The sequence below is a fragment of the Trachinotus anak genome, unplaced genomic scaffold (genome assembly GCF_046630095.1).
Source record: "Trachinotus anak isolate AG129_WGS33_773 ecotype Australia unplaced genomic scaffold, CSIRO_AGI_Tana_v1 ptg000014l, whole genome shotgun sequence".
Classification (NCBI taxonomy): Eukaryota; Metazoa; Chordata; class Actinopteri; order Carangiformes; family Carangidae; genus Trachinotus; species Trachinotus anak.
Genome location: NW_027273865.1, coordinates 21,796,826 through 22,050,244, shown reverse-complemented (window position 1 = coordinate 22,050,244; position 253,419 = coordinate 21,796,826). Strand labels below are relative to the sequence as shown.

General features: G+C 41.7%; 8 protein-coding genes across 22 annotated transcripts; 2 read left to right on the top strand and 6 right to left on the bottom strand.

Annotated features, from left to right (window-relative positions):
• Nucleotides 1-14,050: 14,050 nt before the first annotated feature.
• Nucleotides 14,051-106,358, bottom strand: LOC139632229 (immunoglobulin superfamily member 11-like). 3 transcript variants are annotated; one of them, XM_071497050.1, is made up of 9 exons: nucleotides 106,120-106,358; nucleotides 105,140-105,748; nucleotides 77,768-77,797; nucleotides 30,226-30,389; nucleotides 22,292-22,499; nucleotides 21,886-22,041; nucleotides 20,203-20,325; nucleotides 19,275-19,422; nucleotides 14,051-17,621 (listed from the first exon to the last, which is right to left on the bottom strand). In XM_071497050.1, the coding sequence occupies exons 2-9, from the start codon at nucleotides 105,198-105,200 to the stop codon at nucleotides 17,066-17,068; spliced, it is 1,446 nt and encodes a 481-aa protein (XP_071353151.1). In that variant the 5' UTR covers nucleotides 105,201-105,748; nucleotides 106,120-106,358; the 3' UTR covers nucleotides 14,051-17,065. The 3 variants fall into 3 exon arrangements, with proteins under 3 accessions (XP_071353151.1, XP_071353153.1, XP_071353152.1); XM_071497052.1 differs by having other exon boundaries at nucleotides 105,140-105,727; XM_071497051.1 differs by lacking the exon at nucleotides 106,120-106,358 and having other exon boundaries at nucleotides 105,140-106,093.
• A 2,370-nt stretch (nucleotides 106,359-108,728) lies between these two features.
• Nucleotides 108,729-110,761, bottom strand: LOC139631868 (protein FAM133-like). 2 transcript variants are annotated; one of them, XM_071496492.1, is made up of 4 exons: nucleotides 110,603-110,761; nucleotides 110,282-110,382; nucleotides 109,791-109,967; nucleotides 108,729-109,001 (listed from the first exon to the last, which is right to left on the bottom strand). In XM_071496492.1, exons 1-4 carry the CDS (start codon nucleotides 110,622-110,624, stop codon nucleotides 108,996-108,998), a joined length of 306 nt encoding a protein of 101 aa, XP_071352593.1. In that variant the 5' UTR covers nucleotides 110,625-110,761; the 3' UTR covers nucleotides 108,729-108,995. The 2 variants fall into 2 exon arrangements, with proteins under 2 accessions (XP_071352593.1, XP_071352594.1); XM_071496493.1 differs by having other exon boundaries at nucleotides 110,288-110,382; nucleotides 110,603-110,760.
• Nucleotides 110,762-111,375: 614 nt separating this feature from the next.
• LOC139631863 (cylicin-2-like) lies at nucleotides 111,376-121,694 on the bottom strand. Of its 6 annotated transcripts, none has more exons than XM_071496480.1 (24): nucleotides 121,554-121,694; nucleotides 120,791-120,936; nucleotides 120,372-120,485; nucleotides 119,568-119,663; nucleotides 118,090-118,183; nucleotides 117,522-117,574; nucleotides 117,349-117,438; nucleotides 117,095-117,199; nucleotides 116,849-116,974; nucleotides 116,471-116,581; nucleotides 115,910-115,958; nucleotides 115,729-115,790; nucleotides 115,605-115,644; nucleotides 115,397-115,509; nucleotides 114,291-114,365; nucleotides 113,928-114,047; nucleotides 113,746-113,838; nucleotides 113,497-113,574; nucleotides 113,314-113,385; nucleotides 112,797-112,910; nucleotides 112,583-112,672; nucleotides 112,405-112,497; nucleotides 112,274-112,318; nucleotides 111,376-112,069 (listed from the first exon to the last, which is right to left on the bottom strand). In XM_071496480.1, exons 1-24 carry the CDS (start codon nucleotides 121,573-121,575, stop codon nucleotides 111,701-111,703), a joined length of 2,370 nt encoding a protein of 789 aa, XP_071352581.1. In that variant the 5' UTR covers nucleotides 121,576-121,694; the 3' UTR covers nucleotides 111,376-111,700. The 6 variants fall into 6 exon arrangements, with proteins under 6 accessions (XP_071352581.1, XP_071352584.1, XP_071352582.1 ...); XM_071496483.1 differs by having other exon boundaries at nucleotides 113,746-113,840; nucleotides 113,954-114,047; XM_071496481.1 differs by having other exon boundaries at nucleotides 115,397-115,506.
• Nucleotides 121,695-122,421: 727 nt separating this feature from the next.
• tp53i13 (tumor protein p53 inducible protein 13) lies at nucleotides 122,422-128,464 on the top strand. 2 transcript variants are annotated; one of them, XM_071496490.1, is made up of 9 exons: nucleotides 122,423-123,012; nucleotides 123,119-123,196; nucleotides 123,427-123,462; nucleotides 123,732-123,790; nucleotides 124,050-124,128; nucleotides 125,005-125,133; nucleotides 125,800-126,009; nucleotides 126,148-127,255; nucleotides 127,449-128,464. In XM_071496490.1, exons 1-9 carry the CDS (start codon nucleotides 122,896-122,898, stop codon nucleotides 127,550-127,552), a joined length of 1,920 nt encoding a protein of 639 aa, XP_071352591.1. In that variant the 5' UTR covers nucleotides 122,423-122,895; the 3' UTR covers nucleotides 127,553-128,464. The 2 variants fall into 2 exon arrangements, with proteins under 2 accessions (XP_071352592.1, XP_071352591.1); XM_071496491.1 differs by lacking the exon at nucleotides 123,427-123,462 and having other exon boundaries at nucleotides 122,422-123,012.
• Nucleotides 128,465-129,292: 828 nt separating this feature from the next.
• git1 (G protein-coupled receptor kinase interacting ArfGAP 1) lies at nucleotides 129,293-152,696 on the bottom strand. The gene is made up of 21 exons (XM_071496487.1): nucleotides 152,274-152,696; nucleotides 146,698-146,831; nucleotides 146,232-146,344; nucleotides 145,031-145,136; nucleotides 144,531-144,617; nucleotides 144,283-144,413; nucleotides 144,031-144,125; nucleotides 143,875-143,917; nucleotides 143,086-143,112; nucleotides 142,210-142,258; nucleotides 141,623-141,695; nucleotides 140,861-140,958; nucleotides 139,787-139,898; nucleotides 139,125-139,249; nucleotides 137,929-138,081; nucleotides 136,440-136,796; nucleotides 135,136-135,216; nucleotides 134,501-134,577; nucleotides 134,211-134,387; nucleotides 133,502-133,565; nucleotides 129,293-133,363 (listed from the first exon to the last, which is right to left on the bottom strand). Exons 1-21 carry the CDS (start codon nucleotides 152,323-152,325, stop codon nucleotides 133,148-133,150), a joined length of 2,370 nt encoding a protein of 789 aa, XP_071352588.1. The 5' UTR covers nucleotides 152,326-152,696; the 3' UTR covers nucleotides 129,293-133,147.
• On the top strand, nucleotides 148,192-194,369 carry ankrd13b (ankyrin repeat domain 13B). Of its 3 annotated transcripts, none has more exons than XM_071496489.1 (16): nucleotides 148,192-151,271; nucleotides 153,944-154,086; nucleotides 169,599-169,734; nucleotides 171,889-172,013; nucleotides 173,070-173,115; nucleotides 173,823-173,966; nucleotides 175,059-175,299; nucleotides 178,192-178,258; nucleotides 179,596-179,677; nucleotides 181,524-181,588; nucleotides 182,808-182,944; nucleotides 184,760-184,917; nucleotides 185,184-185,372; nucleotides 186,004-186,167; nucleotides 189,949-190,025; nucleotides 192,373-194,369. In XM_071496489.1, exons 2-16 carry the CDS (start codon nucleotides 153,979-153,981, stop codon nucleotides 192,572-192,574), a joined length of 1,941 nt encoding a protein of 646 aa, XP_071352590.1. In that variant the 5' UTR covers nucleotides 148,192-151,271; nucleotides 153,944-153,978; the 3' UTR covers nucleotides 192,575-194,369. The 3 variants fall into 3 exon arrangements, 2 of the variants coding, with proteins under 2 accessions (XP_071352590.1, XP_071352589.1); XM_071496488.1 differs by having other exon boundaries at nucleotides 148,192-151,353; XR_011693456.1 differs by lacking the exon at nucleotides 148,192-151,271 and adding an exon at nucleotides 189,297-189,331 and having other exon boundaries at nucleotides 153,412-154,086; nucleotides 192,373-192,434.
• A 1,499-nt stretch (nucleotides 194,370-195,868) lies between these two features.
• On the bottom strand, nucleotides 195,869-225,687 carry ssh2a (slingshot protein phosphatase 2a). 3 transcript variants are annotated; one of them, XM_071496479.1, is made up of 15 exons: nucleotides 225,473-225,687; nucleotides 222,609-222,652; nucleotides 206,888-207,000; nucleotides 206,300-206,364; nucleotides 205,573-205,694; nucleotides 205,055-205,120; nucleotides 204,811-204,876; nucleotides 203,993-204,187; nucleotides 201,334-201,427; nucleotides 200,958-201,086; nucleotides 200,697-200,743; nucleotides 200,161-200,307; nucleotides 199,861-200,061; nucleotides 198,829-199,765; nucleotides 195,869-198,136 (listed from the first exon to the last, which is right to left on the bottom strand). In XM_071496479.1, exons 1-15 carry the CDS (start codon nucleotides 225,533-225,535, stop codon nucleotides 196,448-196,450), a joined length of 3,978 nt encoding a protein of 1,325 aa, XP_071352580.1. In that variant the 5' UTR covers nucleotides 225,536-225,687; the 3' UTR covers nucleotides 195,869-196,447. The 3 variants fall into 3 exon arrangements, with proteins under 3 accessions (XP_071352580.1, XP_071352578.1, XP_071352579.1); XM_071496477.1 differs by lacking the exon at nucleotides 225,473-225,687 and adding an exon at nucleotides 224,966-225,094; XM_071496478.1 differs by lacking the exons at nucleotides 222,609-222,652; nucleotides 225,473-225,687 and adding an exon at nucleotides 213,853-215,123.
• Nucleotides 225,688-232,823: 7,136 nt separating this feature from the next.
• On the bottom strand, nucleotides 232,824-247,876 carry slc6a4a (solute carrier family 6 member 4a). Of its 2 annotated transcripts, XM_071496730.1 has the most exons (15): nucleotides 247,718-247,876; nucleotides 244,814-245,327; nucleotides 244,391-244,708; nucleotides 242,851-242,985; nucleotides 242,141-242,363; nucleotides 240,053-240,191; nucleotides 239,314-239,448; nucleotides 239,059-239,162; nucleotides 238,812-238,939; nucleotides 238,503-238,615; nucleotides 237,598-237,729; nucleotides 236,959-237,058; nucleotides 236,580-236,680; nucleotides 236,245-236,412; nucleotides 232,824-234,690 (listed from the first exon to the last, which is right to left on the bottom strand). In XM_071496730.1, exons 2-15 carry the CDS (start codon nucleotides 244,854-244,856, stop codon nucleotides 234,616-234,618), a joined length of 1,914 nt encoding a protein of 637 aa, XP_071352831.1. In that variant the 5' UTR covers nucleotides 244,857-245,327; nucleotides 247,718-247,876; the 3' UTR covers nucleotides 232,824-234,615. The 2 variants fall into 2 exon arrangements, with proteins under 2 accessions (XP_071352831.1, XP_071352830.1); XM_071496729.1 differs by having other exon boundaries at nucleotides 244,391-245,327.
• Between the last annotated feature and the right edge of the window lie 5,543 nt (nucleotides 247,877-253,419).

Here is a 253,419-nt window from a genome sequence, read left to right as displayed (position 1 = left end):
AGCGTTCGCCATGGTTTATTCTGAACATCTTGTTATGATTTTGCATAGTCGAGTGAATATTGTAACAGCCTGCATAATCAAATATGACTGCCAAATGATTTGTAACCCATAAATGATTAAAGATGGGCCCTGTTAAGCACTGTTTACTATTGTGTGAGAGATTTTGAGGGGCGGTGGCCACTAAACCAGCTTCGTCTTCTTCTAGATGATGATGTCTCTGATGAATGTCAAGTGTCATACTGAAAATCAATCTATCTATCTATCTATCTATCTATCTATCTATCTATCTATCTATCTAGAAATGTTCAGAATTAAATATGGGCATAGTTTAAACATTGTTGACACATCTTTGTATTTGAATCTCTGCTTCTATCTCATGAGAATATACTGCTTCTAGGCTCACCTCTGTATAATCGTCAAGTATCATCAAAATACCGACATTAGTCTGGTCATAAGGCATGGTTTCCACACTTGATTTCACATTTGGGCTGTTGGAGAGCTAATACAGCTGCTCTGCATCGAGCCTCCAGAATATCTGCAAATCTTTATTTAAGCCGACTCATCTGAGAGGATTTTCAGTGATCTTCAGTTGCCATTATCCATGCTGCTGAGCAGCCCTAAGGCAAAACACTGACACTCTACCAGCTACAAGGGAGCTTTTGTGTAATTACGAGCTCTGACATTTCCAACATGTTACTATTCTTCTGAGAACCATAGAATGCTTCAGCAGGGGCTTTTGTATGAGTTTTTCAACAGGCATCTGGATCAGAGTCGTCCTTGAAGAGACAGTCATGGACACTCGGGCTGTCTCGTGGTGTAGATCATGGAAGACTGTGCATGGGAATGAGTGGTTAACTGAGAGACTACACTACCCTCTTGGACAGAGTTGGGTTGCATTTTCACTCTGTCTGAATGTGATGCAAGATTTCCCGGCAGTATACTGGGGTCGTCCTCACTTCAAAAGGTTGGGATGGATGAACTGATGGATGGATGGATTTGTTGCCTCACAGGTTTACAGGACAGCATGTGAATGTTTGCTGCACTATAGTTTTCTACATTTACATTTGAAATTCAGTCCACACTTTAAAGAAGCACAACATGCATTTACATACAGAATAACAACCATCCTCCTCAGCAGGAAGTAATGCATATAATACCTTTTCTTGAGGCTTGCTGGACCACTTTAAGAGAACACATTGTGGTTCAGAGATGGCAGAACACAGCAGGGAAATATATTTAAGTGACAAACACTTAATAATTCAGATAGCATCAGAGAAGGGTACCATGTACCTCCAAGAACACAATGTACAGTAGTGCTGCAAATTGGCCATCAGTCAGTTTGCAAATGTTGGAAAATTGCAGGGCGAGTCATGAATTATTCAGAACAGAGAAAGGCTGCGTCACTCTGCTGAGAGAAAGCACATCTACAGTAAACAGCTTTAATAACAGCGCAGGGGGTGAGAGATCTGAAGCAATTGTTGTACTGTGCACATTAATTAGTGAATGTTTATGCATGTATGCTTAGTGTCCGTCTTTATTAAACTTATTTTGCGGGAACTGCATAAAGGATCTTTTCGTCTCACCTCTCTTTACCCAGAGTTAGGATGGAAACTGCGTTGACCATCATATTTGACAACTACTAAAAGTCCATAACAAAAAAAGTTTTTCTTTATTTAAAATACAACAGTTCCCAGTGCTAAAAAAGATGGTTCAAGAACTATGGGGGCAGAGTTTTTACGGCTGACTGTAAATAAAGATGCTGTTACAGTAGCCATGCCAGTGACATAATAAAGCAGGTCAGTGTACAGCGTGGCAGTAAAGAGTGACAGTGGAGCATTTGAGGGGGAAAGACACAAAGAAAAGGTTTCAATGGATGCTAAAGTCAGTTATTGGCTTGACTGATAATTCCTGATGACATATTGATTCATGTAGTCAAAACTGCAACAACCACAGATCATATGGCGTCTAAAGATCATCTTTAGCATACAAACGTCATGTAAAACCGTAAGGTATTAACCAAAAGTTTTCATGCATTATTCATGACACTACCACCATTCTGTTGTGTGTGTGTGTGTGTGTGTGTGTGTGTGTGTGTGTGTGTGTGTGTGTGTGTGTGCATGCCTGCCAAAAACCTCAGCGATAAAAGAAAAGTACCTGTCTTGTCTCGGAGTGGGGGTTGTGTAACAAATACCATTTCACCCAGAGTGGATCCCAACTTTTGCTTTCAACATGCTTCCTTTTTCCACTGTTGACCATAAATATAAATTTTTTGTGACCGTGAAGTAACCTCAAGAAATTGCAGAATAGAATTCACCATTTCACAGTGTGAAATTATTCTGACAAACCCATTAACAATGAAGGAAAGTGGTTATCTTGCTATTTACACGGTGAATTTACCAGTCCATTCAATTTCACACCTTCATTGAAATCAAAGCATTCTGAGATATTTAGTTAGTGCAGGTGAAATTACTTCATTTAATTCTGTCAAGTCCAGTGTTTTCATAAGTGTGTTGTGTCAACCCAAATAAATCATAATAATTGGTATGTTCAGCCAAGTTGAACTTTGAATTGAGATGTGTTTTTGAGGGTGATGAAGCGGGTTTGTGAAGTCAGAGCTAAGAGGACATTGATAGTGAGTAGAGTTCAAATTATTTGTATACCTCTGTGTTTACTTTGTGCACAGTACTGTAATATATTTGCTGAAGTACCACACGGAGTGACCTGATCCAGCCTCTGGTTCAGCACCATTGACAGAGACAGTGTAGCAGCAGGGCACAGAGCTCAGCTAACAGCTGTGAAGACATGGTGGGTGTAATAACAGCAGAGTATTAGCAATCAGTATTCACAATTTCTCTTTGTACTCTTTTCACCATCATGGTGCAATACAGTATATTTTATGTAGGCTCCTAAGACATGTCCTCTTATTTAAAAGGATATGTTCTGCTATCTCCTTTCTCTTTGCATCAGCCTTTGTCATACTCTTTAAATACCCCCCCTGATTTCCAGGTGGAATAAGATTATGTGTTGAGAGTTTGAAGTGGAACCAAGCCACAGAATTCTAAGTCAAAATCTTGCATAGATCCTAAAGTTATCAAAGATACTGTATGTCAGGGTAAGCTTTTGGATAATTATATAATGTGCAAATATATAAGATATACAATAGTACACAAACTGTCTCAGATAATTACATTTTTATGTAAAGGTGCAGCCCTAAATGGTAAATAGTACTTTTCTAGTCAACCACTCAAAGCGCTTTATGATACTTGTCACATTTATCCATTCACTCACACACTCATACACTGATGGAACAGCCATTAGGGGAAATTTAGGGTTCAGTATCTAAGGACACATCAACATGCGGACTGGAGGAGCCAGAGAACCAACCACCAACCTTCTGAGTAGAGGACGACCCACTACACCTCCTTAGCCACTGCCCGAAAATCATAGGATTTGATCAAGGACATGGGCATATCGTGTGAATGCAATGATTTCTGATGAAAAAGCTGCTTAAGCAATAATGAAAGGGAAAATTTAGCAGTCAAGAAATTAATGATGAATAACTCAAGTTTAGTACATCAAGTCTGAAGTGGTGGAAAATTTCATTATTGTAGAAATTTGGTCCCTACTTTTTTCCTTTTCATTACAAGTAATGAGATGACAGTATTCTCCTGGTTGCAGTCCAATAATACACAGGTGAACAATTCACCAGCATCATATGAAATTCTAGCCAAGTTCTGATGGTTAATAACCGTAACCATTTTTGCATATTTATTGCAGCCTGGCTTTCCACCACTTCCTCCCCTTTCCAAGGACATCCGCCAGTGTATTGTCCAGTCTGCTGAGCAGGTGATTGGCTGTCAACTATCCCCATCCCTTCAAAAATATCCTCCAAACATGAAGAGGAAGAGGAGTCCAGGTAGACCTGCTACTGACCCAGCCAAGTCAAACACTAAAAATTTAAAAAGTTACTAAATATTATATCAATGCATTTCCAGCAACTATTGAAATAATAAGGGGTCTCAATGAAATATGTGCAATGTCAAATGTTTAGTGTAAATTGTCACATGACCAGAGCTGCTTACTTCCTGGCTGCACCATGAGAGGAGCATGGCTGTAAAGGTTACTAAAGTATGTTAACATAAAGATAGGACAAAGATTTTTATTACACATCATTTTCAAGGAGTGTATTATTGAGATGTATACTTGCAATGACTCAACTTTGTTCAGTGTGGTCACAGAATCAGGAAACACATATTTCTTGTTTTGTTTTACTTTCTACTCTGTTCTTTCTTTTAGTTTCAGTTTGAGTCACATTCTGGATATCTTAGATCTAGGTGACCACCCAGACAAGGCATGCAACATTACCGTTTTCCCCCAAAATGAGACAGATGCTCTCTTCAGTGATTGTGATTGTGATCAGATGTGGAGTAAGAGGGGGAAACAAACAGTGTGTTGGGTGGCTGACTGACGCAAACTGCAAATATGACACGAACAACTTTGTGTGTGTGTGTGTGTGTGTGTGTGTGTGTATTTGTGTGTGATTTTGTTTTCCTTAACATAGGTCTTTAGTCGAATGCATATTCCCTATATTCTATTTTTTTGGTCTTTGCTCTCAGTATTTATGTTGATGTTATATAGCGTTTTTTTGATATGTAAAATAGTCACATGTGGCATTGTAATGCTGGAGACTGCCAGCGACAAAGTACAACATATCCCCTGGTCACAATTGTGACTGATCGTACAACGCTCATTCTCATCCGTTTTTTCATAAAAATTTGAAAAGATAATGATTAAATAATGATTATTTCAGAGGGTTACTAATCACGTAATTTTGATATTTTCATATCTGGGAAAAATTTGGGATTAAGTGAGTTTTAATGTCACAGTGATGCCTCCAACGTCTGCCTTCCCCCTTCACTTCTGCCTCTGTCTCTCTGTTGTTATTGTGTCTCTGTGTTCGCTGTTTATTCAACAGGTTCACTGGTTCCTGAAAACTGAAAACGCCTCTGCTCATTACCTGATCGACTGTGTCAGCTGCCACCTGCCAACACAGCTGTTCTCCCAGTGTTTATTAATGTTCTCAGTACAGGGAGAGGATTTAGTGACACTTGCACTGTCTGGGACGCAGGAGTTGTCTGTGTTGTCAAGTCTGCTGTTACCTGCCCAGTTGGTTTTTGCTCTTGTGGTTGTCTTCACTGCCTGGGATCATTTACCTTCCCAGAAATTATGCTGAAAGTTTGAGTGGGACTGACAATGGGAGTTATTATCAAGCTTTCAACATGCACAAAGAAGTAGAACTTCTTATAAAATAACTTTAGCATCATGTCAGACAGTACTTATTGTACTAAAACTATGTCATGCAATTGCATCAAGACTATTTTTATATGAAGTGAATATAAATTGTGAATACGAATTGTTAGAAGTTCATCTATATGTTGGGAAGTGGATTGACAATGATCATAAGAAGAATGTAAAGAAGATTAATGTGATAAAAAAAGAAAGAAATGCCCCTCTACAGAGTTTCTGTATTCAGAAGGAGACAGAGGGGGTTTGAGCTTTTTCCGGAGGGGCTAAAACGACAAGCTTGAGCTGCCTGGAAGGAGGTTAACAAAAGAATCAAAGCTGCCTTCCTGCAAGTTGAGAACAGCTGGAGGGAAATCAAGGCAGACTGGGACAGCTGATGGAGCTTTAGAGGGGAGAGAATAGCTACTGAGCGGAAGGAACTGCAAGAAATGGGTCGGGAGCAGGTGAGGAGGCTGAAAATGGCAATCAGGACATAGGACAAGCTGATCACCAGTTTCAGGAACTAAATAATGGCCCCACAAAAGAACATTTTCAGACTTTGGTCCAAGAAAATGACAGAAAAAGGCAAAGAAGGAAACACGAGTGAGAGGTAGAGAGAATTGAAAAGAAAATTTGAAGACTGCAAAACAGCACAAATCTTAAAGCCTCAGGTTGTCAAAATCAAAGTTGCGTGCTAATGAGGAGGCCAGAGAAAATACTAAGCACGGCTGGGAAAACAAAAGCAGATAGGACACTCCTCATTGTTCAAAATGTCCAGCTTCAGTTCATTGTCTTGGCAGGAACAGGAATGTTACTTCAGGCAAATCTCCTCAGTGATCCTCTATATACCATTATATGTACCTTCAGGAGCAAACAGCTGTTTTGCATACCCACTGATGTAAATCTACTACAATGTACATCTACTTGTGAAAGGTGAGGAATTGTTTGTTATCCAACACATCTCTTTTACCTGTCTCTCTGTCACCCTATCATTTCACTACCACTGCCAGTAAAATAAAGAGGTGACAAAGGGAAGAGAAAGAGAAGACAAGCACAGACAGAAAAAGGAAGAAATAGACTGAGAATGGACACAAATGGGGGAGCTGAACAGTCCTCGCCAGCAGCTAGGAAACTGATTATGTGACAGGTGGCAAGGCCTTGACACAAGGCTTAAATATGATTCCATCATGCCAGTGCAATATCCTCTCTTCCCTGCAATGCAATCATACTTTTCTCTTTGTCAGTGTAACTGAAAAGCCTTTGCAGGGAGGTAACACGCAGCAAGAGAGAAGACTGAGGCTCCATCAGTTTAACACTAAGAGATAAAGGTGACAAGATGGAAGCGGTAATGATCCTCCACTTCACTCAGTTTTCTCCACAGATGCATTTCATTTAAAGGGCATTACTGATCTGAGAGAATTCTCTGTCTCACACTGCACAGACATTTAAAAAGTTTCTTACAAGGAAAAAATATCACCCTCCAAACTTTTAAAGTGTATTGGGCCCAGTTCAAGGTTTGATAGTTTGTTTTTTTAACCCCTTGTGTGCCCAACCAAACACTGGTGCCTACAAGGTCATATTGAGATAGTCTTTATTATTAATTAGTCTTCGTGCTGAGCACTGGAGATGCATGATTCTGGTCATCTCACATGTACTGTGTACTGTAGCAGTTCTATATGAGAGCAACACAAAGGATCAGACATCCAGAGAAGACCAAGTTTAATCTATAAACTGTAAATAAAGTTGAATGTAGCCTCCATGATGGCACCCATAGGTTTCTGAAGAGCAGTACTGAAGCTCAGTAAGTGGGAGCTGGCCACCTGTCCCACTATGTTAAGTGGGAACAGAGTGGGCTATTCTGCCATCGCCATCTTGGCAGCGCTTGACTCCACCTAACTCCTGGCTAATTGAAAAAATGCATCTGTGAATGCTGGTTTGTGGCCGGCATTCGCCCACTCACTGTCACACAAAGCAGCGCATCCTCAATTAGGCATAACTTTAAGCCTTATTGAAAATGGAATGGGTGAGTTTTATAAAATTTCACCCCTAGTGCAATTGTCATGAAGGAGGAAAATAGCTATAGACAATAAAATCATTTCTTTACACCAGGCTGTAAACATATTAATTTGTAATGTAAAGTGGTGCATTTTAACGCCGGAGTCTTTGATGACTGACTTGGTTTTAGAGCCAGCCTCAAGCAGCCATTCGAGGAACAGCGGTTTGTGGCACTTCCAAGTTGGCCGTGGAGGTTGCTGCTTGATTTAACTCGAGCACAACTCGAACCTATCTGGAAGCTAAACTGAAGACACCTGAAATGCTACTGAAATCAATGCATGCACGCACATCTTTGGTAAAAAGGTCAAAGCTGAACCACAAAGTAGCACTGCAAGAATATGTAATCTAGGATCATTATTAAAAGGCACTCACACTGTATTTCATCTTCTTGGCTCAGCAGCAGCAAAGTCACAGCAAACCACTGAGGGAAATCACTTGGCACAGCATTTAGCATAAATTAAACAGGATAATAATAGTCTGTGAGATCTAATACCATATTTCTATTCCAACGACAGAATAATTTTTTTGAGAGTGTCATATCTTTTTATGTCACTCATTTTATCTAATCTCTCTCCTTGAACTTGTTGCATATTTTTTTGGCTTCAACAGGTTCATGAAGAGTTCATTTTCTAAACTTTGAGTTCTATCTTTTCTCCATCTCAAAATTACACAGATACAAAACTCTCCTGAGTGCTGGTACTTTGAGTCTTGCAGGATCTCTCACACACACGTACATACACCGTTGTCTTACTTTATTCATGGGGACCTGATATTGATATGCCTAGCTGCTTACAGTAACCTTATCCATCACCACTGAGTGCCTAACCCCAAACCATGTGTTACTCCTCAAACAGCCTTGCAGATTTCAGGGGTTCAGCATTTCAGGTCCAATGAAGCTGTCGGACCCCACAAATATAGCAGGCCCCTTCTTTTCAGACCCTGCAAATACAGTAAAACAAGCCCACACACACACAGTCATACTCTGTACTCATCGTGATCTTTTCATACGGTGCCTCAAGCTAAATAAGGTAGAAGCAGAGTGCAGAGCATCCTAGGAATTCGTGCATTTGAATTTCTGTGTGAGTGAGAGAGAGAGAGAGAGAGAGAGAGAGAGAGAGAGAGAGAGAGAGAGAGAGAGAGAGAGAGAGAGAGGAGAGAGAGAATATACAAAACTGTGTGTGTGCCTATTTAGAGTCACTTCCCACTCAACATTTATTTCCTTTTTCCCCACACACAGAACACTACAGTGTTAAAAAGAATTAAATGTCTCTCTGTATGATCCTACAGGTTGGCTCCCACTCTTGCTCACTAGATGAACATCAGGGAAACTGTGGGTCAGTCTGATGAGACTTTCTCTCCATGCCTCCATCTTTTTCTCCGACTTCCATTGCATAACAAGGCCGTGCAATGCAGGCAATGCTTCAACAAATGCAGCAATGTGCCAGAAAAGGACATTGCAAGCTAAAGTTAACACAGATGCAGGTGGCAAATGAAGGCAAATGTTTTAATCATTCAGTACTTTTGTTAAACCTCAAGGGTGCACACAGGGCATGTGGGGTATCATCTAATAGTCTGGTTACATCATTGTTAACCTGGAAGAACAGTCAGCACAAACATTTGTTGTTTGTTCAAAATAGTATATGTGTCATACTGTCAGACTGTGTGGAATAAAGGTACATTAAGTGTGGATATTAAAACACAGACATGTTGGTGTGTTTTAATATTTAAAGCAAATTTTATGCTGCACCACTCTTCTTGTCCTCTCCATTAGGTGCTCTTGAGAAGTAACACCTGCAGAGAATTGAATGTCAGAGCTGATCAATTTAATCCCTTAGAGTCTCTCCTATCCTGTTACTGTTGCTTTTCAGACTCTTTTTACAGAGTACCTGCTGTGTGCTTTATCCTGAGACGCTAAAGAAACAATAAAGTCCTTTTTATTTGAGTAACTTCATCTTGATCAAAGTTTGAATGGTTTTTCTGTGCCATTCTCTTCCTCTAAACTCAGCCTGTCCGTCACAGTGCCGAATCTGTTTTCGTCACATAATTTTCTCTTTTCTCTTTCACCCTGTTGTCCTGATTCTCTCCCAGATGGACTGCTCTGACCTCTTACCCAGGGGGTTAACAACATCTATAGAATTTCTGCAACTCTATCAGACCAGAGTACAACACTGCTTCTGCTTCTTTTCTCCCTTATGTCCCTCTCTATTGTTGTCTATGGCATTGTGTGCTTAATTACATTCATCATGATTCTTTCTTTTGTTTGTTTGTTCCCTCCTTCCTTATTGGTTGAAACTTGAATATAAAGGGCTATGGAAAATCACCTTTTACATTTAGTGCACGAGAATCCAGGCTTTCAATATGCATTAGTATGTGTAGCATAATTTATATAAAGAGGAATGTTCACAGTAACAGATTGTCTATTCTAAGATTTTTTTTTCCTTTCAAGTCTATGCAGGGTTAGATATTTTGAGGAAGGCATAAAAAATCTCAGAACTGTGGGACACATTGAAAACTGCCTGTGAACTCACAGGTTGTGTGGTTAACAGCCTAGAAGTGCTAAGATGCCCACTGTGGTTCATTTGACAACTGTTTTAATCACTTAAGGTGTTTTGATTCTGAGTGAGGTGTCTGATTTTTGCCCACATTTATTCTGCTGCATAAAAACAAGCCAAAACATACAGCCAAGAACCATCTTCAGAGTCAAGAACAAGGAGTCCTGCAACAGAGGGTCTGGCTCCCACAGAGCCCTGATCTCAACATCATGGAGTCAGACTGGGATCACATGAAGAGACAGGACACAGACAGAAGAACTGTCTCCAAGATGCTTGGAACAGTCTATCTGCCAACTACTTCAAAAAGCGCGTGTACCGAGGAGAACAGGTGCTGTTTTAACGACAAAGGATGGTAACAGAAAATACTGATTTCATTAGGTTTTCGTCTGTTTACTGTGCTTTGCATGAAGTTAATCGATTCATTTATTCATTACATTATTTTTGAGAGCATCCTCATTAGCATTCAAATTGTTAATCACTGACTGGAAACACCTGCAGGGCAACAGTTCCACTGGTGTGGACGTGAGGTAGCAGCACCTATAGCTCCCTTGCAGAGACCAACCACAGGATCAGCACCTTGGAGAGCGCCATGACAAGGTGCCTTGACTTTAACTGTACCAGATGCCTACAGGGGAGTTTTGGGGGCATATATGAATGATAACAAACTGCCTGTGGCCAAACAGTGGTCAAAAAGGGTTACTCACGTACTCACTCAGCAACATGGCTACTGTATATTTTAAGGTTAAATGTGCTGAATTGACTCTCAACTGATTTCAGTCATTTTAAACATTTATAAGCTATTACTTTGCTTAGCCACTCTTTCTTACCACATACCTGGGCATTGTTATTATTGCTGGGGATTATAATGAAAAGATCAAATAAACCATGAATAAAAACAAGGCCTGACAGCGAGACAAAGAAAGAAGGAGATGGAGGTAGTCAGCCAGTTCCATACATCAGGGCTATTATAGGATGACTGCTCTATAGCCAGCACTACAGAGGAGAGGACATTTTGGACAGAGCAATGTAATAGATGTCCAAAGTGATTTCTCACAAACAGAATTGTGCGTTCAGCTTTGAGACCACAGGAGTGTGATTCAGCTCTATAGCTGGCCACCTGTCCGCCCTGCGTTTCCCTCCCTCATTCATTTGATCCCTATCTCATTGGGCTGTGTATTCGCTTTGGCAGTAAGTGCATGACGTAAGCCTCCAGATAGTCCCCACCCTTCGGCCAATCAAATGCTAGCATGCCTAAAATCTGTCATCTTGGAGAGTAAATCCTAGGAGGGCAGTGGATACATTGAATTATCTAATAATTTGACTCCAAATATAGTCCAAATGAGTCCGACCGACCTGCGCTTATGATGAGTTTACAACCGGCAGGCAGACGCAAACGCACACGCAGGTAAGTGTGGTGAAGACACCGTTAGGTTAAGTAATTAACCCCGATTCTCTGAAACATGGGTGAGGTATCTCAATATGGACCATTCCCGCACTGATGAGAGTAGTGACCAGCTCTACTGGGCGAAAGGCTACAGGAGCCATCGGAGCGCTCTGATCGGTCAGGGAGTGAAACAGGACACTGAGCGTTCCCCTCTGACACAGAGATCTAAGCCTGTCCATACTTTTACCATATCTTCGCCAGTTTCTACTTGTAGCGAGGGTCGCCTCTGGGCACCAGATCCGCACCTCAGCTCAATACATGCTCTGAAAGCGACAGAATTTAGAGACAGAGCTATGTCTTGAGTGGGGGATCAAAACACTCTTTCCCCAGTGTTCCCACGAATGGCTCCTTTGTTTTGCAGAGTAATAATTTCTTCCTCCAAATGTGAGCAAATGTGCGCCTGAAAACGTTTTTATTGAACACTGTGGTGCAGGAAAGGGGCACTGGTGTGTGCTTGTGTAACTCAGCTGGGGCTCTGCAGAGCTCTCCGCAGGTCGGATCATCCTCCACTTCGCACAGCCGTGAAGTGTGATCGCCGACCCGGCCTCTGCACACCTTTTGCAGGGTCTTCCTCCATGCACCCTCCAGCTCTGGTGGCTTGGTGCTCTGGGGCCGGCTGCTGACCTGAGGTTGTGGCCGGCGTTTGGGCATGCGGTAAGCTGACGGAGCTACCCTGTGCAAACGACTGCCGAGCTGCGGCGAGGGGAGTCAAACCACCCAGCTCTCTCTCTTGAGCGACCATGGCTTTTCCGGAGGCTTGGACGGCGGACCTGTGCAGACGCAGGCAGAGTTCCGTGACCACCCACAGCTCGCCCCCCCCCCCCCCCCCCAGGGCTGGGGTGGGCGAGGATGACATGTCCTGTAATTCAGCCTTGTAGGCCAGCAGTAGCGACGACGCGTTCAAAGCCTGCACGGACATGGCCAGGCAGGAAGAAACACTGGCAACACGAATTGGAACCTGGCAAGAAAAGCAACTGTATGTCCAGGTTTCACAAAAGTGCAACACTGGGGAACCAACGCAGGGAAAAAACAAACAAACTGACAAAACGTCAAGGACACACAGATGTTAAATACACAGGGAAGGCCTCGGTAATATGGAGCAGGTGAAACTAATTGGGGGCAATCAAAGGGGCGGAACACAGGGCAGGAAGTAAAGAACAAACAGACACAGGAGGTAACCAATTTCAAAATAAAACAGGAAAGAAATAACAGTTTTGGTAAAGAGGGGCAGCTCATGATAAAATAGCAAAAACGAATAAAACTAGAGTAAACTGTAATTTGCAGTGTAGCACAATTCACAATGAGAAATGATGAATGAAACACAGCTGTGGTTCAAGGAAAGATGAAAGGGGGGAATAACTGATTAATCAGAATTCAGATCTCAGAAGAAGATAATTAATCCCTATGCTCTACTTGGGAGTGTGAGCACACACATATAGTATCCATGCTTCAACAGCCACACACACATACACCAGGCTGGTGGTCTCAATAATGAGCACAATCCTCAGGAGCTCAGGTCCACTGGCCTTTTCACAGTTTTCTTTCCAAAGGTCACTCCTGTTGATTCTTAATGCTGGAATGGGTTAGAGAGGAAGAATAGAGGAATAGGCCCTACTGATGGCAATTCACATTAGAGGTGAAACCGTCGGAGTTTATGTCATTAAAATGCATCAATTGAGATTGCATTAAGACAAGTGTTCTGTCAGCAGTTGCTTCCCTTCTATTTCACTAACTTTAAATAAGTCCATTTGCCTTTTACAATGAGTGGTCCAGAATTTACTGTCTGGAACGCTTATGATGGGACGTGAGCCTGAATTGAAGAACATCTTTCTACAGTTTCAGGCTGCATGACTGTATAAACACTGCCCCCCAGTGATGCGTTTAGGGGCTGCAGTTTCTGAGTATCCCTTTCCCTATACCTCAACTGAATTTCTCTGCAGTACAGGAAATGCTGAGCTGGATGAAATGATAATGGCTATGTATAAATCATCCAAATACAAAATGCACCAGCCAAGTGAGCAGACACACATACACACACAATCCTATGGACCTCATTGTAACCTGTTTTATCCAGTGGTGCTCCTGGTTGGTCCAAACTCATAAATTACATGTGTATCAGGTGCAGTGCACTTGGTCAATGGGAAAGTAAAGAGGTGGACAATGTGAAAGTCGGTATCAAAACAGACATTAAAAACCGTATAATGTTTGTACAAAGACTGACTTGTATCTTAAACTGAGAAAAACGCATCTGTTCCTGCATCATTTCCACCACTGGATTCTGTATCCTCATTCCAGGGCATTTCATTTGTGCAGTAATACACAATTTGTCTTGGGAATAGAAACCATAAGTGCATGAAGAAACTAGCACACTTGCATATTGTTATTCTGCACAGCTTCTCTTCTGTATGGCAGCCTGCAGCAACACCAAAGGCTCAATGAGTGAGTTTCATAGAAAGCTTGCTGAGCGAAGCCTGAAATGTTATTCATATTACACAGTATTCTGCCACAGCAGGAACCAGCTGCTCCTTCTGAACACAATACCTGCATGAAACAGAGTCTGTACATTCTAAATAAAGCAGCAATACAGTCAAATGTTTCTTAATGATGATTCTGCTTGAAGACTTATTTCTGTTTGTTGTTGTTTTTACTTTAAAAACAATGTACACACACACACACACACACACACACACAAGCACAAAAGAGCAGGAATGCCGACTAGAATGTATTAACAATATTTATTCACTACAAGTTCCAGTGTTATTTTTCCTATTTCATTTCAACCCAACAGTAAGAACAAGATTTATTTTTGTACATATTTACAGATTGTTTTTTTTTTATTATTGGCAATACACCACACGTCATTATTTATCTATATATGTACACAACCCATAAACCACCTTGTGTACCATATGCCAACCTATGGCCAGGGTAGAAGATGAGATGTTTATTTAATCTGGGTTAAAAGCTCAGTAGATTTCTACGGATTGTGCTCTCTTTCCTCCATTGTAAATGGAGGGTAGAGTTAGTGTAAAATAATCTCAGTTTAGCTTTTCCAGATTGCCGTCCTCTCTGGAAAGCATAAAGCCAGAAATCTTAGAAGAAAAGTTGTTCTTTAGTGTCGTCAGCCAGTGTTTGAGGCAGGGACACCGGGAGAAATGGTGAGAAAACTCTACACAGACAGAAGACTTTCTGAAAACTGTCAGCCAAAAAAGACAGGGAGACAATGACTGATATTTTAACTTTCACCTCTTTCAGCCTCTCTGTATTTATAAATCACTGTGTGTGTGTGTGTGTGTGTGTGTGTATTTCTTGCAGACGGTCTTAGCCAAAGCTCTGTAGCTCTGCTGCACAGTAGCCAGTAGCCTTGAGGAAAAACAGAGAAAGAAAAGGGATGAAAATGTCTTTAAAAGCAATGAGGGGGTGTGGAGCTGACCTGGGTCAAATGTACGCTGAAGAGGACGCATGTTTGTGGTTAATCTAAACAAGCACATACTGCAGTAACTAATACAACAGTGAATAAATAAAAATGAAGATGTAAAACCAAAACCAAACCCATTTCTATGATGACTTCCAGGGAGAATTCAGGAGAAGTGACGTTCAGTGAAATTCAGGATTACTGTATTATCCAGCTCTGTGTAAACTGCTGCTCTACACATATGCCAACAAACCAATTCTTACTAGTACTCATCAGGTCTATATTTGGGACTCACTCCATACATGTGTAGATTAAAGGATGACAACAATACAAAAGTACATTACCTTGGCTGGTATTTATTACTCCTATGAATCAAATATTTATTGAATGTTTCTTCCATCTAGAATTACAAGTTAATACTACTCTAAATCAACTGCTAAATCCTTCCTTTTTTAATTTTCAAATTTAAACTTTAACAGCACTCTGTGTTTGAGTACATCTAACAGCTACTAGGAAATTAGGAAATGGAATTAGGATATAAATGTCTTTCCCATATAAAGTCAAATATGAAGTCATCTGGATAAAATAATAATAATGAAAAATTGTATTTGTTAAAGTTGGAGCAATTTTTTGTAAAGTTAGCACAAAATTGTCTCATTTAGACCCAAACCCAATGAAAAAACATAAATTCATTAAACATATAGAGAAATTTCTTTCATGAAAAAAAACACTCTTTCCAATACTGCATGTAAAATAAAAATAACACTTTCACAGTTCTGACTGTTTCTCCACTGGTGAAATTTGGTTAAAATATAAAAACAGCGGGTCAGAAACACAGTGATACTTTCTACCATGTACAGCTTAGGAGTGTGTTAAACATATGGTCATTGGTGTTAAACTATACTGTGTTTTCCTCAGGCCTGGTAATGAAATGGCAATACTCATTAAAAAATGAAATCATTTAAAAAAAATTCATTGAAACCAATAATACTGTCTCTCATATCCAGCTTCTTGTCTAATGTAACAAAAAGAACTGTTTTAAAATTAAGACACGTGAGTTGTAAAATATGTATCAGTCAGACATGTAATGTGTCTTCTTTGATTCACAATCTAGCCTACTGTTATAGTCACAGTATGTACAGTAGAAAACAGCAGGTGTAAGCCTTTGTGAAAGGAAAAAAAAATCACCTTTAAATATATATTTTTTCTCTTTATAAAGCATTTATGAAATAAGACATCCTCTTATCCACATCCTCTCAAAGCAGCACTGATGTGACATGAACCAGATTAGGACTATGTCGAGGATGAACACAGCAAAGACTACGACAATATCCATCTGCAGGTTTGGGGGTGGGTGGGGGTGGGGGGGTAGCTTTCTGTTGTGCAGCTAAAAATCCCAGCACTTGTACTGCCTTCAAATATCACCAGTATTTTGCATGTGCAGAGAAGTTTTGATCTCTGTTGTATGGGTAAGCATTTCATTAGTAAGACTGAGTTATTATTCATAAGACAGCAGTTTTGATATAAAATTGCTCTGAAAAGTGCAAAAAAAAAAAGAAAATATTTGCATTCAGTGAAGTAAAGTATAGTAAGTGACATATTGCACCCAATAAAACCCCTTTCTCTAAGCTTCTAAGGCCATTTCAACCACCACCATTTCATTCTTATATTTCATCCTTTAAGTTTCTCCCAACAGAACATTCACTTTTTCAATGCACGAGCCTCATCATCATCACTATATTTACTTTCAATCAAACTTACGCCTGCGAGACGTAATGATCAGAAAGAATACGGACTTCAGTTCTCATCCTAAAACAAGGGACACATGCATTTATACAGGAATTTGAGCTCACTTCTCTCTGACCATGCAGTATGGACACACTGAGATGAGAATGCCTTGTGTTGCTTTGAGTCCAAATAAAAGACAGTCGTCACAACCATCCAGCCCTGAATAAGATCTGGGAATCCAGGTGGTGCTGGAAAATTCACTCCAGCTTTGTGAAATCATCCCACTGGTTGAAAAGTAGTTTCCACCGCAGGACAATCCATCCAATAAGGGGACGAATAAGTTCCGTGTAGCGCTTGTCTACAAAACGGAGGATGGTGTCCAACAAGGTATTGGCATTAAACGAACTCTGCACTGTAAAATCCCAGTTTGTTTTGAGATAAAAAGGTCGAGACATACAGAAAGAAAGACACAGTAGTAAAGGGCAGTGGGCGGCTTCAGCCCATATTCTGTTTTTCATCAGTGGATTTCAAACTTCACAACCAAAACACTCATGTAGTCCTGTTTTCCAAGAGTTTACCTCATCAGATTCAGACCAGCGAGCCCGCTCTGCTCTGGGCGGGAACCATGACGGGCACTGCCCCCATCCGCTCCAGCGTGGCCTGGCTCACGGCGTAGGAGTGTGTGTGTTGCCCGTGTGTGGATGTCACCACCGGTTTGAGGCTCACAGTGCCGTTGCTGCGCACCATGGCAGGGGGGGACGGGGCAGAGTTCGTCGTGACCACTAGAGTTTTGGGGGGCGGGAGTGTGTGGCTACCATTGGCAAACGATGTTGTTGTTGCCGTCGTGGGCGGCGCATGGCGGGCCAGTGGTGCTGAGCCGGGCGCTGTGACCACTGTGCTATGGCTGTGTCCTGCATTCTGGGCCTGTCCGTGTCCTTGTGCGCCATGGGCAGCAGTGGAGAAGGTCTGGCGCGTGTCTCCATTGTAGCGAGTGTAGGAGTTGGTGTCATAGTTGGGTTTGGGGTTGTGCCAGTAGCGGCTGTTGTACGTGTTGGTAGACGTCAGCGTGTCGTTCTCTGAGGATGAGGCGTCTGCGTGGAAAGCCTTCACTGACGACGACCTCTTAGGAGGAAGGTCATCTTCTCTGTTGAGGAGAGATTTGAAAGAGAGGTCAGTCACTATGGTTGGACTAACATCAATGTCCTGTTTATCTGCTTACTTATAATAAATCTTAAAGCTGCTCTTACCAATATTTTTATATTAACAACGGATCACTGATATATATTGTTAAAGAAGTTACTCATGTTGATGAACACACACAGATTTATCACCTAACTCTGCAGCCACCATCAGCTCTATGGAGCATTTAGCATCTTTCAGCTTATTGTTGTGCTTTTACAGCACAATGCACAACTTCAGTGCTTTGATTCAGATATTTCCCTCCTAGAGCTAAAAGAGTGAATATTGGACCTCATCAGAAACAGAACTCAAAATTAACACAAATGTTGCTCGTGCTGTGCTAAATGTGTAAAATAGAGTAAAACACCATCACAATAACAACTTCATAAGGTGATTAAATGCAAGTTGTGTTTATAAGTGATGAAATATCAACCATTACTGCTTTAAAACTGAACCAGTTACAGATAGGTGCTCAGTGTGAGCAGTAAGTATCACCACTTTATATACACTTATATATTTATGACATGCAATAAACAAGACTAATAATTAAGCTACTGATATAACAAAGTCTACTCTCAGTGTTTTATTAAATTCACAGATTCATTCAAAGCTTGTATAATTATAGTAATGCTTAGTAATTGTTCACATTTCAAACAAAGCCCAAAAAAATACCGGTTGGAAATACATTCCTGATGCTTCTTCACTGAGTGGAGGTGGCATCAGTAATAAAAGAAATGATAGCAGTAAGATTGGAAATTAGTTCATCATCAAATATTTAGCACCAATCCTCTGTGAATCATAAAAAATGAAAAGAGCTTCTCTATGTACTCAAGTTTCAACAGATACACACAATTTATAAGCTACTTATTTATTCATTTTGATCTTGATGGATTTCGCCAACTACAGCAGGTGATCACAACAACTGAAATACCTGTGCAAAGGACAGCACGTTACATACAGTAAATGTTGTGAACTTTTGTTTTAAGGGTTTGAAGTTGTACTTTCATCATTCCTCCGTTTGATGAGGGGTAATCTTGGGTAGAAGAGTTTTGCTCCTGAAGTATTTGGCTGTGATAAAATATATCCATTGTGATTTTCTGTTAGTGAGGAAAAGTACAGCCATGTGGGTGGAAACAGTGAATGCAGGGTTGTGGTCAAGAACAAAATGAAGCAGCTGTTGTCCCAAATCAACCAAAGCCCTGGATATCTAAACAACGAGTTATCTTCCCAATGAGTCATGGAGTGATTTAGGAGAGAGATTTCAGCCCATTGAAACAACTGAAAAATCTTCACAGACTGTTTACATTGAACAGACAAATTATTGATGATGGGAAAATAAATGCTGCCAGGAGATAAGATAAAATAAGATGAATGCTGAGATTACAAAACCGACAGATTTATTATTCTACAATAGGAAACACAAAGCTGCTGCTACATCTTATCAACTTTTACAATTGAGTAGATAGAACAGAAATGAAGCCTCCACTCTGACGCAGCCTGAACTACACATTGGAATAACAATCCCTGTTGTGACTTGAGCAGAGGCTTTGTGCTAATATATCCATGATTATTATCCTTTTCTCCAGCAGCTTTTAGTTGCAAATGGCCTATTACCAACCTGATCTCATTGGGGATCTCCTCCTCATCATATTTGTTCTTGTTCTTCCAGTAGAAGAGTGACACCACGACTAAGAGGGAGCAGATGACGACAGCCAGGACTCCTGTGGCGATGGTCCCCGCTATCAGACCTACACTCTGAGGCTGGGCTGCAGGTCAGAGAGACAGGTTGAGAAACAGAGAAAGGGAAACAGAGAAATCCAGTACTGCTTTAAATATGTGAGGGATTTCATGCTGCCTAAAATATTGAAGCCCTGATGCACGAAACTGTTTGCTTGATGAGTACATGACTAGTACTCGCCACAAAATACACTCACATCTACTTCGTCCTTGTCCAATAATACTCATGTAAAAGTGAAACAAAGTTTGAGTAAAAACTCGACTTAAGCATTTATACCTGCACCATGTTGGCATTTCCTACTTATAAATGCTTCTTCCGTTTCTTCTCGTTATAATTTTTGGGGGAGTTTTTCATGATTTGAGGGTCTAAGGACAGAGGGTGTCGTGATTCTGTTCAGATCTTTACTTTACTTGACTTGACTTGACTTGAGTCAGCACATAGCCGCTTCTGACACTGAGCATAGGCCTGTCACATATTGTCAGATGGGAAAAAAAAGAAAATCATGTTACAGTCCCTCCTGTCAAGCTATCCAAACTGTCTGACCCTTTGTGACACCAGCCGACTCTCTGTCGTTCTCTCTGACTGGTGGCAGCCGTGGGAAGTGCTACTATCTGCAAAATGTTCTGGTCTTGTCCTTTGTTCGTTTGCTTGTTTCTCTGTGTATCTGTCTGTTTGACAGATGTTTGAGTAAGACAAGAAGGCTTATAAACATGCACAAACCCATCCATGAGCCAGCCTGCCTGTATATGACAGGAACAGACTGACATGGATCCAGCAGTAAAGGAGTGGTGTGTTTGAGCGTACTTACGTGCGACAACCTGCAGGTTGAGCAGACAGGTGCTCTTGCCGATAGCGTTGCTGGAGGTACACTGGTAGAGTCCTGATGTGCTGGTGCTGATGTTTCTCAGTGTGACAGTGCCCTGCATCTGGTCTGGAAGAGACACACACAGAGCCACAATTAAAGTGACATAAACATAAATACATGGAAACACACAGCGCAGTCAAAAGCACACATACATATTGAATGAACCCATGCATTTCAGAAACCACTGCAAAAACAGTGCAACGTATAACATGAGAGTTCATTTGAAATATGTTAAACTGAAAATGTTATTCACCATTTTTGTACAAAAAACACTATTTTTTTATATGTTTTAAATATTGCAATACATTTAATGGAACTACTGTCTACCAATAGAGGGTGCTGTGTATCTTTGATACAAGGGATACAAGTGAGGTAACTGTGCAATAAAAAAAAAAGTAAAAGTAAAGCAGCAGATCCCTTTCTTTCATAAATGATGAAGGGGTTGAGTTGTGAGCTTAGAGTCACTGGGATGTACACTACTGGACGTGGAAAGGCTTTAGCATTTCCTGGATATTTGAATTATAAGAAATGATTTTCCCCTTTTCCCTTGACAGTGACATGACAGATGTCACAGCAGTGTGTGTTAAAGTAGACACACAAACAGACAAGAGTGACATCAACAAATCCAGGAACTTGTTTCAATTTGAATCAAATGCAAACAGCAGAGAGCAAACTCACAAGCACACATGAGTTTCACTTGGTTCTTTGATGGATGACATTCCTAATATTTTGTAAAAATTCCCTCATACAAATTAAGTTAAACTAAAATACCTCAGTAGACTATAAATGATAAATACATGGTTCATTTTTATTATTTCTTTTTTTCAATTTCAACTGCAATTGTGAGCTTCTGTTAGATGTTAACATGTTGAAGAGCTGAAAGCCAGCCATGCTAACCAGCATCTCACAAATCCTGGTAAACACATGCATTCAACAACCTCTGTAACTGAATTCACTATGATTCAGTTTCTTTAAATGGACAATCCTTTCCCATTGTCAATAATATTTGTCCCTATAGCTGTAACAATATTAACTTTATTGTTGTGGGATGTTGTGTAATTGATGTGACCTCTTTGAATATTAGCCTGTGATTGACCAGTAGTGTACAAACAAAAAGTGACGGTGATGAAGATTATTTCACGGCCCAATGAAAACAGCTGGAAAATAAAAAAAGGAGAGTTCACTACACTAGATCTCCGATGCTGAAAACCAACCGCAACTCCAGGTCACCTGGAGGAATGTGAGGTCACCACTTAGCTAAAGTAGAAGCAGTGTGGTCAGAGTGATTGCACCAGTCTAGATAACACTGTGTCAGAGTCGGTATTCAGCATGAGAGACAGCACAAAACCATCACTTTGCTCAAACACATCTCTGACACACACACACACACACACACTCACTCATTCACAAATTCACATGGTTTCAATCACTCCATCCATCCATCATCACCCCTAACCCAGGATCAGAGCAGGGGAACCTGCGGACGGACAGTTGTTCGGGCCTGGCACATGACAGGTGGCGGTGATGGTGGGATTGTTGCTGAGTCTGAGCTACACTTTTATGTGTGAGATTTACCAGCGAAGGTTGGGCAAAAGGGAACTCCGATGGCCAGCTTGTTTGTAATACCTTGCATGGCGTTATGCGGCAGCTTGGGCAGTGCGTCCAGTTTCTCCCAGGAGTAGGACGGCGTGGGAATACCTTCCTCTGAGCTGCAGAACAGCATGATGTCGCTGCCGACATCCAGAGTGCCCTGGATTCGACACGCTGGCACAGAGGGGGGTACTGTCGGATGAAGAGAGTGGGCGGTGTCGTGTTAAATGTAACATTTTCCTAATTGCAGGGGAAATGATATATATTCAAAAAAGCTGAAGAGCCTCATATTTCCAACAGTGATTGCGTGCTGCTTAAATTTGTGTCTTAAAGGATTCTCCTGGTTACTCACAAGCTGAAAGATAAACTCTCTGCCTCCTGCAATTTGTCACATTAATGATGTTTCAAATTAATTATCCATGCGAGATGTGCAGTTAGTTACCCAACACAGTGAGCCCAATGACGCCGATGTTGCGCCCCCCTCTGTCTGGGAGGTTGTTGACCAGGCACTGGTAGGTCCCAGTGTCGGACAGCTGGGTGTTGTTGATGAAGATGGAGGCACTTGTACTTGGCATAGTGGCCACGAAGCCCACACGACCATTGAGGTGGTTGGCGAGGCTGAACACCTGGCCGCCCTGGTAAATTATCACCTGGATTGGGATGTTACAGGGAGGGGAGGGGGAAGGAAGGAAAAAGAGAGAAACAGAAAGTGGGAGATGGAGAGAAAGGAGACCGTTGAAGGAAATGTATTGGTGAAACAAGGGAGGATGGCAGAAAGAGACATTGGTGAAAAGGGAAAAGAATGTAGGGGGGGGGGGGGGTAAACATTTTTAATCAATCTTATGGTTATTAATATAGTTGTAAGAACTCAGTGCTTTTTGTTATTGGTTCTGTACATGAACATGATTCCTGAACATTTCCTTTAGTGTCCTATTACAAATATCTCTCACTAGAGGGAGATCTAGTTCTACTAAGAGGCTCTAAAATAGCTTGACAGTGGAAAGAGTAATAGGAGTGAAAAGACTTTTATGTCCTGAGAAAAAAAATCAAACAAACAAACAGACAGACAAACCAAAAAACCTTTTATTTGAAAGTGCTCCTTCTAGCTCAGTGGGTAAATTCTAGGGTAAGGAGTACATACTAAAAGTATGCTTTCATGGTACCATAAGGCTCTTCAGATAAAAGCTTCCACTAAATGGCATGCATAATTGAAAACATTTTATCTTGGAAATATATAAACTGCAATCTGATGAATCCAGGAGGAGCATCGCGGGCAGTGTTCTGCACATGGGATCCAATCCAGCTAGATATTCAACCAAATGATCACAGTGAGAAGACACTTGTACAGATAAATTCATGCCTCCAGGTTGAGGTGAGCTTGTCTCTGATCCAAATTAAGGAGCAATGAGGGATCAGTTTTGTTGAAAAGCTTCCCTCAGGCTTCAACCTTGGGCTGAGCAGCTCGTTTGTGAGGCCGAGCCACATGCAAAACAGCTCTCACCCCTCAGCTGGGCCCACACAAAAGATGAAGAGGACACACATAAACGCATGGTATGCACACACACAAGTCTGGCACTCACACACACACACACACGTGCACTGACTCACACGCATGCACGCACGCACACACACACACAAAGCACAGAGGCGAATCAGAGGGGCTATTCACTTTGGTGAAAAGAGCCCTCATTGAACTGTTCAAAGACCCAGGCAGGGAAACAACTAGCACCAGTGTGTGTGTGCACGTTTATGTGTGTGTGTGTGTGTGTGTGTCTGTGTGATAGTTCTGATTAAAGTGCAGGAGTGTGTATGTGACTGTGTCCTCCACCACTGCTTAACTGTTGTAAATTGCTCGGCTGCAATTTCCTGAACGCGGTCCGCTCGCTTTGTCCTCTTATGTGCAGATGAATAGGCAGCTCCTCAGCTGTGATGAGAGTCTGCAACTGCATCTCCTGTGTGTGTGTGTGTGTGTGTGTGTGTGTGTATTAGTGTCTCAGTGTAGACTGACTCCAAGGAGTGCATGAGCATTCAGTAGTGTGCGTGTGATTGTGTGTGATTGTTCTGCCATAGTAAATGTTTCTCGGGCTAATAAGTGTGTGGCTTCACTTAAATTTTGTGTGTCCACTTTTGTGCGTGGACCATCAAATCTTCTTCCAGTTTTCTGTCTGCCTACCACTCTGTTCCCCTCCCTTACAGACAGCGCTGCTTTGACCTGACTCTACACTCCTGATGACCTGACAGTATAATCTGCATGCTCTGTGAAAGTGATCCAATCAATCGGCCTCAACATTGTGGTGTGTGGTTGCGTGTGTGCATGAATGAGCAGAGGATTAAAGGAGGCCCTAACCTGTGCCGTATCTTACACCTGTCCCTGCTTTTTGTTTGTTTTTTTTTGTTTGTTTTTTTTTTCTGTGAATATTTCTGGGTTCCTGTGGGTTTTAAATGTCGGCAATAAAAAAAAAAATAAAGGAAGAAACCTAGAACATATGGTGACTGTATTGGACTGGACTGTATTGCTTACTTTGTGTGTAATTCCTAGCTTATTTGTGCCACATTCCACCTATTTTTCCACACACTGTGTGTCCACTGCGCTGAACCACATCTATGTGTGTGTGTGTGTGTGTGCGTGAGAAAATCACCTCATCCTCTCGTGTGACCTGGTTGGCTTTGTAGTTGTATGCAGGGAGAAAAGAGGTCATGGCTGGCACTCAGATGGCGGATGGCCTGAAGAACTCTAGCTGGACTAGCTGGATGCCCCACTGCTCACCCAGCGGTAAAACACTGCTGTATCCTCTCCATCCTAAAATCCTACACACACACTACAGCACAAGCATCCTCTCTCACTGAGCTATGTCCCGGGTCTTCTCTTGCTCTGCGCTCCACCCTGTAAGTGTGAGCCATGATTGGATGCACACAGTAAACCTTAAGATATTTTCTGTCACTCTACCAGTCTCATGACTGTAGCCTACTTCTGACTGACCCCAAGGGCCCCATTGGCCCCAGACACGAGGGACATTGCCATCGCCTCAATAAAGCCTGAATAAATCTCTAAACCCATCCAGCCTCCCAACAATTTACTGACTGTAAGCTGCCACTGTTATCTCTATCTATCCTCTGAGACATGTTGAGCATAACGGAAATAATGTTTACTGTACCTGATGTTACTATTCTGCTTCTTTCCAAAGCATACAAAAAATGTTTAGACTGACCAGCCAGGTGCTATGTTTCTGTTTTCCTCGAGATGCATTCAAGGATGCAGGGGTAATAAATAAAAATACCCTTTGTTTCAATACATAAGGAAAAAAAAATGGAAGAGCCCACAGGAGATTAATTCAAAGAGAAATTCCATTTCCTCAGGCAGCCAGAGGTGAAATAGGAGCCACGGGTGGGAAAAAGGAATAAGGATAAAGTTTATAGAAACACAAAATATAACAATAGGTACTGCAAGGTATCCAATACCAACGAAACATGTCCATGGATGAGTCTGATAACAGGTCTTCATGTAGTTCTAAGTCCAGTGTGCAAGGCAGGGGTAGGTGTTAGGGGGAAGGGTAGAAAGGAGAGCCAGCAACTAAAAATTTTAAGTCAGCTGCTGAAACACACTGCATCCTTTTGTTAGGCTGTCATATGATCACATCCAAGAGACCATGAAAGACACTGAAAATGTGTCTTAAAAGCATAATTACATTGAATTAACTGAAAAACCCCACTGGTGAAAATGACAATGCTCATCCACTGACTTCTGATGTCCCTGGAGGTAGGCAAGCAAATAAGAGTATAATTCTTCAGTGCTGTATCACACAGTTTAACCTCTTCTCAGTCTTCTCAGCCACAGACAACAAACATGTCATTTTGAGTTTGTCTGAAATTAGTCCTTGTTCATTTTCTTTCGATGCATCCAGCAGAAATTGTTTAGACGGGGTCGAACGGGGTAAAAGAGTTGAATGTTGAGGGTATATGAATGCAATGTCTATTTTATCCATCTGCTGGCAGATTGCTTGGTTCAGATAAGGATCAGAATCTGATCATCTAAAATACTATGACAGATGTTCTCAATTACAGATTAACATCATTTCTGCACCACAGATTCTCTATGACCTCAATTTTACTAGAGCTTCATTTCACTCAAACTGTGCACTTTTTACTATTTGAGTTTTTAAAAAAAAAAAAAACTTTCCTCTCCAGGAACTGATGTAAACATATTTATTTTATTTTTCAGGCTGAAAATAATTCAGAAATGACATTGCAAAAAGTTTTCGTCAGTCCTGAAGTGATATAACTTTTTTCAACAACTTTCTCTCATCAACTAGTACATGGTAAAATTGGATTTTAAAGGCTTGCAGGCACTGACAATATTAAACTACCAGGCGTACAAGTGAAGAGCACTCTCCAAAGAGCTGCATATACATTTTTGATACATCAAGTATTTTAATAATTGCAACTACAAAATCAGTTTTTGGAATTAGTTTCACAGGTGGTGAGAGAGAAGAGTGAACCTGGAGTTTTTATTAGAGTATAAATAACACCAATATCCAGCAAACAGTTTAAAGAGGATAAACAACAGCCCGGATACATAAAACCATTGTCTAGTTTGTGTGTGTGTGTGTGTGTGTGTGTGTTTATCTGGATTATCTCACACCTAGCAGCCCAGAGGAAAGAGGTCAGGACATTTGATCACAGATTACATACACAAAAAACAGCACGTGAATTTGGACACACACACAAACACACACATACACTCCTGTGAGCTTTTTTTTTTTTTTTTTTACAATTTGGTTACAACAGCAGAAGAAGCTGTAACAGGGATTCTGATGTGTTTATGTCATATTGGAATTATTGTTTATTGTAAGTTTCTGAGTTGGTAATACGATTCATGCTAACATCTAAGTCAGTCATCTAAGTTTGACATCCTGCATAGAGGATTATTTTCATTACCAGACCATTATTATATATAAGGTGGTGTACTGAATATGTTCGGAAACATTTGCTTACTTATACATCCAGCAGATACAAAGCAACATCAGCATTCAACTGGAGTTGTGTGTTTGGCCAGCTGGTTAATGCAAGTTCAATTTTCATTCTCCTCTGAGTCTGGTGTTGTTTCCACAAACTCCTGAGGCTGTTTAGCTGCTAAACGATCCATTGGGTTAACCAGCTAGTTGCTCACTTTGTCTGTCTGCTGTAGTGTAGAGTTGGTTTGTGGAGCTTTTTCACTGAGAACATCTGCCTAACGCAGCCAATAAAAGACGCCATGAGAGCAGTGACATTGGACCAGAACAGCAAAGTTGAGCCTATCAGCACTTATAGTTACATGTCATGGTTTGCAGCTGTAGAAAGAGCAACGGAGGAAGTCAGGTGACCAAGTATAAAGAGCCATAAAGAAGGAGTTTGTGGATGATGGACCGTCACATGGGAGAGCGCTGTATGTGCCCCGTCTGTGTTGTTTCTTTTATCAATGACCATTGCACAAGTTTAACCTTGTGTTTATCATTGTAACCATGGTGACGAACGTCCTCTAACCTTAACAATGCACTTATTTTTACCCAAAACCAGGAAGATTTTGAGCCTAAACCTTACCAAACCATGGTTTCTTAGGTTGGAGGACTTGTTGTAATTCTCTGCGGGTTCAACACCAGAAGTCAGTCCTTCCACTTCACATGTAGCCATTTGATCCACTAAATTAATAAATTATAATAAAAATAAATAAAATAAAAATAAATAAAAATAAATAAACAAAAATAAGAATAATTAACTTTAACTGTTTTCTTAAAAAAATTACTGTATCATTTGTCTTTTGTAATTTTTTCTTAAACAGACTCCAGATGCACCAGGGTGGCACGCTGCCTCCACTCATAAACAAAAATATATGAAGCTTATACTTGACTCATTGAGTTCTATAGTCTATACTGTGTGGAACCAGCCATATAGGCTTCAGGCCTTAAAGCACAGGATGAGGTCTTAAACAACATGGCAAGTCAAGCATCAAGCATAAATATACAACAGGATTCATCTTCTGACAGCGTTAAATAAGCTGCATCGTTTATCACAGTCCCATCAAAACATGGAATTCAAATGTGAGCAGAAAGAGCTCCGACTGGTCCGAGGCACAAAAACTAAAGTGCTAACACAGGTTGTGAGAGTGTGGAAGTGTACAGAGCTCTGTTCAGTAATTCTTAATGGCTTTTAGCATCAGCTGTAATCATTTATGACATTCTCTTCCTCTAAAATGACCTTGTACTTGTACTGTCGCCCCACGCAGCACTCTATTTCTTCACTCACTTTTTAGACAGCTCACCAATTTCACGCACACAACCTGATGGCAGAGCTGTAGTTCACACAATATTAGTTTCTGTGTGAGTATTCACACCGTGTGTGCATTATTGCATGGTATGTGTGTGTGTGTGTGTGTGTATGTGTGTGTGAATTTCAATTTCCACACTTGAAAACTTGTGTTTGTGCATCTCTGCAAAAGTACCTAGTGTTCCCAGGTATATGTGTGTATAGACCTTACCATGTGTATGGCATATGTGATGCCATACACGAGGTAGAGCATGACAACACAACAAATGTGATGCAGCCTTTTACATATATCACTTCCCATCATTGCCTGGCGACTAAAAGTCACATACACTCATCCATGAGTAAGTGCCTACACTGCACACGACTGTGTTCATTGTATGTAGTTTCTTTATGTGTGAAGACAACAGTGTTAGCCTTTATCCACAGGTGTGAACATGAGAGCACTATATTGTGACATGTGCATTTCTGAATGTGTAGAAATATGCATCTGTGTTGTCAAACTTATTGTGCACTTTGCATGCCTGTATGTGTGAAGCCAGTAAATATATACTGTATATACAAGCCCTGCATGTATGCATGGGGAGCTGCACTGCATTTGGACCAGCAGTCTGTCTAATGCCAGTTTGTCTGTGTGTATGTGTGTTTGTGTCCTGGTGTGTGCGTTCGTGTGTGTGTGTGTATGTGTGTGTGGTGAGAACAGCTGCGATCTAGAGCCTGTCGTGGGCGTGAGATAATTAGTGCAGAAGATGATTGTATTATTTGGACGGCCGACCAGCACCGGAGTTCAAAGTGAAGGGAGGCAGGTGAGCTTGTACGGCCTGCAGCTGCATGTTAAACAACTCAAATGGAATCACAGAAGTCCGCAAGGGGGGTGGAAGAGTGTGGGAGAGAGGGAGAGCGAGAGAGAGAGAGAGAGAGAGAGAGGGAAGAAGGGAAGGTGAGAGGAAAACAGCAAATAAATAAGAGTAGCAGGCCAGGAAGGGACAACGGTGAGAAGCCAGTGAGACAAAATTAGTGCCAATAAGACATAACTACAGTCATAATCATGCTGTGTTTTTGTGTGCAAATTAAACTGCCACCAGTTTTCCCAAATAATATTAAGAACAGTAAAATGAGCTTTGTTTTAAAGCTAGATAAGTGCCACGTGACATTTGAAGGCCTGCAGGCTGAAACAGAGCTTGGAAAGTGATAGAGTTATCTAGACTATGGAAACACCTTAAGCTTACTACAATGTCTATATTACTATGGTTATGTTATCTAATATCTATAACTTATACCTTAAAGGTGCGTTCAGATGCACCAGAAAGAGAAATTTTATGTCTTTGCGTTTGCACAAAATTGATTTGCAGTCTGTAATTCTACACAAACAGCCACTGCACGCTTGGCAGGCATGTGCTAATATATATATAGCATTCTAGCATGGGTTTTCTTCAGTGATTATCACCATGAGCAAGAGCCATCACTGTCATGTAACTGTCCTGGAGGTCCCTCAAGCCCCAAAGATCCTCTCTGTGGATGCATTGTGCTAATTTCTCAATTGCCAAGTTTTTAAACTAGAACAAATGTGTTTTCATCTTAATTTGGGTCACTTACCTCAATCTGTGTCTATTCGCCTGTAGCTGGATTGTTCCAAAGACTCTCTATGCATTTGTGCAACCTCTGACATTCTCTTTGCACTGCATCTGAGCACACCTTAGTACAGATCAAGAGTAAAGTATGTGTACCTGCTTCGACTGAAAGGTTGGTGTTGGGAAGCAGTGAGGCCATCCACATGATGCATATACAGTAATGGTGCATTAGAACAGAAGTTAGATTCAGACATCTGGTAGCACAGTAGCAGTAGACCTCTCAGTGTGTCTCAAAACAGTGCAGAGCAGCTCTGCCTGTTTACTGACTCACATTCCGAACTTCTGCATAATTACAACCATCACATCAATACTCTTATCAAAGTGTTGTGCAGCACTATATCTGCCGGGTCCACCTCTTTAACCCAGCACCGACTCTGTCTGCTGTCTTGCTGGGAAAAACCAATGGACTGCTCTGTCACTGTGAGTGCATATGTGATGTGAACTGTACCTGTTCCGGCTGGTTGGCATTGGACAGCGGTATCACCATCCAGATGATGTTGAGGTTGTTGAGGGCAGCACTGGTGGTGAAGGAGCAGGGCAGGACGGCGGCTTGGCCGCGGGCCACCTGGATGCTGCTCTGGGACACCGTCACATCCAGTGCCCGCACACACACTGCAGGAGGAAGGAGGCAGTGATTAGGGTCTTGTAGATAAGCAACTACAGCAGGAGGTGTGAACAAATGAAAAAAGAGAACAGAGAGAGCAGAGCAGGCATCTAAATGTAGCCTTCACAGGGCCTAACAGATGCATTTTGTACAGTCTCTGCTACAAATCTTTGCCATTTGTAAGAGAAGCTAGATCGTAGAAAAGAAGCGGGTCTATAAATACAAGTAATAATCAGCGAAACCTCTGCCATGTAATGCCTAAATATATTTTTAAAAGCAAAAAGTCATGTTTAATCTCTCACAGCGTCCTGCGCTGCCTTTTCATCTTCATATGGCAAAACAAACACAATATCTGAACCGAGCTCCTCTTTTGAAATGCTCTCAGCAGCTAAACAAACATCTAGACCACACTGTGAAGGATCACATGAAATATGTAATACTTATATGGAGAAACAAGATCGGCTGTCTCTTGAGTTATTCATTTCCTAAAACAACTTGCCTCTTGCTGCTTTCATGGGAACACAGCCTGTATCAATACATACAAAATGAACATGACAAGTGGGGATAGTAATGGTTATTCTGAATACTACTTCCTGCTTCCTGTGCTCATGCAGTGTGCTAAACAACCATGCATGTTCTCTAGTGCGACAAATGTTTACCATCTCAAACTAAGGGACCAAGGAGCTGCTTTCCTCATCTGGACCGAGCTGTCAGCCATAACAGACCCACAGAGACAAATATGTACATGCTCCATCCTATTTCTAGACCAGCTAAAGACATTACAGCCTAAATTAAGTTAGATCTCCCCCGCAAGCATGTATCCATGTCCAAAAACCCCAGTGGGAAGTAATCTTATCTAAACATGGTGTGGAGGATGATGGCAGTGATACGATTACAGATAATTGATCATGTCCTGTGAATCGTCCTTGTTAGTGATAATGTAAGATGATGAGCTTGCCATAAGCCAATCACAGAAACGACTAGCATGTCATGAGTGTGGTATGTAGAGTCAACCCACATGTCAAGTGCAAGCAATGCCCACCTTGCACAACAAAATATGCGTATGTATTACCAAGTTATCTGTATCATTTCTACTTTATTTTCCATCTGCTACAAATTCCAGAATTAATTTCTGCCGAATGTGGGTTTTTGCATATCACCATCACATTGTAGCTGACAGACTGCCTGTTGCTCCCTCTCTGTCTGTCTGAAACCTGCTGGACTTCCTACGCTTCCCCTTCTGCTGGCAGACACCACACGCCCTGCAGACTCACTGCCGGCACAAAGGGAGATAGGCAGCGATTGAACTGCTCTGCTCAGTTATGGTTTATGAGAGATATATTCATGAAGACTTTTAAATTATGCAAGCAATTTCTCTTAAAGGTGTTATATTCCACTGGAATGTCAATATATATCATTTAAAGTAGCAGATCCTCACTGTAACTTGATTTTTTAATAATAAGACTTCCTGTTAAGCAGCACATACGTCACACTGCAGCTAATGAGCTTCCATTGCCCCTTTATGACATGTACAATCTCAGACCATCAGTATAAACGCAATAAATAAGAAACTCTTAGGTCACTACTCTAATCTGATTGTCTTCTATCCTTTGTGTACACAATGTTCACTTCCTGCACAGAATCAATCTTCTGTATGTTCTTATTGGAGGATTAACAGCAAAGAGGAGGAGGAAGTTCATATAAAAGGTTAGAATGTGTGATTGTACTGACAGCATGAGATCAGCCTAAGTGTTTATGCTATGGCCACACAGATATTAAATGTGGTGATTTAGAAAGAAAGAAAGAAAGAAAGAAAGAAAGAAAGAAAGAAAGAAAGAAAGAGGCCTGGAGGAATGAAGATAGAAGGAGCATCTTATCATCTGTAAGCCTGCTCCAAGGCAGCAGTCTCTCAACCCCACAACAGCTGGAGGGCTCATTTCAAAACACTGGATTAGGAAACCTCAGCGCACAGAGCCTGTAAGCTCCCAAGACCAAAGACGAACACCAACACACACACACACACACAAAAACACACACACACACAAACACACACACACACACAAGCAAACATATGCACACATACAGCATGCACATATGCACACATGCCCTCTTGACTCACAAACACATACCACCCACTACCATGCACACATAATGAAACCCATCAGTGTATGTCATTGGTGACATGTATGGTAGCCCTTTAGGGACACATGTAAAAGCCCCCAACTACACTGAGGCATTGCCTGGCATTGCCTCATTATTGCACACACTTCTGCTAAAGCTTTGCACCAGCTCTTCAACTCTGCTCCTGAAGCATGTCCAGTAAGACAACTGCTCTTCCACAACACAAACTGTAGAGGGTTTTATATGTGAGGGATGAATGGTGAGCCACTCACTGTCAAATATGGCCACCCAGATAAATGTATGATAAAATATGATGTAGTGACGTTACAAAGAAAAAGGAGCCACTGCTTTTGGGAAATAGTATCAAAGTCAGGCCAGGTTTTGTTACAGCAGTTGCTACTTTATTTTCCCGTGTTGCTCCTTCCTAACATGTTTCTTTATTATTCTTGCCCAAGGCTGAGTGTAGCCCAGGGTTGTGCAGTCTTCTTCATATCCCCCAGCTTAAGCGCAAAGGTGTAATGCGAATGAGCTGTCCATCTCACCGGGTTTACCATCCAAGTCTCTCCATTTTTCTGTCAACAAACTCACTTTTAGCCCTGAGCTACCCCGAGGCACAGCTCAGCAGAACCCAGACCAGTCTGACTGACAGAAAAGAGCAAAAACTCACAATGCTCGCTCTCCCTGATGCCGACCATCGACTGCCCAAAGTTATGTAAACCTGTAGTAGATAAAGCCTGCACTGTCCCCTTTATTACAATAATGTGGGATATTTTGATAAATACTTACAGATAATTTAGTCAAGTCCTACTGAATAAAACTTCAAGTCAACAGGCCCACTGACCAGACTGACATATGAAATAAATCAACAACATTTTGACTGTTTGACAGCTATCTAAGTATAGCAAAATAGCACATTTAACACTTCACTGTTGATGCAATTTGCAAAATTTAGATAACTGGTTGGTTTCACTGAGCTTCACATATTCACAAACAGAAGGTGGTTTTGGAAACATTGCCAAGGTAAGATTGGCACTGCCTGTCTATGAATGGATAGTCTGAAGAGGTAGATGGGAAACAGTTTTTTTCTTATTGGCAGCCACCTATCATCTCTGCTGATAATGAAGTGACAAAAGTAGAGAGAATTTTTGTGCAAAATAAAAACATCATTACATTTACTCATTAAACAGATGCTTTTATCCAAAGCGACTTACAAGTGAGCGACATCACTAAAGCTTCAGTGCAACACGAGACCTTGGTGTAAGTACTACGTTCTATATATTTGTTTAATCATTTCAAATGATGAGCGATGAACACTATCTGACATGGATTAACTATGTAAATCTCATTAAAATCAACTATGTTACAGTTAAAAAGGGAAGTTTTCACATTCTACTTTGATACACTACTCTGCTAGCTTATGATGCCATTTTCATTAAAAGGACTTCACTGACAATTAATCATAGACGAGAGACAAATGATAGGCTGCTCAACATGGAAGGTGAGTTTTGAGGAGTAGAAAGGACAAAGTGATGACAAAAAAATTAGGGAGGAAGTAAAAGGACATAGTAGAGATGAGTGAAAGACAAGAGAGTAGTAAAGCGGTGGAAGAAAGTTTGAGGAGTCATAGACGAGCAGGAAAAGAGAAGATGCACCATGAGAAGGGGGGGGGGGGGGGGGGGGGGGGCAGAGAGGAAGAAACAAATCAGAAAAAAAGACAAAAGGGGGAGGATAAAAGAAAGAGGGAGCAATGCTGTTGTTTCCAGAGAGGCCTAATTGACAAAGTGACCCCAGGCAGTGCTAGCAGTTCTGGTGGAGTGCAGGAGAGAACCAACAGCGTGGCTCCGATAAAACTGCCCTGCCTCCTCATTCGAGTGTCAAAAGTGTCAAAACTACTGTTGATTAATGTATGAGAAAACCATACACCTCAGAGAGTATGGAAGTCTGTGTGTGTGTGTGTGTGTGTGTGTGTGTGTGTGTGTGTGTTCACTCACTCAGTGCAACCATGATGAGATGGAGAACAGGAGAACAAATGCCGGGTGAATACAACACTTCCACTCTCTCACTCACTCTCACACTCATGCCCTCTCTCACTCACACACACACGCCCGCACACACACACACACGCACGCACACACACACACACACACACACACACAGTCCCTGCTTGGCAAGTCATTTGCATCCTGTGTTTTTTATTCATGGGGCTCTTTTATTCATAGGCTTTACTTTTATTTCTGTTTCAAACAGATGCCCCTGATGCTGTGATGTGATGAGCCTCTGGCACAGCTTCATTGGGTGGGCTGGGACACACACACACACACACACATATAAGTGGGATGATTGATGATGGTGGTAAAAGTCTGACTTAGGAAGGACATCAGGACACACATTAATACATAGGTAGAAGTAAAATAAATCATCTTTTTCTGACACTAAGTTTCCTCTTCTAAGAATGTCTGAACTCTTCAACTCTGAGCTCAAATTGACACCCAATTACCATAGCTCTCATTATTCAAGACCTCCAGTATCAATGCTATATTCAAGCCAGAAAGCAATGTTAAAAATATCACCGTCGGTCATTTTCATGTGTGACATGCACCTTTTGTCAGCTGCATTTTCTCTCAGCGTGAGAAGTGAGTGGAGAAGAGTGAGAGGGAGCGAAATCATGTATCTCCTGCTTCAGGCGTGACAGTTGGCAGCTCTGATCACATTTCATGTTTAATCTGCATCCTTTTAGAATTTCTTTGCTGACTCTAATGCCAATTGTGATTGCTTTAGTTCTTCAAGTCAACACTGGGAGAGAATCGGCTGCAGGGAGAAAAAAAAAAAAAGGAAAAATAATACCATGAAATTAAAGACAAACACACCTACGCATGGATTCATGTGCACCCACACCTGTGCCCACACACAAATGGAGCTCCGTGTTCCATTCTCTTGCTAAGGACCCGGGGGCTTCATGATGAGCTGTGTTCGTGTATATAGCTGACCCACTGCCTGTGAGGCACCAAGGTGAACCAACAAGCGAGCAAAGACATCCGTGTGAAACTCAGGTGGCATAGTTGTGTACCCAGCTGCTCAATAGCAACTCATCAAGCACCATGCTCAAAGCGCTGCTGAGGCAAAAATAAAGTCACAGACCAACTCAATTTTCATCCTGAAAGGGTGTTTAGTGTCTGTATGTGCTTTGTTAGCTGTAATGGTGTTTGACTAAGATCCTTTCTAATGTTTTCTGAGTAGTATGGCACACTTCGATTTTAAAGGGTTTTAACGGAACAGACACTGTGGGAGGGTTCAATGAGAAGACTGTTATCACTCTCACATCTATCCGTTAAGCATGGAGCTATAGCCAAGAGACAGTTAGCTCAGGTTAGCATAAAAACTGGCAGCGGGTAAAAAGCTTGCCCACCTCTCTCCAAAGGTGAAAAAAATCCACCTACATTCCATATCGCCTTTGTTTAATCAAAACAAAAAAAGAAGTGTAAAGACAACAAGTCGTTTTACGGGGGCTGATACGCTAGAAAGTCTCTTGGCTGGGCACAACCACTCAGTAGAGTCTCCACAGGAAGTCACTGCGCCTGAACAAGGCCACAATTTGTCACTTTCACATTTCAGTTTTTGTACAAATTGAACAAGAAACAATGTGTGAGTTAATGAGTTTTCTGAGGTGCTGGTGAGTAGATTTTATTAATTTTGGGCAGAGCCTTGCTAGCTGTTTCCTGCTCTTTCCGTTATTTATGCAAAGCTAACTGGCTGCGAGCTGCATGTTGCTGTATTCTGCTGCATGTTTACAGGCCAGATTTGAGAGTTGTATCAATCTTGTCAACTAACTTTTGACAAGAAAAGGAATGAGCGCGTTTTACAAAATGTAAATCTATTCCTTTAAGCGTGTGAAACAAACTATGCTGCCTATCTTCCTGTTTGTGCTACATATAACATATAATGTTACAAATAATCTTTTGGTTGAGCACTCAAGCTACATCTTATGGTAATAAACTTACACTCACTTTCTCTATATAAGTCTGCAAGAGGATGTTACACGTCAGAGTAAACAAACTTAACCTTTAGGACAGGCCTGTTTATGACCATAGTCCATAGAGGGTCACATTATAAAAGGTCCTCATTCATATTTCACATTGAAGCAAATGTTGATCCTGTCTACTGTGTACAGACAAGCACAAACACTGTTGACTACAGAACCGGGTGAACTAAAGCTGAAAAAAGCCTCTGCCTGCATGAACCGTCCTACTTCAAAGGTTGTGCATATCTTTTTATAATTGCATTATCAAAAATACTGATGAGAATAATGCAAAATTATGGTGTACTTGCAACAAGTTGGTAAATAAAGTGATATCAAGTGATATAAAAGACGTGGTACTTTCCCAGGCTAAACTAATTTGTTTCCTCTTATTTGTATTAAGTCACACACACTGAGATATTGTGGTGAGTCAAAGGAAACTTAGATGATGATGTCAGTTGCCTTTCCTTTTCTTTCCTTTCCTCCACTTTTCCCTCTTCAGCCCATCCAGCAAACCCTCATCCAGTGAAAGAGCCTCAAAAATCTCTTGCTCATCCTCCCCCTCATCCCCTGCCCTGCCCATCCTAGTTGACCTATTAGCCACAGCCAACTCCCAAACACGGCCCACTGACTAGCCTACATAGCTTAATACTGTACTGACTCCGACTAGTCCAGCTTATTGCACTCCTAATGCACTACTCCCATAAATGCAAGGCGTCATAGCCCAGCACTGGTCACTCTATTTGCTTACAACCTCACTTACAGTCTCATAACCACGAATGGAGAGTCTGTCAAATTGTGTTTGAGTTCATTTTCATTTTAGCTAAACCTTAACTAGATTACTCTGCACTGCACTGCAACTATATCAGATAACCAGGATAAAAGCATGGTGGCAAACCAGATGTTGATCTTATTTACGTTACATAAATCATATACTGTACACGTCTTAGTCTGGTCATATGCTGTACACATGAGCAGCAGCACATCCCCACTGGCTCCTCATGAGGCAGCCTGTTTGAGATGATGCAGCTGGCTGCTTGTTTATGTGTGATTAGCCTACCATCCAGAACTCAAACTTGCAATATTGTCCAAACACAGTTGCTATGTTAATACATTTTATAACAAAAAAACATGTATGCAAGGATGCAACTGAAACTGTGCAGCAAATATTATGTGATGCACAATGCAACATAGAAACGTTATTGGAAGTGTCGCAAATTACTGCTAGAAAGTAGAAAATTTATATCATTTTGGAATGTGTAACTTTGTGAGGAGGAATATCTTCTTTTATGAGTCACAAGCCCAACATTAATTGCTAATGCAAATGAACAGAGGGAGAGTTATTGTGGACAAGCTGACGGGTGATCAAACTAGTGTGCTCGGCTGTGTGCACTGAACATGCAGAAGGTTGAAGTAGGCCACTGCCCTCGTGCACAGATAAGCCTGAGCACTGGAAGACTACTGCTAAAGCAGCAAACAGATGGCTCTGCACATGCAGCCCTGGACGCAACTACACACACACACACACACACACACACACACACAATGTCCAAAAAACATCAAGTACCAACTTCAGTGGAGTACACTAATCACAAATATACAGCTCTAATCTAAAACACTACTGCCATCCGTGGTCATGCTGCATACTAAAAAAAAAAAAATATCATGCTGTTTTGGAAGTTGCCAGCACATGCTGCCCTGTATGTTGTTTTAAATGACAGCTGAGGAACGAGACCTGGATTTCCCCAAAGAAACACACTCTGTTCTTGTCAGCCACCAGCCACCTCGCAGCGTTCATACCGTCTCTGTGTGTAGTCACTCCACTCCCTGGCAGACTTGCATGTTTGGCAAACCTGTCACAGTGTCTGTACGTAAATCCAACATCCTGGCAAGCATACTGATCTGCCAGTAAGATGACATGATTGGCAAGGGGCTCGGTTTTGCTATTTGGAAGCTGCCACTCTCAAGTCCCTTTTCACAGGGTGACAATGGCCTGGTTCTGCCAAAGACATCCAAATGAAGCAGCAAAGGGCATCACACACATCTGGCATGTAGGTGTAGAGGTGAGAGTTAGCAAGATCAAGGGCGTAAAAATTGCAGCACCCCCACAATGAAGTGCCTTAAGTTAACACAGACGTTATTACTGCATAAATTGCATTAGGTCTTTTACCCTTAAATACATCCAAGAAACTCCATTGTGGACAGGTTTGGAAATGTATATTTCCCCTAAAAACTTATCTTAAAGTGTTCTGCAGATGTTGCTGGGCCCTGACACTGTTGTGTTGTGGATGGCCTCACTGTCCCGCAGGTCTGCAGGTAAGGCCAGACTCCTGGCACTCTCTCCACTGTCTGCACGGCACAGGTTAACACAAATACAGTCTAAGCTTCTCAGTCAGCCAGCCAGAGCCTCACAGCACCAGCTAGCAGATAATACTAGAAGACTATTCCTGGAACTAGCATTTAGCCTAAGGTAACCTTGTATGATGGCCCTTAGTTACTAATTGGCTTGTAGGTAGAGATTGCTCTCTCTCTCTCTCAGCAGCAACTTACCCGTCTTTGTTCTTTTCTTTGTTTCCTTTCCCACTCATTCTGTCTGGTTTGATCTCTCCCTCTCTCTCGCTTGGTCTTCCTCTCTCTCTTTACAGTAGCTCTCCAAATGAAGACAGTGATTTTAAGCCCACCAACCCTGGCTGGCCCACCTGGGAGCAGCAGCGCGTCCGCGGGTGGTTTGGTCAGTAAAGTTCTCCCGCGATAAGGGCCTGTAAAGATTTATCGTCTGTTTGAGTCCCTGTGGGGCTCACCTTCAGGATGAACCCTCGCTAAACTCAGTGCCACTTCATGTTTACTATAAGAGAGAGGAGACACAGTGAGACTGAGGCTGTGGTGGGGGCAAAGTCCTGTACTACAGCTGATTTCAGATATTTTTAATTGGTTTAAGAAAACAGACACAAAGTTGAGAGAAGTACTGGTAAAAATGGGTTTAATGGAACATTAAAGCTGGACATATACTATTATAACTGTTTTTATAAACCTTTCTTCTTTTCCTGATAGTGATGTTCTCTGTTCTATGTTATATATGTATCTCTGCTCCACACTCACGTTGTTGTTGTTTGTCTGACCTCAAATGTGACTAAGCTGATCCTGGATCAGTGGGGGTGTGTAAATATTATCTGTGTTTTTAATACAATACATACAGTTCCAGCTATATAGCATAGAACAGTGTACAATGTAAGATTTGAATAGTAGGGGCCTAGTGTCTGGGGAAAAACAGATAAATATACGATAAATGAATATATGATGTTTTTATTACTTAGAGCAGTTATATAGATTTATTTGGCTATTTGTGTAATGCCATTATTAAATATTTTATATAATATTATATTTAATATATTAATATATAGTATATATTTAGTATATTTTCTCCATTGAATATAACCTGTAGTTTGCTACAAAAAAGGCTCACACTAATATGTAAGCTCAGGCTTGTAAAACTTGTGCTATATTTGTAAGGACCAAGAACCCAATGGCTGCATTTCACCAGCTGTCTCACACACACACACACACACACACACGCACGCACGCACGCACACACACACACACACACACACACACACACACACTTGCCCTGAACTTTTTTGCCCCCCAGTGTCACAAAGGTTTGTGATCTTCCCGTGGACAGCTGCTCTCAGCTGACTCTGCCAGGACACACGACCGACTAAAGTGATGCATGTTGTTATTTAGAGAAGAAATAACAACAATCATTGATTCCCTTCGAAAAGCCATTTGAATCCCATTTAAAAATCTTTTTGTTTACTCTCCTGTCTCATTTTGTGATGCTATTTATAGATCAGCAGTCATCTTTTGATTCATTTTTTTCCCAATTGATCTAGAAACAGGGGAGGGAGTGGGCCTACATGGATATTTTTATATTGACACTTCCCATCTCTGATATTGTGTAAATAAGGATTCATTATAAATAGTGCACTGACATATGACATAATATGCACATAAGGTAAGTCATATGAGAACTCAGATCATATTATACTAGTTAACTGCCTGACTGACAATACTTAAGGATTTCCAATAACAGCAAAGGCCAGCTTCATCTATTTCTATTTGTTAATGGAAATATTAGTGTATGACATTATGTCAGAGCTGACACCTCCAAATGGAAATGCCCTTATATGTCATACACCAATCATTACTGCGCTCCTTCAACCTGCTTTGATTTCTGTCTCAAGCAGCTCTTATCCACTTCTACTAATCAGATGTAAATAATAAACTGAAGTACATTTGAAATGGTAATTTAGAGAAAACTCAAAAAAAGTGCTTCTGTGTGGAGAGTTGTGCTCTTTTTTTTTTCGCACAATCCCTTTGATGTGAGCTTGTGTCTAGGTGTTGACCAGCATGGTGATGCTTTCTAAGTTATTCTGCTTTTGGAGGTTCGATGTAGGTCAAATGCTGGCTCAGCAAACACTGGGAACCAGCCTACATTCTCATTCTGCACACTGGTCAGATTTACATGCCATTTCATTCAAAGGAAACTTTACTTCACTGTAACACACACACACAGACACAAACACACACACACCTCCAACGTTTCTCTACTATTCAGCAAAAAACAGCAAAAATCAACACAAACACGCTGAGTCGGTTCTCTTCGGGCAACAAGGGCTCTTTCCCAGACAGCAAGGAAACGAAGAAGTCAAAATCACCAAACTCTGATCGCTGAGGAGAAGTTTTCTTACACTGATCAGTCAAGAATAACTCTTTGAACAACTAACTCATATTTAAAAAGACTGAGCGAATCTGATATTGAATTTTCATTACACTTAACTTATGCTCCCTAACTGATATCTACATTATAACAGGACTCACAGCTTCAAGTCAGAAACACAGCAGTACAACATACCAACTATAAATTACTAATATATTAATATGACGTCCCGTTGAGAACTCAGAGGTTCCTCACTGGAGCTCTTGTCGCTCCTGCAGCCAGCAGGGCTGCACTTTGGGAGTTAGATAATGCTGTTGTCAGTCAGTGACCTCTTCCTCGGTAACAGGCACTGTGTAAGCCTGTGTGTGTGCGTTCTTGTGTGTGTGTGTGTGTGCATGCATGTGTGTTTATGCATGTGCTTGATGGAGCAGAGCCCCAATGCCGAGCACATCTGCTCCGGACGCCCCTGGCACTGCCATATGGCTGGCAAACACGTCTCCTACTCCTCCTCCACAAAAAGCGAGTTTGCAATGAAAAGAGAAAATCAGTGAAAATGAGTGTGCGGGCATGACAGGGGAAAAAAGCGTGTGAGAGACAGCGCGAGGGAAGGAAGGCAGAAGAGAGTAACAGCTGATGAATGAGGAGGCGCACGTGCTGCCCATTAGGCATCGCGGACAGATCCACTCCACTTCCAAACACACTAATGTTTTAAACACTGCAACACGACTTCATTCTTCTACCCACGCCAGGCCGGAGTCAAATACTGATTACGTAACAGCTTACCTCTTAGCCACAGTCTCTACCTGGCTGGAGCAGTAAATGAGTGGGTGCCATGTTATCAAATCAAACAGTGTTGCAGCATTATCTTGGAGGTACAATAAGTGAAGAGAATTTTATGTGGCCTCTCCAAAACCCAGAGGAAAAAACTGCGGCCAAAAACAAGCAAAGTCACCTTTTTACAGTCATATTCCTCCAAAATGGCAGCTAATCTTTTGAATATGACCCTCAAACACCTGTAGGCTTTAAAGGCAGGCTGGTAGGTTTGTAGTTGGCCTTGATCCCCAAGGAGTCATTTCAGTCATTATGGATTCCAATGGTGGTTTCAAAACAGTCCTGAAATCACTCCTGCAGCATAACACACTGCTCTGCTGTCTATCCATACATTCAGACCTTACAAATACACTCATAAAGAGGTGGTATCACTGGTATTTCCACATTCGAGGACACAAAATAAACATCTGGTGACTCTATACATGTCCAGCATCATCAGCATCTACTACACTCTCCCTCATTTTCTGCGCTAAATGCTAACCATTACCATAATGTCCACACTGTAAGCTTTGTTACCCCTGGAAACTGCCCCCCCCCACTTCCTCAAAAGACCATGTGAACCAGGCATGTCACACCACATCACATTCAACCTCAGCAGTTGTATGAGATATGGTGTTCAAGTTCAAGAGCTTCATTTCGCTGTTTAACATTTCAAAGGCCAGAGCATGTACTGAAGTTTAGGCCTTGCTTATATCTGACATGGGAATCTTTCTGAGCGTGATGTACAGTATCAGAGGCACCAGGCGTTGCTTTAAACTCCTTCCTCCTGCCCTCCTCCTCCTCCTCCCTATCTCCTCTTATCTTCCCCAGCTCCCTTCTTTTCTTCCCTTCCTCCTCCTCTCTCCTCTCCCCTGCTGCCTGGGGCTTTTCATGTGGGTTGCGTTAATATGAGGAAATCAATACCTTCGCTACGTCGGCTGTCTAGGCACAGGTCAGAGACTTGGTGGTGCGGTGGGGTGGGGAGGAGGCTTGTGTTAGTGTGTGGGAGGGAGGGAGGGAGCATGTTGCTCAATAAACGCAGGCCCATTGATCTTTTCTGCACGTCTCTGTGTGTGCGAAAGTCCGTCGAGACTCCTCAGGACCTGACTGACAAGCAGTGAACTGGTTCTGGCCCTCAGAGGCCGATCGAGTGTGTGTGCGTATGTGTCCTTGTTTGTGTGTAAGTGTGGTCATGTGAGTCTTGTAAACAAACTGTATGAGAGCCTTGTTCAATTCGAAAAATTTACACACTTGAGTTCTAAGTATGGGACCAACATAATAATGTAAAATATTCCATTACAAATCAAAGTCCTGCCTCCAGCATATCACTGTATGTAAAAATGTAGAATTAACAGCAAAATGTTTTGAAAGTCAAAGTACTCATTATGTAGTAGAATGGCTCCTGCCTCTGATATAGTCTCATACATTAGATTAATTCAGACACATGAATGTTTCAGCAGCATTTTAGCTGTCTGTTCACTGTGGTATTTACTTTGCCATTCAATAAATTGCATATTTGTTGGGTAACATGCACCACTGAAGCCCAGCGTCACTGTCCAGTGCAAACCATCATCATCTAAACGGACAGGACAAACAGCTGTTTTCAGCTGTCTGACATTTGTAGCATTTTTATTTTACTTTAGAGGAGGGACATTTTTCTCAACTCATAAAGAAAGACTTAATCCTCCAATTTATCTCCAAAATCACCAAGACTGGAAATATGTGGTTTTAGACAGCAACAGTCTACATTCAGATGATATGGGCCTTATAGTGACTATTATTCCCCGATCCTGGGGCTCTGTCTTTAAGAGGAGTCCTGTATAACACATTAACTTAATAATATCATCATATGTTTGTATTGTATGTATAATTTTAATAAGCAAAGTAATTAATAACTACAGCTGTCAGATAAATGCAGTGAATTAAAAAGTACAATATAATCCAAAACAATGTAGTGGAATAGGACTAAAGGGTAAATGGACATTTATATTGTGCACACACATGGATGCCAGCAAGCTACCATGCAAGGTGCTGGCCCGACTATCAGTATGGGACATGGATAAAGTAACATAAAATGTACTATAATGAGGAAATGAAAATACTTAACTGCATGTATTTCAAAATTACATTAAAGTAAATGTACTTAGTTACATTCCACAACTGTATATCAGAGGAGTAAAGATCTTCTGGCTCGCAGAGCTGGACCTGGGACCAAAACTCATGTCAGGTCTTCCAAATACAACACAGATAATGTATGTTTGCCACAGTCCAGCCCTTGGAGGCTTACAGTAATGTAGGTCTGTTCAGGGGCTAGCTATAGGAGCTGTTGTCCATTATCCTTCAATGATCCATCTCTTCAGCTGTGTTTCTCTACCTCTGTCACCCTCTGCCTCTCGCACTATATCCCCTCTGTGAAGGAAAATCCATATGAGCTGGACAGCGAGGCCGTGGTATTATTAAGGGAGCTTAACATCCATCTAAGGGGGTTTAAAATGTTGAAGGCTTGATGTGTTAGCCTTAACGTTTCACTCAAAGCACAGAGAAATGCTGCTGTCATAATAAAATAGCAAACTGGCAGTTGGCTCCAGTTTCTTTTGGGGGCGGGGCATGGCACTAAATGGACTACATTTTGGCCGACAACTTCATGAGGAGTTTCTCACAGGTTGTTTTGTACATGGGGAAGCTGCCATGATTCATTCACGGAGACGTCAGCTTTGGGTGTAAGTTCAGCGGAGTTGAGGGGCGTTAATAGCACACACGCTGTCCCTTTTCTTTTTGAGATTCTTTGTTTCAGTCTATCTATTCTCACGTCTTCCTAACAGCGCGCGCACACACGCACAGAAAAAGAACACACCCCTCAATAATCAGTTGCGCTATTCGCTGCTCGGGGCTACACACAGAATGAACACATTCATCACATAATTACTGTGGAGGCAGTCACACACTTCATCAGTCTATTCCTGTCTCAAAGAGCCCCAGAGAGAACAGTGAATGCATAAGTTTTCCAAAAGATATTATGAAACTCTTATACCTCCATCTAAGGAAAGTCAAAAGAAAGGAGCAGGATTTACAAAGCATCAAAGTGACATATTGACTGATTCACACATCTACGCCCAGGCCGTACAGTTGAAAGAGGAGGATTCAAGGAAGGCGGATGCTTGCATGATCGAAAAGGCTGATAAATCTTTCAAAACCTCTCCCATACTGAGAAATGTCTTCAAAAAATATAACTGTCTTTCTCATAGCAGAAGATAAGTGGCAATTCAGAGAGGCATCAGTGTGAAATCAGAGGGGCTGGGAGAGCCGTAAAGGCAGAGGTGTCTGTGAGGGGGTAGGATGATATAAGGGGAGAGATATAAAAGGTGAAGCCTTAATGTTGGGTGATGTACGATGCCAGGGGTGAGCAGGCCGAAGGCTTGCGTTGGGAGGAGACTGGAAATCAATGAGGGTGTAAAAGACGCAGAATGGTGAACGTCATGTGAGACCTCTGAACGTGAAGAAAGCCGGAGCTACGCAATAAAACAGAGTGATTAGTGGGAGAGGGGTCGAGTGCAGATGTTGGCAAATATAAATTGTGGATCTTAAATGGCTCAAACATAGACTCAGAACGATATAAATGCATGACTCTATTTACTGTGTGGCCTTTTCTCTTAACCTTCATCTATCGGATAAAGATACATCTGGTTCTTCGTGTAACCTGCACTCAAACATCTGAATGTCTGAATGACACAAACAAGGGATGGAAACAAAAATCTGACAATAGCTGTATTAACTTTTCCTTTATTTATTTATTTTTTTTTGTGAGTCCATACAAAGATCAGTCTCATGCTTCTGGGATTGAGGAGACACCTCCATACTGTGCGCAGGTATCTCCACCTGTAACTGTGTGTATTCAGAGACCACTGCAGACCAGAGCACTGATTTGCTGCTGATTTTTTTTCCTCTTATTGAGCTTGTGTACAGAGAAGAAGTCAACCTCCACTTGTAAGACGGAATTAATTTTGCAATTCAGCATTATTTTCCTATTTAACTAGTTTTGTTATGACAATTTTCATTTTGCCTCCTTTCATGGACTTTGTCTTTCAGTCTTATTATTTGTCTTGTTGCCTTCTTGTCTCATTTGTGTTTAAGTTTACATTTGTACGTACATTGTACACTGGCAGTCCAGCGACACAGAATAGGCTCCATTGTTTGATCCAGCCGCGTCCCTTAAGAGCCTTTAGTCAGGACACAAATGACCCCAGTGGCATAGAGTAAAAACTACAAATAGAGAATTAAGACGTCTATTGATCAAATCATTGACTAGCTCCACTGAGTGACAATGTAATTTCATTATGTTCCGCGGGTGTTAATGGCTTCAGAGAAAGTAATAGCTCCATACTGTTGTATTGTTTTGTTTGTTCCTCTCTCCCTCTGTGTGGACCGGCTCAGACATCAGGGGGTAGTGCTGGTGGTATCGCTGTGTGAAATTTCTGCGCTGGGGCCAATGAAAGCTTTTCCATCACAGCGTCATTTACATTCAAATTAAAGCCATCAAAAGCCGAGCTGAATGTTCAATGAGCAGAGAGTGGGACTTTGCTGTCATCCCCCTCCTCTCTGGAGAGAGAGAACAGAGAGGGAAAGACGGGGAGAGAGAGAAGCGGGGGATACAGTGAAAGTGAAGTGAGGTGAGGTGAGAGATACGGAGTGGAAGCAGCATCTGATTTTAACATCTGAACGGAACAACTGGAACATAGAAACCTGCAAACTAATGATGACTGATTCCTTTTGGAGAGGCTTGCTGCTAAAAATGAAACAAAGTGAGTGATTTGCACAGAGTTGAAAGCGTGCATATCATTTATCCATCAATCACTGATCCCTGTCATTATGCCTGCACCAGAACAATCATCACTATTGATCCATTGAAATCAATAACAGAGGTATAAAGTTAGCTGTCGCCATCTCGCACACACTCACAAACACATATACATGCACACAGCTTTAGGGCAGGGCAGAGAGCAGGCCAACAGCTTGCCTGCAGTGGCATAATTGCATAGCATGTCAAAAACAGTGATAAATAAATCAGTGATTACTTCCCTTTGTGAAGTGCTGCAGCCCCATTATTGAATATTCATGTAGGTAAATACATTCGTGCAAGCTTCTCTCCTGGGTTTTACAGTTTGCTTTTTTTTTTTCATGTGGTTTTAAACCAACTCTTCTCTCACTGTGTGGGGAGGAACACAACAGAATTGGTTTGAAAAGACATGAGTGCTCTTTATGTGTTTATGCATCATACATGTGCATATTTTAAATGTTCTTCTGCATTCTCTCTGAATGCATGGAAATCAGTTGATATTGTTTCGCTTTGTTGGGCCTCAGCGATCAATTTCATACAGAAATTCAAAGTTGATTGCTATTGACGGAGAGCTATTGATTTCTGATCCCCTGAGGCAGATATCCATGTAACGTGACATACACAGTGTCATCTCTCATCCCATTGTTTCTGCAATATCTCATTGGCGTGGGGACCAAATAATACCACCCCTCTGACCTGCTCGTCTCCATTATCTCTTCCTACACTGCGAACGCACTCTCTGCACTTGCAGCTTGTCCCTCCCACTCTCTCCCTGTCTCCTCTAATATCTTGATTGCATGAGAATGTTTTCGCTCCATCTCTTATTCGCTCTCCTTCTCGCATCGTCTGATGTCAGCGTTTGTGCACGAGCACACGTCTGTGCGCCGCCGGTCTAACGTATAAGGTACCATACGCATGCACACACACACGTCTACACAAAACACACACAAACATTACACATACACCATTGATGACAACTTAGCCTGCGTGATTACTGTGACTCTAAGCTGCTTAGGGGTTCTGTCCCATCTGGCTCTGGTGTTTGCAGCATCATTCAACTGCCCCCCGCCCCACCACCACCTCCCTCCATCCCTTCCATCCCCCCACCTCCTCCACCCCACCCCACCCACATCGGCCCTTACCCCCCCAACCTCCTCCCCCTGTTTCATCCCCCTGTCTTCCACTCTCCCCATACACCAGCACCCACACACAGACACACACATGCAGAGCAGGAGAACAGAGGCGGAGCAAAAGGGATGATAATCCTGCGTAATCTGGGTTTACCAACTATTAGGGCTCTGCAATGTTTTCTTACGTAATCTAATCATCCGAAGGAACGTGCGGTCATCCGCCGGAGTGAGCTTCTCTGTATGTGCGTCCAAAGTGGAAGCCGGAAGGGATGCCTCCTCGTGCCACCTGGACCATGTGGGAGGAAACACGCTCGCACATACACACATGCACGGGCCAAAGTTTCACACACACAGATATAGATTGTGCTCACATATGCAGGTTAGTGCTTAATCTGCATGCCTATTGTGTAGACCCTCAACGAAAAAACACACACACGCACACACACACACACACACACACACACAGGGAAGTGCAGGGGGAAGTCTGTAATTTAAAGTTTAGTGCCACATCAGAGGGCGTTCAGACTCCAGCTGCTCGAACAAACCTCCTGCCTCCTGGTAATGGAGGAAACACACACACACAAATAAACACAATTAAACACAACAAAATGCATCAAACAAACAAATGTTTTGACTGTGATTGTAACAGTATCTGTTGTCATGTCAACGCGCATGGATGTGGAAAAGATTCTCCATTGCAACGGAAGGTGTGTTTTTGAGCGCTGAACTTTTCGTGACCTTTTGTGACATCATTCACATTAATAGATTGAAAGAAGAGGAGAATTTGAAGGTACAGCCCGAGAGAGCTAGTTAATGTTTTTGTGTTGGATTATTAATGAGACATTAATTCATCTGTTAAAGATAACTCCACTAACGCGTAAATCATCCAGGTTAACTATCACGCAAGTGTTGTATCCTTGAGCTAAATACCTTCAGAGGAAATGAGCTGCGCAGCACCCTGGTGCGCGAGCATAAGATTTGAGAGACGTAGTAAATGCATGTGTAATCTCATTTAAATCAGTTTAAGTCAATGTTATTTTGCACTGTGCTCTGCATTCTACACCATGAAGACACAGGGTGAAACAGATTGTGAGGACAATATATAGTTTCATGCTGTAGCCTTATAACATACGGGTAAAAGGGATTAAGTCTATCCATAAACTGAATCATGCAACACCGATCTGGCACGGTGCACATGGTCTCTCGGAAGATCTAGGGATGAGAGCAAGAGACAAATCCTCAGAATATTTTTTTTTTTTGTCCGTTGCAGAAAACATGCTGCCTCATTGCACTTAACACAGATGATCCCCAAGGATTTTTTTCTACATCATGACTTCTTAAGGGAATGAAAAGAATTCAAGGGCCACCATTAGTTCTTCTCACTCTCGAAGAGTTACGTGCATTTGCAGCAACATTTCTCCGGAGTTGGTGCTGTAGTAAAACTAGAACATAGCATTGTCCATCTTGAGTTAGAGCTTTCTGCGCTCTTACTCCAAAAACCTCCAGAGGATTTCCCTGCATGACTATTTCACATTCTATTTCAGTGAGGGATGTCATTGGGTTTTCTCATTTTTGTCCCTTTCTGTCTGCCTAACTAGCTGTGCGGTCTTTTTTTTTTTTTTTTTTTTTTTTAAACAAATCTCCCTGCACCACTCTTTCTCTCTCTCTCCCTCTCACACACACTGTAACAAAACAAGAATCAGCTAACACACACATACACACAGACACTGCTTCTGTGCTCCTTTTGGAAAGACCTGCTGACCTGAAAAGGGGGGCTGACCTGAAAAGGGGGGCCTCAGCAGGGGGGCTGATCAGTAATGTCTGTTCCACACATGACCTCAAATGTAAAGTCAGACAGCAAAAGGCAAGCGCATTCAGGTTTAGATGTTTTATTTTGTTATCTTTAATAACGGTTGTTTTAATCTGGTTGATGAACATTTCCTGTGAACAATCAAAACTGTAATCTAAGTATGTATTTTCATGTCTCTTACTCAGATAGTCAGAACATTTTATATTCCTCTGTACCTTCATAGTATTTAAAAAAAATTGTTTCTCTGCATTCCCTGCTTACACTCCAACTAACTGGTTGGAGGACTGTATTTATAAAGACCTTACTGAGCCCAGCTTTATGCCTCAGCCTCCTGGGACCATTTTAAATTAAAATGCGAGGACAATCTATATTGTGGGATGTATATCTCCTGCACTCCAAGGCTCACACACACAGAGATGTACAGTTTGGTATTAACTTGAAGCTGTTCTTCTATTTATCAGCCTTATGGACAACATTAAACCACAGAGACCGCACAATGTGGATTAAACACCAACTTCAAAGGCCAAGGAGAGTAAACTTTTTCTTTTTCTCTTTACCTGGGACGGCCCTGTCTCAAAGACATTCAGCGACAGTCAGAGCTACATTTTAACATAGAGGAAAAGGCTAGTTGGCCTGACTGTTGTTACAGAGAGAGAGAGTGCAGCTATTTACCTAGCATTTACTTTCCCCATCTGTCGTACCAGCATAGATAACAGCCCCTCTAGCTGCTGAACAGCTGAATGACTTCCAGACTTTCTTAGCAATAAATAAATCAGAAAATAAACTGAAAGTAAAGCAGAGGGGGGGATGGCCTTCTACTAATGTGTGTGTGTGTGTGTGTGTGTGAGCAGACTTCAGAAAAGGAGGCAGGGAAAATGTGGGGGCAAAAAGGAGTGAATTAGTGACAGGGAGCGGGAGGGAGAGATGAGGCACCCATCATGCTCAGAGAGGCTCACATTATGAATGATTCATGCGTTCATCTTTAACGATATTTGAAGAACTTTCGATTTCTCAAATGGATCACTTCACATCCCCCCACTTCCTCGGCAGTATGAATGTCTCTGGTTGATATTTCTTCTGAGGGGAGAAAGCAATGCAGATCTATCTTGTCACATCCGTATTTTATGTTTAATTCACAAATTTTTTTTCCTGACATATATTGCAAAGGGCATTGGCAGACCTATAAGCTAATTTGATCGCTATTCTTGGAATGGATTCAGTGAAGAAAATGTCATATGGGGAAATATTTGCATAGACTAATCTGAATATGATCAAGATTATTAGGGGGTGAGGAAGAACGATAGGTGAGGGATTGCTATATGAGTTTCAATAGCAGAGAATAATATACTGTCATTACACAAGGCTGACTGGGATTCATTGTTGAGGGATTCATTGTTGAGGGAAGACACAGGCTGGTAAAGGCACACTCTGTGCTGGCTATTGTGCTGTCTATTCATTATAAGTGAGACAGCGGGAATAAAACCAGGACAGTATGTGTTTTGAGGGCCAACATTACCACTATTCACCACTCTCCACAGGGGAAGAATAAAGAAATCTTGGCTGAGATGCTCAACTCTGCATGAATCAGTCCGATGGGAGCCTACAGTACAACATGAAGATAGTCGAAGAAAATACAGTGTTTTTGCGCTTTAGCAAGTGATGTAAATGCCTCGCTGCTCTCTCATTCCCATTCACACTGGTCCCATGTGGGGACCACAGCTGATGAAGTCATGATTGCTTAGCTGTCTGCCTGCTTAACGATTAACAAATAACGAGAAAAGCAATCAGCGTAGGTACTATAGGCATCCCTCACCTGTAAAATACAGACTCGTGAGGGGTGACAATGACACAGAGGAAATCTACTCGTGTGGAGCAGGCTGTTGCTCCCCTCGCTGCCACGGCGATCAATTTAATGGGCCTCCATATGGTGCTGTAGAATCAATGAAAGATCACTGCAGATTCTGCTCAGCACTTAATGTTGGTGGGGCGCTGGAGAGTCTAAATTCATACAGGAAATCCACTGAGACGTCTCAGGAGAAATGGTGACTATATATGTACAATATATATGTACAACTTTAGCCACCCCCCCCACCCCCCATACCCCCCACAATCCTCATCCTCCCCCTCCTAAAGCCCTTTGGCGCAGGGTCAGGGAGAAAAAAGGGGTAGTACAGGTACGCTATGAGAGCTTTGACCCATATCTGTACCACAGAACTGTCACAGGCAAGAAAATGAATGGGTGACCTTGGTTGAGACTCATACCCACATCTTGTCTTGGGGATAGTCCTAGAAAGACGGTGTTAGCTCTGGGCCTGGGCAAGGAGATGAAGGGGGGATGGAGGTACTGAGGAGGAGGAAGGAAAGGGAAGTAATTTTATTCTTCACAGCGTGTTATGTGTTTATCTGATGGCAATCAGAGATCCTGAGGCTGGCTCCTTCTGGGGAGGAGCACAGCTTAATCATACACTCAGGTAATCAGCATGCTCAGTGGAATAGGAGCTATTTTAATGCAAGTTTAAAGGAAGGGGACTGGCTTAAAGAACAGTACAAGCTTTGCAGATGTGACAGATGTGCCTCTCTGTTGTTGCACCACTATGTCAGCAGCTATCACTTGTGCCATAATGCATTCCATATGACGAGGATCATGGGAAATTATGTTTAATATAATGAGAAAGAAAAGTCACTACAATGCTTTTCGAAAAGTCACTGTCATGCACAGTGTCTAGTAAAATAAAGTCACAATATTACAACAGTAGTGAATATCATCCATTAATATCCTGCCTTAAATGTAAAATAAAACAAAAAAAACCTAAAAAAAATCAATTGTTTTTTCCCCAGGAGGTCGTCCTCTAGGAACTCCTCATTGTTCATGGTGGTGCACTCAAATATTTTTGCTTAGATCGACAAGAAAGGAAGTTTTGTTGGTTATCCTGTATCGTTTAATAGAGATGGGGTTGCCTCAGGGGTAGACAGGCAAGTTTAGAATATCAATTAGCATCAACCAATTCTCTGAAATTCTGCTTGGGGTGATGCAGATTTTTTTTTTTTTTTTCATTCAAAGAATAAGCTGCATTGAAGATAAAAAGCAGCAATAGGGGTTGGGAAGCACAAGGAGATATTGTGTAGTTGTCTTTTTTGTTGTGGTTTTCATATATAAGTCCAGGAATAACAAGTCAGAGGAATAATAATAAGTCAAATGTGTATTTGAAATTTTTGGCCTTTTCCTTAATGCAACCTCTAAAGGTGCAATTTTTTCCTGCATATAATCAAGTAAAGCAACACAGAGATACAGTGCATCTCTAGACTATACGTTTGTTCCAATGCCAGTCCATGTGTCTGGGGAAGCAGCTGGCTGACAAAAATGTACAAGCAGTGAATTCTGAAGCCAAATGATAAGGCTCTCATGAGAAGTTTCATGAAAAAAAAGAAATGTCTCACGTGTAACCTGCTCATCACAGCAAATCACCTGCGTGATGCTTTACGTTACAGCAGCTGTAGCATAATTGAGAAGTGAATTCCAACGCTCCACTTACAAAGTTACATCCAAAGACAAATCCCCTAACCCAATTAATAGTGAAGACAGAGAGGCCTTACAAAGTGCTGGAGAGAGAGATGTTTGTCCTGGGGACAGACAGGGGGGATGATCAGCACATGATGCAGCCCTATTTGACAAGGTTACGCCTTGTAAACCAAGAGATCACAAAGACACACACTCATACAAGCACTGGGACACACAAATGCAGAGGCAGTGCACGCAAACATGGAGACACACACATTTCTGGGTCAACAGGCGCAGCTGGGCGATATTTCATGTCTAGACTCTGCATCAAAGGAAAATGTACAGCTTCCAGATGAGTGGGATTATTTAAGCCACTCTGTTTTGTGTCACATATACCACAATTAAAAAGCAGAAAAATGTGACAGGTACATTTCCACCTTGTTATAAAAAGACAAAGCATATTTCTAATTCAAGCTGCTTGGAAATTTCTCAGTTCTTGTCGAGAGTCATTGTGACAAAAGAGGTTCTAAAAAAAATGAAAAAGCAGGGCCTATCATTTGGGACAAAAATACAAGCTGCAGGTCCATTCATCTATCTGCCATCTCTCGTCTCTGGTGGAATATTAAGAGTGTAAAACAGAGTAAGGGGAGAGTGAGAGACATGGACAGGAGATTGTTAACAAACTTGCCATCTAAAAATACAAACTGATGGTCAGTCCCACTTTGCAGTTATCTCTCCATCACACACTCACTTTCACACATGAATCCCAGAGAGGCTGCGATTCAGCCATATGCCCTTCCACGGATCGTTTTCAACCCAGCGGAGCTTACACAGCTTCAAACACATCCCACGATAGCTCCCAGGAAGAATCATAAACACCTTGCTATGATAACACAGGGTCAGATTCAAGGCCAAGTATGGAGACATGAGAGGTCTGTCCAGGGACAAGCACTTAGAAACTGTACACCGTGAGGATGTGCGGGAAGTGAGGGCTATAGTGTCCAAGCTTTTACAGTATATACTAAAGATGAGGAAAAACACAGACCAGTGTTCTCATTCTTAATTATTTTTGTTAATTTAATAAGGATGATGACTGCACTCATCCAAAATGGGTTGTGTATATTTATATAATAATTATATAATTTGAAACCAAACCTTTTGTTCCAATCTCAAAATATCTGATCATTAATTGACAGAAAAGCAGACGGTTGTTTCCGGTTTCCTTCCACATGAATGTAACTGTTCAAACACAGATTGCCAAAATTGAAGTACATTCACTGGGTGGGTAACCTGGAGAAGCTGGTTTAGATGAGAGGATTTAGGAGGCTGGTTCAGTCTCTGAATATAGAGTTGGTGTAATTTCCATCCAGTCCATGAGATTTCACACTCACTCCTGTGAAAAATCACACTTAAAGGGGCTCCAGTAAGCAGGGGCTTAATTGGCTGTGACGTGACGTGCATATGATATTAGCTAACCCTCTATTTAAAACACACAGCAACGGAGCACACAAGCACACACATACAATGCGCTCACAAACACATACACATAACCACTTGCTGATTACACAAAATTACTGTATACACACACAAGCGCATGTAGGGAGACCACATCTGATCCACGCATCTATATTCAGTGAGAAAAGCAGTTAAGAGGCATCAGCAAATCATGCAAATAAGTTAACTCACACCTATCATAGCCTGGGAGGAAGAGAGAAACAGAGAGATAGAGAGAGAGAGAGAGAGTGTGTGTGTGTGTGTGTGTGTGTGTGTGTGTGTGTGTGTGTGTGTGTGTGTGTGTGAACTCGGTTAGAACCGAGCAGTAATGAGCAAGTCAACTTCTGTCATAAATCACACTGAATGTGTAGCACAAGCAAAACATGTTTAGCCCACAACAAGAATAAATTATAAAGGCTATTATCCTCTCACCGCTGCAGCAGCGTTGAACCTGTACTGTATGTGGAGTTGTTTACATATTACATAGACGCTTAACCTATAAGACATTCATACACTGTACAGCTCAGCTGTCACCACTCAGCAGTTACCCTGGCTGCTCGTTTAACTGTCTGAAGCTTGATCACCGCTGATTTATTGCTTTCCCCTTTGATGAATTGTATTCAAGTGCACTCACGCTTTGGCTTAGGCTCTAAATGACTGCAATGGAAATAGATTTAGAATCACAGTGTGGTTAGTAATGACTAAAGACTTGTATATTCTGTGTAATCCGGCTGGTAATTACATACTTGTAATATTCTGTGGATTTAGGACTAGTCTGAAAGCTATTTATGCTTTCACGGTTAACTCTAAGCTGATTAACGAGCGCGGTGATCGCTGGCGACGACTAATTATTTTGGCCCGTTAGTTCCTTCAGCTCGTTAGGCATGCTCAAGAGGAATGTGTCCTCTGGTGTTGGTGTTTTGCATATTAAAGGACATTTAGAAAACACATTTACTTTATTACTGAAAAAAATGGGAGGTCTGTAAATTGTGTTTGATTTTATTAGATTATCTACAGTATGTCTTGTGAAAACTGCTTTTACAGAAAATATGGTTCATGAAACATGCCCTCAGGGTGCAATTAGCAAATCATGCAGGATGCCTGAAAGCAATGCTACGTCACTGGAAATGTTATTCAAGGCAGAGATAAGCCCAGAATGATAAGAGACACATTCTTTGGCCCTGTGGTGCAGTAAATCTTTTCAGATATCAGGTAATGGACGTGGTTTATGCTATTAGCGGCTAATTACAGCTGGACCACCGGAGCAGCTAGATATAATATACAGCTGCAGCGATCATAATACGCACCAAAATTAGGAGCAGCGATCACCTTGACACATAATGGCTGACACAAGTGCAGTTTCCTGGTAGGGGATATCTGTGTATCACTCAATCTCTTACAACAAACACCCAGTCGCACTGTCCCTCCACCTCTGCTAAGATGCAGGATTAGACCTGTCGACACATGAATCCAGCGGTATGTCGAGGCGTCTGGGAGACGGTTCTGAATTAGCTCAGCATCTTTGAAAGACAGACAGACGGACCAGGCCCGAGCTCGGTATTTCAACATGACAAAGATGAAACCGTAAACCGTTTCTTGGAATAGCCACCTCACTTAGCGGCACCAGCAACATGATCCCCTCCTCACTTTCTCTGGGGTCAAAGAAGCCTCTCTCACCTTCTCTTTTTTCTGTCTCACAAATCTCTCTCTCCCACACACACACACACACACACTCGGTACATAGATAAGTTGGTTTATATGGCATGGCCTGGTGCGTAAAACTCTCAAAATAACTGTTGAAACAACTTCCTCCTCCATTCAAATGCCACAGCTGCTGTTGTGTAAAAATAGTTCCGTCGTCTTGAGGTGTCTTGCGAGAAATCATTAAGTCAGATGCGAGGTGCTGACAGGTGATAAGACTGTGCCATTGGAAAATGTTTGGTGAATTACACACCGCTGACTAGCACAGACATGCAAAGTAGGGATAAAGCTCGTGTGATGTGTAGGACCCTTTAGTTAAATGTCAAGAAGGGCTTATTTATGACCCGTGTCCATCTTTAATATTCCTCAATATGTGCAGTTTCACATTGCAACACATTTTTTTCATTTTTTTTGAGTCACATGTTCTTCTGGACCAATCAGATCCTCTACATTCCTGTCATGTATCTGTGGCCATAAAGGGCTCCTCTCAGTCGCTTAGATACAACTACAACACAAAGAAGCTACTGTAGTGTGAACGGTGACTTTCATGTGACCATGTGTTGTGAAAGTGAAGATAAGTCACATCTCCACAAGTGGACCAAAATCAGTCAGTTAATAACCTCGTCCAAACAACAGAGCGCTGCCTGCTTTCTCTACAGTGCAGTCAGTTAATCCAGAGTATAGAGTATAGTTAGCAACAGAATTCTTGTCCGACCCAACACAAGGCTGAATATTGCAGGAAATAAAATGTGTTGAGAAGGGAATGTAATTTGCACATCTATCTTTCATCAGATAGTCCCAGAGTTAAACAGGAGGTGGCTGCAGGGGGGTGGCCAGGTGTGATGGTTGGGCTGATGGGCAGGAGGTGGAGAGGGAGGCTGCTCAGCCAGGTCTACACACACACACACACACACACACACTCACACAAAGCACAGCACAGCACAGCAGAGCCAGTGAGCAGCTGGGTTAGGTCACAACCTGTAAAGCCACACTGCCCACAGAACACCAACAGAACAGGATAAAACACTGTGGAGCAATGTGCCACAGTGACACCACAGGACAGTCAGGCCACAGGGTGGCCAGGAGGAGGAGGCCTGGCCTCTCAGCAGAACAGACACGGGAGTCACTTGTACTCCTCATCAATATCATGACATATTATTGTATAATGTCATGTGAGGTAGATGCAAAGCAAAAGGTGGGTAAACCCTGACCTGTATTTGCCTCATCATGAGGAAACAGACACAAAAATAAAGTGTTTTATGGGCTTTTTTGCCAAAAATATAATATAATGTTAGTAATTTTTGCATCACAAGTCAGTGTAAAATATGTAGTAAAATATTCTACGTATGGTACATTGTGTTTAGTTGGGTTGAACCTCCCCTTTTACTGAATGTCTCTTTGAACACAAATGGTGAATGTTTCCATTCCCATAACGGTGGGATCTCAAAAACTGACAAAAAAATTACTGATAATAATAAAACTATAAATTGATTTTCAAACTGACAGCATTTGGTCCAAACTGTTCACTCAACAGACATCAACAGATTTAAGCCCCTTTTTGCTCCCAGTTTTATTGTCAAAGTATAATTATGCAAAACAGACCAAAAATATTCTGAAAACGACCTCTTCCACATTTAAAATTCTATTATGGGCATGCCTGATTAGTTAAGCAATTACTCAAGACAAGCAGCTCAGAGTCAACTCTGCTTCCACCAACATTATATTGTATATATTGCGCGCCATTAGTTTGAGCCCCGTGTCTTCCCTTAGGCCTCAGTCAGAAAACCAAAACCCAAATAACAGCAGCAACATCCGTGAACAAGCTGAAATATAATTCTCTCAACATGTTTCACTTCACTCTTTATCTAACATGTGAGGCCTACCCTTTGAAGTTGGTGCTTTATAATAATTTACACTACACCTTGGTTCTCTGTTAGGGTAATGCATGGTGTTCCACCACCCCACCCCCCACTACACTTTCCACTGAAGACTACTTGAAAGCAGAATTCACACATCATCTCTGCTGTGTTGGGAGACCAGCAAGGGACAGGCTACAAATAGATGAGCATCTGCTAGCTGTGGGACTAAAACTAAGCACATACAAAGCGATGACAACTAGCAGCTTAAAGTGCAAACTTGTAATTCTACCACTGGGTATTACAGAGACTGCACTCAGAATATATGGATTCAATATAAACCCAGGAATATTTAATATAAGCCCAAGATGCAGACTCTCCAGCTATTATTATCCAGCTATAAAGCTTTATATTGTGTGTGTGTGTGTGTGTGTGTGTGTGTGCGCGTGCACACGAGTTTGAGCTTGAATACACTGAAACTATTGTGCAGTACATGTGATCAAGTGGGGTATAAGTGTGACAATGGCATTTGTCAAACTGAAAACTGTGTACGTGCTCAAGTACCTGTAGGAGTGAAGGTGCTACATCCCTGTATCTGCTAAGTAAGCAGCTTCAGGAACTGGCTCTAATACTATTGTTTGTCTTGGTCCAAACTGAAGTGGTCTACAGTTCCAGTCTAACTGGAGGGACCGTTAAGTGTTGCTATCACAGCACGAACCAGAGAGGTTACCCAGAGCCATTTATTCAACCAAAGGACAAGCACTGCAAGCCAAGCAGAAGAACTGCCTAGAGCAAGAGACATGAATGTGAGTGTGTTTATGTCCCTGTGTGTGTGTGTGTGTGTGTGTGTGTGTGTGTGTGTGTGTGTGTGTGTGTGTGATGTGTGTGATGTGTGTGTTGTATAGCCCACTGACACCACAGCGTAGCCCTCTTTCTGTATCTAACTGCAGTTCTGCAAGCGAGCAAACGTGCCATGAAAAGCCTGCGATGTGACAGACATTAAGCTCAGACAGTGCTGTACCAGGATTGTATATTATCAATGCAACTGATTTACTTATTGTGGGGGGCAGATGAGGACCCCGTGCTAATTTCTCTCCCCTTGTGTGAGCGATGTGTGAGGAGAAACTTGTGCGTGAGCGGATGCTGAGCTGGCACTAACAAACACAAAAGGTTTCTACGCTCATCTCCTCTTCCTCCCAACCATCGGCCCATCCATCCATCCATCTGGCTCTCCGTCCTCAGCTGTTTCTCTCACGTCATCTTCAGACCCTTTCATCACAACACAGAGAGCCAACTGGAAAAGCAATTCTGCAGACATGCATGCACGTCAGGACATAAATAAACCTGAACCTATGTTCAATTATTATCACCTTTATAGTTATGATTGCAATTACAAGTAGCTTAAAACCCGAACAGCACAGCGTAAACTTGAACAATTTGTGTCAGACTCCACATGGATTTTTTTTTTTTCCCCTCTCAATATTGCCATTAATCTGGCATGGCACAGGCCATCTGTAGCTGACATCAGGAAATCACTGCTCACATGCTGCCTGTGTGTCTGCGTTAGTCTGTGTCACAGAAATGCTGCAGGGGGGGAGGAAGGAGCAGTGGCTCTTTCTTTTCTCCCTTGATGGAAAAAAAAAAAAAAAAAAACCTAGCAGCATACAGCCATTTGCATTTCATCCAAAGAAACGCCGTGGTCAAACTCTCTCAGTGGAGGTACTTTAATTCCCTCCTCAGGGAGCCAATCATTGCACCAGCTTCAGCCATGAGTATGTCCAGATGTAAGCGGCCAGCTAATGTTATAGGAGCCACCGCATGGTTAAAATTAAAAAAATGAATATTCTTCTTACTCGTGAACTCAGTCAGAGTGCTGGTTATCATTTCCCAATGAAAGTCACATCTATCTACTTCATGAGAATAAGAAATAACAGCGGTAGCATCAGTAATTCAGGGTGTTTATATCATGTAAAAATAAAACTATTGCTGTTAATAATATTTACCTTGTGGCTTTATTATCTCTGAGATATACACTATATGACACTCTACTTTCCTTCAGTAAGTATATTAAGTAGTTACACCATAGTTGCGACTCCTCCACCATGCAGCATCCACATGTCGTTACTGCTGTATATGAAGGAAGTGGTAGCAGCGGAGGAATAGTGTGCATTGCCTTTCTTTCCTCCCCCCTGCTGTGTCTCTCTTATAACACTGCACAAGGGTAGCATCGTTACCATTGAGGGTTGATAAATCATTGGCTTCATTCTCTGCGGTTTCTCTTTCATAAACTAGGAAATAAAACGATGGCGGTATTGAACCTTCCCCGCTGAGCCTGCTGGGTCAATCTCATGCCATTACATCCAGTCTCCCTGCTTCATTTCAGTTGAGAGAGAGAGATAAATATGAGATAGTAAATAGCTTCATCTGTGTTTGAATGAGACAGTGTGACACAAGCAGTAATGTGCAATGCGACTGTGCCAAGAAAGTAACATTGCTTTCTCTACCCCAATACACAAGGGTCATTAAATTTGAGCTGGTGATTAATTAAATGAAATTTGATTTTCTGTCTATACCACCTCGCATGAAATAAGACCCAGTACAGTCCAGGTTAAGTGAGCCAACACCCTTTTAAGCTGCTATCATAACCTTCTGCTCCCACTTGGATGAGCTCATTACATTTGAGGGCTGATTAATGAATGCAGTATAAATCATCCGTATTGTTACAGGCAAATAAAAAAAAGCTGTTCCTCATGAGTGAATTTTACAGTTCAAAACAAGATGTTGCTTTGCAAACCGACTCTACAAACCAACATGGGTTTTATTCATCTAATAGAAGACAGGATATAGTAAAAGGACAGACCTGCTTTACAGCACAGCACATACAGTACATTCTTCACGCTCTGGGGGCTCACAGTTAAACACCATGCTCATCATACTGGCACAGTTGGTTATGCACAGACTCACCACCTACACCAGTTCTTTTCTCTCTGCCACACTTTTTTGTTCTACTTAAATTAGAAAAATATACATAGTAGAGGAGTTCCTGACAAATTCCAAGACAAAAACTTCTGAGGTTGCATCATAGCAAGAGGATAAAAAAAGTTGTGTCCTCTCAAGATAGATAAATGAACCTGAAATGTTAAAAAAGAAAAAAAAAAAGTCGTGAAAAGAAATTAATTTTAAGTTTTTGTGGAATTTTGCTGAATGCTGAATAAGAGAGAGAAGAATTACCTGACAAGACTGATACCGTTCTCATGTCTGCAAGCTTTAACTTACTGGAACCAGACGTAATCAGCAAACCTACCTTGTTTCCCCCCGCTTCCAGTGTGTACAATACGCTAAGCTAACCACCTGCTGGTTCAAGTTTCATATTTAGTATAGACTACATACGTGAGAGAGCTATCAATCCTCTCATCTTACTCTGGGATAGAAAGTGAATAAGCCTGTTTCCTAAAATGTCAGACTGTTACTTCAAATAGGGAGAAGGCTGAGGGTCACTCCAACTCCATTAACAACAAGTATTCAAAATCCCCGGTGTGATATAGCCTAATGTAAGCAACTTTATTAATAAGGCTACTTTATAAAAATCCACATACAATTTGTAGTTATTTAAACCATGCGTATGTCCCTGGAGATGCTTCACAGACTACAGTGAAATGGGCTGCTCATTAATATCATAGGCATCCATGAAGTGAGCTCAGATAGGCTTTTTGCTGTTTAACATGAGGTCAAACTGCACACAGACATATAAAAAATGTATTTTTTAATTACTTTGGGTCAGTGGAAAAAAATCCTACAAGCCAAACTATTTCTTCAAGGACTAGACAGACCATAGAAATTATATCACCAGCAGGTTAAGGACACATATTTTATACTGTTAGACCAGTTCTCCCTCATACCCTCATGTAAGGATACAGTCTCTATGTGCCTGAATTTCCAGACAGGAGTCTTTCTGTGGTGTCATGAACCACCCTGGGTTTCACTCAAGTTTGAGCTGTGTCTCTACACGCCAAACAGTAATAGAGTTTACATCAAAGATTTCCCTCCCACTGTGGCAGCTGAGCAGATAGATCACACTCTCTCTCCATCTCACTCTTTCCTCCTGGTTCTCAACCTATTGCCCTTTCCTCCCCCTTTCTCTCCATCCTTCCTTCCCCTCTCTCTCTCTGTCTCTGCTTCCCACCTCCAGTGGTGTTGGTAGCAGAGTGGAGTGTCACCTTGCTGTGCGCCCAGTGGCCTGTGGCTAGATGATGATTTATGGCTGAGGAAAGCGGGGGTTTGGGAGATGAACTTGGTGGATGGCTAGGTTTAAAATCACTTGTGGCGGCGTATGAAAGCGTAGCAACGATGAATGAATGCACACATCCCACGCCAATCAAGATGGTCTTCCTCCTGCATGCATTAGGAGACTATGGGCTGCTTTCTCTTCTTCTAATGATCTTTTTTCTACACTCCTGTGTATAAAAATGAAGATGCATGGAGGAGCGTAGGCATCTCACTCTCCATAAGACAGAAAAAGCCAGAGGATGTCCTCGTGAGTGTTTAACGCACACACAAATTCGCATGGTAGTATTTTTGTAAGGTTAAAAATGTGCTGTTCATACATGTTTTGAAAAAAAAAAAATATTCACAACCCAGACTTCGAACAGACCAGACCAGTCTGTGGACAAGCTTAAATGCATCTTTGTTGTAATGCCTTGTGCAGCCCACCGTGTAGAAGAAAGCATCAGTGACAAAAAAAAAAAAAAGTCTCTCGGATGCTGACGGTGAAAAATGGGTTGGTTGTTCTTTCTCGTTCTCCTCAAGGCATTTGTCGGTAAGGATCAGTGTATGCATGTAAAAATCATGATTACTGATGTTCCATTACATCTATGGAGAGGGAGTAGCACTGCACTCTTGTCTTTACCTGCTCTGGTTTACAAATGATAACATAATTACTCATTTAAATGCATGTTTTGTGCCGATATCATAAGAAGAGCCAGGATCTGGTTCTTTTTTAGTATGGTAATATAATTCACAATTAATTCATCTTTGAGGGATAAAATCATACATATCAACAGTGGTGGGAGCCCCTGTGGTGGGTGACTCTCAGTAAGGAGCCTCTCCCTACACCTCACTGAATAACTAGGGTGCTACACAGCACACAAAACAGCACGTGTCTCCTGGACATTTACAGTGACAGTGGGAAGAGCTTCAATTTTATGTTAAAATATTCACTTACTCAACACAGTATAATCTAATAATACATTTATGAGTGTTTCTTAAATTTAGCAAACTTTAACAATTAATATGACTTCAAATGATTTCAGATGATTATTGTTTTGTGTAGTGTAACTCATTTATCACTCATTACATATTTGAAATACAACAGTATGAGTGAACAACTTAGTGGCCAAAACACTCCCAGCAACCAGCTGCCTGTACTGTATGCATACTGTATGAGTCATAACAGCAAGTCAAACAGACAGATTGTGCTTTGCTCTCCATTTGAGTCTGCTCATATGTCAGTGATATCACAGGCACATATTGTTGCATTACTCTGTCATCTACCAGTAAACATACTGTCTGTGCTGCAAACCTGGAAATCTCTTGATTAAAATTCCCAAAGGACATTTAGACTGTTTTTTGTTTTTCAGCTTATCCATGCAAAATCTACAGTACAAGATTCCAGGTAAAGATACATGTGGTTATAGGCTATTGTATATTTTCTGTTGTTAGCAAATCCTATGTAAAGACCAACTACAACAATGAATTGATCTTGTCAACAAGTATTGTCTGTGAAGCCAAAGCCTGAAATGTCTTACCATAGTTTTTTTTTTTTTTTTTTTGTCCAAAAACTATTAAAAACACATTAATGAGCCACACTGTTGCACCAGATGACATGTGCCTTCATTACAATGAACACACACTGTAGTTTATTTCGTTTCAATCCCACATCCTCTGTCCTGCTGCCACCTTTAAACACTCACTAATGCATCAACTGTGCATTAATCAGCCACTAAAAATAGTTCCCAGCATAAAGACTATTTACTCCTGTTTGTAGCATTTGCTAAAAACTACAGTGCCCAGCTGTTTTAGGAAATAATTTAGCTAATGGGTTTGGGGCTAAGTGCATCAGGTTAGGAAAGTTAAAAAGTATTGATTGGCAGACTAACATTTTGTTGGGTTTTAGTCATTTCATGGGATTTATTGGTAATATAGACATATTTAAAAAAGACAAGCCTCAACCTTATGAAATTTGACCGTAGAATTTCTCTATACTTTTTTCATCAACACCACTGACCAATGATTTGCTACGCAGCATCAGTCCATTGGCTGAGTTCAACTTCTATGAGCCCCATGGACTTTGATCGGTTGGACTGAATTTCCACAAACAATTTGTTTCCCCAATTTGCTCTCACAACTGCTTCACAAATATCGTGAGAAGTTCTGGTAAAGGCAATTTTCACTTCAGGCTGGGGCCAGGAAAAAGCCACACCAGTTGGTCTTGATTCATATTTTATCATAGTGTGTTGGTTGTTCCGTCCTCCATCAGGATATTTCAAAGCTGTACAACTGGCCCAGTTCCCTGCATGTGGCGACAATACCGTCACCACGCAGTAATGAATCAAATTAAGTGGAATGTCAGCTAGGCTAACAGAGCTCTCCTTCTCCTCTCAGCATGAAAAGGAATAGTTTCGTGGCTCCAATTTGTCTCTCCCTGCCCTCGTTGGCACATATTTTTGCGTTTCATCTAAAAAAAAAAGTGATAAAAAATTATGCTACTGGCAAAGACATGGGGAGCAGGAGAGGGAAAATCCAATTAGAAGTGTAGAATCTTTATTCATGTCTCGAGTCACAGGTAGATGGGATGACTGGCGTAAAGCAGGGCCTTACCTTTTGGTTCGATGTAAATATATGCGATAACAAATTATATCCCTGGGAGGGGGGGGGGGTCTGGACCTGTACCTCTCCCTTTCTTTCCCTCTCTCACTTTTCTCCCTCCCTCTCTCCTGTGAAGATTAAAGGACCATAAGGGTGGTGTGAAGGGAGAGTGATACTTTACAGTGACAGAAGAAAGAGAACGACACAGCAATATGCTGATGATATGGTGATGAGCAAGACAGGAGATTAAAGTGTAAGAGATGAAGACACAGCGCAAGAAAGAGAGAGCGATATTTTGAATGAATAAATATGCACCGAGGCTTTTGTACAACTGTGTAAGTGACAGCCCTTGTATGCCTTGGGTGTTCTGAAGAAACAAAGGTTTTACATTTAAAAGCAGCCTACTACGGCCTCCGGGTGCAAGAGGTAAAAAACCGATTTGGGATTTTTTTTTGTCTGTGTTCAACCTGTAGCCAACTTCTTTTCTTACATTTCTTGCACCAAATAGTACTTAATGTAATTATACCATTAATCGAAGAAGTTGTAACGTCATAGGAGTCAAAGCTTGGTCGTTTCACACACTGTTGTCATGTATGACAGAAAGTCAACCAAACAAAAAAAAAAAAAAAAAAAAAAAAAAAACTTCTTTAAATGTAAAAAAAATCCTGCCATGTGTTGGTGGTAATGTTTTAGGAGCTCTTCTGAGCCGTAACAACCTCTGGTGGTGATGCGCTGTGAGAACATACTGAGTAGGAAATTTTGTTCCCTTTGAAGCACAGTGGTTTGTCGCTTTGTGACATTGTTAGATTTCACTGTAATTTAAGTTTTTAAGTCAAATGTCTGTTGGTGAGTGTTTATCTGTTATCTACTGTTCCTCTTTGCTAATGCAGTTTTCCAGTCATGTCTGCTTATATGTCATTTGCAAACACAGCAAAGTGATGTGCTGTGATAAGTGTGGAAAAGTCTGCAGGTACTGTAGCCTCACACCAACACGACAGTAACTGCCTCAAAACTAAACAGCTGGTTTCAAGCAACGTCTCTGATTGACTCCACAGAAAACAAACATTATGAATTTACTGAATTTGTATTTACTGCAGGTCAATTTTATTGTACTATAAGGTGTTTTTTCTTGTGTTATGCATTTACTTAAACTCATTTGTGGAACTATGTCTTTGCATTGTTGAAGCCAGAAATAACTGAACCTTCCTCCAGATGCATAAAAATGCTCTGCTTTGAATAATTGTTGGTGTCTGATGTATTTTCCCAAAATAAAAGGGTTCAGTTATGTGTTTAAGAACTTAACTTTGCCGTCTAGGTGCCCTTGGAGGCATGTTTCCACAAATTGCTTTCTGGACCCCGATTAACTTCCATAGTAGTTGTGATGTCACAAAATCGCACTTGTAAATACAGGAGGAATTTGAAAACAGTCTCCTGGTGTCAAACCCTGCACTGACATTGTTCAGTGAAGGTCAAACATTAATGTGAGGTAGCAATAAGCAAAACACATTTCTGAGTGGAAGGGGGCTTTAAAGAAAATACAATAAACACCAATAAAAAGTTGTGTTTTCTGAAAATCTCCACCAAGAAACCCAAGACACTGTGTTTAAATTAGTCAGACAAGTAATAAGTTGTGTCAAGCTTCTAGGTATATTATTGTAAAGGAGCTCAGAACAAAGAGGCCAGCTGTATTGGTTTTGTAACACAAATGATCAGTCTTCTAAGCACGAGCTAAATCCTGAAAATCTTGTGATTTACAGCGAGAGAAGGAAGCAGAGGGAGGTGGCAGAGAGACAGCACAAAAGAGTGAGAATGACAGAAAAAAGCACGAGACTGAGATTATCCGAGGCCTTTCACTGTGGTGCTAATCCATACTTTATAATATTGTCACCCAGAGCGAGGAGATCATAAATCTGCGATACAAGAACACTTAGCAGACAAACGGACAGGAGGGAACAGAGGATATTACTGCTGTGGACCATGGTCATCTATCTCTCTCTAGGTAGTTACTACGACTCTGTGGCCACTAAGTATAACAAACATGCATGAGCACACTTACCTATTTTATCATTGGTGAAATGTGACTTATTTAATTGTGTCACACTGTCCCCCCCAGCTAAAAGTAATGCTAATACTCTGGCTGAGCTACTGAGATCGTGTCAAATCTTTAAACTGAAGACAAACGACTGGGGTTTACCACTGCAACAACACCCACACCGCCCTCACCGTGATTCTCTCGTGCTACCACATCCTCACCACGAGGCCCGGTACCGTCTACAAAAAACTGAATTTCAACAGCACTGTGATGAGGGAGAGGGTCCATTTGCATTGCCAGTCGCAAACCAAAAGGTGTATCTAATGTCTTGGGGGTGCACAGAGAAGATGAATAAGGGAGGCAGCATAAGACTGGCTCTATATATAGCAGGTAATCTGTCATCTCATTTTTGTCATCTCCCGTCCCCTCGCTTTTGCTTTGAGGAATGAGGGATTGATGTTCAGAAGATCAGAGGAAGTAAGGAGGGAATCTTAGAGGCTTGGAGGAAAGAGAATAAGGAGATGGAGTGTGTGTGTGTGTGTGTGTGTGTGTGTGTGTTAGGGAGGAACGAGGGAGCCTGCACTGAGCAACTGATGACTGCTGTTTTTAGAGACCCAGTTGCAGCTGGCCGAAGTCCAAGCTGAATAGCTCACTTCTCTCAACTGCAAGAAAAAAGTGAGCGTCAAACTATCCATCTAACACTTTAGTTTCAGAAGATTTCCGCTGAATCCCATCCTACAGTGCAAAAATTTCATTTCCTCCCAACCTGCAACACCATGACTGCCTGGAGTCAGATATTTCTAAAGTGGATATTGTTTGAACATTGTGTCAGCTCTGACAGGTTGGATTCCCCAGCAGAGAGATCAGTTTGAGACAAACATGTCTTGCTCACAAGCGCGCGGCTGCACGCACACACACACACACACACACACACACACACACACACACACACACAACACTCTTGGGAAAATGCTGAGGGGCCTTATGAAGCCCTTTTTGATAAGGTACGCCTTGTGGTCACTTCAAAGCAGAGATGAAGGAGTGGATAAAGAAGGAGCAAAGGGATGGGGGGAGAAAAGAGGCAGGGTGAGGATGGAGTGAGGACTGAGACATGAGGCAGGATAAAAAGATGGAGTTAAAGGCAAGAGAATGAAACTGGGTGAACTGTGGGTAAGATGAAGGAAAAAAGGGAGGGACTGCCCTGCAAAAAGAAAGAGGGAGACACATTTGCATGGAAAAGATAGCAGGACATGCAGGACATAAAGATACAAATGCAACTTGTACAAATTTAGATGTGCATGCTCACACACACATCACACTCGCACACCTGGGGAGTTGAATCTAGAACGTTAGCAAGAGGTTCAGGAGGCCGAGGCTCGTCCCTCTGTGCAAGTACCAGCTAAGTGAGCGACTTTTTGCTGAGAGAGAATCTTCCTGCTCTCGATCCAGAAACCCTCTGATGAGCAGCTATGGTAAAGCCTGAAGCACTGATACATACGGGGGAGAGAGGCATCATTAGAATAACTCAACCATTCATAGACGTCAGACAGTAAGCGAGCTACCTCCATCTAGAACCAGTTCCCCTGAATTATTCACAGAGGTGTAAATAAAATATATCCAGTGGCCTTCACCTAAAAAAAAAAAAAAATTGAAACCACATAGCTGCCATGCTGACTAATGAGTTCTTCTGTGGGAGATGATTTCCGATACTGTATGACATGCAAGCAGATGTTTAAAAAAAGACCTTACCTCTAAATTCAGTTATTCACAGTGATATTCAAGGAGAGGGGCTGTGTAGCTTGATTTAAAACAGAATATTTCATCGATATGGTAATGACACAAAATATGCCACCTCTCCAAAACTGCAGGAAAACCATAGAAGCAGGGAAGGCAATGATGTCCAAAAGTGCTACTATCAAAAAAAACAATTGCTGAGAAACATTGGTATCCATTGGTCAGCTCTCAAAAAGCACATTACTGTCCTTTAATTTTCCCAGAATAACAGATGATAGCAGAGCATTTATTGCTTTTCTCCTGCAGCTAAGAGTGCAATATTTCGTGCATAATGCATGAGCGCTGTGACATGGCTCAAATCATCCCCACAACAAATAGCTTCATAATCAATGGGGCGGTGAGCTGCATGTACGTGTTAGATATCAGTCCTCCTCACACGTATGACAGAGAGATAGGAGGCAAACTGTCACACAGGCAGCCAGAAGGTGGCAAGGACAAGAAATCAAAGCACGAGCATCCAGTCAGGGGAAGATGAATAGGCCACAGGTCGTTTCCATGTGTCTCACTGGTGCACCAGCGTTAACACGCCACAGTGATGCAGCCGTCAACCTGTGTGCCAGAGCTACAATACAGTGAGCAGAAATCAATACACGCTCCAGCCAATTCTTCATCCCAGCTCCTGTGATTATGACAATCACTCCAGGTGGTTGGAGTATGGATCACGTTGCTCTGCTGGATCCTAGGCGCTGCTTCTGGCTCACAAAACCATTTTTATTTCCCAAAGGTCAATCAGTGGGAAAACTGGCTCATTTCCTCTGGTCAACCTTGTATTTCTTAAATTATGCAATAATCAGTTAAAGGGTCTCAAGTTTAAGAAGCAAAGAGAAGAAGGTTACAACTCCCACAGAACTGTAAATTACAATCAGTCCATCTTATATATTAAACTCCTGATCCAAAAATAACTCATTTATTTCATTCAACATAAATCTACCATCTGAAGATATTTTTTCAGAATAAGAAGGTTGTCAGAAAATATTTTTCCAACCCCACTGTCCATACAATTTCATTTCAAGACACTGTTTTCATATCTTTACACTCATGCCAAGGTTGAAAAACTTAAAAGATGTCTCCTGGTTGAGCCCTCGGAGACAGACATCTAAGGACAGCTGCCCCCACCCCCACCCTTTTCACTTCTTGTCTTCTTCTGTCAATCACACACAAACTTTTAACTGCCCTCTGCCAGACCCACCTCTCCAAACTCAACACATTTCCTCCCCATCTGTTGTCTGTCTTTATAAAGGCCTCTTACTCTCCTCTCTTTCCACACACATCACTTCTTTTTCATTTACGTACAATGAATAATTGTTCCATTCCAGCAAATGGGTCAAGTTCGCAGTGTCAGTAGTTAGTCAGTGAAAAAGGCAGGCAGTTTCTCTCTCTCTGTGTGTGTGTGTGTGAGTGTGTGTGTGTGTGTGTGTGTGTGTCTGTGATATGTATCAGGCGTTTCCTCTCAGCTCCTATTACTCTGACACAACACTTTCTAAATTAGCCGCCTCACACTAACCACTGCCTGAGCTTCAGGGCCCGACCTCATGCTTACCCACAATGCCTCCCTCGCTTTACACACACCTCAGGTTGGAACACAAAAAGATATCGACATGACAGCAGCACACCCTAAAAAAGACATCCTCCAAATCTCATCATCTCATCCTTTTGTGATGAAAGTCGACTGTTTATAGCTTCTGTGCTGTGCAGAGGAGCGGCGAAAAAGTAAATGCAGCTTACACAGAACAGTGCTGTGTTCAACTACAACAATATGGGCTCACAGATTTTAAGTTTCAACCTACAAAACAATGTCTGACCTAGTTAAAGACAAACGCATGGCTCTGGTCACGTTGTCTTGGTCTATATAGGCTAATGGTGAGTTCATACCAAACTGCAGCCGCCCTTTGAACCCAGCTCACAGTTAATTCGTACTGTATATCCTGCAGGTCTCAGATGCTTCAAGGTGTGATGATTAATGATGGTGTTGTTGACGATAATGAGTAGCAGGACTTTAGTTGTGCCCTTTTTCTTCCGCTCCTGTGGCTGGCATCTGCCCACCTTACACATGTGGAGAAAAAGTAGTCCTGTCTCTGGCTGGAGGGCAGAGCAGACACAGCTAACATATAATATACTAATAGCACATCATGGACTAGAGCACTTCCTGTTACGTTTAACCCATGTGAACAATTTGGAGGAATATCATTCTGAAACCTGCATCTAAAGATTCTGTGGTGTGTTCAAAACGACAGATATTTAATCACTTTTTTACCAATCGTTAGATGATTCGATCAGTACCACTCTCATGTCGATACAGTCAAGGGTGTAATTTCCACTGAGGATGAGGAGGACATGCCCCCTTTACTTTTAATACTACAGGTTGAACACTGTTGTCTTATTGTCCAGCTACCAGTATCCTAAAGATCTGAGCCACTTTTTGCTTCAGAGCCATCATTCTACTACCCTTCATTAACTGGTGGCAGTTGTTTGCACTGAAAAAAAACCACCTGCTGACACCAAAGAAGCTACCGCCCATGTCTTCTCTTTTGGACATATTTCTATTTACAGTTAATAATTCTCTTCTCAAAAGATGACGACCTGAACACCACTCAAAGACAAGACAGTAAAACAGACAGTAAAGCACAGTGCTCTTTGCAGTAAAGATGCAAACACAACCTACAGCCAGCAATAAGTGAGCTTAGTTTAGCACAGAGACTGGAATCAGGGGGTGACAGCTGGCCTGGCTCAGTCCAAAGTTAAAAGCACCCTACCTGAATCTCTCAATCTCACAAATTAACACATTAGAAGAAAGAAATAGTGTAAATTAACAGGTTGCAAGTTTAGGAGGGATTATGTGTCAGTCTTTTCTTGGGTGGGGACAGTGACATCTATGTTTGGACTGAGCCATGCCAGCTTTCTCCACCCTGCTTCCCATCTTGGCTATATTGGCTTTACTGATGGACGGATGTAAGAGTGGTATCGATCTTCTCTTCTAACTCTCAGCAAGAAAGCAAATAAGCATGTTTCGTACAATGTTTAACTATTAAACTCACTACCTGTGGTTGTATTCAGATTAATGCCTCCATTTTTATATGTCCATTATGTAGAAATAATTATTGTATCACATTTAAAACTATGAGATATGACATATCTGGTCCCCAAGTGTAAATAATCTTAGTTGCTCCTTAGTTGTTACTATATAGGACAGAGGACAGAGAGAGCAAGGACAGGTTAAAACTGGACATCTGATCATACTGAGGCCCTTCAATACGTAGATGGCATGCACTGTTAATACCAGGTGGTGTTTGTTTCAACTTTCAACTTTAATAGGATTACGAAACACATTTTACAGAACCTCCAAATGTGCTTTACAACGAGATAAGTCGAGCGAGGGTTACTGCATGCTCTAAGATAAGGTTTTATGTCACACTGCCCTCTCTTATCCAGAGAGGAGCTGCTTGGAAATGTGCTTGTGTGCCCCTGTGTCATTCCACTCATACTGCACAGCCCTGACCTCTGTCTGACTCATAAACACAGGCTTTAGAAACTCTGCGTGTGTGTGCACAGCATGTGCACGTCAGAAGGTGAGGTTGGAGGGTCAGTGTATGAGTGAAAGTGAGAGAGAGATGAGTGACAGACGGTTGGGAGAGAGTCGCCTTGTGGCATTTCATCACTGCACCCCAGCCCATCAGTGAACCGTGATTCACTGTGATGTTAACTTTGTTCACTGCAACACTGATTTCCCAGGATACATCATGTCGGAAACAAGGTGCATTATCCTTTTGCACGAAGCAGCCTGTCTGAGGCGCTGGAAACAGACTCGTCAGCACTTAATAACTGTTACTTTTACAGGTGCTTGTTCCTCTGAGGTTGTCTGTCAAAAGAATGCGGCAATACGAAAAGATCCACGTCACGATAATCCAAAAACATTCTTCCAATGCCAGTACACACGACATATGTCAATATATTTGTCTGCATATGGGAAGCCACCTGTTACATTAGTCATACTGGACTGCAGATGGCAATGGGGGCTTTGGGTTGTCATCTTCTGCTGTATTCTCAAGCTTGTCAAAAATCACAACTTTTTGGTGCAATTCAGAGACAAAAAAAACATGTTTAATATAATACAAACATTCAGTCTTAACCTTATCTTTGAGTCTTGTTTCTGTCCACTGTTAAAAAGTTAAAAAATCATTTTCAAGATCATTTTCATCCGTCTCTGATTTAGAGAAAGTCATCATGTTTTTATCTTTTCTCGGGTCAGTTACACTACTTTTTGTTTGCCTTGAGTGGTAAAGCTGTTCACATGTTCATGTCAGCTGCTAGACTCCAGACCAGCTCAGATGTCCTGACCAGATTCCTCCAATGAAGAAAATAACTTTTTTTTTTTTTTTAACTTTTCTTCCTGACAAGAGATCGGTGTTAGTTGTGCAAATGACTATACTTTCTTGGGATGGGCTGTGTTTGAATTTGTTCAATTTGTTTAAAAGTGTTTATAACTAATCCAAACAGCTACACTCATAGAGAGAAAGGCGATGCAATATTGTTTAAACATTGCTATGACGGAGCACACATCCAGACATTCACATTCATCATGTTGCACTTGGGTTAATGCTTTTGAAACAATTTGTCCGCCTGATGAGCAGTTCTGCCGTCTTTAGTGCCAAAAACAAAAGTGGTGTTACTGTTATCCTAACACATAATCTTACAGGGAGGACCAACACCATGTTTGAATTCTCTTGTCCTACAGTAAGCATTTTTCTTTTTAGTACTGAAGTATTTTTAGCCACCTCATCTTTAAACCATACCTTAACTGCAGAGCTGGGAGATCAGAAAACACTCATGTCATGATACTTTATTAAGCAATGATAAACAACCTGTTGAGTCTGGAATAAAATAGGTTGTCATTGTTGTAGCTCCCACTTTCTAGTTTATTTATTTTAAGGTTTAACATTTCTTACAACGACAGCACTATTCAGCATCCGTTATTACACATTTGTGTCCCTATGGCCACGCTCAATCTTAAATCCTGCATCAACCTTCCATTCGCATCTCATCTCATTACCTCAGTCGCTACCTTTAAAACAAATTCTTACAAACTGACATTTATGCAGCAGGTGTTCAGCCCCTTTGATGTGATGCTTCTTTTTTTTTTTAACCCTCTTTTTGAACAATGGGAACCATCTCTTCTTTCCCTTCTCCCAGCCTGCCGCTCCCTCTCTCCTAACTTCTCCATCCCTCCATTGTCCTCAGATCATATTATGTGAACTCTCATTACAGGGGTGGTAATAGACTCTTCAGCACTAAGATCCTCTTTATTATCCGTCAACTGTGGACTACATCTCTAAGCTGATTAGCCAGAGCTGTCTTTTTAAGCATTTCAATTAGGAGCGTTCTGAATAGTCAAGCAGATTGCATGCCTCATATTCATTATTGACATTCTTAGAGCTTTACGCGATGTTCAAATACAGTAATCCAAGAAACACATTGCAGCAGCTCCTGGCTGCAGAAGAATGACATCATGGCAGATTTTAATATTGAACTCTGAAGAGAAATGGCAAAAGTATCTATCACCAGCAATCCAAAGCAATTTACGGCAGAGAGGAAAGCAATTTTAGCATAAATGGCCCAGCTGGCAATCACACTATCACACACACACACACACACACACACACACACACACACACACACATAAATATATAGTTTTGTTTTCTTTAAAGGAATAGACAAGACAAATGATGTATTTCAGGGAGCATGATCATTACCATCAGGTAATCTTTGTTTTTATCAAAAAATCCTTAGAGGACAACCATAGCCTGAAGCCTCAAAATGCAGATGCTTTAAATGAATGATGTGTGTGTTGTGGCCGAAATTATCTTTGTCTGCTTTTACATGACCGTGTGCTCTCAGAGGACTGTAAAATGGTAAGTTCTGATAAATATGTCATTTCGAGTGGCACGATGAGAGGCTGGCTCGTTAGCTGCCACTTAGAAAACTGTACCCCAGAAGTGCCCTCGAGGCTGTGAACACCTACGTGCTTAATCTCGCTGTTCGTCTGTCTCTCTTCACGTCATTTTTCAGACAAGCTCTGAAAAACAGACAGAGAGAAAATGTCCCACACAGGGGACATGATGTCTGGTAAAGAATGAGAGAAGAGGAAGTGGAAGTGGGGGGGAAATTGGTGGAGAATGAGGTTGTGACTCCTATTGCTAATGGATTTAGCGATAGGAGTGACGAGATGATGAGGCTGTGATCTGCTCATTGTGTGTGTGTGTGTGTGTGTGTGTGTGTGTGTGTGTGTGTGTGTGTGTGTGTGTGTGTGAGCTCACACGTACATGTGTCGTGCATGGTTTTGTGATGTCATTAGCAGTTGAGCCAAAATATGATGATCTCAGGGTATTATCAGTATCTGTTGAAGGTATCCGGCTTTATCAAATACCTACTTGACACAGGAGTCACCACTGTGTTTTATCATTCTGTTTCTATCTGACTCTCTCACTTTCACACACACACACACACACACAAACACACACAGTTACACACTCAATAATCCATTCAGTCATGTTAATCCAGCTGTGTGCTGGGGAGATGTGCTGTACATGGCCGACAACCATGTCACCGAGGTGCTGATGTCATACCTGTCTATATTTCTTTTATCATAGCTGTTGTTGTTGTGAGCCCCTCGGAGACACACACAGTACATGTGAATCTAGCAGGAAGAATAAACTCTGCCCTTGTCATTGTAGCCCATTGAATTTCTTACTAAGGAGATTGTTAATGTCACAAATGCATGTGTTTCTGTGCTAAGTGACGTGTGGTTGTCATGTTCTCAGTTGTATCAATTTGACAAAAAGCTCATCCTCACTTAGAGCATCTGTTCGGGAGAGGAGAGCAGACAAGAGAAGGGATACAGTTGTACACACTTGAGGGTTTCTGCAGTCGTCATGTACCAGTTGCCACAGAACAACTGCAGCTTCCCAGGGCACCTTTGTGTTGCTTGTAGAGGAAGATGAGAGCCTTCCACATTTCAAATGAGATTTTCTGAGCCAGCATATAATTTTTACAGTTGTGATTTCAGTCCTGAGCCCATTCCTCTCTGAACTATCTGCTGTTCAAGTTAAATATATTCAATTGCATTTCATGATGCTGCATTGACTGATAGCCTCTGATTGGACAATGCTACAGATGTTTCCTAGTATCAGATTCTCGCATCACTAGTTAAGAAGATATTCCTAAATTTCAACGGTACGACCCAATCCCTTTGTAGCAGTTACTAAGACATAGGAAGCCTTTACACACAACCTCAGGGACGGATTTACAAATAGTGGTTACTGGTGTAGTTTTTCTGGAATAATGCACATATTAAATGTATCTCCATGCATTCCTCGTGGAGTGGGTTTTTAATACCTTTGAATAGGAAACCGGGAGGTATAGTGGTCATGAAGCCCAGATTAGGATTTGACAGTCTGCTGAGAGTGGTTGGCGTGGGCGTGTATGTGTGGATGGAGAGGGGGATAAAGAGGGAAACACTGAGGAGCAGAGTGTGTAGAGACATCCAGAGATTTAAGACAAGACAGACGAAAAGCAGATCTTAAAAGGACACATGAGGAAGTCATGATGAAGAGATCATCGAAAAGAGGATGGGGGGGGGGGGGGGGGGGGGGGGGAATTAAGATCCACAAGGAAGAAAAAAGCTATGAGATTGAGATTTAGTGGAGTAAAGAGATGGAGCGTGATGGAGATTGAGAGACTGAATGGGAAGAGGAAGAGAGGCATCACAATAAAAGTTCCAGCTGGGAGGGATCGCAGCAAAACAGAAATCAGAAAGAGGAAATGCCATAGGAAATAAACTGGAGTGACAGCTAGAGGGAAAGATACTGAGCACTAAAACGTAGTAGAGGAGACAGCAGATGGTGGGGATTATTCTGGACTAAAATACTCTGGGATCTACAGAGGGAAGGCCACAGTCATAAACCGTTACAGACTCCATCTGCCAGAAATAGACCAAAAAGAGCTGTAGGTCCACCATCAACGTGATGATAAAATGCTATAGGCAGCATTTTGTGGCAATACCACAGAAAGAAAACCAGCTATGAATGTGACTGTGAAGAACACCTAAATAGACAAAGTGCTGATGTACTTTTGTGTTTGTGTGTTTATTAAAATCAGTTGGGGGAGACATCCCATTGAGTCATAACCTTACACATACAGAACATGCATAGCTAAACACACAGCATGGGAGCTTCTAAGACACTTCAAGTGATAATTTTGGGAAACAACCATTAGCATCTCACAGATGGCATTCATGTGGAGACATAATGTGGGATATAAACACAAAGTAGTTTTTTGCAGTAGCAGCAGGTGCATGTGTGCTGCACTATCTTAGTCAGGCTGTATGTTCTGTGTGTTTGTGTGTGATTATGATGACTGATACCATAAGACACCCTGAATCCACATTATATGCTCACTGTGATTAGGACAACAGCCTCCTGCAGTAACTGTGGGTGTGAGTCTGCAGTAAAAACAACAACAAACTGGTTCACAAATCCCCCCAATAATGCCTCTCTATCCATTCACACACAACCTGAACACACACAACTGCAGATACAGTCTAATGCCAGCTAATCATCCTGTCTCCCCCGTGCATGCAGAAAAAAAGGAAAGTAGAGAAAGAGCTAAGAGACTAAGAGATTTGAAAGTAAGTTAAAGACTTCTTTTTATTTTTACCTTTCCCTGTGTGTAGATCAAACCTTGAACCTGCAGCAGAGAGAAAAAGAAGAAGTAGAAAACATAATTACTGTTGTGTTCCAAATAGACATAAGCCAGGCTGTGCAGATCATACGGTGTGCTACCACACTGATGAAGCAATTTAAAACAAAAATCAACATTAGCTCTCTGTAGGTGGACAGAACCCATAACACGCTCAGGTCCTGTCTGCAGCTTTTCTCAATACTCCTCTGTAATTGCCTATTGAGCCGTGTCACTCGAGGCTTGTACTTTTTAACAGCAAGTAATTGTTAGAACATTCTAGTCTGAACATTGGTGTTGGGATGGCAAACATATTGACATATTCTGTGTGTGTATAAGAGAGAGAAAAAGTGTGTGTGTGTGTGTGTGCGCGCTTGCATTATTGACTAATTATCTACCCTGACAGGAGACAGTTAATTAAATCCTTCCCTGGCAGTGGGAATGAAGTAATTATTGTGCATGGATGCATATCCACTAAAAAAAAAAAGAAGCCATCATTCACATGTGGTAAATACATGCCATGAGTACACGTCTGCACCACACATGGAAAATAACTTCCCTGACAAACCTCATATCCAAAAGTACTCAGATTGCAAGCCATTACCAGATCTTTGCATCATCACCTTGTCTTGTGAGCGTCTCTATGGACGTCTTTCCATCATCGTCATCTGCTGCTTCCCAGTAGCACTTAAACTAAGCTTTCTTTTCTCTTCCTCTGCCAGGAAAACATAATCAGATATGATGCCATTGACTTGCCAATATCATGTTCACTGCTGTTGTCGTTACAATTAACATCAATCAGCCTATTTTACTTCTGCTCCTAGATGAAGGCACCAGTGTGATAGCAGCATATAGTGCCTCTTACATGTTACAGTATTACAGAATAAAAAGTATTACAGATTTTTCTGAGGGCACATTAAAACATCGCTACAGTGCAAAATATGATTAATTTCATAAGAGGTGTGGTAATGCTCACTGGCCACATAGGACATTAAAGAAAACACTTTGTTAAAACCTTTACATCTTTGTTTTATACATAATAAATTATGGATTCACTGGGAATTTAAATGAATGTTTTAAATGCCTCCCAGTGCCAAACGGTGCCGACCAACACTGCCAGAAGTAAATCCCCCAAAAAGTACATTTTCTCCTCAATTCCCCAAACCACTCTGCCCTCAATTACAGGTTTCCAGTCTGAAGCCGATGCACTGGAACAAACCAGCTCATGTCTGCTGGATGAAAAACCCTGTCATCTAGTTGAATTGTACATGTGTTAACAGATGCCTGCTACATCTGCTGTCTGATAACAGGATCTGCTCGTCGGGATGGTCCAGCGCTGGCTGCAGATTGATCAGTGACAATTTGCTAACCTGCAGTGAGAGTCTGAGACTCTTTACCTTCACTGAAAGTGCTTTGAATGCAACCATCAGTGATAAAAGCTTTTTGTTTGCATGCAACCACTTGAAATGGTCTCTCCAGGGGAGAAAAAAAACACACTTAGTTGTGAATTTATGAATTTCTATCTCTTTACTTTCCTAGATTAGACTGCTGTCTCAAGACTTTGATATACTTTTCAATTTCAGTCAGTCTTTCTTCTTTTTGTGCAAAACACTGCTTCTTTGTCCTGCACTGTAGTTCCATTCATGGTATCGTGAAAAGAGGAGACACTGGCAGTTACGATCTGTCCTTTGCTGAAAACATCTGATTCTCTCAGGCTGACCACCCAGGACACAGGAGCCCTGGAAACAACAGAGGCTGCTGTGGCATACAAATAAGCTTCACAATCTGCTCCTGACACACACACACACACATGAACTACGTCTGTGCTGAGGTTGTTCATGTGGAAGTGCATGACCACATACATTCATATCACAGGACCACACCTCATCACAAACACTGTTTTTCATACATAAACTTCCAGCATATTTGTCTTTATGGTGCCTATTTTGCAGGAGTAATGCCTCAGTATTGCTGTTTCGTGTTACCAATCCAAATAACATTTTGTAGAGAGGTGAGTGCTTTTAATATTGGAAACATACTGTCATGCACTTGCTCAATGGAGAATCCTATTACACCCACTTCATGTGTGACAAGGTCTAATTCAACAGCAGGAGGCCAAACTCACAGAGAAAAAAATGCCTTGTCCTTATTCATGTAAACCCACATTTACAAATTCGATTCCAAGTTGACTACAGGTTCTCAATGATGCATTCAGTGTTAAAAACAAGCACTCAGTAATATTCTGTCATATTTTCTGCATCAGCGGTGGGGGCAGAGGTGTGAGGCTGACGCTTCGCCTGACTGATCCTTTTCAGCTGCTGATGTTCACAGGGCCATCAGCAGCAGGCTTCCAGACGACCTGCCACATATGGCTAAAGTCTTCTGCACTTGGAGATGCAGAGAAGCAATCATTTCATCAGTTGTTATGTTAGGCAGTGGTGCCTGACCACTTTCATTCAGATTGGTCTGCCAGAAGGAGCAAAGGCTCATGGGAAAGGAGGGGGTGGGGGTGGTGCAGAACTAACAGAGAAAAACAGGTGCTTCACATGCTGTTATTTTAACAGTTAATATATCTGATATAAAGAAAATCCTGCTGCCTGTGAATAGAAACTACACAAATGAATAACTGCTAGGAACATTACACTAACAAATTAAAGTGCCTCTTAACGAATGAAAAGTGACTTTTCTTTAAAGTCACCTGCAGCCAAGTATAAAATGCTAAACTATACATTGAGATGTAACATATTTCCCCGCCTGCTCTGACCTTCCCTCTGTGTAAAGCGGTGTGATTAGTCACTGTGTCAGTCTACCCCGAGCAGGTTGAATTTAATCTCAACCTCTGAGGCACTTCACAGAAAATTTCGAACCATTACCCAGGCTCAACAATTGGCACTGGCTGCCAAGTACCTTCAAGGGAATGTCAGTTTCCATGGAGACCAAGCCACCCCCTGCTGTAAACCCCCAACTCTCACCACAAGTAAAAAATGGCAAAAAAAAAAAAAAAAACCTATTAAGGAGCACGGATCACAAATCTCTCTGTAATCTCTCTCGTGCACTGTCTTGGCCTTTTTCTCTCCGTCTGACATAACTGATTGTGTTAATCTATGTGTCTGTGTTCTTGGTTCAAACATCTGCCTCTGTGTTTACCCATGTTAATAATTGCTCATCTGCAGCTCCTTGGCAGCTTCCCTCGGACTCCGAGAGGCGTCAGTGGGAATACGTGGGAAGATGTATAAATTTTAAAGAAGTAAGAAACTAAGTCAGGACGATAACTGCTCAAAGAGAGCTCAGAGCAGATGGAGCCTGACTCAAGAAATTACAAAAAGGAGTTTCAACAGTGGCTGTTTTTATAGTTTAAAGCCACTATAATCAATATTTTCATATGTATATGACAGAGGTGGCACACCTGATACCTATAACAATATTATTATAATTATATCACTGTTATCAGCGTAGCAGGTAGCCATTTTTAGCGAAAACGCTCCCAAAACCCACTGTATGCTACAAAGAGCTACAAGAGAGTGAATATTGGACTTAGCATGGCTCCAAGTAAATGCTAACGTTGCTCCATATTTGCTGCTTTATGTGTTAATAGGCAACTCTTTGCTAGTAGGCTCCTCATATATCAACTTAAAATGGATGCACTCATGTTCGCATATCACTCCTGAAGTCTGCAGTGACTATACCGCTCAATAAATACTATAAGAATAAAATAAAACTTAAGAGAAACTTTTGATGGGATCACATCAGCTGCGACACCCATCAACACGTCAACGTTCACGCCTGTAAATGGCGTGGCGGCACTGCTATCACAGTGACACAATCTGTGCACAGACATATTTAAACACCTAAGTATGCAAAAACGCCTCTGTAGCAGAAGTGTGTCCACATTTTACCATGATAATGCACAGACACTGACAGACTCACAGGGTGAAAACAATACCAAACCCACTGTCACGGCTGGTAATAACGAGTTCTCACATGCGTCATATGTCTGGGCGAGGCTGAGAAGACATTCATTTATATGCATAAAGATCTCCTGCCTTGTGCCTGATCTTATTTGCTAATTCTCCTCCTTATTTTGCAGAGTGACTCCCAGCTCTTGCTTTTTTCCTGTAATATAAAGACGTGTCCCTTCATTCCTCTTCTAAGAGCACACTGAAACCAGTAAATCAAGTGACTGTGGGGCGCCTTTAATTTTGCCTGCATTGCTGAGGACATGCTTTTTGAGTAGTGAAAACAAGAGTTTGAGGATTTCATTGCGAAATATGTACATGCTGTGAAAATCAAAGTATCTTTCAATTGCCACAGTGAATCAAAGTGTGTGCCCTGCACTGGTTATATCCAATTATTATTAAAATCAGAAAAATGTCTTTTGTTTTTCTGGTGCGCCTCACTCACATCCTGGTAAAGATAACCATAACTACAGGAAGAGAAGTGCTGAGTGGACACTGAAGAAATGCAGCTTCAAGAAAAAGAAGGAACGTGACTCCCAGAGGCAAACCTACGCTCAGCTCTCCCGCTGGTGTGCTCTGTCGGAAGACGATCACCAGGTAGCGAGCAGCAGTGTTGGCGATAACATGCCCAAACACACTCCCAGAGGAGGTGGAGCGCTTCCTACAACCATGCAAACTGCATCTTTAAAAACACATCCATGGCATCCGTTCACACATGATTTCATGACCCACAGTGTTCACACCTGATTCTCTCCCCTCCTGAGTCTTAATCAAGTTGTTTGTTTCTGGAAGGCTTCATTAGTTTGATTCTTTGATTGTGTAGGCGCGAATGCCTCTCAGTGAGAGGCGTATCCAGGATCAAAAAACACACACTGTCCTTGAGAGGGCCTCAGACAAATCTACACACACATAACAAAGCCCCCTCTGCGTGACTTCATCACACTGATCGCTTTCCATCGTCAGTTCTCTTTGTTATTGGGAATGCAGGTCATTACAACGCACGCTGCAGTGAGGTGGGTGTTAAAAGATGTTTTTCTTTATGGAGAATGATTTGTTTGTTTTACGTTCCAGCTCGCTAGCCTCCTGGGCCCTAACCTACATTACAGCACAAAGACTATTAATCATTGATGATCAGACCTTTTAATATTGCTCATGAAAAATGTATTTGCATGTGAATAAAACAAATGAAGACTTCTGTTTCAAAATGCCGGGTATCCAAATGATTACCTGAAGATTATCAAGTACGTGGTCTGTCCAAGTCTATTGATGTCAACATTAATTTGATTGAATTTGATACGATTTTGGATATGATGTGTCATTGATGCCATGCAATTAATTCTTTGAATATTCTTTCAACATTCTGTTGCAATACCCACCTTAAAATTATGTGTAAAATTCAAAAAGTAAACCTTGCAATCATCTCTAGTTACTAGCATCGTCTAGTTCATCTAAATTCCAGCTGGTGTTTCACATGTTTTTGACACAGCCATCAAAGAAACAATTTAAAGTATGAGAAATACTTTGTTCAAATACCTAATTTAAAAATTAATGAGTCACCTCAGAACTCAGAGCCTTTACAAATCCCACATCTAAAGCACATGCAGAATAATCATATAATCCAGACATTCATTATCGCTGAGGAGAGAAACGTCTCCAGAGGTCAATTAACCCGGTGTGTGAACTCAGGACTCTTGGCGCAGATGTCGAATACACCAGGATGATAAAGACGCACACACATGCACACACATGCACACGCAGACGCACAGTAAAGCAAAGATAATAGGCTGAGATAACAAAGTAATGCCACAGAAACACTTGCCAACGTTGCTCAACTCACACATGTGCGCGCACACACACATTGTCTGCTTCCCTCTTTCCCTGTTTAGCACACACACACACAAACTCACACAGGCTGTACGTATTACAGAGCCGACTGCTGTCCTTTAATCACAAGTCATGTTTTAATTGCTATAAGTGTGAAGGAAATAGGAGCTGTTAGAGTGGCTCAGTCTGGCACAGACATGTTAGAGAATGAGACTACTCGAGCCAAATCAGTGGATGCAAATATGCTTTTACCATAAGGTCATTTGACAGTCCATTTGGAAGTGAAGGTAGCCAGATTACTTTCCATTCTCTCTCAGTCAAGCCTCTATCGCATGTCAGAAACCAAAGGAGGTGTTCAGACTGTCTTACTTGATTTATTTGTTGTTCCATCTGCAAGGATTGAAACAGAACTAGAAAAAGTGTACGTGGAACAAAACACTGGATAAGATAAAATGAACATTAAAAAATGGATCCAAAGACCTGGCTCCAAGTTCATTTAGTGTTTTATTTCTTATGATTTGTGCTTGCAATTCCTAGAGGGTATTAGCATTTAAAAGCCCACTTCACACGCTCAGTTCACCTCCACCTGAGCTCAAACCACAGAAAATCAGTGGTAGTCTTCATAATACATGAGGCCTTACCCCACGGTGGAGCCATTTTCTGGGTAACTGCATCTGTCTAGAATAAGCTCATTCGCACAGGCGTCATAGGTGTTATTCATATATCCATTTATACAGTGAGTTTGAGCAGCATGCAATCTCTCACATATGCAAGTCAAAGCATCTAAGTGTTGCTTGCACAAGCACTTTGAAGCACAGTACACACATGCATGAACACATGCATTCAAAACCCCCTCCTACACACACACACACACACAAACACATATACATATATATGTATATATATATATATATATATATATATATATATATATATATACAAGCACTTTGAAGCACAGTACACACATGCATGAACACATGCATTCAAAACCCCCTCCTACACACACACACACACACAAACACATATACATATATATGTATATATATATATACATACATATATATATATATATATATATACATACATACATACATACATATATATATATATATATATATATATATATATATATATATATATATATATATATATATATATATACATACATACATACATGTATATATATATATTTACACACATTTATACCTGCACTAACAGACACTGAAATCCAGCACATACAGCTTTACAACACCTCAGGTTTGCATGAGCACAGGGGCTACTCAGACCTTCAAATTGGTCCCAGTGAGATGTGAGAGCTCAGACCACAGGGCTGACCTCTACCTCGACACCTGTGTATCAAAGAATTAGTCTCTGTCAGCCCAATCAATACTCCAGCAGCAACTAGAGACCCAGCACCGATGTAGGGAGACTGCTGTAGTGTATTAGTGGGCTGATGATGATTATGGCAAAGGCCATTTGCTTGGTGGTTCACCTCAGAGCAGAGGTTTGATTATAAGGAGAGTCCTCCTATTGGTCGTTTGAATCATCTTGGGATTTGAATAAGGAAACTACAGAATCAATTCAGCTGGTTTATTAGTGAGTAGCATGACCAACACCTCACAAAAGGTGGCTGTCCCTTTCTGGGGACAGTTAAGTCCTGACTTGTTTTAAGCTCTCTCTATATATATACAATTTTTGATATTCAAACTCAGATGCCAGTTCATTAGGTTCACCAAGCTAAAAGTAATGCAGTCTAATACAACAGTCCTCTGTAGTCTGTCGTGCTGGTGAACAGTATTGTTTCTAACATTTAGTCGATTCTCCTTGACATAAATGACTCTAGCTAAAATCAGAGGCCTTCTATCTGGTTTCTGACCGAGGACCCCACTCACACTGATGGTGGGCTCCTCACTGGCTCTTGGCCGCCGCACAGACACGATGGGCATCTTGTTTGGCCCGTCTGCCTGCCACAGACGGTGCACTCAGTCACCTGCCAACCTTGCTGACAACTGCAGGGAAGCTTTATGGCACATTGTCTGCTCATTGCTCCAACTTCTCTGCGTATTCACTGAAAACTGGTCGTTAATAACTCATCATTCATTGATTATATCCAGAAGGAAAAAGTCTTTGTTTTCCAAACACAGTTGCCTTTGTGTGTCTGTTTTAATGACATTTTCACAAATGTCTTAAGAAGCTGCAGGAGGTCCTATTTAAAGACTATTGCTGATTAAGTTGAGTACATCAGAAAAGGACGTGTTGGACAGACACATAAGCTTTCATTCAACATTCACATTAGAATACATTGCCCTTCATCAGCCATTAAATGTTTCTGAATCGTCTCATTCCCGCAGACTGATTCCTCATCGGCTGCTGAGATGCCAGTACAGATGGACTGAATCGGGATGAGGCCAGCAGCAGTGTCTGTGGAGCTAAACTCCTGGTGAATTGTGCCAGCTCAGAACCGCACCACGTTGGGGCCTGGCCGCTGTGGTGCTCAAGCCCTGGCAGAAAGAACAGGGACCCCCTTGTTTAACAGAGGCTTGTTGACAGGAAACATAATGCATTCACACGATAATGAGCCAGTGAATACGTGTCCCTCGTACTGCCCTGCTTTCTCTCCCTTAAATACAGTACACATCTTTACACAGATATACAGTCAAAACACACACACAAACACACACAAATCTACCGCACACAGACAGAAACACACACACACACAACACCATACACACTCAATCACAAACCCCTCAGTGTCTGGTGCAGAACGGCCTGATCATTGGTCTCATCACCAGGGAGACCGGCGCTAAGCGGGCGCCTGGCAGAGACAGACTGGCATTTAGCATTTAGGACCTCACAAAGATTTCAGGCGGAGTATACAGGCCTTTTTCAACGCACAGAGAGAGGGGCAGAGAGAGAGAGAGAGAGAGAGCAAGGGAGAAAGAGAGATTAGTCACACGGACACATGCAGAGACACAGAGAAAAGAGGAGAAATGAAATACTGTTTGACAACCACATTGTGATGTGGAGACAAGACAGAGTGACAAGGAGAAACAGAGGCAGGCAGAGAGCAGGTTAGCAACAGATAGAAAAGGTACAACTATAGAGGGATAAAAACAAGATCGAAGAAAAAGAATGAAAATGAACACGTCATTGTGGCTGAGAGGCAGGAGAGAAAAATGAGATTTTCTTTTCTGTTTTTTTTTTTTTACTGACAAGAGCTTTACAGCGCTGACTAAATTACCGCTGAGAGTGATGTGTCTAACTGACATAAAACACCATCTGAGTGTTAAGAGGCACATGTGTGATTTCAGCTGACGTCACGAACGAGGGAAGCTATTAATACTCATGCCCACCTGAGTCTACACCAGGCTAGGGAGAGAGAAAACGCAGTGCAAATGAACTGTAAAAATTCAGACTTTTTTTTTTTTTCTTAACTTCTTTTTTTTTTTTTCATTCACAACTCCCCAAGCTGGGAAGACAGAAAGTAAATGAAAAGAGGGGAAATCAAGCATTTGGGTTGGTGAGAGCCCTCTGCCCTCTGAACAGAGGGCAGAAGATCGAGGGATGGCACGAAGCAAACAAGTGTTAGGAGAGGGGGGTTTAGGCTATGGCAAGCTCCAGATGTTTGTGAGCTGGAGGGAAAAGAGGAGAGGAGAGGAGAGGAGAGGAGAGGAGAGGAGAGGAGAGGAGAGGAGAGGAGAGGAGAGGAGAAGTAGAAGAGTAGCAAAAAATTATTTAGGCACAAATTAAACAGACAATCAAAGGTGTACCAGGTCATCATATCAGCCTTATTTCAACTCAGTTAACCCCCCCCCCCCAACCTATTCTAGGTTTTCCATCTGTACCTGAACTCACCTCACTCCGGTTTGGTCCCAGGTTTTTTTTCTACCACCCTGTCCCCTGGAAATGATGCTTATGTACTACTTATGTGCACGAGCGAATTCATTCAGGAGAAAACATTGTGCCACCCACAAGACATTTTTGTATCAACACCATCAGGACAAGTCCATCAAATCAAACAACAAAATACTTCATTTATCCTCACTATCGTTTGTCTAAGCTGTGGAAAACTAAATCTGTTTTATGATGCGACAACACTATGATTATGGATTGGTTCGTTGGGGCACTTGCTGAAAAAGTTATCTACTCATAGCAACGTAAGCATGACTGCACTTTTTTATGGTTATGTTTAGCTGCTCACAGCACTTGGTTAAGGTTTGGGAAAGGTCATGGTCTTGGTTAAATATCTGATTATTCGACATATAGTTCTCAGTCAACATTCAGCCAAACCAGGATCTTTCCCTCACCTTAACCAATGTGCCTTTGTTGCCACAAAGAAACCACAGATGGGACTCAGGATGCAAAACTCCAGTGCCTAAGTCCTACATTTTGCACACCCACCATCCACACAGACCACCTGCCTTTGAGTTGCACGCAGAACATCTCACTTCCTGACATACCTAACATAATAATGAGAGCAATTACACTTCCCTCAAAACATAACTGGCAAAACAAATAGATTGTATATAAATGTAATTTCAAGGAGACAGGGTCTCAGTCTGAGGACCAGAGACCAGTCCACTCCTTCTGCACTGTCCGGCCCTCTTCACCTGCATCTCATCCTTCACTCTCAGGTCCAGCCTGAGCCTCGGACTAACAGTGAATCCAGGTGTGAAATCTGCCTGCGCATCTGATTCGCTCTCTCTGCTGCACTTTCACCTCTCTTTCTACAGTCAGCTGGTCTCCAGTTATTCTCCCACTCATGTTCTATGACAGTTTAGCTCTTAAAGCCAGCCACCCCCACCTTCTCGGTGTCTGCGATGCTTTGATAACTCTCTGTGGGAACACTGTATCATATACGCCTCATCTCATCTGCACAGCCAATTCAAAGTATTAATTTTTCATCCTAATTTAAACAAGGATTAATTAAAATTTGAGTCTTTTTTTTTTTTTTCTCCCCACTGTGTGTGGCAGCGGTGTAATCCGTCACAGACTGGCTGCTTCAGCTCGGCCGTGGAACCTGTATTCATGAGCTTTTATCTCAGCAGTATTTTATTATAACAATGGTGAGCAGAGTCTCATGTGGCTGCGCAGGCACGCTGATGGCAGTCTCAACTGGCCTTCCTATTCTACACTATCTTCACTTTTACAAAGAGCATTTTCTCTATTGTGCTCAAATACACATCTCCACGTCTCTCTCATCACACGGTGGTACAGTAATAAAGACGAGATACATCTCTCTCTGTCTCCATCTCTCTCCGTCTCACTCCCACTCCCGAGTCATTAGGCAGCCTTTTCTGCTTAATTACGATGCACAAAAGAGAAAGAGCCACACATTCAACTCAGGCCACCATAGACCCAAATTCCAATGGGGAAATCATCCTCTAAACATGGAGAAATCGTTCTGGAGCGGGACAATGCCCCGTGTTAATAAAGCACCCTCCAGCAGAGTACAATGGACTCATTGATCATCACATGTCATCGTTAAAACCCTGCGTTTCATCTCACAGCTTTAATAAAGGGAAAATGTCAAGCGTTTACAGGCCAGAGAAGATGGATCACTTGATATTCTGCCATTGATTATGAGATATGTTTATGAAGAGTAAGACACAGGTCCCTTTGAGTCCTGCTCTCTCTCCTTTTCTCTCCATCCTGTGGATCCTGTCCGTAACAATATGATATAGCACATTTCTCTATCCTCTCTGCGACCATTTACTGAAATTGCATCACCACAGCACACTGACAATGAACTGTAATTGCACATCATTGTTGCTTTACCATAATTACAGTTGTGATAGTGCACAGGGAGAAAATGACTTAATAGTCTCTGGTTAATTACCCCAATTGACTAGATGGTAGCTAATTGGATTGTTTGACATTGTTTGGATGTGTACATCTATGTGTGCATGTGTGTATGTGTATGCTTGTGTGTGTGTGTACATGTGTATTTATGTACATGGTAGCCGTTACCAATAAACAATTGAACCACAGGAGGCTCTATTTCTGGTGACAGCAGGACAAAAGTATACCACCAGCCTTCTCAACAACCCTCGTCTCTATAAATATTCACTGGCACATCGCACACGCCTCATTTTACTTTGGAAACCCATTTGAAATCATAGCTAACGATTTTCTGTTTGTTCTTTGAGCTTTTATACTCGTCGGACAACTGCCAATTTCCTTTTTCATTCCGACCTCTTGGATGGAAAAGTAGCTAAAATAAGGCTTAGTTAAAATTCCAAGATTTCTCTCGACAAGTTTTATTCAAATTTCTTCCTTTAGAACTGTTCATCTAAACATACCTCACTAAGGTTTAATCGTCCTAACAATAAGATAACTTGGGTGTACCTCAAGGTTCTTTACTGGGCTCATTTCTATTTTCTATTTACACATTATAAGTAATAAAAACGTAAGCATAACACAACCGCTGCACACAATAGCTTTGTCACCATGAAGATACTCACCACGATCCTCCCATCCTGCAAAAACTAGCCTTTGATCAGCACATGGGGCAACAACCTTAGTGTCAGATTTATCACCTCCACTCTGACAGCCTGTCCTGGACTCAAACCACCACAGCAACCATCTAACACCTGTAATAGCATTCATCAACACAGAGATAGCTTACACAGTGTGTCAGTGAGAACAGAACAAACAGCCATTAAGAAAAACACTACAACTCATAGGTCCCCACAGTATGAATCACCATCATTCCTCATCAATGGCACAGCGGCCACATGTTATCACACACACAGATTATGAAGCTGTGCGTTTCCAACATATGGGAGGTAACAATTATGTTGCTAAAGATTTAAATCCCTGAACCCAGTCCATAAAGACAAACCTGTACTCACCCATTAGAGGTTCATCCACTCAGCAAAGTCATTCACAACACATCTAATGTCGTCAATTCAGCCGTAAACTCGCCATTTTCTCTTCTATCCTTCTTCCTCTGAGCGCCGCTTTTTTTTTTTTTTTTAATTTGGGCTTGTTAAACATTACGCTGCTAATTAAATCGTCGGTTTGCTTAAGAACTAAAAGCAACTCACGCAAATTATCAGAAATGACAGGGAGCAAGTTCATTGGTCAGATTAGGATTTCCCAGCAGGCCTTACTTCAAAATTTTAGTGAAGGGAATACCCAAATTAAATATGTGGTGGGTGGAAATAATATTTATTTTTCATTAAAAAATGCAGTTTTGGAAAAATTTCAATAAGAGCAACAAAAACATAAACGACTATCACACAGAACCGTAATTGTGATGTTTTGATCACGTCGTAACCATTAAAGAAAATTACACGTTGGTATCTTTGCAACATCATGAAGAGATATTCTGGATTTGAAAAACGTCCCACCGCCGATATTCGTGTTAAACCGTGTAATAGTTTTCAGGCTATCAATCAAACTGCAACTCATATAAAATGCTGCTTCATGAATATTAAATCCAGTTGGAAGATTTGATCACACAGCATACACTCTGACCTGCCTTCGCCGCCTCCCAGTTTGCATCAAATCTGATTTCAAACAGCTACTGCTACCATGTGAACATGCTCAAACAATCACATGTATCTGATCTCACCATCCCCTATGGACCTTGTCAGGCCTTCCTGATCGCAGGGTGCTGGTTGGCAGACTGCAACCAACCATCAACAAGAAATTATTAGGTAGCGGAGCATTTCCCACCGAGCTACATATCTTTAGAACTGCTGTCCCCTTGGGGAGATAAACCTCTAGAAATCATGAAATCCAACCCATTATCACAGGGAAGACATGCTCGCTTCTTTTACTTTCATTCAAAGAGTATTAACACAGTAACCAGCTTACCAGAGCTGCCTGTATGTTTCTGCATCCTTACGCTCATTTCTGGTCTTTTATCTGTATGAGCTGAACATCTCTGCTTCCAGTGTGTGTTTGTCTCTGCTTGTCTGGACACTGCCACTTGTATTTAATGCCTTGAATGGTCAGACTCCTGCCTATAGCTGTGATTTGCTTACTCTCTCTGAGCCTGATCACTGCCTGAGATCCTCTGGCAGGGGTACAGTTTGAAAATCTCATCACAAAAGTTAACCGGGCCTTTTCTGTTTTAGGCAGGCAAATTATTATTATGTAAAGTCCTTTCAGACATGCTGGGTAAATGGTTAAACGTCACTTGACTTGACTTTAACTCAAATGAACGGGGCTGGACCATTCTCTGCTCTGCAACAAACCTAATAAGGGTAACACTAGTGTGCACTCAAGAGTTTTTAAAGTGAGACAGCAGTCATCTCCTTCTGGGCACACATGACTTACCTACAGTATGTCTAGATCCAACCTCTGTACGGTTATACATGTGTGTCCACACGCGAGGTCTTGCTTATGTGTCACTGAACTGATCAAATACAGCCAAAGCTATCTATAATCTATAAGCCAGGGTCACAGACCAAATGATAGACATAATCTGTGGCAAAGCCCATCTTAGTAGATGATTTGGGCCTTGGCTCAATAGTGTACACATTGTTCCATATTCACAAATCACCTCTTAGCAAGCGAGCTGGGTACGGATCAGCAGCCACTGCTCATCAGAGGAGGAGGAATAATCAAGTCACGGCCGTATCACTGACAAGAGAGCAACAAGGGAAGTTTAATTTTCTAATGACAAAATGCAGCACAGCCGAGAAAAGCATTCAAAAATAGGAAAGGGAAGTTGCAACAAATCAAAAAAGTTTATTTGGATACTAGTTTGTAGTTTGTTGTGAACAAAGTTTGATAAAATTGATAAACGAAAACTTTTATTTTTCATTTTAATTCACCTTCTGAGGGGCATTTTATTATGTTAATGCTAAGTAGAGTCATTACATTACATTACATTTACATTTACACATTTGGCAGACGCTTTTATCCATAGTGACTTACAAGTGAAGGACAATAGTAAAGCTACATTGGGAAACCGCCGTGCAAGTTTTAGGTACAACATCTATTTAATAAGTGCTGCGAGATTGTATAAGGAAGTGCATCAAAAAGTGCTAGTTAGACATGTTCAGGTTTTTAGGAGAGAAGGTGCTCTGGGAAGAGATGAGTTTTCAAGAGATTTTTGAAAATAGAGAGGGACGCCCCTGCTCTGATAGAACTTGGTAGCTCATTCCACCGCCAGGGAACCACAAATGAGAATAATCTGGAATGAGATTGCCTTGTGTGCAGGATGGCAATGCCACACGACAGTCCCTGGAGGAACGCAATAGCCGAGACGGAGCATAAGGCTGAACGATTGAGTTCAAGTAGCTGGTGCAGACCAAGAAGTCACTCTGAAGGCAAGCGTTAGTGATTTGAATTTGATTCTGGCAGCCATGGGTAGCCAGTGTAGGTCGATGATCACTAAAATGTGTGTTGATAACAAAAGTGCACTATGTTTTATTCCAGCCGAGAAAGCAAGATTGTGTGCAGTCAAACACTCTGCGGTAAAGTTCCTTGAAATAGACAATCCATGTTGGTATGTTGGTCCATGTTGGTCCATTAGTAATGACACAGTAAAGTATTTTTACGGTTTCGTCCCTGTGCTCTCCTTTAACCTTGTCTTCTTTTGCACTAGCTTTAGAAAGCCAGCTCTTTACGTTTTAACAAGAGGATTCTTTCCAGTCTCATTTTCCATTATAGCCATTGCACAAATTTATTTCTTGATGTTGATCTTGCAGGGTGGTGTGCAAGGCCACATGCAGTCATTTCTGCATGTGGGAAATACAGGAATTTGACAGTGGACACACAACATTTAATGAGACACTCCATTTGCCTTGATTTGAAAAAGAGATGACAACTCAGTGTTGCAAAGTGGTCATAAGTGACTTCAGGACAGCTGTATTAGTAGCATTAGACATGCACCAGTCCAGCCAGTCAATTCTGGAGCTGGGTTTAGCTTAAAGTAGGTACTATACAGACCCATTCATCTTATCTATCAGTGTGTTACAACAAAGTTAGTGGCAGTATGTTTCACTGTGGCTGTCATGTTTCCCTGAACACAATGTTTCTACCCACAACCGTTCCTGCACCCATGATGTGGGCCAAACGTGCATGAACAAACATTCCATTATTGTGTTATGCTTATTTAAAGCTCCTCCAATAGCAGGGATCAACTTAAAAGGCTTTGTGTAGGATAGTGGACAAATAGGGCACTCACACACACACATAGTGTGTCACTGGGGCCTGTGACAATACTACTATCTGGCATTATCAGTTAAGTCTGTGCAATATCCCTCTGATATTAATGCGTGTGGGAGGTTGGGGTGATCTTTGTGCGTGCATGTCAGTTTGTGTGGGTGGGTAGGCACACCCATGCCGTCACATGTGTGTTTGTATGTGTGACGGTGAATTTAGTCTCTCATATTCTGGCAAACTATCTGGGACTGAGTGGATTTGCATATTGAGCACATTAGAAACACAAAGCACTGTGCAACGTACTGGGCAGCGTTTCCCTGCCCCCCACCACCAGTCTCCAGGCTGTCAGGGAGTGCAACCAGATAAGACAGTGGAGGCATGGATTAAGGGTTGAAGGGGCACCGCAGCATATGGTGCCCCCTGATATCCATGCCCCTTTATATTGTTAGACTAGGACCGCCTACGAGAGGCAGGTCTCACAGAAAAACAGTGCCTTCTCTTTTTTACTCAACCGTTACAGTTTAGAGTATGATGGCAGGCAACAAGTGTTAGTGACAAAAGGGCCATCAAGCTAAAACATGTGAATTATCATTAAAAGTTTCAATGTGGAAAAAAAGGAGATCAACGGAGAAGATTAGTTTGGCTTTAGGTCTCCACACGTCTAATAGCTGCTATGTACCTTGCTGCAAGAGGTCACAGTAAGTTTGGTCCTAACAAATTTGCAACTGAAATCACATCTACACCTTTTTGCATTAAAAAATAATAATGTTGACATCTTTTTTTTAATTTATTTAGTTAGTTTTGGTTTTTAGTTTTAAAGCAAAAAAAATCCTTGGGAAAATATTCTAGTCACGTGGTTTATTGTGATGACACCAAGAAAATAAAACCAGATTCTTCTAGGCTCTGGGAAAGATTTACAAATGAAAAACCTCCATGGATCACAATAGATATAGTGATAACCACGTTGTTTTCAGTGTGAGATCTCTTGTCAACAGTTTTACATACGTCTCCTTTATAACGATGGCCTAAGGGGAGGAGGTTTTTTCAGGGGATCTTTTGTTGCAATACCACAAGTGTCCACTGGGACAAATTGGCAACAAGGCTTTGATGTGATAAAGCATCAAGCTCTTCTAAGACATCCATGGCTGTTAGTCAGTGTAACCATCTGCCTTTGACACAGCAGTGACATAACTGATGTATGTATAATTCATGTAAAACTCAGGGGCACTCTCAAGAAACAAAAAAAATATGAAGTGGTTTGCAGATACATAAGCTGAAGCCGAAAAATCCAGAATTACATATTTTTTGTCTTACAACCAAAGGATCACAGGTTCACTCCCCTTGACAACCACGCATCCTGTTCAAGAGTCCCTGGCAACCTATAGTGCCTGTATGAGAGCATTAGCTGAAATGCTTAGGCTAGAATGTGGTATGAAATTATAGAAGGGCTACAATGTGACCTTTCCCATCAACCACTCAATATTCCCTAAGGAGGCAAAGACCAGGGTGTAAAGACCAAGCAACCCAAAAAGAAATAAAGCAGACTAACACTTTGAAATATGGAAACTGTGAGAAATTTAGTATGAATTTATGTTAAGCCTCAGGTGTCTTTGTGTGTGCATGAACGTGTCTACATTTTTATCCACACAAATGGATGCTTGTGTGGGCATTTGTATGTATTGCAAAGATATTATATGTATTATATGTATTATAAGTGCATCTAAATGTGTGTACATATCCGCGTATAAACTGTGTCCCACAAAGACCCACCTGTGCCCCCTCCTGTTCTGCTGGATACAACAGCAACAACGTTAAGGTGAAGTCTGCTGTAACAATGCACAGATGGGATCTCTCTCTCTCTCTCTCTCTCTCTCTCTCTCTCTTTCTCTCTACCTCTCCCTCTCTCTCTCTCTCACTGTGTCTCTTAACGCACCATTCTTCCTGGCTGTTCACATGCATCAGATTTGACATGCTCATTCGTTGTCTGCAAGGACAGAACAAGCGGGGACCACTTTTCAGCCTCATCCTCATCCCTGGAAAGTCATTTGTGTGTTCGACAGTGTGTGTGTGTGGGAGGACGGAGAAATAGAGGCAGAGAGGGAAAAATGAGTGTGTAAAAGAGAGGTGTAGAGAGAAATACAGGGTGGAAAAGGAAGATACTGAATGAGAGTGAAACTGGACAACCAAGTGATGTAAAGGTATGATAAGGGGAAACATAGAGAGACATGGGTCATGACAAAGTAAGGAAGTGAAGTTGCACCTGTATTTCGAAAGAAAGACACCTGAGCAAAACAAAGCAGAAGAATAACACTAGTGGCAGAGTTAAGCTCTGGGGCACAGTACAAAAGAGGGACTAATAATGAAACTATGGAGAGCTGCCGGACAACCTTTCCTACAGGGAGTGATTCAGGCAGTTAACACACATTTACTGAGAGCCTAAGTGTGTCACACCCAGAGCTCGCCTCCCACTCCTGCAGGGACATCTCATTTTGGTGTTCTTACTAAGCAGACAATGACACTATAGTGGTTTATACAAGTGTTGTTAACTGCCAAAGGCTTTGTGGGCTTAGCTGCACATCACCAATTACAGTTAGTGGTGCAAAATGCATTCATTCACAGCAGCAACACTGTAATTGGTAATGACTTCTTCTTTCGCCTGTATTTTCTCTTCCCTTTGTGTAACCTCTAGGTTTGTATAAAACCTGCACAGTGTGAATCATACAATGACAATCAGGGGGGCCCACTTCTTCTTCGGGGCGGGAGGGAACCCAGTACAGCGCAGACACATGCTTCAGTGAACTGTGTTACAGTCTACACTCTAAACTGTAAGTTAGAAACTAGCTAACATTAGTGTCTATCTGTAGATATTTGACACAGTCTGTTTCAGAAGGTAAGAAAGTGTATTAAAGAAGTTTGATAGTTAGCCAGCAAACGACAACGTTAAGAAATGCTACGGTCCACTTAAGGGGTGTCTGAAATTGTAGCACACGATTCTTCCAGGCTTGTAGATGGGGAATATATTGTAATATTTCCAATTACAGGTAAGTAGGATAATGTTTCAACCTCCTGAACTGCTGTTTTTTCCTCTATTGGGAGGGGGCAAGTCTTAATCGGGGGGGTCAGACCCCTGCAATTCACCCATAATTCAAACCCTGTGTCTGACCGTGACTTCTTTTTAGAGATGTCACTGCACTCCCATATCTCAGCATCTAACTTTGTGATCCAATGTTACTTTTACTGATATGATGATGGTGGACAAAACTAAATCAAAATTAAAGGTTTCAGTGTTGTGCTTCAGTTACAAAGTCAATATGGTTTTGAGAGCAGAGACTTTGAACTCGAGAAAAAGAGCAACAGCACAAATAAAACAGCAGTGTTTTACCCCAACAGCCAGTTTATGAATTACCTATGGCTGTGAAAAGCCCTGGGCATATTTAATGCAGGAGAAACTGTCCCCTTTTTCACTTTGTTCTCCTCTTTTCTCTGCCATATTCTGCATTTTCACTCCATTAGCAGCATAAGATGCGTGAGAGTGTGAGGAAAGTTCAGTTCATCCGCTCACCCCGACCACATTCTTTCAAAAGAGGCAGAATTAATTCATCTTGAAAGAAAGAGTGGCAAAGGACTAAACTAAAATGTAGCTGTCAGAGGGATAAAAGCATGATTAAGTACATGTCCAAAAACACAAAGGAGGGACGGTACGTACAGTTCTCCATCCTTTTTGAAACCAAAACGCTCAGAGGAGAGAAGTCATTTGTGTAGGTGCTGTTAGGTGAGCCAAGCACCTAACAGCAGAGGTAGCCATTACAGAAGAGCACACAACCCATCATGTGCAACAGTGAGCAATTTGCAAAATTGCATTCCTCTAGAATATGAAATTATCCACAGGGTATTTTTAGAGCCCAAGCAATTATCTGGTCAAGACGACTCAATGGAGCATCATGCACTCAAAACAGGTCACAGGATCTGCATTATCTTTCAGCGTGACACCAGCAAGCTCACCCGCTGGGTTCATCAAGTACTGTAAGGTCATTTAGTCATTGTGTGGATCAATTAACAATCAATTTCAAATTAGTGATGCAAGGCCACAGTACTCCGGGGAGGACAGCTGAAAATACCTATATATAGTCTTTGCTTCAGGACTCGCTCGTGTCAGGAAAGACTGGCCTAAAACCGCCCACAGCTGAATCTGCATCCGTCCTCTAGACCTGCTGTAAATGCAGCTCCCAGTAGACTGGGAATGGATTGCTTTCTTCCCCTGAAGGAGCCGTGTGGTTTTGTTTGCATACTTTTCTAAACACTATACTGCACTGAAATCATTTCATCTGAGTAATGCAACTCTGGCAACTCTGCAATTCTGACCTGAGTCTGGTGGGTGTCACAAGATTAAATTTTGATAAACATTTCAGTCAGAAAAGTAATTTTACAGTAACACCAAAGAAGTGACCATTTATAGCAAATGGTTCTACAAAAAAAAAAGTTTTCTAAAAAAAACTCCAAGAGCAAATCCCCCTGACACTGGAGGACACAGCATCAGATAGAGGTAAATGCACATTAATAAGCTTAACAAGATGAGAATACCAGAGGTTCCGCGACATGAGGAGGAGGCTGAGGTTGTGGAGGGAGTCACAGCAGGATTAAGTGTTGGAATCAGAGAACAAGCAAAGTGATAGTGAGAGCTGACAGTTTGTAACCCACCCTTGTATGAATGTGACTGGATGTTTCTAGTCAGCTGGTAGCTGAACAGATGATGCATCAATAAGGCAGTGACGTTCTGTTGCTGACATGAGCGTGACTTCATTTCTAACACTTCATTCCCTTAATTTAGCAATTTGCACACGGGATTTACTTAATTTACTCCCTCTCATTTCTGAATTTGCTTCCTAAAATTGCTATTTTGTGACCATATATTACTTTATCTATCTATCCAATTAATTTGATTTACCTCTACCTCTGGAGTTTAGGCAGGATGCCTTAAAAAAGGTATAAATAACCATTACACTTTCTAATCCTACCATGAATGATAAAAGAATTTCACAAAGTGTAATTAAATGTCTTGTCGTCTGTAATTTAAAATGCATGTGCACAGCCCCGCCCTGGTCAGTGTGGCCGACTTCATCTGCTGTCAGTAAGGCCAGGAGCATGACTGATCAGGACATGTGCACGGTATGTTTTTATGTATAATGGCTCATGAGCTGCTTTCATGTGTTTTTATAAGCGCTTATGCGTAATTAGTTGGACATGGATCAGTAATTCTCAACGACCGCCTACTGGAGCGCTAGACGGCTTATTCAGTCCTCTCTCATCTCATTTGTACCCTCCCATAGTGACTTTTCCATGCAAGGACAAATTAATTATGAAACAAATTGGTTATGAAATTGTAAAATGGCCTAAATTTTTATTTTTGGGAGGCAGCAACATCTTAATAAAGTCTGTCTCTTTCTCTCTACGCTCCTGAAGTGGTCCAGGGTTCTGACAGATGTTCCAAAACTGGAGGTCTGATCATGGAATACACTTCAATGAAATGCTGTATCTCAGCTACATGGGCCTATGTCATCTTTGTTATTCATTGTTAACCCCCTGTTTTTTTAATATGCCCATTTTTCAATGTATTTCCTGAAGACTTCAATGACTGAGTCAAAAGACTGTTAACAAATTCAGCCTGCACTGAAGAATGAACAGCTGAACAGACGGGAAGGGAGTTTTCTTTCATCTGAACAGTGAGCTCACCGGAGAGCTTGAATCTGCTTAATGAACCTGAGAGACAATCGGACTGTCTGGAAACCTGGAGATTTACGATTGTTGGATGAAACTGATGAGGTCATTACAATCCAAGGGAAACCTTGATCCTCTGGGATCCACTGTAATTTATTTTCCAGGGGAATACAAGGGCCCAAGCGCACACACACTCAAACACACACACATACACACACACACACACACCCTGCCTGTTATCATACACCTGTGGGAATAATGTGTGCACAAGAGCATTTCCTTCGTCATTGATCCGAGCTCATAAAGGCTTACAATGGTAAACACAGCAACTATTCTTGGTAATACCAGAGATCAACTTAATGACCCTTTGGCAGACAGTGATTGAGAGCCACAATATATTACACACACACACACACACACACACACACACAAACAAACACACAAGGAAGTGAATGGTGTGGGCGGGCTTTGGTAAAATATAAGTCAATTATTATGGATTGTTATGAACATGAAAGTTTGAGCTGGTGCCCTGAGGATTGTACGAGTTTGTGAGGATAAATGAATTCAGTAATTCAGCAATTGTAAGAATATGATGCTATTTGTTTGAATATAATTTCTGTTCAAAAACTGTTCTGTAAATTTAAAGACTTCAGACTTCAGTTACTATTTAAAAACAAAAATGTGATTCTGTTAGAGTGCAGTCTGTGGAGAACCCCAGTTTGTGACTAGAGTGCTGACTCACTCATGACTCTGCTCGGATTCGTTGGACTGAAGAGACTTGCTTCCCTCTCTTTGTTCATGCTTAGCTTTGGGAACATTCACTGACACTGAGGGAGCGCTTTCTCACATTTGCCATGTGGTTAAACAGCAAACTGAAACTTGATAGATTGATAGTAAGAAAGAAAAAGCAGAGTAAAAGCTTTTTTTTTTTACCATATGAAACTTTTCAAAACTCTATTAAACTGCCACCTTCGTGATGTATCTGCATGTACCAAATATCTCCGGAGTTATTGATGTGAAGTGCGAGTCCTGTCAGCAAAGGTCCTGTCAAACCTCAGGAGCCAGCAAAGCAAAACTGCTCATTTCGAGGAGAGGATCTTCAGGGTGCCACGACATGAGGAAGACATCCTCTTTAAATATATATAAGCCCAGGGCTCTTCACACACACATGCACACACACACACGCACACACACTTGAAATGAAAGCCAAGCTGAAAAGATAGTCTCATCTGAATGTTACAACCTGTCACAGTAGTTATGGACCAAATCTTATGTACACATAAGGCAGGCCACGCAGGTTCACTTCTGCTCTGTCATCCTGAGATGGATTTTTTGAGGCTTTTAAAGTTATATCTTCCCCTCTGCACCTGTTACCAAGCATACAGAGCACTATTGCATGACTGCAGTGATTCATTCTCCATCCTTAAGTAATAAAGTGGAGATTCTTCCTTTTGCAGGTTCTTTACTTACATGGATTCTGACAATAGTGCAATTTCACACTTGACCCAAAGAGAAGTTATCTTGTGAATGATCTTATGGCTCAGATAAAACTGTATGTACTCTGGTACTGTTACTTTGATTCACTGATGTAACGTCTTACGCCTCACAAAATAAAATGTGCGCAAAGTCGCACGTACTCCAAGTGAGCTTCTGTGTTGATGATTGTCACCCGTCTTCCCTGACGCCCCCTTTTAATCATCTAACCCAAATGCAGTTAAAAACACAACACGGTTTCTGCATCAGCAGCCTCACCCTGTTCCCTACACCCTCATGATTCACTCATTTGCCACTCTGATTAAAGGTACAACCAACCCCAAAATCTCAAAGCCCCAAACCTCCAAACCCCCGAACCTCTGTGAACTGACCACATCAGATGTTTGCCCCAGATGCTTGGCCAAGTGCCGTGCAGCAGAGCAGCCTGTGGACTCTTTGGGGGCTAGTTTAATGTGTGCTTAAGAGACCGTGGGACCAGGCGGATGCTGCTCTCTTTCTCTCTCTCTCTCTCTCTCTCTCTCTCTCTCTCTCTCTCCTCCAAATATCAGCCCATCATTTATTCATTCACACTCCCAGGATGGCTGCTGCCGCCATCATCTGAGGGCCCTGTCGTCTGAAGTTCTCCGCCGCCTCTGTCGCTCAAACACACACACGCGTACGCACGCACATGCACTTTGCAAGCGGTCCCAGGGGTCTTTTAATTTTTTGAGAGGTTATTTTTAGTGAGAAAAATAATCGAGGTGGAAAGTTCCATCTGTCCAACACTCTTGTTCCAGCTGCTCCTTTTTAGCAGCAGGCGGAAGGAGAGGAGAAAAAAATATTACTTATCAGATAAAACTGACACGGACGGTATTTTTTTTTTTTTATTATCATATTCTGCATTAGCAGGAACACAAGTGATCTAGATGCATGACATCAAAAAACTCTGCAAAATCACCTGTGGTTACAAAAACAATACAGATACCTCTTCACCTCTTTAACATGTTTTTCTCTTTTCAAAGCTCTCGGCAGTCTGTTTCCTCTCATCCCTCATTATCTTTAACTACCTGCAAAACAAAACTAACTGAATAAAACAAAGCAGCTTTGAAGAGGCTACAGAAACATCCTAGTACTTATTGAAAATAGAAGAAATAATGGTTATATGTGTCCGCTCCAAAAGTTCACTTCACCACTTCATTCAGCCCAGTGTTTACTGTGGCAGCTGCAACTATCCTTACTGCTGCTGTGAACCCAGTGCAAGTGTGTGACACGAACCATATCTGAGTGATCAATTGATTTAAATGAAGGCAGCAAACTTTGCAAAGGAGACCCATGTAAACAACAAACAGAATAGGCTCGCCCTGTAAATTCAGCAGAGCTTCAAAGGTTAACAAGCTCACAGAGGAAAGTGCAGAAGGGAACTGGTCTAAGTTCAGCTTTGATGCAGACGTGAATGCCCTGAATGTCAATGAGCTTGAGAAACACTCCATGTTGTCTTTCTTTTGTTATGCTCCGGCGCTCCTTGTCCCTCACCGGACTCTTCATTTCAGAGATACAGACAGTGGGATGGATGCCGGCGGGCTCAATCTGAACACTTCACAGTATGCAAATTTGAAATGTTCTATAGGATCTATTATGCAAACAATCAAAACAAACAACTGTGGTTGAAAAGTTCAGAGCCACCACCTCCGCTTGGACTTAATTTGCTGAATTGATTAGACCTCCGGATCGGTCCCTTCCACACCCTTGAGGGCTGTTCAGGGTGGATCGTTAAATCGGGGCCATCGTGGACAGAGCAGCTCTGTGTCGGTATCACCAGGGGGCTTCGTTTGTGACATCATCTGAACCAATCAGATTACAGTATTACCCTAGAGCTTCTACTGTTTATGCTTCTAATGTTTAGAAACTTTCCTTAAACACATCATGCAGTGCAGATCTGACAAACCCGACTTTTCTCTGCCGTGACTTCGCTGTAAGATGCCCATTTCCAACTGCGAAGGAAGGATACAATATTAATGTGTAGCCGGGGAGGGTTGATGGCTGAAGAAGGACATGAAATGTCCTCTGACTAATGCTGAAAGTACGAAGGGCCCTGAAATGAACTTGGCCATGATCGACGTCTGCCCAAGTCACTCATGAACTTTACTTCCTCCTGTCATAGCTGCTCACAGTTTTCTGCTTTTCAAAACTTTCTTCATTTCACTTTTTTTTCCCTTCATGTTCTGGATGCCATGCACATCTCATTCAAGCCAAAAACGCTTTTATTATGAACAAATAAGGGAATTTGTTAGGAACGTACATGTGAAGTCATGGTGAAATGATTCAGGCCTGTTGTGTAACAAACGATCCAGTGTCTTCTAACATAATGAACAGATCACATCAATCTGGTGACAACGTCTAACATGCAAAAAGTGGAGGTCAGTACGCACAGCCAAAACAAGCAACCACAATCAATACTGACTTTGCTGCATCAGAATGTATTTATAGAAACACTGGCAGCTCCCCGCCAAGACGCAAGAGGAGAGAAGAAAAAAAATGTCCAGAAAATGAAGCTTCTGTCTGAGCAAGTTGGCGTTTTAATAGAGCTGCTGAGCTTTGTTCTCACTGTAACATCATTTGTAGACTTGAACCTTCACTCACTGCAATAACTGAGGCAGTAACTGCAGAGACATGTGCTCGCTTTGGGGGGAAAAGAGGGAATGACCACAATCTACTGTTTTCATTTCGAACCATTTTATCAGACAGAGTGGCAGAGCGATAGAAAATCAAATCGGCTTGTGTACGTATGTGCATGTGTGTGTAGCTCTGAGTGAAGCTGACAAGACGCCGTACATCCACCCGCTGCAGAGGTATACAGCTAAACAAGTGAGCATCAGAGTGGAACACCTGGGCAATCAGGTCTAAATTCAATCTCACACAATTGTTCTGTCCAAATTGACATGTCAGGCTGGAGTGTGTGTGTGTGTGTGTGTGTGTGTGTGTGTGTGTGTGTGTGTGTGTCTGCATTGTTCAGTGGAAATGCTTTTTGTGACCAGACTCTAAAGGAACTGGGTTGGTGTTGTCTCCTATTTTTCTCCTCCGCTCTGCTATTTTTCTGACAAAGATTTGTAACGTATACGTCTCTTGATGCATTTTTAACCACCTCCATTCATTAGCCTACATCACATTTGCATGAACACATTCACTAATGATGCTCGTTTGTTAATGGGCGCCATTAATCTCTTGTGTAATGTTATTCATCATCTTTTAAGTTTCTGAAACTACAGGAAGCATCTTATTTAACGAACATAACAGACACACTTAATTGTCACACATAATTGTCATTTTCAGTATTTCATGAATATTACAATCGCCTATACAACACAAAGAAGTAGGCTATAACTAACTCACTAAACTTACATGCACTCTCAATGGGGAAATATCTGGTTTGCTAGAATAAAACCAGTGGACTACGAAGGAAGATGAGGTCAACAAACTGGTTATCTGTGCCACAGACGTATACACAGTATAATTCCCCACAGAAGAATTATAGGCACATACAGTGATTTTCCTTTGGGGTTGCCTGCCCTGCTGTGCTGCCTGGTCACCATGCTTCTCGTTAATCGGGCGGATTACCAGCGCAACCCTCCACCGTCTGCTCCGTTTCTATTTCAAAACACAGACGCTCCCACTCCTGTGCCACGTTTTGAAGTGTATCAGTGGCGGTTGCACGGTTTCAGAAAAAAAAAAAAAAAAAAAAAAAACAGCAGTAATTTTAGACCTTGTGTTGTGTAAGACGCGCAAAAGCGATATCAGACACAGCAGAGCGCATTATGGAGGAGACTTGCACAATCAAAAGTGCTTTTGGGGAGAGATGACATGGCGACTAGTGCTGGGGTAGAAAGTCATCCTAAATCTGTGCTTTAGTTTTTGTGGAAATGCCGGGGATTTATCAGCCTGATCCAAACATACAGTATTAGGAGGGGGGGATCAAATGGCTGTGGGACGCGCTCTTTGAGAGGAAAGGTTTAGCCAGTGGCACAATTTAATTCCAGATACATCTGTTTTTGCAATACTGATGCAGATGTATTGTAATCATGATTCGTCCATGTGATTCAAAATCTGTAATCCTTTTGAAATATCTTCCCTATTACTATTATTATTATTATTATTATTATTATCCTTTAGGATTGTGTACATTGTGTGTGAGTGCACAAGGCGCATTGTGCTTGCAGATTAGGATAAGTATGCTACACAAGTTGGGGTGCAGATAACTTACCCTCCATGCAGAAAATGACCATCCAGGCTATCCATAGGTCCGAGTTATGAAACTTCACCATGGTTCTTAACTGGTCAGTGACTCCTTCTCAGTTTTAGCCCAGTGCCTCCGTCTGTTTGAAATCACAGCTCCGCTCACAGTTAACTTGAAGAAAAGTAACTGCCCCTTCTTCTGGCGTGAGACATGAAAGCAGTCGGCGGTTTTTACGCAGCGCACACCCGCGACATTCTCCAGAAACAACGTGAAACGCTCAAACGCGTGGGAAGAAGTATCGCAGAGAGCATTTCGATCCACCAGGCACTCGTCTCTCCTTCGGGCTCCTCTCGGTCCTCCTCTCCTCCCGTTCTTTGGTAGCCGCCGGTCACTCCAAGACTATTTTTCTTTCCTTACACCCCTCCTGCTGATTTACGCATGCTGGGAAAAAACTCACTGTCCACCTGCTCCAGAGGGGAAGTCTGCCCACTGCCGCAGAAAGTGACTTACAAACAGACCAGAAGCTGACACTTTCCCCGTCCGCTTGGTGAGTCTCTCCAACGCGTCTTGTTGCGCTCCATGGTTTCTCGTCCGTTCTGCTGCAGCTGAGCGGACCTGGGAGAAAGTCACACAGCCCTGGAAATAATGCGGCTTCCGATTAAGATTTTTCAAAATAAAATTAAAAATCGCAAAGCGGCGCAGAGGAGCTAACATGTAATTTAAGGTGGAAAGTTGCAGTTTACACCATTGTCATGAGGTGACAAAAGGTCAAAGGGTCAGTCCGTCAATCAGGATTAGATCACATCTCTCTTATAGGCTACCTGTGTGCTCCTAATACTTTATCCTTTATGAAAGCTATTCAAGAAGTCAGTTTTCAACAGTAGGCTACCTTAAATAAAAATAATTTTGTTGAATAGCAAAGCTTTATCAAAGTTAGTAAAAGCAAGAACTTTTCCGAGCAAGCATTTCATCGTAAAGTGTGATTCTCCTCAAACAGGTTTATTTACCTGTATAATCCCAAAGCAGCAAATTGGCTATAGCCCACCGACGGTCTCCAGTTCAGCCCGCCAGGATAAGCCTGCAGGTAAAGAGGCTTAAAGTGAATGGGACCACTAGAGAAAACTCCCCTAAACTCAGGGTGCTTTTATTTTCTGGGCAAAAATCCGGTTGGCTTCCTGTCTCAGTCTGAGTGTGTCTGTGCGGCTTGACGGCGGCTCAGCAGTGGATGATTGAGGTGAGCTGGAGCCCGGCTGTTGCTGGGAGACCGCTGACGCCAGTCGAGACAGAGAGAGAGAGAGAGAGGGAGAGAGAGAGAGAGAGAGAGAGAGAGAGAGAGAAAGACGTTCGTGCCCTCCTGCGGTGCGTACACAGAACGACCAATAGAATAGAATAGAATAGAAAAGAATAGAATAGAATAGAGGTAGTATTTGGTGGCTTTCATATAGCTCTATAAATTCATGGCAGTGTTAATATTTGTATTTTGTGACAAAGAATAATAACATATAGTAGCCCAGTTCACAAAAACCTAGATTTGTGGTGGGTGAAAAACATTTTCCTGTTCTGCCATGATGACAGGATTCATCAGATTCATCAACTCTGAGTTATTTTCATAATCTGTCATGCAGCCTAAACATCAGTTCAGTGTCACTGCAGCAGGCAAGAGTCTCAATCATGAGTTCCTCACCCAGTCTAAGTCTACACACACACACACACACACACACACACAAAAATACACACACACACACACAGTGACACCTCTTTGTGTGTGATAGACGCTGAAAGGAAACATTTCATCTTCTAAATAGTTCAATCATAATGAATCAAGGATATTATACTGTTGTAGGAGATAATCCACCGGTTCAAAGACAAGAACTTTTAGTAAAGCACAGCAGGAAAAAAACACACAGGAGTGACTGTGAGCTAAAGGAATCAGTCAGTGATTAAAAGAAGCAGCAGAGGAGACTGCATCAAACAGCAGTGTTCAGGCCTCTGATCACTCTGATCCAATGATCACACTCAGCTCACCTCAGCACTAAACGACTCCTTACAGGAATCCACACAGTTACCTAAACACATCAAAACATTAAGAGCGAAACTGTGTTGGGTTGTTTTTGAAATCTCGTACATAATTTGATTTTTAGACATCAGGGAAAGGGAAAATCAAAGGGAAAGGCATGAAGGGGGCAATGCCCTCGATATCCATCAATCCATCCATCCCTCCATCCTTTCTTTGGCCCCAAAGCTATCGGCAGGAATCCATTGACATTTAGCTGTCGCTGCAGACAGTAAGGAACAAGTTAGAGGAGCTCGAGTATGACCTGAGGCCTTCAAATCACACTCTTGCTTCATCTCTCACTCTCTGTCTCTTTCTACCTGAACCTTTCTCACATGCACCCTCAGCTCACGGGTCATACGTTTGTGACACTGTATGCTGTTCTGAATAGAGGTGCACATTCGTGGCACAAATGGAACCTCATGTTACGGTCTGCTTTGATCAGATCAATTCGTCAAGAGAATGTTCTTGTAAATCACTCGTTGATTTTCTCCCTTCAATATTCCCTCGCAGGTTAAATAAAATAAGAGTTTGAACATGATGGATGGGTTAAATTGGGTTTCTCCAGCAGCCGCCCTAAGATGCATGCTTGATTTATTATTGATTCCCTTCTGAAACCGCTCCATTTTTCTTTTTTCTGCACCCCCATAAAAGATTCAAAAGACCTGAAGGAGATCCTCAATGCTAAATGTTGTAATTCTCTTCTCCTGACAGTCCTGGCTGGATTTCACGATAACTTGAATATTGATGTCAGGTAAATGGGTGAACTTTGTTTTAGTGCTGCATCATGTATTCTTCGAGCTGTTGGACGCTTTGTTGCTTCTGAATTTTCACTTTTCCTTTCACTTTTCCTCTTTTACTTGAGTTCTTCCATTCGATGCTACTTAATACTTCTATTCCTCCACATTTCAGAGAGATATATTGTACTAGTTTTTTGTTTGTTTGTTTGTTTTTTTTTTTTTTACATTTTCTCACTGTTATAGTTACTAGTTACTTTGCAGAGTAAGATTTTACATAGTCCACAAAATATGTAATGATCTCATTAAACATCACTGATTATACATTAATACATCAGTGATAATAATCCAGTATATAACAATATAACACTGATAAGGGTCCTTCTGTATAATAAGTATTTTTACTTTATACTCAAGTACATTTTGCTGAGAATACTTCAGTGTTTTTACTTAGATAAAAATCCAAAAATCGAAACTTTGCCTTGAAGTGGAGTACTTTTTACACTGTTGTTGTTGTTGTAACTTTTACTGAAGTGAGGCATCCAGGATCTACTGTCACCTGTTGATGGTGTCACTTCAGGTCATGAGTTATCAAACTTTTTGACTCTTATCCACACAAAGATAAAACAAAAAAAATCCCCTTTTGTTTATCAATTTTCTAAATAGAGCAGATTTTTATTTTTTGTCATTTCAACAAGTTTGATGCTTTTCCGCTTGTCAAAAATTCTTGTAACTGTGCCTTCTCCTACCACTTACAATGACAAGCATCATGATTGACTTTGACTTCAAACTTTGACTGACCTTAAAAATGAGAAACGCTGCCATCTAGTGGTGAACAAAAGACACTGTACTTGACAGGAGAATTTTGTGGAACAAAAAACCTGCCGCTGTTTGGTTTGTTGTCAGAACATTTACTTCTAGGAATAAGCAGATTTGTTTACACAAGACCATTATGTCTCTGTGGCACCAGTGGCGGCACAAGAAGAAAAGTGGGTCCAACTGCACAATCAAACATACACACACATACATTCACTTTGTCAATGGACAAGATCATAAGAGACCAACAGAGCAGTCCTCATCCCCCCAGGAAGCATCAGTCCTGAAATGACAAAAAGGACAATGCTGTTACTGCGGAAAGGAAACATGATTTATTAAAGGACATCTTAAGTGCCACAGCTCCTTCTCTATCTTTAATGTACGAATCATTCCGGCAGTGGTATGAGCTGTAACAAGCACCATTTTTGGAGGGGGGATGTTCTGAAGTCTAGTCAGGCCATGACAGGTCTGAGATCAGCCTGTTCACCGCCGTGCAAGCGATCAGACAAGAGCAGTTCTTTTATGACTCTCCTATCTAACCAGTATCTCCTCTCTCCCGCACGGGGCTGGGCTCTTCCTTCTTTGGCTTTAGTCATTTGCACGTAAAAACCTATCGTTCATACAAATGTGACCTGTGACATATCTTTTCTCAGAATAAAGCTGCAAACAAAGTCAAAGGAATTCAGCCTAAAGGTGATAAGATCATAGACCCTGCTCTGAGATTGTAGACAGTCACTTGACAACAGTATGAGCTATAAATAACAACAGTATAGACACGCAGGAGGGTGTGGTTTGCCAGGTCCACTGGCACTGCTGGTAGGACCTGTTTGTGGATGCTCCGCACACACACACACACACACACACACGCAGGCTGATGATTCATTTGTCAGCCTTTGTAATGAGGCGTGACAGCTATGTTACCTGTTGAGCTGCATTTTATTTCATTTTGCTTTTTAAAAGTATTGAGAACCACAAACGCGGCAACTCTTTCGCTTCCTGTTGGTATTCCCGGTGCAAAAAATCCGACTACAACCATTATGTGAGATCCCTAAAACTGATGCACTGGGCTTACCTCGTCACTGCTGGAGGAAGATGAGGAAGATGAGGATGAGCTTGATGACCTTCCCTCCTTGTTCTTTTTCTTCTTGTCCTTCTTGTCACCATCTTTGCTCTTGGACTTATCCTTGCTGTGAGACTTATCCTTCTTGTCAGACTTGTCCTTACAACCAGACTTGTCCTTACAGCCGCTCTAAAAAAAAAAAAAAAATAGCAACAGTTGACTTTGAATAGATCATTTTAGTCTTAATGACTGTGCTTGAGTCCAGAGGTCATAATGCAGAGTGAGAATTGTTCTCCTCAGTCTATTGTTCCTAAGGGTTGACAGCCGAAAGGCACACAGCAAGCAGATTTACCAGAGAAGCAACTTTTTGTTATCAAAAAAAACAAAAAACACCTTTAGTCACTAGTTTCATCATCCAAAGAAAGACTGGTGCTTGATTCTACTTCTCAGTACCTGGAAAAGCTCTGCTTATGAACTACATGAGCATCTGTGTGAGAATGTACTCCCACCTTATCCTTATCCTTATCCTTGTCCTTGCTCCAGGGCCAACTAAACTCATCCTTGCTGGCCTCCTCCTTCTTCACCGCCTCTTCTTTACCTAAAGCTGCAAAAGAGACGGATGTGAGGAAAGTTACACCTGGCTGGGGCTGTCTTTTTGGTTTTGTTTATCAAGCACAGTTACTGTACATTGGACATTTAATCGAGCTGCCAGGTTCAAATCCTGCCCCACAACTACCTTCAAAATGCTGTTGAAGTCAACCGGACCACATCGAGCATTAACAGAGATCATCGAAGTATTATGATGGATTCATTAGTGAGCCTACCTGACGACAGATCGAAATCCATTCCGGCTGCTGTTCATGCGCTCCTCCAAACAAGTGACAACACACACTGACAGGCTGCTTTTCTCACACACAGGAAATGTGGACAGACCGCACCTGAACCATGTGACCGAACCGAACCCCGCCCCTCATCCACCTCTCCAGCTCCCGGGTGAAACGTTCACGGTTAAGGTTCATTTACAGCGAGGGGGCAACGTTCAAGTGCAGGCGGTAAGTCTGTCAGTGAAACACTCACTGAGGATGTCTCTGTAAGTACAGGGCAGAAGACCAGGGATTGGGAATATAGTGCGGTAAAACGTCTGTGTTCGTTGCGCTTAGTCATAAATGACAATGTAATTTTCTTAACTTTGTGAGTAATAATTACAGCGAACTACACACAAAGTAATGCGGTTAAAAAGGGAAAACTGTGTAGCTGGTGTTAGTACTTGAATTAAAAGTTGTAGCCTAATTAAATAAAGCGTGGGCTCTGATCTAAATCATTACCAGTTATTTAAAAACGATTCAAATGAACAGTAAAATAATTTGTCGATTCTCTTTCTTTTGAGTCTTATTTCCCTTTACCATAGGCAACATAAACGTGTTCCTGCTCTGTACCTGAAGAACCTGAGATGTAGGAGTACTTGAATGCACCATATGTAAGTGGAAAGCTTGTGAGGTATTAGTAAGGAAATATGTTAATGTAATGACTAGAGTATAGTATGTAATGAGTGTAGTAATAATAATAATAATAATGATAACAGGCATAAGAAACAAAATAAATAAAATCAGTTTTATTCCCTTAAGCGAGCATTTGAAATAATTTCATGTGATTGACATTTCCTCCATGTTGTAATGATCTTAAACATTGTCATCATGTCAGAATGCATATTTACCCAATAACCTCTGTATTCAAACAGAAAACTATGAGCGATAAACACGTGTAATCTTTTTTTTTTTTTTTTTTCGGATAAAATCAGAGCACTGACATCATTAGAGCATCATTCGATCATAGCTCATCATCACATTCAACTTCCTCCAATGTCATGTGAAACACACTTTTTTAAAATCAGCAATATAACTTTTTTGATCCATGACATGTCATTATTGGTAAGGCCTGGGGCCTCTCAGTAGATCACTTGAGGTGAGGTGGCTAGTGGAACGGGTCCCTGTGTCTCCAAGCCTCCTCGGACTCCCCATCAGGGACTCCATGGGGCTGACAGGTCTGCGAACCAGGGACCTGTCTCCCATACTCTGTGAGGAGCCTGAGACAGAGGGCTTGGAGACAGCTGAGGGAGGAGGAGGATCCAGCTTTAAGACGGGTTTGGAGGGGAGTGACACGTAGGAAACAGGAGCACCGCTTGGACCAGGACCAGGCTTGGAGCTGCTGCCACTCGTAGCAGAAAGTCCACCGCCACCTGAACCTGAAACTTCCATTTTTGGCTCGCCACCTTGCCCACCATCGGGGCATTCCTGAAATGAAATCAACACCACCACACATGAAGGATACTGTAAACGGAAAACCAGGTTAACTTTAGAGAAGGTGAACAGACTCTGTGAGGAAAGATTATGGCAGTTTTCTTAGCTTGAGGAAATATCAGCTTGACCCAACAAAGAATTAAAGCTTGAAACCACCCATAATCGTTCTCACATAATTTATGTTACGAGCAAACTTACAGTCTTTTTCTTCTCCTCAGTTTCACTTCCTGATGAACCCGAACTCTGGGGGGCAAACAGGGAACCAATAAGACTCATTTCACCTTCACAGGGAAAAAATCTGATATTTCCACTGAGCATGAGTAATGTACCTTTTTCTTCTTTTTATCCTTCTTCTCCTTTTTGTTTTCCTTGTCGCTGTCACTGGAACTATCAGAGGAACTCGATGAACTGGAGCTTGAGTCCTGCTCAGAATTAGAGGAAGTCAATCATATATTTCAAGAAAAATGTGCACAACAATGTATTTTTATTTAACACATACTAAATTACCTTCTTTTTGTCCTTCTTCTTTTTCTTCTTCTTGTCTTTCTTCTTCTTTTTCTTCTTCTTGTCATCATCACTGCTAGAGGAATCTGAGTCCTTGGATGTAAATGTGGCAATTGTGTTATTACATTGCAGGAGAGACATTCCATTTTAATATGCACAGGAAATAACACTCAGCACTTTTAATAGCACCAAATCAAACATATGCATATTGTTTTACCTTTTTCTTGTCTTTCTTTTTCTTCTTCTTTTTATCCTTTTTCTTCTTCTTCTTTTTCTTCTTATCGTCATCACTGGAAGAATCACTGGAGGAATCAGAAGAAGAAGAAGAATCCTAGAAAGAGAAGTAAAATTGTTATCACATTAGTAGTGGCAGTAGTAGTAACTAGGATAAGTTACCACTCTGTTATTTAAGCTCATTTTACTCATTTTGCCTAAATAACCAGGAAGAGTTTGTGTTTTAGTCACAATATCATTGTACAACCTCATGAATGCTGACATTAAGACTCAGTTGTTTCACTCCACTCATTAATACTGTGCTTTTTGCAGGAAACATGTAAGGTGTCAATGGCAACCTACCTCATTTTTTCTTTTCTGGATGTTCTTCAAAACTTTTTAAAGGTTTTTGGACATTTTTGCTAATTTTCAGGAGTTAATACTCTCAAATGTTGTTCAAAACTTTGTAACCCTGTCACTCAACCAAAATCCTGGAATGATGAAAGATGAGACGTTCTCACCTTCTTTTTCTTCTTCTTCTTCTTATCCTTCTTCTTCTTCTTCTTTTTCTTATCTTTCTTTTTCTTCTTTTTCTAAAGTAAAAAAAACCCACTTCTGATGAATTGTGCTATCTGTGTAAACTCAGGTGCAGACGTATCAGTTACTGAGTAGAGTATATTGCATTTGTGCATGTGTCACCTCACCTTATCATCTTCACTATCAGAGGAAGAGGAGGATGAGGATGAGGAAGAAGAGGAGCTATCATCAGAAGAGCTGGACTTCTGTGAGTATATGTCACAGTCAGTCACAGAAGGTCACCCTTGAATATTCTCTAATTTTCATTGGTTAACAACCAGTGCAAATAATTCATTATTAAAACAGTAAAAGAACAACAGTGGGAAGGAAACTATTTTTACAACAAAACATATTAAAAGTGTCCACATATTTTTTACCTTCTTCTTCTTCTTTTTCTTCTTCTTCTTCTTCTTCTTTTTATCATCTTCACTGTCAGAGGAGGAGGAGGATGAGGAGGAAGAGCTGGAATCCTGTGAAGCGAGGTTTAATTTCAGTACAATACACAAAACAGCAGAAACACATAAAAATGTATACCCAGAAGTGTTGTGAAGACACAAACCTTATCCTTCTTCTTCTTTACCTTCTTCTTCTTCTTCTTCTTTTTCTTCTTCTTCTTCTTCTTCTTGTCATCTTCACTGTCTGAAGAGGAGCTATCAGATGAAGAGGAGCTGGAGGAGTCCTGTGGATCAAATGAAACAAGAAAAAAAAAAAATCTACTTTTATATCTACAAACATTTGAATCATATTAGACACAAACTCATATTCCCACTTCTAAATTTAGATTGTTCTGCACACAGGAAAACTTGACACTGAACCATGACACTAAATACAAAAAAGGTCAGACAGTGATTTGGAAACAACAACACCATCAGCACCATCAGCAGATACAAACACAGTTTTCACAGCTCTCTGCATACTGTACCTTTTCCTTCTTCTTCTTCTTTTTCTTCTTCTTGTCTTTCTTGTCGTCATCACTGTCTGAAGATGAGCCAGAGTCCTGTAAAACACAGATAGAGAGTTTGAAGAAAAAAATCACTGAATCGTACCTTGGAGAGCTTATAGTTCCCTATTTTCCCAATAGGACACTTCGCTCTCTAAATGCAGGTCAACTTGTGGTTCCCAGAGTTAGTAAGAGCAGAATGGGGGGCAGAGCCTTCAGCTATCAGGCTCCTCTCCTGTGGAACCAGCTCCCAGTGTGGGTTCGGGAGGCAGACACCCTCTCTACCTTTAAGATCAGGCTTAAAACTGTCTTGTTTAGTAAAGCTTATAGTTAGGGCTGGCTCGGGTATGTCCTGACCCATCCCTTAGCTATGCTGCTATAGAGCTAAACTGCTGGGGGATTCCCATGATTCACTGGGCGCTCTCTCCCTATTTCTGTCTCTCTCCCCCTCTCTCTCTCAATGACTTCATGCCATTAACTTTGTTTTTTTTTTTTCTCTCCCGTAGTTTTGTGCTTCTCCTCTCTCTCCCTCTCTCTGTCCTCATTCTGCAGGTATCTCTGCCTCGGGAGCAGCAGGATCCAGATCCACCACTACTCATCTTTACTATTACTATTACCTGTCTTTATTATTAATAACGCCATTACCGACACAGCTGTTCCTGGTCTCTCTCTCTTCTCTCCCCTCTCCTCCCCCTCCCCCTCTTTCTATCTTCCCCTAAACCCAACCGGTCGAGGCAGACGGCCGCCCACCCTGAGCCCGGTTCTGTTGGAGGTTTCTTCCTGTTAAAAGGGAGTTTTTCCTCCCCCCTGTCGCCAAGCGCTTGCTCGTTGTGGGAACTGTTGGGTTTTTCTCTGTAACAAAGTAAGGTCTTGACCTTACCCTGTAAAGTGCCTTGAGATAATGTATATTATGATTTGGCGCTATACAAATAAAATTGAATTGAATTGAATTGAATCTCGGTCTTGATTTTCCTGTAACATAAACTGTATCATGAGGTAAATATTGCAGTACTCGGTGATAATGCACTATAAAAAACTGTAATACCCATTAAAAAAGCTACTAATGTGATTTTAAGCAGCATGATTACCTTTTTCTTCTTCTTCAACTTCTTCTTCTTATCCACCTCCTTGCCTCCCTCTCCCTCATCATCACTCAGATTGCCTTCCTCATTAGCATCAGGGAATGCCTCTGCTCCCACTGCTGGACAGGAAATGTCATTACAACCAAACCAACAACACTTTTAAGAACCTCCACTTGCCGTTTGATTTGTGTAAGAGCCATAGTGACACACATACCAGCCAATGCTCCTGCTGCTTTAAGCTCTTTGGCTTTGGCCTGTGATGACAAAAGAAAGCAATGACTTCCTGTGTGTTTGTGCATATATGTGCAGCACGCATACAGCATGTGTGAGTATTTCACCTTGTCAGCATCTTCATCTTTCTTTTTATCTCCAGCAGTGCTTGGCCCTGCGGTCTCACCACCTGCAGAAATGGAGACAGTCCAACGTTGCTGCATCAACACCATGAACAGTAGCAACTGTTATTGTGATTTCCATGTGTTATTCTGTCTTTTTGAGTCACCACAAAGTGGGAACACTCACCAGCTGCTGAAAGAGCAGTAACACTGCTGAGCTCACTCTGCTCTTCATCCTGTGAAAACACACAGATACGACACACATATACAGTCAGACTTCTGGTGTATACTGTGCCTTATTTCCCCCAACAAGAGATGCATATAGTACATGCAAACACATAACAGCACAGCCTTGTTGACAAATCATAACCAGACCCGAGTGCACAGACCCATTCATTGTCTGTGGTGCTGCAGAATTTGAATAAAGATCAACAATTTGAGCTGAGGTGTGTGGAAACTATGTACCTTTACATACCATTCTCTTGCAGGCCCTGACAGGGACAGAGGCTAATGCTCATTTTCTCAGAGGGTGTGCGCACTGTTGGAAAATGGGTTTGTTCTGTGCTCCAAAGTGAATACACACCTTTCTACAGTCATGCACTGAGAAATGAGTCTAACCCAGAAACTGATACTATAAAATAATAAAACCTAAGCCTCCTGTATGCAGAAAACAAAAATGGAAAATGTGACCTGACCTGCATAGTTTACAGGATTTAGGCTTTTTAAAATGTGACAAGAGGAATTTGACCTTTTTCTCATCCTTCTTCTTCTTCTTCTTTTTATCTTTCTTCTTCTTTTTCTTCTTATCGTCATCACTGTCAGAAGATGAGGATGAAGATGAAGATGAAGAGCTGGAATCCTGTGTCAGTATAACAAAACAAAAAAAAAAACATTTCAGTTTGTCATTCTGCATCACAAATTGTGCATTACAAATTAGTTGTTTTACTCTTTGTGACATACAGTATAATAACAAAATGTACCTTCCATGATTAACACACGATGAATTGCATTTGTAAAGGTATTACTGTATATTTTCTGTAGAGTCCTCCCAGTCTTCATTTACACAAGTAAATGAAAGTAGCACTGAAGGCTGACTGGGACAAATGAAACATCTACGTTGCTTTACCTTTTTCTTGTCTTTCTTTTTCTTCTTCTTCTTGTCCTTTTTCTTCTTTTTCTTCTTCTTCTTGTCATCTTCGCTGTCAGAAGAGGAAGATGAAGAGGAGCTGTCTGAGGAAGAGGAGCTGGAGTCCTGTATAAATAACATATTCATACTGTTTATTTGTTTTTGCACAGAGGCAGAACAGACGGATCAGACAGTTGATATAGTAACTGTAAAGTATTCAACTCTTTTTTTTAAAAAAAATCTGACCTTCTTCTTCTTCTTCTTCTTCTTCTTCTTCTTCTTTTTCTTCTTCTTCTTCTTTTCATCCTCACTGTCAGATGATGAACTGTCAGATGAAGAAGAGGACGATTCCTGGGACAGAGGAAGTGCAATCAAGAAGTAATATATCATTGTTTTCATTGCAATATATGATTCATGATGTGATTCAGTGATGTTTGCGAGCCCAATAAAAAAAATGGATTATTGTAAAATCTGCTGTATTACAGTTTCATTTCACAAACCTTCTTCTTCTTTTTCTTCTTCTTCTTCTTTTTCTTCTTCTTCTTCTTTTCTTTCTTCTTGTCATCCTCATCATCTGATGAGTTCAAATCCTGAAACAAACACACAAAAATTCTATAATGACAAGTTTAACAGCAACAGCATGTTTAAAATGGAAGCTTGTTTTCTCTCTCACCAGGTTCTTCACCAGACCCTCTCCAGACACCTGTTCCACTTTGCCATCAGGACCTGAAAACATTTAATACAGTAAAATGTGAAGCATTTGTTAAATAAACACAAATCACTGACAGTCATGCAGCTCTGAATACTGTTCGACGTAACTCTGTTCATCTGTTTACATGATCAGCCATTGACGTTTTAAAGTGAGAGAAAATCTGAATGAATATGTTTCCATGAGCTGCTGTAAACACAGAACTTTGTAGACATTTGTTGACCATGTGGATGTTAATAAATATCAGAATCTGCATGTCAGAGTTTAGGTGACAACCCAACTGGTGGCCCACTCTCCTCTCTGCCACCACACACTTAAACTGGTTTGGGAGACAATTCAATAACTGGAAGGTCTGGACAAACTGGAAGATGCCCTTTGGCAAGTCGTCACCTACATGCTCAAGCAGCTCTGAAGAAGAATACATGCAAACAGTATGACTACATACATTTATAACTATAAGCCTAAAAATGCATTAACTATTAAAAACAGAGCAATTTCACACTGCAAATGAGAAATGCTGTGTTTCTCTTACCAACGTCAGCTATGACGACCTTGTCCCAGACATACTCTTTCCCCTCATCCTTTTCCTTCTTCTTCTCCTTCTTCTTCTTCTTCTTCTTTTCATCCTGCAAAGGAATGCATGATCAATTCGGTGTGACCGGTGTTTGCAAAGTGATTGTTTCATGTGCACAAAAAAGTATAAATAAAGATAAAGTCACCGGGGTTAGGGTTGGGTGTCGCCTGCTAGATTAAGAATTTTCTGCCTTCACTACAGTCAGATAATAAACCTCCGCACCTGCTACGACCATGCAGCCAAAACCAACACATGACAAACGATATGACACGTACAGATGCACGAATAAACAGTAATACTACTATGTACCTATACATGTAAGCACACACACACCCACCTATTTGTGATGTCTGGGGAGTTCCCGGTCAATATAACGTCGCATAGATCACACATGATTTTATTGTCATGACTTGCTGTGGTAGATACAGAGGGTTTCAAACATTGTCACTGGGTGTGTTCCTCTCCTGTCAGATACCACCTGCTATCAGATCCAGGACAATTGAGCCTCCGCCTAGTGCCCAGGGTGAAATGCATTCCAGTGTTATGTACACTTGCTGCTCTGCTCTTGTAATATTTTTACCTCTGTGTTCCTTTCAGAGGTGAACCAATAAGTGGTAACATATTTGTGGGATGCAAAAACTCAACCTCAAAGTTTTTCTCAAACCTTTGTTTCAGTCTTTCGTCTGAAAAGATTATGAGAGGAGCTCGCTTTTCCTGAGTCTCCTGATTTTCCTCCCACACCCTCAGATAATGAGCAAGACAACATGCCAGCATGTGACTGCAGTCACCTGAAGCAAAATGTTACCAAACTAGACAAAAAGGGGAAATGCTTTAGGCACTTGTGCGCTCTTTTATATGCAGTTATTTCAAAGCTGAAAGCGTTGACAAAGCAGGTCTGGGGAGGGTTGAGGCTCTTATCCCCCAACTTGCCAAAATACACGATAAACACTCAGTTTTGAAATTTGTAAATACAGTCAAATTCACAGCTCTTCCACCCTAAATACTCTCTTGACAGCTTGTTATTGTCAGCTCTGACAAACTCATATATCCTCACCTTAGGCAGTGACACAGTTAGAAGGGACCATCAATCCCCAATGAGCTGATGTGTGAAAAGTGTTTGTGCTTGTGGCCAACGACTTAATTTAGCAATGCTGCAGGAAAGAGTTCTAAATCTAAAGGATTAACATAAACAAAACTGCACTGTCAAACCATCAGATCTAGAGTTTGTTTGAACAAATGTGTTGGCTTCCACTGAAAGAGATGAGCATCAAGACCTCTCAAAACTATCAACGCAAACAACTCAGTCAGGAGGAAGTCTCAGGCAAGGCTCTGTGGTATCAAATGGCAGCATGATGTAGCAAGACGGGAGGTGTGAGGAAGCAATATACCTCTGCACAGCTCTGGGGTTCCTTGATCAGCACCGAACCACGACTTACCTCACTGTCACTGTCTGAAGAGCTGCTGGAGGAAGAGGAAGAAGAAGAGGAGGAAGACGAAGAGGATGAGGATGAAGATGAGGATGAGCTGGAATCCTGTTGAGAAAGAGGAAGGGAATGTCACTGCTCAACTTCGTGTGCACATTGAACAGGTTTATTTATACAACTCCTTTGTTGGCGAAAGTGCTAAATGAGAATCTAAACGAATGAGTCACTACAAACACACTAGAGCGAGGCTTTGTCAGAGCTGCTTAGAGGAGGTGCTGTAGCTGGCAGCAGAAGGGAAGGGCTCTTCAAACACTCGGCAACACACAAAGATAACTACACAAGCAGCCATTTTACAAAATTAAAGATGCACACACACACACACATACACACGCACACACCCATTCCAGCTATTTCGTAGGCCAATCAAACCTTTTGCAACAGTGACAGTTGCTCTACATTATAAACAAATGAATCCCATTCCTAGTGCTCTGCTGTTTCAGTGGCTGTTGCTAGGTGCAGCCCGCACCGCACTTCCCTCCTCTGTCAGATGTCAGGAGTGTGCAAACTCATGATTTCTGCAAAGCAGCCATAGTAGCTGTGTGTAGCTTCCAATCAATGACACACCCTCAAGAAGCTACAAGCTCAACTGACTGTTGGGAAGTGATTTCATCTTGTGTGACACATTAGACTGAGAGTGTTGAAGAAAACACCCAGTGATAATGAAAACATGCCACTGACCATGACAAGCAATGTTCATGACAACATGTCATGAACATTGCTTGTCAGTGGAGAAGATTTGCTTTTTGAGATACATACTTTCTTCTTCTTCTTCTTCTTTAGTTTCTTCTTCTTCTTCTTCTTCTTCTCTTTCTTGCCAATACCCTCATCCTCGCTGTCTGAAGAGAGAGAGCTGTCAAATGAGTACAGCTCCTGGTGTCAGACGAAAAGAGAAAGAGCAGAGATTATTTTAAGTGTCCATCACAATCTTTACAATTCAGTATCTGGGTGAAACAAACACACACAAACTGAGCAGATAAGCATAACAGTAGCATTTAACATTTTATACTATGATGGAATTCATTACTTTAGGTGCTTACTACCATAGGTGTATTTTATATGTACCATCATGAAATTAAAACTGATGTATAAGCTCCTCGAATATTTGGTGTTAAAATAAAATGGATCAATGCATGCAAATGATTGTTTTGTGTCCTTTGAGTATCTCTCCTGCTCACCTGTCCATCTCCTACTCCTGAAGGCCGTCCGGGTTGACTCTTATCTTCCAGGCCTGCAGGTTCTGCCACCTCAGCGAGGGGCGGCAAACCACCAGGCGGGGCTGCTGCTGGCTGCTGGGCACCTGCAGCGCCTGCTCCACCTGGAGCTAAACAGCAGAGTATGACAGGTTCAGACATGTTTGGCGGACAAACACCAATTACTCTGATCTCTCTTTTTTTTTCATTTAGAATCCTTAAAGCCTTGCTAGTGAGCCACCAGTATCTACAAACTTTATGGAGAATCAGCTGTTGTAGCAACTGATTTTTACTATGCTGGTTGCATCGAAACAACTATGGGAAGAGTGTGAGTGCACTTCCTTGTTGCCCAACACCCTTAAATAGACAGATTAAAACAGGAGTATAAGTCAAACATAAGGTGTTTAATAAATAAAACATTGCCTGCAGATTGATGCCTTTTTGGTGCACTTTGCCATGAATCCAGTGAATGAGACAATTATTACAACAGTTCATGTAAGTGCCACACCCCTAACACTACTTAAGGAAAGAAGACAAAGTCTTTGTTTTGTGTAAACAGGTTAAATTAGCCTAGTCTTAGAAACACCTCTACAAAACAGCAATAAATGGACAATTTGCCTTCTTCCAGATTTTTTTGTTATCTGCTTAGTGTATTAAAAGACACGCCAAAAATGTCATCAGGCACACACTCGTCAAATTAAAAACTAAGCAGACTTCTCAGCAAATTATAGTCTAAAATATAGCAAACCTTTGAGGAGTGTAGACTCCATGCAGGTCCAGACGTCTCTGTCCAGGGACCCTGGTCTCCTCTGGACGGGTTTACAACAAGCCGTGGGGGGGGGGGTGTGTGTGCGTGTGTGACAGGAGTTTTTATGGGTGGGGAAACAGGGAAAGTGTGGAGGAGGCCAGAATCGCTTCCCTTTACAAGTTTCAAAATAAATCCCTCTTTGAAAGAAAAGATTTACATTAACGACAAACTCCCCTCCTATAACTTTAATGTACCAAGGCTGCTGTTTTCACGAGTTATTTTCTGTTCTGTGATAGAGAGCGCCAAACAGACTGTACGGTTTTATTTCAGACTATTTTACACTGTCTGTTTTATTTTGAAAGCAACAACGTCTCGTCTGACTGCACCTGACTTGTGATTTACCTGTGCCAACAGGTAATGCCTGTTTCAGGTATCGCGGGTAAAGCTTCACTGTTTAATAGGACGCATCAGGACCAGGATTATCACGTCATTTCTATAACCTACCTACTGCACAGCTCCAATTGATTTGAATCGTTATTTCGAGCAGCCCAGAAGCAATACTGTTTCTCCTCTGGTCTGTTATAATAATGAACCACGAACAAACTACAAGAAGCAAAATAAACGCTGATTTATTTAAGGCATGTTATGCTCTTGTGTCGCCTCCCAGAGGTTATTCAGAGGTATGATCACAGGGTCAGCTTTAGCACGGTATTCAAACTTCTATCTTATGTTCCTTTCCAGCTTCCGTAGTTTCACAGCTGTGTGAAGTTAGAAACAGCAGCTTATTCCGGAAATGGGATTTTATCCCTAAAATAAAAATAAAGTTATTCTAAACAAAAAAAAAAAAGAAAGAAAAGAACAAACCCTGAATTGTATATATCCACAGAATATCATACTTAAATACTTAACTGACTTATTTGATGTCGAAAAAGAGAAACGTAATATTTTAACGTAGCTAATGAAGTTGATACAAAAGCTTCATTTTTTTTAATTTCTAAGGAAGACGTTATCTCTCACCAATGTCGACAACTTGACAGCTGCATCTCATGAAGTAGTGCAGTTGTTATGGGTGTCCGCAACATTATCTATCGCCCTCTTCTGCGTCTCCCTCATCATTTTTCACTTTATATTGTACAGCAACTAGCCGACGTTAGCTTAACTTAAAGAGGACGGCGGCGGACACAGGGCTCCGTGTGGAGGTTACCTTTCTCCTCTGTTATGGGACTCAGATTTTGACCTGAGATTATGAAAGGTCGGCTCTTTGTCTGTCGGACTCTAGTTGGAGGACCAGAGGGAAGCTATGACAAGTAGCAACGCGTTTGATGATTGACTGGTGGTCACCATGCCGAGCCAAACCGCCTCCGCGCCGCTGACGGTGACTGTCGTGGCCGCGCTGTGGGTCAGCTTGGGTCGGTGCGGTGTCTCCGAGTCTCCGGGGCCAGGATGTGACAATGGGAAGGTACAGTTTAATACCTGCTGACTCTGTTGGTGTGTGTGTGTCACACTTTGTTATAAGGTATTCAATGCACTCAGTTTCCGTGTGTGTGTGTGTGTGTGTGTGATAGCTCTCTTTAGACAGGGACCTGCCTGCGGATGCTGTTTATTGGGACTGTCCAGTGTCTACCTGGCCTGAGTCTACAAAGGTAACCATGGATACAGCAGCCCTCATCCGTGTTGCACAGTATAGCCTCACTGACTCAGCTGGGTGGGGTGGGCCACAATAAACTGGGTACCGGAAAGTTTAAAACAATCATGGGGAAGTAACTATTGTGGTAAGGCCTGTGCATGTGGCACAGGGTAGTTCTCAGAAGTACCTCACAGGCAGGCTGAATACACTGCAATGACCAGTGTGCACTCTCCCTCATATCTGCAGAGACATCCCAGTATTGACACAGTGTATGAGCCTGAGGTGAGTAAACACTTTCCCAGCAACTACCATCTTTATCAAATCTTCCCTCAGCCTTTGACCCTCCGAACACTAACGTCACATGGCTGTTTCCTAAAATCACAGCTCACCCGGACAACAGTCAGCGGCACATCCATATTAAAGCTTACAAATTTGAGGCTAATGCATGAAATGAACCAAAACCCGGCAAGAGTGATTGATGAATGGCTGTTAGAGGAAACGCAGGAATAAGGAAATAAAATCTAACTGGATCTCATTTCTTTTCACTGCAGCCGGCCAGGCAGATCTGTATGGATGAACCCATCTCCTATAATCGCACCATTCCTAACAGGTCAGGCTATGTGCACAGACACATGATCCAGTAGGCTCAGCATATGTGGAAAGTCATTTTCTGGATGACCACACTTAAGTTGTTCTGTCTAGTTCTGCTGACACACACATTTGTAACGACACCTTTAGTCACACCAACAGCACCTTTATGGTCCTTATCTACAGCTTTGTAATACTGCAATAAACGTAGATGTCATTTTGTCATATAAAAGAGCTGTTTGGGATGTTAAGTTGTGTGTCCGTGTTTGTGTGTGTTGCAGTGGCATGTACAGACCAGTGAGTGCAGAGAGTGGAGAGTACTTGTACTGCCCTCCTCAACGATGGCTCAATAACTTGCACGTAAGTTGCAGCATCAGATGTCACTCGGTCCTGCTTCTGCCTCTGGCTCCTCTCTCACAGCAATTTAATCACTTCATGTGCTTGGTACAGTTAAAGAAAAAGTACCTTGCTACTTTGCCTTTATTGAAATACACCTACAACTGTTTCACATTTAAATCTGTTGATCATCATCTCTTGTTTTCACAATGCCCTCGACACCCCTCTGTATTCCCATCATATAAAAGCTACAACTTTACAACTATTTCACAGCATAGTTTAGAGATAACATCGTATTATATGACAAAAGCCATATATTTTTTTTTGTTTTACATTAGATGCCATAGTTGTTTCTTTATTGCAGTAGAGTAGAGTCCAGTGGTTGTATACAGAAGAATAAAGTCCCTTCTGTATCATTTGCCATCTTACTATCTGTTTAAACCAGAAATACATCAAACTGTGGAGTTAAGACACAATCAATTGTTTCCTTGCAACTTAAATGAACAGTAATACAGGGAAGTCAACCAATACTCACATTGTACCTATTAGGATCTTTGGTAACAGAGCTGCCACTGCTCATGGACCTTATTGATTATTAAGGATTTAAGAAACAGTAATGGGATGTCTGGGATCTTTATCCCATTCTACACCATTGCGCCAGAGTGTTCTGTAGATCGCAGCTGATTTAACACGCTTGTCGGTGGTTTGCAGATGTTTTTGCTGCTGAAAAACATTATTTCCAGAGAAGGAGGAAATGCAATATTTATACAATTTCAAGCACTAAGTTACTTTGTGTGATATATTTTGATGAAAACTGAATTAGGGGAAACCCTGAAGTAATGGTAGAGGATGGGGACAGCTATAATCACACTTGTGTTTGTGTTGTTGTGTAATTTCTAGCATGGAGCTACTGTTTTGCTCTACCACCCCTGTGCTCCTCTCCATGAGCGTCTCCTTCTGTCTGTCCTGGCCCGCTCCTGTTTGTCAGACTACATCATTACCCCACACCCACAGCTCAATACACACATGGTAAGAAACACTTTGTTTCTGCTTTTAATCTGTCAGAGTGAGATTAAACTTCAAGTTTTTTCCATTCACTTGTTGAAATATTTTGAACTCTGTAAACCTTGCTGACATGTCTTTGGCACCTTAAATACTTGAGCACGGTAAAATAACTGAGCGTGTAATGTAAGCCCACTCCAGCACTTTTGGACCTCCTAGGTATTGACCAAGCAAAACCAGGCCTATCAGGTATCTGTTAATCCTCCTTTAAGGGTTTAACAACCTTTGTGTGGGTGTGATAGACACTCTGTCCTTGTTACCATTAATTAGGACAAACTACAGACACAAAAACAAAAGATTAGTTTTCATTAAGTATTATGAGGCAGTCTACAGTCTGTGAAGTGAACCCTTATAAATAGAATAGAATAGAATCTTTATTATGTCATTGTACATGTACAACAAAATTTAATGCAACTCTTCTCATTGCAGGGCACACATCGGCATTAGTAGCTCCAGAGGCCTTGTTAAAGATGTTAATTTGTTCCAGTGTTACATGTTGTTAGTTGAGGAAAGAGTTATGAATTACCTTTGACAGCTGCTACAGACGATTAGTGTGCCGTGACTTCTTAAATCAGAAGGTGAGCCTCTATGGAAGAGCGGGGGTGAGTGTTCACTGCTGGCTCTTCTGTTCAGCCAATAGCCTTGGTGTCCTGGGGTCGCACTTTGGAGCTGTCCACTGTGGCCTCTACAGACGTCTGTGATGGGCTGGAGACCGCAACAACCACAAGCAGCACGGTCAGTGGCGTGAACAACATCAGAAAGTACAACCTGCTGTTGACCTGGCCAGCGAAGATGCACAGGCAGCAACACACACATCCAGAGGAAGGCTCAACAAACATGAAGGTTTGGAGACTGTACTGATGCTTGTGCTTGTGTTTTTTTGAATCACATATTAATCATCAGCAATTTTACATGCACTGCAATGAAAGCAGTATGGAAGAGTCGTTTCAGTGTGTGTAAGTAGCTTTTACTAATCCCCAGGAGTCTCTGAGGCAGTGCTGTGAGCGCACCATCTCTTCTCTGCTGAATGGAGCAGTGGAGGCTGAGCTGGAGTCCAGCATGAAGAGGGACAGCTTGAAAACAATGGAAAAGGCAGGGAAAAGCAGACAGATCAGAGCGGCCATCAGAGCGAAACGGGAGAATATTGAGAATGAGAGTGAGAGAGACACTACAACACATGCCTCCACTTTTTTGAGCAGCCAGACCAGCAGCACCACGCTGAGAGGGACACAGGATGTCCAGGATTACAACAACACACTTGGGCCATCAGCAGATTCTCCTCTAGAGAACGGGACTCTCTCAGATCCTCCTGGTCCAAGGGAAGCTCCTTCTCAATCCAAGATCCAAAATCTGAATCAGATCCTTGCACCCGGGCCCACAGCTCCTTCGGGATACAGACAGACAGCGATACAGACAGCAGCACTGCAGCTCAGCTCTAAAAATACTGACCACAAAAACACTAACCCCTCAGCTGACATGGATGCTCTTGCAGATGGTGTGAACAGTGACCATGACCACATGACAGCGCCTGAGGCACTGGCTCTCAGTTCCAAAGATGAAAGTACAGACTCTCCACACAGCATGACAGAGACTGACTCTAAAGAGAAGAACTATGATAAAACTGTCGCAGCAGATGGCAAGATGAAGGGTAATGAAGTGGTAGATGTAAAAGAAAGAGAGTTGGAGCATAAGCAAACCCTCGGTGCCACACACTCTCACCACAAAAGTGAAAACAATGGCTTTGACTTTGTTTCCAAATCCCAATCAGAATCTCTGCCCCGGCCGCAGCAACACCCAAACAGGCAGCCAGCCATTTCCCTGCCCAGCAGCCATGACTGTGACAGCTGCAAGGCAGGCGAACAGTGTGAGTGCGCCGAGGCCTCAGGGGCCGAGGCCCGAGCTACCATTGTGAACAAGGGGTTGCCAAGGACCCCCAGGACAGACGAGGCGGTGTGGGCGGCAGCGGCACTGGGCTTCCTGCTGGTTCTCCTGACGCTGTCTGTGCTTCACACTCGCCTGTACCGCCACTGGAGGACCACGCCTAGTCTTTACTGGCACGACCCACGGCAGGACTACGACAGTGTGGCAGGTAAGTGGGCCACACAGGGATCAATCACCAGAGACCCGCTGAACTAGTTTGATCGTTTCAGTGAGGTCTTTTACATAGTTTTTAAGAGATGCTGCTAATTAGCACACACACAACCTTTAGCATGAGCTCTTAGGTGGAGGAACGGTGCCTTTGTCTGAATACGTAAGCAACATAATCTGCGTGTGTCTTCCAGATGTGATCCGTAGGAGGCTGCGAATCGCAAAGAGGAGGAGGAAAAGAGGTAGAAGACAGGAGTGTGTTCTCCTGCCGAGCTCCTCCAGCTCAGATGAAGACTGAGCTCGGGTCTGCGCCCAGACCAGAAGAAAGATATGCTGAATATAACAGAGCTGTCTTGTACCTATAGTACAGTGTTTATCTGACAGGGCTGGACTGCACCAGCTTTATCAAAAGGGCAGAGGTGCTGCTGGATCCTCTAATAGCTGAAGCTGAAATACTGCAGCAGCTGAAGCACGAGTTAGATCCTGTGTCCAAACTGAGTGGACGCAAAGTAATTTGACAGAGGACCCATGTCATTGGTTACATTTGGATTGTTATGATTGGAAGCATCATTATTTGTATTGCTCCTTGTGAAGGAAGCCATGACAAAGAGAAAGAAAAACAGTTTTTGGCCATCCAGACAGGATCGAGAGCACGGAGGTGAATGGTTTCTTATCAAACTGTGTTTACACAAAGACTATCATAGATTAGCTTCAGCTCAGTCCCCGAGTAACAACCATCAAATAACATTTAAGGAAGGATCGAACCCTGCAAACGTTACATCAAAGAGTCCGAGAGAAGCCCTCAGGTTTTATTTAGTGCACCGCAAATTTTATATATTTGAATGACTTCTCACAATTCATTTGTCTGATCAGTCTCCTACTCAGCGCTCAGTGTGTAGGAGACCCATTTTGCACACTCTGTGCATCACAATCAATATTGAGTCTCCTGCTCCGCCCGAGTCAATTTTTCTACACGAGGATGGTTTTTATTGTCACATTCGGTCTTTCCGTTGTTTTTATAAGTACTAGTATGGTAACATCATGTTGCTTTTACCTGTGAAGATTTAATGTGTGAAAATGTAAGTTGCTGTTGTAAGCAACGCTGTGCAGTTTGCGCTGAATCACTGAATGGTACGCACACATGAATAGCTGTATTTAAAAGATGTTTTTAGAGGTTTAGATTTACATAGACAATAAATCCCTTGAGGCAGGAATTGAGTGTGTGAACTGTTTTTTGATGTTTTCTTGTATCTTGTAACACCATAAACCAATGTTGATATTTGAGTATAACACCATCTTAAAACATGACATTGATATTTTTTTTCTTTCATTCCTTAAATCTGTTGTTTTCTTTATCTCTGGCATTTCTGTCCTGCAATTCTTTTGTTACTCATTTGTTGACACACCCACTGACAGAAATATACCGCCTTACTTATTTAGCAGTTGTTAATATGTCTTTATGTCTTTATCAGGAGGCTGAAGGCTCGGAGTAGGACCAGCTAAACAAAGCTAAATAAATACTTAACTTTGAGGGAAATAGGTTGACAATATTCCCACATGGATACGAGTCAAATATGGCGTAAACACAATTTTAATTATATAAATATTATTTTATAACATTTTTTCAGAAAACCATCAGAAACGTGTCTGCAGGGGGCTTAATATCACCATCATGGAATGAAAAACCTTTTCACTAGATGTTGGGATGATGAGACATCATCACAGCAAGAACATTTACAACATAAGTTATTGGCATTCAATAATTAAATACTAATTCATAAAATTACGCAATTTTCAGTGATTTTGAAATTATTGCCTGTGTAAAGAATTTATTTTAGACGCAATTAAACAGAATGTAGCAAAAATCTGTCAAGTTGTTATTCCACTTATATCAAGAGGTACCAAGGATTTAATTACAGTAGCATGATGCACTTCTTTTTGCTAAGAAGCCTCTGATCATGTACTTGTGCTGAAGGTTAGGGCTCAAACACACTGGTCCCTATTAGACAAAGAAGAAAGTAAATGCACACAGACGCAGGACAATTAACTTGTTTTATTATTTTATTACAAATGTACAGCTTATGAGTTTCCATTACGATTGACCTTTTTAAGTCACTGTTTTCTCTACTTTATACAGTTTTTAACGTCTTCTGTTAAAAGATAACTCTCCCGTCACCCATCTCCCAAAGTGTAGAGCTGTGAAGAAACACAGGGACAGCAACAGTACAGGCCACGGTGCACTGCCGATGGCTGAGTATCAGAAGTGTGTGTGTGTGTGTGTGTGTAATTCACTGGCTGTAAATTGAATGTTTGTACTTGTGGAAGGCTTGGTCCAGCTGATAAGTGTTGAGGGTGTGTGTTTGATGTTGGAAAGTATGTGCTGAGTTCTGGACATGGTGAAGCTGTATAAAGTGTGTTGAACATGAAGTGACGGAAGCATTTAACATTCACACTAGAGGCACCCTACGTAGTGTCTGCGAACTTGGGGGAGGACGAGGCCGTGTGCGTTTCAGACCCTCCTCCCGCCGTTTTGAGATGACTGTAGTGCTAAGCCGAAGTGCGCTTCAGACCATTCTAATTTCCCCATCTCACATCAGACCCCTGCATCCTGCACCTCATGTACCTGAACTAAGACCTTTGGTGCAGTACATACTGTAGATCCTACTTCATCCAGCTGGTGTTTGAAAATAGTGCAACTTAGACCACACCTGGATCAAACTGTTGTTCTCACCCTTCACCTCCCGTGGATTCTAACAGGATCATTAATATGTACAATATGACGTCATAAGGGCTAAGACCACAGCATAACCACTCACAAGACTTAAAACATCTACAAGTACATCAGGTGTCAAGACTTAAGAGGTGAAGGAAGATTTGGCCTGAAGCTCACTTGGGCCAACAAATAGACATAAATATCTTGCAAACATAACCCTAACATATAGTCTAATATAAAATATAGCATGAAAATATATGTTCATATATATGGCTCTAGTCTAAAACCTGGGCGATCATGATTGAAGGGACAAGCTTTTACTGGCCCCTGTGTGTTTGTGTGTATGTGTGTGTATGTGTAAATATTTCTGTTGTTTCAGCAGTCAGTACAACATCACTGTAACTCAACCAGAGAGATGATGATGATAATAATGTGCAAAGGCAATCAATATCAAATAATGATACATTTCAAGAGTCTTCTGGACATGATTTGTTTTGACAGGGAACAGAGAAAACACTCCAACCTCATCCTACACATGTGTGCAACTGTACGAGAGACTGAGGAACACTGACAGTCAGACACCCCAAGTGATGATCAGGAAGGGAGGGGGGGTGAAAAACAAAACATGAATAAAGTGGACAGAGAAGTGCTGAGGGTGGTGTGGCATCAATCTCTCAAAGCGTTTGGGGCTAATTAAGGTCTAATTGCTTCTTGCTAAAAGGCAGCAATACAGGAGAAGAATTGAGATGTACTGTAACTGCTGTTTGAAGGATGAGGTCATTGTTTCAGGCAGGTAAATTTAATGTGCAGAAGCCTTCTGAGCAATGAGCAGGATTATAGAACAGACCAGTGCAAGAACAACCAACTATTAGAGCCACAAACACTTCGAGAAAAGAGCTGCAGAAGAGGAAGGTTAGAGGTGAATCTAAACTAGAAGAGGACGGTCCTCCTGGCAGCTAGCAAAGACTTTTTAGATCCCATCTGAATCCTTAGTTACAGATATGACCATATTTGTACGGCACAGTACGACAAGATTTAAACCGACAGTAGGCTAAGTGCGCTATCTTAAAAAAACAAACAAAACAAAAGATATTTGTTCCCAATGCTGTCTCCCATTAGCAGAATTCAGAGACAATGAGCTAGAAGTGACAACTTCTGTGGCCCAGATCAGCAGGCCGTGACAGAGAATCAATCAGAAAACAACGTGGGCTTGATTGTGCTTGCCACACAGTCTATTAAAAAATAAAAATAAAAATAACGGAAAATAATACATGGCAAAGTGAATCAAGCACACTTGAGGTGGATGAATCTATTTCACATAAACACATTTTCATTTTCAAATGAATGATGCAACGAGTGTCTCTCAATATATGTCTGCTCCAGGTTATTAGACCTGGTGCTTTCCACAGGTCTACTTAAAGCTTAACTGCAACATACCAGTATGTCCTATCAACTTAATTTGACTCCATTTTTTTAACATGCATGTTAAAAAAAAAAAAAAAAAAAAAAAAAAAAAAGGATGCTATGTAATACAAGCACCCAGGAGCACACCGGCCATGTCAATAACATACTGCTTTAAAGCAAGACTGGGGCAGGGGTTAATCCTCATACACGAGCTGGACCAAGTGGTGCGCTTGATTTTATTATCCTGCTTGGCACAACAAAAAGTGGATATGGGATTGATTCTGAGATGATTCCACTGGTTCAATGAAATGAGGCTGTAAGATAAATCAAGCGTGAAAAGACAGCTGAGGATACGCGAAAAGAGCATTTTGATCCAGGTCCTGTCATAATGCACCAAGGAGTTTCAGTCTGACAGAAAATCTCCCCAAACACCCACTCCCCTTTGGCAACTGTTCAACCCCTTGGCCACAGAACATCCTACAACATGATTCAACTGTCACCTTGAAACTTGAGCTCTTGAGAAATGTTGAGGATCATTTCACAGGTTTTTTTAATATGTGTATGTGTGTGCATGTTTACCCCAGTAAGAGGTTGAGCACGTACTATCCCCCTATTCCACTAAATGAGAATCATATTTGAGACAATGAAATAAAACATACATAAACAGTTAAATCAAGATGACAATCAGTAAAAATATCAATACAAAAAAAAAAAACAACAGGCATGATAAACAATAACAATAAATCACAATTATTCCAGTGTAAGTGTTTTGTTTTTGTAAGTCAGTAATGTTTGTACTCAGAGGTGCAGACCAAACTAATCTGCATATTCAAAAGAAAGAAAAAACAAAGAAAAAGAAGAGAGAGGAAAGAAATTAAAACATGCCAGATCATGCTGTGTACCACCAACAACAGGGGGGATGACAGGTCGGAGAAAAGCTGGAGCCCCCTGCAAAAGCTAACCCAGGAGGAAGTGTCCGAGAGCCCAGGTGGGGTGTGGAGAGGGGTGGGGTTAGATGGATCCCGAGGGGGGGGGTCCTTCGCTGCACCGGAGCTCATCCTGTACGGGACGAGACAGAAGCCAGAGGGGCCTTGTGTCTGGTTGGAGAGAAAGAGGGGGCAAAGGAGCGGACCAGAGAGGAAAGAAGAGGAAGAACGTCCTGACTCCTCACAGGACGGAGGGACGGAGATGGTGTGGAGGTGGTCATGGTTGGTTGATCTACTTCCCTCTCTCGCAGCACACACTTCCTCCCTCCCCGAATAGAGTAAACAGGGAGAGGGAGGGATGACGAGTGACAGGTGAGAATAAATAAAGCGGTAACATCTCAGGATCCAGTTCACTGTACATCGCCACCATCGTGTTTCAAATAAGCTTATCACAGTTTAACGGTTTATTATACACATCTGATTCCAACTGTTTTTGTAGGTTGCTCCAGGCTGTAGTTCCCATGTTGGATCCTCCCACTCGTCCTACCCTACTTTCACTTCCACGCTTGTGGAATTCCTCCTTTTTCAGTCCTCTGTAGTGTTTCTACTAAACAATCTTTTATCTGATTTCTTTTCATGCATTTCCCAAACTTCTCTCTAGTTTTCCTTTCCTCATAGTGCCCATCATTCTCTCGGTCACTCCCCCTCCCTAGTCCTCCCATCTTTAGTGTGATCATATCATCCTTCTTCCTCTCCTAGAAGCCCCTCGCATCCCTCGTAGCCCACCCATGCAATGATCTGTTCTCTCTCCCTCCTCCCTCTCCATCCATCCATCCATGCATTTGTTGGGTCACTGTTTCTTCTCCCGAGTGGTGATGGTGACCAGTTGCTTGGCAGCCTTGGCGATGTCATAGGCGCACTGGATGACCTGCTGAGTGAGGAGTTGGTAGTCCACTGCTGGGGCCCCAGGCTCCGAAGGCGCTGCCTTACGGCACTCCACCTGCAACCGTGAGGCACTGGAAGCCAACAGGCGGAGGGAGCTGTGGACTGCATCCAGTGCTGGGCGCTACGGAGAAATGAAGGGAATCAAAACCCAACTCAGATGGATGGTGCAGAACATAAAGAGATGGAGGAAAATTAAGAGAGCAACACTCAGACAGAGACGGAGAAAGAGAGATGCACAAAATAGAGACATCAATCTTACTTTAGGGAAGAGTGAGGCCATCTCAGTCACAGCAGAGTGGATCTTCTCAGAACATGGAACAAAGCTATGTGAGAGAAATATAATATAGACAGAAAATTAATTGGCAGTGATTTTGGTCAAAAGCATAATTATGCTTTTAATAATTCTTTGTAGACCAACCACAGTATTCCGTCATAGCAGATATGTGATTTTATCATGAATTCAAAGGCTAAGCTACTATTAAATCCATCTAAAGACTGGTAACTGTTAAGGAAGAGATCTTATAATAGGAGATCTACATAAACCATATCTATATTTCTGCAAATCATTTGATAACTATGGTAACTCATCTGTGTATCAGCAGCACATGAGCGCAGGGGTTTTCAATGAGCAATCAGACAGTCAAAAGCAGGTAATACTGCAGTGTGTTGTTTTTTTGTATCCTTATAAAGTTTGTGACAGTAATCCCCCCCATAATATTGCTGAAAGAGACGCCGAGTTCCTGTCTTTGATTTGCTGTCAGTTAAGAGAGGTTTAATTTCTCCTCAAGGTTCCTGATGATGCAGAATGACAATTGCCAGAATTTCAGATTCAAAAAAGGTGCTACATATTACTGTTATTCAATGTTTTATTCAGTTAGGAGGATTCGTTTGCTCAGCTCAGCAAGCATATAATGAGTGGTATTTATTCTACAGCCATTCCGTCCCTTGAGTGTGTGTCTATCACCCACCTGTCGTGTTTGAACTCCTGAGCAGCCCTGAGCAGCTCCTGGATGTTCTTGGTCACCTGCTCAGTCTTCAGTATGACGTCCTCTGTGCAGGGCAGGGTGGGGTCCGGCTCCCCCGGCTCCCCGCCCCCTCCCTCCTCGGACTCCCCACGACCTTCCTCCTCACTGCTGCGGCCCATACTGAAAAGAAGAAAATACACTTTTACTAATTACCACATTGGACTAAAGGAAGGGAGCCGACAGTGAAAAAAACGCTCATCCTTTTGTGCACAGTGACTTGCCGTGAGCCTGACCTTAGTGAGAGGTCATACGTTTGTGTGTTGTCATAGTCACTGTCTGTGCCACTGCCGTGCTTCTCTGGCTTAGAGCCCTGGGGAGGGAAACACAGCAACAATATGTTCCATCATTGCAGTTATCACACACTTCACCAAACCTGTGTTATTCACTCCTGCAGAGCTACGTCCTCCAACAAAGTTCAAGCATTTGTTCCCACTTAGATGTGATGGTTTCCAGTAAAGTTGACTCGATAGTTAGAAGTTTAAAGTTGACAGATTTTAAAAAGCTGTTTCTTTTTAACGCCTTTTTGAGTTGTGATGTTATAAAGAACAATATGAAGATATGTAACAAAGTATGCTGTACATGCACTGCTTTCACCAATCAAAAATAGTTGGAAAGAAAAGAAAAAGTATTTTTTATTGCGTTTTAAATTTTGTTTGTTTTTTGAACATCAGTACTCTGGATTTTTGTAACAGGACATGAGATACTTTCTGTGATAGAACTGCAGAATTAGGGTCCACATTCCAAGGCCTTGCAGTATTTGTATTTTCTACAAGACAATGTAAGCCTACAACTTCCTGAATGGACTGAGGGCGGGATCATGAGAGTAGGAAAATCCATCTAAAAAAAAAACTAAACTTTAAGAACTCACCATATATCTGCCCATCTCTGTAGATCCAGACAGATGCTGGCCTCCATATGGTGATGGACCTCCTGTGCTACCCTTCCTTACCTGTGAAGAGATGAACAGACAAGATTGGAAAGAGGAAGACAGAGATGGAGGGACAGAGATGAGATGAGAAAGAGATGGAGAAGGAAAAGGAAAGATTTGCAGAAAGAAACAGATGATGGAATAGAAAGGTGTGGGATAGAGAGAGAAGATGTTTCTTATTAACGGTAGAAACATAAAATGAAGGAGCCAGTGAGAGCAGCGCCAGATCCAGTCAGCAGCTCACCCATCATCCTATCAAGACTAAATGCCTCTATACTTTTCAAAAACTAAAATTCAAAGAGCACGCAGCTACACTAACCAGCTATAAACAGCTACACATCCCACAGCGCTTCTAAAGGTGACTAGACATACTACAAACTAATTTCTCCAGTGCTAGAATGCATAATAAACAGAGGTGGTGCACACTGCGAGAATCCTACATTTGAGGACAAAATGACAAACAATGCAATGACAGACAGAATGCTTACATCCGGAAGATGCACGGCTGCACTGCATTGAGCAAGGGACAGACAGGTGAGGAGACAGACAGAAAGAAAATAGACAAACAGATAAATCTTTGTGGAAGAGATGGTGAACTGGACACTGACTTATCGTCCATGGAGGTTTTGTGTAGCAGTGAGTGATTGTGTGTTTGCATATTGTAGCTTCATAGAGGTTGCTGTCAGTTAAATACAACTAAATGACAGGTCACCTAGTCTGTCTGTTATATTAGACATTTTTGCCAGGATATAAACCATTGCTTGGAGATACTTTTCCATCTGTATCTCTTTGTGTGTGTTTGTGTGTGTGACCCTGGCATCTTCAGATTAAGCAACTGTCTGGCAGCACGAGAGCGAACTGTGAGGTCAAAAATGGTTGAAAATGTAAAGGTCAAAGGTTGCAGAGCAGGCTAGAGAGCAGAGCATCAGAGGCGTTTCTGCGCAACAGACAAGACAATCCCTTTTTCTTCCATCTTTCTCTTTCAGGTCACAGTTGTGCATCCCCCCCTTAAAGGTGCTAAAAAGCATATTTTGAGGCCTGATTGTCCTGAGACATTTAAATGGGGATCATGCACAACAGGGCCTTTCAAAGAGAAGGACCAGGAACTGAGGTGCAGGGAGAGAAAAGGTCGAAGGGAAAATAGAGTGTGGACTGTCACCCATCAGTCAGGCCAAAGAAAGCCAATCACAGTCACCAGAAGTAGGTGGGAAATAGAGGGCAGCCGCGGGGGGGTTCTAACTTACGCTGGGTGTGTTGAGGGGCTGCAGGCGGGCTGCCAAGGAGTCCAGGGCTGGGGGACCATGGGCCGTGGGGCCGGGGGCCGCCCCTGGCTCGTACATTGAGAAGGCCTGGCGGTCCCTCCGGTGGGGATGGGAGTGAGGGGTGACCGAGGAGGGCACCGAGAGCCCCGGGGGGTCCACTCCTGGCCCAAACCCACCCAGACCCCCTCCACCTATTCCTCCTCGCATCACACCCCCTTGCCAGTGGCCTCCTCCGCCTCCTCCTTCTCCTCCACCAGGCCCCCCTACCCCATGGCCGGCTGCTCCCCCAGCCTGCTGGCCCCCCCGCAGGGCACTGTTCTCTGTCTGCATCCGTGTGATCTACAGGAGAGGAGGAAGGGAGCAGGGAAGGATGAGAGGATGGAGGGAGGGAGGGACATGGGGAGGTTGAAGGGAAGGGAGGGGGGTGTCAACTGAATCATCAAAAACAAACATCCAAAATCGCATGAACAGTAAAAGGCTCATACAGGGCTTCATGTATTAATTCCCATCAGTACTGGGGAGGGAGGGAATGACACTTCAGTAAGGTACATGTCAAAGCAGGGATTAAGTCTTGGGGAAGGGGAGGCAGGAAGGCTACATACCTGTATACATACATAGTTTGCTTTAGTGGGGTCAGTGGGGGGGGGGGGGGGGGGTCTCACCTGCACTGATGTGCCACTGATTACCAACTCATGTGACAGCATTATTGTTATTTGCAGTGTGTGCTCAAGTGTTTGCTTGTACATGTTTGCCTCAACTAAATCTAAAGGGACGATGAGAAGACATGAATGAATCATGAATCATGGGTCACATAAGCTGACACTGGCAGCCACTCATGAATACATTAAGCTAATGATGATGACTCACAAGAATCCAAAATGAAGCAACAATTAACAATAGATGAGCATTATTTAACTAAATTAAAAATGACAGCTAAAATGAGAATGGGTATTTGTAGCATCTTTGCTCCACATGAGAATGACAGCTGCTTTCGTTTCTAGATAACACTGAAAAACTGTCACTAAATTCATCTTCCAGAGACAACAGTGTAGTAAATTGACACCTTGTCAGGAAAAATACATCATCTTGCAAATATATTAAAATATTGACTTGTCTGTCCATCATCCTGCCCTCGTTCTGTCTGAATCAGTTGCTCATTCTAGCTTTGCCAACCTATCTTTGTCTTGTTTGTCTTCAGCACACCCCCATCATCTCCTCTCTGATTTTACATTCCAATCTCTAAAAGAAAGACTATATGCCAACACATCCGATTCCTCCTCTTTATCCCCTGTTGCTCTCCACTATTATTGTATAAGATATGAAATGGAAATAAAATGTTCAATGTTTCTCCTGCTCCTCATTTCTCAACACTCTCAACATTGGTTGAGGTTCAGCATATGTTAACCTTGTAACCTTTTTTTTCCTGATTTATTCCCTGCCCATCCCTTCAGCCCTGCTTTGTGCTCCCTACCTCCTTCTGGAGCCGCCGTAGTTCCTCGCTCAGGTTGTTGTTGACCTTCATCAGCTGCTGCACCTTAGCTTCTGAGGAGGCCAGGGCCTTCTTCACCTCCAGGTATTCCTGCAGGGTGATGGGACCATCTGACAAGTCTGACGAGTCCATACTCTTGATTGATGGGACAAACAAAAGACAGACGGAAACACAGACAGGTGGAAAGTGAGCTACAGAAGTGAGGAAACTGATCTTCATGACATTTGTGAAGCTACTGCAGGATAAAAATCCAATTTCTTTCACGTTCATTTCACTGATACTGTATATTTAATATTTGCAGTCTTTAAATCGCGGTAAAATGGGGATGTACAGTTTGAATCAGTGCCCTTTTAGCTGGGTAAAAACAGAGCTTACTACTGTTTGAGAGGCAGAGGGCTGGCCTGCAGCCTGCAGGGTAGTACTACAGCTGATCACACATATAAAAACAGTAGAGTCTCAGTTCTACTCTCAATACACTATCCACCCCCACTTCCTGTGACCCTGGAGCATGCTCAAACTCAGTCCTATACCACTCCCTAAAATTCAACCACTAAAAACCATCTTTTATTCACTATTCTTCAAAGCTCTTTGTTCACAGTTTATCCACCTCCTACCTAAACCACGTCTATTTTACTCTTATGCCCCCACTTAACACATGTACACAAGGATATCTGACACCATACATTCTTCAGTCTTAGAAGCACAAAATAATGAATGTAGATATTTCAAGTGTGGAGATGGGATCCCTGTACTTGTGGTTCGTGCACAGGAAAAGGAGATAGTTACTGGTTTTGCTGTTGTTTACTTTGTCATTTCTACCACTCCCTCTCCTGCACCATGTCTCCCCTCTTTCTCTGTCTCCTCTTCCTCCCTCTACACACACACAGTCTCTCTCTATGAACAATGCCTCTCTGACAGGGACCCAGAATAGCTGGTGATGTCACTCAGGAGCTATGTGGCAGCTCTGACTGTGGCCACTCCCCGCAAAGCATGCTGGGACAAGCAGTCTTGCAGAAGAAACGAGGGAAAAGCTTTGCTAGCTAATATTTTCAGACTCTAAGTGTGAGGAACAGGACTAGTGCCGTGCTAGTGTGACAGCATGTGCACATTTGTGTGTTACCTGGAAAAAGGTTGCTGCATATTATTAAAGCCACAGTTGTAGTACTCAAGTACCAGACCTTTGCACGGTTGCTGCGTTGTGTGTTGTTGTTGTTCTGGGTGGTCAGCTCGCTGTCTGTGTCTTCATCAGATGCTACACTGTCGTAGTCATGCTGGTCATCATCAATGCCCAGGTCCAGTGGGTCTGGCAAAGGGAGGAATATGCTCATTTATTAAGGTTCTTTCAGTACGGAGTGCATCAGCACCTCTCTTTCCCTTCATCTCACTCTTGGGACTCCTCAAACTGATAAGACTGCTGACTGATTCTCGCCAGCTTTTTTCCCTACTTATTTTAATGGGGGTCTCCAGTTGTTGATGCAGAGGATGTTAGTCAAATGTCTGTACAGACAAAAATATTCCACCTAGTCTGGCACAGATTTAACTCTGACAATAAATCCTAAAAATCCTCTTTCCCTTCCCTTTACTGAATTGCTGGACTGGTTCTTTTCATTATGTTGCAGCTATAATCACAGTTGTTTCTAAAATGTTTTCATGTGCTTTACATCTCTACATGGTTGAACTGAAAGGTACTGGGAAAAGTCAATAAACTGATCTTTATCTATCCATATTTATAACTAGGTTTAACTTATATGTCCCTGCTTTTTGCTATTCTTGAAAAAGCTTTATAATCTCCTTCAGCCCTCAGTCCTAATCTGTCTGTCCTTTCCCCACAGTGTCTCACCAGTAGGGCTGCTGAGACCTTTTCCCTGCTGTCTCCTTTTGGCGTCACTCAAGATGTCGATGATGAGTGTGGCAAACTCCCGAGCGTTGAAACGGGCCAGCTTCTGACGGCCCTGAATGAAGAATGGGTCAGGACACAGGACTTGGATTATTATCTAAACACATGCACACACTGTCTGAACTTCAGTAATAATTCTTAGACTTCTATCCAGAGTTATGCAGTATGCAAAAAAATATGAAAAAAAAAAAAAAAAAGGATCCAGCCCACAGTCAGTGCTTCACTGCCTCTATGACGACTCTGGTCAACTACCATGTGCTGTGGAAAAACACAGTCATACTGAGCACTCACAACACACAGTCACAAATGTGCTCATGAATTCAAAAACATTAGCAGTGAAACATAAACCGTGCAATTACACAAGCATGCTGGCATCCGTGTATGAACAAAAAGGTCAGTTTCCACTAAAGTGCTAGACTGGAATTATTACACAAAGTGATGTGCTATTCATAACACACCACTTTTGAAAACAAAAGAAGGCAAAAGGTTCAACTCTAAATGTTTTGCCACCATAAATAGACAGTAGTTCCTAACCAAAGTGAACTGCCCAATCAGGGGAGAGCAGACGTGGCGGTGCGGGTGTTTTTTCTGTGTGTGTATGCTTGTGTTAAAAGTCAGCGTTTACACTAATGAGCCACACAGATGAGGAGAAACTGTGTGAGAGGACATGTGGGAATTCTCTCTCTCACACTGAGAGTGAAGGAAAGAGGGAGAGAAACACAGATGGATTACATCTCTCCTCCTTTCTCACAGCTGATGAACATCCCTTGTCAACTTCACACTAATTCTCAGCTTTCCCCCCAAAACACACACACACACTGTCTAACTGTCTAAATATCACAAGGCTCTATTTTCTTCTTTGTTTTTGCAAGTTATTTCACCTTTGTCCATGTCTTCAGCTTAAAAAATCATTTCCTAAGTATGTGTGTGCTTATTTGTATCAGCAAATGCAAATGTGTAAGAGTATGTGCGTGCCACCTGTCATTATTTGCATTGTGTGAGTGTGTATATGTTTACCTGGTTGCGTGTGGCAGAGTATTCAGGGTTGACTGGTAGGAAGGGCACTGCGCTGCGTTCTGTTACCAGAGTGCTGTGGTTCTGGGTCGTCAGCCACACTGCAGACAAAAACATGAAGCGAAAAATAAGCCTGTGTGTGCGAGTGTCTTTAAGCCACAAGGCCATGTTGGCTGGAACACGGGCTGCCAAAAACCCAGTCCATCCACCCACACATGCATAGAGATATAAACAAAGTACAGTACACTAAAACTGGACTCCAGCCTGGATGTGCACAGTTGTGCTCTGAGCCCTCCCACTGAGTGCATTTGAGTGTGTGTATCCTTGCCACTTACCTGCGGTGCTTCTGTTAGAAAGCACAATTTGACTGCTACTGCCACTGAAGAAACAGGAAAGATGAAAAGGAAAAAAGAGAAAAAGAGAGCGAGAACAAGCAGAGGAGGAGGAGAGAGAGAGAGACTCAAGAATTTCTGAGGCACTTCCTCACTCTAGCTCTCCTCCTCCTCCCTCACACACTTACTCTCTCTCTCCATTTGGCCTTCCTCTTCAATAGTCATTTTCCTTTTCTCCTAACTGTGTCCTTCAAATTGACTTCTCTCACCCCCTTTTCCTCTCAAAGTTCATGTGAACAATGTCTTGTGGAGGTGTCATATATTTTTTTTCAACATTTAGTTTCCATATAATGAAAAAGTCAAAACACAGGCAGATATTTCTACCTCATAGAGAACCAAACAGGGAAGTGAGGACAGAGGAGATGAGGCTTACCTGCATCATTTTCTCTGCGATCCACCTCGTCGTAGACATCCATCGCTAGCTCCTCAAACAGCCGATTATTGAGCTGTCACACACACACACACACACACACACACACACACACACACACACACACACACACACACACAAGAAAATTGACCCCAGATATATCAACATGTGTTTTTATACATACAGTGTAACTGTAAGAGCAGAAGGTAATGGACATGAAAACAGTCTGATTTAGTAAAATTTTACTTGGCATGTTCTCTCATTTTTAGTGAACATTACATTTTTCCAATAACTTTTGTGTCGTCCTTCAAATGTTGATAACTGACCATCAGGTCTCATTAGCACTCTGTGAGGCTAAACAGATGGCCCTGGACCAGACAAACATTGCCATGGCATGGAACAGAACATCAAGCTGTTACACCAACTAGCCATTTGGCCGAGCCCTTTTATTTTCACTTTACCTTCAAGGACACAAGAAAACTGTCTCAGTCTATTTTCTAAAAACTGTAACTCTGACTTCACACATGTAGAATTGCAATGTAAATGTACAATAAGATATGATTTTAATCTCACACTTTAACCCAACTCACCGCTTGGAGCTTCTTCTTCGCAGCCTTGGCCAGTTCTGAGAGGTCCAGACTGAAAAACACAGATGATGACGGTCAGAGAGGCATCAGAGAGATACGGGGGAATAAAGAGACGGAGGGGGAGGCAGGGAGGAAGATGTCAAGATGGAAAGAGGAGTGAGAGGTGAGGACTGGGAAGGGTGTTTCACTAGAAAGGGGGGGCGCAGGGAGAGGGAGGGTACATTTGAGGGGGGATGTGTTGAGTATCAGATCGAAAGGGCGTGATACAATGGTGACTGCTACATTAACCTGAAAATATCCATCTGCACAGTCCCAAGGACGGGATGAATATGTGGTTTTGCAAGCTACAGCTAGACAACTAAAAACTATAAAATATCATCTTTATGCAGGTCAAAATTTAACCGTCTTACTATACGAGGCTATAGACTAAGCAAGTTAGTGAAGTTTGATTACACACATAAAATAGTTACATGTCAAAAGCTTTACTGCTTTATCTGAAATTTCATTTGAGAGAGACTTAACTTATTTCAGGAGAAAACCTTGTTTTTGTGGCCAGAAATGCTCATTACGGATATATGCTAATGTACAATTTGAATATATGGAAATGTCTAGTGTGATTCTCCTGAGCACAGCAAAACCTTGCTTAATACTGAGGCTCTCTGAACCCCTATTCCCTAACAGCCTCTAGTCATCTAGACTTTTTCCCCTCAGAACTGACTGTACAACTGTTTTCTCGTGATAACACTTCAACAGCAGAAGAAGAAGTTGGCTTGTTCTAGTAGGCAACAGGGAAATCTAAGATGAGGTAGCAGAGAGAGAGATGACCGAAATGAAAGAAGGAATGCTGGGAAACAAGAGGAACAAGGAAAGTAAAGATACCTCTGTGTCGGGCACTTAGGACGAGCTCTGGCTCCACCAAGCGCAGCGAAATGGAGAGAACAGAAAATGAGTGAGAAAAAGGAAGAAACAGACAGAAAGAGGGGCTGAGAAGCCACATCAAAAACAGCTTTAGTTATTATCAAGAGGAACCATTCACCAGAACAGAACAGGTGCAAGTGGAGTTAGACGGCAGCTCGGGAGCAAGACCCTCTTCATTAAGAAATACAATGAGGTGTACCTGGTTTAGCTGCCTTACATGTTTATTTTTGAGCAGAACATATTTTTCAAAGTTCTTTGCCTCGGCTAAAGAAACCCAGCACCCATCAAATATTTGAAAGAAGCTGAGCCAAGTAATACTAAACTTGATTTATGATGGCCTGACTGGGCACTTCTGCACGTCCCAAATCAAACCTGCAGTTTGGGATTTATAAACCAAGCACACCTCAAGTATCTAAATCATCGGATTTACCTGGAATAGCTTAGATCGGCATTTACAATAAACATCCAGTTTTGATGGAGATGCAAAAGTCCTCCTTTATCTAATTCTTTTTTTTTTGGGTGGGGTTATATATACTATGGTGCCACCCTCTGGTGAGAACACTAAACTGCATCAGTATCAATTAATCAATGCCAGAGAGATGCAGTGAAAAGAAGCAGTCATAGGAGTTTAACAAGTCAGGTCCCTGTAAAGTTTAAGGATAAAGAAGATGCTTCATGCAACCGAACAACGCCATGCAACAGGGTCTTCATAACCATCTTAACACAGAATAATAATTTCATGGTGCATACCTGTCTGCCATTTGAGGAATGATGTAATGGCCATTCTTGTGATCTAGAGGAGAGGAGAGGAGAGGAGAGGAGAGGAGAGGAGAGGAGAGGAGAGGAGAGATTAATTGCTGTGCTTAAGGGATTGTGAGCTGCATGTGAACTGGTGCAGTGAGTTACCTGGACGCCGTCCACAGAGGTAGAAGGCTAGCCTGTCCGTCAGCTCATACTGACACTCCACAAGCCGCTCTGCTAACTCTATATGGCCCGCCTGCCTGGAGCACACAAACACAGATCGTTCTGTTTTCTTATTGTTTCTACCTTACTGGACTCTCTTTGCTTTTTCCCCCACATCACATACTCGATGTGATGTGAAATTCCAATTAAATGCAAACTGTGTTATTCATAAATTGTGTTTCCACTGTCTTATACCTTGCGTAGTCCATAGGCGTACGTCCGTTAATGTCAGGTGCTCCGGGGTCTGCACCATACACCACTAGCAGCTCAGCCTGCAAGATCTGACCTGCCTTGGCTGCCACATGGAGCGGGGTAGTGCCTTTTTCCTGGAGGGTCAGGTACACACACAGAGTCAGGACAAGAGGCCTGCCATAAAGAGAGTAACTGAACAGCATGGCAAACTGCTAGATGGAGTGAGTCAGCGAGTAGATTTTTTTCCTGACCGGGTGGAAGAAGTTGGCCTGAGCGCCAAGGGACAGAAGCCGAAGACACGTCTCTAAACTCCCCGTCCGTACACTGGAGTGAAGTTGCTAATAAAAAAAAAAAACAAAGAGGAGGGGGATAGAGGAGAGAGCAATAGAGAGATGGGGGTGGAAAAATTAAACATCATGGAGAGACAGAAACAGGCAGAATCCCCTTATTAGCCCAGTGGAGCTCCACAGCATTAGAGATCATTATTACATCCTGCTGCGTCATTCAGATCACTTCCTGCCAGGGGGTGTTATCAGTGAGTGTGCTTGTGTGTGTGTGTGTTTGTGCGAATAATTGCGTGAGTTCACACACATGTACACAGGTTTATGTATAAGGTCTCCCACTGACATCTATAAAAGAAACATCCTTTGTGCTTACACATGCAGTTCTACTGTTTGGCTACGCCTGCATAGGCTAATTAACCTGAACTCATTAAGTCTCGCCCCTCAGCTGTGAAATACTCAGCCCTCACCTTACTGAGGTCCTTGGTTGTGACGCCATCATCATCACGGCAGGGCAGCTTGTGCACAAAGGCCAGCATCTGGTATTTGGCTCTAATGAACTCTGACTTAGTGGGACTGCGCAGGAGGAGAAGTTATGGTTAGCACAGATCAACAAAGGAAAAGAGGTTAATCTAACCATAAAATATACTACTACAGTTCCATAGTGTGTGCATAACATCAAGTTATACAGTGCATTAAATTTTCTTCTGATAGCCTCTCTGCATTCTTCTTTTTACAAATGCCCCTTTACACAAAACATTTGATAGCACAGGTCCCTGTGAGAGTTGAAACCTGACACAAGGTAAGGTTTCAGAAACTAAAGACAAAGACATTCCATTTTCCATCTGATTACACAAGTATGATGACCATCTTCCATGTTCCAAGTAAAACAACATGTAAAAAAAATGATGTGAAAATGTATGAATTGTGCATGAATTACAAACAGTTTTCAACCATTTGTATTTTGACTGAGAAATTGTTCATTCTCGGATTAAAAAATTTTCTCCTTCTCCTTTTGATTCTTTGTACTAGGTGAAAAAGAGAAAAAAAGCCCACCCACTCCCTTAACAAATAAATTGAGTCTTGAGCAAAGGACTGGATGCCAGCAAGGCTGCTCTTTCTCAGCAAATCATGAGCATGCTTCCATCACATTTTACTTGATAATTATAGACATGGTTGAAAAATACAGGAACTCCCTCCTCATGCTGGAGATAGTTGATCTCCAGAATGAGCCAGAAAGCCAGGTTACTACTGGATTCCTGCTTGTTTTACTAAGACATAAACACAGTAGATTTTAAGACATTCTGTAACTTCAGTGAAATGAGCTGATTTTGTTCCTGCATGTCCGATTCTTGATCTCTCGACCTTCCCATACCCATATTTCAACCAATAAAGTACTACAAGACTATGCTGGCAAAAACTTAATTACACAGAAACACCCAATGAGACCAGATCAAGATCAATTAGGAAGGTGATCCATGACTGTTTGGAGGTCATTAAGGAAAAACTGAGTGCAATTGCTCCTAGTGAAAACACCAATTATGTTCAGAAAGGTTACATAACATTCCTGTGCAGCAGAGACAGTAATTTTCTCCAACAAAGGTGACAGGGGAGGGGGGAGGTGTGATAGTGTTGTTCTGTGTATCTTGAGCCTGCAGGGAGTACACTTACTGGACTTTGTCCTGGGGGTTAGGTTTCCTACGACCGCTCTGCACCTGAGCAGGGTCCAGGAGACTGTGTTCCCATATGGAGTTCGCTCCATTACTGGCCAAGGTCTGAACCATCTGACACACACAGACACACACACACGCACAGAGTCGTGACTCTGACCTTGCAGCCCAAATGCAATACACCAGGTTCTAAACTTATTGCCATTAGAAGAATCAAAAAGCTACAAAGATGTATGTACAAGAAGGGACTGAATTTAACATTGATAGAAAAACAGACAAACTTATGAAGAATAAATAAACACAGATAGAGATACTGGATTATATAATGGATTAGCATCCTCAATGCTGAGTCAGATTTCTCTAGCATTCCTCCACTTCGGGGCCACAGGTGCTGCATTTGCTTTACTTTTTCCAGCCATTCCCTGCTCCTGTTTCCTTTTCCCTCACTCTTCATTTCTCAGCCTTACCTGCAGGAGTGCGGGAGGCCATCCGCTGTGCCTCAGGTGCTTGACTATGGAGATATGACGCCCTAAACTGCGGTGGACCGAACAGCATTCGTCACAGATCAGGACCCCTCGGTTGATACTGGTCCATCCCGGGTCTGACAGACAAACAGATGGATGTAATCACACACTTTGTTAACAGGCTGTTTGTGATGGTTAAGACTCCTCAGCTTTGCAAAGAATCTTAAGTGCTTCAACACAACATTCACTTTCACTTGCCATTTTTTCCAGAAAGACATGTGCTCTATCTCCAGTTCTATCCTGCCTGGATTTCATTCAGGGTTAAGTCAAACATATGCTCACTGCATTAAGAAATTTTAAATGAAATATATTGATATCTATGCACACAGAGTGACAAATATAAATATGACAAACAGCATAATGTGATGTTTATCTATATAATGAGACAAATGGCTGTGTTAACACAACAGTTTTGTAATTAACAGAATTTCTGATAACAAATAAAAAATAAAAAATACTGAGTGACTGTTGGGCATGTATGGGCAACTAGGACAAATTACATCTTGTAATAATGATCGTGAATTTTTCCTACAATCATATGCATTATTCAGACATTAAAATTCTCAACAGTAATATTTCTAATGTTTGTATTCTGTCACAATTATACAAAGAACAGATACACAGATAATCAGCCAGCCTTTGGGAGTTGTTTCAGCTACAGTTGGAGTAGATGATATATACCAGATATCTGGCTAAAGCTGGAGCATACACACATTGTGTTTTATATATGCTGAGTTGTTCCTTTATTCCCCGTAGCTCAGCTCACTCTGTGAGTTGTTACTCCCTAATGAACTAATGCACGCACAGAGCCCAGATTTGATAAAGTGTCTTCCAATGGTGGGCTTGGTTGATACTATAAGATTTATTGAAATCCAGTCATCTCAGAGTTGTACAGAAACACAGAAACAATGTGCAGTAAGCAGGGCTGAAGGTCAGAGTCAAGGCAACATGAGTCCCTGTTTTACTAAATATTACAGGAATAAAAATAAAATCATTTCTGATAGAAGACAAAACCCTAGTATGTGTACACTGCATTCAAAAGTTTCATACTCCATTTTTTTATATTTTGTGATGTTGCAGCCTTAGGCGAAAATCATTCCAATTAATTTTTTACACATCATTCAAAACTTAAAAATCTGATGATGACAAAGCAAAAACTGAATTTTATCGTAAGAATCGTAAGTAAGTAATATCATAAGTATTCAGACCCTTCACTCAGAACTTAGTTGAAGCATCGTTGGCAGTGATTACAGCCTCAGGTCTTCTTAGGTCTGACAAGACGAGCTTTGCATCAGGATTATGGGATTTTATGCCATTCTTCTCTGCAGATTCTCTCAGGCTCCGTCAGGTTGGTTGGTTGGGGACCATCATTTTCAGGACTCTCTAGAGATGTTTGATTGGATTCAGTCAAGGCCCCGGCTGTGCCACTCACAGTACATTCACAGTGTTGTCCCAAAGCCACTCCTGCATTGTCTTGGCTCTGTGTTTATGATTATTGTCCTGTTGGAAGGTGAACCATCAGTCCAGTCTGAGGTACTGAGTGCTCTGGAACCAGTTTTCATTTGTCCATTCAGCTTTACCTCAACCCTGAGTCTACCTGTCCCCCACAACATGATACTGCCACCACCATGCTTGGGATGGTATTGGGCAGTTGACTGAGGGTTCCTCAAAACCTGACGTTTAGAATTGAGGCTAAACAGTTCAATCTTGTTCTCACAATCTGAGAGTCGTTTAGGTGCTTTTTTGCAGCTTTAACAAGTCCTCCCCTGAGGAAAGGCGTCTGTCTGGCCACTCTGCCATAAAGCAAAGATCGGTTGAGTGCTGCAGTAATGATTGTCTTTCTGGAAGCTTCTCCCATCTCCACCCAGGATCTCTGGAGCTCAGCCAGAGTGACCATTGGGTTCTTGTCACCTCTCTTACCAAAGCCCTTCTCCCCAGATTGCTCAGTTTGATCAGCTCTAGGAAGAGTCCAGGTTGCTCTAAACTTCTTACATTTAAGAATGATGGAGGCCACTGTGGGAACTTGGGAACCTTCAGTGCAAGAGAAATGTTTCTGTAGTCTTCCCCAGATCTGTGCTTTGACACGGTCCTTTCTCTGAACCATGCAGGCAGTTCTTTCACCTCATGGCTTGATTTTTACCTTTCAAAATCATGTCCAGTTAACTGAGTTTACCATAGGTGGACTCCAGTCAACGGTAGAAACATCTCAAACATTATCAAGACAAATGGGAGTAACCTCAACTACATTTCAACTCTCATAGCAAAGGATCTAAATACTTGTTTCAATGTGACATTTGCAGTGGTTTGCAGTTTCTACTTTTCAATAAATTAGCATATATTTCTGTAATTCTGTTTTCTCATTGTCATCACGGGGTATTGAGTTCAGATTGATGAGAGAAAAAAATAAATTAAAACAATTCTAGCATAAGGCTACATAACATAATATGAAAAAAGTGAAGGGGGCTGAATACTTTCTGAATGCACTGTATACTCTTACGCATACAGACCAAGAACTATATCTTTAAATAGGAACAGATGTGTGTGAATGAGACGAGGATGGGAGGGGAAGCAACTAAGGCCAATGTCAGTCTACCGACACTGGCAGTCTAGTCATAGAGTCTGGGTCATGTTTATGCCCTCAGGACCCTGATGTGATGAGCAGCTTACAACTAACACAGTCTGCAATATCAAAACAAATACACTTACATGCACTTGATGCATGCACGAACACACCCACATCCACTATCTGCATTAGTCACTCTCAGGCCAGGATAAAACTGTCTGGGCTTAGGGTATTAATGGAGCTAAAATTGTCTATCATCAGATGAACTGACATGCTGTAAGTCATTTCGCCTGCAGAAAAAAGGAGCAGCAGATCCAAAATGGTTCTGATAAGAGCTATAGCCTAGTTTAGAACAGTAGCCTGTAGGCTTTAAAGGCTGGACTGCAGCAATTTAATTCCTTAATCTGAGTAATAAATATAAAAACTCCCACAGGCTATGCTATCTGCTTGACTCATTGGATCAATATGAGGCTACACCATTAAGCTATTAGACCTGGATACACTATTGGCAGCAGTGTATTGGCCAAATCTGCAGCATGACATAATTTAGCCTAAAGTTGGTCTAATTTGTAAATACAGCATTGACATTTGTTTTTATAACTGTCACTTAAGCCTACATAAAAACATGTTCTAATAATGACTATCAATGGTGGTGATACTATTTAAAGTCTGGGAAACTCTTGCTGAAATTAACACTTTAAAAGCTGCATGCATTTACATAATTTGGCTGTGAAGTTTCTACACCAACATTTTTAAAAGGTTGAGTCATAAATAACCATTTTTATACCCAGGAGCGACATGTAGGTCTACTTGCAGGTCCACATCACTACAAGGTTTATATCAATTTATACTTTCATACATTATTCCCTCTAAGGTTTGAGACTTGACAACAAGACATGATATAGAGATTTGACACCACTGTCAAACTTCTCTAAATGCTTGCACAAGAATCTTGGTCTCTAAAACAATTACATCTGCGTTCAATAAAGAGTTTACAATCATGACAACATGATTCATTGTTGCTATAAATCCTGCAGATTGCCATGGCATGACATTAAACCCTTCAGAGGCTTGGCTAGGACTGGGGGTATCAGTTGTCCTTTGTAGCTATGCCATCAAGTTATCCCCTAGTATGACACAAAGCTGGGTAGTAGGGAGGGGGCCTGTCACCAGTGGCTAGGTCAGCATTTTGCAGAATGCACTGCGTGTGTGTGTGTGTGTGTGCATGTTATCGTAAGGAGGAGCTACATGCAGAGAACTCATGGTAGAAGAAATATACAGCCAGTATCAGGTATGCTGACACCAACAAGCTGATCACCATAATGAAAAATAAGTCATTTCATCTAAGGAAACCCATGCAAATAGACCTTGCAATTAACAATGCCTTACAATGAACACGCATCTTTTCTTTTTTCTAAGTGGGATTAATTTGTCTGGGACATAACACATTAAACCATAGTTTAAATTGCTAAGGCAATCAAGGAAAGTGGTTCAGCTGGGGTTAGTTAGTGCTGGTCAGATTATGAAACCAACTGAGAGGGCAGGAAGACAGACACGCAGATGGTGAAGTAGGAAGAAAGCAGCAGTGATTAGGTTCAGCTCATAAAATCAGTGGCAAGGTGTAGCCAGCAAGATTTTGAACACTTCTGAACATAAGGGCCCTAAAGCTCATGGGCAGTTTTGCACAACTCTTTCACACACATGCACACACAAACACACACACTGCTATCAGGGGGAGCAGCTGTGAAGAGAGCAGCTGTTGTAATGCATGCACACATGAATGAATGCAAAGACCACACACACACATACACACACAAGCATCAATAAACAAGTGCTTCAAACTAAATATGAGGGCATGTGAAGCTACAAATGTAAGGCAGGGGCAAGGGGGGTGTACCAAGGTTGTTTGGGCAGCACCCCCTTACCTCATTCCCCGACAAAAACAGGCAACAAGGTAAACCTAACCTACAAAAATGAATATTCATTGCAGTGGTCATACACAACAGTATGGATAGCATGCTACTCTTGTCTGACAGGTGAACTTTCAACATATTTCTTCTTTCTATTTTCATGTTAAATATTCCAGTTTAGGATGCCTTTAAAATGAATTTGCTCATGTAAATAACCCCAGCGTTTGTGGCTATATAATTTGACAAGTGTGAAGGAGAAACGTGAACATAGAAGTGTGGTAAAACGTAGAAACAGTCACCCAAGGAAAAGTGTTTTTCAAGTTTCAAATCAATAAATCTACGCGAAATATGAAAACTAATGTCAGGTACACTTAAAACGACTGGCTGGTAGCTGACGCGTTAGCTGAATCAGCTTAGCAACAACTTGCCGTTTAGCAAAAGTTAGCTACGCTAGCTAACGTCGTAGCTAAGCTAGCAACGCTATCAAGCTAGACAAACTAAAAACGCCGCGACCATATGGCTACAGTAACACAAGGTTCTTCAAATATTAGAATGAAACTGTATGTTAGTTCATTAAGTGAACGCTACACGTTTCATAATAGCCAGCTACACAGTGAGTCAAAATCACCAGCTCGTTAGCCAGGCTAAGCTAACGTGTTGAGAACTCTGTCCCGGTCACGAAAATCAAAACAAACGTCTCTCCAAGTGGTGTGGGGCGACATAAATCTGACATACATCTTTCACTGCAGCAAACAAGCTGGTGGCCCTCACATATGGTCTTGGTCAAATAAATATACATATCTTTCAGCTTCATGGGGTATATTAACGTTAGCAACTATTAGCTAAGGATATTTCCCGTATAGATAACGCCTATTTTTCACTGTTTATTTTGGGCCTAAGCGACGCTTAGAAACCCTGGCCGTTTTCCTGCTCTGCGGACCCGCTGACAGTGACAGCAGCCTCGGCCCTGTTGTCCCACCACATCGCCCTCTCGACGTATTGTTCCAGTACGGTGGTCTATTTTGATTTATTTCCCTCCTCCCTACCTGGCGCACTGCAGTCAGCGCAGACTTCTGTCCTTTGTAGCTTTCTTGACATCTCGAGAACTGGCTGAAATCGAGAGGTGGATGTCGGCGATGATGTGGTTGCTCGCCCTTTTCCCCCGAGCTACCGACCGACGTCTGCCGTCAACCGATGCGGCCCCTGAATCCCCGGAAGCCGGGTGGTGTGATCGGCTTTCCCGGCCAGCTGACAGTTGAATTTCCCGTTTGTTCCTGCGGTGTCTTCGCCCACGTTTACCACTGAACTCCAAGTCTAGTGCCAAGTTTTATGAACATGGTGAATCTGACTGTCTCTATGAACCCTCATATCGGAATATTTACTAAATCTGTTCGCCGCATTGCCTGCAACTCACCGGGAGACGGCAGCTTTCTACCTGTCAGTTTCCGCACACACGCCCAACACCCCTGCAGCCTACCTATGATGGGGCAGGGAGGGGTGAGGGGGCAAAAAAATAATCCTGTCATTCATGAAAAGGTGAGATGGATTTCACAGACACATCAAAACAAAAACCATAAAGAATCCTACAGAAAAGTAAATTCACCACTATGTTTGATATCCACTGACCAAAATGCTGACTTTTATAAGCATAATTTAAATGTTAGACTTCTTATGAACCAATGCTTACCTTTATTATCTTGAAACAGAATTGGTTTAATTAATTAATATTTGCTGCAGATTTTTTTTGCATGGAATTATCCCTTGACATTAACCTGGCAAACTCGCCACAGATGAGAGTATCACATGGTCCATTTTTGACCTCGTTACGTTCATAAAGCATATTCAATTAACAAAAAACAGATTTATTTACTTTATTTATTTATTTAAGGGTTAGGCTCATTTGGAGCTTTGGCATCAGATATCAGATACAGATATTATACACATCAATATATATATATATGTACGATTTTTGTGTGGCTATTATTGTTGTTGTTGTTGTTGTTGTTATTATTATTATTATTATTGTTATTATTATTATTATATTTAAACAAAATAAATAAACCTAATTATTATTAATAGCATAAACAATGTATTATAAATAAAACTGAAACAGGACATAGACCCAAAAAAAGAAAACGTTTTAAACTTTAACTTATTGAAGCATTTGATGCAATTGTTTTTTATGGTGTTTTTTTTTTGTTTGTTTGTTTTTTGTTTCCTCCACAGTATATCACTACTATAAGAGTCCTGCAGAGGGTTATGCTATGTAGTTTCCTTTTAAACATCTGTGTATGATTTCTGCGGTGCACTTTCATGAGGCAGCATGACAGCGGATTGGCTGAGTGTGCGCACATTTCATTGCAGCTTGTCAACGCATCTTTTCTCAGTCACCACCGGATGGGAGGAGAGGAGGAGGATAGATGTGTTAGAGTGGGCAGAGGAGAAAGAGAGGGGGAGGCAAGAGGTGGAGGAGCGGTTGGTTAAGAAATAAAGGTGTAGCCTCATCCACCGAGACAATCAGACGAGGGGGTTCTTTCTATAAATGATTTTCACGGGGCTCTCTCATTTATTCTAAGCAGAGCGAGCGGGGAGTCATTTACTGCTCCTGACGCGTAAGGCTGCCCCTGTACGCCTTTGGTCATCACCGCCGATAAAGGATGATAGGCTTGATAATATAGCGTAAATTAAAAAACAAAAGTATCCTTGCAATCCACAGTGAAGAAAGAGGAGGCGGCAAACTATGATCCGAGGATGATTTCGGCTAAGAAAACTCCGGAGAAGAGTCGTTATCCTATCCACTATTTGGTGTGGCACAACAAGCACCGACAGCTGGAGAAAGAGCTGGCAACGAACGAGCAGGTGAGACAGAGGAGCGACCAACACATATCCCCTCACAGATGTAGGCCTGCGTGTCTATTATAAGCGATTATATGGGTGTGTGGGTCCATAGATTGAGAAGGTGGTGGTGCAGATGCTATCAATGGACCACCTCATGCAGGAGCCTGGTTAATAAACTGGGATAGCGCAGTTAATTGTTAGATGTAGGGTGTGGGGAGACACTTGTAGACCACGTCTTGAGACTTGAATTTAGACTATTTTCATATTGCCATTCATTTTCTGGTCACAGATTGACATCACAGACTTTACATGCCAAGGATCTGTGTTGTTTGCTGCACCGAGGTTAAAAATAGTCATCCTCCCAGTAATTTCAATATGCATGGGAAGTTGTATCAGGAGTTTATTCCTGGAAAAATTCCATGTGCAAATGACTGTATGCTGAGTCCATGTTGCAGTGTGTGTGTGTGTATATATATATATATATATGTGTGTGTGTGTGTGTGTGTGTGTGTGTGTGTGTGTGTTTCAGAGTCAGTGGTGCTTTATGCCTGTGTGTAAGCAGTATTATAGCGTGATCTACTCAAAACTGTAGGCTGTCTACCTTCCCACCTGCACCTAAACCATTTATGAGTGGGTGAGACAATGCAGATGCATGTGTGCGAACAGTTGCCAACACCACAGTAAATACAGTAATGGAATCATTAAGGTATTGTATTAGGCTTCCAGAGGAGGTGTCTGTCATAATCAAAGGCATACAGAATTATTTTCATCTACTGGTAAAATTAGAGCACTTCAGCTCAGGCAGAGGGACTTACTGATGATATTATAAGAATTACACTGTTGTGCGTGCGTGCGTGTGTGTTGTTTTAAATAGTGACTGCAAGAGAATGTATGAGTGTGAATTCAGTCATTTTTCTTTTTCTCTTTTTTCTTTTTTTTTTGCAAATGTACTGAAGCACTTTGCTATTACATAAGAGATGCTCTGCAGGTTAGCAACCACATAGATTTTTGAATGCTTGCATCATGCAGCGGTCTCAACACATCACACTTCCACACACATCTACGCACACTTGCCCACACACATTTAAGTACACTTGCTCGCACATGCAAACCCTTACCTTCTTTTGGTTATAAATCATAACCCAGGAAGCCTCCTCTTTACACCAAAATGGTCACCAAGTGTCCCAAAGGCAGCCATCAATAGGTTTACCACAATCCCTAGACCTACAGTAAAAGAGTGCGGTAGCGACATTTACTATTTAACCCTTAACCATAATTATAACTGTTGGGAAATGAATGGCAACATTAGTCACACCTCACAGAGAAGAGCCTCTAAGAACCAAGTAAGACATCTGGTATTCAAGTCACTGTCAGAGGTAACATATTCTATTTCATAGACAGAGGAGCTGGAAACGAACCATGTATGCTGTGGAGGCAGAGGAGACAGCAAAACCTTTTCAAACCCTTGTAGCTTTGCCAGTGTTGAATGTTCATTTTCATACTCCTCCCTCTCATTTCTAAAATAAAAAGAACAAATGACCTCTCATTGGTTCTTTGGTTTAGAATTCATTATGAAATGTGAAGGTTCAGTGTAGACCCCCCACAAAGATCCATCTATAGCCAGTAGGTGTATGGCCAGTTTCAGTAGTCAGTCGGTCTGTCATTTCAACACTTTAGTCAAGTTTGAAATGTCTTGACAAGTATTGGATGAATTATCATGAGCTCTGGTACAAAGCAGACAGTCATGAGCCCCAGAAGGTGAATCCAATGACTTGTCTCTGTGACATCTTATCCGGTACAGTCTACCGCACAAAATCCAAAACTGGCCCAACACTTTTTAAAGATTCATGCTTCAAGATAATTTTGTGGACAGTGGAAAAGAACTGTGTTAAATAGGTGAGGGTTCAGGATGGCTTAAATACTGGTGTCCAGGTTTTAAATACTAGTGACCAGGTTCCCAGGTGCATCAGCTGTTTTTTAAGATTCATGCTGATGCAGTGAAGACATCTTCATTGGTCACTGTCACCTCAGTCACCTCAGACCTGCAAACAGATTTATTTGCTGCAGTGTGCGAAGATGCATGTGGCATAACAATGGGTGTTTCCGTTTACTACATCTGGATGCTGAGTTGAAAGATGGTGCCAATTTATGAAAGTAGTTAACAACATATATGCCAAAAAAAATCCTCTTCTTGGATGGATTTTGCTTTATACAGCCCTTGAGATATGTATATTAGTGTCTCTTTTCCTGGCAGCACCAATTTGTCTCAGAATGAATTGCAATCATTAAAAAAAAGTGAAAAATAATAGTTGGACATGTGTCCCAGTTGAGGTGTGCAGTTGAGTTTCTCAGGCAATTTTCCATCTTAGTGCAGAATTGTTGACTTCCATCAGTAGGTCATTATACTGTATTTTATTGGTACCTCAAATGTACAACAAAATTCATTGATAATTTGCAGGCTGCAATCTGTATTAATACAATATTGATACAATGACATGGACATGCTTTAGGTTAACCTTTACATGAAGTGAAGCTTTTGGCTGTGTTTGTTTTCACAGATAGGCTAAATAAATTAGCCCTCTTGACCATTCATTTTTTAGGAACCCTTGTATCCGTAAATATTTTATGATGCAAATTTTATCGCTCCTCTGGGTGTGCATTTGAACCGAGGACCTTTTCTAACAAATCTTTAATATTTTCATTTAAACTAAGCCAAACAGACTTCCTTGTATTTCCCTTTCCTATATTGTATCAGAAATATTACAAATCTGTTGAACATCTCAAGTACCAAAGTGTTCATAATCAAAAAAGATTCGATGCTGATCCATGTAGAAATGGATTATTCACTCAACACAGATCTACAGGATAGTCTTGACCAACTATTGTGGCAAACAAGGGTCCGGTTGTTATATTATGTAATGTTATTCACCATAGTCGAAACTAAATCCCCAGACTTTGTGATGAAATTGGATTTTATATGTGCCACACTTTTTACTGGGATATGGCTTTAAAACTGTTTAACTCTACTGAAAGAAGCAAGAACAAAATAGTTAGAGAAAAAAAGGGAGAAATGCACAAAATAAGACCTGTTCTATATTTTGCAACAACCATTCTCCTAGACATAAGCTTCAGTTATCAGCCTGCTGCGTTTGATGGCAGATCAGAGTGAGCTGTGAGGAGACAGGTAGTAAAATACAGCAGAAAACAAAAGCTTCGGTTCTGTCTTTTCTTGTTCTGCTCTTGTTGATGAACCTCTGCTCAACCTCATCTATAACTGTAACTACTAACTACCTTTGTATCTCTTACTATCTTGCTTATTGTGTGTGTGTGTGTGTGTGTGTGTGTGTTTGTGTGTGGGTATATGCACACTTAAGTATGCATCAGGGTTTAGCATGTGTTCAACAACCCAATGTTATTTTTTAAATCTTTTTTGCATAGTCAAACATTTTACACCCACATGAATATATATTAGCTAAAGTAATTAAATTAGCATCCCATTAGCATCAGATCCCAGAACTCATTTGACATCTAGTTTATGACATACTTTAAATTTTATATGTGCAGTGCTGCTTAAAGTAGGTCAGCACACACACAACATGCTCCAGCTTCTGTCAGTCACACATGAAAAACACATGCATACACATGTGTGGTGCTGGTGATAGGTATCCAGAAGCATTCTGGGTAAGTGTGGCACTCCCATGACTCTGTTCAGTTCAAATTTTTTTGCGGCTCAGGGATATTTTTAATATCTTCAGGCTAGTGATGCAAGGTGAAAGCTGCAGGAATAATGTAGAAAGTTAACTGTGATTTAAATGCAAAATGTAAATCTTTCCACAGCTTCTAAAGTGCCCACTCTATTAAATCAGGACACCAATATTACCTTGCCAGGATCGGCCAAGCCTTCGCAGGCCTGGCTGATCACATGCATTGGCCTAGACTCAGATTTGGATGCTCAAAATCAGAATAGTGCCAACATGAAAACCAAAGCCGCCAACCTACATTTATCACTGACCTACTGTGGCAATATTCTGATAGGATAACCAAATGAGAGAAAACATGGATGAGCAGGGACAGTAAATGTAATGATGGTAATTATGTAAATATCATTTCCAGTGAAAATAGATAAAGGGTGAGGTAAATCCTGTTTTTTGGTTTCATATCCCTCACGTGTCACTTTAGCCATAAGTTCCTCCTGGGCAAAAAAACCCCAAACAAAACAGCATTGTAACCTGTTCGTTGTCCATATATGGTGGACAACGGTTTGTTGTAACTGTTTAAACATGACTTTGTTGAGACACTGACCATTACTTTCTTATTTTATGATTATAGTACAAACAGATGGATTAAGTCGAAGTCTTGTACCAGCAGATGAAGGCAGTAAATCACCATGAAGGAATGAAGCCAAAATGAGGAGGCAGGTCTGGCAGATTAATCCAGTTCATGCAGACCTTGAGTGTCTAATACTGTTTATTACAAGTTTTTTTTTTTTTTTTTTTTTGATGGATTAGACAGCTGACAGAAAGATTCTATCCTTATTTGACATGCACATATACACTTGTTGAACTGAAGTGAGTTTATCGTCCACCTTTAGAGAGAGCAAAGACAGCGGCAGACTAACCACACCAGCAAAAAAAAAAGGGGCAGCATAACAGAGGAAGAAGAATATTACAGAGACATGTGCATAATCCTTTATGCAGCAATGTATTACAATATAGTGCATTGTGATAATTTCCATGATATCACATGATAGGCATTTGGATATTACATTATAGCCATACTTTTACAGACCAAATGACAAAGGCAGTGTTGGGCAAATATTGTATGATAATGTTTTGTCTCATTCAGTCTCAATTCAGTTCCCGCTCAGCTGTGCACGAACAGAGTATAATATCACTGACCTCTGCATTATGCGGCAGTGAAATAAAGGTAATCTACAGCCATCTCCATATCAGAGCTCTTTAAAGCCTGCCTGCCCTTTGGTGAAAAGATGAGACTCATTTCATTTCACTATGTGCACGCATCAAATATCCGGCACTGTTTCTGATTGCACTCGTATTTCCTCCCAGCACAACAATGCAGTGGATGGTTGTTGTGAGATAGTGCTGAAAGTATTTAGAAATGCCTGTTTTGTCAAGGTATGAGAGTGTGAGACTTTCTGTAGGCTTCAGTGTTTGCCCAATGTTCCATGAGCAGCTTTTAACAGATTGCCTGTTTGATTGAGTGATTTGACCAGAAATGCTGCCACGACGGGCCACAGTGGAATCATTTGTACATTGGATATTAATGTTACGACACAGAGCCAGAGAGAGGAAACTGAACATAGTAACAGGAGGAGTGACTGAATAAATGCCAACGAAAGATAGAGATAGGATGACCAGTAAAATAAGATGAATAACAAACAGTGGATAATAAAAGATGGGATGAGATTTCATTATTTTATTATTTTTTTTGCCGAGCCTTAAAACAAGGTGGATTTTAAGAAGAAAACTGACAGCCAGGTACGAAAAGAGAGGCGAAATGGGAAAAGCAAGGACGCCACATTTGCTGGCAGATTGAACCATGGAGTCATGGCACAAACAAGGTGATGATGGGAGTGAACACAGAGAGTAGAGAAGGTGCAGAGAGGAGGTGGGGAGTAAACAATGACAGACTTTGACCATGAACAGATTCTGTCTGGGCTACACACAGACGTAAAAGCACAGTGTGATTGAAAAAGAACAGGGCCATGTAAGGAGTAATGGTCTATCTCAAGACAAAGGCAGGAAATGACACAAAGATCTCCGCTCTCTCTCTCTCTGTTGCTGCTCTTTGTCTCTGCGTGTCTCTGTTACTGACCCCAGCTCTCTCTTTTTCCTTCAGTGCGTGGTTAGATTATGATGCCCTTGGCAAGGTGGTAATGTTCAATCAGCATGATACAATCTTATGCTAGGTTGCTGGCTTGAGGAATTGGAGCTGTAGATTAATGCTCTCCTGTTCACTGCCTTCACTCTAGGCTTGAATCTTTACACCAACCACCTGCTATCTGCCTGCACCTGTCTACTGTAAGCCTTTCCTCTTGCCTACTCCCCTGCTCCTCTCTGCGTTCTTCTCCCTGTCGCTTCAAATCACACCCACCCATGGTATAAAGTTTATCTGCTTTCCCTGGTGCCTTCCATCCCTGTTTACCTCCAACCATCCATCTATCACTCCTCGGTGTAATGAAACCCAAGTCCTAATTGCAGCACAGCAAAGCCGCAAGGAGATGCCACAAAGGCTGGGTTGGGGTCAGATATGGTTAAGTTGGTGAAAGCTTTAACAGAGAGAGAGAGACAAAGAGATACACATTGGCAGTAATAAGTAAAAGGAAAGGGCGATTGTTGATAAAAATGTAGAAGAAAAATGGTGAAAAGGAATTAAGGTGGTAAGGACTGGAAACAGATAAATAGGGAATTGGAAAAAATAGATAAGAAACCAGAAATAAGGACCCAGACAGAATGACATTAATGACATTAACATAGTGGCAAATGGAGTAGTCATCTAAAAGTAAGAGTCATCATTCAAGTCATCACTCTTTTCTCTTCCTTTGGCATCATATATTTGATCCCTGTGTTACTGATCATGTGAAGGTCTCCACCTCCAGATTAGGCAATACATCCCTACATCTGAATGTTTCAACCGCCATGTTTGAGTGTAGGTTTTACTTACCTTTGTGTTACCTTTGGGTTACCCTTCCATGCAACTTTGTGGGTCAGCCAGCATCTCATAAGAAGTCCTCTTCACCCAGGGTGTGCTCAGCATGGGTGCAAATATCCTGACATAAATCTGGGACATTGTCAAAGTCTTGAACTTCTCCTGAGCAATCAAGCGTTCTAATTGTAGGAGTGTTGCGGTTGACCGACTGTGGCATTGTGTGGGAACATTATCTGATGGGAGTGGTGGTCGAGAATTTAAAAAAAAAAAAAAAGAGTTTCTTGGTGAATCATATTTAATTATCAGGAATTCATATTTCCAACTTTGGGAAAGGTTTATGCTGGAAAAAAAAACTGGCTAGTTGGTGAACATCATCAACCTCCTTCTGTTTGCAACCTTCACTCTGCATCAGTCAGATCGGACCATGGTGGGAAAAAGAGATGCAAGCCTTAAGGTGAGGCTCGTGATTTTCCAGTCAGTACTTGTCCCAGTCCACACCTTTGGTTATTGGCCACATAATCTCTAAGACCCCTTAGGATCCAGCAGATAGATGAATGGATGGTTATTTGCCTCATTCTTAAGGTATAAGTGCACATATATGAAGTAATGTAAACAAATACATTTTATAGCATCATGATATGTGCTTGATGTGACCTGCACATCTGGCAGTGAATTGCTAAACGTGAGGAAATTACCTTATAATTTCATTACCAGGCCCAGGCTGAGCGCAACCATTTCTTGCCAGACCACTGGGTTTACCTGAGATTGCTACGTAATTCACATGCACACACACACACACACACACACAGACACACACACACAAAAGCAAAATAAAGTGACAGCTGTGATGTTTCACTCCAGTAGGCTACAGCCGTTACATTATGTGATTATGCTCTTTTATAGCGTATGTGCTGTCTGCTTCATTCGAACAAAAGATTTGCTCTCTCCATCTGTGAGTATGCTTGCATCTCTGTGAGTGTCAGGAGTGAGAATAAGATATCTCTCTCTCTCTCTCTCTCTCTCCCCCTCTCTCTCTCTCTCTCTGTCGACCAGCATGCATGTCTTTCCTGGTGTTTTGGCAAATTCTGTGAGCTCACTGCAACAAACAGGTGTCAGCACCCTTAGATAAACGTCAGAGAAACTCTCTCTTTGCTCCCGTTGCCATTCTGACAGGTCCATCATCATCCCGTCCATTTGTGCTTTTATTATCTCCGGCTGTCTCTTTCTGTCTGTCTGTCTCACTATCTATCTGTAGAGACTAGAGCTGACAGTAAATAGACAAAGTGCAGTGAAACAGAGAATTATTAAATATGCTGGAATGTAGGTCAGCGTTTTCACTTTGTGATTTGGTATGTATTTCCACTGCTCAAATTCACAGTCCTTTAATGCACCTGCGGAAGTGGAAATGAATGCTGGCTGTGTTAAGATGGGCGGTTTTGTTATTCTTCTGCAGGGTTATCAGCACCATTTGCCCTGCTCTGCTCATTCTATCATCTGTGATGCAGGTTTTGTACCGTCTTTTTATTTCTGAAGCAGTGTCACATTGAAAATGGATCAGGGTTTCATGGCGGCCTTGCGTTTGTCAAAGTCTCCTCTGGTTGGAGAATCACAGCAGTGAGAAGGGAGGCAGGAGGGAGGAAAAGTTATTTTTATACTCCTCCCTCCCATCGCCACCCTCTGCTCCTGTGAGCCCCATGCACAAACATTTTGGGAAAGCTGCTGTATGTGTGTATGCACAATTTTGTGTGTGTGTGGCTGTGTGTGTGTGTGTGTGTGTGTGTGTGTTTGTATGAAAGATTGATGTTGGCCTAAGTACCTGCCAAGCTGCATCAGACCAAGCACATACAGCGCAAGGGGGGAGTGAGAGAGGGTGGGAGGGGGGAGAGAGAGAGAGAAGGAGCAGATGCCACAGATAGAGATGCCTATCAATAATGCAACCTCCACTGAGCTCACTATTGAGGGAGGGAAGGAGAGAATAAATGGGGAAGAGTTTGATTATGAGACATAGATATGGGTTAAGGAGGGAAAAAGACAGAGAGACAGAGATGACATAAGATACAGACCTGTAAGAAAAAGGAAAAAAAAAAGTGGTGGAGGTGTTAAAGAAGTTTTAGAGAAACAGAGGAAGAAGACACACAAAGATGGCAAGAAGATAAATGGAGGCTAGAATTGGAAAAAGTGAATACTGTGCTTTCATTAAGTCAAAATTGTATGCAAACACATGCAGAGCTGCCTCAGCGAGGAAAAAAAGAAATGCTTACATCTCATTATAAATGCTAAGTTTCCTTCTCATAACAAGGAGCTGTACTGTATGTCATGATAACAAGAGCATTTTCTTCTTACAATGAAACAGTGTGACACGATGCTGACACCGAGCCTATCCATTTGTATAAGGAGAACAGACTCTCACTGCCACATTATAACATCACTTCCTTCTGTGGGTGAACAGCGGAATGAGACAAACTGCTTTGTAGTTTCTGCATACTCATGACAATGCCATCCATATTCCTTAGCAAAAGCAATGGGTTAGATACTAGCTCTAAAAGGGAGTTGATTAGTTCATTCACTCATCTCTGCAGTAGCAGCAGCACAACTTTACTTATATAATTATGCCGTCTGATATGGATTATGATAATATAGAATAACACTGGGGAAATAGGCTTAGTCACAAAAACGAGATGCAGCATGTTAATAAATGAGCTTTAGAGGTGCTGGTAGGTGAATTTTGAGGCATAACCAGGTCAACCATTTCCCTATGTTTCAAGTCTTTGTGCTAAGCTAAGCTAACAGGATACTGGATTATTATTTCATATTCAGCTGAGTATTTAGCTGCTTCAGCGTAAAGGTCCTGGTGTTGTGATTGCAAAGTTACTGCCACAATGTCATGTATTATTTGGAAACTTGAAAAGAACAGAGCCATCATTAATGTCATTTAACACCTGTGATTTTCTTGTTATGGCAAGTTCAAATGTCTGCTGTGTAAAAGGCCCATTAGATACATTGCCGTTAATGCAGTAGGCTACATCTCTCCTTATAAATTGATCTAAGCTGTTGAAAGGAGGTTTTCATTTAGCATGGGCTTGATTTACCACAGACCAGGTGCTTGATGAGACACACGCCTACATCTGTTGTCAATTCTTTTAATGCATTAAACCCATTGTTTGGCCAGTTAGTCACTTTTCATATGTACAATAATTGGTTAAAATTGTAGTCTGAGCTATTTTTTTTTTATCTTCACCTAGCTAGAAATTTTGTACTGCACATAATGTGTCAGCATCCATGTGGCACACCCTTCACCACAGACTTTATGTGACCACAGTATGCCCTCCATTGTTATTTCATCGTCAAGTGAAGAGCAAGAGCCAAGAGATGAGCAGGGATGACATAATGTCCCCACTCTAAATACTGAACAACACAAGTCAAACATGGTCAATGAGACTGCCTGTATGTGTGTGTGTGTCTGTGTGTGTGTGCGCGTGTGTGTGCAAGAGAGAGAAAGAGAGAGAGAGAGAGAGAGAGAGAGAGAGCGAGAGAGTGCAAGGCTCATTAGTTGAAAACAAATATCTCTTCCAGAGTTCCTCTTTTGTTAGTGGGGAAGGGGAACTCAAAGTGTTCTTCATCATGATTTAGTTGTCAGTTGTCAGTGTGAGCCACTGTGTGTGTGTGTGTGTGTGTGAGTGTGTGTGTGTGGTTTTGTTTTTCAACTGTACATTGTTCACATGTGAATGAGTAAGTATGTCAGCATGTCTGCAGGTCACTGTGTAGCGGTGGGAGGACGTTAGCTCTGAGTGGACTTTAAGTGGTGCTGCTGTGTCTGTGTGTGTGTGTGTGGGGGGGTGTGGGCACCGTTGATGTTGCTGTTTTGCACATCAAAATGCTTGATGAACCACTGCCTGCCCACACCTCCCCTCCCTTTTCCATCAATAAAGTTTGCACTGTTTTGAACTTTATCTAGAGTTCACTGTAAATTATAAGTCTCTCCATGTTCGGTTAACTCTGACCACCGTCTGTCACTCTCTTCAATCTCTGTCTGCCCTCGCTACTTCTGATGCAAATTGGACCAAATGAGAACTAGAGAATCACTGAGAATGAGGTTTTGAGACTGACACTGTTTTCTTTTAGCGCTGCGAGGTGTTACCACAGCAAATATCTCACATACTGACTCTTGTTGAAAGGGTCTCTGTATGTGTCGTACTGCTGTGGCGGTTGCCAATCATATCGAAAGAGAACTGGAGATGACGATGTTGCTGGATCAAAATATCAATCCACATTGGAGATGTCCGGCCCTTTGAAACATCTGTTTCCCTTTGAGGAACATGTTAAAAAGTCCAGTACTGACAGTGAAGGTGCTGAGAAACTCCTCGGTGAGAATATATGTGTGGAAGCAGGTCTCAGTTAACAAATTAAGACTAAAGATAAGGTAAAAATATAGGAATATGGATAATTGTCAAACACCAAGAAGCTGATGTGCACTCAGTATCATTTCAGGGTTTAGTTTGTCATGCTCACTTACACTGCATGACCAAGGTAATGGATACAGCAAATAACACTGTGTGCCTAGTAGTATAATGCATCACAGATAAATGCATTAGGAAAAAATGTAAGTCAAGAAGAGAGATAATCTATTCTCTATTTCTTGCTTTTTTGATCATTCTTTTACCAAGATAGGAGCTACATCAGTCGAGGAGAAAGGGAGCAGCATGTTTCTGCAGTTTCACAACTTTCAAGACTGCTTTTCTAGGACCCTAGTTTTTCGTGACACTGCCACCACACTGGAAATCCAATTTGTTCTAAACCTGTGCGTAATGCAATGCTAATGCTACCCCTAAACCTAACCAATATGCTTCCATCCTTAAAGTCTTGAAACCGCAGCCTCAGGCACTGCAGAAACATATTATTGGAGAAGGGGAGACAGCTACTAAAGCTACACTTCATTGGATTGTTCTGGTTCCTCCTTGTCATCCTGTGTTATATATTGTACATACTTTTTTCTGGCAACATCCTTTGCTCTCCCCAGTCTGTCTGCTTCTGTATCCCCCTTTCTTCTTTAATAACCCCACAGCCACCCCTCTCTTTCTGTCTCCCTCCACCTCAACACATATTTCTGTTTCTCCTCGCCCTTGTTAGCATCCCTCTTTCAGTCCTCTCCCACCTCTCCTCTCCGGCTCCCCTCATGTCTCTATGCTGCATTTCAGCTCCCCAGCTCTTGTATTTAGAGTAATTGAAATGGAGTGCAGCTGTAAAATAAGCTTTAACTGATAATCACTGACATTACATGCAGACTGTTAAGGGGGGAGAGATGGATGAAATGACAGCTGTGAGACAGTCCAAGACAAAAAATGTAAGGAGAGCCAAATAACATTTTTTTTTCTCTTCTGTCCCCCTGTCTCTTCATCCTTTTTTTTTTTTTTTTTTTTTTTTTTTTTTACCATCAGCTTGTTTTAATCCTGTGATTTTCATAGTTAATCACATTTGCTGCCTAAACACGTTTTCCGCAGTGTCCTCTGACACACTGTTTGTGTCCAACATGCACACACAGCACTGACGGTGCGATTTGCATGTTATACCTGGACTCCATTTGCTATGCGTTACACACAAACAAAACTGACTGCCTGCTATCTTCGCCTGTGTTGCTATGACGCTCCATCCCCCTATTCCCCAGCCGCCGCGGCTCCTGAGGGACATCCCCATGTTGTTCTCTCCTTCAGCTCTCCTCTTCTCCCTTCTGTCTCTCTCTTTCCTCGCCCCTCTCCATAGCTTTGTTTCCCATAACGCTCTGTCGTCCTTTGCTTTTTCTCTCCTTCTCTCTGTCTTCACATGTCTTACATGTTACAGTTGTTCCTGACAGGCAGTTCCTTACCATAGAAATTTCTCCACCCACATTATTTGTGTCTGTTTCTGTCTCTTACTCTTTCTCTTCAGTGTTGCTTTTCAAAGGGCTGTGCAGAGCAGAGAGCTGGTAACCAAAGAGTTAGAGATTGTAAAGAGATAAAACCTCCATTAACACTGAAACCATAGTATCATGTTCTTATTATTGAGTTTTGTGTGACTAAACTGAGCATATTTAAACATTTTAAGAGCGAGTGATTGAGGTGTATGTGAGGGTTTTCATGAGTATCTTTGTGTCTGTATTTGCATCCATACCCTCCACTATGTTTGTGTGTATCCCTTGTGGTTTCCCTCATTTCCCTGCACATAGCAGCAACAGCAGTAACTGACTGATAATATAACTGCTGAACATATTGCCTAACCTGCTGAGTCCTCTGAGCAGAACAGTTAACCTGTGTTGGACAGTAGCAGCCAGTCATTTTCATTAGGATATTATACTCTCACAGTAAACATTTCGGGCGGCTTCCTCATATTGAGCTGCACTTTTTTGTTTGGTCTTTTCTCAGTTGCTTAAAAGTTATTCTGTAAGTTATTATTCAATAAATTTCCTTCCTCTCCACCGCTTTTGATTTAAGGATTTATATGGATCAATAAGTGTGTGACCTTCCCCCTGTGTTTCATCACACAATATTTCTGATATATTGTTCACACTGATATTATATACACACTATTAAAAATCCCAACTCAAGCACTCAGCGCTCTACAAATGGTCTCATTTCTTTTCCTAGAGAGCATTTCCCACAGCTTCCTTAAGGTCTTCATTAAAGTGCTGATTTTAAGTCCTGCCACTTATCTCCGAGAGTAATCCTTAATTAGAATTCAAGCCCACAACAGACTGACAGAACTGACCTTGGATCAGCCTACACCCTGGATAATGGTGGCTGTCAGCAGCCTGTTTAATTGGATGGCAGATCTGAGATCAGTGTTGTAAAAGTGGCGGATTTTGAAGGAGCACACTGCAGAGAGAGGCAACAGAACAGTGGTGCGTAGAACAGCCTGGGGAATAGACTGAGAGAGGGATGGGCAGTTTCATGCAGAGCAATACAGCATGTAGTTGATTAAGTCAAATGATTTGTGTAGAGACATGACATCTCATTAGATGCACCAGCACCATATTTCATGTAGTAGTAAACAGATTGTAAGTAACATGGGCACAGTTGCTGTTTGACACGATAACACTTAGGTGTCTTTCTGATCATTTATGACATGTTACTGTCTCTAATGATACTGCAGAAAACTGCCAATAACCAGTGACTCATCCAGTCATTTTTTTTCAACGCGCTTGGACTGGCGCGCCTATAAATACATGTGAAGACCCGCAACAGACCAGAATTTTCCAACCTCGGTTCGGCAATTGGCTCACATGTCTGAAATGGAAAATCCCCTTCACATATTGCCTACAAGCTAGTAATACAGTCTAATTTCAAAGAACTACCTTATACTCCTTTGTGATTCAATACGTTGCATTCACACATTGTTTTTGTGCCAAGAATTACAGATGAGAAGATTGATACCATTTTCATCTCTGCGCGCTAAATATGAAGCTACAACCAAAAATTCACTTAGCTTAGCTTTTAGGACTGGTAGCAGGAAGAAACACTTATCCTGCCTGGCATGTCTAAAGATAAGGGAAAAAATCACCCAATAACGTCCTCTAAAGCTCAGTAATTAACTAATTATGTATTGTTCATTAAATCCATACAATAAAGGATGTCTAAAAATTAATAGCTGTAGTTTTACAGGCAGTTACATACTAGAATTATTGTGCAAAGTCACAGCAGCTGGCCAACACGTGAAGCTTTGGAGATGCTGGTATGTGGATTTCCGAAATTTTTCACAGAGCCAGGCTTTAGCTGTCATCTTGATTCCAGTCTTTATTAAGCCAGTGACCTGCTAACTATTGCTACATGGTTAGCTTACAGAAACTGCATTAGCTCACTGAACATCTGTCGAGAAAGCCAATAAGTGTTTTTTTCAATAAACAATTTCTTGACTTGAAAAAAATATGTTGCTCGGCTCAAAATTTCACTCACATGCATTTTGCAAAAACGTCGTCTGGCCTAATTACACACTTTTTTCCAATTATTTGTTTGTGCCAAAAATGCACCAAAAGCCAGAGTCGTCAATTAGTTAGTACTCCGAGCATCTAAAAATATCTTAAGCTGTCTACCGAATATCTTTTGGTATGTCTGAGAGTGTTTTAAAAGCCGACCGCAATAATTCCTTTTAATTTGGTGCATCAGAGCAATGGTATGACTGATGTGAAAGATTAACACTAATGTAATATGGCTGACAAATGAGATCTTGTTGACATGCTGAATACGGAGTAGAGCTGAAAGCTGAAGTGAAGTCTCAAGCATTAATTATGCTTTCTGTTGAGCAATGTTGTTCACAGTTACACGTGTACAGAGGAGGAAAAAAGATGTATGTCACAAAAGAGGCTGCAGGTTAGATCCTTTACTGGCACGACAGGTATTATTTACTTTGCCTGGCCATGTTTTCCTGCCAGGATTCAGAGTGACCTTCTCTGAACCTCAGGCTAACTGTGAGTGTTTGAAGTTTTTTAAAGACTAGCAGATACAAGGCTACATAACAATCCCTGAGGCCAGGTTAAAAGAGCAGATAGTGCTGCCTGTGTTTTGCTAAACCCATTTCACCCAGCCCAGACAATAAGTGGGATGCAGTGGGAGTGCAGCACCCAGCCATGTTGGAGTGGTGACAGATCAATTAGCACCTGCCACTGTCTCGCTTTCCGTCTCTCTGCCGTCATCGTTGCACTTGTGTCCTTATTATATTTTTCGCCTTCTCCCTGCCCCTCTGAGCAAGAAGAGCACTACAATGATACACAATTAACCCCTCTCCTCCCACTTCACTTCTCTCTTTACGCTCCTCTGTCCTGTTTGGTTATTCCCCTTCCTCATACTCTTCCCTCTCTACGACTTTTCTATCCCTCTGTCTTCTCTGCTTCTGCCCAGACTGATCTAGAGTCTCTGGACCCTCGCGGTCGGACTCCTCTACACCTGGCCGTCACACTGGGCCACCTGGATTGCACCAGGGTCCTGCTGCAGCATGGAGCTGACGTTAGCAAGGAGAACCGCAATGGATGGACTGGTGAGTGTGTGTGTGTGTGTGTGTGTGTGTGTGTGTGTGTGTGTGTGTATGTGGCAGCATGCATAATGTACAGTATGCACAACACATTATTTGGTTGTGTGTTGCAGGTTTGGAATGCGTTTCAGGAGCAAAGGAGAGTCATGTGGCATTTTATACAATAAATATATTGTCGTCAAAATAATTATGATATTGTGATATAATTAGAGTAAACAATAAGACCTTGGTGGAGAGGAAGGGTAGTTTCTGTCTCACACTAGTGGTTAAATATTATAACCACATTTCCCATGAGCTCCTTCTCCTTTGGAGGATAAAAACTAAAAAAAAAACGTGTTTAATTTGTCGGCAACACATATTTATTTATATTTCACAAATTATGAAATCAAAATAAAAAAATTAAAAAATCTTAATCCATTATCAAGAAACAAATCAGGAGCTAATAAATAGTAATTAACTTCTGATTAACGAGTTTCTCATTTGTCATTCCTTTGTTACTACTGGTCTTTCAGAATTAGCGCACATTTGTTGTACAGTGTTACTATTTATTGATATTGTGTTATTGATGCTGCCTGTGCCTGTAGCGGGCTCTGTGGGTCTTCACACTCAATCAGTGGATAAGAAACCACAACCACAGAAACCTTATATCAAAATTTGACGAAGGACTCCCAAGCAGTAATCGTGCTCCTACTGCTCTGTGATGTGTTTTAATTTATAACTCGAAGTAAAAAGAAATTATGTTCCAGGTCTTACATGTTTGCAGAGCAGAATGTTTAAAATGCCAAGCGTGGCCTGTCATTTGCAGTGAGATTTGGTAGTGCCCCCCGTGGTCACAATAAGAGGACTATAATAATATGTAATGTAAGACACATCATGTCATGTTTTGTGGAGTTCAGGGTCCAAATGCAGACAATCCAGGCACAAGGTGGAAAAAAGGTGATTTATTCAATCAAAAAGTAAACTCACAAAACTGGTGAAAACGCAGAGAACTCAAAAGCCAGACGGAAGAAACAAAACTGAAGGACTGGAAACAACCGGGGAGCACTAAAGAAAAACAGGAGCAAGAGACACTGGAGCATGCCACAAGGAAACAGAACAGACGAACTGACAAAGACCAGGGCAGAGACAGAGACTCAGATACACAAGGAAGGCATGGGCAATTGAACACAGGTGTAACACATTAGGGCGGGGCAGACGATCAAGAAGGAGGGAAACAGGACAAAAACAGGAAGTAAATAAACTTGTGACACACAAGGAAGTTACTTCAGAATAAAACAGAAAATAAACCAAAAAGTCCGAACAGAGAATCAAAACTAATTAAGTTCCAGGTCCCAACATAAAATGTCCATCAGGGCAAACCATGACACATCATACATTATATCTGCAAAATAGTCCACAGTAACGTTTGCCACTGGCTCTATTTAGTGTTTAGGGTTGACAATGAGAAACTGATCATGAATTTTGTTAATTTTTTAACCTTGAAATTATATTGGATGGTATAACACCTGGAGTTTACTGGAGTCCAATATCTCACCCTCATTCATAGGTTTTTGTGGTCACTCACTGTTTAATTGTGTAACGTTGCAAGTAAAGCTTTTTTAATTTTTTTTTATTTTTAATCATTAATGATGTGTGTGTATGTGTGCATCTCTTTCTGTGGTTTTGTGGACAGATTTTGGCTTGAAAACATCATTGTGATCTGTGTCCTCATAACTTCAAAAGCCTGTTTGATGGTTAAGACTTGTTATTAGGTTTAGGGTTAGAATTGGGTCTAGGTTAGGGTTCAGGTAAGGGGCTTGGGAATGGATTATATTAACAAGTGTCCTCACAGCTAAAGACAAAGAAATTTGTGTGTGTGTGTGTGTGTGTGTGTGTGTGTGTGTGTGTGTGTGTGTGTGTATTAGCCCTTACTCACATGTTTGCTAATAAAGAAAAGGAAAGGAAATTACAACAGCCTGTAAGATTAAGAGCAAAGTGGCGGTCTGATGAATGACGGGCAAGCTGCGGTAAATGGTCGTACCAGCTTTTCCGCTGGCCTACTTCAGTTTCTCCTCAATTCTCACGGCCCCCTTAAATTGCACAAGTGCATAAATTTTAGATGAGGCCTGAGTGATTGGCTCTGTTGTACTCTTCTTTTTTCTCTCTCTCTCTCTCTGTCAGTTCTTCAGGAGGCGGTGAGCACCAGAGATCCGGAGTTGGTGCGTCTCGTGCTTCGTTACCGTGACTACCAAAGGACTGCCAAGAGACTGGCGGGCATCCCCGTCCTGCTGGAGCGGCTGCGCCAAGTGGGATTTCACACAAACACACGCACAGCACTTTGATGCATACATGGAAAAAGATACTCTCCTGTGACCACACACACACACACATACACACAAGCATATATGCAGATTACATACATGAAACAAAACACAAACATAGGCAAACTACGAAGGCATATCAAAGGGATCTCTGAGCAGAGATGTAATCATTTGAAATGTAGATGATTTTGTTTTAGAATAAAATATTCTTAGCTTTTTTTGAAGGTATGAATAACTTTGTTTACTATTTGGCAAAGGGAATACACTCAAATGTCTCCATGTTACAAAACTGGGTAATCTGAGTCATCGCTATCCCCTAAAGGGGTAAGGAGTGCCGTCCTTAAAGCCACATTAGCAGTAATGGAGAACCTCAGACTGGAGATACTGAAAGCTGGTTATATTCCTGAAAAGAAAATGTGGAGGTGCAGCAGATCATATGGAAGTTGCTGCAGCAGTAGAGCTGCAGAGAACAGTGGGCAAGATGCAGGGAACTGCCTTCACAGACACTTTCTGTGCATGTGCTCCAGCTGGCTCCACGCCACACACACACATATAATCAAACACACACACACACACACACACATACACACACACACACACACCCTAGCATACTCACACAGTAGACACAACACCCTCACACTTTGAAAACAACAATGAATACTGTCGAACACACATGCACTCGCAAACATCAGGCACATCACAGTGTTCCTCATCTGCTGCTGCTCTCACCCACATCACTCTCCTCTCCATCCCTCCACCCATCACTTCTATTATTAACCCTCTCCCACACTCACACACACAGACAGCCACTTCTCTGTGCCAGTCCCTTTATCTTCGGCACGGACAACAAAGCAGCATCCCTGCATTTGTTCACTCTTTTCTCCTTACTCTCACGCGTTTCCTTTTCCTCTCTGTCTATCCATATATGAATTCATCACTCTCTGTCTCCCCAACTCTCCTCCTCTGCCTTTCTCTTTATCAATACCTGTTCCCTTCTAATTTATCTTCCTCTCTCTGTCTCCTTGTCTGCTCTCTTTCCAGGCCCAGGACTTCTATGTGGAGATGAAATGGGAGTTTACCAGCTGGGGTGAGTCTCGTCCTTGTGCCATTACTGTCAGTAAAACAGTCCAGTGCCCACCAGACAGAACTAATCATGTTATTATCTCCCTTTGCGGCTGAGGAGCCTGTTTCTTCCTGTTGTACTGGACACTGGTGCTCACACAGTGGATACGGATGTGCTGTATTTTCAGTATGAGCGCAGTGTACAGTACATTTATGTACATACTATTGATGTTGCATATAGCTACTGAAATTTGCCTGTTAGAATGGATTAAATGTGAGGACAGGGAAACAGGGAAGGTTTCTAAGAGGGAAGTATCAAGGTAGGAACTGTTTTTCTAGGCTACCTTATTTGAGTTGTGTTTCTACTTGTAGATTCACACTACTCTTTACTCCATTACTTATTTAGAACATTTTTTTTTTGTCAATTTTCACTTAATGTATTTAATAATCTCTTCACTTATTTATTTATTGTGTTTTTTCCCCTTTTTTCTTTTAATTGTTCTCCTTGGATAATTGTCAAATTCCAAGGATAATCCTTATTCTGCCATATCTGTTTTATGATTGAATGTATATTATTATGTATATCATTTTATAATTCTTTCTTTATGTATACTGTATGTACAACTTTATTTGGCTCAATAAAACATATTTGAATAAAATAATTAATTAAAGGGTCTAATGAGCCCAACAACTGCCATTTAGCAATGAAAACACATTTGTGTTTGTCCTTAGTGCCCCTGGTGTCTCGTATCTGCCCCAGTGACACCTACAGAGTTTGGAAGAGTGGCCAGTGTCTCCGTGTTGACACCACCCTGATGGGCTTTGAACAGATGACCTGGCAGAGAGGAAACCGGAGCTTTATTTTCAGAGGACAAGGTCAGAGGTCAAACTCTAGCCTCAGTCTGTGTGAATGTCTGTGTGAGAGAGAGAGTGCTGACAGGATACATTTAAGCACATCAGTTGCACATTATTTTAGAGAACTTTTATTCTCATTTGTTTTCTTGTGCAGAGTTAAATGAAAAGACTCGTGGAAATCACTGCACCTGGCTAAGAAATAAGACAGCACAAAACCCCTTTTAAAATCATTGCTTGTTGTTATTACGCTTTTATATGGCTTTTGTTACAGATTAAACAAATGAGATATGATGTGTTAATTAGTAAGGCAGAAAGTGAAAAAAAAATTACCGTATACATGTATTTTAAGTGTGTGTTTGTCACATTGTCTTTCACTGGATCTCTTCATTGCCTTCTTTCCTCCTCCACATAATGAAAGTTACTCCCTTTCACCACCAAAACATCATGGGTCTGATATAGATACAGTTAATAATGAATCATGTTGCAGTCAGTATTCTGGTATTATAACTTTATACAAACTGAGTTGTCGGGAAACCAGATTCAGCGAGACAACACTGTTTCTACTGGGTGATCATGTGAATTCACAGGTCCAAGTTGAACAGAGCTGAAACACTTTTTAGAAACACTGATCTGTATTTATCAGTCACACTGGCTTCATTTGAAGTTTATGTGAGCAAACAGTCACATAAACGGGTGCAGGTGTGATTGCACCTTTAGTTTCCAGGGGGATCCTCTGTCTTTCTAGCCTGAATGCGCAGCTCTTTCCACTCACTTGATTCTCCACTGGCTCCTCTCTGCATTATTTCACCCAGTTCTTTTATTTTTATCTTTCTCTTGCTCACCACTTTAAATTATTCCTTCCCTTCTGACCTTTCCTTGGTTTTTTTGAGTTTCTGCATAAAACTCTCTGTGTTACTTTCTTCTGGACCTGCCTTCTTGAATTATTCTTTCCTTTTCTTCGTCCATCTGCAGCATGTGCTATCTCTTGAATCAATCATCATCTCTTTTGACTTCTTTATTTATATTTGTGTCGCAGCCTCCTGTACATTTCTAATCTGCCTCAGTCTTGCTCGCTAACATTGCCTACATTTTTCTCCCCCTCTTGTGTCCCAGAATCCAGCGCAGAAGTGATGGAGGTTGACCATGACAGGCAGCTGGTGTTCTGTGAGACCCTCTGTGTCTCATCTCTCAAAGCACTTTCACCTGGCCGGGGGAATGGGGGCGCCTGCAGCAGCACCGCCGCCGGTTTGGGTCTTCTGGGGGCAACACAGCCCAGTGATGAGCAGGTAGCAGCCAGGCTGTCTGCCCCTGTGGTGACCACTCAGCTGGACACCCGCAACATTGCCTTCGAGAGGTCAGACACAGTAATAATGTACAGTATAGTTTCCTGTAAACACATTTTTCCCGTTTTTGTGAATATTTAAGCAAATTTAGATGTTTAGTTAGAGAACTCCAACATAAAAACGTAAAATCTGAAACATCCCTTATCAAAGAGCATCTATGGGGTTTCTTTCTAGCATTTTGTTTCACCATGTTTCACAATCATGCATAAATGTGATTTTCTCGACCAGCACTAGCCTCACTGCAAAATCACACAATTTAGCCGCAGGACATGTTCTGCTCTGAGAGCCAGCTTGTTGAGTGGAGAAAATAACTCTTGCGTTGTTACTGATGTAATTTCTGTCCCTCTTTTACATGACCACAGCTGAGTGGAACAAATCCAGCCTCATTCTCTGGTGGCTGTCAAAATACATTTCACAAACTGCAGGAAACAACTAATAACAGCAGCAGTAGAGGGGGAAGTGGAGAGAACAAAACTCAAGTTGAACTAATTGTTGAACAGTCATGTTAGTGATATGTCTACAACAGAGCCAACCTGAGGAAATGTCCCTGTAATGAAAGTCCATTAAACTACTGATTAATTCTAAAATCCTGATGTAGTTTAAAGATGAACTAAGAAGCTTTTGAAAAAAATTAAAATCTTCCACTTATAAATGAAAAGTTGAATTCAGAAACACACTATTGCTCAATTACATACACTCTGGGGGTTTCCTGCTACATGTATATTTATTCTTGTATGACCAGTAGCTCAAGCTGATGTTTGCGGTTTCTAAAGTTAGCAAAAAGTTTAGCATTGAACTTTCTTCTTTTCTATTTTCTGATCTTTTAAACACCTGTCCAGGGACTAGAGAGCTAATTAGATGTACAAGCTAACTTTTCCTCATTTACACTTTTCCTTTTGTCTGTCTAAAAGAGAATAGCACAGTCCCCGACAGGAATAAGTATGATGTGAAGGTAGTGAGGAACAAATTAGCTTCAGGCTGTGTGAATCACGCTCAGACCACTTCACAAAAACTCAACTCTCCAGTGCAAGTGCAATGCAACGGTGAACATGGAGATGGAGAGGCAGATAGCGGAACGAAAAGACATGAGAGAGGCAGACAACATACAAAGCTGACAGGAGGGAAACGGAAAAGAATGGAGAAAAGCAGCAGACGTAAACGGGATGAGCAGGTGGCTTGTGTGCAGTCAATTTACGAGCTGCTTAATATGCTAATGGTTCAGTTTTATATCTCAGTTTCACATAAAGCGACATGATGCAGAGATGTAAAGGAGGTGAAAAGGGAGGAGAGTTGGCCTGGGTGAGGGCACAGAGGACAAATCTCATCTTATTCTGGTCAGGCGGTGAGATAAGACTGATGTGACAGAGAGAAAGAGAGAGGGATGACAGAACAAGGGATGTTTTGGACAGAGAGGGATGGAGGCGAGAAAATGGCAAAGAGAAGGATGAAAGGGCGATAAAATAAATAGGATGCAGGAAGGGATTTGAAGGAGGAGGGATGAGGGAGGGAGATGAGACAACTTGCAGTGAGAAGAGAGGAGAGAGAGATGAATGGGACACAAGAGTATTGGGGAGAAAGTGCTATACGTAAGCTAAAACAGGAGGAGTCTGTGGTTTTGGAGGCAGGAGGAGTCAGGGGAAGGAAAATAGACTGACCCAGTGATAGATAGAGAGCAGGAGACAGGAAGTGAATGTTAACAGATAAAAAGTGAGTGAGCAAGAAGGCGGAGAGGATAACGACTCAGCGAAGTGAGCAAGGAGAGGTAGCAGATTGTGGGGGGGGTGTAATCATCTCCCTGTCAGACTTGTACCTCAGTGTCACCTCTGTGCATTTTCCTTGGTCAGCACTCCTCTCTACATGCCAATAATCTATTTATGATGCTTCAGAGCAAACCACTTTGTCAAGCACCCAAGACAAGACATCAACCTCTGGACTTAACACGTCTTTATGCAGCCAGGCACAAAAACTACAGCACTGCAGTTTTGCTGTTTTAAGGTTGACTAAACAAGTAGAAAGTTTACTGAGCCCCAGGTAAGTGAGCTGCAATGTAACCTCAGACATCAGACAGAGGCATACGGTTATGTGAAATTGGATTAGTTGGAGGACAAGAGGGTCCACAGCCAAGCCAGTGGCGCAGTGAGGCTGTATTTAGGCACAGTGCATTATGAAAGTCTTCTGCGCCCACCTGGGACGTTCAAATGCCTCTTCAAGATGTTTCCTCTGGCTACAGGACTGAGTTTGGTCATTAAAAAAAAATATTGGACAAATTTAAAATTTTAGCACGATGGTGATGCGAGATGAAAAGTCAGAGGATTACCACGTTAGTATAAACCATCCTGAGCGGGACATGATTGTCTGCACAAGGTTTCATGGCAATCCACCCAATAGTTTTAGAGATAATTCAGTCTGGACCAAAGTGGTGAACCGACCATCCAGCTGACATCATTCCAAGAGCCATACCACTAACATGGCTAAAAATCCTACAAAAAACTTTCTCCCAAAATTGTCACATATTGAAAAATACCTAATCTTATTTCAAATATTACTATTTGTTAAGAAATAGGGGGACTCATTCTGTAAAGCTCACTTTCTGTTGTTTGGTCCAGAAGGAGTTCAGTGATGTGAATAGATCATGAAGATGGGATACGCCTCACTAACTCCTGGGCAGACTCCCTAATTGCACACCGAACAGCTGATCTACACTGACAACAAACAAGGACAATGGCTGCACTGTTTTAAGGCTGTATATTAAAGAGAAAAACCAGAGCCTGTGTCTTGCAATTTAAGGGGGGGATCGTGGATTTTACTCTCCAGTGTCCAGCTGAGATTGAAAGCATATGTCGACTGGCACAGAGTCGGGCACACAGAGAACTGATCCGAAATGTGCTGAATCTGTGTTGCAGGAACAAGACGGGTATCCTGGGCTGGAGGAGTGAGAAGACTGAAACAGTGAATGGATATGAAGCCAAGGTAGAGAACAGGCTGCGCAGACAGCTCCCAGATCTCTCACACTGTCCAGAGAAACCACTGCTGTCAGAGCTCACTTTGATATTTCCTGGAAGTCCACTTCACTTGAAGAGTTTAATTTCCCGAATGAATCATTCCCAAAGTTATTTTAAAACCGCTGCTTTAGACACTGGAGGACATAACCTCCTACATTTTTAAATAATGGCAGATAGATTTCAGGAACCTGTCATTTAAAGATGATTCCTTTTCTTTAAGTACAACAGTTCAGCATGAATCTTTTCCCCTCAGAGGAGGAAAATTCAGCAGCATATACAACACCAGGTGGCCTCTCAAATCAAGTTAAAAAAAGAAGTCTATCTATCATAGGCACATGCATTACCTTGACCCCATTTGTTTTCTTGACCCCCTGAAGGGATCGATGGGAGACAAGTGTAAGACACCGAGGACCATCTGTCACTAGTGGTTTAAAAGCACTTCAGACAGGCTCTGCAGTAAAAATACTTATGCCTGAAAAGCATCTATTTTCTGCATCATTGATTTAGAGTCACAAACGTAAACAGGCAACTCCTGTTGAGCATCTGTCCTCCCGGACAGACGCTTTTTACCTCTTCCTTTCCCTTATCTGCCGTCCAGCGTAAACTCAGAGTCAGCGTCCTGCTCAATTTTTAATCAGTATTTTCTTTTTATGGTCACTAGTGAGGAATCCCAGTGTTGTGCTGTGGACTGTAACTTGAAGAGGCTGGCTCGTATCCTGCAGATGTGGAGTTAGCGGTATAATGCTACATAAAATACATAAAATTCTCCAACATCAGTCTAATGGTGTCTCTTTTGGGGTCCTGACCCTGTGTCCTCTTAAACGACTTAAAAACATACCTAAGATTATTGTTTCACTTTGCTATGTCATGACTTTTCCTAATTTTCTGAGAACTGTTTTGGCTGTCTGGATGTAGACCCAGAATAACCTCGGCTGTAACATGTGGTTTGGTACAATGGATTTCCATTTGCTCCATGTCTGTGATTGGTTTCACTGTACTTGCGATAAAACACACCGCATCCCAAATCCCAAATAAGTCTTTAAGGATTTATGAGTGTTACAGCAGTTTGCAGATAAGAGGTCTAGCACGGAGTTTGACCTCTCTGGGGTCTAATTGAGTAACATCACTGTGTATAGATAACATACTGTACATTTCCTTGTCTGTGAATGACTCTTAGGCTTTTACTTGTCTACATATTGTTCAATTTTAATTATATCAGAAAAAAATAAAAAAAATTTAAAGGCAAAAAAATTTTGTAGGATGGAAGAAAAGTGAATAAAGGGGCACGGCCTCCTTCTGTTTCAGGTGTATGCAGCATCCAACGTGGAGCTGATCACCAGGACCAGAAGTGACCATCTGTCCGACCAGAACAAGAACAAGACAAAAGGTAAGTAGCTTCGTTTTGACAACTGCACTTGACCACCAAGTGAGCATTATGCATCATCAACTCTTAGACCATTAAGATGATATTTATGTGCGGTTGCATCACAGCTGCAGCAGCTGAATTTCTCCATTATCACAGCTGTGCCGCTGTAACTTCCAGCCTAAGTGCTACGACATGTCTGATGAAAGAGTCACTGATGAGCAATCCCTCTCACCTGAGCCGAATGAGCTCACCCCGAGGCTCCGGCTAACAGCCTGCAACGTTCACTCTGTGGATCTGTCTCATTTTCTGGTTCAGATCATAAATCAAACAGGATTAGCAGGCCTCCCTCCCCTGAATTGTCACTGTCAGACAGGATCAACCATCACACACTCCTCTGAGAGCCCATCTCTCCCGGGTCACAATCCCCATCTGCTCTCTGTTAATATGTAGGAGGTGTTCTTGGAAGCGCTTCTGACTCCTGAATGAGTGACTCACTCCTTTTGCCCTTCCCTTGTGCTACTTTTCATTATTTTGTTAACACTGTAAAAAGCTGAAAGCATATCTTAAGTCGGAACCATACCTACTTGAGTCAAACAGCAGATTCCAAAGGTCTAATGTGGACACCTATAAACCACACTATAACACTGCTGACACTGACAATAACTGGCGGATCTTTGCATTGCTTTTAGCACTCGTGCATTTTGTGGTTAGTGAGGACAACCACAGCACTGATACTGCCTGAAAATACAAGCCACGCACTAATAAGCTGCTTACATCTCTCATATCTAAAGGAGCAGCGGCTGCTGATATTCCCATGCGTTATAAAAATGAAGGGTACCATCACTGTGGGTGCTTCTAAGGACGCTTAAATCTTATTTTCTCAGTCACCTTCTTGCTCATCCCACATGGACAGTTTTGATTGTTTCCCATGACATGAAATTTCAGTTTTTATTTTTAACTGCCCTCTCCTCTGGGAAACCAGGATCTGGTTAAAGCTCCAAGGGTTGTTTGATCACTGTCAATCCAGTCTGATCAAATTATACCAAGACTGTCCTCATGAAGCAGATAAGATGAGTTTTTGCATTAATACCTTCAATCATTTTTACCTAAAGATTTTTTTTTTTTTTTTACTTTGATTGTTGCCTATTTAGTCATGAATATTAATTTCTATATGGAAGATTTAAAGTTTTCAGAGACTTCAGGATCCAAAGAAGAACATGTTGTGAAGAATTGTGTATTAAACATCACATAGCTGCTGCTTGTTTAACAAACTCCTAACTCAGTAGCTTTTCACTGAAAACAGAAATCTCTGTTTTTTTAAGCATATGCAGCCTAATTGTGGCATTAATTTGCAGTTTTCCTTGATTCAGCCTTTTAATATTGTGCACACTCAGACACTGTGGATTAAAATTTAAGTTTAGCTGTAGAAAGAGAGTATTGGGAGTAGAGATGTACAATGACATGCATACCAGGAAATTTACTGACTATAAAAAAATTTAATTTTTAGGCTTGTTCCCACATAAAAGCATTTTTCGTGTCACTTTGATTCATTTTAGTTGATGACAATATGGCTTTGCTCATTTAAGCTCAGATTCTTAGCAGATCATAAGACCACAACACAAAAGCCTGATTAAAATGCAAGAAGTTATCTTAAGCAAAACACTATAGAGCAAAATGACACAGCAGACAGTTGTGGTGGAGAGAAATTAGCTGATCTCATCTCCTGATGAATTGGCACCAGCTTTCCAGGTCTTAAGTCATCTGTAGTGTAGAATTTGCAAAACTCATACGAACAGGACTGAGACATTGTGATGGCGTAACTGCGTCCTCTCAGTGCAGCTCATCACTGCTGTGTGTCTCTGAGCAGGTGGGAAGACTCCACTGCAGAACTTCCTTGGTATCGCGGAGCAACACATGGGGCCTAACAACGGGGTGAGTCAGAAGTTTACTTAGATGTCAACACTTAAAAAGCTAGGGATTCCAATTTTGGGGATTTTCACACGGTCTTTTGTTGTTAAATGAAAACAATTGCATTTACTCAGTGGGTTGAGTAAAGGTCATAAAACCACTTAAAAACTGATCTGATAAATTAAAAAACAACTTGTGGTTAGTCCGTTTTTTCTGGTTTCCCAAAATGTTTTTGAGATTTTGGAGGAAGAAGGTTTTCAAATTAAAACAGCAGTATATATTATACAAATGTTTTGCTGGTGGGCTGGAGAGGTATTTGTGGACAGTCTTTATAATTACCCTGTGAATAGCCAACACAGTGATAATAGTAATCACAATCAGCACTGTGACAATTGCCCTTGTGAGTGAATTATCATCTTCATTAATAGCATCATAACCATGGCCTCCCCTCTTTGGATGGACAGTGAGTGTATGAATCCCGGCTGCTGGGTCCGCTGTGTCAACAGGAGAGCATGCCTGCAGAGTAAAACAATCACTCAGCAGCTTCAGTCTGTTCTCAAATATTGATTATGTTTTTTAATTTGTTTCTGCTGGAAAGCATCGATGACTCATACCTCCCTCCTAACCCTCTTTCTGTATTCTGTCTTTTTACTCGTTTCACCCTCATTGTTGCCTCTGCTCTTTTCAATACTCCAGACCAATGTTTGCTCAGCAGAAGCTTTTTGTAGTTTGATGTTTGCTCTGCAGATATTTTGTGCAAGTGTAAAGCTGTTTGGTTTGGTTTTGGTAAAGAGACAGTGACAGATTTGTTAAAGTCACACTCAAGAGGTAACAAATGAGGAACTAATTTGCACAGTGACCCAAGAGATGCATCAACAGTAGTGATGTAAAATACTGGAGTAAAAGAACTGCTTTGTCACTTGTTCTCAATTTTGGACTGGAGAGGAAAGCTTTCTCTTTCACTGAGCTGTTGAAAATGTCAGGAGGTAAGAGGAAAGCCTTGAAATCCACAGCGGGTGGTGAGTTTCTTTTGTGACATAGAAAAGAATAACAAAGAAGTTTAAGGTTTAAGGCCAAAAATTGTTGCACTTTGTAAAGTAGTCTTTAAGTCAGTGGTATTAATTGACAGTGCTTTTCCCTGCAGGTTTTAGTGCTAATGAGTAAAAGCCTTACTGTCTTTGTCAACGGGTAGTAATATAGGGAGTATTTCAAAATCATTTTATTCATTATTTACTATCTGCAGGCCCTGGTGACCCAGATGTCGAGTCCTGCGGTGACCAACCCCGCAGCACTGACGGCTGAGGAATACTTCAACCCCGGCTTGTCACCGACTCAGAGGGACATCGGCCACCCGTGCCAGCTCACCACCAAGACCCAGAGGTGACACAGGCTGACAGGAAAACAGACAGGCAGCCATGCATACAGTGAAGTCACCCTTCAAACATACCGCCAAGTGCCAGAGCTGACAAACTGATGGACGCAGAAAAGAGACACACACACACACACACACACAAAGAGGCAGAGTAAAATCAGCCGTCCATGACAGCTGACCACCACGCTCCTGAGGTGAAAGACAGTGAAAGTGGGCAATAAACAAACACCCACACATGCACACACACACCGTCACATTTCCGGAGTAGATTTTTACAAAACTGGAGGAGACAGACAATTAGAAACAGTCTGTCTCTGCAGTCTATCACACAGCTCTGGCTGGATGACTCATGACAAATCATCTTTACTTCAAGATTAAAGAAAAAAAAACAAATGAAAATGAAGGAAACCTGCAGTGTCCCTGAGAGACTGTGAGAAAGAGGCAAAAAATATGAAATCAAAGAGGCACTTAAAGAGGACCTTTTATACTTTTTCTTATTCCCTGTCCTATATATAATGTCACAGTCAGGTGGCCAACATTTCAAATAATAAATAGAACATATTTAGAACTAATCCCTGTGAGACAAAGGTCAGACGTCTGTCTGCGCTGAACTCTAGGTTTCCAACCACAGTAGTAGAGTGGTATTAGCAGCATTTAATGTACCCAAGCACACAAATAACCAACAATGCAGGTTTACTATACAGTCATTTGGTGAAAGCAGAATATTTTATTAGCAGCACTCTTTTTAGTATTTCCTGACAGCAGGGGCATTTTGGTGCATGTCCCACACTTGTAACTATTTACAGTGGCATATACAGAAAAAGATAAAATGTGGATTGCGTTAGAAAGATTAAATGAAGTGTTATGTCACACAAGAGGCAGATAATATGTATAATATTTACCAGAGATGTCCTGCTGTAATCTTTGTTGCTCCAAATGTTGGTGCTGTCTCTCAGATTTTGGATCAGATTCAAACTCGTATGTACACGGATGGATCTGAGAATTTGCCATATCCAATTAATTTTGTAATGCTCGTTAGTTGTAGTTACTAATTACGTAGTTTTACAGTTTGCTTCATGAACCTCGAGAATGGTAAGCAGATGAAGAAGTGCTCACAAACGCTGGGTGCTGCAGCTCGGCAGGTTTCCAGGGTCAAACAGAAGAAAGTGGGCCTTAAGGGAGGGGGGGGGGCAAAAAGAGCCCAGCTCAACTGAGGGGCTGGTGAACAGGCATTTTTTTGAAACTGTGAATTATGCTAAGCTACTGTAGTGGAGTCCCAGGATTAATATAAATATGCTATTTATTGTAACGTAGCTAGTTTTTTTTTATTTTAATGTCACGCCCATTAGTCACATTGTCAGTCTCATGGATGAAGCCAACAACAGTCTCTCTCTTCCACCTGCCAACTTGCTGTCCAGTCATCTGCCCCGTTTTCCTCTAACTGACTCTCAGCCTGTCTGTAATTTTCTGCAGTCAGTTTCATTGTTGTTCAGCAGTTAATAAAAAGTGACGGAGCATCATGAGGATGAAGTCTTTAAGGTTGCAGAGCTGCCTCTTAATCCTGTATTCATTATTGACAAGTTAAAATGTAAGCATTGATTGGTCCAATTTGAACACGAGTCAGCGGCTTGTGGACAGACTTTGTTAGTGATGTAATCAATGTCTTTGTGTTCCTGTTGCAGAGAACTAATTGCTTGAATGAGGGCATAAATTGCTTTCATACTTAAGTCAGAATTGTATTTGGTAATATTCATCAACAAACTCTTCCTATAGCTTACCAGTGTGTTCACAGACTGTGTTTTTGTGCGTGTGTTGATTTCCAGGTTTAAAGCCAAGTTGTGGTTGTGTGAGTCCCATCCTCTGTCCCTGGCAGAACAAGTGGTGCCTATCATCGATCTCATGGCGATCTCGAACGCCCTGTTCGCCAAGCTGCGTGACTTCATCACTCTGCGCTTGCCGCCTGGCTTCCCTGTCAAGATCGGTGAGCGTGGGGAGAGTGAGATGGATGGAAGGATGAAGGGAGGGAGGTTGAAGTGATGGCTGGTTAAATAAAAGGGATGATGGGTAGTTAATGAGTAGATACAAAGATGGATGGAAAGAAATGAACAGAAAAGACAGCAAATTTGAAAATAAGGACACGCATCGTTAAGTGGATGACGAGACTGATACAAAGACACAATTAACAGATAACTGCAATAAAAATGTCATATTGGAAATTCCTCGTCTGTTTCTGTCCACCCCCTGCAGAGATCCCTCTCTACCACATCCTGAACGCCAGGATCACCTTCAGCAACCTGAACGGCTGTGAGGAGGGGACAGGTGTCCGTGCTGACAACGAGGTCGGGGTGGAGGGGGACGGACACAGAGACAACCCAGGGACGGACACCCCATCCCCGGGCAGTGACTCCTCCAGTGTGTCCAGCTCCAGCTCCACCAGTAAGACCACACACCCAACAGTGTTTCCTGTTCTATTATAGTGTCGTCTTTTCTTCTTTCTGCTTCCACAGCTGATGATTTGTATCAGTCTGTAGAACTTTGTAGTCTGTTTTTTTTTCTTGTAGCCTATAAATCTTCACTAACATTTACTGCATAACCTGGGCCGTACTTCAGATGACAAGCAGAATTTGCAGTCGCCTGATAGAGTTATGAGCCATGCTTATCACTGGCTTCAAATGCAAGGTTATGTCCGTCATGTTGTGTGTAAGATAATGGCTTACTTTCATCATCCTATTACTCGATCAGAAGCCCAGCAGCCATGGTTAAATATGCAGCCATGCGGAGGACAGATATAATTTATTGTGAAGGAACCTCTATACAAATTCTTGGTGTTATCTTGCGTAACTGTCCAACCTTGAGTTACATACACAGCTGAGCAGTGGATATATTACACCAACAATAGTGTTGAGGGATAATGACCCATCACAGCTTGTTTAAGTCTGGATTTCTCTTCCTTTCACTCAGGACTTGCTCTTTCCTTTGTCCTTTTCCGTGCTCCTCCTTCAGTCTGGTGTTTAGATAACACTCCTTCCCCATCTCTTGCCCTTTTGCTTTCCCCTGTGTGTTGTAGTGTCGTGTCGAGCCGGAGAGATTCCCCCATGTGTGTTTGAGCCCCCGCCTGGTTACACCATGCTAGGTGGCAAACAGAGAGACAGCATGAGGGAGGAGGAGGAGGACCTGCTGCAGTTCGCCATACAGCAGAGTCTGCTGGAGGCCGGCTCCGAGTACGATCAGGTGGGCTGACTGTAGACTCCTGAGACATTATGTTCTTTTTTTTTTTTGCTAAGCCCCAGCTTTTCTTTCTGTTCTTGACTGGCTCAAATGTAGTTTACAGTGATGATGGTGGCAGACGTAAAGCTACCACTCAATTTTTCCATCTTAATCAACTGTCACTGGCAGATTTTAACAGCTAGCTAATGTTAGCTAAGTTAGTAGCTGAACTATTCCTTTTTCTGTCTTACACTTTTTTCTCTCTTTTTGGTTTTTGGAAAGGCTAGAAAGAAAAAAAACACCCTCCCAAAATCTTTAAAATGACTGTAATCTATAGTTTAATAACGGCAATATCACAAATGATGCAGAAAATATGTGACAAAATGAAAAGGGTCTCTCACAGTGATGAACCTACATTAGCTGAATCTGCAGCTTCTCTCAGCTTCACAAGAGTTTTATAGTAATTTTCAGCTCATTGTTTGGCTGCTTAGCTGCTGGGTTCCCTCTAAGCGCTCTCATGGCGCTGTCTTCAGCCACAGCGACCAGCTGTTTTCAGAGAAAAAGTTCTGATAAACCCACTGCACCAAACGTCAGGTAAGGACTTGCTGGTGAACATGAAGCATTTAGCAGGTGAAAAGTGAGGTATTTTGCTCAGTAGCTGGTTGAGACCAAAAACAGAGCTATTACTGACATTTGGCAGATGGCCTGAAACACCCCTCTAAATGAATTAATTTAACTCCGTAACCGTGTGTTAACAAGAAACTGCTGATAAATTCACCCTATCAAGTTAAAAAGACCAGGTTAAAACCGAGTATATGGCTGCACTATGTGTGCTCAATTCACAAAATTGAAGATGTAGTTGAAACTGTTTTGAAACCACTGTAAACAACTACTTCCAATGGAAAGTAACTAAAACCTGCTGGAAAAGTTGCTAAATGTCACTAAGATGACGTAATACACGAATAAACATATTCTTGATGTTATTGTGTCATATTTGCATTCTGCATGGTGTCGGCTGGTTTCAGCCCTTTATCAATTTGCATAATGGCACAAACTGAAAATACGAAATAGTGACGGGAACACAGCCCATTAAGACAACATGTTAACCAGCAGTCACTTCCGACCGTTTCCAAGCTGCTGCTCTGCACTGTGAAAATCCTGATTTTATAACTGCAACATTGTCTGACAAAATAGTTGTGCTGTGACTTTGGCTTTATGTACCTGTAAAATGATCAGTCAGAAGGAAACTTAAAAGCGACAGAATATCTTTTTTATTTTGTCTCTCACTCAGCACACAGCCTCTGTCTGGGTAGCAAACTGTCACTTACTGAACAGAGGAGCAGATAACTGCGTTCACGGGGCTATTCTGGTGACTCAATGGAGTAGCAAAAGTTTGTCCAAAAAGTCTCTAGATCTGTTGTGGATCTGCTGTGAACACCCCCTGAGGATATAATAGAAAATGTTCATGTCAAATCGTTTTGAAAGAGCAACGGTCAGTGGGAGAAGTCTAACACTCGGCCGATCAATGGTGTAACAAACTTAAGTCTGTCACTCACTCAGTCACCTGTCCGGGATGTATTCAGTAATGTAGCACTGTACAGTGGAACAGTCCAGTTACAACTTTGTTTCTGCTGCCCCCAAGTGACTTAAAAAAAGCAGTTAATGCAGGTTTAAATGCAGAGTATCGCTCCTACTACAGCTCCCAGTTCTTAGCCTGCCATGCCTGGTGATGGTTGCTACGGTGTGATTGGGAAATGGCTGTTGCTAACAATCAATTATCCCACCTTTGATTGTGTTGAATATTGTAGCGTTTGCACCTGTACATGAATATGCTCCTATGTGACTCCTAGTGCAAAAATATTTAATTGAAGTTTTCAGGATCCAAGATTCACAGTCATGTTGTAATGTCACCAAATGTACACAATACTATCCCTATGGAATACCCAGTAAAAATTACAGCAATACATTTACCAATAAGTCAAGCAATACCAGACAAACAGACACAAAAAACGACCAAGTTTAAAATAAAAACAATCAATACTGAAGTAAAATCAATAAGTAGAATAAATTTCCAGTGATGTGAGGAGCCCAGACCCAAAATTGTCCATTCAATAACTGCCTCTGGATAGGTGCTGTTTTGAAATCCCAGAGATCTTGGTCCTGATTGTCCTTGGTCTTCTTTCAAAGGTACAGAAAGAGAAATATAAATAGGCCCAGTGAGACAGGCCAGAGAACATCCTCTGAGTTTTCTTAGCTTGGATACAGGTGAAGAATATAAAGGAGAAAGAGGCAAGGCCGCAGCTCAGGATTTGTGTCATACTTTGTACAGTCATGTCCAGCAGACTGCTGTCTGTACTGCTGCTTCAAACGATGATGAAAAAGGCGACGACACTTTCATTTACAGCTCTAATTCTGAAGCAAGGTAGGTGTTAAAAGATCGCACACACTGTAGAAAAACAAACTGGAGGTGTGGAGTTTGAAAGACGGGGATGCTTGCCAGACAGACGGGGTCTACTGCGGGGGTCTCTAACTCAGGCCCACTGGCCATGTTGCTCTCTCCTAGGGCGAGACACTTATAAAGATTCTGGTCTATTTGTTTTTTTAAGCTCTTAACAGCTTGTCTTTCCCCTTCCTCTTCCTCTGTACTGTCCTTTGTGTTTAGTAGAGTAATCCTGCTTGTATCCCTGGAGAAGAGCTGTCTTCTTGCCAATGAGACGGAAAGCAGGCACTTAAAGTCCACGGAAAACTAATGGGGTGTCCACTTCTTTTTAGTCAGACAGACACAGTTTAATGTCTGGTTCACTGTGGTAAATCAGACAGGTGTGGGTCCTTGCAAATGTGTTTATTTGACAAGTTGTGCAGTTAGATTTAGCTTGCTTTGTCAAACGTAAACAACCCTTTTGTCCTTCGATTTTGCAGCCTTGCCCCCAGGCTGGTAGTTTGAGACACCAGGTTTATGGAAAGATGCTTTTAAGCTGCATGTTGGGAAATGGATGCAGTGCTTTGAAGGTCTCAATATCTCAGCCTCTTTGACAGACAATAATGACATGTTCATTTTATTAGACGGATTTTGTGATTTTAGTCATTTCTTCTTTTCACTCTCAGACTTTGTAATAATAACTAAACTTCAAGTCTCTCTAACTTGATTTTCAGAGTGTGCTGAATTAAGACCAGGGGCCAGACAGAAGGTAGGAGCAGGGCCATATTAACCCACTTGTGGGCCCTACAGCAAAAATGGGCTGTGGGCTCCAACACATACATTACCCCTAACCCACTGTGTCCCTGAAACCAGCCAATATTTCTACACTGGAATACCACTCTGCATGATGTTTGCTGTATGTCAGTGAAGTTAGTGATTATTTGTTTAAACGGGTTTCACCATGTAAGCATAACATTAACTGAGATATTAAAGACTTTGTTGTGACATCATATAAAAACCACCAAACTTCTAACATTAATATTTACAGTTTGATAACAGTGTAGGAATGTTAAGCTTGATTTGAAAATATCTCTTATCAATATTAATAGCAGTATCAATCGTTGTGTTAATATTGGGCGAGTGCACTAAAGACAGCCAGAGTCAGGCACTATTTAGTTTACATTCAGTCAGTTCATAACTCTCAATCAAGCGCGCTGGCTGTCTCCGAGCTGTGTGGGACTGAGAGGTGCTTTAGCATACATTAACAGGAGAAAGCCTGTAGGGAGAGAGGATGCTCTCGTTTCACGTGCCTGTCTACGCTTCTGTCTGTGCACTTCCTGTGCCCCCGCTCTCTGACTTCCTGTGTGGCCTCCTCTTTGTGTCTAGGTGACCATCTGGGAGGCACTGACCAACAGCAAGCCAGGAACGCACCCCCTTTCCTGTGACCCGAGTCGCCTGGAGAGGTCAGACTTCAAATATCTTCCTCTCTGAAGACATTCACCTGTCTTCCTCTGTTGTGTTTCATTTTCATCCGCCCACTTCTGAAAATTATACATCACGTCCCTCTCCTCCATCCAAAGTCTAACCCCTCTGTGATCAGTAAATCAATGAGGGACTGCAGATAAACTTGGATTAAAGCACCGATTGTTAAAAATAAATGAGACTTTTATCTTCAAAAGAGCAAGAATCCTCAAGAAAACATAAATCTCCATGACTGTCAGGACAGAAGTGATATATCCTGTCATTCCTTCACCCATATTGTCTCTGACTTCCTCTCAACTCTGTTATGTATTGTTACTCTTCAGTGTCTTGCTCTCTTCCATTGTATTTTTTCCATCCTGCAGTTCTTTCCTTCCATCCCTGACTCACATCCTGTATTCCTGTCCTGTCCTCCCCTCCTCTGTTCTCTGATCCATCCTGCTATTCTCCCCTCATCTCCTATCTACTGTTCACTTCTGAGTGTGTCTGTGTTTGTGGAGAGAGACAGAGAGAGAGAGTGGGAGAGTGGGAGGATGAGAAAGTTTGCTGCTTTCACAGTCGACAGTGCTGCTGTTGACTTTAGCCTGTTATCTTCAGACTGTGTTTTCTCTCGCCGTCGTCCCTATTTGCAGATGAGAGGATGGATATACAGACGTTGCTACTGCAATGTTTACTTACGCCAAAGTTCTAATGTTAGAGGAAACTGGATGTTGAAACACTGTCGAGTGTGAAAAAACTAAAACTGAACTAAACATAATTTACTTTTATAGCAAATATGAGTAAACTTAAATACTTTTAAAAGTTTGTGCAATTTGGCAAGAAAATCCTTGACTCTTCTAACTAAAGTTATTCAAACCTGTCCTCTTTGTGTCAAGAGGTTTAGGAATTGTAAGTAATATTTAACTTCTGGGATGCACGGTGGTGAAAAATTTCTCCAACCTGCATGAGAAGCGAGCTCAGCCTCTGAATGTTGTAAACTATTAATAAAGGGCAGAGGATCCAGATTTATTTTTTAATGGTTGAATTTTATTTATTTATTTTTCAAGAACAACATGTAAAAATAGCACAAATACAACTTAGCTTCAGACCAATTAGCTTGACAAGCTCAGCATTTCATCACAGAAAATACAATCTAAAAAGCTGCGCCTTCACAGACAGCTACAACCACACTCCAGAGATTTATTTAGCTCATATTTACGTCTTTTACTTTATTATATGATTTGAAATAAAGAATGAATTCATTAGATTAAGAAATGGGACTATACTTTTGAAATTTTCTCCTACCTGACAGCTCCTAACAGGGATGCTGGATAAGAAAACAGACGTCCCTTTGTCAAGCATATACAGCCAAGGAGAGCTTCTGTTATCATCCAAGAGGAACAAACTATAACACGATTAAATAATGTAGTAGTATAACATATAGATAAATCAAACATGGCCTTAATGTTTATTAAGGAACCTAGTAATTATTATTTTAGATCTTTTAATCACACAGTAGGAATAAGAGGTGTTGGCTGTTCTTCTCCTTTTGATACTTTCATAACACAGTAAAAAAAAGGTTGTTAACACCATCTTCCCCAGTCTTCTGTTTTTTTCCCCCCACTTCTACACCCTGTAGATACCCAGTAATTACAGAAAACACTGCCTTATTCCCCATAGTCTTGTTTTCTTCCACTGTACCTACATTTATATACCAGGGGGAGCCAGTAAATATGTTATTTCTGCCTGATTCATACGGCAAATTGACACTGTAAATTGTAGGCTGCACTGTGAAGTGTTACCTGTGTCTGTCTCTTACTTATATAACCTCTTCAGTGCTACTGTGAAGACCGTTTTTATGACGTTCCAATTATCCAACTACAAATGTAAATTAAGTCAAAGCTAAAGAGTCAGATGTTTCTCATTTCTAAAAAGCAAAATCTGCCTTATTACAACATGAATTAATCATTGGTAAATAGTTCTTAGAACAATCCATCAGCTCTACTGCTGTAAATGAATAAACACTTTGCAGCTCTTCTCCAGAAGAGGTTGAATTGCCAGTTGGAGGGAAAGCACTTAAGAGATACCTAGGAACAAAAGTTGTCCTTGGTAAAGGTTTATGACATCAGTAAATGATTTATTAACCAATGATTATAAATTATGAACCCTGTCTAAACTGCATTTTATAATGTGTCACCATAAAAGTTCAATTAAATTCTGAACCTACTGTAGCCCTGTCTCACGCCTGTGCAGGGTCAGCAATGTGTCCACAGACTAACGTACTTCTACTCATGAAGGTATTTCAACCTGTGGTCTTCTGTCCTTTATCTCCCTCACTATTCCCCACCCTAGGACCCCGCAGCACAAGCCCCGCCCCCCCTCCAGCCTCTGCTCCACCCCTTCCAAAAAGCAGCCAACCACCTGCAGCTACGACGAGCAGCTGCGCATCGCCATGGAGATCTCAGCCCGGGAGCAGGAAGAGGCTGAGCTGCGGCGGCGGCAAGAGGAGGAGGAGCTGCAGCGCATCATCCAGCTGTCACTCATGGAGAAATGAGAGCTGAGTGGCCCAGCGGGGCGGAGGGTGGGGGTCTGAAGGGAGGGATCTGGACCAAGGACACATGGGAGAAAAGGGCAGGAAAGGCTACTTTAAGCACACTCTGTAAGTGGCTGGAAATAATCATCTTAGTGGTTTCATACGATCAAATCGCCTCCTCCTTTCTCTCCCATCGCCTTGACCAGACCTCTCCCACGAAGCCATATGGTGACACGGCTGTCCAGGCCTCAGACAGCCAGAGAGGGACACCACGTTTCCTCTTCCTGGTGCCACATGGTACTTTTCTTGACCAGTGCCAGTTTACAACCAACAATACATCCAATACAACAAGTTTAGAATGCCTCCTTGTATGAGTGTATTTCTGTCTGTTTGCAAGTGTGTGTATCTGTGTGTATGTGTGTGTGTGTGTGTGTGTGTGTGTGTGTTTTAAAACCAGCTCTCACACAGGGGTCGACAGGTCACCTTCTGTCCTGTTAAGGTAGTGTGTTAGGCCAACTCTCCGCTCCAGCACTAACACACACACTCTCTTTGTGAGTCCTTGTGCCACTGAGTTGTGTGGTTTTCAGTCTTAACTGTGATTGTGTGGGAGGAGCAGTGACGAGTCAGGGCCTGCGGCGTGGAGAATACTGTAACCTTCTTCATTAAAGGTTGGTCAAGTTGAGTTGAATGTCGACAAACCGTCTGACTTCCTCAGTTTTTAATGAGAAACGTTAAAGAAAAACTAAAAAAAAAACTAAAAAAACAAAACACAAAAAAAGGGACTGGTACATTTCTTTTTTTGATTTGCACAAAATCCAGATGTACTGTACTTAGCTTGTGGGTGGATCACATATATGACTGTTAATGGATGTAGATGACGAGTTTGAGCACAAAGTAAACTCAGGCCAGCTCTAGTTTTAGCCTGACGTTAGACTTGCAGCAGCACAGATATGACGAGACTACCGGATAAACACTTGGTGTGCCAACTATACTGTATGTGAAAGCCAATGAGTTTGTCACAGGCTTGTGTGTAATCCAAACAATAAAGGGACAACGCTTGTGGTCTGTAAGTGGATTGTGGAGTAGAAATGTAACTGAAAGAGATTTTCTGTATATTTGCATCTTCTCGCCTTTAATGAGCAGATGATTTCTGTGTTTCTGTGTAGTCACGGTACAGTGTGTGTACAATATTCCAGCATGGTCTGCACCCATATGAGGCTCGTATTGTCTGACTTCAAGTCCAGCCTGGAGACCTGCAATACCAGAGGAGGCGCTCGAGGGGACAATAAACCCTGGAAGAGTCACTGTAGAGGTGATCAGCAGCATCGTTAGGTTTTATTGCACCCAAAGAGCATCTTAGCTCCTCACCACAACATGCTGGAAACAAAAAGTGTAAAATCACCCGACAAAAAACAAAAGGATTTGAAAGATTGATCAAAGTTGTTCTAGTTCTCACAATTGTAAGTTACTTTTATTGCAGGGCTCAAGGCTATCCAAACCATGAGAAACATGTTTTGTTGCAAGAGACAGGAGGAGAGGACCAGCTTGTTTTTTTTTCTGTTTCTTTTTATATTATTTCTTTGAAAGAAATGTAAAACTTTCACACTCTAATATCAGCACAAACTGAGGGGAACCACCTCTCTGTCTCCTCTGTAATTCATAGTCAAGCTTGCCTGGTTCATAAAAAAAAAAAAGAAAAATTCATTTTTTTACTTTTTAAATAATGTTGCAGAAAAGAGACGCAGCCGAATGTTTTCATGGTGTATGCTGGGAGATGAATTCAGATAATGATTCAAATAAAGAAACATCTTTTGGAGCAGCAATGTAAGACTGGGTTATTTTGTAGCTGCAGCTTTCACATGATTTAAATCCCTAAACCTGCCCCCCCCCCGCGCCACCCTGAGTGCTAGCTGCAGCTTTGACTCCCAAGTTAGTTTTCTGGTTCTCTCCAATCTCTCCACTGAAGGACGGTGACAAAAGCAATTAATTTCTCACAAGATATGGAGAGCTGCAGCGTCAGTCAGCACCAGAGAGGGCTGGTCTGTTTTTAGCAGCTTCCACCTCCATCATCCTCCCTGTGACATGGATTCCCAGCGCCTCAGCCAGATCCAAGGGGGTTTTTAGCCTGTAGTTATTTTAGGCGTGACAGGAAGGAAAAGGACAGCTTAGAGACTCTGAACCCTTTAAGAAAGACCACTCAGTGCACCCAGGCTGCTTTCATGGTGGGTGGGAGAGAATAGGAAAAAGGAAATTATTTTCTATGTGTGCACAGCACTGTGCAGCCGCAACATCTCCCGTTGCTCTCACTCAGCCTGACATTATGAATAACATCAGGGCGGTGGAAGCAAGTGTGTGTGAAGCGAATCTGTAAAGAGCAGATATAAAAACACGCTGTGTGTGTGTGTGTGTGTCTGTCTGTCAGAGAGAGCTTCAGTATGCAAAGAGGACAGATGCCAATCTCAGCCATCACACCCAGGGAGACAAACACTCACTCTAACCCTCTCTCTTCTGCTCCACTGATTTTATTCCTCACTGTTTCAACTAGTTCCCTGTTCATGTCAGTTCAATTTGGGGCATGCACTGTAAAAACAAAAAACAAAAAACCCTTCTTTAACCTGTCTGTTCTGTCTGAAGTGGATTTAATAAGTGAAATAATCATTTTTGTTTTCTTCTTGATTCACTACAAAAACTTAAACTTTTAACTCAAACCCAGAATATTAGAAAATATGAAGCTTATGAGTTTGATGTCTCTTTTAATTGCCCGTTTTTGTGTTGTTTTTTTTTTAAGTCTGGTCAAATTCTTTAATGCCATTCTTTCCAGTTCAGTGCTGCTGTGTGATTTGTGTGTGTGTGTGTGCGTGTGTGTGTCACAGCAGGGGCCCCGGTGGCCTACATCCCCGTGTTTAATTACCCACATGAAACAGTAGGTAAAATGTCAGCCTGAAATAAACTGCACTGAGATCATTTCCCCGAGGAGATGGGATTGACTTGTGCAAAGACAGTTACCTGTAGTTAAAAATGACGAACAGAGTGTGTTCCTATTAACTCTAAGGTTAAAGGGTTGATTGCCATTCATTAAAAGTGGGAAAATGTGACCACAGTGGAGGGTTTGCAGTATTTTAATTGTTTTCTTTCCAAAATAAAATTCCTGTAACACACTTTCACTACATTTTTCTCATTTTCCCCATCTTCTCTTGTGCCTCAGGAGATGTTTAAAACTGTAGTTTTCTGCCTGGCCAGCAGGGGACAGTAAAGTGTAGTTTGTGAGATGAAGCAGTCAGACTGAACACAAGAAAAATGTCACTGCAGTCAAAACAATCTCGCATTATTTATTGACTGCTAAAGCACTGAATAAAAAAACCAACATATCAGCTTTGTCCTGGTTCAATTAAAAATCTGAATAAAGACATGACTGTCCAACTCATACAGAGACAAGTCTACTGAGATCAGTGCAAACGAATCCTCCACGGGGTAAGAAACAGATTTCAAATTAAAAGAAAATCACCTAAACAGTAAAGTGCATGTTGTGAGAAAAAACCCCTCTCACTGTTGCCTTAGAAATGCGAGGGTCACACACTGAAAACAAAAACAAAAACAAAAAAAAAAAAAAAAAAAAAAAAGAGACGCAGACACAGTGGAGTGCATACAGTATGCACCTGTTCAGTCTTGGTTTAGACATTCATATTTCATTACTGTACATACAAACCTGAACTCCAGTCGGATCAGCACATCCAGTGGTTCACATGCAAACATAAGTTCATCATCTTACAGACTGTACATACATCAGAGGTTACACAAGGCCAACAGTTTGCCTGCTACACATTCATACACATCATGCAGCCACTCCCACGTGCACAGCTCCAGTTGTGTCAGTTCCACTCTATTGCACTGAGGTTACATGGTATTGTATAGAGCAGTGACGGCTCGCTGCTTTTTCTCAGCAGACCCTTTGCGTGAACGTCTCGAGTGTCCCCTCCCCTGCTGACGTGATGTAATAACCGCACCACTCCCATTGCCGTCTGGCTCCTCCCTCTCACCTGTCTCTTCTTTTGGAAGACAGTGAGGGGCGGAGCAGGGGCCAGGGGACTGTAGCGAGGATGAGCCGTCACAGGGGGAAACTGTCTTTTCAGCACATGTGTTTCGAGTCAACACTTTCTGCTTCTTCCAGGTGTCGTCAGGGTGTGACAGGGACGTGCTAAAAGAGTCCTGGGAGTGTGCTGATGTTGTCCTGGTGTGTGGCCTGAGGTCCAAGTCACTGAGGTCGTTAGCTGACAGTTCTAGACAGTCCAGTTTAGCCAAGGAGGCTGACCTCTTCATGAGAGAAGGGGGGGTGAGGCCTGCCTGGCGGATGCGAGCCTCGAGCTCCATGGCTCTGTGCCATCCTGCTGGTTCCAGGAAACTCTTCCCCTCTCGTCTCTTTCGAATTCGCTGCCCTACTTCCATGCCTGGAGGGGTCTCTTCAGAACTCGCCGCTTTACAAGGTCCTGGCTCTGTGTCCATAGCGTCTCTCAGCCCCTGAGGCTGCTCCAGTTCCTGTACTTCATTGTCCGTTGTCTCCAGGCTGACGCCCTCATGGAGGAAAGCCTGCAGCTCTCTCAGCGTTTGCTGAATCCTCTCCAGCTCCTGGCTGCCACGAGCCAGCCTGCTCTGGGCATCACAGTTGGGGCCACAGCCCCCTCCCCTGCCCTGGGAACTGGACTCCAGTCTCCCATCTGCGTCTGACTCCTGCACTGTCACCCCATCCACAGTCATTTGGTTTGAACAGGCCTGGGGCAGGGTCTGATTCTGCTGGTTTTGGCTGTGGAGCTGGCTCTGTCCTTGGGATTGGGCTGAGGTATTTAGAGATGACTCTACTAACTGACTAGTAGAGGCAAGTGATGATGTCAGCATATGGCTATCTATGGATGTGTGCACAGTGGCAGGTATAGCACCAGAGACTTGGCTGATATTTGAGTTGAGGGAGCAGGAAGGGTCTGGGAGTGAGTCCGTGCCTGAGGAGTCGAGTCTTTGAGGCTCATGTTGTGACCCTGTATGCTCCTCTCTGTCTTTGGACTTAGCGGATACAGCCATGTTTTCTACCTGAGTGATCCTTTGTTCTGTGGAGTGATGAGGGAAGCGGAGGGGAGGATGCTCAGCACTTGGGGAGCAGAGGGACAGTCTGACAGGAGGGTGTTCAGTGCCAGGGGAATGCAGTGGGGATCGCTGAGAGGCCGCCATCTCCATTTCCTGCCTCAGCTTCTGCTCCAGCTGCTTGGTGGCCCGCCGCACCGAGCCCGCTGGCCAGTCGCACGGCAGCATGGAGGGAGACTGTATGTGTGAAGGCGGAGTTAAAGAGCCGTGCGTGACTTCAGAAGACTCTGCTTCCTCCTGATGTTCTGGCCGGATGAGCTCAGGGCTGTGGGAGGATGGGGGGAGCGACGACGAGGAGCTGGAGGACGGAGTAGGAGAAAGGCAAGACGCAGGGTGGCATATAGCTTCGATCTCAGTGACAATATGGCGAACTGATATTCCGTTGTCATGGGGAGGGTGGTGAGCTCGGTCGGGGCTGGCTTTGTCAACACTGTCTTCAGACTGTGGAGATGCCTGAGAGACAGAGATCAAAAGAGACATACAGACTGTATTAGTCATAGGCTCATGCTGTGTCTCTACTGTCTGTGTATTTGTGAAGCAGTGACAGTTTTCCTCTTATTAAAGGAAGGCTATATTTTTGAAGAACCTTTTAAACTATATAAAATACCACTGAGAGGTTAACTTGATACAAACTAATAAAATCAGAGGAGACAAGTGTTAAACCGATTCTGTCTTGACTCTTCTCTCCTCCTCCAGCAGGTGTCAGTATGATTTATGCAGATTCACTGTGTAAACTGTTTCTTGTTCTTTGTCTGTTTGCTACCTTGTAGCCCTTGAAGACAAAATCTGGTCCAGTTTCCAGTTTCAATTCCAGTCTGATTCGTACTAGAAATGGGATTTATGTAGCCTCACCGCTGCTTACTGTGTTGGTAAAACTCTATCTGTATGAAATGGTTCAATAAAAAGGAGCTAGAGGTGGTGGTGACCAAAAACAACACTTGTCAGCTCCTTCAAATTCAGCTTTTTACTACATGACATTATTTTGAGACATTTTATAAACCAATCAATTATTTGAGAAAATGATCTGCAGATTAGTTGATGATTCAAATATGTTAGTTGCATCCTTACAAACGATCATGTTTTCTTTCATTAAAGTTATAATATTAAAGACAAAAACAGACTAAAGAATCAGAATGAGCCTGTACCTGACTCCCCTGTTCCTCTTCCTCCTTAGCTTCCATTCCTCCATTTTCCTCGAGGGACAGAGGTATCCTCTGTTGTGCCTGCTCTGAAAGCGTCCGAGTTCTGCCATCTTGGGCCAAGCCCAGAAATTTTTCTCTCGCGCTGAAGAAGTCGATGCTGTCCGTGCTGTGGTTTGACGACCCATCGGCCTCTCCACGGCTGTCGAATGCACTGCCTATCTGTAACTCACTGGGGTTGTTGTTGTTGTCACTGGGAGCAAGGGGAAGGAGCAGCGGGAGAGGTGTGGTGCCTGAGGAGCTCAGAGGGCTGTGTTTGTCACTTGTTACATCAGACAATGATTGATCTACTATGTCTGAGTCAGTGGATCCCAGAGTGAGAGGAGAGATGTCCCCTGAGCTGCTTCGCTCAGGCAAATTTAGGGACAGTTCTGCTGGTTTGTTTTCGGGCACTGAAATGGACAGATGTGTGGGAGGACCCCGGCGAGCGCGTTGGAGTTCAGGAGTAGGAGGTAGGATGTGGAGCGATGGTGGCGGGTGGGGTACAGCAACAGGCACAGTGACAGCCACGCTCGCTGAATTGTCCAGTCTTTCCTCTGGGACTACAGTGGCTGCTCGGGGTCTGGGGAGGGGAAGCAGGAGGGGGTCTGAACAATCTGAACTGACCTCCTCCTGAACTGGTGACTCACACACACCATTGGTGTGTGTGTGCGAGTCAGAGGTGTGTGTGGTATTTGATTTGGCAGAGTCTTCGGGTTCAGCACCAAGCGCTTGCAGCACAGCCACGCCCAGGAAGTGATGTAAGGAGGGGGAGGAGGCGGTATTGTTGTTGTGAGAGTCGGAGTGGCCCAGAGAGTGGGAGGAAGTTTTACACATGAACTCTGGGCGATCTGATAGGTCACTGTCAGAGTGGGAGCGCCAGAGCTTGTTATGCCTTTGTTTGCTGTGGAAGAAATGAAAAACAATAGTATGTTAGTGCTGAAATACACTCTAAAGGATTGGTGTTTACTGTACAGATGTTTCTATGTGAAAGTTCACCTGGCCAGCAGAATCCCCTGGTACTCCTCCAGCTGTTTCATGAAGGAAGGGTTTGGTTTGGTGACAGTCCGTCTCTCTTTCACATAGTCGAAGGCAGTGTCCAGGTCCCAGCCGTACTCCTTCATCGCGTAGGCGATCACTGTGGAGGCAGAGCGGCTCACGCCCATCTTACAGTGAACCAGACACTTAGCGCCAGCTTTCCTATCAGAGACAGAGGGGAGAGATTGTGTTGCATTACAACAACTACATTGAGAATCCCAGGAGAAGTCAAGCTGTGTGTGTGTGTGTGTTAAAGCCTACTTGGCTTTGGTGATGAATTTGTAGGTGTCGTTCCAGTACTCCAGCAGGTTGGTGGCTTCCTCATCGTACACTCTGATGTTGTGGTACTCAAACATCCCCGGGAAGAAGTTGTCTATTTCCCTGGTCACGTTCAGGATGTATCGCACTCTACATAAAACACAGGAAGAGGCAGGTTGACTTGCTGACCTTTTAATTTCAATAACTGTCAACAGTAACTAACAACAAATCATATTTCCATGCAGGTTATTCAGGTGATGAATGCTTAGCTAACACCACACAGGTCAAACATTGCAGTTAAACTATTTTGTGATTGTGGGCCTTGTGTCCAGATTATTTAGTCAAAAATCATTTTAGTTTATGTATGCACAACCAATTCATAGTCTACAGAGTGATTAAATCCAGTGCGACATTTTCATAATAATACATTGCAGCAGTAATGTAATTAGAAAACATATTTAATATATAAAGTGTAATCTTTCTGTTTATTAAAATTGTGTGTGAGCTAACACAATGTACTGTGGTGGCTGGTCTCTTACCCACTGTTCTGCAGCTCCTCCAGGTTGGAGGCGTTCCACTCAGAGCCCTGCAGACAACACGGTTCCGGTCAATATCAAGGTGTACACAAGTATATCCAACACATAAGACTTCAGAGGCCTCTACTGTGATTTAACCTCAACTTTGACACAGCTACATTGACACATCTCCCTGAACATACCTAGAGATGTAGACCTACTAATATCTTATTTCTGATGAATGTCCTCAAACTTTAGGAAGAGCAAAGGGCTCCTGGTTCTTACCAGATAGACGTGTTCAAAGATTTCAGTGGGGCTGTCCATCTGTCCCAGGATGACTATCATCTCGTTATCTATGAACTCCTTGAACTCTCTCAGGTTACACACCATCTGCATCTCCAGCTCTGTTCGAATCTGGGAAAGTACGGCAACAATTCAGAGAAGCACCAAAAGTGATAATGATGACTCAGTGCTATATCTGCAGCAAGAACTTCTCTGAACAAAGAAATTCAGCATGAATTGTAAAAATACAGTAGAATAACGGTGAGACTTTGCACTTGAATATCTAAACAAACAAAGTGCTAACCCCTCCATTTGCAAAGCCAAGATTTTTGTTGAACCTAAATGTAAATGTCATTCCTTTCATCTGTGTGCCTCTCACCTCCTTACAGGTGACGTTCTCCAGGTCTTTCTGCATCATGATCTCTCGGAGGCGCATCTTGATCAGCCTTTCTGTGCGCTCCCTCTCTGTGGGCCTGTACATACAGACACAAACACCTTTATTAAAAACACCTTTTACACATTTTCTCTTGGCCTCAAACAACTTTTTAGGACACAAAGAACCACCTTCACAGTCACAGTAACAGCCCTTGCCTTCTGTTCATTGATTCATTTTCACTTTAGTCTCAATGAGATTACTTGTTCCACAAGAGAATTGCCACTTTGTCTGATTCTCAGAAACTGGAGAGGGAATAGAAAATCTGAGAGCGTGGCCCATCGGCGATCCACAACAAAGTCCCCTTGTAGAATATGCCTGTTGTTGTGCCTGGCTCTGTTTCTAAGCACTCTGCTGGGGGACGCATTTAGCCTTTGGACGTCACGCTGATGATACCAACAAGTGGCCTAATTACCTCTCAGGAGAGAGGAGCTCAGTTTGTCTGTGAGCATCTCGTTCTCGCGTTGTCTAATTTTCTCTTGTTTTGCTTCTAACTGATTCCTCAGTGTAATAGCACACAGCGGTGTGGGTCAGCAGTTACAAAGGGGGGCAGTGTGATGGCCACAGGTGTGTAATTGCAGACATAAAAGCCATGTTAGAACCCTGGAAACAGTCAGCTTGTTTATCTCACTGCTCAAAGTCTTACTGACCCCGAGAGAATGAGTCCACAGGGTTATGAGACAGAAAATCTTTTCACCCTTGCCAACAAACGCCGGTTAGTTACCAACATCCAGTGACACTTTTACCTCACAACGTGTCCTGACTTGCCCTCAGACAGCCTGAGGGAGGGATGGCCGGTCAGAAAAATAAAGACAAAAAAAGCAGCACATGTGTGACGAGTGCATGACGACATGGAAGGATGGCGCTGATGAGTCACTGTGGTAAAGAAACTCTGTCACTCTGTTGACTCAGTGAGAGAGAAGTAGCCTTGGGGAATCCACACCAAGTCCCGTAAATCAAACTAACATGAAAACGTGCAAACATCAAACCACTTCCTGCTATCTCAACCTTTCAATCAATGATTATACAGGGAACGAAGCTGCCATGTCAACAAACATTAGCTGGTCATGCAGCTTTGGCAGGGACTTTATGACCGACTGCGTGCGTGTTTGAGTGTGTGTATTGGAGCTCATAATGTGTGGGTGGTAATCTTGATGGTAAGTGCACTTGATAGCAAACATGCCTCCTGCAAAGACAGTTGTGTGGTATTTCTGTTTCCAGGAAGACAGTAAATATGGGCGTTTCTTGATTGTCAAGTTTAAACTGGAACTTCTTATTCTTTCCGTCCAGATGCGTGCAGCAGCAAAATGTGTCTTTCTTAATCCGCCCTCCATCCTCTATCTGCTTCTCTTTGCCTGCCACCTGCTTGTGTCCGTCCCTGTGTTGGTCTCCTCATTTGTCTGTCTGGATTCTGTTTTTCCAAATGTAAATTAAGCTGGCGAAAGCCTCAGCTATTTTGGACACTCAAGGAGCTGTGAAGTGTGTGGGCAAGCAAGAGAGAGAGAGACGTTCCAAATAGGTAGCGAGGCACGTGACTAAGCAGCAGGGAGGGGAATTTCCCTGGTATTAGTAAAGACATAAATCCAACAGCCTGGGTCCTTCCCAGTATTTTCTAGGATCCTGTGTGCATACATTGACAACTCTGTGTCACAGATTACGACGTTGTGTATGTGTGAATGATCATGAGTCTATGCACAGAGTTCGGCCGTGCCTGTGGGTTTGCTTTTGTTTTTGTTTGTGCCTCTCTCTGGTGCTTGTCATTACCCTGAGAGATCACAGACAGCATGTGACCCCAGTTCCAGAGTCCAGGGCTGTGAAGAGCGATAGCCTGCAATCATATGCTGTAAAGATGGAGCAATACTGTCTGCACGTGACGAGGTTCGGCAACGCCGTTGTGACTGAGGACATCTCACTTCTGATCTTGCTGAATATACAGCTACTATGAAACAGCTTTGACTTTTCTGTGAATCTTTGATGCAAGTACGGAGAAATGTTCAGGTACTTCCAGTTGTGCATTGCCGGGTGCACACGTTTGTTCATGTTTGTATACATGCTTTACCTGTTCCCTATGCTGACATGCATATGCTTGTGTTACGTACAAAGCCTCGCAGCATTTCTTGGTTTATCATTTTGAGTGAGTTCATTAGCTCAGATCACTTGAAACTTTTGATAAATTGTACATGTTTGTATGAAGAATTTCCTATAATTCATAATCTTCTTGGCTTTTTTTGTTTAAAAATGATCTACAGCTACCTGTGGTTAAAAACAAATATTATTATTATTATTATTTTGTGAATTTTCATATACTAGTTACTAAATACTACTTGTAATATTCAATGTGAACTATTTAGTTAATCTATTATAGCCTCTGGGATGCAATGTAGGGTTTCATGGGAGTATCCATTTAACACCTCATCTGGTTCAGAGCTATGTTTTCACTCCAGAGGAATTTTACACCACACATCAACGGGGGCCTCGCTGCTCTGTGGCATACAAAATGAAAACTTGTGGATTTGACTCTGTCTGGAATGCACCACAACCCACACAATGTTCCAGATATACCATCATCAGTGAGAAGTGAGGATTTGTGTGTATATTTACTTACAGGTCTGTGAAGGGAACAGGTGAGTTTGCACGGTGCGACTCGACATCCTTCATGGCGTTCCATTCGTTGATACAGAACTGGTTAGAGGAGATCCTGCTCTGGTAGTAGCTGATCCAGGTCAGGAACAGGCTGCCTGGGTAGTAGTTATGGCAACGAGCCACCTCGCACGCTTTGTGGAGTGACTGGAGGGCTGACCTGAAGCAGGCAGGGAGAGGGAAGAGGATTCACACTTGAGAGGTTGTTTTGAGAGTGGTAAAAAAAATACAGTAGAAAAGAGTGAAGTCTGGAGTGAACAGAACTGTGTTCTTTCTGTATAAGGGAGGAATGACACAAGATGGAGAAAAGGATAAAACCTGATCGAAATATAAGAGAGGAATAACTAGTAGAATATATGAGAAACATAGCAAGCGAGGTGAGATGAATAATTAGTAAAAGAAATAAGGGAACAACAGATGGGAACAGGAGAACAGAAAGATTTTGGCGAGGAAGAGACATAACACATAGATATAACTGCAGATGGATGAAGGTATCCGAGAGTGCTGAAGGAAGAGAAAATGAGGAAATGAAGACAATGAGCATGGAAATGAAGATGCAGCACTGGCATGTGAGACAGGGAGAGATAAAGACGAGACTGGAAAGCAGACAGATAATGGGAAAACAAGGAGGAGAGAGAAGATAAGAAACAATGACAAAAATAAAAGGCTAAAGGTCAAAGTCAAGGGGGACTGCGATGGATACAGTCTTTTTAAGGCTGTAACTCTAACCTTAATGTAACTTCATATAGCTGTCATTTGTTGGAAAAAATAAAGGCTGCTCACCACATGGCCTGGACAGAAACTGGCTTGAAGACATGAAGCCTGTTCACTGTCGACACACTAAAACCACTGTGGAGAAAGAGGGAGATTAGAAACTGGAGTTTCTAGTTTATAGACATCTTACAACAACAACAAAACAGCTTATAACAAAACAGCTAAATAAGACCAACATGAAAACAAGTCATCAGAGCAGTCAGTTGCCCCTGGGAGCAGTAAGAGGAAGCAGGGCGTAGGTGTGGTTTCTTACCCATCTCCATCCAAGTGGATCAGAGTGTCACTCCACAGAGGTAGAACCAGACCCACCGTACAGCAGCTGGCAGGAAGATCAACATGTTTAACAACAGCACAACAAAACAACACTGGTTTGACACTATAAAGAATGACATTCAAATCGTAAAACAGTAAAGGATAAGACAAAGGAGTCAGATAGAGACAAGCTCACTTTATCCTTTACTTTGAAAAACTTTCATTTTAGCCACTGGCCACATCACCATTATGAAATCTAAGTATATTTCAGTTCGAGGCTTCGAGTTAAATTGCTAATGCAAGAATATCTTTAATCCAATTAACATGCCATCTCTTGCATTAACAAGAATGTCTAATTGAATTTTAAGCAATAATATAACAATCATCACAATATTACTGCAAAGTTAGAAACGGGGGTAACATGCCTTCTTTTCTAAGTTGCTGTCACGAGTGTGGGATTTCATGAGAGTTTATATGACACTAAAAGAAAGAGTAGTGTACTGCTGCCGTGGCACTAACCTGTCAGAGGACACAAAGTCCATGCCGAGCACGATGCTCTCCTCTGTGTCCTGTCTACCATTGGTGGAGACCACCACCATGTAGCGGGTTACCTGAGGGTAGGCACTCTCCAGACGCACAGCCTGAAAGAAGAGATGGAAAGAACGGATGAAGGAAGGAGGGGGATGAGGAAAAGGGCAAACATCAGAGGGACAGACTGTGAAAACAGGTGTATAATGTCTTCTTTGGCTCTGGAGGAGCTTTCTTAAGTCTGTGAAAATACCAATTTAGGGTTATTGCAGATTTTTTTGGAGACTTCAAATTTTTAACACAAAGCTGGTATTACAAAAAGGGGCTGTGGAGTCTGAAATGTGTGGGTGTTTACTTTGAAGGGAGGGTCTAATAAAACACACTACTGAGGTGCAGTGCAGGTCCAGTTTTTTGGGAAGTTCGTGCCATAAGAGGGATTCATTTTGATCAATTTTTAATCTATTTCTCACAAGGCCTCTGACTCACAGTCCAATACCAAACTGCTGGAAAACTTCTGTATAAAAGACACTGCAGGGGCCAACAAGAACGCTGACCAACAACAACTTTGTTTTTAAATCCATCAAGTTTCTGTTCTTTACATTTGCTAACAAAGAACTGAAACCAGCCCCTATGCTTGGAGTATAATCTCCCTGATAACAATACCATTCTGCTACTGCACTTGTGTGCGTATGTGCGTCTGAGTGTGTGTGTTACTGACCAGTCTGATGGTGTCCTCCGGCCGTAGCACAGTGAACATGGTCTGAAGATGTTTCTGGAGGTCACCTGGACAGACAAGGTTTCGACATCCTCATTTGGTTTCAGTTTATTTTGGACAACAATCACATTCTTTGCATTTAAAGGTTGACATGACACCCAAGATAGTGTATCATTTCCCCTGTGGCAAGTTTCCAGTGCATTTACACCCAAGTCTCTTTTCAGCTCATTTCACAACACAAAGGTCTTCAAGCCTTTTCCACAAGCATCAACACATTTTTATTTTGTCTATGAATTTCCTCATTTATTTCTATTATCCAAATATGTCATATACGCTTTGGTTTAGTTTTTTTTTTAAATATCCCACACACAAGCTGTCTGCCACACTGAATGCAGCAGCAAATTGTTTCAGTGCAGTTAACGCCAGCTGTTAGCCATGATGCTGTGCAGGAATGTTCATTTTAAAACACTCTCTGCTATTTAATCTCAACCTCCTCCGTGGGGTTCTTCTCTGAGTCAAATAGGGAGGAAAGAAGTGCTGTGAGATGCTGCAGCTGTCATTTGTGTGTGTACAGTGTGAACAAATCTTTACCTGTGTGCTTGTTCCTGCGCTGGTTGATACGAGGTGCAGAGTTAGGCGTGGGGCTGTTACCCCTGGGAAGGAACAGGGCTGCACCTTTTACTGTGAGGAAGCTCTCACTGATACTGGAAGGAAAGAGACAAAAAAAAAAAAGACATGAATAGAAGCTTCAAACACACTGACGTCTGCCAAGTTATCTAATCATATGTATTTCTTTTGTGTAATTATAAAACTGTACATCATTCGTAATCACTTCTATACACATGTTACACCCCAACTTCTCATAATGTGCACAAGATGGGGACTAGGAACAGACGGGTGTTGTCATGGGCACTGTTATGTCAGTGTCACAATGCTCCATTCAGCTAGCCTCTGGTCCACAGGCTCCCCAAATCAGAGCTGACAGACCGATGCAAGCAAAACAAGATCCAAGCCCCAGTGTGAACTCAGAACACAATGTTCTCTGCTCCCTCACACAGCTGGATTACACACACACAGACTCACTCACACTAACAGCTGCCAGTAGGGAGGGATGGGAGAATTGGGAGGAGACCGGGTTCCGAGAGGGAAGACAGAGCGGGTGCCCTCCTCCACAGAGTTGGGGCAGAGATAAGATCTGGCCAGCACACAGCCCTGCACACCAGGGCAGGTCGTATTGAACATGGTTCTGTTCCTCTCTGGAACACTTAATCTTATTAACTGCAACTGAGGTCACTGCACTGAGGGGGAGGACACATTATAAACTATGTTTCAACTGGATACTTAACTGAGCGTATGTGTGAGCACCTCTGGTGTGCGTGCATGTGTGAAAGATTAAATTTTTGTTCAGATTCTCACAGTGGCACACTCACCAAAGTCACACAAGAATAGCAATTAAACAGGTTGGGAGACCTACTTCTGCAGCTGCTTATGACCGTGTCAAGTGACAGCCATGGGACCAGTTAACCATAACCTTAATGACACTTAGACAGCGGGCACTCGGGCAATGACACTCCAGCATTTATTTAGTGCATGCAGAGAGCACAAAAGAGCAAAAAAAATAGCATTTTAAAAGCTGAATCGAGTTTGAAGTGGTATTTACAGAATAATGATGAATCTGTCATAGTAAAATAAAAAAATAAAAAAACACACTAGGTGTATTGGCTGTGCATGTTTCGCCAAAATGGACACCCCAAGTCAAAAAGGCAGAAATTTAGCCTATCTAGGAACAGAAACATGCACAGCCACAACCTTGACAACCAGCCAAACCCAGGTTTTAAAGCCAGATCTTAGGAATTCTGCAGAAACCCCTTTTTTTAAAAAAAAAAGCTTTTCCACTGTGTTTTTAATTATCTGTTGACTTGAATAAGTCCAGCAGTAGTTTTTAACATTTAATAGTTTACATAGAACATTAGCCTTAATATGATTTTTAAAAAAGGTCAGATGTAGTAAATGTCAGTGAAAATGACAGCTCACAACGACAGCAGCTTGTCAATAATAAAATGATGCAAATATTACAGATGTACTGGTCCAGGGAGTTGGCTTACCTGTTCTGTTAAACTTAAATAAGGGCAGTTTCGTAGCCTGAGGGGCCAGAAACACAGAAAAGGAGCCAACAAACACACACGCACACACTGAAGATCACTGAGCTCAATCACAGGGAGGTGATGACATCAAAGCCACAAATATCTGTTGAAATTACGCAAACAGTTGGTGGACATGATTATTTTGATGGTAAACCTGTGTCTGATAATCTGTCTCACCCTTAGCAGCAGGCTGCAGGTCTACACTCAATGAACCCAACTTCTACAGTTCATCAGGTTCTACAGTTTCACAGTCATGGCAAAAAAAGGCCAGTGCCGTTTGCCATTTAGGCTTCCTGTCATCCCCTTTTTCTCTGTAACTTCATCTTCATCCCCTCAGCCACCCTGTCCTGTCCTTCCTGAATTTTGCTGAGACCATGTATGTACAGGATCAGGAGTCAGACGACAGAGACAAGAGAAAAAAAAAAAGAAAGAAAAAAAAAACCTAAACCATAGCCTTGTGCTGAGCTTATTTCCCATAACCCACCCACCCTTGACCCAGCTGTTTCCTCTCGCGCTTTCCCTCTCATACTTCCTCTTTTCTGCATTTCTCACAACTTCGGCTCTCGTCCTAGTTTTAATTTCCGTCACTCTCCTCAGTTCCTTCTGTATCATGTCCCACTGAGCAGTGCGCGCTCACACACACACACACACACACACACACACACACACACACACACACACACACACACACACACACACACACACACACTCATGTACTGTACTTGGCAATGACCATGTATAGCAGTGCTACTGTACAATGTCATCTGTAATATAACACTCATACTCATGCACGTGCACGCACGCAAACATGACCTTTTACGCATGCGCACAGACACATTGAGAAAGTGGAATCTAAGCCATATAGTTCGAGAGGTGAGGGGCTGTGAACGACTCTCGAATAGTTTCTAAAAATACAGCAGTCTTTTAAAAGTTTAAGCTATTAGCAGACTGTATTCACTGTATTCAGACTGTATATGGGGGCTTCTCTTTGACATGGCAGCAATAGCTTAATGCAATGGTTCAACACTGAAGCCTGCATGTGCTCTGATTATTGGGACTGGCTGGGTTAATACAGACATACATAGAGGTATGGCTAAATAGACACAAAACATACTTATTATACTTACACATACCACCACACCACCCACTGATTCCACACTAGTGCTGCAGCGATTAGTCAATTAATTTTTTGATCATTAATAATTGTTTAAGTATTTCTTGAGGTAAACCGCTGCACATTCACCGTTTCCAGCCTCTAAAATGTAAGGATTTTATGCTTTTCCTTGTCATCAATGACACTATATAAACAAGAGTTAAATGTCCTTTACCTGTGGAAATCATTTTTCTCATTTTTACAGACAGAATGATTACTCAAATAACCAGGAAAATAAGTCTTGGAAATAATTGTTGCTGGCCAGCCTATTCCACACACAAACAGCATATTTTCAAACTAAGTGAACCCATTCTGTATAGCTAAGCATCACTGAGACCCTGTCATGAGAATAGCAATGTCAACTTCCGTAATGCAGCTAAATTGAATTGATTTAAACTGATGAATTTGTATTGCTGTAATGCACCATGAGAGACTAATAACATTAGCCAGTCTGTTGCACATGAACTACATTATGTGAATGTTCAGTTTTATGTTATGTTCTTATGGCAAAACTTAAGAAATGAAGAAAAAAAAAGTGTCAAGACCACTGGAAGGGTGCCCATTCAGTCTGATTTATCTGCAAAAATATACACACTGATGGATATAAGCAAGTAGGAGAATGGGAAAGGGGTAACAAGTTCAACTGAATTTGACTCCACAAAGTATGTGAATGAGGGGTGGGCTGTGAAGGATGGGAGATAAAGAAAGAAGACCCAGTCAGAGTGTGCAGCAGGGAGTGGGGTGGGTTGTCTTTTGGCATTCCGCCATTCCAGGCTTTGGGCTGAAGTGAAGCGGTAGGTACTTGTTGGGGCAACAGTCACAGACACAATCATCACTATGTAAGGACCACTCCACACAGTGGGCAGATAACTGGCTGACCCCCCCTCCTGTCTGTGCCCATATTAGTAACTCTCAAGAGGAGAGTGGGATAAATATAGGGCCTGGTTGCATGCAGGGCAGGCCATGCTAAGGCCTTGTGAGTTTGCACCCAAGACAGATACAGCCCATGGGTAAGACAGGGAGTTAGCACATTCTGCCCCGCAGCTTGGAGGCACAGATATGGAAAATGTGTCACAAGACGAAGACACTGAGGGATGAGCAAAGACAAAAGTCAAGTTTGTGGAGTGTCATGCTGGCCCAGTGGAGGCGCTTAACTTTTCACTGCAATGTCCTCATTTGAGTCTCGCTGGAGACATTTGTCACATGTCATCTCTCTCCATATCACTACGTCAAACTGTTCAATAAATGTAAATTTCAAAAAAAAAAAAAAGAGAAAGCAGATATTGGAAACGAAGAGGAATGAGCTTCTAAGGGCGTGAAAACGTCTGCAATTGTGGATACTTTATATATTTTTATTTCGAAAAAATTTGGCGGAAAAACAGATTGTTGGGCAAAGCTGGAGACACAAGAAAAGAGCAGATGAGGGCAGTCAGAGCGGCAGAGGGTCAGCACAGATAAAGAGAAAAGGATACCAGGTCACACTAAAGATAGACTTTCATCAACTGGCACAGATGCCAGCTGACATACTGCCCAGACCCATTTTCTTCTGTATGTGTGTGAGTGAGGACCCCAAGTATTGCTACAGTTGAGGTTCAAGTTTTCTTGGTAAGCCAATGTGCAGGCCATGGTCCCAGCAACAGCCACCTTAGTGAACTAAACATACCTGACTCAGGAACTCAGCACTATTCTGAGACAGATTCAGATTTCATTTTAGCTTACAGTTTAGACAAACTACAGGCAGAGGTACAGTAGTGAAGAAGCTCAGTAAGATACCAACAAGGCCAAATTTAGTGCAGGGTTCTATTCCCACTTTGATAGCTCATGGTTAAAAAGTGTACTGGGACTTCCATGACACACTTCCATTTACAAACACTACAAGAAGGCTGGCAACACATATGGTTAGCTGTGATACACTTGGAAGGTAATTTACTTAATCAAATTATACAAACTTAAACCAAGTTATGTAGGTTATTTGATTTTAGACGCATCACACGCACACAGACAAATGAGCATAAGGACTGACCTATATCCTGCTGCCCATATCCCTGGTTAGCTGCTGAAGTCCCCCACATAAACACTCAAATCTACACTCCACTCTGTCACATTTCAGTCTTATCTGTTCTCTTTGGAAAACACGTACGCAACACAAACACACGAGTGGAGCGGAAGAGAGGGGTTTACTGGTATTTCTAAAATTGGTGGGATAACAATGGTGTTTTAGTTGCCATTTAGCTACAGGTAATACTTAACTCCATCAACAGCCTCAAGGCTTGTAATTACTCATTCAAACCCTGGTTAAACATTAGAGTCCTGCTGACTTTTTGGCGCATACAGGCGTTCACACTATAAACAATACGTGCACGCGCTCACACATACACATACACATACACAAACACAAACACACACACACACACACACACACACACACACACACAATAACACACACACACACACACACACACACACACACACACCCACTCAGTAGGCGCCATAAATCAAAGGATGCCAAAATCCCCTGTGTTGTGATAAGTGCCCTTGCCCATCCTGCGCAATACAAAGGAGTGGTGATAAAAACAACCAACAAGCATCATGCAATGTGACCATCACAACCAGGAAGTCAGAAGATTCCCACATCTGCTGCCATTTAATAAACAGACACGCCTGCCAGTATGCACCGTGCGTGTATTGCAATAACTTCTTACCATAAACCTCCCTTGTGCAAACTCATGATATAAAAAAAAAACAAAACACATTTCCTTAAAAACTGGGTGCAGTCATAATAAAGAGTAAATGTTCTGTTTACTCAACCTCCTCACTGTACAATCACGTGTAGAACAGCTGAAAAACAATGCAACCAAGACATAGGCTGTCCTTGACGTTCCTGAGACAGCACGCCAATTCTCATGCAGCGCACAACCAATTTTTGACTGCACAAAAATGTTACAAAACGACAGAAAAGAAAGACAGTAGAACTAAATAAACTGATGTTGTGGAAAATTTGATATGTTGATTTGATCATCTTTTAATCCAGTTGCAGTAATTTATGCATTGATTATGCCCCTGCCCTAAAGTTTGCTAAGCTTATCTGAGCCAGCTCCTCATGAGAGCTTGGAAACACTGGAACACACTAGCCTTTGATCTGTCCTGAAGGGCAGACTTGTCTTCACCGCATAGACAAGTCAACTAAATCCTTAAACACCTCACAAGCAAAAAAATTCCTTTGCCTCACTTTGCCTTGATGTCTGTAGACACTGTAGATCACAGATAAGATCACTGCAAGGCACATTAATAGTAACTCCCTTACATCTCGACAAAGATAATATATATCTCAAAACATATCTAATATTTAGTTCAGTCTACTAACAGTGACCACTCTTTTGAGCATTTCCAGCTAGCCTAGTACTGCGTTACAAGGAGTTCTACTGTCATAAAAAACATCATCTTTGATGAGTCAGAGACCTCAGACATTAGCATGAGTTGTTAGTTTATGCTTAAACACATTTCATACAAAAATATACAAAGTCTTAAAAATGTTGGTGACTGTTTATTAAAGATTATATTCAAACTTCTTAATTCCAACATAATTACAACCATAATTATCACTCCAAATGCTCCTGTGCTGAACAATGTCCCAGCCTTGGAGAATCAAAAAAGGAGGGTCAAAAAAATAAATTGATATGGCCCTCAGGTTATTTGTATATTCCAATTCAGGAGCAATGTGGTTTCCCTCTATCAGCTGTGTGTGTGTCTGGACCTGTGAAGCAGGTAGGATGATTCACACTACATTCAGAGCCACTATGTCTTAGTAAGGACAAAAGGGAGCAGCAACATGAGTAAGAGCCTGCAACGTCACCAGGAAATACATTTGACACTGATGTTGCAAAAGTGTTACGAATGTGTCAGCTTACTCACAGTTACAGAGGATGCTGAAGTTTGTCACTTTATTTCTAGTACCTCAAAATACGTAAACTACCATTTAGTCAATATTTAAATACAGTATTGCACGTCTGAATGTCCATATACAACAAATCAATTTCAAATACCCAGAGTGAAGTTGTGCTCATGTGTGATCAGATGCTGTGGTTATATCTCGTCTGAATGGAGACCCTTGTACTTTATGGAACCGTCACTGCGCCCCTGTTATATCTACTATGTAATACTGCGTTTGCAGTAATAAATTATTATTTTACTGAATAAAACAAACTACAGCTTTTTCCAGAGAATATGTGGAAAAGTTGCCGCTTTTTTTTCAAACTTACAGCTGGTTGATCTGATTTTTTGACACCACCGCGTCGTCGCTGAAGTAGGGCACCATCTTTGCCCCGCAGCAGGAGCAGAAGCTGACCGCCGACGAGGTGTCGGAACCGGACACAGCGCCCAGGGTCATGCCGGCGTGGTGAGAGCAGAGGGCGGAGGGTGTCAGGTGTTCTTGGTCCGAGGGAGAACTTTTACTCCTCTCACGCAGTCATGTGCTCGGGCATGGCAAGGAGGTGAACAGCTGTCTTCCTTCGGGTTTTAACAACCGTAATACAATAGAAAATGACGAAATAGGCACCGCAAAAAAAAAAAAAAAAAAAAAAAGAAAAAAGAAAGAAATGAGACGTTTCCAAACCGTAATTCTGTTGCAATAAATTAGGAAAGCCAACTAAATCTCGCACATTGGGTTCCTACTCCCGACAGCAACGCCCGGCTGCCCAACATGTCCTAATAAAGCGAAAGCTATTCCCATTTTAAATAAGTTTCCGTACCGTTTTCAAAACATTATTTGTCCCCGTTAGAAAACACGCTACCCTTCACCATGTACAGTACTGACTCATATGTGTCGGTCAAACTCTCTCCGGAGAAGTCATAGGAGGGTGGAGCTGGAGACACGTGTTTTTGGGAAAAGCGGGGAGCCAATGAGAACAGGCAGGCCCGACCGCCCACACTGGCAGCGCCTCCGCATCGACGCTTGCTTGGGCAAAACGTTTGTATACAAAACTCATGAAACCCTGCGCCGTGCAGGTGTTTACTCCAACAGGTGATCAGACTGTTGACTTCCTCCTTCCTGATAATAGAGGGAGTGCTTATCTGTAAATGTATTGCCTGTAGTGTTTTGTTGTTGTTTTGCATACTCTTGGTACTACACGGCGCAAGGTTGCCCATCCATGTTAGACTATATAAAACTGTAGGTCAGGATAATAGGTTTTAGTAATTCTAATAATTTGTTAAAATTTGTTAGAATAAACTGCTTTCCAAAAGCTGATTGAGTGTCCTAGTTCAAGAAGGTCAACAGAGGATGCGCTCATTAAACTCATGTAACGGAGTCAATTAAACCCACATGGGCTTTTGGTTTGGCAGTCAGCTCACTGAGGAGACTCTCTCCCCACCCATTTCTCCCAACACAAACCTTGTGCCTGGGTTACATAAGGAGCAAGAGCAGATGAGACACAGGCAGAGGATATTCAGCCTCTGGCCTGTAGTATCTGGGTACAGTGGAGATACACTGGAGCCTGTCTTATCAAGAAAGTCTTGGGGGGGGGGTTCACCTTTTCATTAAGCTCGTCAGTGGATATCAAGTCTAAGATGACATACTCCAAGCTACAAGATGGACATCATGTTTGACTCATTTTATAGCCTATTAAGTGTTTTATATTCTACAGGCGTGCCAACATATAAGGGCCTATGTAAGCTGACAACAATTTGAAAAACACTGTTAACCCCCCCCCCCCCCCCCATCTTTCACACTGCTTGTGCTAAGTGGCCTAAATTCTAAACTATAACATCTGTAGCAAAATGACCTCTATGTAATGCAGCTCAGCTTCATAACAATGTTTATGGAAGGTCTGCTTTATGTTTTAGCTGTTTTCTTGAGACAGCAGTTAACAATAGGGAGTTTGACTGAGAAATAGGTCACTATTAAATATGTTGTTATACGACGTTTGGAGTGTTCACAAACTTCCCAGCCCTGTGTTCTGCACATTATGTGTGTGTTGTCTATGAACACTCCTGAGCTGTGAGGAAACTGGAAATGAACTTGCTGCTGATCCTAAAATGACCACAGTATATGAAGGCCTAGGCAGAAGATGAATCAGATTAATAATTTCTAGTTAAAGTATCTCAACCAATTCACATGCAAGTTAAATTTAATGTGTAACATGAGAATTTTTAGAAGTTTATATGTTATGTTGTGTCCTTCTCTGAAAAATGCTGAATGGGTCATTTTAGTTGAAAGTCAACAAAAATGCAATGGTGACACTGTTTCTAAATTACCTTCAAAATATGTTGGCATTTCACCACTGCAGTTTCTTTTTACTTTTTTGCCCAGATTTTTTTGTGTTTACATGTCTTAACTCAACATAAACAATCCATGCATGGCTCATTTTAAATTTTCACAGTGTGCTCAGCAATTCTACAACAATTTAAATGCTCTAAAAACATTTTAAGATGTATTCTAAATATTTTCCTTAATAATTAATGATGTACTGTTTCAGGAGGCTTCTCCTTCTGCATTGGACATTTTCCAGAAGACAATGAATTTGCACCATCTGTGCATATTTAACACTAGACTCCACTGATTGCATCACATATGAAACAAACACACCAACACCTGTACTCCTACCGTCACGCTACACTTCATCTCCTCTCACCTTCCTAATGACAACTCTTGCATCACAGGGCAGGCTGACCAGTGAGCTCTGTCAGTAACTGCAACCACAAAACCACACACACGCAGACGCTCCAGTGCTCTTGTCATGTGGTTTTGTTTAGTGTCGTCAAATTTACCAGCACTCAGTAGGAACTCATTTGACTGTGGGCTGGTAACACAAGAGTCTGTTGTGGTGTTTAGCAGAGCCTTGGACAAGTTGCACAATCCTCTTCCGCTATAGGTCTTCGTCTTTCACTTCATGAGAATGGGCAGAAACACGCAGGTCAGCAATGCTGTATGTAGGGAGCTGTGTACACTTAAAAGTGTGTGTAAGTTTGTGTGTGAATGGGAGTCCTCCTAGATTGAAACCACCATTGCATGAAGCCAGCTGTTTACCATGTACTGAGTTGGAAATGGGCTACTGTTAGCACTCTCTGCTACAATAGGAGAAAAACAGTAACATAGGAAGAAGGAAAAGAGTGTTAAAAAAGAGTGAGAATAAGACACTTGAATATAAATAGAAGAATAAACTTAGAGTAAAATTAAAGGTAAAATGAAAAGTTAAAAATTACAATTAAGTTTTTACAACAGAGATGTGGAAAATTTTACAGAACCCACACATCTAACTAATATACAACACATCTAACCTGCAGTGTTGCTTACGGTATCTTGAAAACAAACATTTATCTTCCATCTTAAAATGCCAACTATTTCTGAAGGAGGAGAGGCTTGTTGGAGTTGTGGCAGTAGCTAAAAACACCAGCCACAAAAACCTCCAAACAAGCAATATAAAAACACTTCTCAAGATTGAAAACAAAGCAAAGAACAGCCTGGACTACAACGCCTTAAGTTCAAATGTTTGCTGACTACTCAGCCCACTGAGCTGCGATAGGAGCACTTAACCTTGAAGAAACAGGGAGCCCTCACAACGGCCAGATAAGACAAAGAGAGATTCGTTAGCAGAAGTAGCCTGTGTACAGTAACCAAACATATACTGCAGCTAATAAAACACTAGCTCAACACCTATTCTTGGTTTGAGACCCTAAAGAAGTAATTTTCCCAAGATAAATTTTTATCTTGGGTGATTTTATAATAATAATAATAATAATAATAATAATAATACTAATCATTTTTCCATACTATGGAGAGACATATGTTGGATTTTGAAATGAATGTTCTTTGTCAAATTTCACTGTTATACCAGAGAATAAAGATAATGATTATACGGCAGATTAATTATAATTCTTAAATGCTTACTATTTTAAGTTGTAACATAAGTGAACTTTGTGAGCCTTTGTATGAAAAAATACTGTGTCACCTTTTGAGCACACAATATCCTTTTGTGCCACATAACCTACATTTTGTGTATGAAATGCAGAATGTATAACTTTGTGCCCCATATACAGTCTCTGTTTTTAGTGGTGGGAAACAGATATACTGTATATGCCCATGTAGTCACTAATCTAGGACAGGGAGTATTCTGTATTTTAACGGCAGGTGTAGGAAGACCGACGACAGGTGTGGTATCTTGTGTTGGGTGTAAATGACTGAGGAACACCCTATAAACCTCAAGAGGCTTGTCTCCACATGAGGACAGTTAGCCCTCGGGTTAGTATTCTTTACTGCACCCTTTCCTTCCTTCTTCTGCACCCTTTGTTCTTGCAGCACCCATTAAAGTGTTGGCCTGAGGAACCTGCTCTGCTTGTGTTCATCTGGGTCAGAGCTGATGCATGAGTCCACACTGTAATATGGATATAACAGTGCAAGAAGAGGCTTGTAGAGCTAATTATTTTGACCGGCCTACAGTCAGAATGTATTAGGTTAGCCTGCCGATGTTAAGTAATGTTTCATACTATTTCTCAGAGATCCACATTCTCAGTAGTGCCTCTTGTCAGGGCAACCTGGTGGCCCACCTGGTAGAGTGCATAGCATGCAGGCCCAGTCATTACCGCAGCGGCCTGCGTTCAAATCCAGCCCGGGCCCTTTGTTACATGTCATCCACTCTCTCTCCCATACTTCCTGTCTCTCTCTCTCTGTCCAATAATCCAATCCTTTAACTAATATTACTCTAAAGAAACAGCCTACACTATAGCACAGACCTCTGCTCAAATCAAACAATAAAATGACCTGTACTGCATTCTGTAAAAGGAAATGCTGTACAATAGGGAGACAATGGACAAACAAGGTCAGAGAGAGAACAACTAAACACCACTCTTCTTTGTTCACACATGCTTTTCTCCTCCCAGCCTAGTTTGACCACAGTAGGTACAATCCACTGACACAGGCTCAACTTGGCAGCAATTTCTCCTTCATACTGGCACTCAATGAACTGCAGATCAAACAGAGAAGAGGACTGAAAGCAAGGACTGTCACTTTGGCACTGACATTTCAAGTGGGCCATTACATGTGTGCTTTTACAATACTAATGCTGTTTAGCAGCATGAACACCTTTTAAAACCTATTTCCCTTTTCCATTGTTTGCCCTCGGCTTTCGTTCTAAAATAGAATGTGCTCTCCGCACCTCTGTGCTTGGGTAACAAGTGTAAGACTTAGACGTTATGCAAAGATATCGGATTAGTGGCCTGAGAAACACACAAGTTGAACATCATTGCAAAAAGTGGACACTGAGAGACAACACGGTTCAATATACTCATGGCATACATTTTAGCCTTGCTCTCTCACAGGAACTTCTTGATTGTAATTTTTCATTCTTCTTCTCGTTCCTTCTTTTTATTTCTCATTATGTTTCTGTTGCACAGTATGTCTTATGCCCAATCTTTGCAATCACATTCAATCCACCACACTGAAGATATTATTGTGCACAGGGCTTAAAGCAAATACATATTCACTGATTAAGTTTATGAAAGGTCTATTACCAGAAATTAAACTGGTAATAGATGTTACCATATGAACATTATGTCTCAATCTTGCGATCCTGCGACATTTGACAGCTGTGCCATGTCACCTGATAGCCCTGCAGACAGTCAGAAGTGGGGGTAGGAAGCACCTCTTTTGTGCAGCAGCTTCAGCATAACAAAACTTATCACTATTTTCCAAACATTTAAATATTTACAGTAGAAAAAAACCATCAAATGTTGGTTTTATAACTCTGGTTAGAAAAAAAGGTTTTCTAGCAGTGTCCTTGACAGTGTCAGTCGTGAGGCAGCAGTGTGTGGCAGAGATTCATTATTGTACTGCAGTAACATTATACTTCATTGGTGTGGTGCAGTGGGTACAGACAGCTGTTTGTGTGCGTCTGCGTGAAAGAGATGGTTACAAAGAGAGGGGGAATGAGAGGACGATACAGGGTGTGAGTCAATGAGTAGTCCACTTAATAAGTGAAAGAGAAAAGAGACAAAGACACCGCAGAAGAGCTAGAAATTGAGACAGAGTGAAAATATTACTGCACCGCTGCAAAAACCAAAGCTCCCCAGTCTCAGGGCCCCTATACGATATATTGGGCCTTACTGCTACTTGAGTCCATATGTACGGTGGGGAGGAGACAGTTAATTGGACCTCAGCTCTTATGTAATACGCATTAGGGGTCACTCAGCAAGGCCCTTCGTTGCACCCTGGATGTCATCACGAGTGTGTGGGTTTGTGCCAATGCTGTGCAAATGGCGAGCTACATAACTGAGCCAAATGGTAAAACAGGACTATAATAATGTTAGGCATATGGGGAATAAGCTCTATGTGTATGTGTATGTGTGTGTGTGTGTGTGTGTGTGTGTGTGTGTGTGTGTGTATACATCCATGGACATGACTTCACCAGCTGCTGCTGGTCTGATGTATTACCTAACAGATAATTGGGACCACATGTCCTTCTAGGCACGACTGGGGTGTGTCAAAAGCTTGCAGGAGTGATGTCACGTTTCACTTATCAAATATGTGTGACTTTGCCCAAAATCTTTTCTAGCATGTTCCACATTAGGCTCAACTCCACTCTCTTACTGCACAAGTTTCATGCAGTATAGGCACTAAACATGAGGCAGTTGGCTCATCTTGGACCAGTTGCGTTTATAAACTGAAATTAGTATTTTAAGGTTTGTCTGGGTTTTCAGTATTATTACTGTCGCCAATGAGGTCATGTTCTTAGACCAGTTTGTCCAAATTTTGGAAAGTAGGACATCTCAGAAACTTGGAAGTGAACAATAAATACGAATACAATTTGGCAGAAAGTGAGGCTATTGGTCAAAGAAGAAGTGATTTGATTTTGGTGTCAGTATGTATCCTGGTGTGGGGAATAGAGAATATAAAACATCGAAAGCTTTACTACATTTCTGTCTTGTTAAATATCCAGTAGTGTAGATACAGCATTGCTACCACCGACCACTACATTTCCCTGCTCCACCACAAGCTTCTGGAAGAACTTAAAAGACACCTTCAAAGACATCCAAATACATGTTCTTAATTGTGACTGTTGTCAGACTGTGCCAGTTATAGATGCAATCAGCTCAAGAAGCTGCTGAGAATTGCTAATTATGGTTTTGTTAGCAATGCATGTGTGCAGAATAAAAAAGTCTTGGGCCTGACAGTTAGTGCACAATACCCTGCTGTGTGAATGAGCTCAGGACTAACAAGAGTGGACCCATAGGAGCCTGAGCAGCTTTTTTTCTCGGATTGATTTTGCCAAGCAAGATCTCGCTGGGTCCATAAAGTGCAAGGGGGTCTAAGATACACATGAATGAAATCTGAGAGTAATCCTGGACATTAACCAAAGCCTAAGGGCGAAGAAAAACAAAGTGACCCAGTAGTGAAGTTCAATCTCCGTGCCTCAGAGAGGAACTGTGCTTCACCACTCAAAGATGGGACAACCCTGGTACAGACTGGCAGGTAACTCTTTGAGATCTGGACTCTGGTTGAAATGTCATCATCTGTTGTTATCTACAGGGTTTCTGACAAATATCTTATAGTTTGTGTCAAGCATGCAGTTCTGCTCTGCATGTGATATTTACAGCCTCCTGACTTGATAGCAAATTTTCACTCAGACCTGTCTGCAATGGCCTTACAGGGAACGATATCAAACTGTCTTTGGCTGAGCTGAACGCAGTAGGTGTGCATCTGTCAAGTCTTGCTGCAGCATCTCATTATCTCCTATTTTAGACGGCACCAACAGTGATATAAAGTGGTGGCCAAAAAATATGAGTTATTACTAATAACATACATTAAGAGCTTTACACAGAAAATCAAATGACAAAGCCTGACTGTTTGGATTGCACTTCAAAGCTTAGATTAGTCAACAAAAGCCCCTTACAAAGTCCATTAAAGATAGAAAGGCTGTTAAAGCTTTGATGTTCCACTCCCTATTTAATGATTGTGTGCTATTGTCTCTACAGACATCATGTGGTGTAGGGATAACATGTGAATTGATAGAGACTCTCTGTGAGCCTTCAGCACAGCGAAGACAACGTTATGGGCACATAGTAGGTAAAACCCACATTCACACAAACACAAAGCCTCTGCCAAGTATATAAATTTCATTCAAATTCTGTATAGGGCCTTGGCCCAGAATCCTGCACAGTGACATGGCCACCTGAGTCATCTAAACAAAAGAACAAAAACAGTGGTGACGCACTTGTCTTTTATGAAGATACAATTACACACGTCAAAAGTAAATCATCTACTCAACCACAACCAAAACGGAGACCACCATGCAAATCAACCCCAGCTGTGACATCAGTGGACCGACATAATATTGACAAAAGTACTTACAAAGACACTATTTGTTCACAGCATGAAAAAAAAAACACAGTTTGTGCCAAACAAGTTGCTTTGGCATAATCCTCAAATGAGACTGTGAATTTTACTGTGGGCAAAAAAGGGCACAAATATCTATAAATGTGTATACATTTGCACAATAATTTATATTAATTAGTTGTACTGAGGTATTGGTGTTTCCTAAACGACATTCAGCGGTAGAGTAATTATCAGTTCCTTTACTAACAACACTATATAAAATACTGTATTTGTGTCACTCAAGTAAAACTATGTAAGTATAATCAGGAAAATGTGCTTATAGCAACCTAAAGCAAAGCAGAAAAATGTCCAATGTAAGTGTTATTCTAGTACATTATTATTATTATTATTATTGATACCACTGTAGTAGTAAGGTGCTTGTTGAACAGGGTACATGGTAGAAAAAGTACAAAATGACAATGAGAAAAGGAATGAGGAAACTTACCTTTACTAATGGAAAACACAATTTAAGTAGACTCATACTAACAATAATTGATTCAGTAATTGAGAGAACACTGTAAATCTGATGTTCAGCCTCCCCCTAGTGGCCTGAGTCCCAATTTACAGATTCTAGAGATGTAACTGAACTGAAGCACAAGAGATATTCCAGGAAACTGGAGACAGAGTATGAAAAACAGGAAGTGGTCTCACCTCCTGGGCTGGGAACGGCGATCATCCTCACCACTGCCCGACTCCTAGAGAGACAGACAGAGAAGATTTAAAAAAAAAACCATCAAAAAACAGAGATTAATATTCAATACCTGCATTATTTCACATCAGCCTTGGTATCAGCAGCTAACATTTTTTAAAAAAAACACTGTATCACATTGACCAAAGAGACTTGGGTGGCTATTTGCATCATATGCTGAGTCAGACTCAATTAACCTTGCATTAAAAGAGAGTTAAACTGTCTGGCAGCTAGGCCGGCTGCATCAAGCCTTTCATCTGTGACTTCAGTCACAAGGCAGGGCCGGCGTGGTATTCTAACTGAGGCTCAGAGCAGGGACCAGGGATAAGGCTGAAACAGACTGTGTGTCTGTGCCCTCGCCTCTCTGTATCTTTCCAAAATGCAATCATCCTCCCCCACCACTACAACCAGCATCGTTCACCACACACACACACACACACACACACACACACACACACACACACACACACACACACACACACACACACACACACACACACACACACACACACACACACACACACACACACACACACACACACACACTTTTAATCCCAGCCTGTTTCAGTAATCCCTCACAAAACTCAGGAACTTTCTCTTTGGCATCAATCTGTCAATCCTGGTCAAATCACACACACATATATGCAAAACATAAGACACAAACTGTACGTATGGACCCACAGAGATGTGCGCAGACATGGGAAACTGAACAATAATAATAAAGATGCTAATGCTAGTGCTGATGAAAGATGAGTAAAGACCACGACGGATGAGGAAGATTAGGCTGAGAGCTGGATGCGGTATAGGTCAGGAGGAGCAGAGGCTTGAGGAGGAAGGATAGAGTTCATCTATTCCTGTGTCTGCCACCACAGATGTGATTAGGCGTGGAGAGGCAGCTGGCTGAAAAATGCTCTCTGCATCATCAGCCCAACAGCCTGTCTTCAAGACAAAATATGGTGACACAGAAGAAATAGGACTCCATGCATGGACCCTCCCTGCACACGCACACATGACAAAATGCATAGCTCAGCAGATTTCAAAGGAAAGTGTGATACCAGTATATCATTACACCTCTGCAAAGCACTCACACACACTACTGATGTGATGTGCTGTATACTTCCACTATGTGATTAAACTAACATACGCCAATAAACCTGGCCATGGTTAGGGTATAATGTACAGGCTGATCTCCATGGTTACCGTGCAACTGCATAGATGTGTAGGGAGTGGTCTTATAGCCAATGAAAACAGGGGATTTGGTGTGCTGCTAGGCAGACTGCCGAACACTACCACTGTAGGGTGTCCATTCCCCACTGTGCTGAAGGCAAATAATGCTAGCTGCATTAATCGATGGGTCAATAATCTGTGTTAAATTTGTGAAAGCGCTGTTAACATGCTTGGGGGGCAGCATACTGGAAAAAGCCTATCACAAATATTCTCAAGTGGCAATGGCATTCCAGCTGTGGCTTTCATGATTGTTGATCTTTCTTTTAGCAGCTCATTCTCAGCTCTTCCCTCCACATACTGCTCTTTTCTTCTGTCCCTTTCCCAGGTTCCTGCCCCCCCCCCCCCCCCCCCCCCACCCAGCACCAGACATCTCACATGGCTGCTTCCCATCAGGAATGGGTCTCATGACAAGCAGCTGGTAATCTCAGCATGGGATCCTTTCACAGCCTCAAAGCTACAAACCCTCACTGTTGGATGTCAGAGTTATAAATTAATCTTAAATCACAACTTATGTGTGCCGTTTCTTTGATCTGGCACAGACTGATCCAGGATTTTAATGGACATGTGTTCAAATGTCGCCAAAAGCAATAATCAAAGGAAAGCTCTGAACTGTAATGCCATCAAGAATTATGCCGTAATTATGTTTTTGTGTTTTGTAAATGACTCCATTCATGATGTTCTCTGAGGGTTTTTTAATTAAATTTCCCCACTGCCAGCATAGTTCTACATGATATGATTCTGATGTTTGTCAACAATATCCCTGCTGGGGATTTTCCTATTCTATTCACTGTAATTTGCACGGCTGTCCCATGTGATTCTCCATCAGACTGGCCTTGATACCTGGACCACAGTCATTTGTTGCAAAACGTTGAAGAGTTGAGTTTCAGCAATAAGATGTGTCTTTTAACATCTAGTAATGGATGAAGGCATCATTATTACTGCATACGTCTTATCTGTGGCTGTCAGACCACCACCTCTGCCTGGATCTGTGTCAAGAGCTTATAAGCAGACAAGGGGAGCCTCAAAGTGTCAGAGGGGATAAGAGGACTGTCCCACTGCGTCCAATGCCGTCTGACAGGCCTGTCACACTAACCTGCTTTCCAGGCAGCTCTTCCCCCTTCACTGTCAATCCATTAACCACTGGTAATAGGGGCCAATTTGTAGTTATGGTGCTCACACGACTGGCAATTAAGACACAGCAACACATAGCAGCTTAACATGTTTACAATCATAGAATTAACATTACTAATGACTACTTTTACTGCTTTACTACTGCGGTTGGAGAACACCGTTAGTTTATGAGACGGGATGAAGTGAGTTAGCAAACATGAGCTCTAACTGCTAGCATCATTTCGCTAAGTTAGAGTTGGTTTGCTGAGTTAACTTTGCGCAAAGCTAAATAACTTGGAAGCCACGCCTGCATCTCGCTGCGGGACTGTGAGAAACTACTTTCAGGATGCAGTATGATGCTAGCAGCTAAATTAGCCACCCATATACATCTGCCCGGAGCGGTGAAAACAGCACTAGCGTTCACGGCAGTCTGGCGGTGACAGAATAACTAAACTGAAACAAAATGTCAAGCCAGTTCACGGACACTTACTGACACACAGGGGCTGGAGGTAGTGCTCGGTGTCGGCGACCGCTGGACGGTGACCAGCGCCATCCCGGCTGCTGCTGCTCAGACCTCGGTCACATCGGACAGTGAGACACTGGGACACCAGACATTTATTTCGGCAGAAACTACAATACACCGCACTCCCGGGGTTATTTCTCTGTCCGTTGCTTAGTTGCCCTGTAGTCTGAAGTGCGGCAGAATTATTGAGCATATCCGGTCGTTGCTTTTTTCAAAATAAAAATTGCATTTAGGAAATGCCGAGTTATCTACAATAATACATTTGAGAGCTCAGATTTCAGTGCGTATTTATAAACCATAAAATACTTAATCTGGTCTTTTTGTGGGTTTAGCGACCCTTTTAACAACCCATGCGTCCTTTAGAGCGGACAATGTGCTTTTATTTTGGCAGGTAAATATCAACTTCCGATATTGGCTTTTCTAACGCCGGTTGGCTTAATACCACTGAGACGGCCTTGCCGGTCAAGCGCATGCGCTATGGCAACCAGCTGTCAAATGGGGTTGCTGGGTGTTTGATGAATACTTACACTACCATTCATCCAAAGATCACAACCAGTCGTTCAATTAAATTGAAAATAATAAAGATTGATACTTATCTGTAGCTACAGTACATGTGTATGTGTGTGTTGGTGTGTGTGCACTGAGGGATTAGATAGGTGACATACAACACTATGAATAATGCATCACTCTGTTCCTATCTGTTTCTGCACAGGATCTGCTGCGGTACACGACCTGACCTTACATTTCAGTGCTTCCATGTTTTTCAGTCACCCACCTCTCCTGGGAGATGAGATGTGGTGGTGGGGGAGGTGTGTGTGTGTGTGTGTGTGTGTGTGTGTGTGTGTGTGTGCATGTGTTGGGGTGGGTTGGTGGGTGGGTGTAGGGGTGTGAGTGTGGAGGATGATGGGGAAAGGAAAGTCAGACATGGGTCATGAAGGAAGTGAAAGATGAGAGGAGATATACAACATCCTAATACAACCCATATTTTGAAGAGCCTTGATGTCAGGTGTCAAATCACAAAGCAAGTATCTATCCCATGACTTTTCATGGTCACTACACTTTATTAAATTTTTTTTTACACAGAGTAGATGTTCAAGGATGGAGTGGGTGTTGGGGACAGAGAGGAAGGTGTAGATGGATGTGAGGGCTCATTTTGATTCAGTCCATTGCATTATCTGGGTCATTGCCTCCTCTCCCTCTCCTCCTCGGCGTTCCTTCCCCATCCTCCATCTTTTTCTCCCCCTTCCTTTTTATTGATTATCCAATAAACCTTAGTGTGCACAGGAGAAGAGGAAGAAGAAGAGAGGGACAATAAGACAAACTGATTAGGAGGTACTTAGGTAGTGCACAGAAAAAGCTGTGATTGCCTTGCACTTGAAGAGCATGAAAGGAAATGATGAGAAAATCAGAGGAAGAGAGAGGAGATATAAATAGAGAAAGCACACGGCAGAAATGATTGCAAATAAAGAAGTGGCAGAATGATTGATGACTCCCTCATCCTCCCCCCTCCATATCCAGGCCCACAGTTTGGGTGTAGCCCATTAGGCCTTAGACACTGTTTGTGTGATTGAGCAGCTGTGTATGAATGAATTGTCCTCTATTTGTTTTCAATTCTAGGGGTAATATCCCATTTCTGCTTAAAGTGGAGACAAAATGTGCGTTTGTGCCTGTGTGTCCATAACATTTGGGCAGTAGAGAAGACCCTTCTCATCTGAAAACACAATATCCAAAGAGTTAGCATTTATTAAAACAAGATGAATGAGAAAAGAGTGGATGAAGAGGGAGTCATACAGAGGGCAAAAGAGGAAGAGAGAAAAAATAGACCCTCTGCGAACAAATAAACACAGCAGGCAGGGAGAGACTGAGGAAGCAGGTGTGAAGGAGAAAACAAGATTAGGATTAGAGTAGAGGATGAGGCTACTTCAGGGACTTATGCCAGGACAGAAACAATGGGACTAAAGACAATCCTCCTTATCATTAAAGCTCTGCTCCTCACAGGAGTCTGGATCACAGGCACTGTGTGTGAGTGTATGTGAGAGAGGGAGGTTGGTTGTGTATATGAGAGTGTATATAAAGGGAAAGAATAAAAGCAATAGGCAAATCACATTTTGATTTTGCTACTTGCCCACTATAGTTTGATGTAGGCAATTATTAAATAAATGCTAATTGAAATAAAACTATAGACAAAATCTCTGCAGTCTGTAGTGATTCACTGATATGCTTCACCATTCTGGTGCACATTCACTCTGACTCTGACTTTTTTTTTCACCCAGTCCGGGGTGGTTTTAGTAAAAAAAAAAAATTAATCTAATGATGATGTCATCGTTCATTGCTTAAATTATTCGGTTTTTTTTTCTTCCATCCTGAGTCCACGCCCTGATCACCTCATTCTCCTCCTGTATGGAGCTTTAGTCCCCCCAGTGGTGAGATCTCTTCAAAACAAGCTGTTCTCACGTTAACGTCTTGATACTCCTTCAAACCAACAGGGGGGGATATAAGCCCATTAAAAATAAAATCAGCTTCCGCTGAAGACTGCAGTGGTTAGATGAACAGAGGCTCTTATAAGACAGAAGGAGCAAATGATCAAATCCTGACCTTTAGATCTAAAATTGTACCTTTTTTGTAATGTATTATGTTTTATTCTTGTCTTGGTTGTGCTTTTCTTCACCTAACTTAATTTCTATGAGCCACAACTGCAGTCACCCTTCTTTGACCTTTGCGAAGACAGTCTGTTGTTCCACAGTGTAACTTTACATTGACTTTCAGTAAAAAATAATAAAGAGGGTTCTTGTCCTTATTAGAAGGTAAGTGAAGTAGAATTCGGGGATCTGCTCACAGGTTAAAACTGATCACATTTACAATAGCATAAATAAAACAACCTTTACCTTTAACTTCATAATACAAATTTAAGCATTTAATAAAAGTTGAACGTTCAGTATTGAACAGAATTACATCATTCAATTTTATTAGACACACCTGTGGGCAGTACGGCACGGCAGTGGTTAGCACATCCTAACCTGTCAGCTAACCTGTTGACTCTAAATTGCCCGTAGGTGTGCATGGTTGTTTGTCACTATATGTTATTTACTATGAATTTGAATGGGTTTTTTTAATGATTTCTTGTGCATGTTGTTTGACATTGGCCTTGGAAGAGGTTTGCACTCTCTGAGTGCCCTTCTAGTCATATTTGGAGTGAGAACAGAAAGTGGGGATACTGTACGTCAGTAATTTTAAGCCACAGCAGGCACATTAACTGAGAAAGATAAGGAAAGGTCAGGGGCTGAGATCCTAGAGCCCAATAAAGACATACCTATATCTATCCATTTGCCATCATCCATGCCCTATCAATGCAGCCAAGAGGTGGAGGAAGAATATCTTAGCCCCATTACAAAGTATACATTTGTATAATTATATTATTACAAATATACACATACATACATTCATATGTCTTGTTGCTGGTAAACCACTTAATTCTCACTTGTTTGACTGATATTAGACAAAGAGTTTTCTTGTGCTTTCTAGGAGTGCATGGTCATCACAAGACATCACATGAGCACTTCATATTGGACTCACACGTTAATAATACAGGAATAATGAATCAGCAGCAGTTACTATTAAAGATCACTTCACTCTCTCGCTCCTCATCTTCTCATCACATCACCTGTAATGAGAAGACAACAGATCAAGGTCCTCTCAGTGTATCTTGACAACAATTATATGAACTAAGAAGGCAGGAGAAGCGAGCAATAGAGAAAAGAGAGAGAGAGAGAGGGAGAGTGTGTCAGATAGAGGAGAGGCCCTTCTCTGGAGAGATAAGATGGTATTCTCCCTTCGTGCAAAATGAGTTCATTAGGGCAGTGAGAGACAGCCATAGCAGGGAATCAAGGTTTCTGTGTGATAAAGGGTGGGAGTGACAGATTGGGAGGAAAAAAAGAGTTTCATTTCCTGTTCTTCAGAGGTAGCGGCAGTATCAGGGGATCAGCAGGGAGGCTGGGTAGAGGAAGAAATAGAGAGACAGAGAGAGGACAGACAGAGCAAGTTAGAAAGGTAAATGCCAGGATTTTTCTGTCAGAAAAGAAGAGTGGCCCTCTGGATTGCTGTCAGAAAATATTTACACCAAGAACTGAGGGGAGACAAGAAGAAAGGCAGTTGAGAGATATGTCAAACTCAACTGCTCTCTGGAAAATGGGAAGTCAAAGTAAACTCTTTATGATGAAGTATGACAGTTATCATAGTCCAAATGAGATCCTGTGGGGAGTTTCACAAAATGACAGAAACCACAGAAAGACACATTTGAAAAAGAGAGTATGCACATTGATGCACACACAAACACACAGTCCAGGTTGCCTTGCCCAAATAAATACAAGAAAGAAAAAATAAGAAGATAGGAGACCTGAAAAAAAAGAGATGAAATGAGCTGGAGGTCTTGATAGACACCTGATAGTGAGAGAAGCTGGCAGGCAGGCAGCCAGGCAGATGCTGAGATGACAGGTAGAGCAGAGGTGGAGGAATACGCTGGCGCTGCTGCACTGTTTAATATAGATCAGCAGCGATAATGCAAGGCAGAAAACACAGGATGTGTCCATCAGTCAGGGGAAGGGAGCTCAGAGGAAATTGCCACAATAAAGGACACACACACACACAGTCACACACACACACATACAGGAGAAGCCCCTGGCACACAGTGTGGATGCACACACGATATATGCACAGGTGCAATTAAACTAAAAAAATGTCCACAGAATTTCATTTCAAACCTGGCAGATAGAACTGCTGATGTGAGGAACGATAGTACAACTGCATGCTGAAATAATGGCACCTCTCTGAAAGTTTCTTTGCTAACTCAGGGTCTAGTGCACTCACTGGCTAAACTCACTGCTCAGATGGCATGAGCTGAAGATACTCCTTTCAGCAATGCTGTGTGTATGTCTACACATGAACACAACGAGACTGTAAGCTGAAGCTGCTGATTGCGGGCTTCAGTTGCAGGATTCATCAGCGATGACAGGGGACCATCATGTTGTGCACACAGACACACACAGACTATGTGGTCTACCGAAACCTTTGTCAAGATGGGACCTCTGTCAGTCAGGATGGGACTCATGCTGTTGTGTCAGTCTACTTTTAAATCTGTCAAGTCATAATACAGACTGAACATGATTTTCCAGAACTGATTATACTGTAATTGTTTTCATGTTTACCACAGAAAAAACATTGTATCCCAATGGTTGTCCTGTTTCACTTAAGCTGTATGTCAAATCTGAGCTGACAGCTCATTACACAGTCACTGAGGATGGCTAATGGAGTTGTTTCTGTCTATAAACACAGTAACTGTAAACAGAGACTCACAGAGCAACCCCACAAGTAGCTCCACAGTGTCCACTTGCCACAACAGTGCTACTTGGATGAGAACCTAGTGATCCTGTAACCACATTGGAAATGGAATACTGTTTTAATTTTCATTTTTCATTTGATAGTTATAAAGCTTAAAGCTGTTAAAGTAATTAAAAGGTTATGGTATGTAGTCATTGAATGAAAAGACTAGAAATACGATTTAAAAACAGACAAGTCTCAGATTACATCCCTGTTTATCCAGAGTCATAAAAAATATTAACAACTTTTGTTAAATCTAAACAAATCTCAACAAAATCTAACCAGTTTGTCTTTGAGTCCAGGTGAAGCTTTGTATCAAATTTAAAGAAAATTGCTTAAGGTGTTAGGAGACATTGCATTCAAAAGACCAAACCTTCATTGTATGAGGTCACCACAAACTTGAACTTTGACCTCTCCCTTGGGAACCGCAACCTCGACTCCCATTGGCCCTGTGCCCAACCTTTGGGGTGGGCGACTCCAGAGTCGCAAATTAAAAAATATATAAAATGTTTTGATAAGAGGAAAAAAAAAAAGTTAGCCAGCATAATATAGCTAGCGGAGGGGAGGTGGCTAGCTCGACCCCAGGGGGCCATGAGCCCAGACATCGAAAAAGCTGGTTCCTGCTAGCATTGGCTAACAATAGCATTAGCATTATCATTCACATTACCTAGCAGCCTTATCATTAGCATTAGCTAGCTTTAGAATTAGCATTAGCTGTAGCTGTGGAATTAGCATTAGCTGTAGCTGTAGCTGTAGCTGTAGCTGTAGCTGTAGCATAGCATACCATATCATAGCATAACATAGCTAGCAGATCATAACAATCATAGCTGGGGGGTTGGCAGAATCATTAGCATTCACATTAGCATTAGCTAGCCTTAATGGCTGGCTTGACCCCAGGGGTCTCGTATTGGGAAAAAAAGCATATTTACAAAACGCTCTGACCCTCACAAAAATAACAGATTTAAAATGAATTCCACTTGTAGAGCAACAGTAAACTGGCCTTTTATTGATGTTGTTACACTTAAAGTTACCCTAACTGATCCAATTGCATATTTCTCAGAATGCTAACTGCCAGCCATCTGTGTCCATTCAGTTTTGAAACTAAAGTAACCTGGAGCTATAATGTTACAGTTGTGTCAGTTGTGACCCATATGACAAATCTATTAGGACAAATATGTCAAGGTAACTGTCAGTGTGACAAACATCGGTGTAAGACGAGTATATTGTTTGTCTACAAGTGGCATTAATTTTGAAACTATTTATTTTGGCAGACATTGGAGCATTTTGTAAATGTGCAAATAGTATTTTGTGTAAATCACCTTTCCACACAGATCGTGGTTAAATGTCTAAAATGAGTTAAAATGATGTTCTGTTTATCTCACTCACTAATGCATCAGAAGATGACATGGACGTGATATGGTCTGAATGATATGATTAAATACTTGTTTGCTAAACCTACTGTCTCTGATTTGTTGTGATATAATGATGAAGTAATGAGAAACAAATCAGTAACAGCTCTGGTGTATCACTTTACTTACTAAAGCTATACACCTGTAAAAACAACCACAACGTGCTGACAGCTTCCATAGCCTATTGTTTGTGACATATGGGAGTGGAAACTATGACTAAGTACAACCTCTACAGGTTGTACTTAGTAAAAAATTCAATGAAGTTTCTACCTGAAAGTCTAAATGATGCATGCATTCATTGAAGAGAGTGAATCTGAGCAGTCCTAATCAATATTATTTGCATGTATTGTAGTATGTAGTATACTGCAATACTGGATCTATCTACATTTTACATGACACATCTTTCGCTCATTATGTTTCTAGCTGAATGGATAAATATGTTGACCTTATAAAAGATAAACCAAGTGAAACAAATATTTATGTCAAATTGTGTAGACTGGACTGACAAATAAAATCAACTGACAGATGACAGGTTGTTTATTTCCATATATCTTTATTATCTGTTATTTCCCATATATTTATATATCTTTATTCTATACAGGTGTATTTCTCAATACAGTCTTTTATTGACATATATAGATCTTACATGAGCTTGAGAGGTACAAGAGAGAGATAGGCAAGAGGGAGTTTACTTCTTTCATATGATATTTTGGCCCTTAACAAGACAACAGGAGATCACATTACAGACACACACACACACGCACACACACTCACACACACATTGAAGTACAGTTTATACACACATCACTGCATGCACACATAAAGGGGCTGAACCTTTTGAACACCTTTATCCTTTTTTCACAACCATCCAGGTGTGCACTGACATACTAACCAGGGTGTGCACACACACGCACACACACACACACGCACACACACACACACACACACACACTGACACACAAGATCTAAGCACACACATTCACACATCCATGGTGGGAGGAGACAGGTATTCACAGGATAGATTACACCAATACCAGACTGACAAGTAAATACACATGTAGATGTACAGCACTCGCCATATTTTAACTCCTGCTCCTACATACACACAGATACATACACTCTCACACACACAGGCACATGTGCACACACACACACACAAACACACCAATTTTTGGTAGAAAGTAAAGAGCAGTGACGCTGATTTTCAGACTATGACAGTGATAATGTTATTAGCTCTGATCCATATTTGGTTTCTATTACTGACAGTTATGCAGTAAGACAGCAGAGCGCAGAATGTCACTGAGATTAAAACATGGACCGTCAGCACTATGTCATGTAATGGTTGAAGTGTGAGGAAGTCAAAGGGAGAGCAATGATACATATAAAATAAATACAAATCTTATATTGCAGTTATAGAATGAATACACATGGTTGGTCCTGTCTGTGAATCTTTTTCCACGAACAGTCTTTCTTTCTCACACATGTGCACACACACACACACACGCGCGCACACACATGCACACACACTCACACACACACACACACACTCTTGTCATTACCAGACAGTGCTTCACAGTGTGGAGAACTCAAATCCATAGTTCATCCATGATGCCAGTCAACACAACATAACAACAATATTGAAACATATATAATACAAACAGAACAGATATCATATATTTGGCTTCAGTAACAGATGTAAAAAGATACCTGAATTTTGCTACATATTTGAATGCATAACTTAACAGCATAATATGAAAGTACGACCATTAACAGTGAGAGTGAATTGAAATGTGACTGGCCCTCTCCAGCTGATTTCAATGTGCAGTATCTCCAGTTTGAGTGCATGTTATTTTGTCTACGTGAACACAGACTGTATCATACTTTGTATAACTGTAGTCAGGTGTATATATGTATATGCATAACTGTAAAAAAAATATTTGTTATGGCTATGTTGCGTGAAGAAGGGTTTGCTCACTAACTGACTGAGGTGATGCTTTTAAGTGGATGAACTGGATGAACTGAGAATATGAACTGGGCTCTGAGTTTGTGAGTAACTCCAGAGAACTCCTTTGAAACTGAACCACCTTAAAGGAATCAAATCAAACTAAGCTAAAGAAAGCAACCAAAGCCTGGCTCCAACTAACTCCACTTCTAGATCTTAGTTTGAGAAAAGACAAATGAGTTTGAGAAAGACAAATGACTGAAGGAGTTGTATGAAAAGAGGCAAAGATGGTGATAAGTAGCCCCTTTGTCCTGTAGTTTTGCAGTTTGTCCAGAAGAGGTCGCTCTAAGTCACTAGAGTGGCACCGTCTTTTGGTCAGGGTTTGGTCAAACTGCATTGGTGACAATGAAATTTCTGTGGTCGTCACTGCTGGGCTCTGGAGTGATGCTTTTTAACAGACGCTGTGAGTAAAGAGACAGAGACAGACAGAGGGGAAAGAGAAAACAAAGATAATAAATACTGATACACAAATACACTACTGTCAGCTGACATGGATTAAAATGCATAGCAGGTCAAAATAAATACATTATTTCAGTAGATTCTGACTGAATTGGTTTTAGGCAGGTTTGTTAGATGAAGAACCTCTAATATCTATCTTTTTTTTTTTTTAATAAAATGTTCAAGATCTGATAAACATGTATTTAACAGTGTCAAATTTGCACAGTATGCCTTGTATTTAGTATGATTATGCATTCTACTGGGTATTTTAAATAAGACAACAACTTACATTATTTTCAGTATAAATGAATATATATATAAATATTTTTTATAGTAGTTGATCCATTGTTTTGTCTATAAAATGTCCAAAACACTGAAAAATTAAGTTAACATTTAAATGTGAACCAGTGGTTTAAAATAAAATATATTTATCATGTATATATATATATTATATTCACATTTGAGAAGCTGGAACCTGTGAATTTTTGGCATTTTTGCCAAAAAACATGACTTTGAAATTATCAAAACGTTTGCATATCAATTTTGTTTTTTTTTGACTAATCTTCTAATCTCAAAGACACCTGACCAGATCAATACGTTGTTTGCTACAGAATCAGGAAGAGCAGGTATCTTATCCACACTGATAGTAAGTTTAAGAGTGAGTGGACAACTGTTAGAAATGACATATAGTCACAGTTACTACAAGGGGACACTCTAACATTGACCCTGTGTGGCCTCATCTGTCCTCATGAGTTGACAGTGTGCGTCAGTGTATTGTGTGGCCTGGCAGTAGTGTCAATACTGGACAAAAGCCAAAGGCGATCTGTCTACCAGCCCATTTGATGTCTTCCCACCTTCTGTCAACTCTCACAAAGGGCATAACAAGATAATAACAATAATAATAATGATAATAATTATGAGTTGTTTTGTAATTGTATTTATTTTGTAAGTTACAAGGTCACATGCATTGCAGAATCTTGAAGTGTGTGTCTGTATGAGTGAGTGGGAACTCTTAGGTGTGTGTGTTTCATCAGGTGATGCCCTATGTGTATGTATGTGTGTGGAAGATCTAAGGGGCCTGGAAGTTGTCATGGCTTTTTTTTTGCTAATCTCTGGCCTGTGCCTCCTCCCTGCTCCTTTGATCCTGATCTCCAGTCATGTGTTCACAAAGGAGGGTAAACCCTGACAGTGAATGGAAAAGGAGGGAGGCAATCCCTGTCTGTCGCTGGAGACGTGTCAGGAGAGGATATGGGTTAGACGGAGAATGATAGAAGGGTACTTGTGGGGAGAATGAAGGTAAAATATATACCTAACATCTGAGAGGAGAGGAGAGGAGAGGAGAGGAGAGGAGAGGAGAGGAGACAATCTCTGTGTTGGTTAAGCATCGATGAGAGAGCAAAGGTCAGGAGAGGATATGGGTAAGAAAGAACACAGAACAAGAGCAGATGTGGGGAAAAAGAGAGAAACCACACAGAAGATGGAAAGGAAATGAAGAGAAAGGAAGGGAGGAGCTGTACCTGTTTGAATGTGCCCTTGGCATTGAGCAGGTGATAGACCATGTAAGCAGGCACACAGATGAATGAGGACACCCCGATGCAGTAGCCCAGGACAGTGGTCCATTGCGGGTACTGGTAGTGGAACAACTTGACTTCTGGAGGGAAGGCCAGGAAACTGATGATGATGAACTGGACATAGGAATAGGAACAAAAGCAGAGGTCAGATATTACAGAGTAAATATGACAACTACAGTATATGACAGCTGCTCTTCGGGTGCTCGTTCCAAATGCTCCTTCCAGCATTTAACACAAGTTAGCGCCCTTGGTACAGTGTGTGTGCAAATACTGAGCCTCACCAGGAGAAAGCAGGGGCAGATGGCCACCCAGCAGACCCTCCAGAAACAACCCGGGTAGAAACCAAGCATGACCTGGATGTCGTTACAGAAGCGGTTGGTACCTAGAAAACACACGCACAGACACAATCACCACAAAGCCCCAAATATCAAAAGTACTTTTCATCTCTTTTCACTTGTGTCTATGTCTGTGACTGAAACTGGGGGGAAATAGACAAAGCACTTAGGAAATTATATTCTCTAAATATAAAATACATAATATCTGTACTCTTTCCTCACCTTGGGTTTATTGAGTATTTTGACACCCTTTCCCACCCTCATCCCCAAAATAACTATGAATTATAATACGCTTACAAATTAAGAGCATCATCTTGCAGCTTACCATAGAACCAGGAAACAGCAACGACTTCAAGCAGCACCACAGTGATGACTGCAGGGCCTGTAGCGTACTCCTCAAATAGCTTCACCACAAACGCTCCTCCCTGAGACAGAACACAGGATGAGAGAGAGAGAAAGAGAGAGAGGGGAGGAATTTCTGAAAAACTATTTACAAATGACTCTTATACAACAGGTACCATTAAAAATGCCTAAGACATTTGAATATGTTGTGAGTGTCTAATGCAGAAGGGAAGCATGTTAGACAGTACCTTACTATAATGAGGATTGGAGAGAAACAGATTATTCAGGCTGCTGTAATGTGACTTCATTATATTACCTTAAATACAGTAGTAACACTGAGGATGCTGTTGACAACAGTATGATCCCCTTTATTGGTCTATAATATATTTAAATGGAAATTCAGGATGTGACCAATTATGGACATTAAATGAAATCTTGAATGAAACTTTCTCATTAGAGGCAGATTACAATACAGCTATTGCCGACAGTTAGGTGGGTATAAATTATTGATTTACCTGTAATATTAGAGGTATTTACAGATCTTATGCCATTGAGGGTGTTTTTATGATGGATGTTATTTGGGAGTAACCTGTACAGTATGTAATGTGATTTTTTAACTTACATATGTGAGTGTGGAGAGAGCCCCAAGGTAGCAAACACACACCAGGCCAAAGACAAACCACTCACGCCTCTTAGCCAGGATATGAGGGAACTCATCTAGCATAGCTGTGATCACTCCCTCCAACCCTGCAAACTGGAGAGGGGATGGTGAGGAGAAGAGGAAGAAAGAAATTAATAGAGGAGAACTCATTAGACAGTGCAGAATAAAAAGAAAGAGGTAGAAGCTGAGAAAAGGAGAAGTTAGGGAGGCAAAGAAAACTCTAGGGGCAGCATGAAGACAGGAAAAGGCCACTTATTCTGACTACTGTAAGGATAATTTCTTTTCTACATGTTAAGTCCTATCAAGATGTTGCTAATCAGCTGTTAAATATAATCAATCCAACAGTAGTACAACACCTATTCAGCAAACCATAGACCCCCCTAACAGAAAACATCCATAGCTGTCCAGAAGTTAAGAGACAAAATGTTCACATGTACACAACATGTTTTGCAGTAATATCCTCAGTCATAACATCAAGGAACATAGCAACCCTGATGCTGATTCCACACTGATTATCAGTCTGTGATAAGAGCATTACAGGCCTCTCCAGCTGGCTGCCTAAGAGCAGATAAACACAGGCTTATGGAGACAAGATCGCCGCCCAACAGCATTATGAAAGTCCTATCACATTGTTTTTGTGAGAACAAATAATACCCAATACCTTTATGGACAAATGAGTAAAACAGACACAAACAAGTCAAACAGAATAAAGCAACTGCAAATATGAAAACTGTTTCTAGGTTTGGGAGAGCACACAAAAGCAGGGCACTAGGCAACAACAGAATTAAGCAGCTTACAACAAGAGGAAGGGAACAAGTGAGGAAAGTTAACTTTTGCATAGAAATGAGCAACAACAGCAAACTTACCGTGCTGTCCAGACCCAACATGATGATCATGAGGAAAAAGATAATGGAAAAGAAAGTAGCAGCAGGCATGTTTGCTATGGCTTCTGCATAAATGATGAACAGCAGACTGGGACCTGGTTGAGACAGAAATAACAGTTATCTTGAATTCATCCTTACAACTGTACAGTGTTGTACTTATAAGATGTCAAAGGATCCACCTACAGATATTTGGCATGCAATATTATCCATCCTTTCAATCTTGAATGCATTTTTCCAACAATGTGAGGCTAGGTAAACTATTTCTTGTTGAGTTGTGGTGTGGTATCCTACCAGCATCTTTGGCCACAGCATCCACATCCTGCTGCCTCATTTCAGCCATGTATCCCAGCACGGTAAAGATGACAAATCCAGACAGAAAGCTGGTCAGGCAGTTCACAGAGCTGGTGACCAACGCATCTCTGAGAGAGAGGGAGAAAGTAAAAGTTTGGGTGTCAGGAAGACAACAAGTTAGGGAGATGGTTTGTGAAAAACATAAATCTATTGTCTAATTATTATTATTAAAATATTAAATTCTCACTTGTAGCAGTTGTTGTGAAATGGGTTGTAGCTTGCGAAGGCAAGGAGTACGCCAAACCCTGGACCCAGAGAGAAGAAGATCTGAGCTGCTGCATCAATCCACACCTTGAGGAGCGTGAAAGGTCGATGGTGAATGATGGTGAGATACAAAAAAATGTTGATTGGACAGCAGAGAGGAAAAAGAGAGACAGAGCAGTGTAAGAGAAAACGTGTTAAGGACGTGTAACAGAGGATTTTATAAAGATTACTGACTTACAGTAGTGCTAAGCAGTTTCTCCCAGTCAGGTTTGAGATAGAAGACGACGCCCCTCCAGGCCCCTGGTAGAGTGGCCCCACGGATGAGTAAGACCAGTAGGACCAGATAGGGAAAGGTAGCAGTCACCCACACTACCTAATGCAGAAAAGAACAAGAAAACACACTGGTTTACTTATCTGTTAATGAACTCGTATGTTTGGTTAGTTATAGTGGCTGATATCTGCTCATGCTCAATGAACACTTTTTTCAAAATAAAAGACTTTTCTTTTATAAACCACAGAGTTTTTCTGAGAAAAAGCTGCTTGACAGTGGGTATTTGGAGCTGCAGATTTATTAAGCGTGCGAAACTTGAATCATGACTATCATACAATATATTCATTCATTATAGGGAGTATAATGTATGAGTATGAATGAATGTATATGCAGTGGAAATGTACATTTACATGATTTGCTATAGATTACTTTATTGGCAGTAACAGTAGAAAACCTTTTCCGATATTGATACTCCAGACCTGCCTGGTCTTTTCAGGTCTGATTGTCGATGTTTAAACCACAAACCGTTTAACTTTAAGACGGCCTTTCTAACCAACTTTTCTACCACGATGATGAATGATAATGAGTGCGAAGAGATGACAGGAGAACAAGCGTTCTTTTCTCTGCTTCTCTGTCTCTATCAGTCCATCCATCCATGCACTCTAACTGACACCCCCATTAGCCATGCAGGCGCCCCTTCAGTTACCTTTCCAGACGTCTTGACTCCTTTCCAGATGCTGAAGTAGACAATGGTGAAAATGAAGAGCAGGCAGAGGGCCAGCTGCCAGCTGACAGAGCCGAGCTGATGTAGGCCCGGGGAGAGGTGGACCTGCAACACCTGGCGCCTGGAGTGGGGAGACGAGGACGGGGGAGTGTTTGGGTTAAGGAGTGTCAAAGTTAAGGTCAAAAGGGATACAACAAGGGGGACATAATGAATACAAGAATGTTAGGTGAAATTGCATAAAAGCACATATAGGGAGATGACATAGGAGGAGAGGACAGGAGATAAGGGGGGTTGTAGGAATCAAGGACAGGAGGAATAGAGTAGTGGAAGGAAGAAGAGAAGAGGAAAAGGAAGGTGAAGCGAAGGAGAAGAATGTCAAGAATAATATGAAGTGACAGAAAAGTGAGAATACAAAGACATGGTGGAGAGATGAGATGTTGGACAATATGGAAAGCAGCAGAAAAGAATGCAGTGTGGAAGGAAGGAGATGTGACATAGAAAGGATAAAGAGACAGAAAAACAAAGATAAGACACAATACAAAAAAAAGAGTAATGTATATACTCATTGTCCAATACAATAATGATAGATCTTAATTGCCTGACAACTATACACACAGATACAGATACATACAGATGAAATGAGCTGTAATGAAAGTTCACCTAAGGTAAAAAAGATAGAGAAACTAGCTAAAAAATGAGACCAGAGGACCTTGACTGACTTTATAGCAAATTTATCTCAATAAACAAAGTTTACACATGCCACAGCCAAAGCCAAAAGAAACAAAAAAAAAAAACCCAAAAACAAAAAAAACCCAATATGGTGCAAAAAAAAAAAAAAAAAGGAAATGAACAGTGAGGTTAACATCTGGTCACAGGTTAAGCACACACAGCTTGGAAGATAAAACAGAGACATGATTTATGTTGAAAACAGGAAATTCTGGCGCCAGACTCTGAGTTATAGAATTTGTTACTCTGAAACCTGCATTTGGAAAAGTCAACTACGGATAAACCATGAATCTGTCTCAATGAACACACACAGACACAGCCTAGTGAGAAGCTGATAAGGCCAACACAGGCAGGAATAAGAAAGACATTGTTTTGACAGACCTCAAATTTTAAAGTACAATAAAAAAACACGTATGTCTGTACTGACTACCCCCCTTTTTAAGCCCTGACTGCCCCTACTTGAGTTAATCACGAGGTAAGCAGAATGCAAAAATTGCTAAAAACTTTGATCAATAAGGGATGAAAAGTTTCATTTCTGCATCAAAATTTCCTAATCCCAACTTTCTCATCTCGGTTCCACTTCTTCAAATGATCTATAGTCTCTCTTTTCTCATACTGCTGGAACAACATTAATTTCTCTGTCTGTTCTTATCTCTTGCCTTTCTCACCCACAGGGGTAGTTCACATTTTGTTTTAGTTTGTTGTAATATCTACTTAAGCACAAATTGCCCATTAGTCAGCAGAAGGCAAAGTTCAAAATGTGTGTCCATCACAGAAAAGTCAATGGTTAAGAATTTAATTTCTAAATATGTAACATAATACTGACACATGATGATCTTACTGGCGAAACTGACCCCTGAATATCTGCACATTGAAGTAAATGTATAGCTTTGTCATATATCAACTATATATATATATATGTGTGTGTGTGTGTGTGTGTGTGTGTGTGTGTGTGTGTGTGTGTGTGTGTGTGTGTGTGTGTGTGTGTGTGTATATATGTACACCTTTGAAATAAACTATTGCACAGGTGTTTCAGTGGTGCATTTCCTCAGCTTTTATTTTTACATGTGTTTGATAAGTTAGTTAGTTTTGTATCACTCATGTACTTCTGACCATCTCAGATCATAATAGTGGCTCTTATTCTGAAATGCTAACCCCCCTGCAATGTCTTCACAGTCTGTTATGCAAGTGAATTTTGGAGAGAGGGTCAGTGGTAAATCTGTCAGGGCCCTTAAATACTAGAACTGACCCTGTGATTGCTCTCTGGAAGTCATCCTCCCTCCTTCATCTCCCTCCTGTGAAGCTCTCCCTGTACGCCTCTACATCCGACTTACATGCACTTACGTATAGAACTCCTCCGCGGGGGAGGTGGAGGAGTTGGACCACGACACATTGTGGTCAGTGGACATGTAGCGGTTACAGTTGGCTGTGTTCCAGACGTTGGTGCAGGTGGTCCAGGGCAGGGTTGGCCGAAACGATGACAGCAGGTAGTACAAGGCCCAGGCCATGATGGTGTTGTAGTAGAAGGCTATGTAGAGGGCTATGATGCAGATGGCGAAGCCGATCCCTGGATGAGAGTAAAAGATGACTATGAGTGCAAAAATAATAAAATAAATCTTGAATTATGTACATACATGTATGTTTTATTTAAAAACATTGTGCATAGTATGTGACACCAGTCAGCCTCTCCACATATGTTGTTGAGACATATTGGGCAAGTGAGTGACATTTCCAAACAACAAAAATTTACATACTATCAAATTTCTGAGCATCTGGCATTTGGCATGGAAATGTGACAATTTCCATAACAGAGAGTCAGTACGTCTCACTAGATGTACAAGATGTAAGAGATGCTCTTCAAGGGAACTGTACTGACAGGGACAAGAAGGTTAAATGAGCTGTCTTTCAGACTCTTACTGCTTGACAGAGTCTTTCATCGTCTTATTTGTTCTACTACTGCCAATTTTCCTGTTTTCCTCTTCCGTGTTTTTAGCCAAGCAATTGCTATTAACGGATTTCTCCGTCTGTTCTGTTCTCCCCACTCACTCTGTTACCTTTAAAGATAGGGCAGATATATTTCCAGATGGAGATGCAGCCACTGCGGTGGAACTGGCCGAGAGCCAGCTCCATGTAGAAGAGGGGCACACCTCCAAACACCGCCATCAACAGGTAGGGCAACAAAAAGGCACCTAGATAAAGACATGAGGAAATTTGGGAATGAGAGAGGGAAATTAAGAGTGGGAAACAGGGGTGGAGGTAAGAAATGAGTAAGTGGAGAGGAAGAAAAATGTGGGGACAGATGAAAATATTGAGAAAAGAGAAAGCAGGGAAAAAGTGAAAGGAAGAAAGAGTTATGGAAGAACAGTAAAAGGTCAATTGCACTCATGGGATACGCTGCTCGTTCACACTCCATCTATATTCTCAGTAGTCCTCTCAATAACTCCCAATCAACAAGAACCAGGAACATTAAAAAGCACTCTGTAAAAATCATTAAAATTTGTAAGTACCTCATCATTTACATAACCGCAGCCCATTCAGAAACAACAAGGTATTGTTTTCCCAGTTTCATGTAACTCTGCATTTAGTGTGCTCTGGGTCACTTCGCTTAAATTTTACATTGACTAATCAGCACTACTGCAACATTGGCTCTGTTATTGCTAGTAAGTAAGGCAAGTATAAAGGTGATGAAAGGAGATCTAGAAAACCAAAAACTGGAGACCAAAGAGGGGAGCAGCAGGATGACAGCCAGATCTTAGGACTCTCCAGCCTAACGTGCAGACTTTGATAACACATCGCTCTCTTTCTTTCTTTCCATCAGATTATCAACTTATATTATGTGCATGTGTGCATTTGTGTATGTAGATGGACCAGTGTGTACATGCATGCTTGTGTCTCTTTGTGACATGAGAGCAAAGATAAGGGTTGATTGAGCAGCTGCCTGGGAGACAGGTTATTAAGCAAGGAGAAAGAGACTGAAGGCGTTCTCATAAAAACCACAATTAATACTGTTGCCTCTATCAAGTGTCTCCCCGTCCCCATCTCTACCTCGCTCTGTGAGAGACACAAAGAGCACAGGAAATTGCAAAGATTTTATTATTGCAAATTCAATAAATGTAGAAAGGGAGGCCCTGTTTGCTGCTAGGTGAGGATTGTGTAGTAACAGCATACAGGTGGACCACAAAGACTTTGTGAGAACACGTGCTCACCTTGAAATAAGCGAAATAAAGAGCTATTCAAAAAACAATTTTGTTAACTGTAGCACTGCTTGTAGGTCAACATCCTTTGTTTAGGCGTTGATTTTGCTGAAATCATGATATACCAGTGATAAGAGTCCATCTATCTCCTTATTTGATTATGGAAAAAGTTACAGGGCAGCAAACTGACTTACCTCAGCTGTTACATATGAACATATGGTTGAATTACAGTGCATTACAATTCAAACCATGAAAGAGCCTTTTCTTCTTTCTAGTCCTTGAAATCCTGTTTACTCTAGAATGGGATCTCATGCACTCTTATCTCCTTTCCATCCCGTTCCTTATCTCCTTCTCTACCTCTCCCCATTTTCTCTAATTCAAACATCTTTTGCCTCCTCACCTCCTCCGTTCTGGTAGCAGATGTAGGGAAAGCGCCAGACATTTCCCAGGTCCACAGCGTAGCCGATCACAGACAGCAAGAAGTCCATCTTCTTGCTCCAGGTTTCTCTTGGCCTCTCTAAGCTCGTTTGTTGGACCACTAGAGTCCTGAGGCCTCCCAGCGGCACGGAGGACCCAGTGCCACCTCCAGGCCCAGATGCTGTACCCCCAGCGCAAGCTGCTGTCCCTGGTCCCTCCCTGGGGCTCTGAGGGGTGGATGTAGTGAAGCCATTGGACACCTGCTGGCTAGAGCCCGAGCTCAGGGTCTTGGGCCCTCTTTCTGCAAGACCATCAGCCAGCATTAGTCTACCATTTTCCTGGGGTGTACCCTCCTCTTCTCCCCCCACATCCTCTCTCCCTTTGTCCTTCTCTCCCTCATTCTCACCCTTGTCCATTGTCAACATGCTTGCCATATCTTTTGTCTCCATTGGGTTGAGTTACAGTTGTTGGTGGCGAGGTGGTTAGGGGTGGAGAGAGGTTCTCAGTGATGATGAAGGGAATTTGGCACTACTGTCTGATATGGTGCCCATTAGGGGAACAGAGGGGTTAGGAGAGTGAGGGAATTGTGCAGTGATGGTGTAGGACGAGAGTGGGAAAACCAGGGATTGTCCTTCTTGGACAGGTAGAGGAGAAAGGAAACTGGAGAGCAGAGCTTAAAGCAGAAAATGGGGCCAGAATAAGGGGAGGTGTGTATGTGGGAGAGGACTGAAATGTGTAAGAGTGTATTGAGCAAGAGGGAATAAGTGCAGGCAGCGAGGACAGAGAGAGGAGGGTACACGAGAGGAGAGATGTGTTTGAACAGGATGTGGCCAGCAGAAAAGTTACAAGAATCTTGGATCTTCTCCACAAACGGCCCTTCCTCTGTGACACTCAGTGATGGGACACAGAGAGAGAACACGCTGCAACACACAGAGAAAATACACAGATAAGTCATGGGAAAAGAGTCTGGCAGTTTTAAATTACTTTTCAGTAAACTTGCATAAATTAAAGTCTTTCTCCTTTTTACATGCATTAACTACCTGAATTACAACAATGAAAAACAGTTATGAAACACACAATTAAATCTTATCCTTTACATTTTACCTCCAGCTTTACTATGAGTAAAAGGCAAAATTTTACTGTGGGTAACTGTGGGTAAAATCAACATTGCAGGAGAGATATACTTCTCATTAAGAACAGTACAAATCGAGGGGATTGTGCTGGGACATGCCGATTTACTTAGCATTCTCTCATGTTTCTCATTTCATGCTATCGCTCAGTTGCATAACCTGTTTTGATGCTTATCTGATCAAAGCAATATAAGAGGGAGAAATTAGAGAATATATACAAGCGCCAGCAGAATTTGTGAAGGCTGGAAACAAGACAAAAACAACACAAAACCTCAAAAGATAGGAAACAAAAGTAAGAATATGGACATGTTAAAAAAGACTGTCACTTGGAATGTCACCAAAAGCACTGGCAAAAATGTTCAAAATATCTAAGCAAAAGCTTAAACATCAGTCAAATATGCTCAAGAGGTTGTTCCTTAGTTATTTCGGGAGTGACGTGCTCTGAGCAGAAAAAATGTGATCAAGTTATTTTACCTCATGGCTTAAAAACCACCTCACTACCTTTTAAACTGTAGTTAAAACAGGGCTATCGAATGTCCACATATTTGTCTATATTCATCATTGGGTTAAATTTTACATAGACGTTTTTTCAGTAACACTTACTAATATGATTTCAGATGTTTTAGATTCCAGAATTTCACATATTCGAAGACAGTATAGAGACAGCACAGACAGTAAAAGAGAATGTGGAGCACATTTATCTCCTTTATTTCTTAAATAAATGCTTAATTCTAATTACTTGACATACTAAACATCATTTATACTTTAGACTTTCATAAAAATGTACATCTACATCTCTGTCAACATCAGTGCATCCAGCGATATTCTATCGAGAGCCCTGAATAAGTCGCTGTTGTCCATTGTAAATCATGTGAGAGGTCAGTGAGGCGGAGCACACTTGATACCATTCAAATACTTAAAGTACAAATTGTCCTTCATAAAACTCTATGATTAGTTTGACATTATGCAAAACTTAGTTTTTACATTGGCAAGAAATTTTGCATACAATATAGTGATTCAATTTTCAACAGAAAAATCCACAAATACTCAAGGAACAAAAACAAAAGGCTATCACATGAGTAATGGGTCAAACTGAGAGAGCCGCTTAAAAGTGGATTACATTGTTTATAGTGTTAGCTCAATTAGTAATGAATGCCAGAATGTAGGAAGACTCAATTTACATGGAATGCCATTATCTTAATTAAGAACGAGTGTCCAGCAGTTTTACAAGGCACGATATTCACTCCACACTAACATCTGACTACCACACAACCAAAACCCTGTCCTGTACCTGGACTCTTAGCAGAAAACACTGACTAACCAACACAAACATTTTTTTTTCATACAAACCTCACTTTTACTTCCTGATGAAAGCAATCATAAGTTCCTCATCACAACAATGACTTCATCTCCATCTGAATCCTCACAGTCTCACAGAAATACAGTACGCTCCTTCTGGTCTGACAAGGAAAGTTTACGATGCTTTAGAGGCTGAACCTCGATGGAAATCTGACAATTTCTACCTGAAACATAGCGACTTAAAAGAAATGCAAGGATAAGTTGAGATGCTCATTAACTTTAATTTGTCAAAAATTATGCAGCTGTAAAATGTCATGTTCTCAACTATAGTTAACTCACAGTTATCTGTAAAGCCCACGCTGTAGCAGCTGTCACACTGCCTTACAATAGAAGAAAAGACAAGCAAACAGTGGCAAATGGTTTGATGAAATACTGAACGCACTTGGCTGAAAGAATAATGAGGTAACATACTATAAATAATTCAAATAAAGTTTGAGATGTGTTTTTTCCATGTTCCATTCTTCAAAAAACAACGGTACAGAGTGAAACTGCAGTCTGATAAACTTTTAAGTCATTCAATGGTGTAATTTTTTATTATAACCTTCTCCTGTTCCACTACGTAGACTTTAATAATGAAAGCGATAACATCAAGATTTCTTCAAAGATAGACTGGAAGACAACATGCAAGAAAAATATAATGAGACATTATAAAACAACCAAAATTAAAAATGTAGGTACTCTTTCGAGCTATTGCTCATCTTAGTGAACTCTGCTTAAAGATAAATCATTAGTTGCCACACTGGCACTTTTGAGGTAATTACCGTAAAATGAACAGCACAGTAAAGACAGTAGTATTTTATCCCAACTCACACATACATTACCTTTGGAGATGGTAAAAGAGAAGAAATAGAACCTGTGGCGGCTAAAACATGCACAAAGAGCAGCAGGAGCAACTTCTACTCAAAAGTCAAAGAATCCTGTGGTGTTGCAAAAACTTGCCAGAGAAACAGTGTGCACCAGCACATCACGACACAGTGTTTGCCCATTGAGCTCTCAAACCTCTCTCATTTCTCTCTCTCTCTCTCTCTCTCTCTCTCTCCCTCCCTTGTTGTCACTCTCTCACTGACTTGCAACCACACACACACTTACACACATACTGCATTCAGAGACGCATGGCTGCGCAGACGTACAGTATGCAGAGATGGGTGACATGAGAGATGGATGCACAAGCTCAAACAGAAGATACAGGGGGGAACATTATGCGAGCACAGACATGCACACTTTGAAGTTTGTTTTGATATAGTGACAATACAAAGAGCAATATTGAACTGCGTAACAGCTTTGACACACTATGGGCATGGCAGAACGCTCATTAAAGCACATACACACTGCAGACAGGGGAAGTCCTACCCTTGCCTAGTTGTGTAGCAGTGTGGGGCTCTGTGTCAGGATGCTCCTTGCTACCATCTGTCTCGTGCACACACACATACACACACTCACACTCACACTCACACTCACACACACACACACACACACACACACTGAAAGACTGCCTGGTAAAGCCCTGCTGGAGTTCTCACACTCCCTCTTTTTCCGTTTTTCTCCTTAACTCATGATGCTTTCACATAGCTCTCATCCTTCAATCTTTGGTCCCTCCTCCCATTTCTTATCCTCTACTTTTCAAGTTCTTTCCTCATGTCATCATGCACACCTGCTGAGGAGAGATCAGGCTTTTGCTGCTTTGACCCCTGCAGCCCACAACTTCAGAATCCTGTTCTATTTCTTTTAACCAGTAGATCATTTAGACAGTACCTGCATTCAGTTTAGATATCCACAGATAAGGTATTTAGTCCAATAACATTTAAAAGGAAAACACTGCCTTTCTGTGTGTGTTTAAAATGTGTTATAGAGCTCAAGTAATAAAAGTGAGTTTACTACTGGTCAGACTGCTACAAACGCTCAAATTGGAAAGTAAAGGCTTTGTCAAAACTTTTGTGTCTGTTTTGTATTTTCACTTCAGCTCACAGTCATAAAACAAAAGCACATGCAAGCACTAAGACTTTCTCACGCACACCCATGTTATATAAGCCACATTTGCAATCACACGGTTGATTTAGAGCAATCCTTATTGTCATTTATGAAATGTTGAATAAGTAATTAAACCATATTTCAGAGTGGACTTTGAAAGATCTCCTTCATGAGGTGTAAATCAGCTCATAGGCATTTGCTTCTGAAATCCCCATGAGATCCCAGAAGGGTGCCTGCTAACTGTACCTTTTACTCTAAAACAACTCATAAAGCTTTGGGCTCTTTGTAAACACAGACCAACACCCTATAGTCTGGGATATAGATGTCGAGAATGGTTGAGTCAAAATAATGTGCTTATCAGAGTCTGCTTTGGCAGCTCTCAGGGGGTTTCCTGAATCATTCTTGGACTCCTGACAGTTGTAGATTTTCAGCCAGCTTTTCTTATTTTAATCTGTATGTGAAATACCAGATAGAGGACTTAACATTGGCAAGTGAAAAAGTAACAAGACTGAAAAATGTGCTATCTCATCATTGGATTACTTTTTGAGTCTTATCAGAGCTCTCTGGTACACAAAATATGTAATGGAGATATAATATTTCCAAATTAACTCAAACTCAATTTAGCATTTCTTTAGTGCAGTTTCTTGGTGGTCGACATTTACACTGATACAGATCTGCAATAAGATAATATCGGCCTGCATAGCGATAAAAAAAAAACAAAAAAAAAACATAGCTTTAAAAAATGCCACAGAAAAATTATTACTAGGGCTGTAAAACAATTAACACATTTTTTAAAAAACAATGTGTTATGCGCTGTTCTTATCTCATTGCGATCAACGTGTTAATGCTGACAGCCCTAATTGTTACATTTATAAAACAATGAATTACTGAATTTGATTGTTTTCATGGAAAAACACAACAAAAGAATGAAAGGAATATTTTCCTCTTGCACGCATAATGCAATAACGCTGCTTTGCGATAGCATATTATTAAATTGACTAATTTCATTTCAAGGTGCGAAAAAATACTTCACACTGTTCAAAAAAAAAAAGTGATTAAAGTGATAAAAATTTCTTTGTCCTTTCAGGAATCAGTCTCTTGGTTTCTCTTTCAACTGGAGAACTTGGGTTTAAGCCTCCCTGTCCTGCTTAAATGTTGAGCAAGTACTAAGTTCCTGAAAGTTAAGTTACCTGGCTGGAACAGGTAAAGAAAGTATTGGTATTTGTATTTATCATTGGCAGCCCAAAATACATTCAAATTTTCAAATATCTTTTCGAAATGATCAAACAATTTGATTGATGGTTGGGTTTATCTTTTTACACTTAATTTAGCTAAATGTACTCCTTATTCATATTTTTGAATAAATTGTTCTGTTTTGTTAAACAGCTTTGGTATAAACATATTTACCGCATATTTAACCGCAATAGTTTGGGAGAATACACACACAGACACATACGCTTGTTTTGTACTCTACAACATGCAAGCATTCAGAGAGAGACTAACCTGACAAAACAATGCCATGGTTTGTCACAGCAATTTAAGAGCCATTACTGTTGGCCTTCATCCTAGTCTGTCCCTCTAACCTCCTCTGTGGTTGAGCATAAATATGAAATTGCAATCTAAATAATCCAATAGAACTACAAGCAGTAATCTGTGAGGCAAGAGAGTATGCATTAAGCAGAAAACATTACCCACAGGCACAATGGAGATATGTCTACCTTTGATTGTGACCAATAACAGCTTTCTAGAAATGTTGGCAAACATGACAGTTGAAAATGTGTATATACACTGAGGACTTTGAGCAATGCTGATTATGATCAGGCAGAGAAAAGTGGATATATGGGTTATTTCCTGCTTCTGTATCTTATATAATATGTATTGTATATATTATTGTAATATAGACCATGAAAAAGGCTTTGAGGTTAAGTGTGTAGATGTGTTTTGAATAAAACAAAAAGATGCTTATTGATGCATCTAAATTTGAAGAATTAAAAAAAAAGCATGTTGAAATTTGCACTTTTGATGGCAGTAGATGGCTGCTATGTGCCAGGTTTCATTTGAAAAAACGATTGTCATGAGGAATCTGATGAAATACTAGCCAAGATGCATACCATATACCATGGTCGCAATTTTCCAAGTTTGATTCCAGCCAGGGTGTTTTCTGCATGTTATCCCTCCTCTCTGTCTCTTCCTCGCCATTTCATGTCTGCATCTCTACTGTGATCTATCTAATAAAGGCAAATTGCCCCAAAAAAATATCTCAAAATAATTGGTTATCATTAGAATAAAAAGGTTCAATGAGCTGCTATGACCATTTAATTCTAGGCTATTAAAGACTGATAAACTCCCACTGCAGTGCCTAATACAAAAGATTGGCAGCACACCTTAGGGGTTTGTCAATTTGTTTATACCTTAATTACAGATATAAACTCCCTCGGCGATTGACCAGCATCCTACTAGTTCCCCGCACAGTGACGTGCAGCCACTAAAAATAAAGACAACCCATGGGGCATGCAGGGACAGATTACAGCTGATCTGAGTCTAATGACGACAAAGGTTCACATACTGCATATTCAGTAGGACAATGAAATACAGTAAACATTACATAATTATACCGTCAAGTTTAAAAAAAAAAAAGGTCTGAAATTCGGAAGTTACTGTCACAGTGTTCATTACAGAATGACAGTTTCCCTCTATTTAACACTTGATTGGACATCAAATGAGCTAATTTATCCAAATGTCAGAGCATTTCTTTATGCAAGACATCGCACTTAAAAAGCAAACCAGGCAACGTGACATGAAATGTTCTGCGTCCTATTTCTTTCTGAGGCATAAACATTAATGATGAAAAAGAAATCAGTATATCAGCGGACAAGAAATAAACATGTTATTGTTCTATGGTGTCAGATGATGTTGAAATGCATTTTGCTGCTTGCTAAGCCTAAACTAATAGCCTTACAGTCACGATGTGATCCCTACAGGTGGGCGTGACGTTGTACACAGTATCTCTGAGATGTCATGGTGGAAAGATATTTTCCAGGCCACCTTTAATAGCAAACATTACCACCTCATTAATTATTTGACAAATGATTATTTGGCCACAGGCCTCGTACTGTACATATTCTGCATAGATCTAATAGGGGGATAACCTTGCTGTCTGCAAATCAGTATTTTCTTTCCGAGTAGATTTCTGAGCTGAAATTTTTTAAACAAATGTTCTGTAAACTACAATACTTCCATTTCCAGTTCCATTTAGAAAGAGGTATGACCTGCTTGTGGCTAAGGGTTATGGCTTCCACTGTGTTAATTATTTTGGGATTTCTTGAAAACTGAACAGCTTAATGCCGACATTTTGTATGCTCAAGTGAACACCAGCAGCTGACCCGTTGAGCAGTGCCAGATAGCATTTGAAAATTATAACCACACACAATTCTTTGTTCAGTGTTCATCAAAATTACCGGATAGAGAGTCAGGAAAACAACAAGTTGTTATATCAGTTCTCTTCTCTGAGCCTATCCTGTACTATAAAATACACACTATTTGAAAATGAAACAGTCGTTTAATTCCTTAACTAAACATGGAGAAAGAGTTGCCCAAAATCATAGTCCCATGTTTTCTCTTTCATTTAAATAAAAAGTAATATACAGATATCATTTAGTCCTTGTGTAAAATAACGTGATGATAGAAGCTTGGATTTTTTCTTTTATTTGCATGTATCACACATCCAAATCATACATGAAAGCATTAAAAAAACATCCCTAATTAAATAACTAATCCCCAAAATCGGAAATGTTCTCATTTGTTTCCCAAATCTGACGGATTATAGTGAATCCAATTTCAAATTCCTAGAGGTCATGGAAATATGACAGATGAGGATAAATGACTGATATGAGAGGCCTCAAATAAAAAAAAAAATTAAAAAAATGAAACAAAAGCCCTCTCACCTAGTAAATTGTGTGTTATGTCACTGGACCCTGGCCAACACACATGTGCTACATATGTACATATCTTACAGAGATAGCCATCAGCACAGATTTATAGCCCAGAACTGAACAGTGATTGTAAATGATGAACCCGCTGGAAATGAAATTATGGATTAAAAGACAGGCAGTGTGGTCTTACCTTGATATTTTTAGCAGGACAGCCTGCGTTCTCCGTGGAGCGTCTGGTCATCCAGAGTCCAAGAAGCCGCCTATCAGCGCAGACTAAACCTATTCACACAAATCACACACGCCTGGGCTTACAGCGGGCCGCATTCTGCTCTGCCTGGCTTAAGACACAAACACACATACTCAAGCATGCAGGCACCCACTCGCACACAAACACACTCTCACCCAAACACCCACATGCTGAGCTTTAGAAACGGATCCTTGCCCCTAATCCAAGACTCCTTGGTGCATATTTATGATAGGGTCAAAGTGGAGTAAAAGAGGATCACAGATACATAAATTAAGTTACATAATGTAGAGAATCAACACGGTGAAATGTCCACATTTTGAAGAGTGTTTGAGTGTGAGAGAGATTATTTAAGTCCCAGTCTGTCTGTGTCCTGGTC

Excerpts from the sequence above, each read along its gene's own strand:
- LOC139632229 (XM_071497050.1), bottom strand. The coding sequence starts at position 105,200 with ATGGTGAAGTTTCATAACTCGGACCTATGGATAGCCTGGATGGTCATT. Across the intron at positions 22,500-30,225 it reads ATGCCAACCAGCCGGAACAG|GTGATAATTTACCAGGGCGG; the intron begins GTACAGTTCACA and ends ATCCCAATCCAG. Across the intron at positions 20,326-21,885 it reads GCCGCATAACGCCATGCAAG|ACCAGATGCAGGGCACTGTC; the intron begins GTATTACAAACA and ends TGTCTCTTCCAG.
- LOC139631868 (XM_071496492.1), bottom strand. The coding sequence starts at position 110,624 with ATGGATTTCGATCTGTCGTCAG. Across the intron at positions 110,383-110,602 it reads GGATTTCGATCTGTCGTCAG|CTTTAGGTAAAGAAGAGGCG; the intron begins GTAGGCTCACTA and ends TCTCTTTTGCAG. Across the intron at positions 109,968-110,281 it reads AGGATAAGGATAAGGTGGGA|AGCGGCTGTAAGGACAAGTC; the intron begins GTACATTCTCAC and ends TTTTTTTTTTAG.
- LOC139631863 (XM_071496480.1), bottom strand. The coding sequence starts at position 121,575 with ATGGAGTCTACACTCCTCAAAG. Across the intron at positions 115,510-115,604 it reads AGCAGCAGGAGCATTGGCTG|CAGTGGGAGCAGAGGCATTC; the intron begins GTATGTGTGTCA and ends TTTCCTGTCCAG. Across the intron at positions 113,839-113,927 it reads TAAAGAAGAAGAAGGATAAG|GATTCCAGCTCTTCCTCCTC; the intron begins GTTTGTGTCTTC and ends CTCGCTTCACAG.
- tp53i13 (XM_071496490.1), top strand. The coding sequence starts at position 122,896 with ATGCCGAGCCAAACCGCCTCCGCGCCGCTGACGGTGACTGTCGTGGCC. Across the intron at positions 123,791-124,049 it reads AATCGCACCATTCCTAACAG|TGGCATGTACAGACCAGTGA; the intron begins GTCAGGCTATGT and ends TGTGTGTTGCAG. Across the intron at positions 124,129-125,004 it reads GATGGCTCAATAACTTGCAC|CATGGAGCTACTGTTTTGCT; the intron begins GTAAGTTGCAGC and ends TGTAATTTCTAG.
- git1 (XM_071496487.1), bottom strand. The coding sequence starts at position 152,325 with ATGTCAAGAAAGCTACAAAGGACAGAAGTCTGCGCTGACTGCAGTGCG. Across the intron at positions 145,137-146,231 it reads AACCCCCAGGACAAAGTCCA|TCCCACTAAGTCAGAGTTCA; the intron begins GTAAGTGTACTC and ends CCTCCTGCGCAG. Across the intron at positions 134,388-134,500 it reads ACGTATGACCTCTCACTAAG|TATGGGCCGCAGCAGTGAGG; the intron begins GTCAGGCTCACG and ends TCTTCTTTTCAG.
- ankrd13b (XM_071496489.1), top strand. The coding sequence starts at position 153,979 with ATGATTTCGGCTAAGAAAACTCCGGAGAAGAGTCGTTATCCTATCCAC. Across the intron at positions 172,014-173,069 it reads TGCTGGAGCGGCTGCGCCAA|GCCCAGGACTTCTATGTGGA; the intron begins GTGGGATTTCAC and ends CTCTCTTTCCAG. Across the intron at positions 173,967-175,058 it reads CTTTATTTTCAGAGGACAAG|AATCCAGCGCAGAAGTGATG; the intron begins GTCAGAGGTCAA and ends CTTGTGTCCCAG.
- ssh2a (XM_071496477.1), bottom strand. The coding sequence starts at position 225,079 with ATGTGTTGCTGTGTCTTAATTGCCAGTCGTGTGAGCACCATAACTACA. Across the intron at positions 222,653-224,965 it reads AAGAGCTGCCTGGAAAGCAG|GAGTCGGGCAGTGGTGAGGA; the intron begins GTTAGTGTGACA and ends CTGTCTCTCTAG. Across the intron at positions 204,877-205,054 it reads ATCCACTTGGATGGAGATGG|TGGTTTTAGTGTGTCGACAG; the intron begins GTAAGAAACCAC and ends CTTTCTCCACAG.
- slc6a4a (XM_071496729.1), bottom strand. The coding sequence starts at position 244,856 with ATGGAGACAAAAGATATGGCAAGCATGTTGACAATGGACAAGGGTGAG. Across the intron at positions 239,449-240,052 it reads GAGTCAAGACGTCTGGAAAG|GTAGTGTGGGTGACTGCTAC; the intron begins GTAACTGAAGGG and ends TTTCTGCATTAG. Across the intron at positions 234,691-236,244 it reads CCAAGGGCACATTCAAACAG|CGTCTGTTAAAAAGCATCAC; the intron begins GTACAGCTCCTC and ends CTTTACTCACAG.